Source organism: Drosophila mojavensis, unplaced genomic scaffold (assembly GCF_018153725.1).
Source record: "Drosophila mojavensis isolate 15081-1352.22 unplaced genomic scaffold, ASM1815372v1 contig_74, whole genome shotgun sequence".
NCBI lineage: Eukaryota > Metazoa > Arthropoda > Insecta > Diptera > Drosophilidae > Drosophila > Drosophila mojavensis.
In genome coordinates, this window is record NW_025318899.1 from 8,146,020 (window position 1) to 8,422,668 (window position 276,649).

At 42.9% G+C, this 276,649-nt stretch overlaps 27 protein-coding genes and 3 long non-coding RNA genes across 65 annotated transcripts; 16 read left to right on the top strand and 14 right to left on the bottom strand.

The window, feature by feature from the left end:
* The first annotated feature begins 2,053 nt into the window (after positions 1-2,053).
* Positions 2,054-56,122, top strand: LOC6581788 (collagen alpha-1(XVIII) chain). Of its 16 annotated transcripts, none has more exons than XM_044009496.1 (26): positions 2,082-2,178; positions 2,729-2,994; positions 15,211-15,318; positions 15,589-16,127; positions 36,889-36,978; positions 38,127-38,189; positions 38,269-38,343; positions 38,575-38,641; positions 38,738-38,883; positions 39,099-39,236; positions 41,010-41,147; positions 43,070-43,099; positions 43,562-43,681; positions 46,427-46,645; positions 47,499-47,576; positions 47,644-47,896; positions 48,137-48,217; positions 49,069-49,241; positions 49,450-49,539; positions 51,828-51,950; positions 52,289-52,315; positions 53,003-53,017; positions 53,428-53,558; positions 54,178-54,357; positions 54,418-54,645; positions 54,775-56,122. In XM_044009496.1, exons 3-26 carry the CDS (start codon positions 15,228-15,230, stop codon positions 54,887-54,889), a joined length of 3,210 nt encoding a protein of 1,069 aa, XP_043865431.1. In that variant the 5' UTR covers positions 2,082-2,178; positions 2,729-2,994; positions 15,211-15,227; the 3' UTR covers positions 54,890-56,122. The 16 variants fall into 16 exon arrangements, with proteins under 16 accessions (XP_043865437.1, XP_043865431.1, XP_043865429.1 ...); XM_044009494.1 differs by having other exon boundaries at positions 2,083-2,178; positions 49,447-49,539; XM_044009497.1 differs by having other exon boundaries at positions 2,083-2,178; positions 49,447-49,539; positions 54,781-56,122.
* On the top strand, positions 23,638-27,923 carry LOC122757450. The gene is made up of 2 exons (XR_006357485.1): positions 23,638-27,392; positions 27,591-27,923. It is a non-coding gene; the product is annotated as an uncharacterized LOC122757450 (long non-coding RNA).
* Positions 29,313-30,471, bottom strand: LOC6581789. Its single transcript, XM_002007475.4, has 2 exons — positions 30,082-30,471; positions 29,313-30,030 (listed from the first exon to the last, which is right to left on the bottom strand). The coding sequence occupies exons 1-2, from the start codon at positions 30,331-30,333 to the stop codon at positions 29,560-29,562; spliced, it is 723 nt and encodes a 240-aa protein (XP_002007511.1). The 5' UTR covers positions 30,334-30,471; the 3' UTR covers positions 29,313-29,559.
* Positions 56,123-62,375: 6,253 nt separating the features above from the next.
* LOC6581790 (GTP-binding protein Rhes) lies at positions 62,376-82,689 on the bottom strand. Of its 9 annotated transcripts, none has more exons than XM_032731129.2 (7): positions 82,610-82,661; positions 77,710-78,073; positions 70,767-70,841; positions 64,595-65,399; positions 64,321-64,514; positions 63,755-63,938; positions 62,376-63,674 (listed from the first exon to the last, which is right to left on the bottom strand). In XM_032731129.2, the coding sequence occupies exons 4-7, from the start codon at positions 65,116-65,118 to the stop codon at positions 63,260-63,262; spliced, it is 1,317 nt and encodes a 438-aa protein (XP_032587020.1). In that variant the 5' UTR covers positions 65,119-65,399; positions 70,767-70,841; positions 77,710-78,073; positions 82,610-82,661; the 3' UTR covers positions 62,376-63,259. The 9 variants fall into 9 exon arrangements, with proteins under 9 accessions (XP_032587020.1, XP_032587016.1, XP_015017531.1 ...); XM_032731125.2 differs by having other exon boundaries at positions 64,595-65,481; XM_015162045.3 differs by lacking the exon at positions 77,710-78,073 and having other exon boundaries at positions 64,595-65,481; positions 82,610-82,665.
* Positions 68,079-69,321, top strand: LOC6581791. Its single transcript, XM_002007477.4, has 3 exons — positions 68,079-68,493; positions 68,814-68,981; positions 69,062-69,321. Exons 1-3 carry the CDS (start codon positions 68,187-68,189, stop codon positions 69,277-69,279), a joined length of 693 nt encoding a protein of 230 aa, XP_002007513.1. The 5' UTR covers positions 68,079-68,186; the 3' UTR covers positions 69,280-69,321.
* LOC6581792 lies at positions 68,621-70,418 on the bottom strand. Its single transcript, XM_015162051.3, has 4 exons — positions 70,174-70,418; positions 69,840-70,110; positions 69,626-69,775; positions 68,621-69,495 (listed from the first exon to the last, which is right to left on the bottom strand). Exons 1-4 carry the CDS (start codon positions 70,326-70,328, stop codon positions 69,355-69,357), a joined length of 717 nt encoding a protein of 238 aa, XP_015017537.1. The 5' UTR covers positions 70,329-70,418; the 3' UTR covers positions 68,621-69,354.
* Positions 81,279-81,995, top strand: LOC26527133 (pupal cuticle protein). Its single transcript, XM_032731132.2, has 2 exons — positions 81,279-81,563; positions 81,636-81,995. The coding sequence occupies exons 1-2, from the start codon at positions 81,552-81,554 to the stop codon at positions 81,972-81,974; spliced, it is 351 nt and encodes a 116-aa protein (XP_032587023.1). The 5' UTR covers positions 81,279-81,551; the 3' UTR covers positions 81,975-81,995.
* A 2,374-nt stretch (positions 82,690-85,063) lies between the features above and the next one.
* On the bottom strand, positions 85,064-86,026 carry LOC122757484. Its single transcript, XR_006357530.1, has 3 exons — positions 85,784-86,026; positions 85,402-85,675; positions 85,064-85,352 (listed from the first exon to the last, which is right to left on the bottom strand). It is a non-coding gene; the product is annotated as an uncharacterized LOC122757484 (long non-coding RNA).
* Positions 86,027-86,879: 853 nt separating this feature from the next.
* On the bottom strand, positions 86,880-87,463 carry LOC26528561 (larval cuticle protein 4). Its single transcript, XM_015162053.3, has 2 exons — positions 87,435-87,463; positions 86,880-87,371 (listed from the first exon to the last, which is right to left on the bottom strand). Exons 1-2 carry the CDS (start codon positions 87,444-87,446, stop codon positions 86,994-86,996), a joined length of 390 nt encoding a protein of 129 aa, XP_015017539.3. The 5' UTR covers positions 87,447-87,463; the 3' UTR covers positions 86,880-86,993.
* Positions 87,464-88,450: 987 nt separating this feature from the next.
* Positions 88,451-89,801, bottom strand: LOC6581794 (pupal cuticle protein Edg-78E). Its single transcript, XM_002007480.4, has 2 exons — positions 89,404-89,801; positions 88,451-89,327 (listed from the first exon to the last, which is right to left on the bottom strand). Exons 1-2 carry the CDS (start codon positions 89,413-89,415, stop codon positions 88,860-88,862), a joined length of 480 nt encoding a protein of 159 aa, XP_002007516.1. The 5' UTR covers positions 89,416-89,801; the 3' UTR covers positions 88,451-88,859.
* An 881-nt stretch (positions 89,802-90,682) lies between these two features.
* LOC6581793 lies at positions 90,683-91,308 on the top strand. The gene is made up of 2 exons (XR_004364285.2): positions 90,683-90,875; positions 90,948-91,308. It is a non-coding gene; the product is annotated as an uncharacterized LOC6581793 (long non-coding RNA).
* A 2,365-nt stretch (positions 91,309-93,673) lies between these two features.
* Positions 93,674-94,212, top strand: LOC6581795 (pupal cuticle protein Edg-78E). The gene is made up of 2 exons (XM_032731131.2): positions 93,674-93,767; positions 93,834-94,212. Exons 1-2 carry the CDS (start codon positions 93,759-93,761, stop codon positions 94,203-94,205), a joined length of 381 nt encoding a protein of 126 aa, XP_032587022.1. The 5' UTR covers positions 93,674-93,758; the 3' UTR covers positions 94,206-94,212.
* A 1,880-nt stretch (positions 94,213-96,092) lies between these two features.
* LOC6581796 (pupal cuticle protein Edg-78E) lies at positions 96,093-96,751 on the top strand. Its single transcript, XM_002007482.4, has 2 exons — positions 96,093-96,201; positions 96,267-96,751. Exons 1-2 carry the CDS (start codon positions 96,190-96,192, stop codon positions 96,657-96,659), a joined length of 405 nt encoding a protein of 134 aa, XP_002007518.1. The 5' UTR covers positions 96,093-96,189; the 3' UTR covers positions 96,660-96,751.
* Positions 96,752-97,916: 1,165 nt separating this feature from the next.
* On the bottom strand, positions 97,917-106,443 carry LOC6581797 (pupal cuticle protein Edg-78E). Its single transcript, XM_015162054.3, has 4 exons — positions 105,988-106,443; positions 98,618-98,743; positions 98,418-98,538; positions 97,917-98,361 (listed from the first exon to the last, which is right to left on the bottom strand). The coding sequence occupies exons 3-4, from the start codon at positions 98,427-98,429 to the stop codon at positions 98,002-98,004; spliced, it is 372 nt and encodes a 123-aa protein (XP_015017540.1). The 5' UTR covers positions 98,430-98,538; positions 98,618-98,743; positions 105,988-106,443; the 3' UTR covers positions 97,917-98,001.
* Positions 99,532-110,131, top strand: LOC6581798 (broad-complex core protein isoforms 1/2/3/4/5). Of its 8 annotated transcripts, XM_032731901.2 has the most exons (7): positions 99,532-99,604; positions 100,602-101,261; positions 101,332-102,031; positions 102,116-102,402; positions 102,481-102,589; positions 107,220-108,349; positions 108,411-110,131. In XM_032731901.2, exons 2-7 carry the CDS (start codon positions 101,091-101,093, stop codon positions 108,741-108,743), a joined length of 2,730 nt encoding a protein of 909 aa, XP_032587792.1. In that variant the 5' UTR covers positions 99,532-99,604; positions 100,602-101,090; the 3' UTR covers positions 108,744-110,131. The 8 variants fall into 8 exon arrangements, with proteins under 8 accessions (XP_032587792.1, XP_032587793.1, XP_032587794.1 ...); XM_032731902.2 differs by lacking the exon at positions 99,532-99,604 and having other exon boundaries at positions 102,116-102,390; XM_032731903.2 differs by lacking the exon at positions 99,532-99,604 and having other exon boundaries at positions 101,332-102,016.
* Positions 110,128-111,221, bottom strand: LOC6581800 (NADH dehydrogenase [ubiquinone] iron-sulfur protein 3, mitochondrial). The gene is made up of 3 exons (XM_002007486.4): positions 111,065-111,221; positions 110,936-111,007; positions 110,128-110,871 (listed from the first exon to the last, which is right to left on the bottom strand). The coding sequence occupies exons 1-3, from the start codon at positions 111,126-111,128 to the stop codon at positions 110,204-110,206; spliced, it is 804 nt and encodes a 267-aa protein (XP_002007522.1). The 5' UTR covers positions 111,129-111,221; the 3' UTR covers positions 110,128-110,203.
* Positions 111,222-111,320: 99 nt separating this feature from the next.
* LOC6581801 (protein tramtrack, beta isoform) lies at positions 111,321-113,697 on the top strand. Its single transcript, XM_002007487.4, has 2 exons — positions 111,321-111,791; positions 111,873-113,697. Exons 1-2 carry the CDS (start codon positions 111,789-111,791, stop codon positions 113,463-113,465), a joined length of 1,596 nt encoding a protein of 531 aa, XP_002007523.1. The 5' UTR covers positions 111,321-111,788; the 3' UTR covers positions 113,466-113,697.
* A 2,778-nt stretch (positions 113,698-116,475) lies between these two features.
* LOC6581803 (protein-cysteine N-palmitoyltransferase Rasp) lies at positions 116,476-118,215 on the top strand. 2 transcript variants are annotated; one of them, XM_044009590.1, is made up of 3 exons: positions 116,476-117,888; positions 117,956-118,070; positions 118,127-118,215. In XM_044009590.1, the coding sequence occupies exons 1-3, from the start codon at positions 116,508-116,510 to the stop codon at positions 118,128-118,130; spliced, it is 1,500 nt and encodes a 499-aa protein (XP_043865525.1). In that variant the 5' UTR covers positions 116,476-116,507; the 3' UTR covers positions 118,131-118,215. The 2 variants fall into 2 exon arrangements, with proteins under 2 accessions (XP_043865525.1, XP_002007525.1); XM_002007489.4 differs by lacking the exon at positions 118,127-118,215 and having other exon boundaries at positions 116,476-118,070.
* LOC6581804 (protein indeterminate-domain 16) lies at positions 118,098-119,560 on the bottom strand. Its single transcript, XM_002007490.4, has one exon. It carries the CDS (start codon positions 119,375-119,377, stop codon positions 118,151-118,153), a length of 1,227 nt encoding a protein of 408 aa, XP_002007526.1. The 5' UTR covers positions 119,378-119,560; the 3' UTR covers positions 118,098-118,150.
* A 94-nt stretch (positions 119,561-119,654) lies between these two features.
* On the top strand, positions 119,655-122,993 carry LOC6581805 (cell death-inducing p53-target protein 1). Its single transcript, XM_002007491.4, has 3 exons — positions 119,655-119,755; positions 121,807-122,139; positions 122,209-122,993. Exons 2-3 carry the CDS (start codon positions 121,853-121,855, stop codon positions 122,312-122,314), a joined length of 393 nt encoding a protein of 130 aa, XP_002007527.1. The 5' UTR covers positions 119,655-119,755; positions 121,807-121,852; the 3' UTR covers positions 122,315-122,993.
* Positions 122,994-123,687: 694 nt separating this feature from the next.
* On the bottom strand, positions 123,688-176,542 carry LOC6581807 (palmitoyltransferase app). Of its 3 annotated transcripts, XM_044009593.1 has the most exons (12): positions 176,294-176,540; positions 174,770-175,080; positions 154,571-154,600; positions 137,739-139,123; positions 134,658-134,818; positions 133,835-134,019; positions 132,469-132,580; positions 132,228-132,382; positions 132,029-132,150; positions 131,700-131,901; positions 131,197-131,326; positions 123,688-125,028 (listed from the first exon to the last, which is right to left on the bottom strand). In XM_044009593.1, the coding sequence occupies exons 4-12, from the start codon at positions 137,927-137,929 to the stop codon at positions 124,118-124,120; spliced, it is 2,169 nt and encodes a 722-aa protein (XP_043865528.1). In that variant the 5' UTR covers positions 137,930-139,123; positions 154,571-154,600; positions 174,770-175,080; positions 176,294-176,540; the 3' UTR covers positions 123,688-124,117. The 3 variants fall into 3 exon arrangements, with proteins under 3 accessions (XP_043865528.1, XP_043865526.1, XP_043865527.1); XM_044009591.1 differs by lacking the exon at positions 123,688-125,028 and having other exon boundaries at positions 129,923-131,326; positions 176,294-176,542; XM_044009592.1 differs by lacking the exons at positions 123,688-125,028; positions 174,770-175,080 and having other exon boundaries at positions 129,923-131,326; positions 176,294-176,542.
* Positions 176,543-176,758: 216 nt separating this feature from the next.
* LOC6581808 lies at positions 176,759-179,111 on the top strand. The gene is made up of 2 exons (XM_002007494.4): positions 176,759-176,930; positions 177,007-179,111. The coding sequence occupies exons 1-2, from the start codon at positions 176,910-176,912 to the stop codon at positions 178,531-178,533; spliced, it is 1,548 nt and encodes a 515-aa protein (XP_002007530.1). The 5' UTR covers positions 176,759-176,909; the 3' UTR covers positions 178,534-179,111.
* LOC6581809 (delta-aminolevulinic acid dehydratase) lies at positions 178,847-180,668 on the bottom strand. The gene has a single exon (XM_002007495.4). The coding sequence runs from the start codon at positions 180,598-180,600 to the stop codon at positions 179,617-179,619; it is 984 nt and encodes a 327-aa protein (XP_002007531.1). The 5' UTR covers positions 180,601-180,668; the 3' UTR covers positions 178,847-179,616.
* A 144-nt stretch (positions 180,669-180,812) lies between these two features.
* On the bottom strand, positions 180,813-185,999 carry LOC6581810 (spermine synthase). 2 transcript variants are annotated; one of them, XM_002007496.4, is made up of 4 exons: positions 185,624-185,999; positions 184,013-184,124; positions 182,414-182,536; positions 180,813-182,203 (listed from the first exon to the last, which is right to left on the bottom strand). In XM_002007496.4, exons 1-4 carry the CDS (start codon positions 185,906-185,908, stop codon positions 181,620-181,622), a joined length of 1,104 nt encoding a protein of 367 aa, XP_002007532.2. In that variant the 5' UTR covers positions 185,909-185,999; the 3' UTR covers positions 180,813-181,619. The 2 variants fall into 2 exon arrangements, with proteins under 2 accessions (XP_002007532.2, XP_015017548.1); XM_015162062.3 differs by lacking the exon at positions 184,013-184,124 and adding an exon at positions 182,960-183,068 and having other exon boundaries at positions 185,624-185,992.
* A 375-nt stretch (positions 186,000-186,374) lies between these two features.
* LOC26528630 (inositol polyphosphate 5-phosphatase E) lies at positions 186,375-190,435 on the top strand. Of its 2 annotated transcripts, none has more exons than XM_015162063.3 (6): positions 186,375-186,491; positions 187,098-187,157; positions 187,223-188,800; positions 188,858-189,518; positions 189,578-189,831; positions 189,892-190,435. In XM_015162063.3, the coding sequence occupies exons 3-6, from the start codon at positions 187,530-187,532 to the stop codon at positions 189,998-190,000; spliced, it is 2,295 nt and encodes a 764-aa protein (XP_015017549.1). In that variant the 5' UTR covers positions 186,375-186,491; positions 187,098-187,157; positions 187,223-187,529; the 3' UTR covers positions 190,001-190,435. The 2 variants fall into 2 exon arrangements, with proteins under 2 accessions (XP_015017549.1, XP_043865523.1); XM_044009588.1 differs by lacking the exon at positions 186,375-186,491 and adding an exon at positions 186,649-186,671.
* A 7,752-nt stretch (positions 190,436-198,187) lies between these two features.
* LOC6581811 (LIM homeobox transcription factor 1-beta) lies at positions 198,188-205,640 on the bottom strand. The gene is made up of 6 exons (XM_032731643.2): positions 205,294-205,640; positions 201,088-201,940; positions 200,810-201,024; positions 200,564-200,751; positions 200,222-200,498; positions 198,188-200,145 (listed from the first exon to the last, which is right to left on the bottom strand). The coding sequence occupies exons 1-6, from the start codon at positions 205,328-205,330 to the stop codon at positions 199,913-199,915; spliced, it is 1,803 nt and encodes a 600-aa protein (XP_032587534.1). The 5' UTR covers positions 205,331-205,640; the 3' UTR covers positions 198,188-199,912.
* A 3,520-nt stretch (positions 205,641-209,160) lies between these two features.
* Positions 209,161-211,146, top strand: LOC6581812 (probable cytochrome P450 12d1 proximal, mitochondrial). Its single transcript, XM_002007498.4, has 4 exons — positions 209,161-209,310; positions 209,379-209,719; positions 209,781-209,897; positions 209,959-211,146. The coding sequence occupies exons 1-4, from the start codon at positions 209,227-209,229 to the stop codon at positions 210,977-210,979; spliced, it is 1,563 nt and encodes a 520-aa protein (XP_002007534.1). The 5' UTR covers positions 209,161-209,226; the 3' UTR covers positions 210,980-211,146.
* A 26,662-nt stretch (positions 211,147-237,808) lies between these two features.
* Positions 237,809-244,423, top strand: LOC6581813 (LIM homeobox transcription factor 1-alpha). The gene is made up of 3 exons (XM_032731672.2): positions 237,809-238,788; positions 242,801-243,679; positions 243,744-244,423. The coding sequence occupies exons 1-3, from the start codon at positions 238,098-238,100 to the stop codon at positions 243,995-243,997; spliced, it is 1,824 nt and encodes a 607-aa protein (XP_032587563.1). The 5' UTR covers positions 237,809-238,097; the 3' UTR covers positions 243,998-244,423.
* A 456-nt stretch (positions 244,424-244,879) lies between these two features.
* LOC6581814 (U6 snRNA-associated Sm-like protein LSm2) lies at positions 244,880-245,604 on the top strand. Its single transcript, XM_002007500.4, has 3 exons — positions 244,880-244,988; positions 245,048-245,115; positions 245,179-245,604. Exons 1-3 carry the CDS (start codon positions 244,986-244,988, stop codon positions 245,393-245,395), a joined length of 288 nt encoding a protein of 95 aa, XP_002007536.1. The 5' UTR covers positions 244,880-244,985; the 3' UTR covers positions 245,396-245,604.
* Positions 245,605-247,115: 1,511 nt separating this feature from the next.
* LOC6581815 (gonadotropin-releasing hormone receptor) lies at positions 247,116-256,443 on the bottom strand. The gene is made up of 6 exons (XM_032731345.2): positions 255,375-256,443; positions 250,778-250,928; positions 250,652-250,684; positions 250,327-250,535; positions 249,196-249,347; positions 247,116-249,119 (listed from the first exon to the last, which is right to left on the bottom strand). Exons 1-6 carry the CDS (start codon positions 256,212-256,214, stop codon positions 248,678-248,680), a joined length of 1,827 nt encoding a protein of 608 aa, XP_032587236.1. The 5' UTR covers positions 256,215-256,443; the 3' UTR covers positions 247,116-248,677.
* Between the last annotated feature and the right edge of the window lie 20,206 nt (positions 256,444-276,649).

Consider the following 276,649-nt stretch of genomic DNA (forward strand, 5'->3'; position numbering starts at 1 on the left):
AAAATATTGACACGTTGCATTATGGAATTGTATATTTCTTTGAATTGAGCTATTAACGCAATCGCAATTGTGCTTGGCTTAGCCGCTAATTGAATAGGCAAAAGCGCAGGCAGCATTGCAATATTTCTATTTGTTATTGTTTGCTCAACTCGTCTTTATGCAAATCAGGCAGAAAATGTTTGAATTTAGCGCCAATCGATGGAACAAGTTTTAGCTTATATTGCAGACGGCTTTGTTTTTGTTTGTTTTTTTTGTTTTTTTTTGTTTGAGCACAGGCCACGACCTAAACAGAGTTGCTTAAAGTTTTCAGCTGGCATTTGTTTGATCTCATTTGATTTTCCTTGTCTTTTTGGTATCTTTATGCAATTGGAGTCGAGCAACAGGTGCGCTTTTTGCACTTTGCTGATAAAGGCCAATAATTGTTGCCTATTCAGAAGGAGACAAGCGCGCATGCATAATTAAGCAGCGCGTGTGAAAAATGCAGAATAACCAATGCGCGACCAATCCGAAAGACTATTAAACAGATTACATGGCTGGCACTGAAAGCCGTTTAAGCCCGACGACATCCGCGATAACAGCAACCAGTCGAAAGTGCAATGAGACAGCCGACAACACGGCGCAACCAACAAGAGCATGCAATAACACAGCTACCAGACAAACAGATGAATACCCATGCGGCATGCGGCAGCCCTAACAGACAACACAGAGTGTGAGAGTGAGATAAAGAGAGAGAGCGAGGGAGAGGAAATGTAGAACTCTGCAACTTGTTCAGTGTGTCCGCAGTCCAGGACACACATGCTTGTTTAAACGTTTGGCAGCCGGCAAACAAACCAGTGGCCGACACAGACACCGGCTCAAAGCTGACAACGGGCGCAGCAGCCACCGCAACAAGCAAGCGAACAACAGGCCGAGATATTCCATTCATCTGCTCGACTTGCAGATGCCGTGCAGTAGCACTCGTGCCGTAGATATACATATCTGCTAGCATCTGCGTTTACCTGTTGCTGCCTACTAGGATAGCTAACATTCTATGTGTCTTCGCATAGTAGTCAATATACCCCTTGCCATACACACAGGGTATAATAACGCGAGTCCGCGATAAAAGAGGCGCTCTTCAAAATAAAGTTTTTCTGCTGTACGTATACGTAATGTCGTGTTGATAACGCATGAAACATTCCCAAACATACACACCCACAAACACACACACACACACACAATGGCCGGCAATGTTACGCATACGGCACGTGTGATGCAGTCGCTGCTGGCGCCAATGCCGACGTCGACGCAAGCGTCAGTTGCGGGCTTACGCTAACTCAAACACACACTCTCTCTCTATCGCTGTCTCTCTCACTCTCTTTGATGCTTATAGTGCCGGCTGGCGTCAACAACTTGTATGAATGTGTTTTCTATTTTCCGGCATTTTTGCCTTTTAACGCCAGAGACTATGTAAGGGCCTACCCTGAGGTCCCTCCCCCCACTCGTTGCTGCTTTGTTTTTGCAATTTGTATCAACTGCTTTTCAAATTATTTATAGAATTTCAAATGAAGCACAGGTGCGCCGGTGATGTTCTACATGAACACACGCACACACACATATCTACCTATATATAATCAGATAGTAATATGTAGTTCCTGTGCCTCAAAAATTATGCTCAGCTTTATTGGTAGCCAGTTTTGTATAAATATTTAAGGCCACATGCGAGGCACCTGTGGGAGTGACCCAACTGTGCGCGAGTTGTGAGGTAGTTGAGGCGCCTCCCTTAAGGTAGAAATTGGATCTGCTTGCAAGCCAGCTACACTATCTCCAACGGAGTTGGTGCTTAGGTATCTCCTTGCCTCTTTTAACTCTGCAAAACTAATTCTCTAATCACACACACACACACATACTCCTACATACACATATATATTTATATTTTTATTAATGAAATGATTATAAGTATTTGCATATATTTATGTTGTAAGTTTATCAACGTACCCAATGCGCTTCAAAAACCTCTGCCAACGTCAATGTTGGCGTCGGCGTCGGCGTCGCGTCAGCGTCGCTTCGACGCTGCTACACGTTCGCCTGCTTTGCCTGCGCTGCCTCAGTCGTCAGTCTGTGTTGTGAACTTCAGCCGGTCGCTTCGTCGTAGGCGGGCACTCACTGAACGCGAGTATTTGGTGCCAACGGCTTTTACGCGTGCGTTCCTTAATATATTTTGGTGTCTCTGCTTTGGCTTGTGCGCGTTGTTAATACGAAAAATACAAAAATTCAAAATAATAAAAGAGAGAAAAGCAAACAAAACAAAAAATACAAAATTTAGCATAATATTACGTTTACGTTTTCGCTTGAATAGTTGCAGTGTGTGAGTGAGTGTGTATGTGTGTGTGTGTGTGTGTGATTTCTTGCCGGCTTTTGCTGATTGTTGTTGTCCGTTAGTTTGCGATATTTTATGTTGTCTTTTTTCATGTCGCGCTGCTCTTTGTATCAATATATTGTCGTCAATATTCTCTTCAATTGTTGCATTTCTTCTTTTGTTTTAGTTCTGCAACAAAACGCATAAATTATATATTTGATTTCAATGAATTAGCTGCAATGCCATTTCCGTGAACTGTCTCACCGATCACAATTTGTGCAAGAGTGTGCATGTGTGTGTGTCTGTGTGTGTGTCAAGTGTCGCATTCGCTTGTGTGAAATATTTGAAGGCCGGCGACTGATTTTATCATTTAATAATCTTGTCAATTCGCAGCAGCGTCTGCCATGTGAAGTGAACTAAGGCGACTAACTAATGCAAAGTAAAACAAATATTCGTTAAATGCTAATACAAATGTCTATGAAATAATCAAGTTCGAGTCAACACACACAGACATTGTCAGCGCCACATCCGCATTCAGAGATCGGAAGAAATCGGAAGCTGCTGCTGCTGCCCAAAACTATGCAGCATTAGGCTCAATACCAGAGTCCACGAGCTATCCACACATTCATACATATATAGCTATATATCTTGACGCTGAGGTAAGTCAATAATAGATCAGTCGATTCTTTTATATAGATTACGTTTGCAAGGAATTTTTGGTCACGTAATTGAGCTCATAAATGTATTACGCAAGTATCAAAAAGCACTTGAAGTCGAATCACAAAATCGCTTTACGATCCATTTTTATATTCACATATTTGTATTCCTCTATTGTCTTCGACTTTGTCTGCGATAATTGATATTTACCTACTAAATGCTGTGCGCAGATTTTATTTTCTTTGCTCATGCTTATTTTACTTAAATATATATATATATTTAAGTATATGAATATGGAAGGCAGCTGCAGCTTCTTTAGCTGATTTCGCACACTATCAATCCATTCATTCATTCATTCATGCCAATTGCGTGTGTGTGTGTCTGGATAGATAGGGAAGGGCAGCATCAGCAAAGAGACAAAGACAAACAAAATATTGTGAACGACAACGAGTTGAAAACAAATTATGTATATATGCGCGGCTTATTTTAAAGTACATATTTACATATGAATGCGGCTAAACGATACAGCTCTAAAATACCCTCTATATATAAGTCAAATCAATAACCAACTGGCCCATCATTGTGTCTGCTCATTATTCATTGAGTCCGATTGCCTGACAAGTGTGCCAATCACTTTTGTAATAATTTGATCTCTTTAATTTCCTGCTGACTGTGTTGACTGCCTGCACGGCATATACCCCTTGTCAGGCCTGTCCACTTAGAGGGTATAGGGGAACTAGCGTATCGGATGCGAGTGCGACGGATGCTCGTAACTGTGATTTTACGAAATCTACAACGATTTACCCTATACACAACTACATACATACATACATATGTACTTCTTGTTTGCATATGAATATCTGCTTTCAGTTGCTTTTCTGCTTTTAATGTGCCAATTGCTTGCTGTTTTCGGTTTCTGCCCGATTTGCAGTTAGAGTCTCGAATCTTGCCATTAGACTTGGCTCCATCTATCTGTGTTTCGTCTAGGTGCTACTCGCAGCAGCAGCAGTAGCAGCAGGAGGTACTAAACGCACTCAATAAACAGAGTTCGACTTGTTATTTTTGCCTAACTCTAAGTTGAAGTGTCACTCATAGACTTATCGATTTGGCATAGCTGTTCACACACACACACATATGCACACCTACCTATACATTAGTTTATGTGTCGGTCTTGTTTTATGGTCAAAGCGATAATTAGTCTATGCACAGCGCACAAAATTATCTTGTTTAACTGTTTGTAATTAAAAACAAAAATCAACGCGCTGTCGAAGCTCAAATACCCTTGCAGGCATATTGAAAATTCACAAAAACCGTATGCATATTTATTTGCCGTCTATATGTGTATAGATATATGTGTATATACATATGTAAGTGTATATGATAAATTAGCAGCATACAAAAAGCTGACAGCAGCTGAGCTTCTGCCAAATATACTGAAAAAGAGCAAAGCGGCAGTTTCTTGAGTTAGAAGTTGAATCTGTTTACGTTGCATATATGCATAAAACTGTAAATATATATAGATGTAAACATCACATTGTTTGTTACATATTGAGCAAGAATATTATAATACTCCCTTAAAGTAAGTCCAACGCTCAGTTGTAAGATTTTTCAACTTTTGTGGCAGCTACACACCTTTTGCACTGCAATATTTTTGTGGCTTGAACCTTGTTCTAAAAAAGGTTAAAATATTAAAGTCTTACGTTTATATATATTTGTGTGAATTTTTGGTTTTTTGTTTATTTTGTTTTGAGTAATTTAAGCTACCTGTATGTATGTATGTACACACCTGCTAAGCAACTTGTCCTGCGGCTATATTTTCATATATTCACTACAGCCCGCATTCAGTTTGCTTATTTTAATTAAAAATGATTTTTTCGCTGACTCTTGTGCAGGAGCCGGGCTCAGAGGGAAACAGGCCAACTTTCACAACAATTGTGACTCCTGCACACATTTGTGTCTCTGTGACATGCATCACAATTTGGGCCATTGTTGAATTCTCTGCTGCTGCTGTTGCTGTTGCTGCTGCTGTGGCCGTTGTTGTCGCTGATGTTTTGCCTAATTCGCTGGCAGCCAGCAGCATTTGTAAAACAAACGTACTTTGATGTAAGACACACATAGAACATCTGTATGCTGAGATGCAGCAATGACAACAGCATCGCCCAAATTAGTTGGATGCGCCGGGAGGCGACTTCGCTATTGAAACGGAAACAAACTGTGCACCAATTCCGCCAAAGGGGGTTACGGCTCACAGCAAGAGCGCGACGGGCGCTGAACTGGGTCTACGTGCTCGCCTGCCAGTTGATCGTTGCTGAAGCCTAGAATTATTGAAAATATTAATCAAGCAGCAATGCGAGAAATACGGTGAAAAACAGAGAGGCATAGAGAGATTAGATTAATATGTAGAAATAGGCATGATTCTGAGTCAGCCAGAGATTCTGTGAAGTGAGCAATTCGAGTGCATTGAAAGTGAAAATATACAATTATAATTTACATTCAAATTGCTGCTGCGTTCTCCTCGCTTGCAATTTGCCTTCGATGACACTTGCCTTAATGCTGTCACGCCTCGCGGACGGGCCGTGGCGGGGCGCTGACTCAGCCGAAAGTGACGACAGCAACAGCAACAGCAACAGCAAAAAAAAGATGTTGTAATAGACACGGCGCGCGCCTAGAACTGAACAAGCTCTCAATTGGGTCACTCTTCTGAATGAACTGTGGCTGGGAGTCGCGCTTGCGAAATATTTAAATGAGGAACATGCGCGTGTCCGGGCAGTGGCTAAGCAAATTGGACAACTTGTTGCTGGGCTTCGACTAACGCCAGTCTACAGATCGACTCTACAGTCAGACTCCTCAAATGTGCGCTGCCCCTCCGCTAATGCAATCAATATGCACGATGTTAGCTCCATCCATAGGCCATCCGCATGCTGGTAGCACGAGGCGGTGCCAATAAACTGCCGGCTCAGCGTTAAAAGTGCCTCTGTAAAATATAGTAAAATGTGAGCCCAAGTGCATGGCAGAATAACAGGTTCGATAAATGAGCACTCAACCACTGAGCGGCTCAGCAGCAGCACCACCACGGAATGAAGTGCCCTGACATTGTTTACGTAAATATAAATATATTATGCGCATAATTGTGGAGCTTTGGTCTCGGTATTATGCAAAAAGATGAAGCGTGAGTTATTTGTTAGGGGGCGTAGAGGAACTCTGATTAGGCACCACGCCTATAGGTCAAGTATAATCTGCATATTGGGCCCAAAACAATTTCTCTTTCCCACGATTGCTTAAGAGCTCGAGTTGATGATCCGGTACAAAGAGAAAAGTGAAATTTTATATTTGCCATAGATAAGAGTTAGCTGATTAGATAAGAGTTTTAGCTGACCTAACAACAAAACTATACACTATATGCTAATTGAGTCATAAAGCTATTATAATATACTTTTTAAAGTATATATGGAAAAAGCCGCTAAAATATATTTTACTTGCCACAACAAAGTATTTTACTAATAACGGCACTTGGGTCAAGGCATGAGCAACACATGTAGTTATGGAAATAGTATATGAATAGTCTGTGTGTTCCTGAATATGAGGCAACTTATAGTGCGGGCTGAGATTCCGTCATGATTTAGCCTTCATGCAAGAAGCGAATGCGTATTCCATTCCATTCCATTCCATTCCATTCCATTTCATTCCATTCCTTGGCCTGTCTGGGGGCATTATACATAGGCGCTACTTAATGGAATACATATGTATGTATGTAGGTATGTACAGTTGCTAGTTGTGAGTGGAATCTTACTCATATTGTAAATAACTGAACATTTGCACATGAATCGACAACTTTTGGTTGTTTATGCTGCTGCACTTGGCATTGCCGCCTTGCACCCTTGCCCCTGCCGTCCTGCAACTGCCCACGCAGCTTTTGCACTCCTTTGTTGCGGCTCGAACAATGGGCATTGTCTCAGGAGGAGAATATGAAGGAAGGCCTACGTTCGCAGAGTGCTGTCAGCAATAAAGCAAAACAAGAACAACAATAATAAATAAGAAACAAAAATGAAAATGCCAACGATAAATAATTATTTTATATCGTTTACAATATTCCGTTTATTTCTCCGATAGCCAATCGGGCGTCTGTCTGTCAGCTGTCGTCCGAGTGTCTTTTAATTGCCCTTGCAAAAGTCTTAATAATAGATATTTATTATATTTATGCACAGCGCTTAGCGCCGTCACCTGAGCAGGCGCCTTGAGGTGGCCCGCCCACCTTTCGGTATGCGTCTGATAATTGCCGTTGTTAGCGGCAGTTGCTTTGAGCGCATGTCCAAGCCGTTCAACAGCCTCAAACAGAGCAAATTTTCGTCGTTTATCTGGCCCCTCGAATCGCAAGACAATTAGCCAAATGAGTTGGCATCGATTTGGACCGGCTCTGTCCACTGGCCACTGTCCACTGTCCACTGGCTGCTTGCTGCTGTCCGTGCCCGTGCCAAAGCCTAATTAATTGTCAGCCATTGTTTGCTTTCCGTCTGGCGCCTTTGATTTGGCGGCATTCCAACTTGGCACACAGATCGCCAATCGATGTAGCCCGATTCGATGGCGTTTGATAAGCCTGCACAAAGCCAGTAGCTGCATATGAATGCGTAGACTGAATAAACTGCATTTATATATATAAGTATATATATAAATATAGTTTTATATATACGCTCACATTTGTGTGGATTTAGTTATTTTGTGTAAATTGTCATAAATCTTTGCATGAGTTTTAATGTTGCAATGCGTCCATTGAAAATATGCGAACCGACTTGTGGCTCAGCTGCTGGCGATTGTGGTTGTCCTCCAGCTGTGGGGTTTGCTAACTCTGCAGCCAGTTGCAATTTATGCGAGTTATGCAAACTCATTTATTGGACATCAATTTGACGTAATGGGAATTAGTACATATACATATACATATGTATATATTGAATTTGTGGACCAAACTTGTTTATCTGCACAGGGACTACTGTATTTACATTGTCAGCGAGTCATTAAAGTCGAGTTATCAAAGTCGTAAAATGGCCAATGAATCACTCTGAGAGACTGAGAAAATGATGTTGTTTGGCTTAGTGGAAATTTGATAGAGCCAACACAGCCGGGAGACATTCGAAATTGATGCAATGCATTTAATATACATTATATGTGGTCTATAAAAAACCAAATATAAACTTGCTATAGATATTGAATTGTGGCAATAGGAAAACATCTTAATGTTTCTCAAAATATTTTGGTATTTGCTAGAGGAATTTCTTTTTATTGCTGCCATTAAAATTATATTAATATATATTTGTCTATATTCAATTATTTATTTTTCACGGTTTCTGTTTACCATTGCTGTTGATTTCTTTCCTGCTCTTTTTCTCTTTCTTAAGCTCTTTATCTCTTACATTCTACCGCACTTTATTGCGCTCTTCCATCTCATTGTGCCACATTTGATACCGCCTCGTCTCAGGCCCTGCCCGCCCTTCTATGCGATTCGCATGGCAACTAGCGAGAACTTTTTCATTCGCTCTACTACCCTAAATACTCTAAATTGTCATAAAATTTGTTTATATTTTAATGGAATCATATGTTTGGCAATATATATGTGTATACGAATGTTGTTAAATATTGCAGGAGCTCTCTCTCTCTCTCTCTCTCTCTCTCTCATATGATCTATAGATGACCAAAGATATTTGTACTTACGAAAATAGCTCTATGGCATATTTTGGAATGGGTAAACTGATTCGCTTTAATCATATGCTTGTCATAAATTCCCGTTTATTGCAAAGACTTACATAACATCTACTATGAGTATTTCCATGCTTGGCTGCAAACCAGACGCCCTCTGCAGACAATGTGCTCGGAGAGCTTTTAAGTGGCAGCCGTGGCGAGTTGTCTGCTTATCACATAAATTACTAAAATTGCGTACAAAAATATGTATATACAAATATATATATATATATATATATATACGAATAGGCAGACGTGCGTGCATCGATTTGAATATAGAATAAAAATAATCTCTGGACAGCGAACAATAATAAGTATTAAATCATTTCCATTAAAAGCTAGGTATTTTTCATTATTTAACTATTTACATGTAATGTAATATATACAAACAGAGTGCGAGTGACTTTGCTTGTGACAATGAACTAAATTCAATTATTCAGCCCAGACATGACTCGAGTAGACTCGAAGTTTTGTTAGATCACGTCATTATCTCCCCGGCGCCGATTGTTTTTTTTTTTTTTTCCTATTCGCAAGAACATTCGTGCTTCGATTTCAATTAAGCTCCGATGAGCGCAGAAAACCCTTGACTAACTTATTGGCTCATTGACATAATGCTGCCACTCGAATATTGGGTGTGTGTGACTTATCGGTGCCCATCGGGAAATAACTTCCGTTTCCTGCTTGGCTAAAGCTCTCTCGCTAGTCTCGATTCGCACATGAACGGGCGCCAACTAGGTGCTTGACCTTTGAAGCAGGACTCGCATCCCACTGCTTATTAATGAAAGTCCTTAGGCGCTGCTTGGGGGTCGATACATTGCTCTTGCCTGTGTTGCTGGTCGTACTCCTGCCCCTGCCCCTGCCCCTGCCCGTGCTCATGTTCGTGCTGGCAATCAGAATCATCAGCGAAATGAGTATTAACTTCCGTCGTCTCGGGCAGGAGCTAATACAATTTTTGTGCCTGTCCACCTCGATGACAGCCATTGATTGCCAATCAACTTCAGTCAAATGAGTTTCCCTTCAACTGGTCCGCTTTCATTTCGATTCGCACTGCTCATCACGAGGCGCCTTCACTTCATGCAGGCAGCTGCAGCCGCTCTAATAACAGTCCGAAAACCGCAGACCATCCATAATACGATTCCGGCTATACGTACGATGCCTACGGCAACAGAGAGTCTCTGAAATATAAATACGGCTGAATTTATTGAATGAGTTAGCAGTGACGTTCTTTAACTTCTCCTAGAATACTTTTATAGGGTATTTTGTGTTCGGTAAAAAGTCGACTTAAGCACTGACGTAGCTTTAAAGCATTCCAGCGTAATGTCTCAATCATTATTTTAGCTAAATAATTTATTGAATGGACTGTCAATGCTTCAGCTTAAACGGTGGCGGAATATTTGGGCATTTAAGAAATATAATATAAAATAAACCAGTTCAGAATCGGCGACGTTTATGAAATGGAAGCTATTTATAATGGGCGCCGTTCATTGGGTTTCCATAATTTTGCATGGAGTCTGAGGAGGCGCTGAATGTTTAGGAATATATTTGGACATGTCAGCGCCTTCCCGTGGGCAGAAATGTGAAATTGGTCGCGAGCATTTGATGAACTTTTGCCCCATTTCAAGTCACAAATCGCCGTGCTGGCTGACTGCCAGACATCATAGCCACTACTCAAGTGTATCTCAGCTCCAGGCACGCAGCACGCAGCACGAAGCACGCAGCAGCACGCGATGTTGTCCACTCATTAGCAGAAATGAGATAAAAAGGCCTGCGCCACAGGCTAACCTTGAATCGATTTACAAATTAAAGTCCTGCAAAGTCAACGCACTCCCTGACTAAAGAGAAAGAGTGGGAGAGAGAGAGAGAGGGAGAGGGAGAGAGTAGGAGTTCAGCTACCCGAAATTGCCTGGTTAGCAGCGGGCTAAAGAGTGAGAGCCAAAAATGTATAATCCAACAGGCAGCAGCGCATTGGCAAGCGAAACGGACAGCAAAACAAAGAGCGCTATAAATATCCCAAAGACAGATTTTAATGACAGCAATAAAGAATACAATGATGACTCGGCACACCCCATTCATCAACATCCGAGCAATGGGAGGAGGCTTGGAGCTGTGACTGCATCCCCTGATCATATTAATGCCATTCTGATCACTCATTGAACTTCTTTAGCTGTTGTTTGTAGCCCGTTGCGACAACGTGTTGCACATGGCTGCCGACGACCGGCGAGCGGCGAGTGGCGAGAGGAGAGCGGCGAGCGGTTATGGACGACGCCCACAGCTCTAAGTGCAATATGAGTAGCACTCGACGCTTGAAGATTATTTAAATCGCTGCTGGCAACAGGCTGGCAATGCGTTCGGTGGCAGCTGTTGCAACTGAAAAAGGGAAACTGGGAGTGAGGCAAACACATTTGGCGGCCAATGTGGTTGTTGCAGGGGGAGCTGTGAGCGGAGTGCGGGCGAGCTGAGCAACTGCTGATGTTAATTACCGAAACACAGCCGCAACACTCTCGACCAGTCTGACTATCTGGACTGCCAACCGGCTCGGCTGGGCTGGGCTGGGCGAATCGCTTTGTGCCATTTTTGGCTCATGTTTATTATAACTTGATTTTGTTGGGCTATTTGCGCGGCGGCAGTTTCTATGTCACTCCCTCTGCACACATCGTATGCGAGTTTTTTATTGTAGCTGGATAAACGGACGTCTTGTTTGGTTTTCGCAGCGATTAACCCACTTGCCAATATGGCCAATAACTAAATATGAAATATGCAACGGCAAATGCATTAATAAACTTCACAAGACTACACTAAATAATACATCGGTAAATTCATTTCTTGTACTTACATTATTGTGAGTAATTCTGAGTTTGCTTAAATTCCATTTTCCGGAAATATAATGAATTGGTTAGACCACAGAGTGGTTAGAGAGTGATTCTGGGAATCAATAACTAATAGCTGAATGTAAGTGCTTCAGCCATGAAATTCACCAAACATATTAAATGCTATTCATTAGCTTCGGTTAGCTGAAATTTTCTTCAAAAAATATGCAAAGTAATTGATACCACAAATCATTTTTGCGCATTATAAATCAATTTTCAATTTCCAGTTTTCAGTTTTATGCCTCTCGTTGAGCGAACATATGAAAACATGCCTGCTACACGCCCGAAGACCATGAGATCATCTCTCGAGACTTTTTCTTTCAGTCAGCTACCATAGTTTATCTTTATGTACGCGGGCGAGCGCCTTAACATGGCTTTAATTATTTATTTGTATTTTCTTTATCAAGCTGAAACTTAACTTAGGCTAACAGCTACAAATTTGTGACGATATCAAATAGCTGTTTTGTCTTGGTTTTTATCGCCATTTAGATTAGCATATATGTAGGTTCATATGTTTGGCATGCAACAGTTCGGATCTCAGCTTGGCTCTGTCTCTACATATGCGGGTTAATGATCCGATCGAGATGTCGCAACAACTTGAGTCGCTGTATTGTGCTATGCAGCCGGCTATTGGCCGGCTTAGGGCCGTTTTATTTATGCAAAGCTCTTTGGAAAATATTGCCACCTTGAATGGAGGCACTTAAATTGTTAACATGCGAAACAGCCCGCCGAGCATGTGCCAAGTGTCAAACATGTTGATGCGTGTGTGTGTGTGTGTGTGCGGGCCTTTAGGAACAAAAGCGAAAACAAATAAAGTCAAATTTGCCATGCAAATCCTTTAAATCAAATAGAACAAATTGCGGGCGCTTGGCCTTAATAAAAAGTAAAAACGGGGAACAATAAACGTTGACAAGGCGTCGAGCGGAATGACAGCGCGCTTTTGTTTTTTTTTTTCGGCACCCCTCACGTCGCGCTTAGCTTAGCCCCAGCCCCAAAAAGATGCTCACCCTCGCAAGCAGCTGTTGCTTTTGCTGGTGGGGAAAAGTACAATAAATTGGAAAATATAAAATCAACAGAGCTAATAGTTCACTTAGGGGCAACAACTCATCGCCGCAGACGTCGGCATAGGGTGGGGCTGCTTGGCTTGACATAGTGGCACACATTTGCCTGCCACCTCCCCCACCTACATATAGATACGCACTCACACACACACACACGTACACACTCACACCCGGCATGGCCAACGTGGTCCGGAGCCCTTTCATATGGCCCGTAGTCACATTGAGCCGATTTACTATTGAAAATAAAATTTTATTTGATTTTCTTTTTGCTCGCCTTTGCCATTGCCTCTTGCCACATTTGACAGTCTTCTTCTTCTTCTTCTGCGTGTGCCTCTGCCCCTGCTTCTGCTTCTGCTTCTTGCTCGTCAGTGCCTGACGACTTTTGGATTTGATGTGAAAGTGCGTAGCTTTTTACGACTTTCAGTTTCCGATTTGTTTCCATTTCAATCTATATATATATATATATATATATATATATGTGCTTAGGGCGCCTCGGAAACATATATTTTGATTTTGATTTCGATTTCGAGCAGTTTGTTTCTGATTTTCAATCAAATTTGTCTGCATATTAGTTTGACGCTTCGCATATGGCTCAGCGTAAATCAAATGCATTAAAAATGCACGCACAGGGAATCAGAAATTTACGAGTGTGAAATTTGATTACGGTTTCCGCTGTTGGCAATACAGCTAACGCGCATCTTTATTATACCATTGCTGGGATCGGCCACGCCTCCGCGGCTGAGGCGACCGAGTGCTGTGTACCGTATAGGTTAGGCCCTACTAATCGGCGTTACGTGCGTTCCATTTCAAGCACTCTTCGCACTGTCATTCGAATTATGTTTTGACAGCCAGCGTATAGGCAATTTCGGCGCCTCAGGCATGGGGGCGGCCAGACAGACACAGAGACAGACACACAGACAGAATGCATGTCAAGGCGGCCCCAGCCTCGCCTGTGTACTGCATAAATGTTGCCTCATTATAAGAATAATTCAGCTATAGAACTTTTTCAACTTTTCGGTGGTCTCCGCCAACTGTCAACATTTAACAGTTCAACACTCGATTAAAATTCATAAGATGCTTGTCTTGAGAGTGTCGAATTTCCACGTATTCATTTATATCTTTTTTAGAGAAATAAAGATATCAATGAGATATATACTTACACAACAGCCACATCAGTTCTGGCTATTTGGTTTAGTTGTATAAATTATTTTGACGTTCGGTTTTAAGGGTCAATTAAATGAATTTGTCACTTCGGTATATCTTTGACTGATTGGAGACATGTTGAACATTCCAGAATTGCCATCATCAAAATGTTATAAACACAAATGTGCTCTTAATTAATAGAAGAAAACACTTTTCTTTGCCGCTCACGCAATTGACAGTCATTTGCATAGGCAAATGTAGTTTTTCTGTCTCTTTCTCTCTCATGTAGGGCATGGGCGCTCGTGCGTCGTGAGTGACTGCTGTGTGCTTTTATAGGGTATTTAGTTTGCCTCGCTTGTCATGTCGTGTGCGGCGCTAAACTTGATAAATATTAATTGTTTGCCTCTGTCCAGAGAGACAATTTGAGGTCAGCGCGATGTGGAGCCCATTAATTGCATTAGATTATGCATCGCGAAGGGTTTGGGAACCAGACCGAATTAGATAGCCGCCAAGCGCATGCTTCAAGTGTGTTGACAATATGAATTTGAATATTAACTGCTGTTGTTGTTGTTGTTTGGGAATGTGTAATTAAACAAATGAGCCCAGCCCACTTCGATGATTTATGAAGTGGCCAATAACAATTTTATTTGGCTGCTCAGTTGACAAATTTTGTTTATGGGCAATTGGTTGCTCGATCTCTGACATTTCCACATGCTTACATTTACATGAACTCCCCAGCCAGCTGCCAGCTGCCAGCTGGGTGTGTCTATCAAAGCTCGTCGCCCAAATCTAAGCTTAGGCAATATAAATAACGATCTCACAATTCGGCGATCAGCACCACATCTAATTGTCGTTAATCTTGACTTGAATGAGCCATTGTCTGGCATATGGTCCGCATGTATGCATGTAAAACTTGTCTCGTGTGCAGCAGTGACGCATTAACTTGTTTGCCTAAGAGAGACCACAAAATTGTGTGGCTTCTAGCTGGATGCCTGCGGTTGCAGGCCGCCGGTGGTGCTGTGCGCACAGGTGTGGTTGACGGTGAGGCATCGTCCACCCACAATGCCTAATTGCAAGCAAGTCTGCAGACCCGCAACGGAGCACGTGACCGCTCCGGGGGGTCTCCACTGTGAGTTAACGGTCTCGCATTACCAATGATTGCGGCCGGTAGATGAAGTGTCTGTGGTTGCTGCTTAAATTCGTCGCACAGGTGTAGCCACGTCACTAAAAAGTTTGTATTTTTGTTGTTGTTACACTATAATCTGTGGACTATCTAAGAAGGGAAGTGATTTTAAGCATGTTTAATTATATGAGAACATTGCCTTTTAATTGATAGTTGACATATGTATAATTACATTATAAAATATAAATATACTATATTTAACAATCACATTTATCTATTATCTTTCCTTTGCAGCATTTAATCTGTATAAAATGCGTTCCCTTTCGTACGTCGTGGGGCTCGTGCTGCTGTGCCTGGTTCCGGCTCATGAATCCCTCGAACTGGTGGGCCAATCCATTAAAGGTGAGCGTGTTTACCAATGTCGTAATGCTTTGTTATATTTGCTTTGCGTATGGCTTCTCAATGGTGCAGTTAAGCCTAATTGTTTGTTTGTTGTCAACAACAATCTGTGTAAATAGTAGTCAACAAATGGAAATTGTGAAAATTCATTGCACGCTTTTCAGCTGTTGCAAAAAATAATTCACGTAGATTAATTTCGTTGCATACTTTTGGGCATTACTTAGATGTGGTGAGACTTATTCCATTCTTCTTTTATTTTCCCTATACCATCAGACGAAATGGGTGAACATATGCTTACGGATATCATGTACGACAATCAGTACACGGGCATAGACTTTGTCAGCGCAGACGACGGTTACCCGGCCTTCAAGCTACTGGCGACGGCAAATGTGAAGTCCCCATCGACGCTGATGCTGCCGGAGAAGCTCTACGAATTTGCCATACTGGTCAAATATCGCCTGAACTCGCTGAAGGGCGGCTATCTATTCAGCGTAGTCGACTCGCAGGAGACGGTGCTGCAGCTTGGCGTCCATCTGTCGCCGGTTGTCAAGAACAGCTACAATGTGACGCTCGTTTATGGGCAGCCCGACGTTCCGGCGGGTCGGAAACTGGCCACTTTTCCGGTTCCCAACGTGCCGGACAAATGGAATTCGATTGCATTCCAGGTGTACAGTAACAATGTGACTTTCTATTATGACTGCGTACTGCAGAACGCCACGGAGGTGGTGCGGGATCCGTTCGAGCTGTCGTTCAATAAGACCGCGGTGCTCTTCATCGGCCAGGCAGGTTCCGTGTTCCATGGCCACTTCGAGGTAAGTTCTGGCGGCGGCCAATTTGCTTTCATCTAATAATTATTGCAACAGCAGACGCCAAACGGCAGCACACATGTCTATTTAATGCAACAGGGCTACCAATTAGGTAATGGGTAATAATTTGGGTGAAGGTTTCTTAAAACTCAAAGAGCAACCCATCAACGCATCACCGTGCCATATGTCTTCCTCATACCCCAATTGATGCGTACTCGAAATCTTGTGCAATGAACTATGCGTACTCGTAATAAAACGCGTGAGTACTCATTCAATTGTCTGCAAGTGGCCGCTTGAGCCATTCAAACGTTCAACCACCAACGCGTTGTCTGTTGAAAACGAATATAGCTGGCGAGCTTTTCAACACACCTGACGGCAGACATTCTCACCACGGCACCCTTGTAGGGCGCCAATTTACCATGCAGCGGCCAATTTTGGCGAACAACTCAGACTCGGCACTCGACACTCAGTTGGCTTCACTCAGTTCGCGCAGATTCGCTCAGCCGAAAGGTGCTCAAACTCATATTACGTATACGCCGAGTTTAGCTCAAGGCTCACGGCACGCTCTCAGAGTTATTCAGCGCCGTGCGGACGAAGTGTTGGCCAGCACGAGTGAAACTGCGTTGTCTAAGGCACGAGCTGAGCGGCATCTAGTTGGCCCTGTGTGTGTGTGTCCTTGTGTGCGCCATGTTGCTGTGATTTGGCTTACGCTGGGCCTGGCCGAGACGAGTGCGTTTACCTTTCAGTCGCGTTCGGTGCCGCAAACAGTTAACATGTGCGTACGGCAAAGACGACATAGCATTTATATATCCATACTGCCACAGAGCGCTGAAGTCGCACTCTGACTCGGTCGTACACGTCGTACACGTTGTCGTTGCTGTTGTCGTCCTCATACTCAGCCACAGCGGCTCGGCGCTGTCGTCGTATCGTGAGGCGTAAGCGGCTATGTGTGAGCCAGGCGTAAATGAAGCCATTGTGCGAGTTTAGCCGCAAAAAACGAAAGTGATTTATGCCTAAATGAAATATGTTTGCATAATATTCAAGTGAACCGAAACGTGTATAGCGTAATGTGAGCCCCAACCAGGCAGCCCAGCCCCCACGGAGTCGAGTCAATTAAAATTCAATTATGCGTTCAAAGATGATGGAAAGATGGCGCAAACGTTTGAAATTGCGGCCACTCACCTAGCTGCCAATTCCATTGCTATTGGTAGTATCAGTGTCAGTAACAGTGACAGTAACAGTAACAGTAATAGTAACAGTAATCGTAACAGTAACAGTAGCAGTAACAATAACTGTCACAGCAACAATTACAATCACAATCGCAGTCACAGTGCTCGCCAAGAACATATCAAGCTAAACACATCACATATCACACCACAATCCTGGCCACATTCGTGCCGGTGATTGTTGCGCGTGTCGTTTGCATATCGCGTGCAGTGGACTAAACTTCTGGCCAGATTTGCTGCAAAATTAATAAACGTGATGGTCGAGTATTACCTATAGCGCTCAAATTATCCAACATATCCAAAGGCAGCCCCCAGCTAGCTCCCTCGTGATCGCCGCGTAAATAAAGAGTTCGGTAGTAGCAAAAAGAGAAGAGAAGCAACCAAACAGAGAAAACACAAATTTGTTTGCCCGCTGAGCAAATATTTACAATTAGTTTGGCTGGCAGGCTCGCGGCTTTTCTGCTCCTGTTGCAGTTGTTGTTGTTATCCTTGTTGTTGTTCTTGTTATTTTGTTTGCCCCTTGCTGCGGGGCGCCTCTTCGTGTCCGTCGCCGGGTCGAGCGTGTGAAATTTTCGAAAACTTTTCGTGTGGAGCTGAAACTCGAACCGGTTCGACTAAAAGATGAACATTTTCAAACTCGCAACTTTTCGCTATCGCCACTGCCACTGCCAGTGCCACTGCCTAGATCCCATCGCCATCGCCATCGCCCCCGCGGCCAACGTCAGAGAATTTGTTCAAATGAAAATCAATCAATTGCACAACGTAAAAATGCATGTGGTGTGAAAACGAGAAAAATTGATTGCGCGCAGCGGGAGCCAACGGCTGGTTGTCCAGTTAACAAACGCCAGTCGCCGCAACTGTTGAACACAGACACCGAAACGCATTCGGTAATTCGTATTTGTATTTTGTTTATATAAAAAACAGTAAACAAATAATAAAAAACCAAAAAATGCCCGCTGTCATTTGTAATTACAAATGATTTTCAACTTGAACGCAATAAAAGAAAGAAAAACAAATTCGCGAAGTGTGAAACAAAAATAATAATAATTTTAAAAAAGTAAACAGTTTTGGTATTGGTTTTTTTTTTTTTAATAACTACTTGTAATTAAATTATCTGTGATTTTGTCAACATATTCAATATTATCAACGCGTACATATTTACGAAACGAAAACATAAACATATTCATAAATACATTGCCGCGTTCATATCGTTTAGTTAAAGCTGACTTTTAACTCGCTCGGCCCAAAGGTAAATACATGCATAAATTAATATATAATATATGTATGCATATACATACGTATGTATGTATGTATGTATGTATGTGCATATATATAGGAAGCACTCCGCTGGCATTAGTGGTACAATGGGCCACACAAATGGTTTGAATGTCGCAGGCTGTCGCCTATCAAATTGAGCATTGGCTGCGCATAAATTATGACAGGCTAGAGGCAGGGGTATGGATGGTAGGGGCAGGACGACGTGGACGGGAGGAGTAGGAGGCGTAGGCGTAGGCGGAGGCAGCGGCTTACCATATTGGCTGAGCCTTATTCGCGTTGGCCCAAATCAAAGGCAAACTCATTAAGGCAACCTACTGCAACAACAACCATGAATAACCAGCGCGCACACTAACACACTCACACATATGCATATTAAAAGAGCGCTGGATGTGTGGCTGTGTGTGTGTGTGTGCGTATGCGTATAATATTCTGTATACGTAGATTTTTGCTCGCTCGCTCACTCGACTGCCAGCCTTTGCCTTTGTCTTTGGTGTTCCGGCGCTCCGGCCGCTAGGCAAAGGAATATACATTTTATTTATTAAATAAAAGGCCTTTTAAATGTCTACATTGTTACAAAAGATATTTTCTTTTACTTACTCTGGCCTTTGGCCTCTGCCACTCAGGCATAAGGTTAACAGCTGCACAAAAGATAAGCCAAGCTATTGATGACATCGCGCCACTCCCCCTGTCTATATATGTATGTAGGCCACATGTTAAATATTTCAAACATGGCTGAGTAATTTCTCGACCACATCGCCGAACTCCACTACTCTTGTGGCTACCAACGGCTCTGCCTTTAATTGTGGCCTCACGCATGCACGTCCTCGTTTTCACAAAAAAAAAAAAAAGTCAATTGAAATTCGAATTTTGAGAATTTTCTGCTTTTGGTGTGCAGCCAGTGCGTGCATTTAATTAAATGGTATAACGCATTTGACATATAAAATGCCAACAACAACAATATCAACAGCAACAACAGCTGGAATCGTAACAAAATTCAGGACTTTAAATACCATATAAATTGGGTTGCCCTGTGGGGCTTAGTTCGGGCCATGTTGAAGAGTGGCAACAAGCTTGAATACATAAATATGTATGTAGTCATAAATTATCATAGTTTCTCCATCTCTCTGTCTCCCTCTCTCACTCTTTCTCACACAGTCTCTCTCTCTCTCTCTCTCCCTCTCTCTCTGTGTGACGAACATTTAAATATCAGAATTTGATTGTGTGTTCAGCTGGCTTTATTTGTTGGCGTAGTTTGTTAACACCGTCTGCTTACATGTTTGCCCCTTGGAGCGGGCTTTATTTTCCGTAATATGTAATTTTGATTTGCAAATTTATCAATTTAGCATCATAATATAATATTTTGACCCGTTCTGTTGACACAATTTAAAATTCAATTTCAAATGTTTATTTACACATTCAGCCAAATTGCCGCCCACAATAAGTTGTTTTCTATTAACCGCGATTGTGTTTTCAAATTAGTTTTCACTAAGCCATTGTCTACAAATATAAATATGTGAACAGAAGCAAATCCACAAATTTAAATTTTATATACATATACATACATATATATGCTAATAATCTACAGAAAAGTGCATTTGAAATGTGAGCGCCGTTCTATGCGATTTTCAACGCTTTAAAGTGGGTTTGCTTCCGTTAACTAAAACGTTTCGCTTGAGTAATTCAACGGAATAACTTTCGGTTCTCACGCTTTAGCTCCTCCTTCTGCTTTCCTTCTCCTTTTTTGCTGAAGCCCTTTAGTTTAGTTTGTTTTCAGACTGGACTTTCATGATATTTTCAAATATTATTTTTGCTTTCATGTGGATTTTTTAAAGTTGATTCTCACTTTCATTGCGCTAGTCCGGACGTGTTGAAGAGATTAACTTGCCCCGAGTTTTTTTGTATGCAAGAATGTACGTTTTATTGCTGATAAGGATGCAGCTCGTTAAATTTAAATACAATGCTTATTTTATGGCCAGCTCTGTGATTTGTGGGTCGAATTACGCACCGTGAGGAAATGGTCAGCCAACTAAAAAGTGCTTCCATGAGAAATTTAAACCAATCAAAAAGTCAGGAAAATAAACTATTTTATGATTTTATGGCAGCTGCCCGATTGGGGCCTTTAAGCAAGGGAACTGGCAGCCGTTGCCGAAACCTGGCACCAATAAAGATAAATTATGCAAACGTTGGACTTTAATTATACGACTAGTGAAGCGTTTAACGCCCCATCCGCCCACTTGTTATAAAGGCAGGGAAATGCGCTCGACTAGTTGGCTCCTTATTAATTTAAGCAGCTCTTTATGCGCCCGATGGAGCATTCGAGCATTGGAGCGTCCACGCATACACACACAGAGAGAGAGAGAGAGAGAGAGAGAGAAACACATACGCATTTACACACACGCCCAGTGACACATTGAGTCACATGTGGAATGGGGTTTGGGGGGCAATTGTCAAACAGTAGGCAAAGGAGCTGCTATCGATCAAACTTGCCCAAGTCGAGTCAAGTCAAGTCAAGCCTGGCCTGTGCCAAGGGGCTGGGGCTGGGGCTGCTTAGACATTCCTTCTGGTGACATTTTATTGTGCTTGCTTCTTATTAAGGATGCATGTGTGACACATGTTTAACCCCTGCTCAGTTGGAACATCAGTTAGTCATTGTTACTTGTGCTTTGAATCAGACAAAGGCATGCCAAATGAAATTATCTAAAGCGGAAGTGTGTGTGTGTGTGTGTGTGTGTGTGAGTGTGTATGTGTGTACGTCAACTGTTTATTAAAAATAACATGTCAAAATGTAGAAAAGAAAATCGTACAGCGATGAATAGACATAAACACACACATATGTCACTTATATGTGCGTGTGTGTGTGTGTGTGTGTGTGTGGGTAAGGTTAGCCTTTTTAAACATGTCAGCCCATTATCTTCATTAGGCGTTAACGTTTTGGCTAACAAACCGTAACCGAAGCCCAAACACAAACCAAAACGTAAAAGTAAACGTAAAGGCTCTGCACCGCACATCCCTTTGTGCAGTATTATTATTTTTGGCTAAATAATGCATTCAACGGCTTACGATTCGGCTGCCATGACAACTTCAAAAGTCATTACTCATTTTAGCGTACTTAATTTGCAAGTAGATATGAAATTCTTTATCGGCCGCCAACCACAGCCCCGCAGGCAGCTCCCGTTTTTGTTTTTCTGGTTTTTCTTTCAGTGCTTTTTTTTTTCGTTTGTTTGTACGGCACAAGTTTTGCCCCTTTTCATTACGCGGCCAAAAACGCAGCCGAAAAAGTCCAAGTAGGTAATTTCATTAGGAAACTTGAGCCGTGTCAAACTTTAAGCTTAAACTGCTACGCCTGCTCCCGAGCTCGAGCGCTGAGGCAGCAACAGCAGCAGCAGCCGTAGAATTTTAATGCCGCGTGAAGAGCGCTACTGAGGCGAGCATAGGGCAGAGGGCTGGGGGAAGGGCGTAGGCTAAGGCAAAGGCAAACGCAAAAGGAAAAGCAAAGGCAGCTCCACTCTCGAGACTCGACTCTTGGGCGCATAAAAAAAGTTTCCTTTTGACTTTCTTTTTTGGGCACACACAAAAAAGTTTGTTTTACACCACTGACTCAACCGTTGACTCAATAACTGCCTGTCGTTTTAGAGTGGGTGTGTTCAGGTGTGCAGGTGTGCGGGCTTGGCTGGGCCGGCAGGTGAGCGCGTCTGTTTGTTTGGACCGCGCTGCTGCTGCTGCTGCTGCTGCTGCGGCGGCGGCTGCTGGTGTTGCCACTGGTAGACAGACACGATTATCGTAATTATGCGCTGACTGTAGCATACTTTTGTGCGCGCTGAGCCCAGCGCTTAACTGCTCGCTCAATGAGCGCGTGTGGGTGTGTTTGTGTGTGTGTGTGTTAAAGGATACTTTTGTGTGTGTTGTGCGCCAACTTTTACCGCAATTATGTAGGTTGCAAAGTTGGCGCTCGTTTTTTATTTCATTTTCGGGGCGCTCAAGGACACGCCTGCAGCCCCATCGCATTCGGCATTCGCCTTTCGCCTTTCGCCCACCACTGGCATTCGGCTTATGCCTTTATGCGCTCTAAATAAAAGCCGAGACATCTTTAGCATGCGGCCAAATCTAGGCAACGCATTTTGTAGCTCGACTCTTACGCATTTCGCTTGCCATGACGTGGCTATAATTCAATATTTTCGCAAATAAACTTGTTGGCAGCTTAACTTTTCATAAAGTTTCACTTTTTTTTGTATATATATTGTTGGCTTTTATTTTTTTTAGCCATCCCTTTGGTAGCGAGAATCGGTAAGAAAATGCTGACAAGCGGGCATAGCAAAATTAGAGTGAGAGAGAGGGAGACATATGTATATACAGAGCAAGAGAAAGAGAGACAGAGAAATTAAATAAAACGTGTTACATTTGTTGCGCTCAGAGGAAATGCCAGTTGCGAGAGCCTGAGAAAAGGCTGATATGGGCATTTGAGAGGCGCGCGTGTTTGCTGCAAAAAAAAAAAAATAAATAAATAAAAGCTTGGCAAGGCAAGGTTAATACGTGCCACAAAAGCCATTAGGTAGCCCTTAGAGGCTCCGCAGTCGACGGCAGCAAAGGCAGCAGCCACCCAAGGGTCAAATACATTCAAGCCGAGAACAACGCATTCAAACCATTTGTATGTGGCCCGACCAGCAGCAACAATAACAAGCCACATCCAATTAATATGCCAATTCATACATCTTTCTTTGTTCCAGGCAATCGAGTGTGTGTGCGTGTACGTGTGCGTGTGTGTGTGCTATAGCCGAGTTGATTTCTAGTGCTAAGTGTTAAAGTGTTACCGTTTTGAGCGTGTGAGTGTGTGTATATATCCAAATTGAAAACATGGCTATGGTCATTTCGACGCGCGCGAAACTCGTCATAACCGCGTTAATACTCTTCTTCCTGCTCGGCATTGTCCTCGTGACGGGCTCGACGAAGGGCTGGTTCAACCCCAATCGCTTCAACGGCGAGCGTGTGGCAGCCAGGATACAGGTAACTAAACATTAAACAACAACCAAATAGAATAATCAACAAGTTTTGGGTCTGTTCTTCATATCAAATGGCATATCATCAACTTTAAAAACTCGCCAATTAATTATAATTACGAGTCTCTCGACAACAACGAGGCTTGTGGCTGCAATTTATGAGTTTTAGTTTCAGCTTTCGGTTCTCATATGTAGTTTCAGTTTTAGTTTTAGCTTTAGTCGTTGTCATAGTAGCAGCTGCTAAACTGTGTAATTTGTAATACGTAATACGTGTAATGTGTAATTTGTAATGCTAAATGCTTCATTTCCTGCTCCTGCTACTTGAAATGCAAACAAATGTCTCCAGTGCGTGGGAGGCGGGGGGCGCGTGGGTCGCGGTTCATGCGACCCCAACACGCACACACCACACACCACACACATCGCCAACAGGAGGCCACAAAATGCTTAGACTTGCTTTTAAATACCCTAGCAGCAAATAAAATATATAAAAAAAAAAAAAAAAAAAACTCGAATACATTTCTACACTACACGAAAGCAAATAGAGTTTATTGTGACAAATGTTTCATGACAGCAAACCATTTTGTTGCTGTCCACATGTGTCATATGTTTGAGAATGCTGACTGTCTCTGTGTGTGTGTGTGCTGGGGCCAAACGCACACGACTTGACTTGACCAGGTGAGTGTATATCATGTCACTGCATGTCGTGTGTCCGAGTGTGTGTAAAGGGTATAAATTAAAAAGAAACTATTGTAATTATCAGAAAGCCTTAGAGACGCTTGCTCTGCGCTCTGCCGTTTGACAGAAGATAAAGTGGCAAAACTGTCAAGGGTGTTGTTAGCTGAAAACAAGACGGTTTCAAAATATATATGAGCCCTTAGCTAAGTATAGCATCAGTTTTTAGCAAGCTAAATTTACTAAACTGAAATTGTGGCTTTTATATATAAAATACCTGTTTCAGTCAATAAACATTCAGTTCTAAATATAATTTGAAATCCGAAAATACTTTACCTGCTGGGCACATCACACGTAAATGTGTTTGCTTTAAGTTTTACAGTGCGTATACGTAATACGAGCTCTCAACTGTTTTGCGGACTCTGATTAGTATCTCCGTTAGTGTGAGTGAGCGCGCGTGTGTGTGAAGATTAACAGGCGGATTGCTGTTACACACAAAAGCCACTCGAGTGCTACTTTAATGACCTCCCATCGCAGGCTAATGTGTGAGTGTGTGTGTGTTGCCACGCTAAAAATTTGATACTTTGCCCAAATTCAGCTGGATTATGATTTTAATGGAAATAAAATTATTTACATTTTTAGATAAAATCTAAAGTGCCTAGAATTGAAGCCTTTACCAGTTGAGTCGAATATAATACGCACAGCAGTTAAGCCAGATCGGTGGCGATATTGTTTTTACACCAGTTCTGTATTGGCTGGGGTGTAAGGGTGGGCATGCCCCCATTCGATGCGGACACCGCCCGTTGTTTACACCTCTTGGCAGGTAACAAAGAAACTGAATCAACGCCGTCGCGTCGTCTGCTAATACCTGCATAATTGTTGTGCTAATTTCGCCAGCACGCCCAGTTAATGTTTCTATTGACACCCGACTGCGGCCCCGGCCCCCTGCCCTGGCCACGGGTGCTGTTTGCCGAGACCGGTCATTTAGGTAGTTACAGTAAACTACTGCTACAGTGTGCACTGCTTTGACATTGTTTACGCTTACTTATGGGCTTGGCTGCCTTTGCCGTGGACGGGCGAGCGACAGACGGCGTGGTCTGCATGGTGATTAAACTAATTTAATGCAGCTACAAGCCGCAACAGCAAGCTAGGCAAGGCAAGGCGGGGCAGTTGGGGGCGAAAGAAAAAGCATTTAAAACATTCAAAGTGTCGCATGAGAAGGACGCTCAAGTCGCAGCCAAGCGACAGCCGTTAACGAGCTGACTTCGATAGACGTTAGCGTTGCCCTGCCCCTGCCCGTGTCCCTGACCCTAGCTCGTTTTCACTTGCTGCAGACGAATGTGTGGCACAGTAGCAACTGCCAAGTGGCGAAAAAAAATAAGAGAACAGCAACAACAACAAAAATAGAACGAAACAAAGTTTAGCAATAAAAATCTAAATAAAAGCCCGAGTACTGCCAGCGACACGGCGCGGCTGCTAATAAAGTCATTGCTGCATGCTGCCAGAATGGTGTCCCTCCCTCCAACCACCCTCACCCACACCCGCACCCTCATTCTCACTCTCACTCTGACCCTGCCAATGGGCACGCTAAGGGGCGTCGTCTGTGAGTTCATTAGCAGCAGCTAACCTTACAAAGCCTTAGCCCGTCTCAGCTGCCGTTCCTGTTGTTGTTGCTGCTGTTGTTGTTGTTGTTGTTCCCCTAGTTTTTCGCACAGTTGCCACAGCCGCTGTTAATTATAGCTGAAACTCGAGGTGAGCGCGCCGCGAGGCGTCTCCACGGCAAGCGGATGAGGTGGGTAGGGGCTAGCGTGCACCGTCCCTTACTGGAAATTTATAAAAGTTACACGTAGATTGACAGGCAATTTGTTATTGTATTATATTGAGGCGGTTATTTGGCTGCCGCAACTAGCTCTATTGACTGAGTGTAAATGCTAGCGAGTGGCTGCACGTGTGTGTGTGTGTGTGTGTGTGTGTGTGTGTGTGCGCGTGTGTGTGTGGGGGCTTTATACGTGTGTGGTCTGCGGTTTAGCTGTGTGGCTTTTGCAGCAGTGAGAGCAATAACAACCACTATTACTACAGCAAGCGGCAACAACAACAACTGCAGCAGCAACAACAACAACAACAACAGCAACTACAACAACAACAGGTCCTGTTCGTATTCATTAGTGGGCAATTAACCAAAAGCGAATTCTATCCAAAAAGGCAATTATTGTAAATGCGTCGAATTAGACTTGACTCTTCAACACTAGCCTGACAGTTGGGCACATATACACACACACATACATGCATGTATATATATGTATATGTATTGACCGCTATTAGCAGTAACCCAATGCAGGTGCTGCGCAACAACAACAACAACAACACACATTATGGAACTTGACCAATTGGTGGTTATTGAATCTAATTGCTATCGCACAAGTTCATAATTCACACGAGCCCTAGCACTAGATTGGCTTTTAGGGCTCGACTATGTAATACCCTGTGACATTTTATCACGATAACTCCAGAGAGACGCGTGTTTTCGCAAAGTGAGCAGAGTCACGCAACTTCGGGAGCCTTCGTATCGCAACGCGGCCGTAATCCACGCTGAACTGCAACCGGAAATAGCTGCAAGTCCGACAACACAATTTTCCATTAAAATCAAAACGTTGTTCTTAAAATCCGAAACGAGTTGCATTTGAATACTGTCTGATAAGATCAGCAAGGCATGCCCAGGAATGGCATGAGCTCGGAATGTTTTCATAATTTGTTAACGAATTCCAACTAATTATAGTTATAGAACTTAATTAATGCAAAATTAAGTCATCTATGTAGGGTAGCATTTGGCTGGGCAAGGCTGACCAGCGTCATCTTACATTTGTGTATTGTGTATTTCTTATTAGTTTAGGCAAAATAATTGATTGATTACGGGCGGAGAGTTAGGTCAACCGTTATGTCAGCACAAAAAGATTTCATGCCACAGCGATTCGTCGAGTATTTGTACTTCATTTTGTGTATTTCGTTTTCAGTTTCAGTTTCGTATTCGTTTTCGTTCTCAGTCCTGTTCTGGTTTTTCGTGTACAATTTGTAGTGAACAAAGGAACTGGGACAAATAAAATGTAATGTCATCGAGATAAGTAGCATGCTCCACACAAGGGGATTGTAAAGTATCCAAACTCGATATAGATGAGCATAACTATATTAGCCTGCTACGCAATCTCTTCACATACCTCGCTCTCTCTATCTCTCTCTCTCTCTCCTGCCAATCCACACTCTCGGTTGAGTAATAAAAAACTCACGCAAACATATTCCATTAGATTTGCTGGGGCATCGCGTCGCAAGTTATATATATTTATGAATGTAGTCGCAGTCGTTCGGCTATCCCGCAGCTGGCAATAAATAATGAAAGTCTCAAAATGTGTGCCCCACTGAAACAACAGGGCCAGCAGGGGCAGCAGGGGCAGCGCAGGTGCGGGCTGGGGGCCATGGGATACTCGAGCAAAAGTAAAGAAAAGAGTTGGCCCCCGAAGTAAACAGCACAGAACTTTGGCATGTTGCAAGTGGAGTGTGGAATGTGGCAAGTAGAAAGTAGCTGGCGCCAACATTCCGGCTCGTGCGCACATATTTGTGAATAAACATATGAAAAACTATCTTCTGTTACGTTTATGATAATATTTTATTTAAGCAGGAGTCTCAGGAGCAGCGGGGGTACGCCGGTCGCTCTGTTGCATAAAGGTTAACGTCAGAGATAGAAAACAAAGTGATAGGTTACGCACATACACACACACACACATGCAGACACACACAGCTACACCCACTTATTACCAGGCACGCCCCGCCAAACATTTGTCTATTATATATTTATTGTGCCACGCACTTCCCCTCCCCCTTGCCGCCTGCCTACCATTCAATGTGACATGGCCCGCGGTCACAGTCGCAGCTGTTGCTGCCCTCGCGGAGACACTTGATGGCATAGATAGCGCAACTTTGCAGAAGCTGCGCTGACTTTTGCGGCTTGGCTGTGATAGGCACAACAAAGTTTTCTGTCAGCTGTGGCCCGCCCTGCGCCTGGCCGCTCTTCGAGTTCGAACCAAACTTGTTGCATTGACAGGCAACTTGGAGTGCCAGTTGCGATGTCGATTTGCTGCCACCGTGCGCAGCATGTCAGAGATAAGAGCATGTTGCAAGTGAACTTTTGTGAGCACAGTGAGTGGGTGAGTGGTGGGGGGAACGAAGGGAATCACAGGATGTGACTCGAGTGGTTATTTTTGCAAATTGCATGTTACCCAAAGAGCAGTCGGTAAGCGTGCTGACAAGCTGCAACTTCAGCAAACATCTAGCAAGAGACAGCAGGCATGAGGCAGCAGGCAGCAGGCAGCAGGCGGGAGGCACCACGCACATTGCATCCCCTGCTCAACCTGGCCACAATATAAATAGCACTGATTTGTGCTCACACAAATGCGAGCGAGACTCGTACGGGTCTTCTGCTATCTGTAACCGACTGCGTCGACTTGCTGGCAGCCCAAAAGTTAAGCCCAACCAACCATTCAACCCATTTGTTTATTATGAAAATACAGGCGGTCGGTGTGGGGGCGGCTGGATGTGTGCTTTGCCGCCACTGCTGCTGCTGCTGCTGTCGGTACTGCTGCTGTTGCTGCCCACAAAAACCTTAAACTGATGACACACTTCACGTGGAGGTTTTTCGCCTCTGGCCCGCTCAGCGTTCAGTGCTGAGCGCTCAACGCTCCACGCTCAGCGCTCAACTGCTGCTGCTCGACTCTCTGCTGCTGTTGTTGCTGCATTTCCGCCTGAATGGCGTTTGTGCTTGAAGCAACTAACTGCCTGGGATGGAGTGAGGCAGAGATTGGTGGTGGGGATGGAACTGTGGCTGTTTGTAGCTATCACAAGTGTGTCACCGAGCGAGAGGCCCAGCCACGTATCAGTATGTCTGTGTGTGTGTGTGTGTGTGCGTCGTACTTAACGTTTTAAAACTCTACTCCGTACATGGCACACTATATTGACTTTGAAGCATAAAAAGCTTTTCTGGATACTCCAATTCACAAGGGGGTGGACTCTTTATTACAACCCTCTCAAATGAAGCCTTCATGTGCATATGCATGTGACATGTGTGTGTGTTTTTTTTCTGTCTGACTCTGAGTGTGTGTGTGTGTGTGTGTGTGTGTGTGTGTGTGTGCTTGTGCACTTGAGTGTGTACGTTTTGGTTGGCTCGGACGAACTAGAACAAAGAAACGGGCTAATAACATCCAGCGAACAAAACGAGACAGCTTATGTGGATATCTTCTTAGCTGGGGAAATGACAGAGATGTCCTGTTGATCTGACGAATTCCATTCAGACTCGAATAAATTACAAAAGTCCTGGACAAAGCTCTTCAAACTAATCATACGGCCGTGCAGCTCGGTAAAGCTGCGCTCATCGAAGACTTTCAGGCGTATGCGATCCTCTGTGTCCTTGGTCTCTGAAGCTCGATCGAAGTACGCTTTGCGCTGCTTCAGAAGCTTGGTGCACTGGCGACTGCAACAAGTCACAAAATTTACCATGTCCTTGATCAGGCTCTGAGCCAGGAGATAGCGGTTCAAGTTATCCTCCTTCCCCTCAGCTGGATTTGCACCGGCTACTTTCTTGGCAGATTGGTCCGGCTTGAAGTTGTCCAAAATGAAGGCTTGAAACTTGAGTCCAATGGTCTGCAGCTCATTTGTCATGCCGCGCAAGCCATTTAGAATGAGATGCATCAGACCCTGATGAATGTGTATATGAATATCTGAATACCATGTGAATCGATTACTTACATTCATTTCGGTCATGTAGTGCTTGTCTGAATAGATTCTGTAATCGGGCCACCAGTCGTCGTCCGCATCATCTTTTTCATTCGCCATCTCCTCCTCAGATACGAAACGTGTAGAGACTATTGTACACAGCGTCTCAAAACGCGGCAGCATCAGCTCTACGATAAGGCCTTTCAGCTCAGGTTTTACATACAATGGGGTGCGCTTCATGGCGCTCTTCTCGATCTGATTACTTTGGATTTTTGGGGCTGGCATTTTGAGCGAATAAATGGAAAATATATATAACTAGATGCTTTTAGAGTTGAGTGATTAACAGCTCCGACATGTATGTGAGCTTACTAAATAATACAATCGGCATAAATGAAATCAAAGTTTGATGTTACAGCTGCCTGAGTTTTTAGTACCTACTAAGGTCTTCAACTCTATACAAAATAATACAATTTTAGCATTCGTGAATAATCCATTCAATTACTATTTTTCTTTCATTTCATGTGACACAAGCTAATTCTTAATTAAATAACATATTTCAACAATGGCAAATCAAATCGAAAAACGTCCTTTGGCTGCTGTTTGATAATGTATACGCAACGTTCGCCAGCGTATCTGTATTTGCCATAGGGTTTATAAAACTGTCTGAGCGAGCACACGTGCAGGACACTAATACGCAGATAACGTGTTGGTTTATGCAAAATGCAATGTGCGTTTATGTGAATGTATGCGTACATCTGTGTGTGTGTGTGTGCATTGCTTGCTTTAAGCTAATTGTTGCTGGCGCTTTTACCAAATGCTCGACGCCATTGTTGCAGTTCCGCTTGCTGCTTCTGCTTTTTTTTTCGGCTCCCCTCCCAGCTGTTGGCATAATCCACGTAGTATATATATATGTATATATATATATATATATACATGTGAGTGTGTGTGTCTATGTGTGAGTATTCATTGTTTGTGTTTAAACCACAAACAAAAAAAAATAAAGAAGAAGAAAAAACCAACAGAGCTCGCAGTTAGTCCTCGAACTGGGATGAGCACAGATGCACAGCCAAACGGAGCGACAGAACTTGGTGACAGTTCTGCCGGGCTGTCGGGTTGCCGGGTTGCCGGGCCTGTCGAGCAGACAGTGGGGCAGTGGTGCAGCACCGGGGCCGTCTGCAAATATGTTGGTGTAACAACTTTCGAGATTTGTGTCAGCTCGTTTGAGAATTAGTCGTAGGTTTTAGTAAAATTAAAAAAATGCTGTCACTTTGTGTGGCTGGCATTTGCCGTCTCATTGTTCTGCCTTTGCGTCTGCATATAGGCACACACACCCATACACATACACACGCACACACACACATTCACAGCCAAACACATCTCCCCATATAGACATGCCCGAATAGACTTATAAATGTGTGAAGAGATTTGGTTTTATTTCGGGCTGGGCCTGGGAGCTATCTTCAATTATTTATGCGCCGCAAAATGTGCAAAGTAATTTATTCAGATTATATGCGAGAAACAGGCAGCGAACCAAACGAAATATATAATAAAAAAAACAAAAAGGGAGCCAGCCTCGAATGAAATGAAGATGAAGCCCTTTTCAAACGGCCGCCAAGTGTCCAAAGTCAAGTGCACGAAATTAAGCTCTGCACACCTGCCGGATGCTTGACGGCATCTACCTCAACTTGGCCGTAAAATTTTATGTTGCTATAATTTAGCTTTAAAATCGCACCACACTGTCCCCGTTACCCCCACGGCCCAGCCACCACCGGCATGCGGCGGAGGCGGAGGAGGAGGGGCGTGCGGACGGACAGCACCTTGGCGCACGCACTTAAACGGAAATAAAATAAAATTACAAAAAGTGGGCAACTTTTTTTTTTTTTTTTTTTGACGTAGCGATTGTTATCCTTGCCGCTGCTGCTGCTGCTGCTGTTGTTGTTGTTGTTGTTGCTGCTCCTGTAAACGGCTGACAGAAAGTGATTTAGAAACTATGCCAATGCTGCTGCTGTTGCTTCCACGACTGGCCCGCTACAGTTATTCAGACTTGGGGTTGTGCTGCGGCGTTGGGGCATTCAGTTTGTCGGGCCGTTGGCAGCCATAAAGGTGAATTTAAATTTGGTATTTTTTGCCGGGTCGCGTTTTCATTTGTGCCGCATAAAATATGCCATTGAAATTTGCAATTGAAATTGAAATGGAAATGGAAATTGAAGTGCCTTAACAACTCTCGACTTGTAAATAAACGTTTAACTGCCACGAGTGTAATGCAGAATAAATCAATACGGCAATTGATTGCACAGCCCTCACAGTGTGCCAATATGCCAAGAATGTCAGAGTGGCGTTTACATATTTAATGCGCTCTAACTGGCTTAATCAGCATTACAAAGTAATTAGAGTTAATTTCTTTGTACCTGTACGCTTCTCATATGCCCGCTCTCTCTCTCTCTTTCTCTCTCTCTCTCTTACTGACGCACACGCACACCTGCGGCGCTAGCACACGGCATTTTTGTCTTGCGAGAATGATGCTGCGAATATTTGTAAACTGTTGCGTGGCAATTTGCATGGTTAATTATCTATTAACCTGCGCATAACTTTTATACAAGCGGATGGATGGGGGCCGGTTACCTGCTACTTGTAGATATTAACACACACACTCACACACACAGACACAGACACATGCACACACCCACACCCACACCCACACTCGTATATATACAGAGACAAACAGAGCAGCGCGCACGCAAGACAAATATGTATGTATATCCGTTTCCGCTTGCTGCTCTGTCGCAGCCATTGTCGCTGTCTCTTTCCTGTTTTTGTTATATAAGAGGCAGACAACAAGCGCCGAGAGGAAGCGGGGAATGGGGGAGCGGTATAAAAACAAGTTATGCTAATCTTAATGCGATGCCATTTTCAGTTGCCATTCACAATTTAAAGCAGTCCTTTTGTTCTGATGCCGCTGCTGGCGCTGGCGCTGGCGTCGACGTCGTCGTCGTCGTCGTCGTCGTCATGCCGCTGCATGCCGTAATTTATGCTTATTAAATATTTGTGCTTAATTAAAATTTAATTTTAACTACACAACAGCTGCCTGCAACTGGCAGCTCCCAGCCAACAACTGACAAAATGAGTCCAGGTCGGGACTCGGAACCGTCACGGATGTTGCTTGAGAAAGGGTATGCAGCGAGGCGTTTCCCCAGTTGCTCAGATTGAAACAGAATTCAAGGCCATTTTTACCTATTTATTGTGTATTAATTATACATATATTTGCGGCCTTGTGATTGATGATGGTTTGGGCTGTGATGTGCATAACTTAACTAATTTAAAAGGGAATGGGCATCCTCTCTGCTCTTTTATAAGCTTCAGTGGTCAAGGATTTAAAAAAAGTTTTGGTATTTCAACTATTTTAATGTAGATTTTTTAAGCAATATCCGATGTAAGCTGAATTTTTCAAACAACATTTTCCGGATACTGTGCGAAAACAAATACAAGGGAATACAAGCCCCTTCTAATTGAACCATTTGGGCGTAGAAGGATACTTATAATCAATTTGAACCCTTTTCGCTTAATTTTTAAGGGGCCGCAATCATCCTCAATCGATCTACATTATTGACACATTTTTGACAAATTGCCAGGCTGCATGGATTCCGTTTGCGGGCAGTGTGCTTTCATTTTTATTCAGTTTCTTTGCTGTTGTTGTTGCTGTTGTTGTTGTTGTTTTTTTTTTATATCTGAAACGTGTTTGGCATCATAGAACGAAAGGAACTACTCGCAAAAGGTTGCATACCTTTCGACCCGACTGGGGAAGCAGGTCAACGGTGTGTTATATTTGTTTGTTTTACTCTCAATGCGAACCCTTGTCAAGTGCAACCCCCGCTGCTGGCATTGCTGTCGTGCTCCTGACGTTCATTTCTGACTGCTCTTCTGGCATGTCCTTGCTCCGCTTTGGCGCCTCTGCGCCCCTGCCCAGCTCTGCTGGCCTTAATTATGTGCGGCCCAAGACAAAATCAAATGCACACGCCACTCACATGCACAGAGTCCTCTGCTCGCCGCTCCTCTCCTCCGTTTCTCTGCTGTCAAGTCTCAGCCTAGTTAATTGCTCGTGGCGCCACTTGACCGAGCTGCTGCACTGCAGCACGCTGCCTACTACCCACCTACTGCCTGCTAGTTACGTTTACGTTTACGTTCAGGTTGACAGCTTAAACTAACCGCCCGCTGCCCCACCTACGACACGACTTTACTTTCGACCGCCTCTGGGTCCATTTTTGATTATTTAAAGAGACTCGGCGACCATTGTCTGGGCTTGACCTCCCGGCTGGCCTGGCTTCCTGCCTCGGTTGCTTCTCTTGTTTATTTATTTGCCGACGCCTTTTCGTCGGTGCCTGGGCCATGTCTTTGTCCGGCTCGCTGCGTTGCCATGCACAATCTTGCAGAGAGCTTGCTTTGATGTGCTCCTATCAGAGCAGTTCATCGTGCTCGACTTGTGCGCTACAGGCCCTCAGAAAAAAGGGTTCAAATTACGAGTACTGATTTGAACTAGCTCAAAGGGTCAGCCATTGTTATCATTGCTCTTTGCTCAATTGTCACGTGGCACTTTAAAGCACGTTCCGAGGCGACTTTTGAGACATTTTCCTTTGTGCTGAATATCTCAGTTAATGGCAAATTTATTTCTTTAACGAAAGTCTGGGCAAACATTCTCATCATGTCTCATGACATTTGCTTAAGACAAGATATTTAATTGCATAGCCAGTTTTTTTTTTTTTTTCAATTTCATTTCGCAGTCCAGCTGGGAACTTAAGCTGGACCGGAAGTCTGTATGTGTATATGTGTGTGTGTGTATATATATATGGTATATGGCTGTCGATTCATTGAAATGCCTGTGGCCAGCAGGTAATTGTGAATGTCACCCCTTGGCAGGAGACGGGGATAAATGAACGGAACAAGAAATAACGACCCCACCCAAAAAATGCCACATCCAGCTACTTAATTTCCGTTTCTAGTGAATTTCTTTGCGGCTAATTTTGTTGCACAAACACAGACACATACACAGACAGAGAGAGAGAGAGAGAGAGAGAGAGAGAGGGAGAGAGAGAGCGAGAGTGGCACCGGCTTGAAAGCAGAACTGGGCCACTCACACAGAGACAGATTTGTACAAATGAGTGTGACTCTATATACACTCACACACACACACACACATACATATATAAGTACAAATGGATTTTTAGTGCTTGCCATTTTCGCTGGCCTGCCGTAATGCCCGGCGCATAGTTTTATTCAACCGCATCACAGCCCGAGCGAACTAAGAAATTATAATCAGGTGGGGCGTAGGTGACTAGGGATTGCCCTGTTTTATGAATGCGAGCAATTAGTTGACCGAGCGAGTTCTATATATAGATAACGACAGCATTAATAATGCAAATCGATATATGCCATAACGGCGGAACTATTATAGCACATATTATATAACAATGTGAAATCTCTTTGTCATAGAGTCCCTTTCAGTCTCATTTATCCAACTGCATTATACCCTGCTTTATGTGCATATTCCATGGGAGCTATAAAAATGCGAAACCCTTAATGTTGCCTCACTCAACAGTCTGCCGCCAATGGCAAAAGAGCAACAAGCTGCAGCTGCAGGAGTCGAGGCCATGCGGAATGGAGCTGAGCGGCGCTCACTTCCAATGTTTATTGGCAGCCATTTAATGCAGCGTAGTACGTGTGTGATACCGAGTACGGATGCTGCGCTGTTGTCCTGTTGTCCTCTTCTCGTGATGTCCTGTTGCCCTGCGGCCAAGCACCGTTCCGCATTTGGCCATTCAATCCTTTCGCTGTGACAGCACTCCTATGCTGTTGAGCGTTGAGCGTTGAGCATATTAAGCCATCCTGAAAGCCGATTGCACGCTTTTAACCCGAAACTCAACGACTTGCCGTCTCAGACAGAACTTTTAGCTGGGATGCATAAAAGCCGCATGGCCATTACTATCAGTTACAGTCTCTGCCAAACAACAACAACAGCAAGGATAACAACAATGACGGGATGACTGCTGCCATTGTGCTTGGCCCGCACTCGTATTGCCAGTGAGTGTTTGCTGCCATTTTTATTTGAAAGAGCCAAGAACAGGGTTCATGGCAGATGTGCATTCACTTACTTTACCTCCCAGTCTCACTCTCTCTCTCTCTCGATTTGTGCCTCTGTCTGAGGCAGTGTCTATGTCTGTGCAATAGCATCGCATTGTCCGTGGTTCATTGTCTTGTAGCTAGGTTCTCTAACGTCTGCGGTTAGCATTTCTATAGACTGCTGATAGTCCAGGCTGCGCCCCTCCATTTTCCACTCATTTTCCAGGTAAGTCTGTCCCATTGTGAACTTATGTTGTGTGTTATGGTGGCACCCCCTTTCCGCTTCGTTGTGCCGCATACTTTCGTCTGCCTCTTTAACGGAGAAATTGAGGGGGGGCGGGGGATGTGATGGGGGCAGCGCACATTAGTTGCGTGGATGGCTTGTGGCATGTGGCATGTGGCAAGTGGCAAGTGGCAAGTGCAATTTGAAATTAACATCAATAATTAATTTCGATTTGCTGCAATTACAATTGGCCCAGAACAGAGGCAGTCCGGTGCTGCATTACCAATAGGTTTCTGTGTGCATTCATTGAAATGATTCGCAAATTGATTGATTTATTATAGATATGTATATTTAACGTTGCATTAGTTGATGTGGGATTTCAATTGGGGGCAGGTATCATGTGTGCTGTGGCTGCTGCTGTTTCAATAATTATTAGAAACGCATTTTATTAATATATAAATCTGGATAATTATCCAAGCCCATCTACAAACATATCTCATGCGCAGGGCTATTTAGTACAAATCTATGTGTATGAGAATCCGGAAGGCTTTAAATTTCAATGCAAGGCCCCAGAGTTAACGACGGCCGTGCCAGTGGTAAGTCCATCATTTGCAGCTCATCATCAGGTCGCAACAGTTTAACGGCTTTATTTATTATGTATCATACACCAAAAGCAATTAAGTAACAAGTAAGAAAGCTCTAGTCGAGACTGCTCGACTACGAGATCCCCTGAACCCTTGGAGCAATAGATATTTCAATAATTTTTCGCGACTTTCAGTTTACACAAGAAACACGCACACACACACACACACACGCACGTACGCACACACAGGCATACACACGCATACAGACACACATACACACACACACGCATAAATACACAAACCCATACACACACACACATACACACACACATACACACACACATACACAAACACATACACACACAAGCAACCACGCATAAACACGCATGGGCTGCAGTGTGCGCTTACTATGAGAACTTAATTGTTTAATAACTTTTTTTATGGACGAACGATCTTCATGAAACTTTCAGATTATAATTATAACATGAATATGCATGTAATTGCCAAAGCACAAGTCTCTAGTATTTGAAATACGCTTATGACAAAAGTGAGGGTGAGGGGGTGAATTTAGAGGTGGGGGGTAAATTTTAACAAAAATCGAAATTGTATAAATTGCATATAAGCATACATTAAAAATTTGGAGACTCTAGCAATAAAGGTGTAGAAGATATAATTTTATAACTGGGTTTCGATAAGGTTTTTTATCGATAAAAAAAGATCGAGATGAGTTATCGATTTTTAATGATAAACTTGATATGCGCGCTGTAATTACGGACATTTTAAAAAAATTTGAAGTCTCTAGCTCTTATATCTTCTGAAATCGCCGCGTTCATACATACGGACAGACGGACAGACGGACAGACGGACAGACAGACGGACAGGGCCAAATCAACTCAGCTCGTCACCCTGATCAAGAATATATATACTTTGTGGGGTCTGCCACGCCTCCTTCTCCCTGTTACATACATTTCAACAAAACCATTATACCCTGATTTCCCATTGAAAATGGGTTCAGGGTATAATTAAGTACAGTAAGTCTTTGGTACGAATATTCCCAGAGTGTTCCATTTTATTCATTATTATATCAAGTTTCCCTTTCATTTGTTCATTTCATAATGTTGTAAATTGTATTTAAAATTTTTAATTTTTTTTAAATTAAGGAGGAAAATGAAATATCCACAGAGTCTGTTGCTGAAGCACCAGTTGATCCTGATCAAGAAATGGTTTGTTTTATTATTTCATTTTTGTTTCTTATGTTTTATTTTATATATTTTTTTATTGCCTTGATTTGCTTACAACTAGAACTCCCCACCTGATGAGCCCATTGTCGATGAGAATGACATTACCAGAGAGGATTTTTGGTCTATAGATAATGTGGTTAGTTGCCTGGCATATTTACATATTCCAGGCGAATTCATAATACGGTTACTTACCCAACTAAGCTAAGCAATAATCTATTTTAATCCCCCTTTAGCACTTCTATTGCGGCTGATTGCAGCTGCAGCTCGATCAGGAATTATAAACATGACAGCAAGTGCTGTGTATATATTTGCTCTAGATGCAATAGTCACTTACTACATGTCCTTGTCGCTCTCTTCTTCTTCGCAGGCAACTGACATTTTCGACGACAGTGGTATTCAGCCCAACGGACAGACGCAGCTGACGCACGAGAGACGTAAGTTCAACTGCAGCTGGACCTTGTCCGGATTTTAATTAGGCAAACGGCTAATGGAAACCATTTTGCTTTTGCTTCTATTCTATCCTCCTGCAGCATATCGTGGCATTAAGGGCGAAAAGGGTGATCGAGGACCCAAGGGCGATAGTATACGCGGTCCACCTGGGCCGCCCGGTCCGCCGGGCCCCAAAGGTGATACAGCCTCGTATCCGCCCTTTGTGGAAACACCAAGTCCGGGGGCTGTAAGTATTCAAATCAACCTAGACCGCACCGAGCTGGGGGCCCAAATATTTGCGACAGCGGAGCTGCAGTTGGATTTGAACTGAGAGACAAATGCAATGCCAACTCTGGGTGTCATCTTGCCAAATGCAAATATAAGCCCTGTCTTGGCTTAAAAGCGCTTTGGCTTAAAAGCGCTTTGGCTTAAATGACAAAACTATTCGTGTCTCGATTGCAGAAATACACTGGCGATTGTACATGTAATGCGTCTGATATCCTGGAAGCCTTCAAGGACAATGAAGCGATACGGGAAACGTTGCGCGGCCCGCCCGGTCCGCAGGGCAGAGATGGAAAGACCGGAGCCCCTGGACTTACCGTAAGTACATGCGACTACTTTAGACTTAGTTTATACAAAGGCTGCGGATTGGCCGGCCAAAATGGCAAAGGGCAATATTTGTCATGGATCTAACGCATTTTCAATTTCATTACACACATCTTCTAATCTCGATGTGAGTGAGGGAGCGGTAATAGGAGTGCGATGCTTATCGCTAGCCAGTAGCACACACACACACACACACACACACACGCACACGACTGCCAAGTCAAACATCATAATTTGTGCGTGTGTGTGCGTGTAGCCGGAAACGAGGAAAAGCGTTAACGTGAAAAAAGGAAACGAAAATTTCTTTATAAGTTTTGCGAGCAAACGGCAGGCAACTCAGGCTTAAGCACTTATCCACTTTGGCTGCCACTGGCACTCGTTATATTATCTCATCAGTTGGCTACGTCTTTCGCTATACAAGTTGTATCTATGTGAGAATACAAAGAGTCCACTCTCTCTCTCTCTCTCTCTCTCTCTCAGCCTGCTTATGTCTGTCTATCGTTGTAACTGTGTGCCAGTTAGCGCGTAGTTTATTCAGCGTACATATGTGCTCTTGTGTGCGTGTGTGCGTGTGTGTGCGGGTCAAAGGCTAAGTCCACAGTGCTACAACGAGATGTTAGCCTCAACATCCACTCAAGCCGAAAGTGCCTGTCACGGCAAAGAGCCAAAGATACTCGTAACTTTTATGGGGTTAGCCAAAAATATAAAAACCTCTCAGATACGTTCCGTCCATGTGCACATAGAGTCTCGCAGCTTTAGTCTACTCCCAGTTAACAAACAACATGCAAATGCATTTTATTTTGGCCAAGTCAGAGACAACACTCTGCCTAGTCTCTCAACAAAGACTCAACTCTCATTGACAATGTGCTTAGCAACCTGTGGAACGCAGCCTCTTCAATGCGCTGCAATATATCAAAAGAAATGCGGTATGCAAAACATTTCTGTGGCTAACAACAAGCAGCTAGGCGAATATGTCTTGCCCGAAATGTAGAGAGGCTCCAATCTGACCCTTGGGTCCCAGCCAGTCCTGTTGTCCTTGCTGCTAGTCCACCTAAAATGCTTGAGTAAAATATGGCGAACTGCTGCGCATACCGGAAATTCCTGCGACAATTTTGTTGCTCTACTGCTAATCCCTTAACTAATAGCAATTAATTTAAAAGACGACGATAAGCAACCGAGCATTATAGCGACAACAACAACAACAACAACAACAACAGCAGCCACTGAAATAACAATGTACAAAGGACGACGGCAACACGGACAATCCGAAGGCAAACACAACACGCAAATGGCGCACAGCGTGTCCATTTTGCATAAGATTAAGGACATAGAGAGACACATTTTTTGTGCAACACCACAGCCAACGTACCCACAGCTCGACCCCAAACCAAAACCAAAACCCAGAGCTACCCATACCCTTGGCCTGGCAGCTGGGCCGCGTAGATTAATGAGCTAGGGCTAAAACGCGACGATTATGTAAATCGACCGCAGCCAGTTAAGGCAGCCAGCTGGCAACAGGCCTCCAAATAGTTTGTAGTCTATATACGTACATATATATATATACATATATATATATATATCTGTATATAAATACTCTATATATATATGCTCAGTTTATGTAGCTGTAAATGCAGACATAGCCGTAGACATAGTCGTAGTCGTACAATCTATATGCACGCCCACTAATGTGATTTATTTCTTGGTCGCCGGCGGCGTCGTTTTTCCTTGTCTCTTCCTTTCTCTTCCCTTTCTCTTTTGTATTTACAGGGTGCCACTGGCGTAACTGGCGCTCGCGGCCCGGAAGGTCCGCAGGGGGAGAAGGGCGAGCCAGGCGTCGACGGCATGCCCGGAGTGATGGGTCCACCCGGACCCCCGGGCCCGCCTGGCTTGCCAGAGAGCTATGATGTGAGTACAAGTTGAATTCGTTTTAAAAATTAATTATACGAATAACACGAGTAGAAATTGTCGTGCTTACGCACTTATCTTTTCATCACACGAACACACAACATTTATTTTCTTTTAATTTCATATTACTTTAAATATTTAAACATTAAAATATTAAACATTTTTTATTTTATTCAAATATCATTCAAGTAACATTCATCTTTTACATACTTGTGCTTTGGCATTCTCAAGTGTGATGAAAATCATGTTTATTATTTATTTTATTAATTTTAAAGAGAATGCCAAAGCAATACCCTGTACAAATTTGCATACAGGGTCTCCATTTGCATACTAACCTTTAATTAAATACTCTTGCAGCGAGCGCGAGAGTATCAAGTCTTCGGCCAGCTGAAGATATACTAAATTTTCAGTTAACTTTACGCTGTTTCGTTTGCATTTGGCATTAAATTGCAACTGTTACGCTAGACCCAAAACGGTAAGGCGCTCGTCCGTTTATCTATATCCGACGGATGCTTCCAATCACGCACGTTCCTTTTATGAATTGTGCGCCTCGGCGGCGCATTTGGCGGCAGGCATCGGTCATGTTCTGCTCGCCACACAATTTGCCTAAACCAATTTCCTTCCTGGGGGCAGGGACGCACGCCTGGCGAGCGAGCAGCAATCGACTGCACCTGTACACTGTGAAAAATTGCTGCCCAGATTTGGGCCTGGCAGGCCGGCGGCAGGCAGTCGACTGCTTCGACGGCTCAGGTTTGTTGTCGCAAATGGGTTATCTGTGCTAATAATCTTAAAACCACAAAGCTACAACAGCAATAGCAACAACAACAACAACAACAAAGCCAGCGCCTTGAACAACATGAACACCTCGCCGAAATGCCGAAACGTAAGTGTCCTGAACACGCAAACCGAAAACAAGCCAAGCCCAGTGCCAGTCCCACTCTTCAATGGAGCTCCCCCTTTTGGCGACGTGCAACTGACTCTGGCCGTGGCTCTTGCTCTGGCTCCTGCGCTGGCTCCGGCACAGGCACTGGCTCTGGCTCTGGCTCTGCCTGTGGGTTTCTGATTCAGGTCTTACGGAGTGCTGGCATGCCAGCTTGTGGCAATTACTGTTATCAGCGCGTGGCGCGCAGTTCACGCGGTTAAACGCGCTAACACGCATACTGATACTCGCTCACACACACACGCACACACACACAGGCACATTTGTATTGCTGGCTTTTAACCCTTTACGGAGAGCAAAACTTTTATTTTTTCGCCAGCTTTATCATCGCATTTCAACGCCGTATGTTGCCTGCTTGGGCGTATCTCAGCGGGCTCTGTCTGTCTGTGTGTGTGTGCGGTTGTGGTCGTAATCATTATCGCGCTGTTACGGTTATGAGAGTGTCAAGCTACTTATGGCTAACGCGCCAGTTAAGTCAGACGCTCGCTCAGTCAGCCTCCCATTGTTTTATGCGCTCGTCGGGGGTTTATTATCATTGTCGCATCGCTGGGTTAGGGCAAGGGGCGATAGGTGGGCGTGTTTTGGAGGCGTTTCCAATTGTTGTTGCTCTTATTGTTGTTCTCAAGCGTTTTGACCTTGTTACAGCCATGTGCCCAGGGAGGGCAAAAAAGCTTTTAAGTTTATTAGAACGACTTTTGATTGTTGACACAGAGACAACTTTTTCAAATAATTTTCGACGGGCCCAAACGAATGAGACTAGGGAGACGATGAGGAGGAGGGTGATGGAGTAAGTATGCTGTCCCCCCCCCATAAATTTGTAAAAGTTGCAATTTTACTGCCACAGCTTGAACTTTGAACATCAACGAATTGAAATCATATAATAATACGCTTTAATTCCACACCCATTGTTTTATGCTATATATTATAAACAAATCGTACCACAAAATATGTATTCTTGTAACAATCAACACATAAATAACAGATAAATTGGAATCCTACCAGGACTTTCAAGGTATAAATATTTAACAATTTCATTTTATGTTCCCACTAAACCAAAAAAAAAAAAAAAAAGAAAACAATAATAGAAATATAACAAGAACAAGAAAACAAAAGCACAAGTTTGCTCTGGGTAAGCATTGGCCGCAAAAACCTAATGGACTAGAACCCCTCGGTGTCATTAGTCCCAAGCATTAGGGGCGTCACACACACACACACACATGCACACACAAAAGGAGGCTCATCAGGTCATTAATCAAATTTCCCGAGTGTGTGCATGTGTGTGAGTGTGTGTGAGAACTACGTGTATTCTTGTTGGGTCAAAGAGGCCATCAAAGGTCGCCCGCTGCTTAAAAAATGGCCCCAAAATACATGTATCGAAATATAAATTGTACAACAAGCAAATATTTAACAAATTACTATGCTTACCTTCCCTCACACACACACACACACACACTTACATACCTATACACAACAGGAATCCTTAATGGGCAACTCGATGACCGGCCTACGCGGCTCCACCGTTACCCAAGCAGGACCTAAAGGAGCACCAGGCGAGAAAGGTGAGCCCGGACGACCAGGAGAGCGCGGTGAGAAGGTGAGTCAAAGTTCAATTCCAGCATTTTTCCAGCACATAAATACTCGCATGTATGCAAGTGTGTGAGTGAGTGCGTATGTGTGCGCATTGCAAATTATCCGAACCACATTGTTGTGTCAAATAATAACTTCTGCTCTATTGATTACTCAATTGATTTCGAGGCTAGAAACATCAAATGCCAATGACTGCCAAAGAGATGGGGATTTATATCCCAAAATCCAGTTCCCAGTAGCCAGTATACAGTCCTCCCTGTCCATATGCCATATGCGAATCACACTCAACATGATAGATGCCCCAGTTTTAGTTGTCGCATTTGTACTTCAGCTCGCAGCAAGTGGCCATCGTTTAGCTGAAACTCTCAGATTTATTGCATTGCATTCATTTGCGTGCCTGGACTGTCCATAATATGACGCATAAATTTCTATCAGACTAGAACCACGCGAGGGGATGTCGTATTATTTGTTGCCCTGCCGCTGGACCCGGGGCAATTTGTAAGCGTTTATAGCTCATTTGGCTGCCAGTTGATATGATCGAGGTGCTCTCTAGTTTATTAGAAATCGTTTACTAAAGTCCATTCCCTTGAATGACCCCTGCCATTCATCCAGTCATCCAGGCATCTCGGCATTCAGTCGCTCAGTCATTCAGTCATTCAGTCTGTCCAGTCAGTGTCTGGCAGTTACTACTTGGACTACTCGCATTCTGTATTATTTTTATAATAAGTTTTGGCCATTTCTGCAGCTCATCCTGCTTAGACGGCGCTTACTTCCCTCCCATTACGTTTCATGCTATTTAGCAGCTTAGGGACCCGGACTCCCAGCGAAGCACTGCTCCGGCTCCTGCTCTCGGACTCCTCGTTAGCAGGGGTCGCCCAGCTGGAAAAAGTGGCGCGCATATTTCTTTTATGTGGAACCTCAAAACTTTAAGCTGCCAACACATACTCCCAAGAATATAATATGCTTGTAGTATGTTTGCCATTTCTGTGGGGCGAAGTTTGTCGCACGTGGATGGGAGCTGAGGCATGAAGCGGGCCGTGGGATTGTACAATAGCTGGTGGGCGTTTCTCGGATTGTCAGCCGACTTCCGCTGCTGTTACACCTCCAATTTCGTCTGTGTGTGTGTGTGAAGATTTATTTGACCTTTGATATATTACGTAAGTACATATATTTATGCTTATTTGGCTAGTGGCAAAGTTTTTGTAGGCCTCACTTCGGGTCTATCCAAATAGTTGAGTGCCGTCTTGCGGCACGCCCTCTCGGTGAGGCCCTGGCAAACCATACTTAATCGGGCGTGAAATAAAAAGAAATTATGCAAAAACCTCAGCATCCCAGAGCTGTATAAAAAATCGATTACGATTTACTGATGAATTTACGCTCAATTTACGGTCACGCACGCACACACATGCCAAAAAATACCATATTACATTTGAATTTTCGAAACTAATATTGAAATTAGCATTTTAAACGTATAAATGCACGCACAATTAGGTACATTTCATTTAACTCAAAAGACACTCCCTCCCTCACCCTCCCCCCACACACAAATGAGGCCTTCTTTCAAGACAGCCCAGAGGCAATCGCGCGTACTCTCTAATGTTACACACACACGCACAGACTGTCATATGTGTGCGTAATTTTGGGTGCGTGTGGGTGGCTTATTAATTATTCATTAGTTGGCATCAAGCTGGCGATATGGTGCGAAGCCTGCAGCAACCCATGCAGTCGCAGGGTCAGGTCAATTTAAAGCAGTCCCGCACGGGAAGAGCGTTCATCCCATGCTCCAGACTCCACACTCCACACTCCACACTCCACACTCCTCAGCCAAGCCCCACACAAGCTGCGAGTAGGCGCGCGCAAATTTATGGCAAACCATTTAAGGCGCTGATGATGTGGAAGATGTGGCTGGGGTTGCTGGCAACGGCAGGGACTGGGACAAGGGCAGAGCAAGAGGCAGGAACAGGGACTGGGACTGGGTGGGAGCAAAACTGCAGAACGCCAGTCGCTTTGCAAACTGCCACAAAGCAAAGTCCCAAAAAGGCAGAAGTACACATGAGCAACAGAATACAGTTAGATTGCGATTCCTTATACTCGACTCGAAAATACCCGGGCTGTAAATCTTTATGCCCTTGAGTGTGGATAATTAAAATAAAAGTATTTGTCTGTTAATATTAATTAAAATGTATACAAAAATATTAATTTTCAATTTCAATTAAATTTATTTTAAATTTAAATATGTTACATTTGTTAGATGTTCATAGAACCATCAATTTGTTGTTCTTTGAAAATATTACAATCTAAATGTTAGGCAACTTTATGTATTCAACTGAGAATAGTTGATTAGAAAATATACCCAATACAGGCATAATATATCGCCTGACAAGTTTTTCGGGTTCGGGTACAAAAAGAAACTCGGGGGTTTCTTCTTTTGGCAATGGTTTTGTGTTTTCGGGCTTGTCACTAGCATTGCATACATTCTGCCGCATAAATTTATATATTTTGCGCGCGTGTGTGTGTGTGTGTGCGTGTTGCGTGTGAGTTGGTTTGATTGTGGGGATTGTGGATTTTAGAATTGATTTGATTTCAAAATGAGTTTGAATTGAATTTTTGCCGACGACAAAACGTTTGAAATTGAGTTTTACGGCCAAATTAGGCGTGAGTGCGCCCCCTGGGCATGTACCGTATATTTAATACGGTAAATCATTTTACACACACGCACCCACATTCTTCTTTCTGTTCACTCCAATAACAGGGTCACAAAGGCGCTCACGGACCCGCTGGACCCAAGGGTGAGCCCGGAGCACCAGGCCTGCCCGGATTGGCCGGCCAGCCAGGCGACGGCAACGGCACCAAGGGCGAACGGGGCGAGAAGGGCGAGAAGGGCATGCGCGGCCGACGCGGCGGCACCGGACCGGCCGGACCAATTGGACCACCCGGCAAACCGGGACCCATGGGCGATATCGGGCACTCGGTAAGACACTCATAACTTTTGCATCCATATTCATGAGGCGGGCCAACTTTCACATGCCTGCGCCCATTGTTTGTGTCGCTCGCAAAGTTCACTTATAGCCTGTCAGTCAGTCGGACAGACTGACAGACAGTGGCTGGGATCGTCGCAAACGTGAGCTAGACAACAGGCGAAAGCGAATCCGCGAAAAGCGAGCCAAACTTGGCGAAATAAACTCAAACGAAAAGTATTTTAAGTGCATTTTCATCACGGTTATTCAGGACGCTGACGCAGCACACGATTCCAATTGCAGTTGCCCCAGAATTTCAGTTGCAGCCATTATTCCGCAATAACAGCAGCTGCAACTAAAGCATCTACGGCAACAACAACAGCAACAACAATGGATAGTCTCATATAAAGGCAAAAGTTTGCTTTGGCTGCCTGCTCGCTTGCCAACTGGCATCGTTTACCGCCTCTCGAAATCAAAGTCAAGCTACGTATTTACATGAATGGCGCGCCGAAATGAAGCCAAACGAAAGTTTGACTCAATTCCTGGAAGTGGCACAGGCACCGCACCACACGCGCAGCACCACCAACAAAACATCAAAGCGTTGCAGCTACCAAATTGTTGCACTCTAAACTGCAAAACTTTGGCCGTTTTTGGCGATTGTTCAACTTGGTTTTTATACGCGAGTTACTCCACTTGTTAGTAGCGATTCCTGCCAGCCACTCGGACCCTGCCACATGTTTCCACTCTGAGCGCTGCGTTGCAGCTGCAAGGGTTGACCGGGCAGAAAGTGCGTCCGGGGCGATTAAAACAAATCTTTTCTGAGCGTAATAAATGTTTGGCTATCATTTATGAAACTCTCGTTTCTAGGGACGCCCTGGAATGATCGGGCCGAAGGGTGACACTGGACCCAAAGGTGCCAAAGGAGACGCCGGTGGCCGTGATGGAGTGAGTCTCAGCAGTTAATTTGCAACAAATTGCTATTCAAGCCTGTCTATCCATCCATCCATTCTAGATGAAAGGCGACAAAGGTGATCGGGGCAACGATGGCCGTGACGGATTGCCCGGACCACCTGGCCTGCCGGCAACAACAGGTGGCGACGGTGACAGCAGCGGTGTACAGTACATACCCATGCCTGGTCCGCCGGGGCCGCCCGGTCCACCCGGACCACCCGGCTTGCCGGGCTTATCGATAACCGGACCCAAGGGAGAGGCGGGCATGGACTCGCGCAGCTTCTTCAGAGATGCCTCCTATTACGGACGACCAGGTGAGCCGACGGCCGCTCCAAAGTGCCAACAGCAAATTGTATATACCAGCATAATTGTACATGTATAGTTAGGTGCCCGTACTTGTGCCATGCTTCATAACTGTACATATGTGCCCTACCCACACACACACACATATATGCAGACATATAAACACAGACAGACAGTTACCCAAGTGCATTCTCCCATACCCATAATATGATATCGATTCCAAATCATTCTGTATTGTACTCGTAATCAAGGTGCGCGCTCATCTTTAGACGAACTTAAAGCACTGCGAGAGCTGCAAGATCTGCGCGATAGACCCACAGATGGCACAGCCGGTAAACCATCAAAGTCAAATCATATCAATTCACCAAAGTTGGCGTAGTGAAATTTCTTTTTCGATGTTGCATGCCAAAGCATTCTTTTCCATATATGTCATCTAATACTATATGCATATTTATGTACATATGTAGTAGTGAGTATATTCACACACACATGCATACACAACACGCCCATCATGTCCTTGGCATGCCTCAAATCTAGGAAGGGGAATTGGGCTCATTATTTGCACATCATCATCATCTCATTTGCGTTAATGAAGTACATGTAAACATTTTGTTCAACATTTTTACAGAGTCATGCTTTCACTTACCAAAACCAGAAACAAAAACCAAAACGAAAACCAAAACAAAAACAAAAAGAAAACACACAGAACATGACAGAGAATGCTTGAAAATAAGCTCTATAGATCTCACCTGGTAACCCATAAACGCGAGTGCCTGAGCATGCGTTGCCTCTGTCTGACTGCAGAGGATGTCGTTTTATGCTGAATAGATAAGATCTGGTCAAATATTATTATCTGCTTTGGTTTCAGATTGGCTTGCAGTCCTAGGCAAACCCAGTGTCGCATGCTTTGGCTTTACAAAATACCTCTATGAGGTCTTTCATTTTCCATATATATTTTTATTAAACTCTTGGTAAATTCTCACACATCAAATTATGTATTATTGTTATATAATAGGTAAATTAAATGGCATTTGTGTTTTATTGCATATGAAGTAGTTGCAGTATTGAATTAACTATCAGCGCGCACACATTTTAATGCAGTTCATTATGTATTTATACGTATCTAAGCTGAGTTATCTTAAATCGATGTTTAACACGCATGTCTCGGAATCATCATTTGCAGAGCCACCGCGCCAGACGTCGCACTCGCACAAGCACGAGGAGGCGCCCCATGGCTTTGCCATGGGCATGGGAGATGGCGAGGAGCTGCCGTACTTTTCCGCATCATCATCGAACATGAACATGAGAATCGTGCCAGGTGCAGTCACCTTCCAGAACATAGACGAAATGACAAAGGTGCGTTGCCACAGTACACACACACACACACACACACACACGCGCACACACGCACATACACTAATACATGCAAACACGCACATCTACGTGCATATGTCCACGGAGCATATCCGAGCATATAAATTTAGCAGCGTATTTCTATTCGTATTTATTTATTTTTTGTTTTTTAACTCATTTAAATTTGGTGTCTTTGACGTTCCCATAGAAGTCGGCGCTCAGCCCCCCCGGCACCCTGGCGTACATTACCGAGGAGGAGGCGCTGCTCGTGCGCGTCAACAAGGGCTGGCAGTATATAGCGGTAAGTGGAGCTCTGGGAAGAACTGGGTTAAATGTTCGGATTGAGATGGGATTGGAATCGGGAGTGGAAATGGGAGTGGGAGTGGGTTAGAGCAAACAAGTGCGGCTCGTGCGTGCGCTCTCAAATGGCAAATATGGCAAACAAAAAGTCGCTGGCGGACGCCATTATTTTATGGAGCAGTCTTTGCGAGTCGCCCAGCCCATTGCCTGCTTTCTATATATTATGAAAATATGGCTTGGCAAAACAGAAGAAAACAGAACAAAGCAAAACAAAATAAAATGCAATAAAAATAGAAGGCTGAAGGAGGAAGGCGGAAGAGTGTGTGGCAGGAGGCTAGGCAGAGAGACGTCTGACGTACATATGTTTGTTTTGTTTATTTTGCCTCTTGTTTTTGGCCATAAAATAGGGTTTTTGTTTGGCAATGTCCTTGTCTTGGCGGCGGCTCCTTTGGGCTTTTTTATTTGCACATTAAATGTTGCAGACGTTCTGACTGATTGCCAACGGATCGGCAACATGGCCCGAACCGTGTGTGTCCCGTTATTCAATTATATTGACTCGCGCCTGGCTTTTCACTCAAGCGAGTTAACGATACAACAAGAATTCCGCAACTCCTAAGCCAGCAGCCAGTCGGCACAAGGAGAGCAACGAAGTGCCGCCTCGAACACGTAATATTGACGCAAAGCTGATGGACAGACCCAGGCAGATGTCAGCCAATTTCAGTCCAACCAGGCACCAACCCACTTGCTGCTACAACAAACACACACACACACACACAGTCACTCAGTCAGTCAGCAGCTGCGACGCGTCGCTCCCAAGACGGAGCAACAACAAAACAAACGGAACTTTTATTGGCAACGAATAAAACATGCATATGCTTGCAGAGACGCCCTTTGGGTCATAAACCTTAACTGGAGATTAAGAATAATATTAAATGGAATTGCAAATCGAATATTTCTACACAAATGGCAATCGGAATATTTTCAACTTTAGCACTTTGGCGCACCCACTCGCCCACAGCTTCAGTTTGTGCAGTGCATTACTCAACACTGCCAATTAATCTTTGCTGTCACCAGCGCTGCCAGTCGAAGCCGAAGGTAGAACTAAGCCAATTTGGCTCGGTCAGCACTTGTGAGGCGTACAAAAAATGACCTGAAGCGTCCACAAATTACACGCAAAATTGAACCGATTGGCAATAGCTTGTTACCCATTAAAGTGGCCACAATTTGTGAGCAGCTTTCGGCCGAGTTAGTTCCAGATTTGTGGCAATGCGTTATTAAAAAGTATTGCACGATTTTGGGGGCGCCTGATTGTGCACACAGTGTACAATACATATGCTCAAAATTGTTCAAGATTCGATTTCCGCTTCCGTTGTTGCATGCACAAAGCCAATGCCAGCACAGCACAGCACAGCAGAGCAGAGCACATCTCAGCACAGTGGGCGTGGCCAGCCCACACAGAGAGCAACCAACTCGTTCTCCTCGCTCTGCCATGTGCATGCCCACAAGAAGGGAAATGGAAATGAACTCGAAAGTCAGCGTCAGGATGCAGGAATGGGATGGGACGGGATGGGATGGATCGGGATGGGATGGGATGGGATGGTATAGGGTTGCTCAAATCTGATGCCTTTGACGGCAACATTTAAATACTTTTGGCAACAAAACGTGCATGGAGCTTTCCTTGAAAAAAAAAAGTGGGTAAATCAAGCAAAAGCTCATTGACGCTGCCAGGCAGGGCTTTTATGTCCTTTGCCTGGGCTGGCATCTGGCTGCCTAAGCCACTTGCAGCATCAGTGGTGACACTCGCGTCCTAATTAGATTTCAGTACACGAGTCGACTACTTAAAGTTCAAAATAGTAATTAAAACTTTCGCCAGACGGCAGCAGCGCACAGTGTCTTTCTATTCTATGCGCAGCACAGATAAAAAAAAAAAATAAAAAAAACAACAACAGCAACAACAACAAAACATGAAATCTTGAATTATTAAAAATTACATTTAGCAAAAACTTTACTCTTGATGTTTATTAAATTGAAGCCTGATTAGCTAAAAGCAGCAACGCTGTCAAATACATGGCAAACACGCTTTCCCATCGCTTTATTATAAAGTTAGCCGATGTTAGTGGGAAATGGAATTTTTAAAACGGGAAAGAGTGTCTGCTTCGGGGACAGTGGGATTTGCTCTAACGTTGGGCTTATGAAATGTTGATGCCTGAGTTGGCCAACTGCAATTGCTTTTAATTACCACTGATAACTGTACTAAATACGTCTTATTATCTACTTATCTATTGACAGCTTGGCACCCTGGTGCCCATTGCCACGCCAGCTCCGCCCACCACAGTTGCGCCCTCTCTGCGATTCGACTTACAATCGAAAAACCTGCTGAACAGTCCACCTCCATTGCTCAACACACCGACGGTGAGTGCCTAACGTGATATCACATATCAACTTACACACCAACATAGACAATTGTTCTTTAACTCTGCCGAGGCACTTGTGCAGCTGCAAATGTGCATTAAAAGCCAGACAAATACATATTTCAAATAGTTTCATTCATTGATCCATCATTTGCATAATATTGCTGCTGTACAAGTACCTCAAGTGCATAATATACCGTTACTCTCGAATTGAATTACATGAATAACTCGTCACTCGATGGCTCTAAAACTTGTATAATTAATACCAAGCGCAAAATTAAGCAATTCAGTTAATAAACACTACTAAAACTATTTATTATTAATTGTTATTAAATGCAGTTTACAACCGCGCCCGAATATGAAACGGTAATTAAATAAAATATCATATACTGATTCACACACATAGACAGACAGACGGACACACTTACAAACACACACTACATAGAGAGAGAGAACAAAAAAGAATCATACTAAATCGAATTAATGTATCTCTTGCACACACACATAGTCACACACACACACACACACAGGATAGACAGTTAGACACACAATTAAATAATCCGATTTTGGTTTGGTTTGGTTTGGTCAATGAAAACGTTTCTAATTAGTGCAAATTGTGTTTTGAGTTCTGCTCCGTAATGAGCCGATCAATTTGCGTAGTTCTGGACTTCTATTTTGAGTTTCTATTATGATTATGAATTATTTATGTGAAACTTATTGTATGCTAATGCTTATATCAATGTCAGCCATGGGCCACATCCATATCTGTGTCAGATGTGCTTTTTAATTCGATTTCACTTTGTGTAGCTTATAATTTATGCAGTGCATCTTCGCTCAACTGAACACAGACTATAGCAAGAGTTGAGCGTTTTTTTTTTTTGTGTTTTGTGTATTCTTGAATTGCTCTATAAATACAAATACATGTCTACATCAATATCTCTTACAATGTACGATTTTTTGCGCCCCTCCCACACTTGCTGCATCAAATAATTGGAATCTTTATCAATGATGCCCAATTGAATACCATATGAAATGCTCGAATTACATTCTCAGTGGTATCCGCGGATGGTGAGTGACCTTTCAGTACAATTACGAATACCAAATATACATATCTACCAGGCGACCCAGTGAATGCCCTTTCAAGCCAGCTGCACACATATGTATGCATGCACAGACATGCGTACATGTATGTGTGTGCGAGTTCCTTTGAACCTGTACCCTCTGTAGGTTTGTTTGCATTCCCCAGTATTGCTCAAATTGAAATATCTTTTGAGTTTTTCGCTATCGTATCGCACACACTCGTATCGTAAGAGCCTCAGAACAAGTTGAAATTTGTTGCCCCATCCTCGAGTTGGCTAAACAAACAACTCGCAGCCATTAAATTCTATATTAATTAGATTTCAAAATGCTTGACATAAACTCCAAATTAATTTTCTGCCATATTTTCTGTGCTCCCCACTTCCCAATCCATACAATAGCTTCGCGTGGCAGCCCTCAATGAGCCCTATGCCGGCGACTTGCAGGGCATTCGGGGCGCGGACTTTGCCTGCTATCGCCAAGGCCGGCGAGCGGGACTTCTGGGCACATTCAAGGCGTTCCTCACATCCAGGTAAGCATGAGGCACTATGCGTGCGCCTGCGGGCGGACGGACAGTCGCAGTCAGTGGAGGACCGGGTGTGTCTTATCTGTGCTTAGATTCTTTTTACGCGTATTAGGCATGTTTTTTATGTTTAGTTTGGCACTGTGCGCACTTTAAGCTCGGCACTCGAGGATTTCCAGATGGCATTGCTCATACGCAGCGCTGGCCACCAGCCGGTGGCGCCTTTGGAACTCATTAACTGGAACATAATCTTGATATTTGAATCAAAGCAAGAAAAGCGCACAGAAAATATGAAAACAAAAGCCGCTAAAAACAATCTCGTGCAATTTATTTACACAGCGCCGAGCACACAAAGCGCTGAATGGATGCCAAAATAAATGTTAAGGCTGCCAGAGTAAAGCATAAATAAATAAATAAAGAAATATATACTTATGGCATGGCTGCTATATGCATTCGCTTGCGTAGCCACGCTTAAGAGCCGCCAGCTGCCTCTTGGACTCTTCGTAGGTAGTTTGCTCACCTGCTTTAGCTGCTTTAGCTGCAGCAGACCCCTGGTCCAGGGTGCCGCGGCTCGTTCTCTTAATCCGCGTGCTTAACTTATTTTTCTTCTTTTTGTTGTCGCTCACAGGGTGCAGAATCTGGACTCTATAGTGCGTCCAGCCGACTGGGAGCTGCCAGTCGTAAACACCCGCGGCGATGTGCTCTTCAATTCGTGGAAAGGTGTCTTTAACGGCCAGGGTGGCTTCTTCTCCCAGGCACCGAGAATCTATAGCTTCAGCGGCAAGAATGTGCTGACAGACCCGTTGTGGTAAGTTCCGTCATCTTGTGCTCGAATGTACATATGTACATGGACTCATATTCGCTGCAGGCCACTCAAACTGGTCTGGCACGGCTCACTGCCGAACGGAGAGCGCTCCATGGACACCTATTGCGATGCCTGGCACTCCAGCTCGCACGAGAAGTTCGGCTATGCCAGCAACCTGCTGGGCAACAAGCTACTCGATCAGGAGCGCCAGCCCTGCGACGGCAAGCTGATTGTGCTCTGCGTGGAGGCCTTGTCGCAGGATCGGCGGAAAAAACGCGACGTCAGTAGCAGGTGAGCAGGGGGAGGAGGAGGAGGGAGCAACAATGAAATAAACTGAAATGAAATGCTTACACGTGTTGTATTGATTTGGCATTAACTTTTTATGGTGCTCGCCACGCACCCGAACTTTGCTCATTACAGTCGCAGTCACAGTCACAGCCACAGTCACAGTCGCAGTCACAGTCACGACGAGCTAAAACTGGAGTTCACAACGGCCGAGGAGTACGCCGAGCATTTAGATAATTTACAAGTGTAAGAGCCGCAGAAGTCGGGCAGTGGGTGGTAAACGGTAACGGTAACTGTAACTGCAATACAATACAACACACACACACAGAATACACACATTAAATGTAAACGTATATCATGGCCATGCATAAGTACATATAATCAGCGAATTCCAAACTAAACCAAAAAATACTCAAGTAAGCGATGGATTAACAATTGCATAGTAAAATATGAACATAAACCTAAATAATTAAATACTTAATTACAAGTAACTAGGCATATATACTATATATATATACAATAATTTGTCATATCTTATAATTTGGACAGACGAGAAGGATTTTTGTACAAGCGAGTTATATAATATTCGTAATTGTAGCCTAATACATAGTGAAAATTAATAACTAAGCTAAAAGATAATTTGTAATTAAGTCACAGCGAGGGCGAATCATATTTGCTGTTGCTGCTACTGCTGCCATTAAGGTTAGTCCTAGTTCCAGATCCAGGATCTACCATTCGAGAGCTGGTCCCCCCACAGCATTAGCAACTGAAACTCTACCGATATAAAGACCAACAGTAAACAGCAGCACATACGAACTGGCCAAATTAGTCTCCCTCATTCTGCAGCCGGAGGCGGATCCATGCGCAAATACATTTCCACATGGCTGTATACGTGTATAAATGTATTTTGTCAAAGACTTCTAAATGTGTAAATGTTAAGCAAACAAAAGAATCACTGAAATCGAGAAAACAATTGATAAGCAAATTCCGAGCAAACCTTTTTAAGCCCCGAAACCAACGTTTTTAACCAAATCAGCTCCAATGTGCATTATGTTCTATGCCAATCCAGTTTTCTATTCTACTTACTAATAATGTAGTCAGATTTTCTACATTGAAATACTCGTTATTATATAAACTACAAATAGAGAAGAAGAAGACGAAGAAGAAGAGGAAATGACACAAGCGTAAGCCCATTTTTATATGAATGCAATAGAATAACTGAATTATAGCAGCGAATGCAATAATTTAAATGTAATAAATAAATGCGCATACATATGTATATATATGTATATGTATATGTATATGTGTATGTATATGTATATGTATGCATGTAATGTAACTTATTGTAATTCTAGTACGAACACTAACGAGTAATGCACCAAATTACTTGTCCCAGTATAGTTAGTTATATAATTTAATTTGCATTTAATTATGCATTTCCAGCTACAGATTTGTAATGTAATAAATTAATAATGTAATTGTATAACTGAAAAGCTTATCATTTTTAACAATTACCAATTAAAGAGGAACAGCAGGAGTTATGCTAATTGGGTTAAAGTCAATCCCAAGCAATTATATACATACTACATGCTAAGTATCACATACATACATGTCTACACACATGCACGCATGCAGCTGCATAAGTGTGTGCGCATGTGGCGAATAACTACTTTTAGTGAAATCAAAATGAATACTTAAATCCCTCTAGTCGTAAGCCTGATACTTCTATGCAATTTGAGAGTGCATATAAAATGAATAAAAATACATTTACGTATGATAAATAATCTAAAAACAGATGCGGGTATTTTATTCTCGGGTGGAGTCTATGCTAATGGAATGCTCCAAATGGACATCGATTCGCAGCTCAACAGCTCAACAGCATTGTGAACCCAGATGATACTTTCTCTCTTACTATGCCATGAAAATTATAACTGAATAATAAAAAATATGTAATAAACTTTAAACTAACCAATAAGTAGCATCTATCTGCAAAGCATTCTGCATTAAAGTTACGTTAGACTTTTAGTCCAGTGGGTTTTATTCTTCGCACACATCTGGAGTACAAGTGATGCATGAGATTGACAAGATATTTCTTTGATCAATAATATATCTTCACTTAAGTTGAAATCAATTTTCATTTCCATTTTAAATTCCAAGCTAGACATGCAGTAAGAAAGAAAAGAAATAGACCCAGTAAATTTTGTTCCTTTCCATCTGTAAATGTTCATCGCACGTTTGATTACCAATTTAAATAATTTTTCACTTGAATTAAAGCAAATGATTTCAAACAGTGTGCGCCATAAAATAGCAGAGCCGCAGCTCGATTGCTGCTCCCCTTAGCAGTCATTCGGGGGCATTGATGCTTTATGAATTTCAATGGCAGGCAACATAGTTTCAACGGTGATGCGGTCGCCACGGACATAGATACAGATACAGATACAGATACTGATACAGAGCAGATACAGATACCGATACAGATACAGATTCAGATTGAGATACACGCACGCAGCGATGGATAGAGATACAAAACGTTTGTAAGGTAACCAAAGCGGGCTGACAATCGACCGAGCCAGAGGACAGAGAGACAGAGCCGACAAACAAATAAACAAGCCGACAGGCCAGAGAAAAGCCAACAATTGCGATTACGATTGCGATTGGGGCCGGAATTGGGGCTGGGACTCGAATTGGGATTCAAATTGTGGTTGCGCTTGTGAGCGCCAGCCACTTAGGCACAGAGCAATCAAATCAGATGAGCAGAATGAAATTTTAATTTAATGAATGAATACGAAAATTTTTGGTTAGTTGATTAGCTGTGAAGTCGAAAGGTCATGTGCGCCCCCAACAAGAGAGAAACCAAACTGATAAGCCAAACAAAGCCGTTGCTGAGGTGAGTGCTGATTAAATGGAATCGCTGCCAAGGTAAGTAACCGTGGCAGGCCACGAACGAGCAGCAACTTGTAATAACATTTTGTATCTTTTGTAGTCGATTGCATTTTCAATTTTCAATTATAAAACTTGCCGCCTGCCGGCTGCCGGCTGCCGGCTGGAGGTGCTCAGAAAGTTTTAAATTCCGACTGCGCCTGACAATGTCATTCATCATAACACGTTTAGCCGTGAGCTTATTAGATTCCACTTTTGTACCCAAGCGCGTTTACAAGTTTCTCTTCTTGTTTCCCATTTTATTCAGCTCTGTTGTTTTCATTTTTGTTTCTTTTTTTTTTAGTCGAAGCCAAAGCACACGACTTGCTGCCTGGCAAACCACAGAACTTACGCATTTGGCATCCTAAAGAAGTTGCTCCTTGTCAGTGTGAATGTGTGTGTCTGTGGGTGTGTGGTTGAACAGGGCACGTTTCGTATGTGTGGGCAGACAACATGCACACACATATGCATACACATGTCACGAATAAAAACAATTTATCATTTAGCTTATCAAGCGTGGCCTAACGTCCATTATTTTTCGGACGCTATGCGCAGAATTGTTTTTTGATGATAGCCATAGCCCCTAGCTAGCAGTACAGCAGACAGCCAATGTAAATAGTTAAGCAAATGCCCGAGAAATGATTATTGTGCTATTTAGCTGGGGCTAGAGTGAACAACTGACTCTGGTTTTGATTAAAATGCACTGCATATTCTCAGGTATTATATACAGGGATACATGTATGTATGTATATATGGAATGTCTGCAAGTGCCGGCAACTGCATGCACTCACAGTCAAATATTGAAATGCCTCTGCGGCACCAGCGCGCCGCACCGTCTGTGCTGCTCTAATAACCGACTTGCGCCCGTACGGCCTGGCCGGGCCTGGCCCGATGTGTAACTGAAAACCAACAATTATGCATGCCAAACCGCAGAAACCGATGCACCGGCGGCTACAGGAGCGGCCGCAACAACGCCAACTGCAGCGGGAGCGGTACAGTCGACGGCGACAGCCACATCAGAATTTGCATAACTTTGTATGATTTTTCAACAGCCAACGCCACAAAATCATTCAAACAGGCACTGGCAAACCAAACAAAAAGTTTAGCATAAATATTGACTAACGTATACCCAGCAATGCTATAGAATATCCGACATAGTTGAGCTGTTATTTGAATAGACAGATTAGTTTAATCTTTTTCCCTGTTGGTATTTTGGTTTTGTTTCCAGCCACAGAGTACAGATTGTAATTGCAGTGTAGGGAGTACCTATAAGAGTTAATAGGATTTACTAGCTAGAAAGCCTTACAAAGTCTTTTGCTGAAATTTCAATTCTAAATATGCAATATGCATATTGAATTTCCGCACATAACTCGACTTCTTGGCAAATGCTGCGGTCGTTTATCAAATAACCCGTTTCAAGTATATTTTAAAGGGTAAAAACGCAGCTATCCTCTCGTACTCACACACACACACACACACACACGCCTTTACCCGGTGTCAGTGAGCCGTCAACATTTCAACTTGTCATGCGAGCAGACACACACTCGCACACACACACACACTCTTACACACACACACACACACACACGGAGAGAGAAAGTGTGCGCACAGCCCGCTTGCAAAGGCGAAGACGCTGTGCTGCTACTGGCCTACCTCCAATTTGTCGGGCTTCAGCGGGCATTCGATATCATGGCTTTTGTTGCATACTTTTGTGACTGCAACAACGGCAACACCAACAACAACCACATTCAGGGCAAGAGCAGCGACAGCAGCAACGTATTATTTCAGCTACGTTTTGCGGAAATGCAACTGAAAACTTGCAATTTGTTTGACGTTTTGGTATTTTTGTATGAATTTGTAATGCCCTGGACTTCAACACCTGCCAACGGCATTACAATATTGTTTGTTTGCTGGTTACGTTTTTATGTTCTTGTCGTCGCTCTGCCTGATGAAGGGCCGTGTCCATTTCAATGCGATACCCGCTGATCCAATCGAGGTTGAATCGGGCTGGGCTGAGCTACTACATATTTACCATTTAGTTTATTGGTATTTAAACGGAAAAGCCAATGCTGCAGGCTCTTACACACACGCGCACACACGCGCACACACACGCATACACACACGTGCGGAAACACATATAAACAGCGACTCACATGCGTATTTATGTTATGCTGCCGCAGTAATACAAAAAGGTAGCAACTTTTAATTGAAAAACTTGAGCACTTACAAGTTGCCAACAGCAATGGGGAAAAGTCAAGGGGAGTGCAGTGAAGGTTCACATTCAGCGAAATATATTGTATTTCCGCGCCACTCACTACACCTACGCACACACTCTCTCACTCTCTCACTCTCTCGCTCGCCTTCTATTAGCAATTGTAGAAGAGTCGCAGTAATAGAGCAGCTGCGGCACTGCGCGGGATCCTCTGTGCAACGATGAAGGCGCGTTGTCGCCGGCATTACTCAAGTTGTTAGCAATGTTTACAAACACAATAAGCAAATACACTGACGATAGCGACAACAACAACAACAACAACAACTCGAAGTGGAGTATCAGAAACAGCAGCGACAACTGTAAGCGAGTCACCTGCACAGGTGTTGCAGACTTAAAGGCGCCGCCGCCGTTGCCGTTGCCATTGCCTGCCGTCGCAGTTTCTGTTTCTGTTTACACAGAAAGTTTTTCTGCGTGGGCCGGCGATGACTTAGCCGAGCAGGCGGATAGTTATAGTTGCCACTGTTAGCTGGAGCATGCAGCTAGCTGGCTAAGTAAAGTCTGCCAGCAGAAACGTGCGAATAAGTTTCAGCATTTGGTAGCTACATACTAACACAAATATTTACCCGCCGGTTAACTAAGCAGCAAAGCGATTTCATTTAAAGCGAACTGAGGAAATCGATAAAGCTGCAGAGTATGCTGCGAGGATTAAGATGAAGACGAAGAGGCCCATTAGAGATTTCTCATATAAAAATCAATTTTCATTCAATAATAATGCCTCTTAACCACTGTGCACACACACACACACACAAGCACACGTGTATCGCGTCAAAGTGAAAAGCTTTTAACTGTCAGTCATTAACTGAAATTGGTTGAGGCCGAACAACCGAATATTCAGCAACAGCTGCATAATTAAAATTATGATTTGGCTTTTGCTACCAAATCTATTTGGAGGGAGCCCTAATTGGTTTATGCCTAATGTACAACTATATGTGCCGACTGATGTTCATGCGGCAGCAACTGTTGCAACTGCGACGGAGCAACCTGCCGCAGTGATAACGTTGCACATGCAAATTGCAAGTCGCGCCGCGGCAACCGCATTGATTATCGAGTGTCGACAATAGCAGAAGGGGGTCCACACGGATTGAAAGCCAACAGCACCACCAACACCACCAGCAATGCCCAAAGCCACGCGGCCTCAGCTTAGTATTTCATATAAACCGTAAGCCTATTAATAGCCCCCGTCTGCGATCAGACAAACAATTAAAATTGACGGCACTTTTAAGCGTTCGCCCAGCGCTTGGCAGCCCCCTCTCCGATCAAAGGGGTCCGCAGGGCTGCCCCAACAATGGCAGCCATTGTTCAATTGGGCGTAAATGTGTTGTTGTTGTTGTTCTCGCACAGCACGTGCTAACCCTTTGGCTATTGCCGCTGTTGCTCCTGCTGCTGCTCCTGCTGCTCCTGCTCCTGCTGCTGTTGCTGTTGCCCACGGCTCAGACAAGACGGCGATTTACCAGCTGCCTGGACACGTCAATTAGTTGCTGGCCAGTTTGTCGCTGCTGGCCAACACACAAAGTGCTTTGTTATTTGCGGCAGATTATGGCAGCTTAGGCAGCGATTAAAATGTGTGCATGGTATATCCAATCAATTTATATGTAACCCGCTCAAATAAATTAGCTCTAAACAACAGTTGCTCTTCGACACTTAATAGCAAGTTAGGCCAAAGGACTTCCGAATTGTTCCTTAAGCTTAAAAGCCTTTATGCAGCTTTACACATATGTAGCTTACAAAGTTGTGAAGCTCGATAAAGCTTCCTCCAAAAAGCTTTTCCTTATTAGCCGAAACAGCCTACCAAAAGCTTTAGCAAAGTTGTTATACTCGACGAGCACAAAGCTGTGCATTTCCTTTTCCAGCGAAGCTCTAAAGCTCTAGAAAAGCTGTCTCCATTTTCAAAGCTTACTTTATGCATTTATTAACTCAAACGGGTGCCAATAAAAATTCAGTTTTTTGTAATTTTATGAATTTTATTTAATCATAATAAACAATGCAAATCCAAAGCATTAAAATGTAAACTTGATACTTAACATACGCTTCAAATAACGAGCTATTGACCATAATTTCTATGTTTGCCATTGGCACATACATATGTGTATGTATATATATATGCATTGTAATATATGCATATTCCATTGTAAATATATGCACTTCATAGAATAATGCAATATTCGCTTCGAAACTTTAAATAACTTTTATGTGTGTACGAGTTAACGCATTTTGATCAGTTTAGATATCAATTGGTATATAGTTAGTTATTAAGTATATATGTATATAAGTATTGGTATATAAGTATTCTTGTGTATATAATATAATGTTAATTAATTTGGTCATTGTTTCATATATGGAAATTGTTAATTCCTTTACTCATAATACTTTTTAGTTGAATTTTAAATTGTTGCTGTTGCTTAGGTTAGATTGAAACTCGAATTTAATACGCATAAATTCGGTTTAACGCTATACGTGTATATGCATATGTATATGTATATGTATATGTATTTGTATATGTATATGTATGTATGTGGCTTAGTATAATATATACTCATATGTACTCATTGTATATGATTATGTATTGGCATAGAGTATTGTAGCATTAAATAGTATTCTTTTGTTTTAGGTCTGGTCTAGTCTGGTCTGGTTGCTCGGTGTACACGTTTTACAATAGTGTTTAATTGGACCCTTTAGGTCTTGTATTGGGCATAGATGTGTGGCATTGGTGCATTGGAGTTCCATAAAGTGAGAAAAAAAAAACGTTGGCTTAATATCAACAACAATCAACAATAACAATTAAATAAGCTAACTCTCAGTTCATCCCAATTCATTCAAATTCAACTTTGGTTACTAAATCTTAAACCGAATCGCATAACAATTACCAATTCCATGTATGTCCTAACATTATTGTCGCCTGCATTTGTGTGTGAGTGTGTGTGAGTGCATCAATTCAAAATAAGTGCCGATACGAATACAAAGAAATACAAAAATGTAAATATTTGTTGTAATAGAAATAGAATATTTGGTCTGTTTGCTTTGTTGAAATGCGAGGTGCGGAGGAAGGGTTGGAAATCGTGTTTAAATATGCGTAATACATATATATATATATTCTATATTTGACTTGTTTGCCTTGCTAATATTATAATAACAATGCGAAAAATGCAAAGCTCGTATATATAATTCATTTATATACCATTTGCTTGCCCTGGCCACACACCCACATGCGAGTGTGCTCCCAGCTTGTGTGTATAAGTATGTGCTCAAGTATTTACATTACATAACGAAATCACCCAAACGCTGCGTTTAAAATTAAGATCTCTCTATCTATCTGTCAGTTAGGCTCACTGTCTGTGGCCTCCCCTGACCACCACATGCTGACCCTTTTCTCACTACTATCACATGGACGTCAAGAATCTATGCCTGCCCCTGGCCAGCGCGAGAGCGCATTCACATGAGGACGCAGCGGTTCCAGCGGGATGTGCTGCGCACACCGCCCTCGCCGCCTTCGTTGAGAGCCATCGTCTTGGAGCGCATCAGATTGAGGTCGGTGCGTATGCTGGGCCGACGTGCATTGGGCGTGACTACGCCGCAGGCATCACTGAAACGTCGCTTGATGGATAGAGCATTCTTCTTGCTGCCGCCCACGGCCGAGCCATGCGGAGGCAGTGGCGAGGGCGCGCCAAACACGGACACGAGGCGTCTGTGCTGGTTGGGCGTCATCTCCAGGGGCAGATTGGAAACCGTAAATAGGGCATGGAACAGATCATCGATGCGATAGTTCTGGCGTGCCGAGCACTCCACGAAAGTGCAGCAGTTGTCCTGGCCAGCTATATAGCCCATCACCTCGTCCAGCTGAACGGTTCTATATAGGAATAGTGAAATCAAATCATGAATTCAAGTGAATCAAGTGAAACTAAATCCAATTTATTATCATCAGCCTACTTGAATTCACGATCACATTTGTTGCCAGCCAGAATCATGGGTATTTTGGGGAGGCTCTTCTTCTTGAAACCCGAGCCTGGATTCAGAGCCGCCCACTTGGTCTCGAGTATGTTCTCTCGCAGGCGCACCACCTCCTCGAAGGACTCGCGCGAATCCATGCTAAATACCAATATAAATAGATCGCCTGCAATACAAATCGATGCAATCGAATGAAATATTTAACATTATTTGATTTAGTTGATGCAAATTTATTGCTTTTATATTGGATACCATACCGTGCACACACACAAACACGCGCACACACATGGGGAGTATAGTAATCTATGTGTGCATGTGAAGGAACAAATAACTGACTTCGCCAGCTGAGCTCCAGCTGTGCCTGATTCTTATGATAATTTATAGCACATTAAATAGCGCCGGGAACTCAGCAGCTTAAGTGATGAAACGTGCGTTTGATATGATTGCGGCTAACACTCTCACACACACACACACATAGACACTCATAGTGATATACACACTCTCGTATATTGAGAGACTCATACATTAAGAACAGACATTTGACTCACCCGTTAGAAATGACAAACGACGCATTGCGGGAAACGGATGATAGCCTGAAGTATCCAAAATATCCAACTGAAAGACCTCATTTCGTATGCGATACAATTTACGATGAAACTCCTCAATAGTCGGCGTATAGGCCTCCTCAAAGCGATTGCCCAGAAAACGTGCCACAATCGACGACTTGCCAGCGCGTGACGACCTGCAAAGTGGACAGACAGGCCTTTCAATACAGACACCGATTCGACCGAGTCAACTCGCTTTGATTATCCGAATACCCACCCAAGCATCACAAGTCTATAGCAGTTCTTGGCAGAGGGCAGGCTGTCGTCGCACAGCGAGAGTCCTGCGCCCGGGCCGTAGATGAAATCGTCGGCCTGCTCAATGGCATCCAGATTGGAGTGGTGCTCCAGCATGTGAGCCTGATGGAGCTCAGCGGTGGTCACAATGCGGCTGCTGGTTACGCCGCCGTTGCTGCTGCCCGGTGCATCCTCCAGGAACGTGACCACGTGGGCTGCTCCGGCTGCTCCGGCAGACTGCGGTGGATCATCGGTGGGCGTGGATCTGTGGTTCGCACCGGCTGCGTTTGGCTGTTGATTGCTATTGGATTTATTGCGTGCCCTATTGATGCTATTACTGTTGCTGCAGCTTTTGGCTGCCTGTGCCTGCGCCTGTGCCAGTGCCTGTGCCTGTGGCTGTGGTGGTAATGTCGTTGGCGTTGAGCTTTGTCCCGGCTCGTTTAGTGCGACGTCGACGTAGTTGTTGTTGTTGCTGCGCGCACAGAACCAATTTTTGCAGCGATACATTTCGTCTGTGTCATTTCCGCCGCTTTAATGGACAACGGCGTGGCCTCGCTGCTGACCCGCTACGCCCGTTCGACAAGCATACGCCGTCCGCTTATTACGCATACGCCGAGTGCAACGGGCAATAGGGCTACCTGCGCTCACTTTATTACCTGTTTTTGCGCTGCCACAAATTTCGTTTGCTGTCGCCTGCAATCACTTTCTGTATGCGATTTGCATTTTCAATCAGCCAACTTTGTTGTGATGAACATTTACATATAAAGCTGCGCTTCCGATTTCTCAATCTGTCAGAAAAAAGCAGAAATTTTACAGCTTGCTTGCAGCTCTTTTTGCAGCTTTGGACTCGCTTGCTTTATCCTTGTTTAGCTGCAAAGAGTAATGCATACATTTAACACGCAAACACTTAAAAATGAAATTCGCTACGCGAATTGCATAACGAATGGCAGAGGATGGCTCCCGCCCTGCGCTTGAGCTGCCCTGCGGGTAGCAGTGGCCAAAGCTGCCACCCAATTGGGTAATTGCACAGACACGGCGGTCTATTCCAGTCGAGTAAACCACATAAAAATGGCGCATACAAATTTCAAATTGACTGCACTGGCACTGTCCATTAAAAGGGCTTGGCGTGGCCCTCAGCCAAGCACCATTTGGCTTCAATAATGACCATCTTGCAACAAATCTAATTAACTTTGTTTTGGCTCGCTACGTGTTCAGGATACTCCAACAGCCGCAGCCGCAGCGATGCCCCGTCGCCTTCATTCCGCTGACGTTGATTCGAATGCAGGCGGAACAACAAAGCAATGGACGGTATCAAACCGGAAAGTACCGACCGTAATCGAGTGCAGCAAGTGCCTTGGCTCAAATTTCGCCCATTAGAGCGAGTGCCCAGCTTCTGTTCACATTTTTATTTTGCTCCTCCTCGCTGTTTCTGTTTTCTTTTTTTAATACCAGCGCCACTTTTCAAAGGAATTCGGTTGGAAAATATGCAAGAACAAGAACTCGCCACATAATGAGTACATAAGTATGTGTGTGTGTGGGTGCGAGTGGGCGTGTGTTTGTGTATGTGTATGTGTATGTAATGCTCAGTAACTCGTTCATACAGCAACGCCCAACGACCTTGCCCGAACCCACTCTATTGTTGCTTGCTTCCATGAAGCTGGCATTTCGCTGTGGCTCTTGGGTGCAGAAATGCCATTTAAAGAACTACTTGAAACGATATCATAATTGAATTCGGCTTCCCTCGGCCCCTGCTCGCAGGCATTCTCATGTGAATTTGGTAAGAAAATACGCAAATTACTAAGGGCCGAGAGGAACACAAGTAAACGCCTGAAGACAATGGAGACATTTGAAAGCATCGCACACACACACACACACACACACACACAAAGCCAACGAATTCAGCAATATGCGAGAAAAGACAAACAACTTAAACATTTTTACAACTGTCAAATACCACGCACTTGGGATGGGTGGCGGGCTTAGGAAGATAAATTCAGAGGAAATGCCGGCAGGCCATTGAAATTAATATAATGTAATGTTTCAAGAGATTTTTGTCTACAAAGACAACTAAATTATTTATAATTCATTTCACAACCTTTACGAGTCGGCTAATATACATAATTAATTAGGTCTGCTCAAGTGCTGCTCTATAATCACATTTGCTATTCCTTTACTGTCAATCCATACACTATTAATCTACGCTTACATGCAATCTTATTAGTTTCCTCTTTACGTGCACCATGAAACATCAAATCCATCAGCTTTACCTGTAGGGTATAAAAAAAACAATCAAGTAAATGACAGCGCACTTCAAGCTTTGCACCTGGCTAAAAGCTGCTAAGAGCAGGGCATACTACTCTGCTGTAATTCATTTCAAGGCATTGACAGCGTAAATTAGAGCTGAGTTCCATATATAAAGAGTGGCTTCAACTAAAACTTTAGCTCAACTATCTTTAATTCAGTTCCAATGCTACCGAAACTATTTTGAATTCAAGTTCACCTAAGCTAAATATTTAGGCAGTTAGCTAGTTACGCGCCTTTACTATGATTATTTATTTAAAGGATAAGTCAGTATCTAAGCAAGCCGTTAAACTGTGTGAAGTTTTGTTGTTGCATACTTTTTTGCTGTTGTTTACAGTTTATAAATTAAACTGCATGTTTTTCTATTAGTCAATTAATAGAGAGCTACGAGCTCTACAGCTTTTGCACTATATCCCTGATGAGTTTCAAATAATATATGAGACTAGAGCCAAATGCGGACAATTACTTAGCCGGCATTAGACAAGTTAGGTCTCCAAATAACGATTGATGTGTTCCGAGTGCACACAAATTATTCAAAGTTCCCACTAGCACTTATAGTGTGTATATGTATGTGTGTGAGTGCGACTATTTGTGTGTGTTTGTGTGCCACCCAAACATTGCTGGTGACGCCTCTGGTTGTGCCACATGGCTGCCAGCTTGCAATGTGCTCAGCAATTTTTCATATATGCTTACAGTACGTGCATATAAATGCGCAAGGTGTCACGCCCAACCTGAACCGAAACTGTGATCCAGATCCAGAGCCAGAGCCAGAGCCAGAGCCAGAACAGCCGCAAGTTGTCATGTGCCAAGTCGAACTAGCAAATGCAATCGACACCTAATCTGGCGCGTACATCTGCGTTTTATGTGCGGAGCGTGGCGAATAACAACGCCAGTTGAATAGCTGCCTGGGAGAGGCAGGAGGCGGGGCGGCTAGCTCGTGAGCATCCCAATGCTAGTCAAAAATAATATGAGCATGTTGTGCGGTTTCAAGCTACACAGATAAGCCCCGGGAAAGAGCGAATGCTCGCTCACACTCGCTGGCTCGCTTGCTCACTAGCTCAGAAACCGCAAACAAACAGCTAGCATCAATTACAGACCAAACAGTGAGCGAGATAATCGATGAGAGCGACTATTCGAGTATATTTGCTGGGGTTATCAACGCCCAGTATCGGGCGAGTACCTGTACAACCCGCAGCACCGAAAGGGCCTTAGTTGCGCATTGACAAGTCGAGAATTAGAACGCCAATTTATTAAGTTCCCTTGCGAAGTCTATAATGTCAACGACTCGAACGAATGTCGCCGCTACCCATGGCGACAGAAGCCAACAACAACAGCAACAACAACAGCAGCAGCAGCAACAACAAGAACAAGTCATTCGAGAAAAGTACGGAACATGCCGTATTGGAAAGCTGGTGAGCACAGCTGGCATTGTCGTAGCCCTGCTGCTGGTCGTGGGAGCCATATATATGCATGTAATCCAAAAACATCGTCTTGGCCGCCTAAATATTGAGCTGGCGGCAGCTGGGCGCAGAGACGGCGAGGTGGAGCTGCCCTTTGAAGTGGTCACTGTGCCAGCCGTGGGTAAGTTGAGCTACACTGCTAATTGGGAATCATTGGCGGAATAGCTGCAATCGTTACAATATGCTTAGGTTCAAGGTTCCCTTGGCTCCAGCCACATCTAACAATAACGAGTGAAACTAATTTATGATGATGTTGACACTATATATATTAATGAACTTGAATGGTAAAAACACATATAAACTTAACTTGGTCGGCACTTTGCATAGAAAACTATGCAGGTGCTTCCGAAGCTAGTTCACTAAAATTTGACGCCGAAAGATTGAACCACTATGGATAATTGTATAGCATCTCATTCATATTTATTTGCTTGCGGATTTTAGCTGCGTTAGGCACGACGCTGCTTAGCGTCGACTGTCTGGAGTGCATCGCGGCGACGGCCACAGCAAAGAGGCCGGCGATGTGCCACTCGACTCCATGCAGCATCTACCGGATCTCAAGACCGTATTGGCAGGATGCGACTCGGGAGGCGACGCACAGTGGTCCAGAGGGTAAAGCGAATTCATTGAAGGAACAGCTGCAATGCTTGCTTTGCTTGACTTTCGACTAACCCAACTGAACACCATTCCAGATTATGAGACTTGTGTATCAAATCCGGACTGTGCCACGGAAACGGTGCGAAGCTTCATAAGTTCTTATGCCAGGGATTGCGACGGCGATGGCGTGATCCGATGTCGAGATCATATATTGCTGCACCAACTAGGACCTACTGGCTGTATGATGGGCACGCTGCCGCCATTGTCCAACAACCGCATGACCGATTGTCTGAGAGTGAAAGAGCTTGAATAGAGATGCGTCTTTGTTTGCTCAGAGAACGAGAGCATATGTAAATCATGGTTTTTATTGATTCTAGCAGCGGGCGGGCTACCAGCGGTACCAGAAAAAGGTTGGCAAAAACAGAGCTAGAAAATCGTGGAACAATAGCAGCGCACAGAACTTGTCATCATGGAGGCTGGACCTCACCTCGCCTTTGCCCAGTATTGTTTGCTCATGATACGCCATAATCTGTAAGTGGCAAGTGCATGGTGAGTGGGTGTGGCAAGGTTGTGTGTTGGGGAAAATGGGAAAGTGGGTCGATTGTTGTTGTGGTCATCAAAAGGCAAATGCAACAATATAGCAAGCAACAGTGACTTACGGGTACCACCAAGCAGACTTGGCCAAAGATGAACAAGAAAAACGGCCAGCGGACCCAGAGGACAACGGTAAACATGATGCAATATACGCAGAATACAAACACACAGAGACTATACATAAACAATAGGGTTCCATAATTCGTGAGGTCAAACTGCGGGAATGAGCGACATTAGAGTCAAATGCAGTCAACATACTGTTGGCACTATTTGACTTACCGGCAGAAATATTACCACTATCAGGACCACAATCATGATTACGAGAACGAAGACGAAGCCAATTAGCATTAAGAGGTAGTCGCTTCGTACAGCTAACAGACCGATAGCTAGGACCTGCGCCTCAACTACAACGATAGTGACCATCCAGTTAGCGCAGACCCGGTGCCGCAGCTGTGGGCTGACTGCGAAGACCAAGAAGAAGAGCAGGCCCATGAAGAATAGTACTATCAAGGCCGACTCGTTGCTTAAAATCACTCCTTCGCATATATGCCTGTAGACGGAATAGGGATTGCTGCAGTTGTAATCAATTGTGAGGGTAGAGCGGAAATACTACCTTGTTATTGCAAGTAAGCAGAGCCATTGGACGAAGGCGAGTACAGAGTAGAGGATGAATTGAATAAAAACCTGATAAACAAAATATCGGCGGTCCTCGGGATCCTCGATCCTATCCTTTCGAATGGAGCCGAATTTGGGGCGAAAGTCGGTCATGATTACAAAGAATTTTGTATTGTTTGCTTTGATAGTATTTAAAACTAATGTAACTAGTATCAGTCAGACATGACAAGTAGACAAAAACACGGAGCCTGCTTGGGTAACACAAATAAGCAGCAAACACAGCAAATTAGCGCAATAACATTTAGAAGTCCTACATAATTGAACTTTGCAAACTTTTCAATCTAGCTACATCGCGAACAAATTGAACGTCGCAAGTGTGTAATAATTAAAAGTTTACGCAGCACTTACAACATGAGGCGCCAACCGGCCACCCAGCCACCCAGCCACCCGTCCCGGCCACCCAGCCACCCGTCCCGGCCAACCGAACCCCTTGCCAAAGTTTGTGGCAACTTTTTAAACAAACAGCACACGACCTCAAACTTGGACATCATTGGATTTGCAATGCTTTGCAATAGCTTAATTTTAGCTTACCAAGCTTGACTCCTTGAATGGAGATCTTCGGTTGAATAAGCAGCAAATGCTGGAATTTACTCAGCAAGGAATTTGCTGAAAAAAAAAGAAAATAAATTAAAAATATATAATAAATCGTTTGTTTCTCTTTGCTGCTTCTACCAAGATGAAAATCGCACGCTCTTCTCTTAGTTTTCACTCAAAAGCAAACAAGAGATAATGAAAAATACTTTAGATTTTTTTTGAACGAGAACTTTTCAATTTTCACTGCTAAAGACTCTGTTAAAGGATAAAAAAATGAATGAAAACACAATTCAGAAGAAATGGTATTGATTCATCTACAAAATTATTGCCAACCTATATGTAGAAGTGCTTTAATGTTTAAAGCGAAATTTATTATTTTACTGTAAATTATGTTCGCTTCTTGCTCTGATAAACGACTGTTTGGCTGTTGCGTGCTCCTGGGAGAGAGTGTAATTTATATTACCACCGGGCGTATGCGTAATGTTAGCAGCCAGCACAGATGAACTTTGCATTCGAGAACTCGTTCAGGAGTCGGCCGTTGCTTTAATTTAATATTGGCATGTGGCCTGCGAGCAGTTGATACTATGAAATGCGCCATTCGCGTTCCGTCGCTTTGATTGCCGTAGACGTAATCATTCCATCGCATGACAAGTGAATATTACTTCATTTCATTCAATCAAGTGCCCAAGTGGCCCACAAAGCTAACAGAATTCTATATTAAACTGTTGTTAGCCCTTGGGGTGAGTCAATGCGCTGCATATTTAATTCAATGGAGCAATTGTAACAAATTAACTAATTGCAGATGCCTATCGAGTGCTTCAAACAAATTCAAGTGTTGCCTGATTGTTCGACTGACTGACTGACTGAATGCAATTACAAAACATGGTGAAGAATTCTCACCTCGTCGCGTGGACATTCCAGGTTTCTCACGTATGCAATTCGAGTGGCCCTCGTCAAAGGTGTTGGCCAGCATCAAATCCCGCAGATTGACGCCAGAGAAAACACGCACGATGCTCAAATTGATTGCTTTATGGCAGTCAGTGTAGTGTAAAATAACTGGAATGCAGCGCAACTTGTGAAAAGAATTTGCTCGTTTCTTTTTGCCAGCTGCTCAATTTCGTGCGCACTTTTTGCTGCCTCTACTCCTGCCTCTACTCCTGCCTCTACTCCTGCTGCTGCTGCTGCTGCGAACTTTCAGTGAATTTACAGTGAAAACTTTGCATGCAGTGCATGCAGTGCCTGTTGCCTCCCCCTACGCACCTCGCCTACCCACTCATGCATTTTTTGTACTTTACTTTCCCGTTTTCCTCTTAATTTTTTTTTTTTTTTTTTTTTTTTTTTTTGCCAATTTCGTTTGCACTGCCACGAACGCGTCGACGAAGAGGCCAATGAAAATGTTAAAAATTTATCATACTTTTGCTTGGCTTACTAACAGGATTTACTATATGAAATTCACATGGCATTTGGCGCGCACAAAGGGTCAAAGGGTATGCAGCAGAGCCCAAAACGGCAAGCATTAAAATTATATATTTAGTAAGCTGACAGCTTACTAATACCCTGTACCATTTTTCCAATTGAGACACGAGCGCAGCCAGGCAGACTGAACACTCATTTATTAATTACATTCTGTCACTCGAGAGGTGTGCGTCCGCTGGGTACAGGGTATGGAAAGGGCTGCCAGCCAGGCTGGCTGCCATAGATCGCCGGCAATCAGCAAGCGTGCCACATAATTAAGTGCACATCAGAGATTAGCCACAAAACGGGCGCAAAGCCCCAGCAAAGGGACCTCCATCGGCCGCAGGACATAAATCCGGAGCAGTGTCCGTTGCTTTTATGTGCATATTTAAATACGCATCAAGCAATGGGAAGCTGACACGAGACTAGAAAGACGAAAGGCTACAGCAACAATGTCAACCGACGGCAAAGACAAAGACGACTTTAATGTCTCTGTTATGGCAATGGCCGCCAGCTGAATGCTCAAAGCTGAGACGCTTCATTAATTTTATAGTCGTCAAGGAAGCTGCGATGCGCCAAGAGCTGGTGGAGGAATCTGAGGGCGGGAGGTGTGCGTTTTGCGGTGTGGTTTTTCGCTGTTCCTGAGTTGGCTTTGAACCTGTGAGGCTGCTTGAACAAAAGTTTTGATTGTCTAGCCACGCACTAATACACACATCCGACCAAAGCACACAGCTCGCACGCTATTCACATGAAAGTGGCCATGTGTGCGTGCGTGTGTGTGGGCTGCCAACTCAAGCGGTTAAACGTGAAACTTTTTTAATTAGAGTTGTGGCGGGCAACGCATGCCACGCTGGCGCATTGTGTAAACAATTTTCGTAATCTTGGGCGCATAGTTTGGACGCGTCCTGGAGTGCTTCCTGGCTGCCTGACAGCACTGACTGGACTGGCAGCCGGCCTGTCATGGCATTTGGCTTCATGCTGCAGCCGAGGCCAATACAAATATCGACGCAGAAATGCTCATCAAATTGGCAACAGTAGCCCGTAGCTCCTCCATTCGTGCCAAATAAAATTCATGAGTCTTTGCAATAAAAACGCCACAGCGTAGCTGGCGCGCGCTACAAAGGACCACAAAGGACCTCCACGCAGCACCAGCAACCAGGACAACAGCAAGAGCAACCAATGAGCCGCTGAGCGAAGCAGCTGTCACCACTTGGCAATGACAATGGCACCCTCGAGAGCAGCGCACATAAATTCGAGGCATCCTTTGTGCAGCGCTAAATTCACAACGGTTTGCATTCATTTAATTTGGCTATTATCAAAAATAAAAAGGCTTTGCGCTTGATTGAAGTTTCTAAGGCTGCCTTAGCCCAGGGCTTACCGTGGCACAAAATTATGCGAAATAACGAAAAGCCTTATAATAGAATATACTAGACCTTAGGATGTGGAATTCATAAACTAACCTAAGACCACGAGCTGCACATAAATGTATCCAAGCAAACCGAACCAGAGTTACAATTATTATTACTATTGAAGTTTGTGCGTGCAAACTTTTCAATTCAACTCGACAGCAAAGCAGAAGAAATTGAAAGTAGGTTAGGTATGTGGGAAAGTGCTTCGCATTAATCCATAACAAAAATCAAACTTAGCAGCAACATTAGATTAAGCTGGGACTATTTGACAAGCCAAGTCCGACAAAGTTATGTGCGTTTAAAGTTTGATGCGTCCATTCGGGCTAAGAGCACGAGCTTTTCGGCTTAGGCTCCGTGCTAATCCAATTTGTTGATGCTGTAAAAGCATAATGCAGCTCGTAAATTGTCTTGTGCTGTTGTTGTTCCAACTTAATTATCGAATGGCAGACTCTCATTGCCGCGATATGTGCGGAAAATGTTGCGTCTTTGCATCGGAGCGAAAATGCTTTTCGCAACAACATAAAACGTCCGCAGCAGCTGCAAATATCCGCAGGATGCGTTGGCTGTCAATGTGATTATGTCAACGCAATCAGGCAATGATGTCCTCATCTGCCAAGTACACTTCCGTGTTGTTTCTAGCAATTCCAACTGCTGCTGGCGTTCGGCTCTGGGAAATGCTGATACTGTGTATGCAATACGGGGTATACATAAAAGAAAAGCCATATCGTTACAAATCGCTCGCTTGTTTGCGTATCAATGAAGAAATACCCTTTATTGCATACTTTCCCGCGTGAGTATTACGCACGCACACACACAAAAACTGACACGCACACCCACACACACACACAGAGACGAAACGCGATGACAAACAATTTCCGTGCTTTTCGCCTTGTGGCTTCCGTTTGTATATATATAGATATATATTTTTATTTAATTTTTTTTTTTGTCGTGCTGTAAGCTTCAGCCACTGTTTGTTCTTTTTTGTATTTCGGTCAGGTCACATTTATGTTGATATTGCACGAGTATACATTAATTATGGCTATTTGCTCGGCGACTGGCCCCCCGCCAATTATGTGCACGAAATGGCTTATTATTGGTCCATATACATGCTTACATATCAACAGGGGGCGCGTGGCTAAATCAGCTACCAAATGGCTCTCAAAGGCCACTTCGACTTGCCCTCGAACGCACCGTCAACACCCGGAGAGAAATTTGTGGTAAACAAAAATAGGCTCTGTTTACTCGGCGAAGAGCCTTAACATTTGTTGCTGTCAACCCTATATAGCCCCGGATGATGGATGTTATTATAATTTCTATCTGGCCAAGCAGTCGCTTAACTCAAATTCGTCTATCTACCGTTCAGAAAGAGACAGAGAGATTTAGGGTAATTGCATGCCAAATGCAAAAAGAGAGAGCTGGATGGAGAGGCAGCCGCTCGTGCCGCCCAATTGCATTCAGACAGCGGTCAACCGAAAAAAGTTGGTCAGTTCATAAGCTGCTTAAAAATTAAAAACAATTTAATGAAAATTTGTTCCAATTATACAGAAAAAAAAAACAAAACTTTCATCAAGCACCGCAGAGCTCTGCTTCTCTCTATGGTTTTTGTCTTGGCAAAAAGTAGTTTTATTTTGTAATTACACTAATTGGTCCCGCACCACAGCCAGGGTGAATATTATCATGCGATAATTTACTTCGCGGTATATTTTGTGCAGCTGTTGCCAACCTTCACGAAAGACGGCGCTGAGAGAAGCATATTATTTTCTAAGAATTATGTTATTAGTTTAACGTTTCTAGCTAATAGGACTGGCTTTTACTTTAACCAAAAACCTTTTGCATAAGCTGTAAATTTGAGAATTAACTACATTAATTAATGAGTTAGTTAACAGTTTAAGCTTATTTCCTTTAACTAAAGACGAAAATAGGACCGGCTCTCAGTCCCCTTCAAATTGCTAAGTATTTTCGCTCTTTATTCCCTCATTCTTGACTTGCTCGTATTTTTTTATTAACAAGTATACAGTTATTTTGGGTCAGGCCAGGGGAAACATAAACAGTCCTGACTGCGTCTTAAAGCGCGACAGGACATGCTGTCCTTGTATTAGAAAAGCCACTATGCGGCTACCCAGCCGAGCCACAGGGGTCCCACTGAGCCGGCTGGCACTTTAAAGCCTTACCTTTGGGCTTAGCTTACAAATATGTGCACAATACTATGTAATCATTGGAATTACAGCGAAAATTCATAACAATGTAGCGGCAGACAGACAAACCGACGGACTGACACAACTCACACACACTTCGCACATGACAAACTTGCAGTTGTTGCTCGCTGAGTGGGTGTGCGAAAAATCAAATGGTTAACGGCGGCAACACATGTCAAGAAATCACAACAGGCAACAAAACAATGAGAAGAATGAGAGGACGGCGCTTTCGTAATGATCGACTAGATGCCACCCTCTACCGGCGGAAGGCTAAAGGCTGAAGGCTGCTATGATTTTGGGTTGGAAAAGCTTCTATTCAAATTAAAATAAATCTCAAATGATAAAATATTTACAATCCCCCATTATAAAATTCTTTCAATTTGCTTTGCCACAACAGCAGCTCATGGCAAAAGATGATTTATTATGAGCAATTGCTCATATCAATGCTGGAGCGACGCATTTAAATTTTCAGTGCAGGGCATAAAACAGCAACAGCTGCAAAGAAGTCTCCACAATGGAGCCTCGGAACCATTTTACCAAACATTTTGTAAAATGTTGAAAAAGATTTTTATTTCTTTTTCATTCATTTTATTTTATTTATTTTTTATTTTTTTTTAAGACAGCACACGCCCAGGCAGTAGGCGGATTTCTATGAAAGCACAGGCCCAACTCCTGACCAAATCGCTAAAAGATGTGTGAAAGGCGGTGAAAAGGCAGTGAAAGGGCGGTGAAAAGGCGAAGGCGGAAACAAAGGATTGCGATGGCGTTAAAGGTTAAGCTACGTATAAAATTACATCGGGCTATGGCACAGCTGCTACCGTTGATATTTGGCAGTCTCTATGATTCGGATTTACGCGGGTGGGTGACATTTGATTTGTGGTGCTGAAATATCAGAGGCGGAACATCAAAAGCTCAGCCCTCGCTCATATTCAATTAGCAGACAGAAATTCAAAATGCTTGCTAATTTATTAATGGCTAATGTCACATTTTTGATGCTTTCAAATGACATTGAAAAATTATCTATGATATATGTATGCGTGTGTGTGTGTGTGTGTGTGGAGCCTGTTTCTGCTTCTGCACGTGTATGAGTGGATGTTGCTTAATGGCCTGGCCCCCAACAAGTGGGGAACTGTGACATAAAACAATTTAGATAAGCAAAGTGTGTGCAGGGCACAGAACGCGTCTAATACTTGAACACATATTTACATACTCGTTCAAAAACGTACGAGTTTCCCTTTCAGCTCTGCTGTGCAGTCGTGTGTTTGTTTTTTTCCACTGATTTTGCAGAGCAAGCTTTATTTTCTCTTACTTTTTACTTATTTTTTTTAGCAACTTAATCAGTTAAATATTACGGGCTCTTAACGTTGACAAACTTGCTTTTTGGCTCCAACTTCAGTTTTTACTTGGGGGAAAGTTACACGAATGGAGGGTCGAAGTGGTCGCTGCTGGAATTCCAAGTGCCTCGATTAAAGTTCAACTATAAAAGTGAGCGAAATGTAAGAGACAAAAGCCACAGTGTTCTGCACTCAAGAGTTGGGCCATAAAATATTGAGTGTTTAAGTGGGTAACCCAATGCTTGGGGTTTTTATAGGCCAAGTGGACGAGGGCTGGTCACGACACACAGAAGGATACAAAAAAAAACAGAACAAGAACAATATAAAATAAAATAAAAATAAGCTAAATGCTGGTAGCAAGGGAGCTGATGGAGCTGATGGGGCTGACCGGTGTCGGCAGCCAAAGGCAGCCAACAAATCAAATAATAAATAAAATAAAATAGTCCCAAATTGCATTAGGCGTTGTCACATCAGGGCGATGGGAATAATGCTGCCTATCTGTCGATAACAATGTATTCCATTATGTGAAGCACAAATTGCGGCTCACCTGTGCTGGACATCATCCAAATTGCTTGTCCTGTGCAATTATAATGTATATTTCTTCTACTGCTGACACTTAATACATTATGCGTATCGCACAAATGCACAAACACAATACAACACGCACACTAGACACACTAACGCACACTAATACATAACGCTAGCCCAGTCATATTTGGGAGTCATCGGCACTTGGGCGAAACACATCAATGGCGAAACGCACGCCGAGTCACTGTACTGCTGGCCGGCTCAAAGTTTGTTTTGCTTTCGCGTAATACGCACCGAGCACGCCTTTAAGTACGCCGTCAATTCAGATTTAAATTGCCGTGAACGGCATGAAGTGTCCTAACCAGAAGCCGACGAACCCTTATCTGAAACGTATTGCAGCCATCGCACGGAAATTGCTATGAAATTCAATTGACGAAGATTTCGCGCGTGCGCATTGCCTAACAGCGAGAGCGACTGCTAACGTCTGTTAACTAACAGCAGAGTTAACAGTGCGAGTTTGAGTTTGAGTTCGAGTTCAAGTTCGAGTTCGAGCTGTTGTCCTCAGTGCGTAGGTAAGTGCTTAACTTGACATGAAGTTAAGCAAACAAAACAAAAGTCAAGTCGTATTCTCCCTCTCTCTCTCTCTCTCTCTCTCTCTCTTTCTCTCTAGCTCTGGCTCTGCTTTCAGCTTGCAGTCATAAAAATATCCAGCAACACACCGACCCGTATGTACACAAAATTAGGAAATGGTATGAGATTGGGCCCAAGTCACGCATTCGCATGTCTTTGGCATCTCTGGCAAATAAGCTGTTGATTTTAAAATCATTTCGTATGATTATCAAATCATTTGCTGTCACCAAAACTGCCCTGGCTCATGCCATCCTAGCGACGTGCCCGATGACAAGGCTAAGACCCCGAGAGGCCTCTTTAACGAAATGCTAAGATGTTGACAATTATGAAAATAAAGCATCTACATAATAACCAAAAGCCAATGACTGTATAGGGCTCCTCGGGTGGGCTTAAACGTTGTGGCGCCCTTTGACTGCCGCCCACGGTCTGTGGTCGCCGCTGCGGCTTCACTCAAATGCCGCAAATCCCAGACTGCGCTCTTGACATTAATGGCTTGCAGGTTGCCAGATAACTGACAAGCCCCAACGACCGGATGTGTGTAAGCCAAGCTCAAATCGCTACCCCAATAAGCAGATGCTCGTGTCAACAAAATGAGCTTTGCGCACAGAATGACTTGATGTATTGAGCATTATATAAGACTTTAGAGACTTCTTATGTGACTTTTAATTCATAGTAATTATGCACAACTGTTAGATGCTATAATCTCTGAGATCAAACCAGAGACGTTGTGACGATTGATTACAAATAGGCATTAGAAGGATTTGATTTTGATTTCGATAGAAATCCTTATGGTACATATGCCACGCCCTTCATTTGTGAGTTTGTTTAAGAGCGGATCAGGACAGTGGAGTTTCTGCTTTCAGCTGCCACAGTTGGCTGCACATGCAAATAACTTGCATAAAAGCGGAGAAAGCAAAAGATAATCAGATTTCATATCAATAACCAATAACCGTCAATACGAGTGAGTGAGTGAGTGATGAGGGGCGACAGTGTATGCGTGTGTGTGTGTGTGTATTTGTATGTTTGTGTATGTCTTTGGACAGTGTCAATATTTGTGTAGTGGAATTCGCTAGGAAACATACACACACACACAAACATGATGGGCATTGTTCGAGGATACAAAAATGTGGTTGAGATACAAAGTCAGTCAATGAACTGAACACGGTAACTGATGAATGCAACTGTTTGCTGTGCAAGCGTGTTGAATAGCCTTTGCTATGGTATACAGACACACAGAGACACACACATAGACACAGACACAGGCAGCAGCACATACCTGTAGAGCAGACAATTGCCGTGCATACAAGCCAATATCAGGCAAACGCTAACGGGATAAAAGACAGGCAGCAAGCTCGACTTGATAGCATCACTTGACAATTGAAATGAGAAAGCAACCCGAACACAAAGCGGCAGGCGCAACTGAGCTTAACATGAGCCACCCCCAGGCATGACTGACTGACTGACTGGGTGATTGGTTGACTGACTGACGTTCGTTCTATTGGAGCTGAGCAGGCCACTACACGTGTGACACTGCAATATCTCAGCAGCAGCATCAGCAGGCTAACTAAGCGTTGGCTGCAAAGATCTCATTAGCACGCAGAGCCCGTTAAACGTTTTGCAATCAAATTAATTGCCTCGCCAGAGATGCCGACGAGTATTCATAATCTGAAACAATTTCGCATTAATTAAAAGCCAATAAAAGTGAAAATTATCAAGAGGAGACGGAGACAACACGGCAGCAGGTAAACAGGCGCCTACTTCATTAATAACGCACCGCCCGCCGCTGCGTGGGTAGCTTGGCGCGTAATGGAAACTAATGAAATGACAATTTATTGCAAAAGCAGCCGAAGCTCAACCTCAAGCTGCCAACATGCAGCCAATTAGTCAGCCAGTCAGTCGCTGAGTCGGACAGTGGGACGCTCGGTCAGTGCGGTAGCTGGAGCAATGGCCAAAACTCAATTAGTTTTAATTAATTGTCGCCGCAACGGTACTTGACCAGCAGATTTCCGCGCTTGTGCTGATTCAAATGGATTGGAGGCGCTTAGATTTAATGGGGGCAGCCGTGCTGGCCGGAACTGAGCCGACACGCCCGTCATCATCGTAATGGCCCGGACTGTCCCAGTGTACGCTGTGCAGTGAAAAGGCCCAAAGTCCCAGATTGTGACTGACTGACTGACTGAGCCTCAGATCAAGCGTGTCGGGCATGGCAGCCAAGTCACGGCTAGCTAGCCCGAAGGCCCATCAAATATTTACACATAACTACGTCTGTCCCAGCGTCGACTAACTGCTGGCGTCTCCCCATATACATATCGATTAAATTGGCTTGGGGCCACACAAGTTAGGTGTCCAGCTGTATAATTTAAGGACATTATTAGTTGGGGGCATTTAAATAGAGTCACATGTATGCACACACATACGCACATACCCACTCATATGCCCACACTTGTGTGTAAATTTCTCGACAGGAAAGTTGCAGCACAAACTTGGCAGCCAAGCTAAGCGTTTCAGTCCGAACGGAGTCGGGACATGCAAACACCGCCCACGGGCATGGTAGACCCTCAAGTTAATGTGCGCGTTCGAGTATGTGTGTGTGTGAACCACAACATGTGTCGTCGGGCGTGAACAAAAGTGCTCCAAAAATCACATTACCAATATGGCATCGCAGCCCAGCTTGGGCTGTGGCTTCAGCATTGCCATCAACATTGGCATCAGCATCAGCATTGGGATGGGGCCCGGGGATAATGCCTTAATGCGTCTAAACTTGCTGTAAATCACCGTGCTTTCAACTAATTTGCCGTCTCCTCGGGCCAAGCCAGGTGTTAAGGCTCCCAAAGCCGAGCAATCGACCTAAACCGGCCCCACAAAGGCTAACCAAAACTGTCAAGCATTTTAATGGAAATTCTGCTTTAATAGAGTTCTTTGACTTGTTATCAAATAGTTTTCTCAAATTTGCAATGTTTTAATTTCGTACGACTAGTTTCTTTTACTACCGAAAATTAGAAAAGTAAATATAGATTTTTATTATGAAAGTCAATAAAGTCTCTCTCGGGAGAGCAGGTTTTTCAATTATCGTTGCTTACATTAGTTTTGATCAACATTCTCAAAATGCTCAGAAGCAGTCAGTATATTAGCATATTGAACCAGGCATTGCATTTTTAGTATAAATTAGCTTCCAATACTCTAGTAGAGTACATTCAGTCTTCCACCTTCAGGCAGACACCACCTAAAGAGATGTTTCGATTGGTAAGTGCCTAAGAACAAATCCCTGGATCTATTGCCATAACCAGTATTAACATATAAGTGTATAATCATCAGCTGCTTATTGTGTCGGCTTTGATTGCCTGTGCGTATGCCAGACCATTGGATGAAGCCCGCGCAACCGGTGATGTTACCAGCAACATCGACCCTGATGGTAGCTACAGTTACTCTTATCGTACCTCCAATGGAATCTCTGGTCAAGAGGAAGGAGTTGGTGGACAGCGTGTCACTGGTAGTTACTCTTACAATTCCCCAGAGGGCAAACTGATCAAGAATTCATACATTGCCGATGAGAACGGATACCAACCAAGTGTGCCTACCAGACAACCTACAAGGCCACCCACCACCTGGATCCCATCCATATCTTGTAGAGGCCTGAAGTGTGGTGCAGGTTAAATATTAATTGCTCACAAATAACATCAGAGTGTTTTATTATAATATTGTGTACTTGGCTGGTTTTAGATAAACGATAACTGGAAAGTGAAGATATAAAGGTTTTGTAAGCAATTTATTTTGATTTATAGTAAAGATCTAGATCCTTAGCGGTTCAGGGTATCTCATATTTGAACATCCCATGCAAGCAGCCAGTCATATATGTATATGTAGCATATATAACGACGTACACATATCCCTGAGCCCACCAAGCGAATTGTACAATAGCGGAAAATGTCTTCAACTCATTTAATGTAAGTAAAAAATGTGTGCACACCCATAGGCATCTATAACGCTCATATATGTACAGACGTTATGTTCTTTGTGGCCTAGCTCCAAACCATTTCGAGTTGCCACCACCAGCAGCAGCAGCAACAACAACAACAACAAAAGCAACACGTACACAAAGCGCGCCAATATATCGCAGCTTGGATATAATGCAATTTGTGTGTGAACTTTTTAATGTAGTTTCACACACACTCACACACAATCACACTCCGGCACACACACACGCGCGCAAAAGCACCAAAAATATACAAAATGTTACAGATAGCCAAACAGGACGCACATGAGCTTATCAAACATAAATATTTACGTACACAAAGGACGTGACTCCGGACGTGGTCGAACAAAATACCGACGATGCGACTAATCGCCTGCCACGAGCAGCCAACGAACACGAACTGAGCGCCACGAGCGCCACGATGAACCGTTAAAAGGCGCGTATCCTGCATGCTGTTAGGCCTAACAGCGACTGTTAAGTAGCTGTTAAATGCTAGCTACGAAGCCAATGAATATGCTCAAGAAGTTTTCTTTCATACGTATGTGTCTGTGTGTGTGTGTTTGAGTGTGGGTGTGTAGTCCATTGTGCATTAAATATGAAAATGCGCCGGTGACAACAAAGAACAAGTAAGAAAGCTCTAGTCGAGACTGCTCGACTACGAGATCCCCTGAACCCTTGGAGCAATAGATATTTCAATAATTTTTCGCAACTTTCAGCTTACACAAGTAATACGCACACACACACACACACGCACGTACGCACACACAGGCATATATACACACACACGCATACAGACACACTTACACACACACACACGCATACATACACAAACGCATACACACACACACATACACAAACACATACACACACAAGCAACCACGCATAAACACGCATGGGCTGCAGTGTGCGCTTACTATGAGAAGTTAATTGTTTATGGATGTACGATCTTCATGAAACTTTTAGAATATGATTATGACATGAATATGCATGTAATTGCCAAAGCACAAGTCTCTAGTATTTGAAATACGCTTTTTACAAAAGTGAGGGTGAGGGGGTGAATTTAGAGGTGGGGGGTAAATTTTAACAAAAACCGAAATTGTATAAATTGCATATAAGCATACATTAAAAATTTGGAGACTCTAGCAATAAAGGTGTAGAAGATATAATTTTATAACTGGGTTTCGATAAGGTTTTTTATCGATAAAAAAAGATCGAGATGAGTTATCGATTTTTAATGATAAACTTGATATGCGCGCTGTAATTACGGACATTTTAAAAAAAATTTAAAGTCTCTAGCTCTTATATCTTCTGAAATCGACGCGTTCATACATACGGACAGACGGACAGACGGACAGACGGACGGACGGACAGACGGACAGACGGACAGACAGACGGACAGGGCCAAATCAACTCAGCTCGTCGCCCTGATCAAGAATATATATACTTTGTGGGGTCTGCCACGCCTCCTTCTCCCTGTTACATACATTTCAACAAAACCATTATACCCTGATTTCCCATTGAAAATGGGTTCAGGGTATAAAAATAATGTTCAATTTTGGAGCAACTAACATAGCAGCTGTTGTATTCACCTAAAGGTATATAGCATGTTGCCAGCAGAATGCACTTGCTCTCATATATCATTTAACATCAGCGAAGGCGAGCAATCAAATCGTAGATGCCATTCAGTAAGCGCTCGCTGCTGACTAAATGAAACAAATAACAATAACTACTAGCGCACACGCACACTCACGCAGCATAGGAGAAATCCGATAGCCAGAGCAGCAAACACTATGTCAGTTATTGGATTTCATGGCATGTCAAATGCATTTGGTAGCATCAAGCTACTACATTGTTGAGTTGTTAAATGTAATGGCGCGCCCGGTGACTGCGGACAACAAAGCAACGCAATGGCTCTTCATCGCACCACTGGAATGGGCAGGTGTCGACTAAGCGGCATCTTCACTTCGCATCCGTCCCACTCACATGTGGCTGTCGGCTTACACTTTTTTTGGTGGTGTCGGACCACTACAACTCAACTTTTTAATGGTTAGACGTTCGGAGATTGAACCTTCGACTGTGGGTTCTTGGCTATTGATTTTTACTTTTAAAATAAATTGGTTTCGTTTGTCTGCGCTGCTACTTTTACTGTCGACAGGGACAGCTAACGTAGTGCCCGCCTCGGTTTGACTTGGCTGGGCTAGCCAAAACTTTTCTATAGCAATTATTGCTGGAGATTATTTTTCATTTGATCGCCCTTGCACTGCATTGGCTGTCAGCGCCTCCAGCTGCTGTGGCATCAGCTATTGTTATTAATACTCGACTCAGCGACGAGAAAAATTGCATCCCAAATGAAATGTGATGGGACTGAACGTCACAAACAGTTTTCCCATTCAAGCCTTATGTCCAGCTACTTAAAGCGTTTCCAAAATTTCATTTCAAACGAAATGCTAAAGATTACGGCTCGAGTGCCCGAGTAATAAAGAAGAAGAGAAAAAAAATGGAAAACACCCTTCTGCTCTACAACCCTTTAGCTTGTCATTGACGTCTCCGTATTCGTCCTCGTCCTCGCCCACCTCGCCTCTCAGGTCCACTTTTAGCTTAATTGAAATGCTTGTGCTTTGCCTACCATTTTTTCTATCCACTTCCGAGTAGTGTTTGTGTGCCGCATTATTTTCGGGCACTCACTCGCATATTTTTCAGGCTACGTGACACGTGCTATTAGCCATATGGCACCATACCCTAACCCGTAACCAGACCGACCACACCGGAATCGAGCGAACAGTGACAAAACAAAGCCATTTTTTTAACATGAACATTTGGGCTTCCATACACCATGTTTGGCAAACAGAAATGGTGGCCACTTCAGAGAGCGCAAGAGATCTGTTTGCATTACAATAGCCCCCCAAAGGCTTAACTCAGCCACACAGCTCCCCAGCTCACCAGCTCGCCGGCTCAATGACTACTGTCTCATTGTTTAACTGCGGCTCTGTTGCTGGTGCTAAATGTTGGAATTTTATGCGCTTGATGCCGTCCATGGATTCCTCCATAAAAAGCTGCAACTGTTAAAGTTGATAGTATAATACACATATTGTTGAGCATTCAATATACCTGTCTCTCATCCAGCGAAGCCACCTCAATTAATTTATTTTATTGCCTAAACCTGATTGCCATTGGTGACTTTTGTGGGGACTTTCAATTTCGTTGCATTCACAGTTTTCTGGTTTGATTATGGCTTTGTTTGCCAACTGATGTTCTTAAGTCATTGATTCACGCTTAATATAAATACAACTCTATGCAGAAACCGGCTGGCTTAAATTTAGTTTGTTAAAGTTCAGATGAACCGTATCAAAAAGGAAAAAATAAAACATGCTAATTTTGACAGCTGTTGATAAATAAATAGCAAATATAAATGGAACTATATTAGAATAATGCATAAATAAATAAATAAAAAAAAATAAAAAATGCCATAAAAAATGAAAATTATGAATACATGCGCATGTTAAAATAACAACGGACGTCAACCGAGCGCAGCATGTCTATTTTGAAATGTATTCATATCCTGTCCTAGCGATATGGATCACAAATTCTCTCGCACAGCCCAGCATTGGAAATTAGGAATGCCTTTGTCGTGCAGATAGGGCCCACATTTCCACAAAACATTTATCATCAAGTTGAAAATAAAATAATAAAATGTGAAATAGAAGTTTTTGATTACACAGCAGACTTTGTTTTGTCAGGGAGTCAAACGACAAGCGACAAACGACAAACGGCAGCATCAGCACTCAAGCGCGAGCACCTGTGTAGGGCTGGAGCTGGGGGCGGCAGGAGGCGTTCGAATCATTTAAAGAGCGATTGTGTTTACCTTTCGTTTCCGGCGCTCTGGACAGACATTTACATAAAAGTGGGCAAGCGATAAAAACATTTATGAAAAAAATAAAAGAAAATCAAGCCAATGTTTGAATTAATTACAACTCGCATGTAAATATGTAAATATAGCTTATATATAGCTATATACATATATATTTACTTAATGTATTCAGGAGTGCTTATACAAATTGTAAAGAACATCCACACCTATACTATATACTTATATGTATGTGTATAATATGACATGCTCGCACATACTTAATTTCCTCATGCGCCTTAATCTTTTTAATTAACTACTCATATCCGCCACAGAGCACGCCTAATTGATATGGGGAGCCTGCTAACGTATTCCCATTGCCACAACTCGTTGCGTGCATTGTCTGTGTGTGTGTGTGTGTGTGTGTATCCTCGCGCGTGCACAGTCTCCTCTCGAGTTCTTAATGAATTTCAATTTTCTCAAACAGCTAAAAAAGTTGGCAGCCAAACTGAACCTCAAGTTTAGCTCATATTCTCGCCAATTTGATGCAAGTGCTCGCACATTAAGTACAGTAGTCTCTGACTCTGATAGCTAAAGTTGATCACAATAGCCAGGTTTCACTGTGCTGGAATGTTCTTTGTTAGCTACGCACAAGGCTAGGCTTTATCTATGAGCTGTTCTGTCTGATTTGTCGTCTGTTATTAGCACAGTAATTAAGCTTTGTCCAACTGGCAATGAATTAGCAAGAAAACACTTTAATTAGTCTCACTAAACTTCACGATTATATGCAATAGTTTATTTGTACATCTTAGACTTATGTAGTAGGGGCAAAGTCGAGCTCTAATTGACGACTTGCTTATAATTGGCGTGCGCGCACTTCCCGATCGGCCAACTCTTCGGGCGTGGGATGCTGCTGGATGTATTGAATCGACCTCAGAATGTAGTCGGGGATGGGAGGTGGAGTGGGCAGCAGATCTGACTGGGGCTGGTAGCCATTTTCATCGGCCACATAGCTCACCTGAACTGGAACACCTTCGGGTGACACCCAAGCAAAATATCCCTTTGCATACTGTGAGCCGACGCCTTGCTCCGTGAATACCGTGCCATCGCTCGTCTCAGCGGTATGGCTGAAGGAACCATCCGTGTCGGCCTGTATGTCGAATCGGGTAATCTGAGCCTCATCTCCTGGACGGGGAGCGGCGGCGGCGCAGGCCAATAGTGCGGCGAGGAGGAGCTATTAGCAAGCAAAATCTGGATTCAAACGGATACTCCAATCCACATTGAGCTGGCTACTTACCAGCTTGTACATTGCGTTGCTGGTGCAGTCTTTGGACGTCAGTTGTGATGTGAGCTCTGCGTCCATGCCCTCAACTATATATAGTATGTGAAGATATTCAGATTTCAATACCAATAATAAACGCTTAATATGCAAATTGATTATTTCGAGTAACCCACTTTGAAGATATACCTAGTAGCATGCGTAGACTCAAGCAGACACATCGACTAGATAATACGCTATCTTAAGCTCTGTTAACATGCATCTTTATTTTAATTAGATTTGGCAAATACTGTGAGGTTGTAGTCACATAACTATAATTATAAATCTTGTTTTCTTGTATTCATTTCATGTACTTTTGCCATCTCCGCGTTGCTTCAGAAATTCAAAGTACCGCTATACTCTTCTTTTGTTGTTGTTGTCGACCCAAATCTCGAACGTAGCGCATCAAATGTTGGTCCAAACACTGCAAAATCCACAAGAGACAACAACAGCCACATAAATAAGTATGTTAATTAAAACGTCGAGGCGAACGAGCCGCAGTTGCAAGGTAAATGTTGCAACATTAATCGAAATGCTTCAATCCACTCAAATGTAGCTCCAATGGCTAATTAGCATAAGCACAGCTACACCAACAGCAGCAGCAACAACAACAATAATAATAACAATACCAATAGCTAACGAATTTATTAATGTTTAATTTCATTTGACCAAAACTGATGCAAATGCAGATGGGTCGCTGGAAACACACCTAAAGTTAAAGCCCCTTGTAAACGGAGGATTTATGATACCGACAGCTGCTGCCGCTGCCGGTGCTGCTGCTGCTGGGTCTGTAGTGTTGGCAGCCATATGGCCACGGTATGCCGAGGTAGTTGGCTAAGAGCTACGCCATTTGTACATAGTATAAACAACAATATTAAATTGTATATTTTTTCTTTTTATTACATTATTATTATCTCTGGCAATAAATGTCAACGTCAGCGAGCCGACAAAGGACACAGCGCCCAGGAGCGGGCAGCTGAATGTGTGTGGGAGTGTGGGTGTCTATATAGATATATATGAATGTATATAAGTATGTACAGTGCGTATATGTATGAGCAGTATGCGTTGGCGTTGGTATTGGCATCCCCTGGCTCCAGCCTCAGCTTCAGCTTCAGTTCGAGCATCAGCATCTGCCGCAGGTTCAGCACCGGAGTCAACTATGCTGAGCCAATGCTGTTGTCGCTGATTGTTTGCTCATGTTTGTTGGCTCGGCCATGCAATAAGCATATGCAAAAACACGAACATGAATGAGCACACAAGCTGAGGCGAGCGGCTGAAGGCGGAGTTGGCTGGACTTAAACTACAAGATGAACGAACAAGCTAACGCGGGGGCAAAGGTCCCCCAATGCTGCCACTGCGGCTGCTTCTGCTGCTTCTGCTGCAGTGGCTGTGCAGTGAAGTAATTTAAATCTTCTTCTCGTATGGCAGACCAGATGCCGGCGCCTGCAGGAATTGATTGGCCTGCTCGCCATAGCCATTGCCGCCATGGCCATGATTGTATTGTCCCTCGTTGTCCTCCTCTGGATGGTCGCGATTCCATTCCAGTGACTTGATAATGGCCTCCGGAATGGGATGGGGTGTGGGCAGATGCTCACCCTGCGGCTGGAATCCATTCTCATCAGCCGTATACGTCAATTGGATCAGTTGGCCCTCCGGTGTATAGTACTGAGATGAGCCGCTGGCATAATATCCTCCTACACCCTGCTCCTGCTGCGCGATGCCGTTGCTCGTCTCGAACTGATACTTGTAGCTGTTGTCATCCTGCTTCAGCTCATTCACATAGCTGCGAATCTCAGCGTGCGCATCGGCCGAATCCGATGGCGCAGACTGCACGGCGCTCACAAAGACGGCAGCAACAAGTACGACGAGTTGCTGCAAAGGGCAAAGGAAACGCAGATGTTATTGACACTGTTATCCACTCGGCAATCCTTTAGCTCGTGAAACTTACGATTTTGAACATTTTTGCCGGGCTTGGAGTTCTATGGGGGTTTTTAGTTTATTGCTGTTTAAAGCCTAAGAGCTAAACTATGTTTGATGTCTGACTATGGCATGAACTGAGTTTTATATACCCTCAACTTTTACCGCAGCACAACGAAAGTGGGGAAAGGTATATCTATGTGTATGTGTGCGTGTGCAACCATTAACCGTTGATAATGATTATGGAATTATGAGGCTAAGGGCCATCAACAGCTCATCCATATCCCAGCCAAGAGCAACTAGCAACAAGCTTCTGCATTTCCAATTATCACAGCGCTCCATGGCGCTATGGGCTTAAACTAATCAACAATCGTTTTCATTCACTTTTGCTCTCGCTTGGCCGAACGAAAATGAAACCAAAATCGAAATTAATATTGAAACTCTTGAATTATACGCAACACTCAGCTGCCGGGCACACACACGCACGCACACACACACACACACACACACGCACGCACACACTTCATGACTTAAACTACGATTAGGCAAAACGACGCCCGGGGTTCAAGAAACTCGGCAGGTACACGCTCTGCGCTTCGCTGCGGCTATTAAAATAATTAAGTGTTGGTGTTAATTCATTAATTACAGTTGCTTTAGCTCTGCTCAGCTCACGCTCATATGTAAATCTCGACACTCTAGGCGAAAGCACAGCGAATACAGATGTTGCCCAATTTGCAGCTGTGACTCAACCTTAAATTTTGAGATGAGCTTTGCTCTATTAAATTATCTCTTCAATTTGTTGTGATACTAATGCTCAGACCGAAACCTGATCTAAGCCGATAGTTCCGTACCGCTTGCATCGCGAATGTAACTACATTTGATGTTATTTTATTAGCTTTTGATTAGCTCAGAAATTGTATTGCTTTGCCCATGAAATGAATTAATTAACTCATTTTCAATGGGAAATCAGGGTATAATGGTTTTGTTGAAATGTATGTAACAGCCAGAAGGAGGCGTGGCAGACCCTACAAAGTATATATATTCTTGATCAGAGCGACGAGCTGAGTTGATTTAGCCCTGTCCGTCTGTCTATCTGTCCGTACGTCCGTCTGTCCGTCTGTCAGTATGTTTGAACGCGTCGATTTCAGAAGATACAAGAGCTGCGTGTGTGTGTGTGTGTGTGCGTGCGTGTGTGTGTGACTGAAATAGCTATTATTCGAAGGGTTCAGGGGATCTCGTAGTCGAGCAGTCCTGACTAGAGCTTTCTTACTTGTTATTTCATATATACATATATTCTAGCACAAGGTAGAAATAATCATAAAACATTTTATTTTGTAAGTCAATAGAATCGCTTTCGAGAACAGGCATTCTGAAGCATTCAGGTTTATTAGAATATCGAAACAGGAATCGCAATTTTAGTATAAATTAGCTTCCAATACTCCATGATGGTACATTCAGTCGTTCACCTTTAGACAGACACCACCTAGAAAGATCTTTCGACTGGTAAGTGCCAAAGAACGAATCGCTGGATCTATTGTCATAATCAGTATTAACATATAAGTGTATAATCATCAGCTGCTTATTGTGTCGGCTTTGATTGCCTGTGCGTATGCCAGACCATTAGATGATGCCCACGCAACCGGACAGGGTTACAGCTATCCCAAACCTATTGGTAGCTACTTTTATCCATCTACTACCGCAAATGGAATCTCTGCGCAGGAACAGGGAGTTGTTGGCAAGCGTGTCACTGGTAGTTACTATTACTACACCCCAGAGGGCGAACTGATCAAGATTACATATATTGCCGATGTGATTGGATACCAGCCACAAATCACCACTCAGAGTTTAAGTCCTTGTACTGCCAAATCCCTCTGTCGATAATAAGATCATTCATTTTAGTGCTTTAAAATAAAAATAAAAAAGTTGATCAGTGTAATTAAAGGAAAGTTTCATTCCTTTGATATTTATTTCTATACCCTGGACTAGAGGTGGGCATGGGCTGTTACCGTTACTCAAAACGTAGATCCCCATTGATTCAAATAGACATGTACTGAACAAAAAACCAGCTTTTGAAAAGAAAAGACGAAATCGAAAGGTGCGACTTGTTGGATTTGTAAATAGCATAAAACATTAAAAAAAAGTAATAATTAGTGCCAAAAGCTTTAATAAATAAAGAGACCAAGGTTAGGGTTAGATTGACTTTTCTCTTGGTTTTTTTTTTTTGAAAGCAGTTGACATTGTGATTGGGCTACTGAGCCATATACCCCAGTGAAAGCTATCGCCGACAATATTATATCAGCCATAGCTGAGATAAGTCGTTTGACAGCTGAATGCCGACAATGGGACTGAGCTAATGAATATACATAATTGAGAATTTAATTAATCCAACAGCTGATAAAATATGGAGCACTCAAATAAAACGTGAAAACACAAAACTCGAATAAATATTCAAATGTCAAGCCATGATACGTATTTAGACTTTTATGATGCTCATCATCATCAACTCGATGTGGCATCCAATAGAGACAAGTATCGAAGATTGGGTATTTTATGAAAAGCAATGCGAAAGCTTGATATGCTCTAGCCCCGACCTTGAGACAGGTTTGTCGCAGCCACAATATTTAGGTCAATTATTTTTAGACGACTTGGCCTGTTGAATGTACATCAAGTGGCGCTCTTCTTATGAGTTTAATGCGCCCAACGACGGATTGCTGATGGGTCCAGATGACCCGATCCGGTCCGGGTCCAGCGGAAGCCACTTAGGCGGCATCGAACGGCGCAAGGAAGTGCCTGAGAATCGTAACAAGTTTCACTTTCATTTAAACTCAGCCAAGCGACAGACGGCACCCGTCCAATTCGGCCGTCCAGCAGCCGGTTCCGACAGCAGGCAAAAAAACAAAACGGCAAAAAAAAAATGTAAACGTATAAAGAAAGAAGATTATGTTGCCCTTAAGTCGAACGCAGCTCACGCTCTGCGTCTACCTCTCGCCCATGCACGAATACGAGTATTTATAAAAAGCATTCACAAATCTTATAAATGGAACAGCATGTAGCTGGTGCCTACTTCTCTGCTTTGCTTTTGCTTGGCCCATTCGCGATAGTGGTGCACCACTGAGTCACGCCAATATTGGCAAGTGGTATCAGATTTAACCCACTGGGGTCTGCAAAGCTTATTTTGATATTATTACCTGACTAATTAACTATTAAGTAATTTCAATTATATGTGCGCCTCTTTAGATCAACTCTTCTCTTAAGAAACCTTCTTTTATGTTAAAACGCCTATATGTGATTCATATATACTCAGTTCCAATCAAACTATTCGTATCAGCTATCTCAATTGTGTAAATGTATCAACACATGCATTAAAGTGTATTTTCCTAAGAACACGTTTTCATTATTAGATAAATATTAAGGAGTCGTCATTTGAGATATGTACATACATTTTAATCGGAAAGCACTTTAGCAAATTTGAATTAAAATATGGAATCTTAAATGATAAGAAATTTAACTAAATAAATAAGCATTTAAATCAATGCTCAATTAATATTTTAATATATAAATTTACATATCTTGCTAACATAGACTAATTAAAATAACGTTCGTGAGTCACGAAATGCAATTACAGCCAGAGCAATATCATCAGAAGATACCTTCGACGTTCCCATCCCTGTTGTATTCGCAAAATAAAGCAGAAAAGAAATCAAAGACGCAAAAAGTCAGCACACGCTGTGGCAAGGTCGTTCCTGGCTGTGTTATGAGCCTTTGGCTTTTGAGGAACGCTTTTTATGATTTTATAATAAATGAATGCGCTGATATTTAATCGACTTTTTAAGTAGTTCATATCATTTATAATAAACTTTTGTAGTTTCTTTCCGTTATGATTTCTTGTGCTTGAATTTGCCTGATGCCTTAAAATAGGTCCTTTTAAATTATGTTGGTAAAAAAAAAAAAAAAAAAAAAAAAAAAGAAGAAAAGTTTGTCACAAAAAGTGTGAAAATTAAATAACAAATATTAGATTTGTCGGACCATCAAAGCAGAAGAACATGGCTAACCAGCAGATATTGAAACAAAGGCCACATGAGCAGACGATTTATAAAAATTTATGAGCGAGCTTCCTAAAATTGAGCAACATGCATGAGCTTGTCTGTCTCTGAATGTGAATGTGTGAGTTCGCAGCAGGGCCGACAATGAGTATGGCAATATATGTATGTACATATGTATGTATGTAGTTCCAGCAGTTCAGGTTCAATGCTAAAATCCATAAAACTTGTCGCCGCTTGGGCTTGCCAGGTAATTGGCAAAGCGACTATAAATGGACTGGTACTTCAGTGCAGCAGCATTCATTCTCACATCGTCTGTACAGTGACAACCAGCACAGAGACCAACATGAAATTCGTGAGTTTATTATTTCCCTCCCCAATTGAAGTAGCTCTTATAATAGCCAATCTTCTCTTGGTTTAGTACATCTTGACCGTAGCCCTCTTGGCCGTTGCCCAGGCCCGTCCGGATTCCTTCGATGCCACCGCCGAAATACGTGAGCTCAAGAGCGACCAAAGGGAGGATGGCAGCTATGAGTATCGCTACCAGACCTCCAATGGCATAGCCCAACAGGAGCAGGGCGTGGGTGGCCAGTATGCGAGCGGCTCATCGGCGTACTACGATCCCAACGGCGAGTTGATCCAATTGACCTATACTGCTGATGAGAATGGTTTCCATCCGCAAGGAGCTCATCTGCCCACACCCCCGCCCATTCCAGCTGCCATTCTGAGATCCCTGGAATACATTCGCACCCATCCGCCAAAGGAGCAGCGACAGGGTCATGTGCGCTTCTAAGTGATGAAACCGCAACACCATTTTATAGTATTTTCTTAATTGTTTATTCTAATGATGTTCGCATAAAAAGTGATCGTTGTTCGAGCTTATCTTTGCGTTGCTGAAAAAATACATACATTACATAACATAACCCGAACAAAATCTTTTCTATATTAAACTCATGCAAATGTCCATACACATGTGCATGTGCTTCTCTATTGTACTATACATATATTTCCTTCCGAATACTTTTATTAGTTGCCGAAAAAAACCGGCTAGTAAAATTCATTGAATTTGCATGTGAATTTCAACATATTGCCAATAAAAATAGTTCTTAGTTTGAGACAGTTTTCCTATTATTTTTAAATGTATGACATAATTCGTATAACCAGAAAGTTGTTTTATACGTCAATCAGTTAAATGTAAATTAATTCTCATATCACAATTTTATTATAAATTCGCTTGAAATCTACCAGTATGCTATTATTCAGTCTTCTCCTCAAAGACAGACACCACCTGCAAAGATGTTCCGCTTTGTAGGTGCCTAACATCGCATCGCAGGATACGTGAATAGATAACAACTCCATAAAACTTTAATTAACTTGAAGCTTGAGATTGGAAATATATATTGTTGAATTGTTCATTCAAAAATCCAATACGCATTTTGAAAAAAGTCGATATAAGTGACAAGATCAAGAACCCTTAGAATTGAAAATATCTACTTTCAAATTTGTATGCCCTTATATTGCGCATTATCATAAAATGTCAAGTCCAATTTTAAAACAAAATAAACGCTTCAATCCACAATTAGCAAAGCTGATCTATTTGATCAAAATATTTGTTATACCTTTAACTCATTAAAAATGGGAAATGAGGGTATACTGGTTTTGTTAAAAATATGTAATAGGCTGAAGTAGGCGTGCCAAGGCCCCATTTGTATATTATGCATAATTGATTCACTTAAATATTTAAAAAACATACTTACATATATAATATAAAACTTGAAGCTTTATTTTAACCTCTCAATGGGCAAAATAAAATAAAATTTGCGTAAAACTTAAACTGAAAATTGAGCTTAGAACTCTAGAAGGCAATATATTCTTAAACATATATGTTTAACTATTTACATGTGTATAAATAAATGTATAATAAATGAATAAATGGACTTCTTTCTTTCCATTTGTGAACATATACGAATCTCTACAATCGATTGATATTACTCTCATTTTTACCAAATTCGAAAATATAGCAGTAAGTCTACATATGAAATTTGACATCTGAGCATATCCATGATGTTGCCGCCGCAAGTTTAGTTATTAGTGTTTCTAGACCCAACTGAGACTTGGACAGAAGTAAATCCTGTTTTAACATCAGATCTTGATCATTAAATTATCTGAATTTTTTATAATCCAATTTGTTAAGCGCGCATATTTAGCGCCTCTGCTCACAAAATGTGTTAACCATTTCTGACCGAAAAACCGGACGGATGAAAATTGAAATGAGTAAAAAAAAGTTAGACCAAGCTAGACAAACTGTAGCAGTGGAACCATAAATTATGCGAAATTTTTATAGCGATACACGCATACATGAATTTCTTGAAATACATTTTTGGGTGTGCCGGGTGGGCTCCCCGCTTTGCTCCCCTTCGGCTGTGAGCCAGGGACTGGCTTGGCATTGACACTACGCTGCATGGCTCTGCTCAACAAGCCGGCGAGCGTAAGCCCACTCACATCGGACGACTGCGTCAGAGGCAGCGGCAGCAGCAGCTGCTAATGCTGATGCGCACAGACATTCTCCGGTTTTGGCCAACTGGGGCTATTGATTGCTTTTATTTTTATTGTCATTTAGATTAATTTCCTGAACATCGGCGGACAAGCTAATTTTAAGCAATCAAGTTTATGAGAATATCGAGTCCAACATCGGATTTTTGAGTATAAATTGGCTGGCACTCTACAACTAACGCATCATTTAGTCCACCACCTAAAGACAGACACCACCTGCAAAGATGTTCCGCTTCGTAAGTGCCTAACATCGAGTCACAGGATACGTGAATATATAACTACTTCCCTATTTGCATTTCAGCTCCTTGTTGCCTCGGCTTTGATTGCCTGCGCCTATGCAGTGAGTGACGAGTCCTACGCAGTCGGAAATAGCAGAAGCGAAATAAACCCTGATGGCAGCTACAGCTACTCATATGAGACCTCCAATGGAATCTCTGGTCAGGAGCAAGGAGTGGGTGGTCAGGGTGCCAGCGGCTCAAACTCTTACATTTCGCCGGAGGGTCTCCAAGTGCAGCTCTCATACATTGCTGACGAGAATGGTTACCAACCACAGGGCTCGCATTTGCCTACCCCACCACCAATTCCAGAGGCTATTCTGAGGGCATTGGAATACATCCGTACCCACCCACAATATCAGGAGCCGATAGGTAAAGGGGCTATAAGTCCAAAACGATCGGGTGTATTATTTGGTTAAGTTCACCGAAATAATTCAGAATAACATCAAGCTGAAATATTTTATTTGGTGTTCGTGTGTGTTTTTAAATAAAAGAATGTGAATACAAACTATATATTATTATTACTCTGAAATATTGTAATATCGAAAATTTGAACTTTTGAAAGTAATCTATACTTGCAGCATATAAATATACAAGTTTACATAAATGATTTGTTAATCATAGTTCAAAGTGATTAAGGCAAGGGGAAAAGCTGCATAAATGTTTTATTAACTTGAGGCTTGAGATTGGATTTTATATGTATGTTGTTGAGTTGTTCATTAAAAAATACACATTTTGCAAAAGTCGCTATACAATGAGTATTTTATTTTTCAACTTCAAATGCTCATAAAACATATAATATTAATTAAAATTAAAAAAGTGTAAATGCTATCGGAAAGATTATATATCAATATAGGATATTTAACATAACTAACAAAGATTATACATCAACCGGAACAAAATAAAAACCGAACATTAATGTTACTCACTGTAAGTGGCACAGTCTGGAGGACTTAGAATTGAAAATTGTATGCCATTATGCTGCGCATTTTCATAAAAGGAAAGGAAAACCTGCAATAGTATATACTATGTATATATAACTGGATAATCCGATTAACAGCATTATTCAACTCAAGTCTAATTTTAAAACAAAAGACACGCTTTTCCAGCTTTCAAAGCTTCTCCCTAGACTTCTACGACATTGAAGCATCAATCGAAATCTAAATTCATCAAAATTTAATGTCTATTTAAGGAAATGCCATGAGCTATAAACTAATATATGCATATTGGGCTCTACCTTAACTTTGCTACACTTCAATCTAAAATGATTCAAAAGTCATTTAAAGACTGTGTTGAACTCGATTTGAGTGATAAACAGCAAAGCTTACTAGACACGCTAATGTAGGGGCGAAGCTCACACTAAATAAGTATAACACGCTGGCGATTGAATCTCATTAACATCAAAAACTGGTAAGCGGCTGAAAGGTAAACTGCCCAATACTACGGCCGATGCTGATGCTGTTGATGCTGGCAAATAACTAAATATATATTTGTTGTCGATGCACAAATTGAAGTTGTTTCACATTTGATTAAGTTCAAAACAAACCGCTGGCTTAAGTGGAAGAAGCAGCTCAACTTACATCAAGCTCTTTCGAAACGAAAAAATTCCAAGGCAGCATGGAAACACCTTCAATAAAGTTAGCTATGTATATGCATCTAAACTATCTATTTTCAGATTTAACGATAAAATTTTAGCATTATATTTCTGATTTACTAACTTAAACTAGGTGGTATGGTGTGCTACATAATCTTCTTAGATTCTTATTTTTTCAACTGAACTCTGGTGAAAGGATGGGACTCAATGTATTCCAATGCCCTCAAGATGTAATCTGGGATTGGTGGGGGCGTTGGCAAATGATCGCCTCTGGGCTGATATCCATTCTCATCAGCCGTATACTGCAGTTGTATGGGCTGCCCATCGGGCGCAGTATATTGCACAGATCCAGCAGCATAAGAGCCTCCCACGCCTGTCTCCTGGCCCTGGATATTGTTTGAGGTGCCATATTCGTAACTGTAGCTACCATCCAGATTAATCTGTGATCCATATTTGGTAATCACAGCATCCGATTCGTCGACAGCACTGCAGCTGGCAACAAGGCACAGCGCAACAAGGATAATGCTCTAAAGAATGATTGATTTTCAATTTAAAATTAATCTTTAATAGGATAAATACTTACGGTCCTGCTCATTTTTGTTCGGTTAAAAATTTTGTTACCACTCGGATCTCTATTGAAGTTGGAACTGATGTCGCAACGAACTGGACGGGTCTTTTATATTACCTAGCGCTGGATAGATGACCTACAACACAAGAGCCGCGGCGTCAAAATTCATATTAACAATTTTTTACGATGCGGAATTATTAATTTTTGAAACTTACATATGAATCTGACCGCGTTCCATTGCAGCTATACTTCATGCTTTTGTCATATGTATCGAATAAAATGCATATTTATTCCGTTTAACAAAGGTCGTAACTCTACTCCCATCATGAATAGCAACAGCCCTATTAATAATTACTATTCATCACTATTTTGTTAAGCTAAGACAGCATAATCTTTTTAGCATAGCTCTGATTTTAATATTATTACATACATATGCATATATATGTATACATATATATTCATATATAATATGAATATATTTCTAAGTCTATTGACTCGAATTCAGAAAGTACTAATGTTACTCTAAATTATCATTTGATTTTTATTATGATGAATGAATATATTAAATACGACTTTCCATTAAATCTGATCAAACAAATTGCTTATTAAATTATACAATTATACAAATAAGCTCTGAGATTAATGATGGTCTACATATTTACACAGCTCGCAAAATTTTTAAATAAATATTATTTGGTTTAGGCTGCAATTCATTGAATATTTACACGGAACATAAATATTGATATATAAGCTAATTAATTGTCGCTCAAAATTTTAATAAAACATTACAAATTTAAATAACTGGTAATTTATTTACATTGTTATCGGAATTTATACAACGTTACCAACACTAAAAGTCACGATAATAACTGGCAATTTACCGATATTATGCCTCAACCTAGAGGTATTCCCTCGCTAAACGTTTTAACATGAAAATTATTTTCAAATTTACAAGTAACCACTTAAAGGCCATTTAAACTTCAAACTTAAATATAATACCTATAATAAATTCGATATATTTATTGAATGGTTTTGCCCTTTGTAGCAGCTTACAATCATATCATTATCTCGATTATGAAAACATCGATAAGTACAATTTATTGAAAAGTATCGATAAATAAGTTGAATGCTTTTTTCCAGTTGTGCTAAGCAACCCTGATTGTCAGGTCTGATATCGCAATAAAAGAATAAAGAAGTAAAACGTAAGAACTGCATTTCTGTCATAATTAATTTATACACAAGCTAAAAAAAAAAACAAATTTGTTCACAATGTAGAAAGACAACAGTGAAAATGAGTAATACATACGTTCTTAATAAAATATACGTGTAAAACATGCTTTTCAAAGCTTTTGCAAACTAAAAATTTTTCTTACAAGCGCGCCATTTTGTTTTTGGACTTTCTACTTCTCGCCGTGTTTTCTTTTGTGCAAAATAATAAAATCCTCTACCATATCACGGGAAATATACAATTTTGTCGATTGCTAATTAAATAAGCATGCAAACATGTAGATGAAAAAAACGAATATAACAAAAATATAAAATAAAACGCGCGACATATGCACATATGTATGCACGTATGTACATACCTAAATAAAGGCTGCTGAAAATGTCAATACGATGAATAAACGAAGCAGCGATTAGTCGACGTCGGTCGTGGTCGTGCCTGTGGCAGAGGCAGAGGGTCAGACGCGCTAATTACGTCATAACAATCAAAGAAAATTCAAGGTCTCCCTATAGCGCACATCAGACATGAAGTCTATGTATTAGATTTCGTTACGTTTTCATTAAAAATAAAACTTAAGGCAAAAAACAGTACACAGACTTTCTGTTAAATTTCCTAGCATCTGTCAATGATGTATATGCAAGAATGTTTTTGTGTAAGTGTGTGCGTGTGCTGTCCGCGACTGTATAATTACATACACACATAAATGTGTATATATATACTGATTTTGTTGTTGCCAACGCTGTTTTTGTTGTAAGAGGCCAGAGCGAGCACGGCGCAGCCTGTGATACATAATGAAAGAGCGAAAGAGTGCGCGCGTAAGCAAGAAGAGATAACTTGACAGTGAACTAAGCAGAAGAAGAAATAGTTAATCCAAACAAATCTAAATATTGCTCTTATCAAATAAATAAAATAATATATATTCAAATGTGTGCGTATACTTATAATTTTATATTTCGCATTAATTACCATTTCAGCGATACATAAGATGCGTGCATCTGTGTATATGTATAACGGTGCGGCATAGAAACCGCCGCCAAACGTAAAAGTTTATATATATATATATGTATATATATATATATATACGCATGTGCATATGTATATCCGAAAGCAAACAGTGACGAGGACAACAACAGCGGAACTTAAAGGCGCCCAGAAAATAATATTGTACATAAACTTTAATTAAAGCAAGAAAAAAAGGGCAACAACAATAACGTCGGAACAGAAAATAGGAACAACAATAATCAATAGGCGATAAAAAGTTTTGTTATCAGCGTGTTTTCGTCATTTGGCTTTTTGGAATTGATATTGTTGGTTGGCTTGTCTTGGTATTCATTACTGGTATCTTGTTGGCATTTCGACAACTTGTTGTTGCTGCCGCGAGACAAAGTACGCGGCAGCGGCAACATCACCGCTAACGGGTGTTGTTGCTTGCGTAGACGCCAATTCCAACGCTGACGCTGACAATGTCTGTGCAGCAGTTCTGCTTGCGCTGGAACAATCACCAGCCAAACTTCATATCCGTCTGTTCCTCCCTGCTGCATAATGGGACGCTGGTGGACGTCACGCTTGCCGCGGAGGGTCGACAGCTACAAGCCCACAAAATAGTGCTGTCCGCGTGCAGTTCGTACTTTCAGGTGAGTGTTTAAATTTTTGTAGAAAGCTAAATATAGGATGCATCCATCAAATTCACATTACTTTTAACAGGCGCTATTTACGACGAATCCGTGTCAGCACCCGATTGTCATACTGAAGGACGTGCAGTACGATGATCTCAAGACGATGGTGGACTTTATGTACTACGGAGAGGTGAATGTGTCGCAAGAGCAACTGCCACACATACTTAAAACAGCCGAGATGCTCAAAATAAAGGGCCTGGCCGAAATGCCAACAGACCCGGCAAACCTCACCAAGTCAGACAGTAAGTCGTCCAGCGAGGCAACGGAACTGCTAGGACAAGCTGGCGCGAATGTTGTCGGCGCGAATGCTGGTGTAGCGGCATCTAGCTTAGGAGCGGCTAGTGGCAGCAGTAGTGCTGGTGATTCTCTTTGGAGCAGCAGTGAAGCGCAGCAGTTCCAGCAGCATCATCAGCAGCAACTACAGCAACAACTGCAACAACAGCAGGCGCAGCAACAGCAGCAGCAGCAACAACAACAACACCAGCAGCAACAACAACAACAACAGCAGCAACAGCAACAACAACAGCAGCAGCAACAACAACAGCAGCAGCATCATCATCATCATCATCATCACCAACCTCAACAGCAGCAGGCAAGCCAGGCGCAGGGTTCGCAGACGCATCATCATCAGCTACGACGAACTCCATCACCGCTAAGTGCTGGCACCTCACCGGCTACGCGGCGCAAGCGCTTGCGAAAGTCTTCGAATAACGGTGAGTGTGAGTTGGGTAAAGAATCGTCGGCCAGAATGTGAATATTTCAAAAGCTGAAGAATGGTAATTTACGTTTGATTGTTTATTGGAATTTTGCAGGCTCTGGTGACCGAAATAACTCGGAGGAGCAGCATAGCAGCTCCTTAGATGCAGCTAGCGCCGCTGGCAGCGCTGCTGGCCTTAGCCTCGCGCAAATGAGCCAAATGTCGTTTGGAGCTGGAGCGGGCAATAACTCTACAGCGGCACTAGGCGGTCTTTCGGGTCACTCGATGCATACTGCCAAGTTGTTGAAAGAGTCGGCGAGCGCTGAACTAGAGCAACAGCCACAGGACTCCGATCTGGATGACGCTCACGGACATATACATATGCAAATTGTAATGAAATTGGTCACGTTAACTATATATCCATTTGGAAGCATTTTACTGAAGTTCTTACTCTTTCATATTTGATTGCTGAACATGCAGAAGCCCGAAGTGGACATTGGCAATGTGAATCAATCGATGCCTCTGGACATTTCAGGCACTACGACACCATCGGAACACGACGCCCCCAATTCACAATCATCGCACTCGGGTAAGTTTATATCCTAAACCAAAAAGGCTCTGTCCGACACGCCATATATACAGTGTACCTTCAAAAATAAATCGTGAAGTTAATTTGAAAAGTAAAGACGCCCAAACATTAAAAATTTATAAACCAAACTTGCGACTTATTTTGTAAGTGTATTTATTGTACTTAAATATAATAATAGTACACAGCTCAGCTGCACTAAGATAAAAAAAAACACTGCAACATATAAAATCATACGCTAGATCATGCTTCATTAAGGGGTTGTACTTTTTATTGACAACAGGCTGTTCCTATAAGCCGAGTCGAGGAGCTCAACTTGGTCCCTTCCGTTTTGAGTTTTGTTGATTGATTTTGCTATCATTATCATTATTTCATTCTTCCGAATTTGGTCAACTTGAGATTCTACTGATGTTACTCTGCTACCGCTCATTCATATGTCATGCATTCATACCAGCACATACACATTCACAGCGACACCAACACGCTCACACAAGTACACACACAAAAATACGTTCGTTCAAAGAATTTGAGTGCAATATAAAGCGCTTGGAGAAATGAATGCTAAAGCTAAATATGAAACATAAGCATAAAGACTACCGTTTATCGATTAAGTGCGAATAAAAATAATTGTGTTACATGAAAATTAATGCATTTGTATGTACATGTGTATATAATTAACTATTGTGTATACTATTCAAAAATGAAATTTTACCTGAACTTGGGAATGGGAGAGAGCTAGCACAGAGTCCAAAACTAAATAACTGTATTTTACTGATTTGATTTTTTTAATTTTGTCGATTTGATTACTAAACTTTTTTGTTTGCCAAGTGATTTTTGAATTTTCTTCGTAATATTTTGTTATGGGAAAGCATTTTGAAGAGCGGTTTTCGAATGATAATGATTTAGCATTAGCAATCTTTCTACTACTCGATACCGATACCAATACCATTCTACTATACAAACTATAATATACCTGTTGTCCAATGGTTTGCCCCTATTTCCAATCTCTGATCTTGGCCAAATGATGAGCCCCGACCCCAAGTTGAGAGTAAATTTATAGCGAGTAAATTTCAATTTCAAGCCCCAACTAAAGACGAAACCAATCTTACGCTGTCTCTCTCTCTCTCTCCCCTTCCCAGGTCTGCAGTGGACAGTTGTTGATTCGAACTATTCGCGCTTCTCGATGCCCGCTTGTCAGTCGAACTTGATTGGCAACGGCAACGGTGGTAATCAAAACAGCGGCGCGAATAGCAATGCAGGCGTCGGTGCTGCCGGCACCAACGACCAGCGTCAACAGCAGCAGCAGCACGAAGCCCAACAGCAGGCAACGCAGCAGCAGCAACAGCAGCACTTGCAGCAGCTGCACTATCAGCAACAGCAGCAGCAACAACAAGGGGCCACGGCCGGTCAGGCGTATTCGTCGCAAATCATAACCGTGAATAATCTGGTCAGCGGTTATACAACTGCAGCGCAAAACCTTTCACCCACGTCTCCCAACGAGTCCAATATGGTTCAGTCTGTGTATAGTCAGGGGCCAACACCCACGCAGTCACCTGTTCATTCTGGTGTGGGCGGCGGCGGTGGTAGCAGTGCGGGTGGAAGTGCAAGTAGCGCTGGTGGCGGCGGAAATAGCAGCAGTGGAGGTGGCGGCGGCAACAGTCAAGTGGTAAAACGGAAGCGATCTGTGAACCCACAAGGTGATGAGAACTTTATTCGGGCCCTGGAAGCAGTGCGGACCGGTGGCATTGGTTTCTGCAAGGCTGCTCGACTGTACGGAGTGAACAATCGGACTCTCTGGCTGGAGTACAAGAAACGTGGCTACCCTGTGTCAAGGCCCAGCATTAAAGCGCGGGTGGTCAAACAGGAGCCCAATCTTTCACCTTCGCCAACACCATCCACCAATCCTGGCGACGATACGCCCAACGAATCATATGATCATCTAACAGCAGCTGCCGTAGCCGCAGCTCAAACTGCAGCGCTCAATATGCAGATGCCGCCTCAGGCGGATACGCCCACACCTTCGCTGATGTGCACGCCTCATCATGCCAGCGCGGCAGCGGCCTCTACGGCCGGTGGCACTAACACGCATCCTGCCATCGGCGTCATGAGCCTTTTCGACGCACGCTACATGGAGTCACCCACAACCGTGCACACTATGTCCAGGCAGCGGTATATCGATGCAACGGGTGCTGGTGCATCAGCTTCGGCCTCCGGAGCGGGCACGATCAACGTTAATCCGGCCGCCGCCATGAATCTACAGAGTATTAACTTCAACTCAATATAGAATACGATTTCAAGTCACATGGGCGTTGTGGCCGCCGCCTCAGGTGTAATGCCTCTGCAGGTGGATCAACTCAGCGGTGGCGAGGTGCATGGGCCAGGAACAGCCACAATGCTGCAGGCGGCCGCCGTTATGTCAACAAACGAGCCAGAACCAATGAGCATATCAGCCGTGCCCGTATCGGTCTCAGCAATGGGCACTGCGCATAGCGCAGCGGCTACTGCGTTTCTTTTCAATAATTTTGTAACGGTAGCGGCACCACCACCGCCACCACTGGTTGCCAGTACGCTAGCGCCACTGGTTAATACCGGCATGCAATACTTAGACAAATCCTAAGCTCCCGGGCACAGCCGTACAAGGTATACAGGTATTAGAACAACGGCATCTACTAGTGAACTACAAAGATACGGCATCGGTATCGGAATCGGAATCGGAATCGTAATCGGAAGAAGATGGGTACCATAGCAGGAATGTTTGTAAGCAGAGCCCACTAAGATTTAGTATCCCTCAAGTTAAGCAGATGTGCAGATGTGACATACAACAGATATATAATAATTTATAGAACTTAATTCCTTAAGCTACTGTTTCGAGCCGAACATTATTTTTACCATTGTTAACTAAGGAATCGGAAGTAAAGTACTCTTGTATATGTAACCACAATTTATATTTGTACATAAATTTATACAATTTTATTAGTGTTAATCATCAAAAAGCAAATGATTATGTATCGACTAGCTAGCATGTACATACAACTTTTTAAATATAAACTATTTAAAAATGGCCTCATTATTTTGATCATTCATGTAATCCCTCATTAATCCTGGCACTCGTGTTACAAAAGCAACCTTTATTACGCATACATTCTAATTCGTATAATTCATTGTATTATACATACATATATATATATATATATATATATATATATATATATATATGTTTTGTGTACAGTTAATGGCCAATCAGTTTTTAGTTCAAATGGGTGTTTGTGTCTAGTTGATGGGGAGTGGGTCTGCCGTTAGACGGACAGTGTTTAAATCCGTATAAAATAAACCGCAAAGCAAGTTAACCATCAAATATTTAATAAAACCAACTCAATAATGTATAATGTATATGTACGTACCAATATTTACATGTGTTAATGTACGAATTCATTTTGTATTTTCGATTATGGTATGGATCTTACGTTTGTAGACCAATCAAGCAACCAAATGATCCACATGGAAGCAATAATTTTTATCAGGGACTGTTTTAACATATTCATCACAAAAATCACATCCAAATAATTTCAATGTTGGCAATTTACACACCATTCCAATAATAGTTTCTGTTGAATATATATATTAAATTAGATCACTTTGTTTTTTGTTTGGAGTGCAATTTCACATATATTAGACATATCTGACGAGGGATGCTTGGTTTAATAATTTTGAAATCCTTAATTGTACATAATTTCGATGTACGAATACGATTAAAATAGGACTAAATGGGCAAGCCATATACGCAATATACAAAACTAAGATAACTCGTAACCACCCAAAATCCTAAATGGAGACTGCAGAAAGTAAAGGAAAACGAATAAGAGTAGTGTGTTTTTAATACAGTATATATATACATAATAAAAACAAATAAGTAATTTAATAAAATGAAATATATATATACATATAAATGATAATGTATGTAATTAATAAATAACTTTTTATATTGTCGCGAGGCAAAGTAAAAATTAAGCGTGATTTGTTAGAAGTCATTTATAACGTCAAACTTTGGTAATGCATTTTATTTCCTACAACTAGATGCATAGTGCTACACAAGCCAACAAACAACAAATAATAGAAAAAAAAATAAAAACAAACCAAACGAAATACGAATTCATCAAACATAATAAATATACAAAATAAACAACGCAAAATAGCATAAACAATAATTATGACTAACTCTGTTTCCTACAATTGCAAAAGTACCAATAACTATGGTAGTTGTGTATGTGTTTAACATATAGTTATATGTATACATACAAATAAATATATGCATATATATTACTTATATATGTATATATATATTACTTATATATGCATATATATACATAAATAAATATATTTAATTATTTACATTTAATGTACTTTTAGTCAGCGGTAGTAAATGAAACGACTGTAAAATAAGTTACGAAATTATGTACGATATAATGTAACTAACAAACGAACCTTTTAGACTTTAGGCTTCGATGTGCAAGAAACGAATAAAATTAAAACAAAAAAGTCAGACATTCATAATTCATTTAAAAACTCATTAGCTAGTTAATTATTTAAAAAAAAATCCATGAGGCTGCCATTAAATCGTGTGTTTTGCTTGCAGAGCCCAGTCCGGCGCATGCCCCGCAGCATCATCCCACGCTGGCGATCAGCCACAGCCAGGGCACCAATACGAGCAGCAGCAGTGGCAGTTTTGAGCGGACGCCAAGTGAAACGGATGCTGCAACAGATCTGCAGACATCGCAGTCGACAGCTGCGATGGGGTCCAAGCGGAATAGAGTGCTCACCAGGCAGCCTCGGGTTAAGCGGGACAGCGATAGCCTAACGTCGACAAATCAGATTTCACCGGATACAGCCGCTACGACACTTGACTTTGATCCGTTTAATGCGGCGGGCACAACCACCGCCATAGCCAGGGACTACTCGACACACCATCACCACCAGCCGCAGCACCATCATCATCACCTGTTGACCGTACCACCTCGAATTGAGCGGCACGCTTCTGAGCCGGCGCCGAGCCTGGCATCGCCGACGCCGCACCTGCTAAGCGTACCGGCCAGCACACCATATCTGATTAAGCAGCATTCGGATCCGCTGTTGCCGCGTCAGCATTCGCTGCATGCCACCGGCACGGGCAGCATTACTGGCAGTAATCCGTTTGCGCCATTGCATCGTCAATACTCGCATCCGCTGTCTGGAAGTAATGCAAGCTATGTGCCACCTGCTCCACTCCACCATCCACATCATATCTCGCTGCCTGAATCAATTTACGCTTCCGGCTCGCCGCCGCCAGCCGGTTCATCGCAGTACCTGGTACCAGCACGCGTCGTCACTTGTAACGCTTCGTCCAGTGAGACCGCAGCCACGCCCACTAATTCAAGTGGCACGCCCGTTTCGGTGGTAACGTCGCCACCGGCAGGCCTCAACAGCAACAGCAATCGCCAGCCATTTTCACCAACGTACGGCAGCAGCACGGAACAGTCGCCCATTCCGGAACGCCGCTCGCCCCACTCACCCATCACAAATATTGTGGAGCGCAGTAGCGCACGGGTCGAGACAGCAAATGGCAGTGGGAATAAGTTACGCACATCCAAGTCAACTGGCAGCAGCAGCAGTAGCAGCAGCATTCACCTGCATCCCAACCAGACCGCGACGACGAGTAGTTCGTTTGAGCATTTGCCCACGCTACGCGTGAAGAACGAGGAACTGCAGCGCTCGGTGTCTTCTCCACAGGTAAGAAGATTAACGTATTCCTAACTTGAAATCATTTTGATATGTAAACTTTATCACTCAGACCCAACGCGAAATAACTACATTGGAGAACCCACGTTCTAGTCATTGTCCCGTCATTCGTCCTGGCCCGGCGCTGGGCTGCAATTTCTGTTGGAATACCATCGATGGACATGGTCGCATTTTGCGCCGCAAAACGAAATACCACTGTCCCGAGTGTCAAACGAATTTATGCATCGTGCCGTGCTTCCAGGAGTACCACGAGCGGCTCAAGAATGAAGCAGCCGCCGCCGAAAGTCAGGCCAACACCAGCAGTAGCAGCAACAGCAAAGGAACAGCCTATGCATCATCAGGCGGCTCAGCTGCTCGGCTCTACACGAAAACCGAATCGATATAAGCCGCGCCATGGAATCGCATGCAATGGCTTACATATTTGTATTTGAGACCCGACGGGCCATTCCACGAATGGTCGTCGATGTCGAATTTGTTGTTTGTCGCCAGGAAGTGCAGCTGTAGCGCCAATTAAATGGCAAGTCAGCGGCACACTCTTCATCCTGCATCGAAATTTTTTATTTGTCACAGTTCCACTGTCCACGACGAATCAAGTACCTGGACACGGACTGTTCACGCGCATTGAAGCGCAGCAAGATTTGTTTTTGTATCTGCGTCTCCATTTCGGAGGCGCAGTGATGTAGAGTACATACATGTACATGCATACATACATGGATACATACCTACATGCAGGCATGCGAACAAGTCACCTGTCACATGTCTGTCAATGCACAAGAAACATTTTTAAAACTAATTGTAAAGCGAGCTATGTAAATGTAAAATTATTGTTATGTACATACATACGACGTGTTTGTATGTAAACTCTTGTACAAATTGGAGAAACGAAAATACATATAAATCGAGAAATAAAAAAAAGCATCAGCGGTGTACAACTAATCAAGCTCGAATCGACACATTACAGCCCATTAATATATATAAATCAAAATTAACTTCTATAGTGAAGTGCAACAAACTTAAAAACTTCCCGCCAAATAAAAAGAAACGAAAACACTAGGATTGAAGGCGTGATGACGCCCCTAACACCTGACGCCTTTAAGGCCAGGCACCGCTGCGCAGGCGCACGATTTTTCACCTGGTAAATTGAACTTTGTGTAAAAAAAAATTAAAAAAAAAAAAGAAGAAAAAGAATGTCTTTTCAAGAAAATCCATATGCATTCGATATGCGTATATATAATCTAGCACATTTGAATGTAAAAAGTATTTTGTGAAAATGCAAATGCGAAAACGAATCGCTAATCAAATTATATTGTCAACATTTCGCTGCTGTTCAGTTCGACTTATATATTTAGACAATATATAAACAAGAGTACAAAATTAAGTTCGACAGCAATAGCAGGCAACCTATGTCAGCTAAACCAAGTTAAAAATCAATTTTAAACCAATTCAATATAAGAAAACAAAAAGTTCATTCATTTTCGAAAGCGTTATTTCTTGGTGTTGTAATTCGATGAAAATATTTTGTAACCAGCTCATGAGAATTTAAGAAAATCTATTTTTGCACTCCTGATATGTGTGCGTGTAAACTTGTAGATCAATCAAAAATTGTAATTGGCTACTATTTCCAAATGGTAGATGCATAAAAGCGTATTTTATAGAACTTGACCTTATCTATTTTCTTACTACATATTAGAATCGGACTCCCAGAGCCTGAACGCAACGTTAAATCTATGTGACGTACCGTTGATTATCAATAAATCATTGTTTTTAAATTTACAATTTCTACATATCATTTTTATTGATAGTTTTCTATATAATTACCATTTAACAAGGCTCACATCGAATCGCTTACTTCTTAGCACCAGCGGCAGCCTTAGCTGGCTGCACCACCTCGGCTGGTGGGTTTGCGTTACGGAAGTTAGGAAACTGCTCCCATGGTGCCGATAGATCGAACTTTCTGAATTCCTGTGCCAACTCCAAGGGTTCGCAAACAACGCGTTTCTTCTCATCATCATAGCGCAACTCAACATAGCCGGACAATGGGAAGTCGCGACGCTGTGGATGGCCCTCGAATCCGTAATCGGTAAGGATACGACGTAAATCTGGATGATTGGCAAAGAAGACACCATACATGTCCCAAATCTCGCGCTCATACCAATTGGCTGCCTTGTGAACTTCACAAGCCGAGTCGAGGGGAGTTAGCTCATCGGTGTAGGTCTTAACCCGAATACGAGCATTATAACGAAGCGACAAAATGTTGTAGACAACTTCGAAGCGATACTTGCGACACGGCACATCCACACCTGCGATGTCCACCAGGTTAGTAAACTGTGCTTGATGATGATCCTTCAGAAACTGTAGTACCGGTACAACACCCTCGGGAGCAATCAGCACCTCCAGTTCATCACCAGAAGTCAATTGCACCTTCTGAACGTACTTGGGCATGCATTCGGCAACGTATCGGCCAAATTCAGACAGGCTGGAGCGAGCAGCTGCATCCGGTTTGCGTACAGTGGCTACCAAATAGAAGTCAATTTTCCATGAGTAAGGTCTTCTTGTTAACCAACCCAAAATACTTACGTTTTTCTGCTGCTTTGGCATCAACTGGCGCAGTACTTTGCATACGGAAGGCAGCTGTTCCAGCGGGTACCACTATGTATCAATATATGAATTAGCGCTAATTGAGTATGATAAGTATTAAACATTTACCATGCTTGGCCGTCAAAGCGGCAGAAGCAATTCTGGCACCCAAATTTCTAATTAATGCGGCCATACGCTCGATTAAATCAAATATTTCAGTGCAAATCCAATAATTCACTGAATATTTGACACTTTATGTAATAACAAAACGTCAAAAAGCCAGTGTTGAGTAAATAATTTTTTGCTTAGTGAACTAGATCATCGACAATGCTCAATTTTGTTCCTATATTCTCGTATTTCTGAGATTTCTATGGAACAGAACAATTGTCTGCTTTCACATGCCTAAAATAATATTCAATGTCTACACTAATACTAATGACAACCAGCAAAAATTGTGAATATAAAATTGTACGTAGAAATTACTTGGAGACGGAATAAGCATAAAAGAACAAAATGAGCATTTTGTGTTCAGAGCTGAGCTCAATTTAATGAACCACCCAGCGCAAATTCAGTGCGAACAGTATTGCCAACAAGCGAAAATATTTTGTGAAATAAAATAATTCTTTTATTTGAGGCTTTACAATGATTTATTTGGTTTATAAATAAATGTGTAGATAAGACTCCATATTGTTTTTAGAATTTTTTAATCTAACTAAATTTTGAAGTATTTGAAATTGTAGTAGCGTTAATCATGTCTGGCAACTCTATTGCTCTCCATTTTCGTAGCGTTTCGCTTGCAGCTCTGGAATAGAATAGAATCCGATTTTTGGAAAATAAAACACAACAAACGAAAATGGTAATGGTTTTTGGAACAAATGCAAATGCCGACAACTTTGTGCGTTTTGTTTACATTTGAAATTCGATTATCTTTCCACAGAATCACCTGAAATGGATGGGCCACTCGTCCACAATAATGGATATACAGCGCGTTCTGCTACATCAACAAAGCAACAATCAGCAATGCGAAGTATTGCTTGTGGCCAAAGATGGCATCAGCGTACGCGCCCATCTCTTCGTTTTAAGCACTTGCAGCGATTTAATGCGCAATCTGCTTGTCGATTTACCCGCCGGTCAGGAAGCGACTGTCATTTTGCCGGACATCCGTGGAGAGCTGCTCGAGAATGTTCTATCGTTTATTTATATGGGGGAAACTAGTTTGACCTCTGCCCTGCTACCCGAGTTTCTGGGGGCCATAAATTTACTGGGCATCAAATCTGCCATAAGCTTTGATACCAATCCAACATCCATGACGACCTCAAGTGTTATAAGTGGCGCTATGGCTGTCGAAGAAGCCAAATCAATAAGCGGCTTACATATTGCTAATACTGCGCTTATGGAGGAGGAGGAAGAAGAGGATGCCGGAGCTGTTGTCGGTAAATTGGAAGTGGATAATGCCGTACTCACAAATCCTCAACAACAACACGAGCAGGAAGGCCGAACCCTGGAATTCCTAGATGTTTACAGCGAACAGCCCAAAATCACATATTCAATCGAACACATGGGCGGCACAACCAGTGGAAATCAGTATATATATACAGAGAACACGGGAACGTATACCATAACACAGTCATCCGTAGGAAAGTTGGGAGTGCAAGGCAGCTCAGCTGTGGTCGACTCAGTGGAGACAGCTGAGCTAGGTGACGAGGATGTCGAGGCTGAGGTCACAGACGAGCACGAAGAATCCGAGTCACAATTAATCGAGGAAGAATATGTTGGATCGGCAGATCCTTTAATAGAGATGAGCGCAGTGGCGGATGTTGATATGCACGAGGATGGAATGCATGACGGAGACGAGGAGGAGGATGATGAGCTATTGGATGTAAAACCTCGTAAATCTCAGCTCGATATGAAAATTTTAAAATTCAAGGCCCGCCAGCGTCCAGCATCATCGAAAGCAATAAAGAAAGCAATGACCAAACAGCATCAGCAGCACGCAGCGCTTAAAAAAGAATGTAAGGAAGATCTCAATGATGCCCTCGACCTCGCAGCGGCTGCGGTTCTTCACGAAGGCCTCAGCTTGCAGAAAGCTGCTGATCGCTACGACATATCGAAAACCGTACTATGGCGACGTGTGCGCTCGAATCCAGCCTACATGAGAATAAAACGAGAGAAACCTTCGCTTTCGGAAGCATATGAACGCCTAAGGAACGGCGACTCATTGAAAAGCATAAGCCAGGATCTGCATATACCCATGTCGACGCTGCATCGGCACAAAGTGCGTCTGGCCGCACAGGGCCGCCTGCCCCACTTTGTTGCTTGCCGGCGGCGTGACAGTACCCCAAAGGATGAGCTGCGTGAGAAGCTAGCAAAGGCAGTGCATGCCTGCATCAACGATGGCATGACCCAAAATCATGCAGCCAATCTCTTTGAAATACCTAAGAGCACGCTCTGGCGGCACTTGCAACGGCGAACAACCGAGGCGGGGCGTAAAGTCAAGGAGGAGCATGAAGAAGAGGATGATATGAATTAGAGTTCATATGCCTATACATACATACATATGTATATGCGTAAGCATACATACAAACATTCGTACACATGCATACATACACACATGTACATTACACTTAAACACCTTGCGATTGTAGAAATAATGTAGTCCTAAGTTACATCTGTCACTAAATTGTTTATATAATCTATCATATACATTGATGCCTATAGGTTACCTATAGCATACATAATATATTTACATCATAGCTCTCAAATTAACCGTTTTTTTCTTGCAGTCTGTATGTGAGAATAACTGAAACAAGCATGTACACTCGCTCTCTGAACATCAGACTTCCTTTCTTTTTGTTTTCGGTTTCTGTCGAGTACCGATTCAGTTGAGCAGTTCGTGAGACGCTCTTTTATTGAGCATCGCACAAAGAGAGATACGAGTGAAGTCCGCACAAAGACACTTATTAAAAGACCGATTGACAGAAAAAGTCAACGCAAACGATCTTTTTATTTACTTGTCATCTTTTCGATGCACAGTGGTGGGACAAACCGGTCTGGGTGCTACGTCACCAACATGACAATACCTTCGAATTTTGAAATATCCTTTTAGGGGGATATTCTTAAATACCAAAACTATCGAAATGTGGAAAAACAAATTTCCCATTTTTTCAAAATTCCAAACTAGAATACGCCCTTAACTTGGAATAAATAAATAATAATGCGATGATGGTTTTACAAAATAAAGTTTTGTAAATAATTCATTTATTCTGAATTGAGCTTAACAAATAATAACGAGTTTAAGTTGTGCGAACTTATTGAGCTCTGTCGTTCGCTTAAAATATAATGCAAAGCTGAAAATGCTCTTTCAACGGACACTTGAGTAGCCGGTGTAGCCAATACGACATGTGCCAGATCACTCAGCTGTGGTGACTTTAGTTTTACATCGCTAAAGAATTGTAATATATCGGCATTTAATGGTAAACGACTATACATCTTGTCGAAATTATCCACTTCAAAATATATTTTTACCAGTTTGTCAGAAATTGGCTCTTCTATTGATTCTGGAACAGTCTCCACGTCGTCCAAATAAGCTGAGGAAGGCGACTTTATACTCCGTCTTTCATGTTTCAGCTCAAACAGGCGAAAAGCAATTTTCTTCAAATTTTGCGTTGCCAAATATTTTTGGTAGTCTGTTAAACTCCGATTCACTCGTGGATCCATATAAATAGCAGATAATAATGCTGTGTTTTCAAGCAACTTACTTTCTCGAAGTTCAATCTGTGCCAATAATTTTTGTTTAAGAAAATTTTTGCTGTTCTGGCACTGCAGTTTCAGTTCCGTCCATATAATGAAAAATTCGCTGTACACTAAATGTTTCTCCTGAAGCTTTATAGTCGCATCATATGCGTCCTTGAACGCTTCGACATATGTCTCCACCCAGTCCCATTCTATGTCGGTATTAATACAACACTTTGTGGCCAGGAACTCTTTTAGCTCAATTAGTTGTTTCAACATTAAGTACGTTGAATTCCAACTGGTGACTACATCGAGTGATGGTATATTTTTGTTGTGCTCAATTAATATACGGCTGCCAAGTTACATATTTCTTTTAAGCATGTATAAAAAAATATATTTTTATTTGTACTTTACTTACCTCATAGTTTCTGTACGCAATGTTTTGCATAATTTGCGACAGATATCAATTTGTTGGCTAATTTTGTTTAGCTTATTAACGTCATAGACGCACAGCTGAAGAGTGTGCGCTGCACACCGTACCAGATGAATGTTTGCCAAACTCACTTCATCAAGCTTTCCCATCCAATTTTCCGCTTCGGTGTCATCTTCAAAAAAAGGCTCCTCCATGTCGTCATTTAATATTTTTACGGTTTTCACCATGTTTCTCCCATTATCAGAGGTAACACTGTGAACATATATTTAATTTTCATTAATAACAAACATATTAAAATTAAATTGAAATTAAATGTTCACCTGAATATTTGATCAACTGTTATGCCATATTCTTCAATAATTTCCAAAATCTTTTCTTTAATATAATCTCCAGTGTGGGTATAGGTAAGCTGGATCATGCCTAACGTCTTCACAATGATTTCTGTCTTACTTATATTACTCATTATCATTTGCAGATTCACTCCAAGAATCGCTTTATCCATTCTAGTCGCCACGTCAATTTTGAGCGATAACAGCTTTCCCTGGACTAAAGCTCTTATGTCGTTTTTGATGGACTCTTCTCTTTCCACTACGAGACTCATAATGTTCCTAGATGTTATAGGGTTCATACCAAGGGCATTATAAATTGGATCAACAATTTCTTTAAATCCCTCGCTGTCCAAGAACATAAATGGCTTTCCGTCAGTTGTTACAATTTTAATAATTGAATTTAAAATACTTTCTTCACTCGTTTCATATGTAATTTTTTTCTTCTTTATTACTTTACTTTTATTCTCCTCTTCGGTGTCAAACTCTCTAATTATTTCACCATGTTTAACATGCAAATGGCGCTTCAAATTTGTTGAGTGATTGCCTGATAATTGCATTCCGCACACCTTACATACTGATTTACGTGTTACTGAATTAAAGTTAAAAAATTGATGCACTTTTTTATTGAGTACACGTCCCATTTTTCTCAATTGCGGCACAACTCACAGAATTTCACATATGTATGCATGTACATACATGCGCAAATGACTTTGCATCGTTGTTCAGCACCAAACGGTCTGTGAACGAGACGAGCAATAGAGAACGAAAAAAACGGTCTTCGACTGAGAGCGAGCAAAATTCTTATACGAACAACTCAATCGGTTGCTATGAACTTTTTGTTCAAAGCCTGAGTGAACAATTCTTATATTGCGACCGCATGAAACGGTTAACAGTTATTTGCAAGCTCTGAATTACATTCTAGTTTAACCACTGACCAGAGAACACAGTTTGTTCTACATGTCTAGTCTATGTGTTCTCTGGTTAGTGGTTTAACCTAACATATTACAATAAAGATAAAAAGCACGACACTCTCCCATCGCTATCGATACTAATACCAGTAGTAGTTATCGATATCGAAATGACTGCCGGCTTATTAAACCGATTCGAAAAACTTGCCTACTTTTGTGTTTATATTGCTTATATTGTTATTGGACTATATAAAATCTATGCATTAAGAGATCGTATATTAAGCACGACTGACTTCCAATTCGCAGATGGCTGGAGTCTGCTCAAACGCTCTGACGTGGCCCTCAAGCGCGATGACAGCAATGACGAATTGGAGAACTTTGCTGATTTCATTGCTAAATTTTGGCCCTACTACTTGTTGCATGCGCTTGTGAGTGGCGTCACGCGCTGGAAGTGGAGTTACCTGCGCCGACCCGGTCATGTTGCCATCTGCGCTTTGGCATTGGGTATCAATTTGCATTGGACATCAATAGCTATGTTCGGGTCTCTGCTGGTCAGCTATTATCTGATAGCACTGCACGCACGGTCTAAGCTTTACACTTGGCTGCTCACCGCTGCCTGGATCGGAGCCCTTAACATTGCAAAAAACAGCCAATGGTGGCTGTCTCAAGTTGGATATGCAGAGTATGTCATGCTAATAGTAACGCTCTCCTGGAGTTTGTTGCGTGGCTGCAGCTATTCCTTTACTGCGACTGGCTCGAAAAACCTATCTGAGTACCTGGCATACACCATGTACTTTCCCTGCCTCACCTACGGACCGTTCATTAGCTATGAGCGCTTCAAGCAACAACCCATGGGCGAGGCTGTGTCACCGAACTGGAGTTTCCTTGTTGCTCTGCTGCGCGTTGTCTTTTGGTGGCTGGTCTTGCAGTGGTCGCTCCACTATTTCTACATCAACTACATGACGCGAGACGTGCGAGCGGTGGTTATGATGGAGTCGGTGTTCTGGCAGCATGCTGCCGGCTACTTTATGGGCCAGTTCTTCTTCATATTCTACGTGATTACCTATGGTCTGGGCATCGCATTTGCCGAGTACGATGACATTGCGGCTCCAAGGCGACCACGCTGTATCGGACGCATTCATTTCTATTCGGACATGTGGAAGTACTTCGATGAGGGACTGTATGAGTTTCTCTTTAAGCACATATACGCTGAGCTGTGCAGCCGGAAGTCGTCTCCAGCAGCCAAGCTTTGCGCCACTGCACTGACATTTTCATTTGTGTTCATCTGGCACGGCTGCTACACCTATGTACTTATTTGGAGCATACTTAATTTTGTTTGCCTAGCTGCGGAAAAGCTCTACAAGACATTCGTGTCGAGGCCGGCGTATCAGAATTGGTCACTCAAACACTTCGGCACTGCTGGCGCCCAAAGATTACATGCCATCCTTGCCACCCAGCTTTTTATACCCGCTGCCTTCTCCAATGTCTACTTCATTGCTGGCCAGGAAGTGGGCGGATTTCTAATGCGTGGCGCCTACCTGAGTGGCATAGGTAACTATTTAGCACTGAGTTTTTGCAGCTACTGCTTCTTCCAATGCTCAGAGTTTCTGCTGACCAGGTCCCCCAAGGACAAGAAAATTAAAGAAACTTAGACTTCTGATAGATCACATACAGAAACTCTATGAGACTGCGCTAAATGTCAACTATTCTATTGTAAATGCCTTAAATATCAAGTAAGCCAATAAAAGTCTGTGAACGTATATATTATAACCAAATATTTTATTAACAGTTAACAGCGTCTTCAGTGCCAGTCCTACCATCTGGTTTGCGTATAGGTCGATTGAAAATTCTCTAACAGCTCGTCCAGCATTTCGTCGCAAGTTTGCGTGTGTTGCGTATTGTAGAGACCATCTGGCCAATGCGTTTGGGTTTGTATGTGCGATAGGCCAAGCTCTTCAAACAGCTCATCGCAAGTCTGGGTGTGCATGTGAGCTGAGTTCTGCGGCCCGAACATCGTCTCCTGCTCCTCCTGGTAAGCTGCATAATTATTATTAGGTTGTGTCTCCGTGTCCTGGTCTAGTTCTGTCATTGTCCCTTGGTGTTGTCTGTTGTCGAGCGTTTGGGTTTGAATATCACGAAGCAGTGGACCCAGCACCTCATTGTTCATATCGAGCTCATCAAGATCCACATCTTCCGTTTGTGTTTCCATATCGCGCAAAAGGCGATTGACTTCATCATATGTCAAACTTGGCATTGGCAATCCGTTCTCTGCATTTTCTCTTTCCTTAAGAGCTACATCTATAGCCGTTTGAATCGCCACGTCCATGTCAACGCTATCTTCGGTCTGCGTGGATGTTTGCAGAGCATAGGGAACCTCGACGTCTGGCAGGCAATAGAATGATGGTTGCATAGGTGAATCTACAGTGGGTATGTGCTCCATGTTTGACACATTATTTGGCGGATCATCTAAAGGCGCTTCCTCAGTGTTTGTCGATTGATCTACCATTTTAATTGTGCTCTTTGGCAAATTTTTGCAAGGCTTCAGTTTAGGAATTGCTACCTTAGACAATGCGGCTATATTCTTAGTTATATCACTCTCACAGGTCACGCTCAGATGATTCTTACGTCGCATATGGGTCTGGAGGCTCGCCTTGCTGGTATAGGTGAGTCCACATATAGGACAAGGATAAGTGGAACAACATAGATGTTTTTCCAAATGCCGCTCCAGTAGAAATGCTTCATTGCAATTATTGCATTTGAAAGTCTTGGTCATATGAGTTTTTTGGTAATGTTGCCGTAGAAATCGGAGATTTGTAAAACCTCTTCCGCCTTTCCGTTCTTCATGATAAATACAATTCGCCACTGGACAATGATATGCCCGATTCGTCGCATCGTTCTTTATGAGTGCCAATTTGTGTCTTCGTCGAAGATGCAGGCTATAATGACTTTGATTACCAAATACTTGATCTGTGCAGTGCTCGCAGCGGTACTCGCGCACCGGTAGCAGCTCTGATATATCCGGTGTGTGCTTAGATGACATAGACCCCACGTAAACAGTGACTCTAATCGTATTAAATTTTTGTCAATAACATAAACAAATGGCCAGGGCTGTCGCAATCACATAAATTTAAGAATAGGGATGGTAAATTTAGCTTCAACTAATGTTACCGAGCACAATCACAAAATAAACGAAATTTAAAATAGATTTTTAAATTTATTTATATACAAAAAACCTATTATTTATAGTGCATTTAAACAAAAACTAGGATATTAAAAACATACTCATATCGATGCTATTGCAATTGTTTAACGATAGTTCGATATATCGATCAGTTAGCATTTGGTTTGCATCACTAGTTAGCGTGTTGCCGTTTCGTGTTATTGTGCGAAAGTTTGCTCGGTTCGACGAATTTCTGAGGTAAAACTAAATAGAATTTGCGTTTACTGATTTGTTTATATATATTTATTATAAATGAGGGCGAGTAGGTTCGGTACGAAGGTCGCGTGTGCTCAATAGCTTCCCAACATTTGGTGTATTAGTGTTTATTTGAAGTGCGTATTATATATATCTATTTTTTTCCTTCAGTGAATTCCGTGGAAATTAGTTAAATCCGAAAATTGTGTGTTTGTTGTCTATTTCGGGACAATTTTAATTAGGCAAATATGAGCAAAAGTTGCAGCTTTACCAATACATGTAATATATGTAAATGCTGTAGATATGTAAATGATTATTTGTTCAGGAAGCAAAAAAAAATAAGCGAAATGTAATATAATTTACATTAATTTCAATTGAACCTGTAAAGTGTATAGACACAGATCACTATATTACATTATATATAAAAAAAAAAAACATATTTCTAATGTAGTATACACCTGCTTATGTATGTATGAATGTATATATATACATATTGCTAAAAATATGTTGCTGCACAACAACAACAGTAGCATAAACACTTTTTCTACTACCACACATGCACATGCAAATATACATATACATGTATTTGTGTACTTTAGCTATATATTCTCCGATTATAGCACGACGACGTCACCTCGCAGGCAGAGCAACAACATCTGTTCAAATCAACTCCCAGAGTTTCAATTGTTTAAAAGATATACAGATATATATGTATATATTTTAAATAGATCTGTGTATGCTATTATTTATACAACTGTATGGACTAAAATCTGAATAAAAAATGTTAGGATCGTTTTATATGATAATTAGAATTCTAAATTAATTCAAAACTGAAACGAATAGTTAGTAATATTTAATAATATGGAACAACTGCACGCAAACGGTATTCAAATGCCAAGGGGATTAGCAAGGTACGCTGTGCATGACGCAGTCAACTTTAAAGAGTTGCAATAGTTGTTCGCCCAATGACGTCATATGATAAGAAAACAAGTGTTTGTTCAAACTTTTGTTGTGTCTGGCCTCAGTTGTAATTATGACTTAATTTCGAGGCAATAACAAAAGAATAAATAAACAGGAATCTAGCATAGCTTGACTGAAATTACATACCTACGTCTTTCGCTAATGGAATTAGCAAATTGAAGGCGTTGTCGCAGTTGCTGTGCTACGATATACCCTTTAGACAGCCAATGGTTAAAGAGATACCGATAGACAGTTGATTGAATTTCCAATCTGTTTGCTCTTATAAGCTCGAAGTCGAATACTTCCGGTTGCGGTTGCGACTCGGCTTCTGCGCCCACTTGCTGGCAGTCACTGCTGTCTCTGTTTGGGTGGGGAAAGCCGCATTCCAACAGTCGAGTTAAGCTCTGTAATGTTGTTGTTGTTGCAACTCTTGTTAACTTCCCATTCGACCAAACACATGACATCGTTGCTTCATATACGTAATTATCAGAATGATGTACTCAAATATATATACATATATGTATGTATGTGTATCCTCGTGTCTGTCGTTGCTTATCAGCGCAACAAGTTGGCAATTATTGACGAAGCGTCTAATTGATGTAGCCGCATGTCAGTGCAGCAAACAAATTAATGTTGGTATACCCATATATATATATATGATTGCCCATTGTATGTCGTCAATGGAGATTTAAATTGCAATTGTCACATGAATTGCTGAAGGCTCCATGAGAAGCTCTCAATTAAAACATATCTTTTTATATAGAGACTTTTTACTCTGTGAGCATCTAAATGATTATATAAAGAATCTCTATATTGTCCAGGGTATATATGTAGTTCCTCTATAGTCTCTGAGAAAACCATAACCATGCCAATTAATCGCCTGGCCTTGCTCTCTGTTGATGTTTCGTTCACTTATTTCGAAATGCGGGCACATAAATTACGTGGACCATGCTCTCTCGATCTCTGGGGCTCTGTATGTGACTCATCAGCATCGGTGTATGCTATTTTTAGCTTTTTTGTCAGTTTAGGGCTATCCTATCTTGCTAATTTTCTATTGTGCATTGTTAATTGTTTATTTGGTATATTTCTTGCAGCTTTTTCAATCACGTGCATTTATAGGAATATTTGGATAACAACAAGATGAGCAAGTCTACGGGCAATGCGCCGCCGTTCACATACGTTCCACCGCCATCGGCGCCCCCATCCTATCTGGAGGCCGTTGGCGGAGTGAAGCCAGTAGGTCCATACACGCCAGTTGTAGCGCCTGCTACCGCCGGGGGTACAAATATACTGACGACAGTTGTGCCCATTGGACGGACTTCCACACACATGATATGCCCCTCATGCCATGCGGAGATTGAGTCGACAACACGCACAGAGCCGGGCATGATTGCCTATTTGTCCGGTTTTGTAATTGCATTGCTTGGGTAAGTGCGCCAGAGCAATTCTCTCATATTCCCCAAATTTATCTGATGGTAAACCTTTTTTAATTGCAGTTGCTGGCTGGGCTGCTGCTTGATACCTTGTTGCATTGATGACTGCATGGACGTCCACCACACGTGCCCCAACTGCAAGGCATATTTGGGACGTTATCGGCGATAAATTTCTGCAACTTCTACTGCTGCTTTACACACAAACACACTCCCACAAACTCACAGACAGCTATACATATGGAACGAGGAGAGAGATGGAGAGTTAAATTTAAGCGATGTTCTGCCTTTTTCATTAAATTGTAATAATAACACCTGGATTCCATGGCCAAAGGGAATACAAGCGCTTATCTCTAATCTAATGCTAATCCTTGCTAAATTGCTCATGCTCTATGCACTTAATTGGTAGCTCGAAATTACATTTAGTTTGCCAAAAATATTTGTATAAAAATATTTTAGTTATTTAAATTTTAAATATTCGGAAAACATGTAACTCTCTTTGGAAGCTTTTGAATAGTGTATTCTAATATTTATGTAAATATTACACCCAATTGTCCAAACACTTGGTTATGCGATACCATTTGTCCAGTAATAACATCCTAATGTCATGTTCTATATGTTTTCAAAAGTGACGTAATGATTAAATGAATTTTAAATGGATTGATTTTCTAATGCTGCAAACACACAAAATAATTTAAATCACAAAAAGACAGCATCTACAAATATTTTTGTAATTTACCTGCGAAATTGTCTTCAAATGCGATATACTTAAGGCATATTTGTTTATAAACTGATCAATAACATCCATGTCAAACTTCTTTATAATAAAATCTAAAAATTAAACAAATAAATACAGTTCTTGTTTTTGGTTTGGCTATAACTCCCCTTGGATTCGGTATGTGAATTTTGATAGACTTAAGCTGCCCAATAAAAACATCAGATATTTTCATGTATTCTATTTATAAATTGTATTCTTTGTATAATTGTAGTTCATTAGTTTCGCATAACATACTCTTTTGCTTTTGTTTTTTAATTGTTTTTTTCTTTTAACATGTCAAACTCTGTACCTCGATTTATAAGTTTAGATAACATTGTACACCACGCACATACTCTTAACTTGATTTACATAGTAAGTATAATATATGATGTAAATAAACACTTATTCGTCACACTTTTCTTTGTCTCGCATGCATTTAACAAATCTTGTGGTGTACTCTCTTTTTAGTTTATTATTAATTTTATACATATATATATCTCTATGTATATGTTTTTTAACATGATTTACATACAAATATACTGCATGGAATATTCCGTTTTAAATTTGTTTTGTTGCTATTACAGAAAAATCGTAATAAACTCTGAAGAACGGAAAACACGCTCGTCGTTTGCCCTTTGTAAAAACTTAAATATACAAAAATTATATACTCTACTAACTAACCATATATACAACATATATCCATTTATATCTATATATGCCTTATATATGTATATACTTTTGCCTTACATGAATGCCTGTGTATGTGTGTATGTGTATAAACAGTTTCATTTCATAATATAGTATGGATTTATTCATTCATTTGTAATGCATTTGAATTGTTAACATTGTTCACCACGTTTTGTTTTTGTTTTTGTTTTTCCTTTTGTTTTAATTTGTATATGTATCTGTATCTGTATTGTTTGCTTTAATTGCTATCTTCTTTAGCTTGTATATATATTTTATTTATATTTATGAATGCGTAACGCCTTAAGGTAATATTTTAGTTGCTTCTTGATAGGTTGATATCTTAAGTGTCCGCTCATTGATTGAACTAAAACTAAATGTTTAAAAAAAGCAAACGTAACCAGATCAAGTATTAGGCTTTATAATACTCTCTCTCCTGCTGCTGTATCGCTTAATTAAAATAAACTGAAGCACATTGGATAAAACTTGGCTATTTACAGGGTATACGCGAGTAATGACAGTAAATACTGTAATTTAGACTATGGGCGCCCCATTGGAATTTGAAGTTGATTTGGCCGTCTTCACCAAGCACGACTGCGAGTTGTTGCCCATGCTGGACCCGTCCAGGCTGTCCAGATCGAGTGCCGTATCAATCATGGTCGTGTCGTGCAGCATGCGCAGCCGATCAGCCGACTTGACCTGCTCGGCGCCATCGCCTCCAGCCTTGCGGTGGCCATGCCCATGCGCATGGCTGTGCACGCCCCCGCCGCTGCCGCCGCCCACAAACGAGGCGCTTACTGGATCGTCCAGGTCGAGATCGTCGCTGAGCAGCGTCGATGACAGCACCGTGGACGCCTGTATCCGCTCGTTGTGCTGGCGCTGTTGCTGAGCCTGCTCGTCAATGATGTTCGAATAGACGTGCAGGGCGGCATCTGTGGACGGTGACACGGCCACTTGGGGCACATTACTGTACATGTTCTCCGTCTGTGAGACGGACTTGGCCAGGGCATGCTGTTCGCCGTTGATGGCAGCTGCCAGGAGAGCAGCGCCCGCAGAGGGCTTATGGTTTTCGCCCAGCCCCGGTGAGCTGACCAGCCCTGCATCAAAGTCCACGTCAAACAGATTACTGTAGCTGCCGCTGCGGTTGCGGTTGCGCATCTCACGCGCCTTACTGGAAGCCGCAATGGCGGCCACCGCGGCGACTACCTCTGTGCCGCCTACAACAACAACATCCGCATTGTCCAGCTCATCCTCACTGCCGGCTGCGGCCAATTGATTCTCATAGGCCAAATCTTCGACTGCCGAGGCGCCGTTGGACAGCTGTCGCTGCTTGTGGTGCCGGAATTGACGCGTCTGTGTGGCCGTCGGCTGTGTGTACGCCGGCATGTCCATCTGGGCCAAAGGGATCTCGTTGTCAACGAGCTGGGCTAGACTATTGGAATTACCTGCGAACGAGATGTTCAACGATTAGTCCCAAATTATACCTGGATTGCGTTTTATGTATCTATATATATATATACATATATAAATACATATATATATATACACATATGAAAATGCATACATAATTAATGTGAAACATTTAAAATGTTAAAACTCTCATTACAACAAATTTGACAACTAATTAAAAGTTCGTATTTTAATTTTCAAAATAGTTTTTTTCGCTAGTGTTCACTGCTCGTGTGGTTGGTGGTTTTACTCTTATTTTTTGTTGGTTGTTGGTGGTTTCGCTGCTGGTTTAACAAACTATTCAAATATGCAAACAATTGAAAAATGCTGAAAAAGGCGGCAAATTAAAAATGAAATAGATAGTAAAATGTAGCCAATGCACAAAACAACTCAAACAAATAAAGTTATATATGGGATTTGAGCCGATGACACTGTCGATGCGGCATCCTTTGCTGGCCAGTTTGGTGGGCGTAAACATAATTAAAAATATATAATTCAATTTGATAATCGCTTAAATCAATAAATGGCCAATGGCAATGAATAATAAATAGATTCATGAGCTATGATTTGTGTCATTTTATATAAGTAGAGAGAGAACGCCTAATGAATGTGTTCAATGCGGTGCCAATTGAAATAGATGAAACAATTCAAAGCATGCTCCAACAATTTTACGTATTTTTAATGAAATATTCAAATATGCCAATGCGTAAATTATAACACAAATTTAATTGCTAAAGAATGTACAACGATAAAACGTCGGGTATCGAGGTCTGTTTAGATATGTGATATGGAAATATATATGTTATGGGGTTTGTATATTTCTGTATTTATATAAGCAAATCATAAGCAATTCGTGTGAATTGTGTTCACATTCTTTTTTTTTTTTTTTTTATAGAAAATAACATATACAAGGCTAAGCAACAAAAGACAGCTTTAAAATGATATTGTACAGGGTATTCAAACGCTTGTATCTTTAGCTAATCGCGCTATACAAAATGAAAAAAGCAAAGTACACAGATATCGGATTGGATTGGTATACAAATATATTATAGCACAATCCTTGCTTTTGAAAAAAGCATTTAAAGCGTTGTTAAATTTACTCGAATTTAATACTTTTTTTTTTTGCTATATTACTTTTACCATTACATAAGTTGAACAACAGAAAAGGGAATTATTACTTTCGTGTTGTGGAGGCAACTCACCCAATTGAGGCATTTAGCATGAGGCATTTATGTTTTACTCTAGTTTTAAGCGGCCCTCGAAAGCTTTCCCTCAATTGCATATAGTTTTTAGTTGCAATTTTGATTGGTTAGCAATTTGTTTGTTTTGTTATTATTTTATTTTCGAGTTGATCAATAACAAGACATAAAAAGTTTTATGTTCGATTTTTTTTTTTTTTTGTTAGTTTCCATAGTCACAAGTTGTATTGAAAGACATAAAAAAGAGTTTGGCATTAGTGTACAGGGGTTGTGTATATATGTGCATAAATAACCAAGAGAAAAATCATCATGATAGTATTAACTTGTAGTTGCTGTTGTTGTTGCCTGTTAATATTATTGCTATTATTATATTTGTTTGCTTTGAATACTCGGATAGAGGAGTGAGTGGTTGGTTGGTGCGTCTGCTTGTGTGGCGCGCCTGCAATTTGAATTCATGCGAAATGATATCACGCTTAATGGAAACTCAAATATGGTGGCGATTGGCAGCGAAGTGGGGGGCTAAGAAGAAGCGCGCAAACCTTAACAAAATGGCGTCCACTCTGATTGGTCGCTGCACATTGCAGTACAGCTGCCAGTGTGTGTGTGTGTTGTGTGTATACATGTGTATATGTGTACGTGTGTGTGTGTGCATACCTGATCCTCACTTCAGCAATATGCTTCTCGTATAAAAGTCTTACTTCTCTTCCATGGGAAGCAATTCGCCGCGGCAATAGGAAAGCATTTCGCCAGTCGAAAACGTTTTGCGGCGAAACGCAGGCGTTTTCTTATTGGTCAATTGCTAAACGCTCGCAAATTTAATGATATTCAATTTCTGATTTCACTTGAGCACATTTAATGCTTCATTTTTGGTCTGTAGCATTTCGCACTGAAGTGAGTTTTGCCAGAACGCACACAAAGTTTATCTTGCCGTTAAGTGTATACTTAAATAGTAGCTGTGTGTGTGTGTGTGTATGTGTGAGTTTGTTTGTTTGTTCTGTAATTCCTTAACATTTCAATAGTTTTCATAAATACGCTAGAGTACATTTTATTGCCCAACATTTAAGTATAATTTTATAAATATGTTTGTATGGGTGTGTGTGTGTGTGTGTGTATGTGTATCAGCTGCTTATTATAACATACATAAGCATCATGCATTTATATATATATATATTCAACACGCGTGTTTTGAACATCTTCAACATACGTATGTATACAATTTTATTAACTCTTCCATTGCTAAAAGGAACTCATTTATGTATATATAATATATATATAATATTGTTAATGCGTAACATTAATAGCCTTTAAGACTGGGCACGAGCTGCTAGTGCGCCGTCCGTTTTACAGTAAGCTGACTTATTGTTCTATTGAATTTGTCACTTAAATAACTATGCTCTCCGCTGGCCATACGCATGCTATGTTATGTCTCACTATGGCCAGGATACGCTCTCTCCCCTTCGTCCACTCATTGTCGTTCTCTGTTAACATTTACAACTATGTGTTTATGTATAAATATTTGTCTCTCAGTTGTTTAAACATGTTTTTTTTTTGTTTTTTATACCCTGAACCCATTTTCAATGGGAAATCAGGGTATAATGGTTTTGTTGAAATGTATGTAACAGGCAGAAGGAGGCGTGGCAGACCCCACAAAGTATATATATTCTTGATCAGGGTGACGAGCTGAGTTGATTTGGCCCTGTCCGTCTGTCTGTCCGTCTGTCCGTCCGTCCGTCTGTCCGTCTGTCCGTCTGTCCGTATGTATGAACGCGTCGATTTCAGAAGATATAAGAGCTAGAGACTTCAAATTTTTTTTTAAAATGTCCGTAATTACAGCGCGCATATCAAGTTTATCATTAAAAATCGATAACTCATCTCGATATTTTTTTATCGATAAAAAACCTTATCGAAACCCAGTTATAAAATTATATCTTCTACACCTTTATTGCTAGAGTCTCCAAATTTTTAATGTATATGCTTATATGCAATTTATACAATTTCGGTTTTTGTTAGAATTTACGCCCCACCTCTAAATTCACCCCCTCACCCTCACTTTTGTAAAAAGCGTATTTCAAATACTAGAGACTTGTGCTTTGGCAATTACATGCATATTCATGTTATAATCATAATCTGCAAGTTTCATGAAGATCGTACGTCCATAAAAAAAGTTATTAAACAATTAAGTTCTCATAGTAAGCGCACACTGCAGCTCATGCGTGTTAATGCGTGGTTGCTTGTGTGTGTATGTGTTTGTGTATGTGTGTGTGTATGTGTGTGTGTATGCGTTTGTGTATGTATGCGTGTGAGTGTGTATGTGTGTCTGTATGCGTGTGTGTGTATGTATGCCTGTGTGTGCGTACGTGTGTGTGTGTGTGTGTGCGTGTTTCTTGTGTAAGCTGAAAGTCGCGAAAAAGTATTGAAATATCTATTGCTCCAAGGGTTCAGGGGATCTCGTAGTCGAGCAGTCTCGACTAGAGCTTTCTTACTTGTTTTTTTGTTTTTTTGTTTTAATGACATATTTGCAGTCACTTGGCAATCTGTTTACACTAATATTTATCCAATAATCCGCATGCATTTTGCACTAATAATGCATCAGTAAGTTAGTTTCGACTAGAGTTGTTTTAAAAATTACAGATCTATTAAAATTTGTTATACAACACTACACGTATCAAATTCTCGTTGAATTTTTAAAGATTTGTTTAGTTAATATTCGTTGTAAAAACAAAATGTGGTTTCTTCTCTTTTGTTCTCAATAAATGGCAGTTGTTTGGCTATTTTTATAAATTGTTTGCTAACGGTTTTTGTTTCATTTTGTTGTTTGCGTTTCGTATTTGAGTTCATTCAATTGAAACCTCACAAATTAAATTTCAACTAAATTGCACAAGTGACTGCCCACAATTCAAGGGCTTTTCATTTAAGTACATTTCTATATAATGTATGTATATCGTTTTTAAGAAATTAAAATCTCAATCGACTACTACGAATCGAGTCTCCACATGCAAGTGTCATCAAAATGCATTGCTCTTATAAAGTTTTTCGTTTCGGTTTTCGTTTTATTTATTTATTTTTTTTGGTTGAATTTATTTACTATTGGAGGTGGCGGCGTCGGGATATGGACTTTCAACATTTAAGTGTGTGTTAGGTGTGTTAATTGCTGCGACAACTGAAAATATATGGCCACACTGACCGCTCCGCGGCTGGATCAGATGCGGTGCGGCAGCGTGGCTCGCCTATGATATATAGGTGCTACATAAACGCAAAAGTTTGTATGAACCAAGTTTTCATTTTCTCTATTTTGTTGTTGTTGTTGTCCAGGCTTAGATCTGGGTCGGGTTCTACGAGTTATTACAACGGAGGGTTGGGTTCTGGGATTTAGTGTTGGTTGCTGGGTGTCCAAAATTTCCATAAAACAGAAATAAAATCATAAACGCGACAACCGAGCTGCAACTAGGCGTGCAAAATCCATAAAAAAAAAAAAAGAAATTAAAGGCAATGCCAACTAGAGCTACGGAAAATCAATTCAATCATCTACCCTAAAATTGTGAAATTACCAAAGCCAGTGTTGGGTAATAACCAAGGAGTTATGCACATATGTATATGCATACACAGTACGTATATGTATGTCATCAGACTATATATTTTTAGCAATTTTTCAATTTCAAAAAGTTATGTTTTTATATTATTAAATTTGTCGTTTTTTTTTTTTTTTTTTTTTTTTTTTTTTAATGATTTCTTTTGCAAAAAATTCCGTTCCGTTACGGCCTAACTATTTGCTCGCACAGCATACCTAGCCCGAGCCTGGCAGCAGTAGGAATCGGAGGCAGACTGCCAAGAGCCCAGCACGGGGCAATCCCTTAGAGCGTACAGCGTTTAACAACCAATCAATGTAGTCAGTGGCAACTGCGACCAGGTGGCGGTCACAGTCGACGGCAGTGTTTGCTTGGGAGCTGCGAGCTGCGTACTAGGACGAGTCGCTGCCCGCGGCATCCTCGATAATCGAATTGAGATCGATGTTGAACGAATACTCGTACAGGTTCGAGTAACGATCGCGCTCCTTCCATGGCGATCGGTGATTCATATAAAGATTTCGTTTACTAACACGAAAGATCTGGCTATCCTTGATCGACTGATCGTCGTCGCAGGGTTCGCCGCCACCGCCAAAGTCGCACTCTCGAATGGTCAGCCGATTGGTCGGTGACTTCAGCTCGAACATCACCTCCTGATGCTTGTAGCGCGGACGCATCGGCAGCGGATGATAGCCGGCAATGTTGACCTTTTGCGAGTCCACCGACTGCGTCGATTGCCGGCGCATGCTGCGCGCCGCCTTTGGAAACGGATAGTTGCTGACGCGCTGCGGGGAATAGTACTTGAAGTCGCTGGGCGCCGGCGGCTGTGGCGCCGCTGTGTGTATTGTGGTCACCGTGCTGTTGCTGGCCGAGATCGCAGCGCTGCCCTGCAGCTTCAGCGTCGAGGGTCGTCGTGGCGCCAGCGCCGGCGCCGTTGCCATCGATGCCGAGGTGGGCGCTGTCGTCGCCGACGATGAGGAGCCGCCGCCACCGCTCGCTGCCGCCGCCGACACGCTGCCAATGGCGGTTGTCTGCTGGGCGTGCACGTGATGGTGGAGCAGCGGCAGCGGCGAGTTGCGTGCATCGTATGATGGGGTCAGCGGCAGGTGCAGCGAGCGCTTTAAGTTCAGCCGATAGGAGGAAGTCGCAGGCGAGCGTTGCAGCGAGGGCGGCGTGGCCAGCCCACTGGCGAGAGCCTCCTGCTGCAGATGCAGCTGCAGCTCTGCAGCCAACAGCTGTTGCTTCTGATGCGGTTGTGTTTGTGTTTGTTGTTGTTGTTGTTGGTGTGACTGGTGTTTGAGTTGTTTGTGTTTGTTGGCTTTGAACTGATGCTGTGCGCTAGCTGGCAGCAGTGTTTGCAGCGAGCAGCGTTGACTCTGCTGCCGACGCGACTTGGACTTACCGTTTTGCAGCATGTCGTAGCTGGGCGGACGATCGAAGCCATTCCCAAGACCATGTCCATGGCCGTTGACAGCGCCACCAGATGCGGCGGCCACCCCGTTGCTCTCCAACGTCGAGGAAGAGGGATTTGACTGATTGTTGGCGGTGTGATTATGTGATGAGTGGTTGATTGTTGATTGTAGTAGTAGTTGTTGTTGTTGTTGTACATATATTTATATGGTTGTTCGTGTTTATATATATGCAAATATATATTTAACGAGTTGTTACCAAAATCAATATTGACCAAAAACCAAAAAATGAAAGAGGTAGAAAAAAAACAGAGCGTCAAATATGAGGTGCATAGAAGTTCATTATATGAGAGAGAGAGAGAGAGATAGATAGATATAGAGGAGGAGATTGAGACTGAGATTTGATAAGCAAGCACAGGTGCCGAGACATTTAGATTTCAATTAGGATGGAGTTGGATGGACGTGCTCAAATTGGAATGCTGCATTTACTGCTTACCTCGTCATAGAAGCGCGGCTTCAGCTCAGCGCCGGCACCACCAATGCTTACACCGCCACCAGCACCACCAATGCCACTCATGCTGCCCAGCATGGGCTGCGCTGTGGTTACCATTTGGGAGGCGCTGATCACATCGCTCAGGGCATGCCGCGGACTGGAATGATGCATCTGCTGTATGTACTCATCCGTAGCTATGCCGCGCCTGTTAAAGTGTGAGTGTGAGTCAGTGAGTCAGTGTGAGTGTGTGTGTGTGTGTGTGTGTTGCGGAGACAAATTGTTCAGTTTAACAAATGATGCAATTCATGGCAGGCAGCATAACATTAATTTACCTGTCAATCAGCGAGGGTGTCATGGGACCGCACAGGATGTGGCAGCAGTTCAGGCAAATATTGCCGCGTGAATAGGGATTCTGAGTGCGCGGCCCGCCCTTCGACGAGAACGAGCCTTTGAGCTGTGCGCAAGTAAAGATGTATGAGATTGTATTTAAGAGATTTAAGAGACGGCAGCACAGCTATTCGGGGCACTTACATCCTCGTTCGTTGTTTGATCGCTGGTGGTCAGATATGTGTGAAAGCCAGCCAGTCCAATCACCGACCAAATGGAGAAGAAACAAATGAACACAACAATCACAGTGAAGGGCGCCTTCTTTATTACTTTGAAGACCTCCTGTTCCGTTTTCATCACTGTCCAAATCGTATATATATCAACATTGAATTGATTAATTTATGCTGGCCTTATCTGAGCGAACAGCTTGATTTGATTTACTCACATAAAACTAAATGCGTCACAGAGCACGAGAATATAAATACGGCTAAAAATGCCAGTGAGACTAGAAACAAATAAAAGAACCGATAATTTCGCTTGCCCACGCAGTTGCCCACCTGGAAAGAGAGACAAATTCTTTATTGGAAAATTTCTCATCGCACAAAGCCTGCATTATGCCCCAAACCCCGTCACACAATAAGGTTAATTGCCCTTTCATCGGCCCCACGCCCCCCGTTCGCAATATAATTGGCGCCAAAATGAAATTACGCGTTCCGTACAACGCCGAGAAATGCCTCAATTTTAATTCTCCCTTCGCTCTTTTTTTTTTTTTTTTAGTTAGACCACCCGCTGCTTTAAGGCCCGAAATGGCACGAGGCGGCGCGCGGCGACCTTCAGCGCTGACAGCAGTGCCAACAGCTCATAATCAAGCCGGCTGGCTGTGCGGCCTGGAGTGGTGCGCCGCGGTGGCTTAGCAGGGCTGGGTGGTGGTGCTTCGGGTCGTCCGAACGAACGCAACGCTCAGCAAATGAAAAATTCAGAGCCCAATCTACGGCGGCATGTGGGTGGCGCCAGCTTAAGGTATGTACAACGCTTTGGCTCGGTCAAAGCATACCCTGTAATTGGTGAATCACTAGTGAGAGCAGAGCTTTATAACAGAGAAACTGAATTTTGTATGCAGCGTTAGCAATCGTCGCTATCCTCTTAGTCTGGCACTCTTAACATCCCAGTCGTGGCTAACTAGTGAAGAGACTAACTAAGCAGCTGCTTAAATAGATATCGAGATAAGCCTCAACTACTATTTATTCGAGAGGGTATAAGAATAACGATGCCAACGTTGCCTGAAAAAGCGCGTTGCACTTAATGCAACATGCCCCTAACACACACACACACAGACACACAGCGAGAGACTCACAAGCTAGAAAATCAGAGTGCGGCTACTTAAGTATGCGTATAAAAGTCTATGTATGTCTCTATCTCTCTCTCTCTATCTCGCTCTGTGTGCTTTGTGTGCAGCGGTTTGTTTGTTCGCTCCACCACCCGCCACATCTTGTTGCATCTTTGAGGCGCTCGCGGGGAATTCGCATTTTGTGCTGCCTGCGCGACAGCAGAAAAAAACTCAAATTGGGTAGTACTCGACGGGGTGACTGTGTGTATCTGTATTAGTGTGTGTGTGTCTGTTTATTTTTTGCTGGCAAAGCTCTGCGGTCGACCAGCAGCAGGCAGCAGCATTGCAGTCAGAACATGAGCTGCACAAATTATTTTCTCAACTAGCTCAGCAGTTGGGCGCAGGAATTGGGTTAAAGTCAGTGAAAGTTGTTTTCGATGGCCCACATTTGCAATGTCAGAGGGCCACAGGGACTCGCACTTACCCAGGGACAGTGGTGATCGAAGCGATCCACGCAGTTGTCGCACAGGCTGCAGTGCGAGGCGCGCGGCGGCCTGAAGATCTTGCAGGTGAAGCAGTATTTCAGTTTGACCGTCTGGCCTTTGACGAGCACCTCCTTGGTGCGGGGCGGCGGCCGGTATGTGGGGCTGTTCAGCGAGTTTGGCACTTCTGCGCAGGCGGCATGGCGGCAACGGAACGGAACCGGATGTGCGCGTCGGCGTCGGCGTCGTCGTCGTCGTTAGCGTTGGCGTTGGCGTCGGAAATGCAGCATCAGCAGCGACAGCGACAGCGACAAAGTCGTTGTTGACATGCAAGTAAAAGGGAGAGAAAGAGCAAAAGTTTTCTCATTTTAAATATTTTCCAACAGCAACAACAGCAGCAGCAGCAACAACAACAACAGCAACAACTCATTAGGGTAAAGGCAGCACAGCTTTTGCCTTTGATGATTTTCATACATATTTTCTTCTGCTTTTTTTTCGCAGCTCTCTATGCCAGGACACGCTCATTACTTTTTATGTGGGGCTACACACACACACACACACACACACACACACACACACCAGCATACACATACACTCGCCAACTTAATGAAGTGAAAACAAATATATACAAATGCATAAATGCACATGTGTGTGCGTGTGTGTGTGTGTGTTTGTCTGTGGGCGTGGCAGTCATGAGCCATTCAACAGGCAAAACGACCTTGTCCACATTCGCCTCTTTGACTCTTTGACTGACATAAACTGGAAAGAGGGAATAAATGGGGGTGGTAGGAACGGGGGAGGGGAAGGGGAAGGGGATATACTCACCAATTTGCTTTTCAATATAGGCGGCCTCATCATTGGAGGCACGCGGTATAACGCCTGGATCTGTGAAGGTTGTGCGCAGCAGCGAGCTCATCGTGAAGAAATATAAGACGGCGCCCACAATGGGTATAACTGGATTGATGGTTGTCGCCAGGAAGGGGCAGCTACAAGAGAAAGAAGAAGAAGATATATATGAATGTGAGAATTAAGTATATATTTGCGTGTTGCATCAAAAGGAAAGAGAAAATTGCCAACCAAAAGTCTGATTACAGCTCAGATCCGCTCAACAAAGGTTTATATCATAAGGCATCAAAGCATTGAGGCTCTCGCTCCTTGAGTATCTGAGACTGGGCGAGTTAATATAAGCTTTGATGAACTCAGCTTACATTTATGCAACTCTCTGCTATCCTACAGAGACTCTGCTTTAAGTATCTGCGGAGAGTGAGGTCAGCTCAGCCCAGCCCAGACCAACTCAAAGATGCATGCAAATAGCTCCAGAGGGTTTTTGGCAATGCCCCAAATGCCGCTCGCCCGCACAAATATGCAACAAGGGAATTTTATTGAGCGCCGTCCAGGCGCCAGAAATAAGGCAACTGTGGCACGAAGCATGTGTAACCCAGCGGGAATTGTTGTGGAACGCTTAGCGACAATGATGCTGCTGCCCAGCATTGTTACATTATGCCGTCCGTGCGTGCTACCGATTTGTGAATAGCGGTACACCCACCCACCCACACACACACACTTGCACCCGCCTGCTGACAGCGCCCCAAGAGATGCGAGCATAATGAAAATAATGTGTGACAAGCCCCAGAGCTCAGCTTTGAATTGCAGCTGCATTTTGGGGCCAGTCGAATGTGGGACCGTCAGCAAAACTAACCGAAAATAGTTAAATACATTTGTCATGACAATGGCTAACAGAGCCGTCCCGCCACACACCTTCCGTAAGTAAACGCACACACACACACACACACACCCATATGCACATAGCGGGAAAGCATTCAGAAAATGTTTTTCCTCGCATTCAGCTGGCAAATCGCTGACAATGGCACATAAAAAAGGAAGCCACCATCGCATTCTCTGTGTGTGTGTGTGTGTGTGTGTGTGCCACCTTTTAGCGATTTGCATTGCGAGCGCGTTGAACGGAATACAATTTGGCCATAGCCCACGGGCAGATGCAGGCGCACCTGGGAGGCAGGAGGCAAGCAGGAGGCAGGCATGCAGGCTGGCAGGTAACTGTAATAGGAACAGACACTGCCACAGCAATGGCAACTCCAACTGCAACAACCAACAGCACTTAAAAGCATAGAAGATATTGTAATGCCCATAGGTTGCCACCGCCGTTGCCAGCTCGACTGTGCGCTAATATAAGGCATGCAATGAAAATCTCGAAAAAAAAAAAACACACACACACACACAAATAAAGGAGATTCAGCTACAGCATGTCGAAGATGAAATGCTCTCACACCGATGCTGCTAGATGTTGAATATATTGATTTCCAAATAAAACCAGTCTCCGATTCCATAGAGATAAAGCTAAGGCCACGTCAACTTGTCTCTTGATCCCATTCCTGACTTTACTCTTACAAGTTTCCTGAATATTTGTACTCTACTGCAAGCAAAGGGTATTCAAACGTGCAGTGCATGCCACGTCGCGACGTTGCAGCTTCCGTTCTTGGCTTTTCGGCAGCGCATAAATTTGGATTGTAAGTCTAAGGCGGCAACAGCAACAATAAAAAAAAAACCCCGAGTACTCCAATTCTATTTCTTTATGTTCGCTATTTGAGCGTGTGTGTGTGTGTGTGTGTATGTGAGTATTTACACCTACACATATGCAATTTCCTTGGCGCTATTGAAACGAATTCGTGCAGAAAATGTTGAGCATAATTTTTTCTAATCGTGCACTGTTGGAAATCGCATCATTATGTACCTTTCCCACATGTGAACAAAAACCAACAGCACGCTGCATTACCTACACCCCTCTCCCCTCTCTCCTCTCTCCATTCTCTCGACTCTCTACTCCCTGCTCACGCCCTGCCAATACGGGATTTTATGTGTATTTGTGCTACGTGACGTATACATTATTTGCTAGGCTACCACAGTGTAGGCATTGCGTATACGCCACGTCTGCAACTAAATGCATACCTCCATATACCTCTATGCATGCATGTGTGGAGCGAAGCTGAACGCATGCAAGCACCTATAGCAATCTATTTATTTAACAACGCATGTTTATTTAACAACTCGAACTAACACTGCAATTGCTATTGTTATTAAACCAAAGCAGAGCTGATTAAAAGCTTTGATTTCCTCTCCTCAGAGAGTTGAAGGCGTTTTAAGATGCACTCAACTCAAATTTAATTAAGTGTTGCATCGATAATCCAATTATATTTTGGCGCTTATGGCACGCTTTTTGCTTTCCAATTACCATGTAGCTCAAAACGAATCGAATAACTTCGCTCTTAATCGGATTAGATCTGCGAGCAGTTGATTCATTTGACCCTTAACCTAGAGATTTCCAATTTAATTTTTCGTTCTCTTTTTCAATGTCCCTGGAATGACGAATCAAAACAAAGCTACATTTATTTCAAAATCTGTGGACGAGCAATAGATGGACGCAGAGGAATCAAAACCGAAAAGCATGCAAACTTTAATCCCTTTGCTCAAGCAACGACAAATATCCTTTGCCCGACCAAGCATAACGCATACGCTACGTTGCACAGCAATAATTACATGCCATTGGATACGTCCAAGGCGCACTACAGACAGCAGTCAGTGACCATTAATGTGGGCGTAATTGGAAACCAAGCAGACCAGAGAGCATCAGCACACACACACCCATACACACACACACACACAGCCAGGGTCAGGGCTGGCTCTATGGCATGGCTGGGCATCCTGGCGATGCTTAATTAGCAACGTATTCATTTTGCAAACAATGCAACCACAGTCGGTTGCAAATGAGAAGCGGACAGACGGACGGACGGCCACCGGCAACTGGCAAGGGGCAATGGGCAATGGGCAACTGTTAACTGAAACACGCAATTCGTTGTGGACTGTCTGAATATACATGCATCGGATACTCACTCGAAGGCAAAGAAGAGGGCACTGGTGCCAGTAATCAGGATGCACGTCAAGTAAAAGACACCCGTGTGCGGTGCGGACATTAGCAATCCATCGCAGTAGAATTTATTGCGTCCGGCAAACAGTTCCCATTTGCGTGTGACGCGCTGGTTTGGTGCCATGTTACTGCAACAACAACAGCAGAGCAGATTCATTGGATCGCTGCTGGTTACGAGTTTGGATTAGGAGTGGGGAATGATTTCGGCTGCTTGTGGGTGGCTCCAATGGGTTATCTTTCGAGTTGCAGTAACAAGAGGAGATTGCTATTGCCGTTGTCGCTGCTGATGCTGCTGCTGCTGCTTCTTCTTATGCAGCTGTTGGTGCTGCTAATGTGGGCCAACGTTGTCCGGGGATCGTGCGGTTTGGTGGTGGTGATGAAGCCAATTCGTTGCGAGCCTGCCCAGTTGCGTTAATGGACAAACGCTGACACTTTAGAAACTGCTGTGGCTGCTGCTCTCGTTGCTATAGTTGACGAATCGAAATTGTGACCGATGCCTCCTCGCCTGCTTTTGCTCGTCGTGTCACAGCGGCGTGCTCATGTGTAGCTGTTGATGGGCGGCAATGGCGGCAATGGCGGCAACTTCTTCCAGGGCCAGAGTCATGCAAATTTCCCAGTTGGCTCTGTTGCCACGCCCAATAGTTGCAAGTGCGCCCCGTTGGCGATTAATTCATGCGTTAAATTCAACAGCACAGTTTTAGCCGAAAACTTTCGCTTCTATTTGGTAGTTGGTCCTTGGCTTCCACTTGGCTGGCTTTGCTTTGCTTTTATCGTGTTTTCTTGTTTTCTTGTTTTCGACTAATTTCTCAGTTGCGTGTGTCAGTTCGTGTAGCACAGTGTAAAAGGTAAAATGTAATCAAAATGAATGTCTGCTCGCGCTGTCTATATGCCCGCGTCCGGTAAACGCTCATTCAATTCCAAAAGCAATTTCGTCCACTTTGTTCTGTTGTGCACAGTTCGCGGCGGCATCAGCCACATTGCGTTTCCCTTCTCTCTTTCTCGCTCGCTCGCTCGCTCGTCTGCCCACTCTCTCGCTTTCGCTCTTGCTGCTCTGGCCGCTCCACGCGCCTCATCCGCGCGCAGCTTTAATTAAAGCAGCGCGGCTGTCATTTCTTAGCCTCCCGCCTTTTAGCCGCCCGCTGCGCTTACTCCTCGTCTTCGTCTTCGCCTTCGTCTGCGTCTTGGTCGTCGTCCTGGCGCTCTCTGCAACAATTATTCGCTTGGCTTTGTTAACATTGCCTGCAATTCGCTCCGAGATTCGTCTGTCCGCCCGTCCGTTTATGATTCAATTATCCGCTGCACGTTGCCCGGCGCCCCAAAGCCAGCTCAAATCGACGCAGCTGCTGCGGTGCTGTAAAGAGAAGACCGAACCGTGCATTGAATTAGAAACTGAGAGCGGGTGAAAGCAAATATAATCATTAAGTTATTTTGATTAAGAAGAACTTTGGCAAAAGCGCCAAAAGGAATCCAAACAAAAGAAAAAAGAACAAGTAGACGCTAGCAAATGTTTTTTTAATACTACATTTCTGGACGAAGTTCTCTTCGTTCGTATTTTCGTTTGCTCTATTCCATTCTACTACTCCATTTGTCTGTCTGTCTAAATGAATGAATGCACACAGTCAAGTGAGTTATTCAAATTACTCATTGGCTCATCATAACGGTCGTTTGTTGAATGGGACAACTTGTTTGTGTTCTGAATAAGCAACTAGATTGGCTGGCAGATAAAATACTGGCGTCATCAATTTCATTTTGTAATATATATCTATTATTTTGGATAAGTAGATGCACAGTGCATAAACAGTCCATAAATTAAGCGAATTAGGTTGACAACACAAATACACACACATACACACACACACGCACATTCATTGCTGTTGCAACTGTAATGCGCTTACTCGCTGTACATCCTCGCGTTTTCGGCTGCCACATAAATTTCGCTAATAAAGTTAACCATACGCACCGTTGTACAATTGCGATTTTCGCTAGCTCTTTCCCTCTCTCTCTCTCTCTCTCTGTCTCTGTGTTGGCAATTGTTATCTTAAGGCAAACAGACATAGAGAACGCCATAAACTAGCACACATGCAAACAACAACAGCAAATGGAATGAGCAGAGCCAGCGAGAGGGGCGTGCCTGGGTCGGCAGGCGTGGCAGAGACATTGCCATTGCTGTTCTACGTTAATTAGGCGCACGTCGTCCATTAAAAGTGCCAGAGGAACTGTGGCAGCGGCAAATAGCGAGTTTCGTATAGCGCCAAGTTTATGCAAATTGAGCTGCAATTAAAGCTATGGCAACGGGAATAGCTAGAGCGAGAGAGAGAGAGAAAGAGAGAGAGAGAAAAGAACTTTACATACATATGCATACGTACGTGTGTGTGTGTCTGTCTATAATCTGTGGCACAACTAACGAGTGGCGACAATTAGTGGCAGCCACAACAAACGCAGTTTGATTGTCAGATTTCGCCTCATGCACAAAACAGTCAATAAACTCATAAATTGCACAAAATGACGCAAAGTGCCAGTGACAACAATAATAATAACAACAGCAACAACAACAATCGAGTATGGCAAAACAATAACAATAAAACAGCAGCAGCAGCAGCAACAGCAACAACAACAACAACAACGACGACGCTGCAAGGTTGAGTAGCACTTGGCAAACGCGACGCCGAGCTCAACGCAAATATGTAAATAAATGGCCACTTACGGCAATTCAATAGGGGCCAGCGGGCAGAGCGGAAACAGCCATTGACTATGTCTACACATGCCTGCAGGAGTGTGCATGAGTATCTGACTAAGTGTGCGTGTGTGTTATGTGTGTGGGCCACACGAATGCAAACAATATGCCAATTTTATGTTTATTAATGTAATAAAACAAAAGACAACAGCGGGTCGCGCACATGTTTGTATTATTAAATAATAACAAGCAAGCGAAGAGAGAGAGGGAGAAAGAGAGAGAGAGAGGGCATACGTAGACAGATATTAGTTACTCTCTCTCTTTCTTACTTGGGTACTGTTAAGCACTTGGCATTGTAATTGCAGCTGTGACTCCGTATGCGTATGCGTGTCGTATATTTTGTAATACATCAAACACTTGAACGCCACACAGCGTGCACTTGATGCTACAAACAGCGCGCACACACACACACACATACACTCACTCACACTTTCACTAACCGTTAGCGTTACTCATACGCATGCATGGCGAGCACACTCAACATTATGTTCTGCTGGCATTCACTCGCATGCGGCAAGTGCACTCGCCCGCCTGCCACGTGTCCAACTCTGACTCGGTCGCCGGGCGAGACTCAGCCTCTCTCTGCGCTCGACTGCGCTTATTCATTTACGCAACACGCCTCAAAACCATTTGCACCGCCCTCCACTTATTACGCAAACAAACAAAGCACACACACACACACACTCACACACATAGACATATTAATGCCTCGGCTAGCCTGCAAATGAATAGTGAGTAGAGTCAAGTAGAGGAGAGTGGATTGAGAGAGAGCTATGAGTGTGGCTGTATGTATGTGTATGTGTGTGTAAGTACGCGGCAGTTTAAGTTGCTTTAGCTGCGGCAAGTGTTGCAAGCAACTTTCATGAGTACCAGGCAGATGCCTAGAAGTTGGCAATCAAGACAGCAGCTGTAATCCACGATCTGATACGAACTTACACTACTCACACTCACACTCACACTACTCACACTCACACTCACATTATTCGCACTGTTTGTGAAGCAATCGCTTGGAATACGCAATCAGCCGGCATTTCATGCCCATTAACTTGCATAATAATCATGCTGGTCAGGTCTCTCTTACCCAATTAGTCGATCATTAGGCTTATTTGATATCTCTACAATAATTACATAGATTGGCAATTGATTGAAAGAATTTTATGGAAATATTTATGGAGTGTGAAATAAATAAAATACATACATATATATAGACTTTGATATCATTACAGTTAAGTAAGAAGAAAATTTAGATTATGAAAAATATCTTCAAGTAAAGCGAAAGAGAGGAATATTTAACAGTGATCCAAGTATAAAACGAAGAGTCAGCATTAAGTTATGCTCCGCAATATATTCCACATCTAATCCAACATATGGTAATTATTTTCATAACTGGGTCCAGTGCTATATCATAATGGAATCTAAATCACATCACATAATTTAGTTTCTATTCAATTTTATATCCTTTAGAATACTGCTGATTGTGACAAACTGGCTAAACGTGGACGTAAGCATGATGCAGCATGGCAGTACACCCACCCACCCACACACACACAGACGCAGGCGAGACCAAAATCTGAGAACATATTTATAACAATTCCGTTGAAACAGCACAAACATTTCCTCGCTTCCGACATGGCGTTCAATTCCGTTAATGCAGCAAACCGTTGAGCGCAGAGCAGACACACAAACACGCACACACACACACACACACACACACCCACACACTAATACATTTACTTAGATTGCTTTTGTTGTTTGGCGTGAGTTTCTCCGGCGTTGTAATCGTTGCCGACGCCGCCGTGGTCATCGCTGCCGTTGCCATCAGCGTTTGGTCCGCGTTTTGCAGCACATTTTATTTCACTGCCTTTCACATGGACACAAACAGACAAACAAAGACAAAAACAGGCAAGCTAAGTTAGCTAAGCCGCTGTGATGGACTAGCAGATGTCCTGCAAGTCATTGAATAGCAAATAAGGATTATCTATATAAATATTTATGTACATAAATAAACTAAATCTGACTAGTTCAGACAAGTACCAGGCATTACTTTTTCTCATTTCACTTTACAGGGTATGAGACAAAGGGAAACTTTCGCTGCGATGCTAGTAAACCAGCAAATTTTATCCGTTGTCGCGTATGTGTGTGTGTGTGTGTGATAGTTAGTCTGTGTGCTAGTATCTGTTGTTAATCTTTGGGCATTGTTTTGCTTTAATTTCGAAATTCCTGTCCATTTGGCAGATGGCGAAACTTTTTTTTGTCCATTTGCCATTGGTTTCAGTTTCGGTTTCAGTTTGTGTAGTCCGAAACTATTCAACTATTTCTCGCTGATGAACTGTGGGGCATTCGTTTCGCTCTATTTCTATTTGCGGATGTGATACCCCAGCCCCAGCCCAGCCCCAGCCTCCGATTCCTTCTTTATCTCTGCAATGCCCATTGAGGCGCATTAAATTAATTGCCGTTTGGTTTTGCCTTCTCACAAACTTTCCGCAATTGTTGTCCGATTTCTTATCTCTGTTGCCGTTAATTTACAATCACCACCGGGCGAAATCCTTGACAATTGTTATACTAAACAAAATTGAAATTTTGTACACAATATTAAAAATATTAAATGTGTTAAAAATATTAAATAGTAAAAATCACACACAAAGTTTCTCATGGCACAAAATATTTTCAGGAAATATAATAAACGGGAAATATAGTTGTTGCTTTTTTTCGTGGCCGTGGCAAACATTTTCAATATAATTCAATTTATGGACACGTTCAGTAGGGTATTTATTTTGTTGTTGTCGTTGTTCCATTATGAACGCTTAGAGCGAGCGCACACGCAGAAAGCTGAGCTTAACCCAATTGAAAAGGAAAACCCTCCAAAAAAAAAAAAAAAAAAACAAAAAAAAAAACCATAAATGAAAACTCTTTAGAGCTGCTTTGAAATACAGCATCAGCATTTTGTGCAAAAACTTTATTTGCTCGCTCTCTCTTATTAAGAGAGCATATTGCTGTTCAAAATGTTTTTCATAATTTTTAATTAAACACGAATATAAATAGCCGTCGTGTTCATAAATTAAGCACGAAATTGCAGCGACAACAGAGAACACGAAATGTGCTTTAAGATAAGATAATACCTATAATGGATACATAAACGGCTATTAACCTGCGCTGGCAATGCAAAGTGTATTCCGATAAGCGAAAGGAGGACAACGAGCCTTGAGTGTTATTTGAACTGTGCATTAGATGCCATCGAATAGAGGAGTGTTGTTGCCTGTTACCTGGCTGCGTGTTGGGCAACATTTGCTTCAATCTGCTGCTGGCGCTCTTCAGAAACACTTTCGCTTTACTTATATAATACAATCAAGCACATTACCCACACACAAATCTATAGATGTATTTATATATATGTATGTAGCTATAGCTCAATATCTATTATGTGCAAATGTGTATTCAGCTGCTGGCTGTTTGCTTATCTCGCACGCGCTGCCGCTGCCACTGCCACGCCCACGTGCTCAACACAGAGCACAAGATTCGAGTCGACGGCGTTCTTGAGAGATTTTTACAAACGACTTGTTTGGCTGCTATGCTTTGGATTATTGCTTATAACAAGCTTTTATTTATCATCGATTTGGCATCGTTCTGATGCGAATCGTATTGCCTGAATGGCCATTGGCTATTCCATTTACGCCTGAATGCCTCACTTGCAATTTCACACTGGCAGCGGCTCCTTCGGCTCCTTACATTTGATGATACACTCAAGGCTCCAGGCGCCTTTGAGATATTGAATTATGATTCAATTAAATTTCAATCAAAAATCAATGAATTGCCTATGTAAGACACTCACACGCACACTCGCACACACACACACACACCTAAGCACAGATGCACATGTGAAATGTGTGGCATGTGGCACAGTTTGTGCCGTAATCAAAAACTTTGTTTTACATGCTGCAGCGGCCCTAAAAAGTATGCAATGGCAAAATTGCAAAAATCAAAATTGCAAAGCCATATACGTAATATCAAATCGGGCTGTGTGTGTGTGTGTGGCTGTGAGTGTCTTTATGCATATATGTGACACAAATTGAGCACGACACGAAAAACTGCCAAACATTTCAATAAAGTTGCGCAGCAGCGACGCCAGCTGCGACTGCGGCGCAAGCAGCGCCTCGAAGATTGCCAAACGCAGATTGTTTAGAAATTTAGTTTTATGAGCGAACGGCGGCTGCGGCGCGTCTGCAACTGATGCACACACACACATACATACATATAGAGAGACTGACACAAACATGTGTTAGCCACCGCCTAGATGATAATGACGATGATGATGAGGATGAGGATGGGGCTAGTTCTGCGCCACCAGCTGCGACGGCATTATGACCAAAACGCCATTTGTCAACTGCGTCCATACAGATTTTATGTGGCGCTTGTTTGTCCTGTTAGCTTGTTTGCTTGCCAGCTTGCCAGCTTGCCATATTGCCAGCTAGCTAGTTGCCAGTGGTGTGGTGGCTCTTCTGTTTCAGCCAGCAGTTGCAGCTGAAGCTGCAGCACAATGGCCTGATGCCTTTTGTTCTGCAACATGTTGTTGACAGGCTTTGTTTGAGTTTTGTGCAACTGCAAGTTTTCTGCATGGGCCAGCAATTTGAGTTGCTAACAGGACAACAAACGTCCAAGTAGCCTAAATTTACATCTATATATATATATAAATTTCTATAATAGATGTCTGCTCGTTAGTGGCACATAATTCGGCTGATTAAACAAAACTTCAAAGCGCAAACGGCAAACGGCAAACGTCGGCATGATTGATGATGCACGCTGCAAGAATTTGCCTTAACGGGCGCCGGGCAGCCAGTTGGAAGTGAAAGCCACTCACGTTTAGCCAATTTTGGCACGCGCCACGCACCACAAACAAAAACAACGCATCACAAAAATTGCTCAAATGTGCGCATCAAACGAGGCAGCCACACAGCAATCCCCAACACCCTCCACCCAACACTCACTCACTCACTCACTCATTCACACACACACACACACGCACACGCAGACATAGCGAAAAGGGCAACTCTTTGAAGCAGCTACTAGGTTTTTATGGCTGTTGTAGCTGTTGTTGTTGCTGCTGTTGCTGTTGTTGGGCCCGCTTTTTGTTGACGCTGTTGCTCAAAATTTCGCGCAATAAAATTGTAAAACAAAGTGGCAACACTCAAAAATCTATTGTTTCCGCCAGGCATACGCGCCGAAACGGACGGCAAGACAGGGAGACAGAAGGGACACACAACTTTTTCAACATTGTCGTGTAAGCCTCAAAGGACATCAAAATCAGCGACATGAATAAGCAACGCCGTCCTGCCCTTTGTGTGAATGGGCACATTAGGCCGGGCGTCTTAAAGGGAGTTTAAAGGACTTTAAAAAGTGAAATTGTTGAGTAGCATTTTATATGCGATAAGCGTGCTTTAGTAGCTCATTCAATAAACAAGCTAACAGATTTAACTGTTAACGCTCTTCGGAGTGTAGATATACAAAAATAATCTAGTCAGACTTTGATTCATTTCTTAATAAATGCTAGCTCATTCATTCATTTCTCATTCCTATTAAATTTCCATAGCTAAGTAATTAAGACTATCCTCTGCTTAGGGTATTTAATAGTCACTTTCACTAGGCATTGAGTGGCTCAGTTTCCGGCTTGCCTCAAGATGGATGCAGTTGTTGTTGGGGTCTCCATAGGTGAAGACTATGAGTCAGAAAAGCCACTTCGTTAAGCTCATGAAAATCATTTAACGGAGCAGCATGCACTTGGAAAGTGACTGACGAGACGAAGAGGTGGCACAGGTGAGCCGCTGAGCAGGTGAACAGGCGACGGCTATAAAGGTGTGCGCCCCACGATGCCAGCCGAGCTTGAAGCTGAAAGAGCAAATTGATTTAGCGCGTGCAAGCGTAAAGTGTGGGTGGCCCGCCCAGATTTACGACTTCAATTTGCAGCTCCTTAAAGGGTTAGCCATGGAGCCAAAAGTTGTTTGAGCGCACAGGCAATGAAATGAGATTAATGCAAAACAGCGCGCACAGATGCCGTAAAAAGAGCAAAGCACAAAGCACGTGGCAAATACAAACTCGGATGCGGAGTTGAGAATCGCATTTCCACAGGCAAACCAAAACGGAGCCGAGTCGGAGTAGAGGCGGCGGCGGGGGGCTGGCAATGGAGACTCACTGGCATGGAAAATGCAATTTATTATGCAAAATGAAAAACACTCGAAGTGCGGGCACAAGCAAAGGCAGCCACAGCCGCAGACAGACACGGATCCACAGATCCACAGCGACATAGAGTCATCCGGACGGACAATGCAAATACACGCAGAGCAGGGTGACAGAGAAAGAGAGCGCAAACAATGCGCGTTATTATGGTGCCAACAATAACATCAACTGGCGGATATAAACATAATTCAATTTTTATTTAATTCCGCACAACAAAAACAATAAATTCAGCTCGACTTGCTGCATGCTGCATGCTGGATGCTAGATGCTGAATGCTGGATGGCTTGCGTATCCGTATGGCCAGACGAGCACATTGGAGTTTAGCCAAGCGTCAAGTCGCGTCTGCAACGCGTCGCGCTGGAAGCCAATCGGGCAGCCGACCAGGACACCATCACACCCAAGCCTCGAGACAAAAAAAAAAAAAAAAAACAAAAAAATGAAAGCCAAAGAAAAACAAAACCCGGGGCAAACGTCGGTGGCCACAAACTGTTGACTCATTTGAGTGCTAGCGCGGCCAAAAGAGAAAAACTGATGCGGGCGAAAAGCTTTTTAGCCGCTCTTTGGCTCTGTGTGAAGCTGGACCAACTCGAACTGGAGCAGCTGAGCAGGTCAGAGGTGTTTCAGCCATTTGCCATGAGTTACACGTGACATTTTGGCTCTGGCAGGGCACAGTGGGTTAGATGCCACGTTGTCAGTGATGTTGGCTAACCAAAAACTGCTAGAGGTGCTATAATTGGATTGACCTCTAGCGGTTAGCTAACGACTAAATGCCGGGCCAAAGGGCGACTACAGAGGGTAAATAGGAAATGATTGTGTGAAGAACTCAACGGCTTGATGACTTCCATGAATACTCATAAAACGCTTAGAGACCGAAGGGCCACGAACCGGCGGCAGGAATTTGTATTCGTGGTCAACAGCTTAACTAAAAGTCAGCCTAAGCCTTGAGTAAACCAACAAAATACTCGAGTTCTTTGGCCTAAGCTCCGTCATCATCATTGAATACATATTAATAAACCCTTCAGCTTGAGGCTCACGCCCAGCAGAGCCCAGAAACCAGAAAAAAGAGGACAAAAAGTCGAAGCTTTGCTAATTGCCAACCCAAATCAGAGGGTCCGTCCCCTAGGAATAAATTACATAAAATATTTACACGCCAAGTGTCAGATGGCTTTGCCAAAATATACAAAATACACGCAAATGCCAGGAAACAATAGCAAAGGCAACAATGGGTCTAAAATGCGACGCAAATTGTTTATTTTTAGCACGTTTATAACGCCATCAAAAAAGGTTAAGTCAGCGTGAACCCAGGGTAGGGCATTTAGGTCCTTTAGCATGACAGGTCCTTCTTGCTGTTGTTGGATTAGGTCGCACTTTGCATAATTAATTTAAGATGCCTCTTGATACAGAGAACAACTCCAAAGACTTACTCCACTCACAAATCAGAAATCTGAATTATAAGATAACCAATCTTGACTTGAGTTCATTTAGATTGTAATTTAGCAAAAATACATATTTGAATAATGAGAGAGCTAAATGATTTTTATTTAGCCCTGGCCCACAAATTTGCAAATACCAATTTTGGGTTCAAAGGCAAATGCCGAGAGTTATTTATGCGTGAACATGCGCCTTTGACATGGCATTTTGGGTGCCGAGTCGAATGTCAACAAACGCGATTGCGAACGAAATTAAATATTTGGGTTTGAGGCCTTGGCTGCAATCCTTGCTAGCCGCAAAACACACAAACACACACACGCAGACACGTGTATATATACATACACATACATACATAGGAATACTAAATAAATTGGTGTCATTTAAAAAATTTCCCAAAGGTAGCTTGTTCAACTTGGCATTGGACAACGGACAGGGACTCGAACCGGGCATTGGGTCGGCGCAGAGCGCTGCCGCTGCTGGCTTAAGCAGAAAATCAAACCATTTGTTAAAGCCAGGCAGCAGACATGACAACGCTGCATGTATTACACAAACACACATACACTCTTATATATACATATATATATAGGCATGACAACAATAGCCAGCGTGTGTGTGTGTGTGTGTGACGCATGGCTGCAATTTAGCTGCTGGCAGAGCTCCTTGGGCTGCGCACTTTAACCGCAATGTACGAGTATAATATTTCAAGCATGATTTCTTATATGGCTTTCAGCTGCTGCCATCGCTGCTGCTTCTGCTGCTGCAGCTGTTGTTGTTGCATCTCCGCCGACCGACACATTGACCCCCAAACGCAGCACTGCACAGCCGGCTGGCCGCCCTTCGCTTGCCACGGCTCTGGGTCAAAGCGAAAGTGGCACATTTTGGGTGAAATTTGTGCATCTATCTAGGTTACTGTGACAGTCCTCCCTCGAGTTGGTGTTCATGTGTGTGTGTGTGTGTTGCTATTGTTGTTTTTGCTTTGGCTCTGCATGTGCTGTGCTGTGCATGGCCTACACACACACACACACGCACACACAACTCAGCAAAGGACCCAAATAAACATTTTCTGGCCCTCGGACTCACGTGCCACGTGCCACGTGGTTGAACTTGTGCGCCATTTTTATTGCCGTTGCCTGCGCCATTGTTTTTAACCCGTCTGTTCTCTGCTTCTCTATCTCTCTCTCACTCTAACTCACTATCTATCTCTTTCATTCACTCATTCTGCTGCTGGTTGTTGATGTTTTTGCTTTCGCAAGATTTCGTTGCCGTTTATCTGTTTACTTGCCGTCGGTTCTTGCAGCTGCCTGGCCCAGCTCCTGCTTTTTGCGAGGATGCGAGTTTTTGTTGAACCAAGTGCTTAAGCTCCTTGCTTGTTTTGCGGGGAGGCAGCAGAAGAAACTTTAAAATAAACTTGGCAAAACTTCCTAAACCAATTAATTGCAATTTCATGCGTAATTAATTTGAGTTGCATAACGTGTTGGCGAATTTGAGCTTTGTGTGGGCAGCAAATAGAAACGAATAAGTTTTGGATAAACAGCGCCAGCTTCACACTTGCTATCAAATGCAGTTCGCCCCAATAAATATGCTTAAATAATTAAATAATTAATTAAAATTTGACTTGTCAACTTTTCCACAGAAGGCCAATATTCTAGCTGTCCTTTATCGGAGAGCTCATTAAAAAGTGAAAGCCGAATGTCAGCTATGCTAGGAATTAAGTCATGTTCATGTCGTCCTCTGCTGACCGGAATGCGGCCCTATAAATTGGGTCATTTGCCAATAGCAAGAATGCCACTTGCACTTTCGATAGCTGCTCGTTCAGAGCTGCGGCACGTCGTTGTAGTTGTAGCCTCCATTATAATATTAACCTTATAAATTGGGCGGGACGGTGTGGGGCGGAACGGGGCGTGCCTGATGCCATACTTTGGCAAACTTGCGTGCGACCAAAAAGACAGCCAAATGACACTAGCAGCAGCAGCAGCAGCAGCAGCAGACGAGCGGGTGGGACGTGAATGGGTACGGACGCCCGCACATCCGCAGTCAGGGTAGCCAGCCGGATGGCTGAAGTACACCCCCTGCTCGCTATTCTCCGTGTGTTTCCAACAAGTTGGAAAACTGACAAAGTAGCAGCCGGGCCATTTCCTTTTGTTTAAGCTTGCCTCAAACTGGCCAACGGTGGGGCAAGTGCCGGAATAATGGCGTTGCCACATCCTACGACACATACTTGTGCACTAACATCTCTATATACATTACACATAGCTGACCGTGTGTGTGTGTGTGTGTGTGTGTGAGCATGTGTGTAGGCTCGGTCATCGTCTCCATATTGAATATGCACCGGCCGAGACCCCATAACCGATTGCAGCCGTGCCCACCCTCCCTCACCCGCAGCACATTCCGTTATAAATTGACCGCATTATTTTGCTCAATTTAACTCAAGTTTGCGGCAAAGTTTTCAACTTAATATCTCATAAGTGGCGAGTGTGCATATTGAACAGGAGCCACCCTTGCTGCACCACCCGCTGCAGCCCTATCACATTTCCGCTAACCGCTGTCAGTTGTAAAATTAACAGTGTCCGTGCTGCTCGCTGCACGCTGTCGGCTCACCCTCTGCTCGATGTCCTTTTGCCGTTTACCATTTACCGTTTACCATTCGGCTTTTTCGCTTTCGTTTGGCATAATTTTTTTATTAGGTCACGCCATGGCGGCCATTGCAGTGGCAGCGATGGCAGCGACAGTGACAGCGACGCCGGCAGCGCTGCAGCTGCAGCCACTCTCACTCTCATTCGCTGCATACTTTCGGGCGGGCAGTTAAAATTTTTATGCATTGCGCCGCAAACATTTCTCATTCGTTTCGAAGTGCTCACAGTTTGAAATTATTTAATTACATTCAGCGCATACTAATGATATTTAATTTGCATTTTATTTTTATAATCAAAGTTCAGATAAATGCGGGCGAGCTATAATTAGATTAGCGAGTTCATGCATTAACTTATTCACGCAGAAAGCGCTATGCAAATTCTTTGGGCTTCGGTTCAATAATGCAATGCAATGCAGCCATATTATGCCAAGTGTATATTCCCCTATGCATATAATTAATATTGCATTAAATAGTAATAAAATGATTGTAAATAGGCTAACTGAAAGCAGATATTTCAATAATTTATGTACATATCATTTTATGCACATCTCTGCTTTTAAAATTCGAATTGAAAGCCGATCATTAAATAATCTCTAATGTAATAATAATAATATAGTATGGACATCTTTGTTTTGAAAAGAATATGGTATGATATTTAAGCCAAAAAAGGTTTAAATAATTATATCTTGCCATGACTTCAACTTATACTCATAATTTTAATTACGCTTTTCATATTTCTTGAAAAAGTATCAGACGTCCACTTCTTATAATTTTAATTAAACCTTTTTTATGAACTCAACATTCCCTTTAGATTTTGCCCATCTATGGAATTAATTGAAGCCCTGAAATGGTTGATGCTTTCGTTGGATCCCCTTAACATCTAAAGCTGAATAATGGCTATCGAGTCTGAAGATTGATGTAAACTTTAAAGTCCGCGCATAAACAAAGTCTCATAATTATATTTGGAGCGCACTTGAAGCCGAACGAACGAGGGAGAACGGTAGGACCGAAACTCATTAAAAGAAATGTGCGCCGTTCCGCATAGACAGCGAAAAAATTATAATTTAGTACACTTCAGTTTGCCCATTAATAAGGTGCAAAGGCTGGAGGAGGCAGCTGCGGGCAGCCTGTCAACCGCTGCAGCGACAAAACCCGACCCGATGCGACCTAACTAAACATTAAACGAATTTAGGAGGTCAGTCAAGTGCGGACAGGGCGAGGCAGCTGGAGGAGGGGATGCTCAAGTATCTCAGCGAGCAGCACTGGCAGGAGTGGCAGGAGATGAGGGGACGCAAATCAATGGCTGGGCCATGCTAACGGCAGGTGGCTGTGCCCGGTGCCCAGTGCCCAGTGCCACAGGCAGCAGTCAAGTCCTCTGCTGCTGTCACTCCCTTTGTTTATTTACCCACTCTGCAGTGAGATGGGAGCTGAATCTGGTGATGCTGCTGTTGATGCTTCTGCTGCTTGGCCACATTCAATGAACGCCCAAGTGTCACGTTGCAGTTTATTTTTTAGCCTGCTTCAAGCGTGCCGCAAGCCTTGGCCAAGTTACGCGCGCCACGCCAAATGAAGTTCAGAGGGAACTAATGCCAGAGCGAGCCTGGGCCACAGCAAGCTAAAAGGCAGCAGAGGACAGCTGCTTCGAAGCGGCAGCATGCATGTGGCAAGTTGTTGTAAATGTTGTTGCAGTTGCCGTAACTACATTTAACTGGTGCTCGCACGCAGCTATTTTTCAAATTTTGCTTTGTTGGCCAGATAATGAAAATGCAAGCCCGAAAACGAGCTCAAAGCCCAAAAGTTTTGAATATTTAATTTGGAATTAACTAAAGTGGCAGCGGCATGCCGGAGTTATTAGTTGAGGGCACTTTGTTGCACAAGCTCACGCTTTCTGCATCGGCTTATGTTGCCTTACATTCTGATGCGTATACGCAGCGTGGGACTAGTTAAAAGTTTGGCCTACATACTGCTTACACACATACCATATACAGTTTGTCACAGCGAATTAAGAGTGCTGAAAGCCAGCCTCGAAAGTTTGCTCTGCGCTGAGCCTGGGCCTGGGTCTGAGTGTCTTGCTTTAAGAGGCTTGCTTGCAAATGGAATTTCCTAAAACCATTTTCAATGAAATGCAAATCAAACTGTACACCAAATCCAACAGACTCCTCTACATGTGTATCGATAGAGTTCTATTATACTGTGGGATGGTGCTCGGTCCGTCTGGTTGCCCTGGTGGCTGGTGGCATTTGCTTGCTTTAACTGCTGTTGCCAGCCCTCTTTGCCTCGGTGCTTGGCCTGTCTGTCGCACCGTTGTCAGAGCAAACTTTCGACTTATCTCTTAAGCCGCATAACTTTGCATAAATATGAAGCTATTCAACAAAACTACCACAAAGCTTTGGAGTCAGAGCCCGACAGCAGCATGAAAACATTACAAAAACTGCCCTCAGACCAACCAACGGATTTCATGTCAACAGCATCAGTAACAACGAACAGCCAGGAAACTATTGTCTGTCCCTGTTTGTGGCGCAGAAATACGAATCCTGGCATCTTATTATATTTATTACATTAAAAACAACAACGCAAACAAAACTAGTCAAAAGACTGTGCGAACAACTTTTCCGATGACGGCACTACTTTAAGAGATTTGCATAAATTTGCCGAGCAAAAAAAAAAAAAAAGAAAAAAAACAAAGAAAATATGTGGAGCCCAAGTCAGAGGCCAGGACTATTATACAACCCCTACTTTTCCCACACCTCCCTCTCCCCACCCCTTCCGAGAAAGTCATTTATTTAACTGTCAATGCCGTTGTTCTGCGGCTACGCAAAATATGGCGAAAATTCAGAGCGATCGTATACTACAATATATAAATACATATATTTATATACATATATATAAGTTTATACATTTTAATATATGATTATTACTGATGGCCGGCGCTGCGGGCGGTTTGGGAGCTCATGAATTTATGCGCCATTGTTTTTGCGAGCAAGCGCGCGCGCGTCAACCGCGACGAATTATCGATAAATTTCGAACACAGACACTAACAATGATGTTGTTGTTATTGTTGCTATTTGTTATTACAGCTGCTGCTGCTGTAGCAGCTGCTGCCGTTTGAAAAGAATTTTGTTTTTCCGCATGTCTTGAACATACGCACACACACATGCACACTCGCCAAATACTTCATTTTATCTGACAGACGCGAGGCGACATCGCGCCACTCGCTGCAGAGCAAGTGGGCGGCATTGGATAGATGAGTTGAGAGTTGAGTAGAGTGGAGTGGAGCCGAGTTGAGTGCTTGTCAGAGTACAGGGACAGTCAATCTTTCATAGCCCCATTCATGGCATGCCCTCAGTGATATGTGCTGTCCCATTCTGTCCGATACGTCGGCCTGCGGTTGACATGGGGGGGTGGCTGGCGTCTAGCGCTGTTTATCCCCCAATGGCGGGTCGGCGGCTATTGGGGGTTATTGGCCGGCAAAAGCGTGGCGTCGCTTCACGTTCCACTCACATGTCGTAGGTCAAACAAAATGTTTGTTGATGTTGTTGACGCTCGGTTATGGATTTATGACACTCTGCTCATTGCGGTTGTCAGTTTTCGTTAAAAGTTTCACGTTGTCACTGGCTTATGCTGGCGGACTTTTGTCTCCCGCTCTAGAGCAACTTTATGGCTGGGCTAATCAGCCATGCCCGGGCATAGATTTTGGTTCCGATATGTTGTGCTTGTCAAATTTAACACGCTCTGGCTATAAATATACGTAGTATGGGCGAAAATTTATTTACCTTTTGTAGTTTTGGCGTTTGCTCGCTGAACTGCAAATAGAGACAAGAAAAAATCACATTATTAATCGCTCGAACGTGACATTTACGCACACAGACTACTAATACACACATACAGACACACACACACACACACACACACACACACATACGCACATGGTACATCGTTTATCAAAGTAAAAATTGTCAGCAGAACTTTGCGCGTATTTCCGTTGAATTGTTGGCTATTAATTCACTGGCCATAACCGGAAACGCCACATTTCGTGGCCATTAATAATGCAACAGCTGTGCCCACTGTGCCCACTGTGCTTGTCAATATTAACTAAAACCAATTACGCAGCAATTGAAAAACTATTAAATTACGTATACGACGGGTGGGCCGGCAGACGATCCGGCGTCCACTCTGCCAGCCCGTATAGCAAATGCAATTAAATCAAAAACAAGTTTATACATTTATGCTCATCCTTTTAACACACACACACACGCACACTCACTCACACACCCAATAAATAAACGTAATTGTGTTTTTGCCTGTTGGCACAGCTACATAAAATTTATGCTACAATCTTTTTTTAATGCAATTTTTATATGCATAAAAGCTACCAAAAAGCAAAGAAATCAGCGCAAATTCAATGAACTCGAAATGGAATCGAAATAACCGACAGACCGAATGACTGACTGGCTGCCTGACTTGGCTAACTGACTGCAGTGCACAGGATGCGCAGCATGGACGCCGCATCAGCGAATTTTCTCTATGTACGTATGTATATGAGTGTGTGTGTGTGTGAGCCCCGTTATGAGAGCTCAGCTGCTGGCTGCTGGCTGTTGGATGGCGTCAACAGGACATGTGCCCCGGCTGCCGCGTGTTTACAGCAAAAATATTTACACTGCAGGCATAAAAACTGCATAAATGTGATTATATTTTCATTGGCTTTTATGCCAACCAGCAGGGCCAAGGGGCGTGATCGGGGACCGGTGGGCCAGCCATGTAGTCATGTAATTCGATTGAGATTTCAATTAGCGTAAAATGCACAGAAAATTCGAACGAAAGCTACGGCAGACCGACTTGCGGTACAATGCAAATGACTAATTTGGTCGGACTACGGCGATATTAATAGGAATTACGTGTAATGAAAGCCGGAAAATGTGATTGCAACGACATGCTCCAATAAGAGCCAAACGTACAAGCTGTTTGAAAAGAAAATAAACTCTGAGCAGCTGTCCCAAAATTATATCCACAATATAGATTTCTTTAAGTGTTCCTCCATTTTCGATTGCATGTTAATTGTTTTATAATATTTATCAATAAACGCCAAAAGTTACTACATTATGCTTTTCCTAACTGCTGTAAGCGCTTAAGTATGCAGCGTAAAGATAACTAATTGCCATTTGATTAACTGCTCGAAACAATTAAAAATACATTTGCTTCTACAGCGAACTATCGAGAGCCATACACAAAAGGACAATACAAGAAGCACTTATAGGATCATTACAAATTGATGCTTCCTGTCTAGCAGCCAGACGCCTGAAGACGACAGTTGATGGCAATTGTGTCGCATCCACAGACGAAGGGAACGGCAGGAGGGAGCGAACATCGCTTACGGCACTTGCAGCTCCGTCGCCATCGTTAGAATACCATCTCCTGCGCTTCACTGCAAATCCGCAATAGTAAATGTTATCTCTGCAAACATTTGACAATCAGAAATGCTCAAGCTATTGTTTAAAGTAAAAATCGAGCAGCAGCAGTAGAAGCAGCAGACAAACGGACCTCGACCCAAACAACGAGCCGGCAGACAGTGGACAAAGTTTTGTCCCATTCTGCAAAAAATATTTTATCGATGCAGAAATTCAGTTGTAAACGAAACTTTATTCCATTTCTACTTAATTTGTTGTTGGCTTCTCAGTTGATAAAGGCAAGTTTCTTTTAGCTTCAGATAAATAATTGTTTGGATTTTACAAAGACAACAATATTTATGGTAAAAATTCAGAGTTTTCGCGAGTTGAATTGAATAGGATTTAGCCTTCATTCATCTATAACTTTATCTATTTTAATACTGTTCAAGGAACAGCAGAATATAAATAGCGAAATAAGCCTTATTCTTATCGCACGATCATTTGGCTCCCACTGTGCGACCCAGTCGCTAAATGGCTGCTGCTTCGAGTGCCGCTGCTGCTGATGCTGCTGCTGCTGCTCTCCTTAGCTCTGCTGATGACAAAACGAAGCCAGCAGCTCGGTAGCTAGGCAATGGCATCAGCAGCTATGAGCAGCAGCTTCAAATGCACAAATACAGACAACAATTGGCGCAACGTCGTTGACGTCTCAGCCGGGGTTAAGTTGACAAGAGAATGAGATTGGATTCTGGCGGCGCTGCCTGAGTTCAATTCATTTCCACTTGAGCAAGTGCACGTCTTCAAGACAGTAACTGCATTCAGCCGTCCACCCACACCACCCACCCACCCACACAGTCGTCAGCCGCCCTGCAAGACATAAAAGTAGCTACAAAACGCTGCCACGGGGCACGCCCACTGGGAGTTGCTGGCGTTGTGTCGCCTTGAAAACGCGCGAGCGCTGCAGCTGTTTGTTTGTTTGTTTTGCGAATTTGGCAGTAACATCAAATTGAAACTACACATCCTGCAGCGGCAGCCTTGTGTTGCCATCATTTGCAACTGGCTGCTGCCACTGCTGGCTTTTTGCTGTAATGAAAATGATTATTGTCAAGGGCCGACAGCAATAGCAAAAGCAGCGCCAACAAAAATCCAATTCGCAACTAAGGGTTGACGTTGGACTGCGATAAGAGCAGAGTAAGCAGCAGAGAGCGGCAGAGTATACGACTTGAACCACGATTAAAAATTAAGAATCCTTTCACACTAATGACGCACACAGTGCAGTCCAGGTGGGCGCTAACCGGTGCTCAGGTAATGCCTCCGGCAATGCCGCTAGCCAAAGCTGTCAGCTCTCATTTGAACGATACTTTGTCTTGCGACATTTCTGCTTCAACTGGCACACGGCGCTGACAACGTGGCTGCCTCCTGTCGCTGTCGCAGTCGCAGTCGCTGCCGCTGTCGGTGCCAAAAACGTAGATGCTAAAATTTAGGTTAATTGATAATTGATAAAAGCGTTGCAAGTGACTTCTCTGCCTCTTACAGCCACTCACTCGCTCTCGCTCTCTTTCTTTCTCACTCTGTGCCACATGCCCAAGTTAAGCCCAATGAATATTTAAGCATCGACACCACAGCTGTGTGGGCGTGGCAGTCACTCGTCTAATGCAATGAAATCAAACCACTGCAAATAGTCTGAAGTGTGCGAACACACTCCTTCCGCCCTCGCTCTATCGCCCTCCCACACACACACACACGCACTCGAAATCAATATGCAGCAAAGCCTGTCTAAGTAGAGAGAGGAGTGCCACCAATGAGGTCGTAACATTTGACCCATAAATGCACAGCTTCGGGGCATGTGCGACAGCTAATGAAGAGCTGCTCACGCACACAAATCATTTATAATGCACATGACAACTGACAATGACTTGTGCATTAATTGATGTAACAATTTAAGAGACACAGCCAGAAACACCAGACTTAAGTTGTCGGAGCCGGAGGATGAGAACTCAAAGTGTGCATAGGGAATTGAGCTCGAGCGGATTCCGTTTCACAGAAAATGCCATTATCCATCACAGCATAGAAGGCCGCAAGACAAAATACTTTCCGGAAATGCCTGTGGCAGACATACACAAGCGGAAATGCCTCAACGCAGACAACAGATAGAGGAAAACAGCTAAAATTCGATACATTCCATAGATTTATCAATTCACGATTATTATTTAATTTAACAAATATTAAAGCCGATTTTGTTTCATTAAAATTTAATTTGTATAGGTTTTGTTTTTCTCTGGACTTGGCCCACTGTGCGAACGTCTAATGCGCCTAATGGGAATACCAAATTGTTTACTTGTTGTTTGTGTGCGATAGAAAAAGTTCAGGTCAATCGCAGGATGTTTTAGGCGTAACACAAAAACTGCATTAAACGACATCAATGGAGCGGAAAGTATCGGCAGACGAGCAGCGTATGGGCCATCGCATAGAAAACTTTAAATATTTTATGACCAGACCAGAGAAGTTGTACGATTGTGAGCATATGTGTGAGTGGGTGGGTGTAGGTGTCTGTGTGTGTTTAGGTGTGTGTGTGTCAACAAAAGCAAAGTTGGCTTTTAAAACAATCGAGTGACGACATGGAAAATTAGTTTACGCAGCCATTGCCAAGTGCCGTCGTTGTCGCTTGCCAGACCTGGAGGATGCATCCTTCAAGTGAGACCAGGAAAGAGAAGCTGTGCTAAGTCAACTCGATGCAAGTCAATCAGCCGGAAGTCGAAGAGCAACGAGAAACGAATGGCGGCAACAAGGGTCCAAAACTTTGCCAGCTCACGTACGTAACGGGCAACGCAATGGAGCAGGAGAGGGCACAGCAGGCAAGGAGGAGACGGCGAAGGATGGGCTTGGCGGGTTTCTATTGGCAAGAAAGTGGCAACTTCTGACGTGGCAGCTGCTGCTGCAATTGTTGGCACTAACTTGCCGTTGAAGTGGATTTGCTTGCTTCACTTTTTCCAAGCAGCAACAAAATTGTTTTTCCTAGCTGCTGTTGCTGTTGCAACACGCACAGCACAGCACAGCTCCCCCTCCCCTTCCACCCCTCCTCCGCCTCCTGCTACACACTTAATTGAGTGCAAAGCTGGCGCTGCAGCGCGCGGATTTAAGTTTGGACAACTTGAATTGATTCAAAAGTTTCATTGTTGGCACAAAGCACGCCAGAAGCATCGACAGACGAGCGGAGAGCGCCGTGCGACAGGCGGGCAGAAGTTGTGCCATTGGCAAAAGCTCGCTTGAGGTAGTTGATTGATGTTGCAGACTGTGCAAATTATGAATGAAGCTGAGCGAGTAGCTGTCGGGTGTTAATTGCGCAAATGCCAGATCATTTAGCTGCTTGTGTCAAACTGCATTAGCATAAAGTACTGCATTACGTATACGTAACGTAAGCCGGCAGGCAGCAGGCCTAGTCATGCCCTAAGCATGCCAGCAACTAACTTTGGGTATATATCAGGCTGACAATCGCAGGGTAAAGCATAGAATTTATTACATCCACAGCAATTACAACGTTCAGTTGAGCATATACACATGCTCATCTGTGTCTACAGCAATATATATCTATATGTGTGCATTTGTATGGGTGTGTGTGTGTGTGTGTGTCTTTAGCTGCGTGTCCTGACAACTGAGAAAATATATCGATGCACAAATTAAACTGCAACTGGAACAGCAAAGGAATAGCGACTACAGCTCCAGGATGCTGAGTACCGAAGAACAGAGAAAATAAACTGAAATAAAAATTGTGTTAAAATTGTAGCATTGGAGCAGAGCAGAGCCGAGTCGAGTCGAGCTGAACCGAAGGGCAGAGGGCAACAAGCGGCTGTGAGGGCGAGCGCGCAGCCAGTTCGTGTGGTATTTAATTTTCTACTATAAATTTCTGTTGCTGGCTAAAAACAAATATGAAGAGTGCTCAGGGGGCGGCCTCTGGAGTGCAAATGAACAACTATCAAACCATTTGTGGTTAGGCGAGTGGCTCTGTTGACGCCCTCTTTCTCCCTCGCCCTCCCTCTGTTCCGCTCGGCAAATTGGCTGGGATTTGGATTATTTGTTGGGGTGCGATATTAGCTATTGAAATTGGTTACCCAGTGCTCGAAACCAATTTATAGCCACTAGATTTGGGGACTTGCATTTCAATGAGGCCATGCCCGATTAGTTGGCGACTGCCGACTGCTGTGCGGGAGCTCTATAATTTTCTCATTAGTAGCTACAGCACGCACAGAAACCTACGCAGCTGTAAGCGAGCAAGCCAACGTCAGGTCACCTCCAGTGGTCCCGTGTCTCATAAATAAGATGCCAATAACTGTGCATGGGCCAAGCAGGGGCTCGACAACCAGCCGAGCAGAGCCTTACACAATAACCGAACAATAAATAATGAAATACTTTTTTCAAACAGACCAAATTTTGCCTGGCCCTACTTAGTTCACCAGGACAGGCCTCTAGACTCGTCCAGACGAACCGAAATTCTTAAAACATAAAAGCGCATTATACACCCATGTAATTGTGGCCTTCAATGGGAAAACAACTACAGCTACAACACGGCCAACTGGCAACAATTTCAGCAACAGCATCTGCTTAACAAGGCGCTCAGTTGAGTAGCTAGGAAATGCTAGACAAGGAGATATCCTTATGAGAAAGGAATTACATGTATAACTGTTGCTTGTACATAATTAACAATCAAATATTATTAATAAATATGAATTTTATTGAAAAGGCAAATCAGCCACTGATTTAAGTTATATAAAATTCTAAACATTTATACTCATTTTAAGTAACTTCAGTTTAAATGAAATAGTTTATCAATTTATTGTAATGTGAACAGTTTGACAGAGCGGCAAAAGTTGTAGTTTTTAGTTTTGCCCCTCTATTCATTCGAGAGTTTTAAAGTTTTCTAGAGACTCGCGAAACTTGGGTAAATGTGACAAAGTCGACACTTTGACGCCTCAGTTATCAGCAGAGTGTCGTCTACTTTTAGCACTCGTAAAAGGCACAAATAATACAAAACAACCCGCTTGCCAGAGGTCGGCGAGGTATTTATATATATATGTTTATGTGTGTGTGTGTGTGTGTGCGAGCAATGTCCTTGCTGCGGCCAGCGGTCGACGACGACGGCAACTTTTGGCGCACGTTGCTGGGCGCCCACTTCCTGGCATGGAATCCGTTGCAGGCATAGCTGTAAATCACAGTGGACATTGCAGCAGAGCTATGACCACCATTACCACCACCACCACCGCCAACAACAGCAACAACAACACCCGAAAAGGTGGGCAGAAGCAAGTGGCCAAACGTCGCTGCAGTAATATTAAATTTATAAATTATTATCGCTAAAGAGAGATCGAGAGAGAGAGCCAGGACGCAGCTGCCAAGCCAAGCCGCCGCCCTGTGGGCCAAAGGCAAATAACTTTATTATTAGCCAAAATCTGGTTCGCAAAGTGCGTTAATAAAAATCGCAGGCACGTCAGAGACCCGCCTCCCCCTCCCCCGCCGGATTTTGTTTGAACATTGTCTCGCTTTATCTGAGCTTACAGCACGCCGGGGGCTATCAGTGTGCTCTGCGCTTTGGCCCGGCTCAAGTTTGCGAACGCAACTTAAAGTTGCATGTTAACTCGATGTGCCTTGGTTTGCCACAGCTCCCTCGCTGCTATACCTAGCGGCACGGCTGCTTGGCGAAACTTTTTGGGGAAATTGAGCAATAAAGCTTGCAACACATTGACGCACACACGCACACGCAGACAAAGAACCGAGGGCAGGTGTGTGAGCTTGCCGACAGATGTGAAGTATGCAAATATTGCGGTTTAATTAACTCAACTTGCAGTGCGAACTCGTTTGACTTACTTTTAATTGCCTGCGGCACGCACACACACACACACACACACACGGCGTATGAGCGATGTCCTCGATTAGGCGTACTTAGCATTACCCATACGCCATACGCCACACGTGACGCCCAGTGAGAAGTGCTGACAATAAATTATTCAAAAATAAAACACTCAGAACAGCAGCGACTCAGTGCTGAAGTAAACAACAACAAAACACTCATCAGGCAGCAAAGAGGCAAAGTGGCTGCTGAATGATGATGGCACTCAGGAAATTTGCAACACAATTTTCACGAGGCAGCGGCCAAGTAAAGAAAGTGTCGACTCGCCCAGCCGTAATGGGCGACAGGCGGCCGGGGGTGGGCGGCGTTAATTTCAGCCATTAAAGAGAAGCGCGAAAAGCAAAGCAAAAAGGAACTCAACTGTTGATGGAAATTGCAGCGTTGTGTAGGAGCAGCGCAACCGCAAATGGCAAATGCCAGCCGCCGCCAAGAAGGCGAGCGCTTTCGGTTGGGAAATTAAATAGAGAGCGAAGACAAAACGCGCTACAAGTTGGCTGGCAGGGGCCCGAGCAGGAGTCGAGCACAGGAATTAAAAAAATGAAACAGTCGAGCAGTCGACACGCGGCGCAAGGCACCAAACAGGAAATTAAGTTTATGGCAACGCGTCGCGCGTCGCCTCCCAGCGGCAGCTGCGGAAATGCAATACAAGCGAGAAATATGCTGAATAAATGCGACAGCAACATAAGCAGCAACAGCAGCAGCAGCAACAACAGCAGCAGCAGCAGCAGCAGCAGCAACAGTAGCAAAAGTTGAAGCCGCGCTGGCCAAGTTAATGCTAAATGGAGTTGTGCACTTTATGTGCCACAGCCACGCCTCCTGCTGCGTTGGCCCAGAGAACGCGTGTGTTTACGGCAACACGTGAAGTGAAATGAAACGAGACGAGACGAAACGAAACGAGACGAAACAAGTGCATTATTTGCATTAAATTATGCATGCGACGTTTGGCAGGCGGCGAAGCGTCAAAAAGCAAGTGCAAAAAAGCACTCGAGATGTTGTGGAGTAGGTCGACCGCATGACACCCTGTACTTCAATTACAATAGAACTAATGGCTATTGTGTTTAAATTGGAGCTAAACTTACAGCGTTTCTGCTCAGACTCGGCAATTTAACTGTTTTTAATTACATTTCATTTGGGAAACTTCATTTCTTGTTTGTTTTTCCAAAAGACAAATATGCCCCACTGCCAAGCTGCGCTCACAAGGTATATGTTTACAAAGTGTCAGCAGCCGCGCGGATTCACACGCCGCGAGCGAACAGCACGTCCGCTGGGGCGGGCACTCGGGCCACACAAACAAAGCGCAAACACAGAGGGGATCATCGCGTGAAAAAGGTACCCGGGAGCCGTGGAGTCAAGGCAAAGGGCCCACCTCGCGGGCATTTCAACCGCTGCCACATGCAGCTTGCCGGCTTGCCACAGCTGCTTTTGTGGCCGTTGCGCAGCATTTGTACAATTTAAATTGAAGTGCTGCAAAAGAAAGCGAGGGAACTCCAGACTCCAACAATGATTGCAACAAATAACTCTGCAGAAGACTCTCGCTGTATCATATCAAGGTTGCATTGCTGTGATTACTTTTGCATCTCAAGCTCATTGTGCCTTCCCACTACATTATTTATTATTATTTTCAGATAAAGAAGAGTCTCTCTTAGAGCTTATCAAGATAAAGTGCTTCAAAATTAACCTACTGACAGCCGGAAAGTATGTTCGCTACGGCAGCTTCATCAATGGTTTGTCAATCGCTTAATATAATGACTCCATTTTAGATAACGACTAGCAATTTGTAAGCATAGCCAGTCTCTCTGCTTTCGTGCATTCGCCTTGATGAATAAATTCCAGTCCCTCTTCACAAACTCGACCCGTTTATGGTCTCGGAATGCGCAGCATCTGTTTCAGCAGCAGCATATTGCCAAAGGTCTGCTCAGTGCTACTCGGGGCTGACCAGAGCGGCGACCACTGGACGACCACTGGCGACGTGTTTCCCCTGGGAGCCACTAAAGTTCAAGTTGGAGCCACAGCGAAAGGAAGCGTTTAGGCGAAGGGGCCACAATAATGGCTGACAAGCACAAGCCATAAAATGCAATGCCAACAGCAACAAATGTCCCAGCACAGACTCACTCACACCCACCCAACTCTCCTGCAGCGCGCCCACTCAACGCTCGGCCATTCCAGAGGAGCTGGCTGCACAGACTGGCTGCTTTGCATAGTCAACTGATTTTGATGGCATTTTCGCACAGCTTAAAACAATTTGCCATAACGCTTTTACGGCATTGCAATGTCATGATGTCAGAGATGCGAGGATAAAGTTGAGCAGTTCAGCAGTTCAGCAGTTCAACAGTTGAGCGGGGGCCGAGACCAGCAGAGGCGACAGCCCCTGCAGCAGCTGTAGGGCTGATGCTGCCCTTAACTGTGTACAAATTGAAACAGCGAGCGAGGAAATGGAACGGCCAGTCGCGAGGCGGATAACAAATGCTCATAAAACTCAACTGAAATTGCTTTCTCTTGCTTTCTTGGCGGCCACTGAAAATGCATTTCCGCCATATGTGTGTGTGTATGTGTGTATCTGTGTGTCTAGCAAAGGGGGCGTGACTGTTGCAGACATGCAACCGTTAAAAGCTACCGACGTGCAGCACGCAATGAACGTCCATTGAAATCCGAATCGCAGACTACTTTTGTTTAAAAGTTAAAAAAGTTGAAAGGTGAGCTGAAAAGCGTGCTGCAATATATATAATATATATAGGAGAGTGAGAGAGAAAAAGGGACTGCAGGACGCAGCACGCATTAAATAAGCCAAAAAATAATAATAATAATAAAGATAATAATAGTAATAACGAGCTCCGGCAGTTTGCTACTTTCCAAAGTTTGCTTGTTTGGCCGCTTGGTCCGACTTCCACAACTTTTGCTACATCAACGAGTGGGCGTGGCAGTGCCAATGGGAGCCCATGGCCAGGCACGATGCCAAACTAGCACCAGCACCAGCGACGCTTGCACTGCACGTTGCAAAGTTATAAGCAGCTCAGACCAGCAGCAGGTGAGGATTACGAAATGTTTTGCCACAAAAACTTTTAAAGCACAGGAGCTTATTACCACCGGTACAGCCATGGCCATAGCCGTAGACATAGCCATAGCCAGTTAAAGGCACTCAACTTCGGCATCGACCTTTCAGCAGTGCATTAAAATAATATTTGATTTTCGTGGCAGCCTTCGATACAGAAGGTGCCGTTAACAGGCTCAGGTTAAACAGAAACTTCATTATGATGCAGTCGTGTGGGCTCGATCTGGCCCACATTGTAGCTGCGGTCCGAATCCCAGTCAGAGCCAATCCCATTTGCTAGCCACCATGGGCGAGTGTCTGTGCACGAATCACTAAAATGTTCACAAAAGTTAAACTTCCGTTTCCTGCTGCCACTGCCGCTGCCGCTGCCACTACCAACGGAAGTAAGAAAAGCTTTTCAACATTAAAAAGATGTAAAGCATCGCGGCAGCGCAAAAAATCCAAAAGAGAAAAAAAAAATACAAAATAAAAAAAATATATACGAAGATAAATTCGTAGGGCAACCAAACTTGAATACCCTTATTGCAAATCTAATATTACTTTGTGCAATTTCCAAGTTCCAATGCCATAAATAACACTTAATGCCCAGAGTTGTGGAACTAGGGAAGTTACTAAACAACAATTACACAGAAAATAAACAGAAACCAAATTGCAATCATGCTTGCTTGTTAAGAGTTAATAGAATATGCATAAGAGTCTTTCCTATAATAGCATCATTAAAAATTCAGCAAATTTCTTGTTTACGTCGTATATTTTATGAGCCAAAGTCGACTTTAAGTTAAGCTAAGAATAACCTATATGCATATAGAATATATATAAGTATATATACATATTTATGCCTTAACTTCTTTACAAGATTTGTTTGTTCCATTTGCTGCGAACAATGTTACCAAGTTGTAATACCCCTTGGTAAATGGTTAAAAATTGCAAAATAGCAGCGAAAAAATGTGCAAAAACACTAACACACACACACACATATACATACACACACACATACATACGAGCTAGCTGTCGCATATGCAGCACATTCTAGAGCTGACGGAAGGCTCGACCTGACATGTAGATAAGCTGCGTCAACTTACTCAAAATGCCACAGGACTCGACGCGCAAAAAAAAAAAAAAAAAACAAGAGAATGCGAATGCCTCAAGCCTAAAATGTTGTATACCCTATACAGAGCGTTGGTCAGAATATAGGCGATCGTGCTACCATGTTTTACTGTACTCAAAATATGAACACATTAAACATTATGGATAGACGCGTTCTGCATAAGCTGGCTGGCTTCTCCCTATATTTATGGAGCATGCAAGGCCACCTTTACGACTTTCAATAACAGGGTATAAAACACCGGCGTGTGTGCTGGAACAGACAGCGAAATATTGCAGGAATATTCAAAACATGCGCTTAAAAGTATTTCGCAGCACACGACAACAGCAGCGGTAGCGGCAGCGGTAACCGAAAAGAAGGAAAAAACTGCTGTTGGGGCCAAAAGTTGCCGCTAAAATATGCAGCACACTTAGTGGGGCAAGAGGCGTGCGAGTCACGTGCCGCCACCTGGCAACACGCTTTGTTATAAAATGACCCGCATGGCCCGCCGCAAGCATTTTCGTTCCCCATTTTGGCTTCGCTGCGGCTTTCGGCAGGTATTTGCTTATGATTAGTGGAAGAGCACAGAGAGGAAACGTTGCTGGCCAGCACGCTAAGGCCAGGCTGATAATCAATCAAATGCATCGAAACGACGCCTCGTGACGGCCAACTAGCCGTGGATTGGGCGCCACAAGAGCAAAATGCTGCAGGACAAAAAGAAAAAAGAGCATAAAAGAGAGAAAATGGAAAAGAATGAAAATGGTGAGGCGAAGGGGAAAGTAAGTAAAAGTGGAAGATGACAGCAAAAATGCTAACAAAAAGCTGCAAACGTGACAAAATTAGTGAACAATGGCCGCAGGAAGAACCTTATGAACTCGCTCGATGCGAATAGAATGTGATCCCCTCAGGCCTCCAGTTAGACAATGACAACAACAACAACAAGAACACGAACGAGAATAACAGCAATGTACAACTAAATGTGGTCAGCCACTGCGGCGAACAAAAGAGTCGGACAATGACAACGAGGTAGTCGAGGTGGAAGACCATATTAAAAAGGCATAAAGCCCCTCGCTAGCCCGCAATGATGCAGCAACAGACAAAAGCGGGCCACCGGGCTTTATGGTTGCTCTGGAAATGGCCACATAATGGCAACCACATACACACACACATACACATCCACATATATATATATGCCTAGGCTCGGGCAGCTGTCGCCCAACTCTTGGGCAATTGGCGTCGTGGCAAATTGAAAGCGAAAACACCAGCCAAGCCAGGGGAAGGAAACTAACGAAACGAAAGGAAAGGAAACTAAAAATCAAACGTTTGACCTTTGATGAGTCAATCCGAAAAGCAGACGTCAGAAGAACAGGCAAGTACAAGTGCTCGATGGGAGCCCACAGCTTAAAGGTGGAGAATCTCTCAATCCTTCACTTGCCAGCTGAATTCCGCCTTGGCAGCTGTAACCAAAATGTTAGGCAAGCCAAGTTTGTCGGCAAGAGACAAAAATAAAAATAGTTGGCATAGTGCAAAAATGTTGCGCAGGCTTGGCGAAAATGCACAGCACTAGATAAATAGTTGGACAAAAGTTTTCAACAACACGCAAGAGAGAAAAGTTCAGGTGCAATGGGCGAAGCAAAATGTCAACAGAGCAAACATTATTCCACGGCCGTCGAGTCGCACGGAATGAATGGAAAAACATTCTCAGGCACGCGCGCAAAATATGCATTAGAAAATGTTATAAAATAAATTGAATAAAACCAAAGGCAACGCCTGCCAATCTTTGGCATGCAGCATGCGGATTTCACAAAGCTAGCAAATATATTACGTATACGCAGCGTAGCTGGGACTGGAACTGAAATTGTTAGCTGTTAGCTGTTAGCTCTGCTCCTGTGTCCGGCCCAGCCTATGGTACGGCCCAACTCGGCCCGGTTGCTGACTTGGCAACATTTCTCATTTGGGCGTATGTTTTATGACATGTGCATGTCGCTATTAGGCATACAGCTTTATAGATTTCGCACAGCACATTTGTCTTGCTTATCGGGCACATCTCATATACATATGAACCAACACACACAGAGAGACATTTACTCTGGGCTGCATGTGGCGACGTAATCAGTCATCTTATTTGGCATATGAATGATTAGATAAGTATGACATGTATTCCCATACAGTGCTCCCCGAATGGGAGCTCGTCATCTCGTTCAACTTCGTTTGCAAATTTCTGCATGCAAGATGAGCCCTTTTAATGACATCTAATAGATAATGGCCAGGTGCTCAGGTGTGTGTGTGTGTGTGCGTGTGTGGGTGAGGTAATATTACCGCTTAACGAGCTCACCAAACGGGCTTCTGTGCCAGTGAAATTCTCAGCCAACTATCAGACGCAGTCGTTTGCTTAATTAGCTAGAGTCGTAAATGTCTTGAAAGAATTCTAATAGTAGGCTCTAGGGCATTCAGCATGATATATATGAATGGGGCATGGGTAGCTCATTTGAACTGTTTATTTTATTCTCACTGGCTGTTAAGGAAATTTTCCATTGGAGCAATGCTTTCGCTGTGCCCAAGTTGAGGGTCGAGTTAATTCTATATGCGTCATATTCCGCTATTTTAGATTATCAATTTAACGTTTAGTCATAATTCAAGGCATAGAGGGTAATCATATACATATTTACATACAGTATATATTTGTTTAAAATTCAAATAGTGTCTACATATAAGGCAGATGTTGATATACGAGTGCAATGTCATGGCATTGTGTTGCCTGAGTTTGACTAGAACCGAGATTAGCTAATGACGACAACGACAACATACGAGCATACATATTACAGATATAGTATATGTATACATATATGGAAACTTCTGGCTGCTCCTTGCTTGGCCGCAAGGTGTGCACAGGTAAGCAGGCACTTTACAACGCACGAAGTATACAGAACAAATAATTGAGGAGCATACAGAGAACCTAAACAGGTTTTGCGATACAAGCTCTAAGCTCGACATGCAACAGTGCCTGCAAAAAGTCAGAGAACGAACGGCAAGAATGCATTTAATTAAAAACAATATGCACTTAATTAAAAAAACACAAACAAATCTCAATTTAAAGATATTTCAATGAACCTGCCTTCCGCACCCGACCACAAATTGCGAACAATCTGAACAAATTGAGGCTAAAGCAACTGTTTTTGCCATCGATATTCTGTTCGAAATGTGGGCGAAAGGGAAGCGCACACAAGAAAACAGAGAGAGAGAGAGAGAGAGAGAGAGAGGGAAAGCGAATGAGTGAATGGGAGAAAAATCTAATCAGTAAATTGTTTAAATAGCTGCAAAAACAAAACTCACGATTACGCTCGTACCTGGATGTACATGGATGGAGACGAACCTGCTGCTCCAGGGGTAATTATCTACGCAATGTTTGATAACCACCGCTCGGTCTGACGTTTGTGTGGAAGTGTGTTTGCTTGTCGCTGATAAGCCGCGTACATGCCACTAGATACAACCCAGCTAAAATAACAACAGGCCACTCATCAGCGGGGCCGCGAGAAAGCGCCAAAAGGCACGCACAGCACCGCAAGAGGGCAAAGGATTCATTTGCTAATCTTCGCCTGGCTGGCCTCTTTAATCAATTGCCAAATAATGAATGCGCATCTCAGACGCCAGTTTGTCAGCGGGCTGCCAAAACAATAGAATTGCATACAACTGCGCTTGGATAGCGTCGCGATAGATATGCAAAAATATGCAAACCAAATGGCAACAAGCAGACAGACAGACGAACAGACAGAAATCACTGACAAGCTAGAAATCAATCCTTACAATCACACAGAACGATAGAGTAGCAATCGACATGTGCAACTTTTTTATGTGCGTGCGAAGTCTGTCTCTGTGTGTGTATGTGTGTGTGTGCAAATTGAAACACGGCTCGGATACGTGCGAGCAAATAAAATGGTAGTGAGCGGGGTTTGGCAATGCAAACAAATCTGTTACTGGCAAACACGCAGCGCGCGTCCAGCACGCCATAAAGTATGCAGCAAAGCGAAAGCCAAGCCAAAGCATCAGCCTGATCAACTGACCCCCAACTGACGTGCCACATGCCTCATGCCACGCGAAAATGCAAGCGCTGCGCTTTTGTAAGAGTCGGCTGTATGTGTGCATGTGTGCATGTGTGTGTATGCATTGTTACTGACCCGCACCTCAGCCCCTCCCGCGTCCACTAAAGCTCCCGTTTAGCTTGTGATTCATTCATTGCACTGCCCGTCGGTCACTCAGGCCGTCCGTCCGTCCATCCGTCCCGTCTGACAGTCAGTCTGTCCATCCGTCTGTCAGGGCTGTCGCAGCGCTCAAACCGCATTGGCATGGCCATGCATCACGAGTGGCAGCCAACCAATTTGAGTCAAGTGGTGCGCACGTAAAAAAAAAGCTGAGCCCAAAAAGCACGCTACAAATTTTATTTTCGTTCCGTTTCCTATTTTTTTCCCCATTTCTGCATTTTCTTTTTTTTTTTTTTGTGCTTGGTGGGGTTAAGGGTAGAAATAACAAGCAATTTATTTGGCTATACTGCAAATTGTTACTCAACTCGCATTCGATCAACATCGCCGTCGTCGTCGTCGTCATCATCATCATCATCAGCATCAGCATCGATAACGTCATCATCAAGCTGATGGAGCTGCTAGTGGGCAATCGTCCTTGGTCGAACGTCATCATCAAAAATCGTTGATTGCAACAAAACAAATTGCATTTTAAGAAGATTACTCGCTGTGCCCCTCGTTCGTTAGGTTCACTTCGTATTGACCCCCATTGAGATCTGAGTCAGGATTGCCAGTGTGTATGAGTGTGTGTGTGTGTGTGTGTGCGTGTGCCGTCTGTGCTATTAATAAATCATGGGGCATTTGTATGGCACGAGCGGCTTGGCGTACTGTGTTGCCAGTTCCATTAGCACCTTGTCATAACTGCGTTATTATAAATGGTCTTTGGGCTTAAGCCCAATTGCTCAAAAGTCAATACGCTGAGATTCGTCAATGAAGGTAAGATAAATGGCAAAACGTATATATTGAGGGGCTTAGCAAGCATTTTGTTTAAATAGGCTTCAATAATCAAACGTTTCGTCGTAGTTTTAAGCTGAGCAAACAACTTAAAGCATTTGGGATTTAAAGTAAAGTAATTTAATGAGCATTGTATTGCTGCCTGTCCAAAGTGTTCAGTATCAGTGTGGCAGCAAATTGTCCCAACAGTCCAATAAAAACATTTGCAATGATATTGCCCTAAACTGTTTACAAACGCTCGCAGGCGACGGAACATAAATTTAAAAAAAATATATATATACATATATATAAAAATGAGGAAAAAAAATAAATGCAAACAGGAGCTAGGAAAACACGCACTAAGCGACCCAAACATAACCAGCCGAATAAACGACCAATAAAAACGCAAGAAATTATAAAAAATTCATAATGCACAAGCACTAAAACAGAGCACGGGGATTGCCAGCTGAGCTGGGCTGGGACAAGGCGGTAGGGAGGAGGGCGTGGCAGGCAGAACCCACTGCCATGACTCACGGCTGGAGCTGAGTGGCAGGTCGGAAGCACGCGAATAAAATAAAGCCAACAAAAACAAAGAGAGAAAAAAAAACAGGAGAAAAAGAACAACTGAATAAAAATTGTGCAAAGCATTAAACATAAGCAGAGAGCGAACACTAAGAATACTGTGAATGAGGAGGGTTCGGTCCAGGTCGGGTAGTTTGAGTTGGAGCCACTCATTAGCCACGAAGCTCGACCATTTATGGGACAAGCATAAAGTGGGTAAATAAATGCAAGCAAATTGCACAACGAATGCGTTTGCGTTGGCTCAGCTCCCACACAGAATCTCGGCGCGCGCAACGTGGCGTATTAGCAATGTAATTTGATTTGATGTTTACGCGCGGGGGAGTCGGTGGGCAGTGGGTGGCACGCTGCGATGGTTGATGGTTGTTGGTGGTTCAGAACGGCCGTGATATAGCCGCATAATTGCGTTAAGCGCAAACATACGAAATTATCGCAGTTGCACTGCTAATTGGAGCAAGTGATTAAATTTAATTGCAACAGATAACAAGCAAAAATACTGCAGGCTAACGGCGCCACCTCCCCTCCCCCAGTTATCCTCCAGCTTTGTGTTCTGATGGAACCGCAATTCATGTGTTTTTATTTGTGCGAGTCATTTGGTTATTGTTTTGAGTACAAGTAAAGAAATTAACAGAAGATGACGGTGACTTAATGATCGCATGAGAAAAGCAAAGCAAAAGCAATAAGGTGTAATAATATATTCAGGAAAAAAAAAAAAAACACCCAATATAATGAGTTGTAAAAACTGTGTAGCAAATTGGAAATTCGTGTGAAACATGCAATTTGTATATTTACATATATATGTATGTACATTACAAAGAATGAATATGCGATTACTTAAAGTATAAATAAAATAAGTTCGAAATAAAGTTGTTTAATCACTTTCAAAAATCACAGATTGTAAATAAATTTTAGCTATTTGCTGACAATGAACCGTTTGCATATTACCAATAAAAACTTCGATTGAAATGCATATTTGAGTTTCGCATTGGCTTAAATAACGATACGATTTTCATATCTAAATATTTACGCACGCTATGCATACTATTTTCCTTATTTATGCATTGAGCAAATACATCAATGGAACACAAAATATATACAATTTACTTTTTGTATTTATTTTGCCAATTTATTTTATTATTTTTTTTTTTTTTTTTTGCAGTATCTGCCTGGGCAACTATCTAGGATGAATATAAACTGAAATATGCTAACAGCACTTGGGCTAAGCGGCTTTGTCATGCAAATTTATTGAAGAGGGTCAGGGGAGGCGGGACAGGTGAGGCCAGTTGAGCCAGAGGGCGGGCTCACACGTCACTAGTTCAAAAGTCAGCAATTGGCAAAACATTTGAAAGCCACTTTACAAAGCATGTTAAACGGAAGAGTGCACAAAAGTTATTGCTAGAAATACAATATAAAATGCATTTATAAATATGAATGCATATCGAAAAAAAAAATTTATATATATCTATAGGAATATGTACGCACATATATCCCTTTTTTTTTTTTATTGTGTGCTCAATTTCGTTTATTTGCATTTACAGTTTAGAATTTGTGCAGGCGTTTTTCCGATTTGTTTTTTTCTGCGCTTAAAGCAATTTCCACATTCACACGAATCACAGCACTGCAAACTGAATATCAATTAAAATTTATCCCATATAAATTGATATACCTTAATACATACATATAAAAATATGCATTCACATCAATGGAAAATTTCTGAATTGCGCATTGCACTCATAACGCAAATTAGTATTAATTAAAATTAAACAATTATTATATTTGGATAATCTCGCATGGACAAAAGTTACAATTAAATAAATAGAGAATACATAATCATATATTTAGTCATATCGATTGCCTGGCTCTGTGATTAATTGCATTGCAATTAAAGTAAATTAATTAATTGACACTCAAATCCGGGCAAACTTTTCAACTACAAAAAAACGCAATTGCTATTGAGCACTTTATTAGGTGTTAATTAATGTCAAAAGCGACTTTATTAAATTTGTAATTGCCAAGCTTGTGTTTGCTCAATTTTCGGATATTTAACTTTGTAAATATATAATTATTTTGACAGTTTATCCACTGGCAAGAGTAAAATCAATTTCCATTTCAGTTAAGTATGCCCTCAAATATTTATTTATACGTTCTTTACCATTATGTAGGCCTAAATTGAAAACTAGAGCTGCGAAATGTAATATAGGAGCTCTAATTATATATAGGCCGATTAAACACTTTCGATAGCTATAACGAATTAACGGAAAATAGCTTGAGCATAGAATTCGTAGCAACGTTAAATAACAAAGATTGAATGAACTGTATATTATATGAACAAAGTAGAGCATAACTATAAGTTATAAAGCTCTATCAGCCAATCGGTATATAAAAAAGACAAATTTATCAATGAAAATTAATCTCAATTGAAATTTGATATAAGTTGAAATTTGATTCAATATTGATTAACAATTAAATAATCAATTTATTGTTTTTTAATTTTAAAAGAATACTAATACTATAAAAAATATTTAGAATCAAAGTATGTATACTAAATTAATCGAAAACTACCATTACATTTCATATGATATTTAAAAAATATTTTTTAATTACGAAAACTGAATTATAAAACATTTAACCGAGATTTTAAACAAAAAAGTTTTCAAAATGCTCAATCAAATTTAATTGCCTTATAGTTTTAAAATATACAACCTTTAGAATCGAAGTAATGAAATACAAAATGAACAACTGTGGAAACTTTCTACTTTCAAGGTATAAAACTAAATGCAAGGCAAGCATTGACAGCTCCACCTGCTGCCACGTAATTCGTTTCTACTTATTATTTAGACTAAATGAGTATTTAATTTATGATCCGCTAAGTTTGAGCTGCTCGCGGCTATCTACGACGTCTCACGCTCTTGGCTGCTGAGACGTGTGAATTAACAATTAAATAACAATAAGAAAACTCTTAACTTACGTGTACTTCTTTCTCCCTCTCACTCTCTATCTGTATCTGTCTCTTGCTAACAGCAGCCACAATGAATAAACAGCATTGACCCCGAAACACTTTTCTTATTTATTTTTTATTTTCGGGGGATTTTGTATTTTTAATGGAAACACGCAAATTCTCAATTGGGAATTTAAATATGTAACAGGTTTATTTGTACTTGTGTCTGTTTTGTGTGTGAGGGGTGCGTGCTATAAATGAATACGTTAATTAAATTTGATGCGCGACACTTTTTGTTGATGTTTGTAAAAAATTGCACTTTTAAATCGAAAAACGTTTGGCTGGAATCATACATAAATATAGAATATTAGTTGTAATTTGATAAAGAGGCAGGCAGGCAGGCAGATTAATTTATGAAAATCCACAAAGTGTGAAATGAGGTAATTTTTATTTAAAACGTACAACTACAAAGTTTACGTCGAGCTAAACAGGTTTTTTCTTTTTGTATGTAATACGGCATAGATAAACAAGCGCTGCAATGCGGGCAAATGGAAACCGAAACTGAAACCGAAACCGGAAAGCCGGAGCCACAAGAAAGCTCAGATTGAATACATATTTATTTTATATTAATTTCTCTTCTTTTTCTAACGATTTGTATGCATTCATATTTAAATACTAAACTAAAAATCTAGTCACGAAGCAAAAACAAATACAATTAATATCACTGCCTCGCTCGTACACTCATGCAAAGGCAAAGCCAAACGCAAAAGAAATGAAAAGACAACAGACAACAATAAAAACGCAGACACAGCGAAGCACAAAAAAAAAAGAGTTGACGTTGACGTTACGCCGAACGTAGGCATAACGACGTAGCGATGTCAAATGTCGCACAAATCCAATTAAAAATAGTTAAAGTGACTTTATTTAAATAAAGAAATAGCTTCATTTGTTTAATAGCCTGTCTGGAATATATATATTTCTCAAGTTTTTGGCGTCATTGCTGCTGTTGCCGCATTGACACAGTTCGCGCTCTCTCGCTCGCGCTCTCTCATTCTTTTTGTTTTTGATTTTTGCCTTTGGTTTTTATGCCTTTGCACTCCACGTTGCTGGCGCTGTTACGCTGTTGTTGCTGCTGCTGCTGCTGCTGCTACTGCGGTTGTTGTTTATTTTTGTTGCATTTGTACAATTGTTACAATTGACGTGAACAATCAATTTTTAAGTGAGTTGTTTTTATGTGTTGTGTTTCAGAGACTACGTGTATGCGAACAAAGTTAAAAGAAAAACAAAAACATGTTGGCAAACACAAACAAGACACAACACACGCACACACAAACCCTCAGAAGCAGAGGTACGCACGCACGCACACACACACTGACACTATTTTAGATTAGTTGTGCGAGGCAAGCAACAGCAACAACAAAACACGGCAGTCAGCGCTCGATGGCTATGATTCACTTCGGCGAGTGTTGCTTTTATATAAACAAATGTGCATTGCAGAATTTTAACAAATCTTAAAATACACACTAATTATGAGAACAGAAGAATTATAATTACAATAATGTGATGCGACGCTAGCGGCGTCGGCTGCTGCACCGCGTAAGCTTCTGTGTCAATGGGGAACTTATTAATATTTATTTTTTTATAGTGTTCTTTTTATTGTCGATGTCGCACGTATTGTCAAAAACACGTAAATATATTCTTGAAATCTTGTTTTCGAATCTAGCGCAAATTGAGCAATCAACAAAAATTTATCCGCGCCTAGAAATCACGACGGCCAAAAGTAGCAGACTGACTGTTATTAACAGTAAGCAATTCCTGGAAAAGGCGATTTGACAGTAGAGATGCGAGCGCATAAGCGGCTGTCAAAAACGATGACAAACCCTGTTTTATCGATATATTACTTATTCCATTTTATATACATCTGTTTTTAGTTCTTGGCGCCAATATTTACTCTGCTAATGATTAGGGCGAAGTCCGTCTGTTATTTATCGATAAATTATTGTTGGTATTTTTCGCCGAGTAACATATGTTCGTTATTCGCCGTAGCTGTTCGCTCCATTTATTCGATCAAACAGAAACAGAATTTGCATATTTTTCATTTACCCTTAAAGAAAGTTGATAAAAATGTGTTTCATTTAGCATATAATCGACCGAATATCATATTGCCATCATGGATCAGCTTCTGGAAGAGGTAAAGTATCAAGCAAATGTTTTGGGTGTGTTACAGAAATTTAGCAGATTTTGTAATGCGTATATTTTTTGTTTAGGTAAAAGCAAATGTGCAGCAGAAATTCAGTGAAATACGTGCTGCATTACATATGCGTGAAAAATTACTGCTGCGCCAACTGGAGGTAATTGCAAATACGCAACGAGAACAATCAGCGCCCGTTTACATAGAATACGACAATGAAAATGAAAATGAAAAATGCGAAGTGCGATTCGTCACGGGCGACAATGAAGAAGAGGAGAAGCTGCTAACGGCTATTCGGAGTTTTGGGCAGTTTCAACTGGACAGCAATATGCAGTTGGCGCTCCATCGGTTGCAGGACAACAGAACAGCTGGTCTTCGCAACGAGGACTACATTGAGCCGGTCGATGACCATGAGACCATGTACAAATGCCTGGAGGATCGGGTGGACAGCAGCAACTACTTCAATCTGAATGATGAGGTGCAACCAGAGGCCATTGTGGTGGACTTTTCGCGCAACAAGGCGTTGCTCGAGGACAACGCCAAGCGATCCATTATCAATATCACCTTGCAGGAAGCCAAAGATCTGATACGTCGAGCTAAAATCAAGCGCGAAACATTTGTGCCACCGCTCAATCTAGAAGAGCTGGACGACGAACTGGAATCGTCCATAGCCGACGCAGTGTCGAGCCTCGGACGCAGCTGCCCCGATCCACCGTCTGGCAAGCAAAAGCCAAAGACGCGCAAGCCCCGCTTCAAACCAAAGATAACCATCAACAATTGCAACGGCACCATCAACCTGCGCAACATCTCCAGTCTCACCATCAACTGTGCCAGTGAAGATGCTGTCAGCGCTGATTTACCCCTAACCGATGGCGCTGCAGCTGCTGCTGCTGCAGCGCACGCAAACTTACATCAAACGCTCTCAGCGGACTCGAGCAGCACCGCCACCGAACTATCCAGTTGCACACCTACCAGCTCCAACTACTCCAGCAATGCGAGCTCTCGCTCCCAATCCAAGAAGCACAAAGGCGCTAAGAGAACAGAGGTCAAAGAGGAACCTCTCAAAGCTAAGAAAGAGCCGCATTCTGAGAGTGTGGAGAGCACGCCCACACAGCCCACCTCAACGGATACAAACGAAGTTACCTGTGACTTTTATAATCGCCTCCTAAACGAAATCAAAAAGAGTCTAAAGCAGAAGCCAACGCGCACATATGAAGCCGCACAGCAAGAGGCAGCAGCAGCCGCAGCTGCAGCAGCAACAGTCACAAGCAGCGATGCAGTGCAGCCAACTACTGTTGCAGCCGACTCCAGTTGCGAGGATCAGAGCCGAGGAGACGGGCCGGTCCATGTCTCCAGCACGCAGGGCAGTGAGGCCAGCAAGACAACATTATCATCGCAGCTGCAGCCGGGCAAGCGTTTGGTATTGAAGAACTTTGAGAATTTGAAGATTATTTTGGAGGCCAACAGCGGCGACGAGGAATCATTTCATCCGGTACAAATTGAGCAGTGGCTGGCAGAGATTATATCCGAAACGGATCTGGAACCCATGCAAAACACGGACATACTCGAGCACAGCAAAATCCATAGCACCGAAAGCAACTGAGCGCAGAGTTTCAAAAAGCATCACAGTATTTCATAGATATACATAAAGCATATATATATAATATAGTATCTGTAGATTCCTTAACTGGCATTACTCTCACATATTCACGGCTTTTGTGGTCCAAGTCTATGCATTTAAGATTTCGATATTTACCCCCCGAAAAAACTAAAACTGAAATGTTTCATGTACTTAAACTTAGCCTGAGTACTGCTAAATGCACTTTATTTTGTGATTTGTACATCACATTCCAAGACTTAAGAATCGCACTATATATTACAATTTCGTTGTCACCATATTGCAAACCAAAAAAACAAAAACAAAAACATATTTGTATATTTCATTAGAGTGAAAGCGAAACTATTTAAGTACGCAATTCACATGCTTTCAATCCAAAAGACAAATCAAATTTCATTCACATTAACCGGTTGACGACCAGCACAGTGGTCACTCGCTAAATATAAAGCTGTTCCGTATACATTGACAATTTGTCACAATTTCCAAAACATAAATAGTATTACACATTTTTGAATATCAATTTAATTCACATGCTAAATAAATATAAAATTATTATTTATAAACTTCAAAGTGTTTAAAAACAAATATGAATAAAAACGTTTATCAAAAGTAAAGCTTAATGCGTAGTTTGTGAATCGCAATGTCGAACTTGTGAGCACTCACTGTAGTAAGAATATATTTCATCATTTAGTTAGGGAACGTGTCAGGCTGATTGTGCGCTAAGGTGAATTGAAATGCCAAAGTTGGAACACTCGACGCCGCGTAATGGGGTTGGTTTGCATTTGCCTTCCAAATATGCCTGACTGATAAGCATATTGAATGTTGAATGGCAAACGAATAGTATACAATATCGCTTATTGTCTATGTACATATGTATAGCAATGAATAAGGTACTGAATTTGTCATCATGATTAGCTAAAACTGAAGTTTAAACAGAAATTGAGTCTTAAAATTGTGATTATTACTAATATTTGCACGCTTTCGTCTTAAGAACTAGATAATTTCCTGATCCCATTTAAGTACACTTGATATAGAGGGAGATTTATTCTGGGGCAGCCTCATCTCAACTTAAGCGGAGTTGCTGATTATGTCCAGCATGTAGGGAGTGAAATAGGTTATAATACAATCGGCGCCTGCACGCCTGAAGCCCTTCATTGCCTCCAGCACAGCATCACGGAGCGGGAAGGCGCCCGCCTTCGCTGCGTGGCAGAGCATGGCATACTCCCCAGATACCTGATAGACGTACAGGGTATGGTATGGATAGGTGTCTTTGGTCTGACGTAATATGTCCAAGTACGGCATGCCAGGCTTAACCATCAGCATGTCGGCGCCTTCACTAACATCGCGCTGTACCGCCCGCATGGCCAGGTTCCGAGACCCGCTGGGCAGCTGATAGCAACGACGATCTCCGAAGGCGGGCGCCGACTTTGCTGCTTCCCTGAAGGGACCGTAGAAGTTTGAGGCAAACTTGGCCGAGTAGGCCAGCAGTGAAACGCTGGTGAGTCCAGCGTCCACTAAAGCCTGCTTAATGGCCCGCACCCGGTTGTCCATCATGTCAGATGGGGCGACGACATGTGCACCAGCCTTACCATATGCCACGGATATTTCCGCTATGCGCTTTATACTCGGCTCGTTCTCCAAGCCATTGTCGCCCAGCAGACCGCAATGGCCATGTGACGAATACGGACAGATGCACACGTCACATGCAAGCAGCAGAGTGGGAAACCATTCTCGTAGCTTGGGTAATGCCAACACCACGGGATTCACACTCGAGTCAGCGTTTGTCGCTTGATCGTCCTTGTGCTCAGTTCCCACCACGCCAAAGAGCAACACAGAGGTCAAACCTTTTTTGACTAGCGGCTCCAAGTGCTCGCGTAATCGGTTTAGCCCGTATCGCGAAATGCCTGGCATGCTTGCAATGGGTTGCACTTCATCGTCGTTGCTGATTATGAAGACAGGATACATCAAGTTATGTGGCAGTATTTCACAGCCAGACTCCTGCAGCAGTCGTAGAGTTGGATGATGTATAGCACTATGCAGTTTGCGATCCATTTTTACTTTAATTCGTTCCGCAGCAGCGGTGCACGTCTTATGAATGAAATTGTGCTTTTCACTGAAAAGTGGACCAATCGATTGTTGCAGTTAGTTCTTATCGATACTGTAATCGGAATTGTTTGCGTATCAGTGCGCGCCAAATTGAAAATGTACTTTTGTTTTCTATAGAGATTGAGAGTAAATATTCATAAAAAAAAAGACAAAAATTGTTTATTTTGCGTACGACATTTTATTGCTGTTTTTATTCAAATATATCAAGTGACATCAGCCATCAGCTACACTCCTAACACTCCATTTCTCATAAACACGCTTTAAATTGCGTCTAATTGAAAAATTACATGAATTCTAATTATATATAGAATATTATGTATGTTTATGAAAATACTAGACATTAATTATAATGTTAAATAATTAAATAAGCACAAATAAATACATAACACTTTTCGGCTTCTTTTCTTCTTGCCTTTGAGCCTGACTTAGTTTTAGTTTTAAAATCAATGAACGTAAAACACAACTAAATCCTAACTTAAATTATATCAATTGGACTTTAAATATTTGTTTTTGGTTTGGTTATCAGATGCTAGTTACAGCCCTTGGAAGTCTATTTTGTTGTTTTATTGTTTTGGGTGCTATTAGTGATGCTAAGTAGTTTCTTTGTCTTTTTGGTTACATTTGATGAATAGCCTCCACTAGGAAACCAGGGCATGATGGTAATGCACACGCTTCTTACGTCGCTTCTTGAGGGGCAAAATATTGTTGTGTAGACTCTGTGGCAGCTGCTGCGTCTTGGCAGCATGCAATATCACGGTGTAGCTGTGCAGTAACAGCGGCTCCTTGGTGCTGAGCTCAACTGGATAGATTTGTAATGTGGGTGTGAGAACGATTTGCGTGTTGGATGTAGCATTCTGGATACACGATGTGGGTGTTGTTGTTGCTGCTGTTGTTAAGTTCGTGCTAGTTGTAAGCTGTAATTGTGGTGCTTGTCGTCGTCGCATAACTGCTTCAATTTGAGCTGGTCAAGCGAAAGTTACTTGATAGAAGAGCCATTCTTCCATGAATGACGGCACAAAAGCTTTGGTTGTAGTAAACTTAACCTTCGGCTTAAGCAATCGTAGCTGTTCCTCGAACAACTGCAACGATTCCAAGCAGCTTGTGCCATTGCCATGAGTCAGATATTTGCCATCCGGCTTGAGCAGCTGGAATGAATGCTCAAAGATGGTACGTATAAAATCCCAGCATTCGCCAATAGGTGCATCCGAAATGGGTATATCAGTTAGATCGCCAAAGACATAGTCAAACTTGCGCCCCTCCGCAATGAACTTCTTCATATAGTCCACGCAATCGCCCACTATGATCTCATATTGATCGGTTTTGCGCTTCTCCAACACATCGCCACAAATGCTGCTCAGATACTTGTTGCAGGCCTGCATAACAAGCTCATCAATTTCCAGCATGACCACATGCTTGGGCTTTTCCTTGAGCAGCTCGTAGAGTAGAGCGCCATCTCCGCCGCCCAGTATACATATCTCCTTGCCCTCGTAGTTCTCAATGCCGCGGCCCATTAGGGTTTCCGTATAGATCAAATCAGATTCCGCAATATCTGCAATGGCAAAACATTAGCAACCATTAGCAGTTGATTTAATTTCAGCTCGATTGCAACAGCGACACGTGATGTGTACCAAGTAGGCCTTGACCTCAATTTGATCTGTGTGGCATGGTCCTCGGCCCATGCAGGGGTTGTTAATTAACGTGCCACCATGCCACTTTGCCAACGTACCACCGCGACACCGAGTGCCTATGTGTAACTTACTCTGCAGCTCGTCTAAAATTAGCATGTTGCCCAGCGTCTTGGAGTGCAGGATTTGAATCTTCTGGAACGGCGAACGAGCCTCATAGACAAGGGTATCGATGTCGTATTCAATAATGCGCTCATCTGCGAATCAATATTCAAAAGTTCACAAGGATTAAATATAATATAGACTCTGGCTGCAAGCTATTCACAACAACTGCAAACAGATACCCTAGAGATCCTATATATACAGAATAACATACATGCATCAAAATTAACTGAAATAAAAACAGATAAATAATTAAACAAACTAAATTACAAACAAATAATACAGATAGAATACTGAACAGATAATTAAAGGCCAAAAAATAATAATAATTGCTCAAAAGTAAATTATTCGAATCTCAAATGTAAGTATGCAACATGCCTTGTGCTTTTATCATGTATTTGTACGCAGTGCGAAAGTTGCTTTCAACTACTTATGACTTATGATTTAGCTTTTATAGTTTTTGTTTTCTTATTTTGATTATTTTGTATTATGATAATAGAGTATACGGTATACGTTACCTGAGGATGGATAATACCTAGCGACATCGCCGCGCTTCAATGTTGGTATCTTTTGACCCGAAAGGGCTTGCAAACTTTTTGCTAGGGCATTTTCCAAGCGTTTGCCCTTCTGCTCAGTTGTTGAGTGGTTAATGTACATAGTGGTAGATGGAGTTGTTGTTGTTGTTGTTGTAGTTGTTTCAGTTGGTACCATGAGAGCGAGCGAACGAGCGAGCGAGCAGGGCAGGTGACACAGGTGCATTGGGCGTACGTACAATTTAATTTGGTTTACACATTTTGTTTGATTATAATTGAAGAAATTTCGATCATGGTTGTAAAAGATTGTCATAGATGATGATCATAGGCGATGATGGTGTTCATATATTGATGTGATGATGATGATGAAGAGAAGACCAAAGACATCGCATAGGTTTCATTTTTGTGTATTCATGGATATGAAAATAAAAAAGAGTTTATAGAAAAAAATCAAAATAATTAAGAATTCTTAAAATAATACAAATAATACGTTGTTCGTTTTGATTTTATTTTAGTTACTTTTTCTTTTTTTTTTCGGTTTCAATTCGATTTCTAGCACGACGGAACAAGCATGCAAGAACTGCCGAAATTAGAAGGCAATTGCTATAGATAAGCTAGGCAGCAAACCAATTTATATAGTATTTTGTATATTACATGGATGTTGTGGGCTACAATGAACGAAAACGAAAACAAGAAACACTTTTGGTTGTAGTGTGAGTGACTGACAAGCCGTTTGCGAATTTATAGAGCCACACTACAATGGCTAGGGGCCGTGCAACCAAATAGTTGATGAATATGGATTTATATATTTGTCGAATCGATATATAAAGTGAATAGAAATTTGGATTGATTATAGTTGTTTTTTGCTCTGCTTGGGTTGCAAGTTTTTGGCAATTGATTTTGAAGAGAGAATTCGGTAGAGGAAGAGTAAATACAAGGATTGCGAAATTCTTTGATATACTTTTGCATATATAACTAGCAAAAAAACTAAACTTATATGTTTTTTTTTTTTAAATATAGTATAGATATTCGACCAACCTGAGCTAGTCATGTATATGTCAATATATCCACCACGTTTTATAGGCGGTAAATACTTGGATCGATCGGAATCTAATTTCTGACGTAGAATAAGCTCCATTGTTCGCATGGTCTGCAATTGTAATGTTTCTTATTTAAGCTTAAAGAACATGACCTAAATATTATTTACCTACTGGGGATATATCAAGGCATATAAATTGCAAATGTAAATGCTGTGATGAAGTTAATTAATTAAGCAAATCAAAAGGAAACAATAAAATACACAATTCCATTCAGCTAGGAAGAGGAAATTTCCCGCAGCCACAAACTTTTGAATCGGCCCTTGTTAGTGTGGAATATATATACATATATGTATCTAAATAAGTTTATAGCCAGCACCGCAAACAACTATTTATAGTTCAGATTGTAGATTCATACGAAAATGGTAAGTATTCCTTAGTCAAGTGCAGTATTATAAGCTTTATACTACATATATACATTTCTTTAGTCGAAAGTATATGTAATACGGTAAGCGTGAATTGCAGGCTAGACTAGTGTTTTGATATTATACGTCTGTATGTACACATGTATTCGTTCTGTTCCGGTCTTATTTAGCTTACTATAAACATAAACAAAAGCAAACTTTACTGAGAAGCGCAGCTGGTCAGTGCAGAGCGCATACAAATCATTTCAAGAATTCCCACATATTTACTCAAACCTGCAAACACGTGCTTCGAAGAGAGCGAGTGAGAGAGAGAGAGAGAGAAAGCTAGCGAGATAGAAATCATGCTAGCTGCCGGACCGATGTTCGCATACCCTAATCAAGATAACAAAAAGCTCTCTCGCTCTTTTACGTTCAAGATTATGTGAAGACTTACAGTTTAAATGTACTAGATAAATAAATAAACATTCTATTATTACCGTATACCAAGACAAGCTATGATATAAGAGTTACAAGTCAAGTCTATACCCATACATAGTTAAATTTTAAGGTCTTGGCCATGTGAAGCTCGAATGCCGTGAAATACGATGCGCCCATCGCCTTCCACTCCCACTTTTGAAGGGTGCAAAAACAATGTTAACGGAAAACAAGTAAGAGTGCTCTAATTCAGAATGTTCGACTAGCAGATACTATACACAGCAAATATGAAATGTCTAGCTCTAAAAAACTACGTCGAGATATCTATTGTTATTGATAATATCGAGCCATAATGTATATACGCAGAATATAAATTGCAAATATCAAGTCACGATCTTTTGTAGTTTATCTCGAATGTTAATAAAAATAATATACCCTGAAAACCCATTTTCAGGGTTTCTGGGTATAAAAACGGTCAAGTGCATGAGACACACCTCCGCCAAGGGGCCTCGCGCACACACACATCCACACATACAGTTACGAAAAATCAATTTCACTTCCCGTTGCCGCTTTGGGCCCTTTTCGGTTCCTCTCACATACACACACACACACACAAACATTTCACAGCTAGTCGTAGTCTCACTGTACGCCTGTGTCCGTGATTTACTTTCACACGTGTATGTGCCAAAAAAAAAATACATATATAAATATATGTGTAGGTGCAAATTTTTGTTTCATAAAATAACTATGGTGCGTATTTTATACATACATACATCTAAGGATAAGACTGGTTCCTTTCCGGCAGCCAAGTAATACTCCACATTGATGGTTAACAAACCCTGTTGGAAGATGCGGCACGTTATAATTGTCTCCTTATTCTCGTGCAGCACCGAAAAGTATCCATTATCCATGGATTCCATAGAATAGGCAAGTTCCAATTGGGTGAACACATGTTCTAGCTCGTTGCGAACAATACGGGCCACTTCTTGGCGTTGTATTGAAGTCGCTGTTTTTCCAGCATCCAGGGTAAAATCAAAAAGTATTGTCTGGGCAGCCATGGCGAAATTGTCTGAGGTTCAGCCCGCCGAATGTGCAAAATACGAATGCAGGTTTTCCTGGTGCTGGATGCGCTTTTATTCTAGCGATACGTGATTAGATCGAATATTACGCCATATCGATATATTCTTGTGTGAGTAAAAAGTGTGGCCGTATGCTTTCTGAGAAATAAATGTGTTCAACTCGTAATCAGCTGTTCGATTTGTTTACCTTTTTGTTTCTTTTTTAGTTTGAAATTATAAATGAAACTGGGTCACAATCTACCTGTACCAATTAAATCTCATATAAAATATGTGAGCTACATTGACATATCAAGGCGAACAAATTTTTATTTAAAGTCTTTCGCATTCTGAATTTAATATTTGAAACAGACTTTGAACAGTATAAAAGTAATTAACATATCTATGTTAAGGCAATGTTAAGTATGATCCCACGATAGTCGATACAAAATTATGAATCTAAAGCCATTGCAATCGAGGAATCGAGTAACCGACTGTCAGAGTATCGAGTAACTTAAGCAAATAAACAACATTTATTTTGCTTTAGTGATTGCGGGCACCGAACAGGCATACAATGTGCTAAAAGGTACAAGGTCGTGAAATAAAGTGTCAATGCTGTAGAGTGCCTGAACCTGAACTTGAAACAAGTTGTGACAAAAAGTGTGTGCTTGTGGTGCTGCTGTTATTGTTGTTGTTTTCTATTGCTGTTGGCCGAGACTTCGCCAGACACCTCGCCTCATAGGCGTTCAAGGCAAAGACACTGCGGGTTCGTTTGGCGGCAACAATAGGCTGCTAATTATAAATCCCAGCATAAGAGCGCACCGGCGCACAAGTCAAGTGATGTCGCTAGCAGTCTTTTTTTTTATTATTTATTTTTTTATTTGCGCTTTCATCGTGCGTGGGCGGACGTCACAGCCGCAACATCGCAGCATGCTTTGCAGATGCCAATTTCGTTACGTCGTCGTTATATAGTTCTTTTTGTTTCACCACCCCCTTTTGTATGCTATTTGCGCGGCCTCTTTCAGCAGCCCTTGCCCGCGACTGTTGGCGCCGCCAGCATTGCTCTGGGCAACGCCAAAGCAAGCGGGCAGGGTGGATTTAAGTGTTTCGCTCCGCGACAGCTTTTTTATTACATGTGCTTACACTTTATATACACATATTGATTTTTTGCTTTTCATTTTCGCCCACACAGCTGTTTCTGCAAATTGTGGTTTTTTATGACCAGGAGAAGTCGCAGAAGTCTAAATCACAGGTGAGTTGCGTGCATGGGTAGCTATAAAAAGAAAAGTAATTATAAAATTCTCAACATATTTGTAGGCAAAGGCACAGCACAATTCGTTGCTCACCATGGGCTGAGCATAGCAGCAGGGAAACATCACATATGGAGTGCAGCCTATACAAATTGTAGTCCGATTTTCGACACATTTTATACGCACAAGAGGCTAATTTGAAAACGCTAAATGTAAACACTATCGAAGCACAATTGAAAACATGTGATAATAGGTGATGAAGCACAGTATTACACCTGCAGAGACTTGCATGAGCAGCTAACACCTAGGATCCCCAACAAACACAACTCGAATATAAACTTATTTACCTCGCTGCATCCACACAATTGTACATCATGCAGCAGAGTGGAACTGGCAGTGAGGAGCGCATTACCGGCAGTCCACGCAGCGCACAAAAGACTAGCACCTTGTTTGGGCTGTTGAGCAAGCGGCCCAGCAAGGTGGAGCCACATCCTGTGACACCTGATTCCCCAAAATCTCAGCGACGACCAACGTCTGCTTGTGGACAATATGATGTCAGCTTTGCCAAATGCTCGGCGGAGTCGAGCAACAATCACAAGAGCCAAACGTTGCCAGCCAACGCTGCCAATTGCAATGCCACGCAGATGCTGGATAAATCGCACAGTGGACTAATAAGCTTCCATAGACGCGGCAATCCAACGTCAAAGAGCAAATCTCACACACATCGGTATAGCGATACGGGCTCCCAAAGCGATGGCGGCGCTGACGTCGTAATGCGTCGCAAGTCGCCTAAGAAGCGTTCGCCCAATCACAATCGGTTCAGCCATCAGTTCAGCCTGTGCTGCAAGGCTGAGAAGAAGCCCATGACGCCACCGGTCTCTGTGCGCTATAATTCGATACCCGATGCCGTGGTTAATGCAACGGCAAGCAACGTGCTGCGGCGCGACAATCTGTCGCTCAGCTGGAGCATGATGGATAATTCGGGTTCGATGAATTCGCATTCAAGCGAAGGAGCTGCTTCGTATCAGCGCCCGCGACCGTCGAGCGAGTGCGCCAGTGCACCCGAATCTCCAGTGGCCAGTAAAACCTTCTTTGAGCAAAGCGGTGCAAGCGCTACCGGCTCTACGCACCAGCATTTGCACTATTCTCCATCCAGTTCGTCCAATAAGAGTGACACCGTGAATCGGGCGCCCATTCGACCCATCGCTGTGTCTGCTTGTCGTTCACGACTGCGCCTCAAGTTGTTTCCACCTGGCCAGGAGCTGCCGCCGCTGCATCCAGAGGAGAGTGCAGAAACTTTGAAGCGTGCCACAACGCCGCAGCACATGTCCTCGCCGAACATTGCCACACAGCCGGATACGCTCGATGTGGGCATCCAGGAGATGCCTGGTATGCGTTTCATGTCGCACGAGAACATGACGCTGCGGCGCCAAGGATCTGGCTCCAATTTGGCTCGCCAGGCATTGATGGCTGCGCAGGCATTGAATCTCATACCGGCGGACAAGGCACGGGAGCGTAGCTATCTGGACGGACGACTGGGCTCATCCTCGCTGTTGGGACCAAGCGAACTGAGTCGCGTGCTCCCCCAAAAAGAGGTGACCATATTCGTTGGCACCTGGAACATGAATGGCCACAGTCCACCCAAGTGAGTGGGAATTCGAATAAACAATATTTCCATATTTATAATTATTTATTTTTTTAGACAAATGAACGATTTTGTGTTACCTTCGAATGTGGAACATGTGCCCGACCTGGTTGTTATGGGCACTCAGGAGTCCACGCCGGATCGTTTTGAATGGGAAGTCACGCTGCAGGAGACACTGGGTCCGTCGCACGTGCTTTTCCATTCGACCACACTCGGCACCCTTCATCTGGCTGTCTACATGCGGCGTGATCTCATTTGGTACTGTTCGGCGCCCGAGGATGCTTCGATGTCGGTGCGCACGGGCTCGGCATTTCGGACCAAGGGCGCTGTGGCCATCTCGTTTTGCCTGTTCGGCACATCCATGCTATTCGTTACTTCCCATTTAACCGCACATCAGCAGAAGGTGAAGGAGCGTGTGTCCGATGTCAAGCGCATTATAAATGCATTGGATCTGCCCAAAAATCTGCCAAACATGCGTCACAAGAACAAGGATGTTACGCAGAACTTCGACAATGTGTTCTGGTGTGGCGACCTAAACTTTCGGCTGGGCGAGCCACGTGAGAAGCTACTCGAGTGGATACAGAATACGAAATTTCCGTTACCCTCGCATTTGCCACATGGTTACATGCACACGGATCAGCTCTCGTCGGTGCTGGCCGATGGCGCTGCCTTCCGTGGCTTCATGGAGGCAAATATTACATTTCCGCCCACATATAAGGTGAGCTTTGGAAGCGCGATGTCAACATTCAGTGTATAATTGTGTGTGCTCATTTTCAGTATGATCCTGGAAGTCAGAATTTTGATACGTCTTCTAAGCAGCGTGCGCCTGCTTATACGGATCGCATTCTCTACAAATACCGTCAGGTGCAGGGATTAGTCATACGCCGACAGAGCACTGTGCCGGGTGTATCTACGCCCACGCAGCCGTATGTCCAATGCTTGCTGTACGATTCTGTGCCGTCTATAACTACATCTGATCACAAGCCAGTGTGGGCTTTGTTTCGCACACTCATCCGTGCTGGCACCGATGCGTGAGTGGCTGCCAAATAGTTGGAAGCAACAACAACTCAAATATCTTTTCTTTCTTTCAGTATACCCCTTGCTGCTGGCCTGTTTAGTCGCGACATTTACTTGGAGGGCATGCGTCGTCGTCTGAATAATCAATATACGGGCGCCTCTGCTGTCTGTGCCATTCAGTAAAAGCAACAAAGTACTAATATATATATATACATACATATATAATATCCAAATCTATTCAGTGAAAAATGCTAGTCATGTTAACTATACCAAATCAGCTTATAAGCTGTCCCAATGCTTTACCACGGTTGTGTGTGGCCTTTATAGCATAGTCGTTAGTTAGTCGTTAAATTCTGTAGTCGAATACCGAATACTCTACTTGATAACATGTTCGAATATATATTTAGTAGATAGGCGCTGCCGTTGCCTTGAGGCCTTAATGTAAAACGTTCCTTGCGAAATAGGGGCGCAGTCATAATGGAATCTAATTATAGCCCAAGCATTAGTGTATAGGCTAGTTGAATCTATTAGCTAATAACTTAGTGCAAATATATAAATGAAGTGAAAAGTTGAATGTGAATAATATTAAATAGCAGTAAATATACATACATATACATATAAATATTTAATAGTATTGTGCGAACAACAGTTGTTAATTGTTATATTTATAATTAAGTATATATTTATTATTTGAAGCTTGTTGAATTTTTGTTGTTTTAAGTTTGCTCTGGTAAAACGTTGAATTTATTATTTATTATAATATATATATATATTTATTTTGTATCTATATATTTAGTTTATCTTTAATATGTGCATTAACATTTTGCCATTGCAATAACAGCTATTGGCAGTGGGGTGACGGCCCTTGACAAAGCGAAACTCATAAGCGGAGCCCATGAGAGCAAACCAACAAGGCTGGCAGGCAGGCAGGCAGGATGTGCCCGCGGCTGGCACTCGACTGTGCAGCCGCTCGTTTATTTACCCAAAAAATGCGCCAAAAAGGCCAACATCAGCAGCCGGAGTCGCATGTGCCCCTTGAGCTCCCTGCTCCCTGGCTGCGTCCAGCATGCAGCAATTCAAACCGTAAAGCCCTCTCCGCACACACGCAAATATGTTAAACTTTTGACCAATTTCAACTCGAGCTGGATGCCGCTGGTAAGCGGACGTTGGACGCGCTGCAATTTATTGCCATGGCGATTGGCATCGGCCGATGCTGGCAGCATCGACATCGGCATCGACATCGGTAACGACATCCATGTCCCATAAGTAGCCCCGCGGTGCTGCAGCCGGAACAGTTCGGTTGTGGTTATGACCATGTGGATGCCCCTATGTGCGAGTGTGTGTGTGCTTGCACTCTTGTCAGTGCGTCTCGGTGTCATCCAATTGACCAAAATCATTGAAGGACCCCAGCGCGGGCCAGGATGAGTCAAGTGGCTGTGTATTGGCCAGTCTGTGTGCTGCGGCTCCAACCCTCAACAAATCCAAAAAAAAAAGAAGGGGAAAAACGAGTAAAACGAGGAAGAATAAGAGCAGCAACAATAACCGTTTTGCTTATTGCAATTTCTGCGCTGCGGTTGCCATTTGGCAGTTGCTGCTAGCGAAATTCATAAAGTTTGTGCCTACTTTTCAAAGTGGGTTTGAGGCGATGCCCGAAATTAGTTTTTTGCAGCTCAGCTGGGAATGCATTTCACATATTTGTATCACATATATTTATTATATAAATGCTGCAATGCTGGCTAGTTATTGTTGAGCCAACAATTTTGCAACTCATTTCCGTTGCTCGCATCGCACGTACGAAAAATTAACCGCAATATTTGAAATTATATTAACATTGAAGTCAGCCAACTTGGCGCATAAAAACTGTGTGCCTGTGTACTTCTCTCTCTCTGTGTGTGTGTGTGTGTGCTGCACATTAATATCCTGTGCGCACTCGTACGTGTTAATATGACTTTATGACTTCATATGTGTCCATATTTTTTGTCGTCTCTTTTGGCGCATCACACTAAAAAGTTTTATTGTTAGTTACGCCGCTCTGCCACTGCTGCTGCCAGCATCAAAGCAACAATTTTTATTCAAAGTGTTGGAAGATGCACAAATTATTAAAATTTCGCATATGCCACCCCTTTGGCAGCCTGAGTACCTTCTGCCATGGCTGCATGCACTGCATATATATCAGGCACTCGCATCGTCAGACAGTTGAATTCTTGATATGTAACTGCAGAATGGCAAGAGGGATAACGATGTGGATTATGATGGACTGACTGACACGCTCACTGTGAAAGCAAGTGAGCGATTCTATGGAATATGTCAAACGAATATGGCTCTGTTTCATATGACATCCCAACCATAGAAAATGTCATTCTCTTTCAGATTCCTCAGCCCTAAAAAGTATGCTATATATTTTGTAAATGCTCATCTCAATCCATTATTTATTTATTTGATTACTTATTGCACACATATTCATTAGCTATCACTGTGTTTCAATGGGTATCCTATCTCAGGTCATTTCGGTGCTTTCAGATCGTTAACAATGAAAAGATGCTGCAGTTAAGCAGCGCTCATTGCTGCCGGCGTTCCCATTTTGCATATGGGTTTTTGGGTAGGGCCGCCATCTGCCACTTGGCAGTCGCCGAAGCCACTTGAAAGCTTATTGTACATTTCAAACAACTCTATTACGAATATTTTTCATATTTTCTGCGCAGCAGAGGAAAAAAAAAAATAAAAGAAGAAAAGTTAACATTAAACGTGGCGAAAGGCCGAAAAGCCAGAGCACGAAACAGCATCGCTGGATGGTGGGGGCTTGGGACTGGGGACTGGAGGCAGAGCCAGTGGCAGTGCCACAGATTGGGGCTAGAGAAGCAAGTAATTCGCATGCGGCACGTTACATTCTCGCAATAAAAAATGAAAACCGTTTTGCATGCATGTGCCGGCGTCTCCAATGTGTGTGAGTGCAAAAAGTAATAAATGTACGTGCCTTACTAAAACACAACAACAACAACAACAACAACAACAGCAACGGCAATGCCAACAAGAGCAATAGCAATGGCAGCAACAATGGAAACTACACACACACTCACACTAACGCATACGTGTAAATTTAGAGCCAAAAAGATGGCGCGCTTCCGTTTCCGCTTTTACTCACTCGCACATGTCACGCTGCATGCAAATGCACGCATGTCCGCGGCTGTACATGTATGTATGACTTTTAGCTAGTCGAGCGTACAATAAATGCGATAAAAATAAACTACAATTTTCTTTGACTACTCTTGCAGTAGTTATGCAGCGTATAGCTTTAGATGCGCCCCTCTGCCACACCCCCTCACAGCAACGTCGCATGCCCCACAGCCAGATACACATTACTTTCTATTATGCGCATTCTTTTCCTTTGCGTTTTTTTTTTTTTTGCTTCGCTTTGGAGTGGGCGCTCTGTGGGGGGGCAGCTGGGTGGGAGGGGCTACTGGGCTGGGCGATGGGGGTCGTGCGCTTTCGCGTTTGAAGTAGCTTTGGATTGTATAAAAGTAACCATAGCTACCATAATTTAATGAAAACATAATCTGCATGCATAAAAAACGCACAAACTCATGCTGATATCGCGAGAGTGGCAGAGACAGTGGGATAGGGAGAGAGTGGGAGAGCGAGAGAGACAAAGGCAAGCGCACGGCAAATATTTGATTAAATGCGTACCTGTTTTTTTATAATATTTTTTTTTTTAGAGATTCCACGACTGTTTGCTAACCAAATATTGTTTTCTTTACGCTTGATTGCAATTCCGAATTGCATATCTTCAAGACGGCTGAAATCGACCAAGGAGGCATAGGAGTAAGCGAGGATGGTAAAGGTTTTGACGCAGGCTTCCAGCCGACTATAAAGGAGTAGACTGCATATGATCAGACTGTAAGCGGGCAGACTATAAAGGCTCAGACTGTAAAGTAACAGACAGTAAAGGAGCAGACTGTATAGTAACAGACTGTCAAGTAGCAGACTGTAAAATAAAGGTGCCGAAAAGCAACAGACTGTAAGGGATGGCCTATGAGCTGCCAAACTGATCGAGATTGCATCTGTAGAGGAGTTAAGGTCTACTTGGATGTTCGCATATAGGAAATTATTATATATATATATTATAGGAAATTTAATAAATAATAGAAAAGGAATGAATCAAGCTTAAAGTGGCAAACTCAGTCAGAGAAATTTAAAACAGTCAGCCACTTACTCTCTCATTTGCCTTTATACATAGAGTCCGATGTCTTCGGATTCTTTGTTTATTGTTTTACATGCATATAGTATGCTCAATAAACAATAAACTGTGCTTTGTACCTTCATTCATTCCTTCGACATCTTACGCATACAAAATTGGCATTTTATTAGCTGTGAGCTCAGACGCTTTGCCAGCTACTCAAAGAGAAGCCGAGGCAGGCATTTCCAAGTATCTGGTTTCGTTTAATTCCAATTTTTTTCCGCTCGCTTCTCAATTTCCTATTTTTAATTTTTCCGCGTAGATTTTGATGGGGTTTTTCTTTTCGCCCGCCGCGCTGTTGGGCACAACAATAACTTGAGCAGCTCGACTTGAATAGCTCGCAGAAAAGTTTCCAAGACAACTCCTTTAGTGGCAGCGCAGTATCTGCAGAAGGCAAAGGAGACACAGAAACGAAGGAGAAAAAAACAAGCAAGAAGGACTTGCTAAATATCCTTTAGCCTTTGCGAAATCAGTAAAGCGCAAAGGACCACTTGTGAATACTCTTTGATGCGCGCGGCTTTGAGTGCGAGTGTGACTGCCGGCGCCGTCTTGGCAAGGCTCAGAAGCAAGTGCAGGACGATGGCGACCGTGCCGAGTGGCGGTGGGGGAGGGGGAGGGCTGCGGGGGCTTGAGCTGCGCATGGAATTATACCTCACTCTTTCGACCCGCTGCGAGTGCTTGATATTTATTTTGAGTTGGCTTTCAGCGCTGCCTTTGTTGCTGCGGCTGTGTTGGCATCAAGTATTTCGTGAGTAGCGCAAAATACGCGAGCGCGAAATGTAATAAAAACATTTTTTGCAGCACACCAACAACAGCAACGGCGACGGCAACGGCAGCGGGAAAGGCGACAGCAGTTGGACAGCCAACATCTTATTTTTTTTTTTTTTATTCCATCGTCCTACTAAAGCCAATTTCTATTACTGCTTGGAGCTACTAAAGCTCGTCGTAGTCAGCGGGGCAGCTGCTGCTGCTGCTGCTGTTGGTTCTGGCTCAAAAGTATCTACAAGATATTTTTAATACATGCACGCGAGTTAGCTCGCTTGCATACATATACTTCCACGTATATACATATGTATGTATGTGCGTGCCAAATTTGTTGCTGTTATTGGCAGCATAATGAAAAACATTCCTCTTACATACACACACAAATATGTAATGCATTTAGTATTTTTGTATTTAGGTTTCCTTTTCGTTCTTTTTCGAGATACGAAATTTCGAAATGTGCTGCAACATTTTACTTTAAATATTTATAGACAGCATTTGCATATTTGCAGGCGTTACGCCCCCTTTAGAAACATGATGTTGCCTCATTTGCATTTGGCTTCTGACCCGACCAGGCCAGGCCAGGGCAGGGCAGGGCAGGGCAGGGCAGGGCAGGCGCAAAAGTCAATCTGCAGTGAACTGTGGCCACAGATACTTTCATTTTCGTGAACTACGCCTCTTTGATGTCTGTCATGTTAACTGGTTTCAGCCTGATGCCAGATTCGACACCCCCTCAGACAAATCGTGAGTGTAAGTTGTTGCCACAAATTTCAAAAGATTTTGCAATTCAAATTATCTGCTGGCAACTGGGGGAGCGGGGATAGCTAAGGGTTGGGGCTCGTTCAGGGTTGGCCTGGGTATTGTTAGCCAGCTGCTGGCGTGGGTGTTGTGGGATATGGCAGTGCTTAAGAAACGCTTTTTCTCATTAGTGCACTTATTGGCCACTTTAACGCCTATTGGAAACTCATTAGTTGTTTCGATTAGGCCCAGTTTAAACTAATAATGTTGGCCCGGCCAGTGCTTGGCTATCAATTGAAAAATTTTCATTTATGACAAAGTGAGGGAGAGAGAGTGAGAGACAGAGAGAGAACATGTTGGTAGACAAGTGGCTCGGCACTTGCAACCAATTACACCGTCCAGGCGCAAAACCAATCTCAATCTAAGGCATCAAGTAGACAAATATAGACTATGCCTGCTACGCACTGACTAGTTTCAGTGGGCGTGTGTGTGTGTTCGTTCGATTGTAGTCTCCATTTGGTATTCAAAAACAGTGCGTCTGTGTGATTTGACGCATATTTGCCAAGCCCACACAGTTGGCAGACAAGTGAGCTACAAATGTAGCTGCGAGATACATTTGAGGCCAGCCAGGCAGCCAGCCAGCCAGCCAGCCAGCCAGCCAGCGTCAGCCTGCGCTCGAAAACTGACACACACACACACAATTGCTTCATTTTGCAAAAGGCTTTTATTAAACCAGAAACGAACTCAAGCCCAGCTAAAAGCTAAAACCATGGCAAACCTTTTGTCGATAAAGATGACTAGCTCGCAAGGCAGGCGGAGTAGGCGGGGCAGGCGAGGCTATTGGGTGGCTGGCATTCTGGCAACGGCTGCGTCTATGGCTGCCATTGCGGCTGTTGCCAGCCTCGAAGGCAGGCAGGCAGGCGGGGGGCAGGCAGGCAATCGAAGTGTTGGCTGTGCATGTGCCTGTGCCTGTGCCTGTGTCTGTGCCTGTGCGTGCCTAGTTATGGTAAATATTCATATTTGTAACGTATGCACAATGTGTTGAAATTAGCATTTATGAATTTTGTGCCAAATGTCGAAATGGAACTGAAACAGACGTCGCAGTCGAAATGCTCCTTTGTACTTACTTATGTGCCACCACAAACACTAAAGCGAGTACACTTACACACACACACGCACACATCAAATGAGTTGGGCCACTCATTTACCGCCCCGTTTGCCGGCTGCATTATGCGCCAGATTCTTGGTTATGGTTTTTGTGGCTCCTTTTGGGCACAGAAACGGTCCTTTGAGCCAACCATTTGCATTTAGATTGCGTCGGCAAACTGTGCAGCCAGAACCTGTCGTCCGGCCATCGACATTGACGGGTGACATCTGCGCCTTATGATTGCTGCCTGCCAAGCCGTAGGCCCGGCGACAACTCAGCAACCGGACGCAGTTCATGTTACGGACTTCGATTAACATAATTATGAGCGCAAACTTTAAACTTTGTCACGCAGCCGGGCTCATGCAAACAGTTTACGCAATATGTTTCTCTATCAAGTACATAATTGTTGTAGAAGTTTCGCTCTAACAAACTCTACGAACTGACTAACTGACAGTCTGTCATACATGATCAAATATAATTAGTTTATGTATAAAGAAAATAAAGTCCTAGATTTAGATCTGGTATTTAAGTTGATATACGCGATAGGTAGGGCTCTTTAGAATAGAACATTCATTAATTTTAATTAATTTTTTTTTAATATATAAATATATATTTCTACTAGCTCAAGCCTGAGTTTCATAAAGATTTTAAGCTAGCTAAGCAAAAAGTTTTATCAAACAAAATTAATTTCTTAGCCATTTTACTTTGATACTAGAGCTATTTTAAATCAAAATATGATATATTTATTTATGCATCTACACCAATTCCATACCAGAGTAACTACCACTTCTCTCAGCTCCCAACTTTATTTATTTAAGATATGAGCACTTTGGTCAGTCTCAATGGCTGGTCATTTTCCAGCTAGTCATATTTTTCCCAGGCTGCAATATGTTTTCATAATTTTTCATATATTTTTGCACAATTTTCGTAGCCGATTCTCGAGCTAAAAATAATAATAAAACAAGAGACATTTGACAGCCTGTGATTTGTTTGTACAACAAATGCGTACACGTTTTCCATGCTCTTTTATGTGCATTACTCGACCCCTCGCTCTCCCTCGCTCTGCATCGCATCCCGCTCTCCCTCTCACTTTGTTGTTTTTATTGGCAATACACAATTGGCTTTTGATTTTATTAAAGCCATAACAGCATGAGCAGACGCTCAACAAAAAGCGTATTATGACCATGAAAGTGTATGAAAAGGGAGTTTTTGTCAACCATTTTCAATTGCTGATTGGCTTTTGAAAGCCTTTACTTTGTTGACTTGTCCATAAAAATCAAAGAGCCATCGTTTTTTATACGTTTTGAGTGTGCTTTGTGGCAGTTCGATTTGCATAATGTGCAGTTAAGCGACTTGCCTCTAGGTTTACAAATGCATATTAAATTTGTATTTACCTGCATTTTATGTTTGTAAAAATAAAACTAAATATTTATTTTATTTTATTTTAATTTTTTATATTTTTCATTTCAGCATATATTTCAGTGTTGATTTGCGTTTCGTGTCTCGTAGTTGTTTACACAATTTACCTTTTTGTGATATTTACATATGCAATGCCCTTTTCACTTTGCTCTGTGGCCAGACAGTGGCTGAAGGACCATTAAAATGCGTCCGTTGCTCCTCGATATGGCGGTAATTAATTACGTAATTTGTCCATTTGAAAGCGCGACAAGATGCTCGAAACGACGCGGTCAACTCTTTCGCAGCATGTGCAAATGCCACTCGATTATTTATAGTGGAATACAAGTGAGTTCAGTGACAGGACATGGGCAGAAGGACTTAATGCCCAAGACACATTTGCCAGTCATTTGCATTGGCGTCCCTTTGCCATTCTTTTTTCACTCTGCTCTCTGCGACTGCACAGTGGTTCATGCACTTGTTTTGCTGCTCGCTGCTCCTTTCAGCATTTGATTAACGATGTGGGCTCGCCTGAGGAGAAGTTTCACTTCTCGCTGATGTGCGTTTTAAAAGCGTGTAAAAGAAATTACCTATGTGTGTATGTGTGTGTGTGTGTGCGTGTAGAGGGCTGCATTGCTGCTCTGAAGATTCAACGGTGGTTAATGCTCTGGCCATGAGCTGGAGTTGTTGGTGGTGCGGCCTTTCCCTTTGTTTAACTACTCTTGCAGCATCAGCCTGCCTCTCCCTGCTCCGAGCCGCGGTGTCGCAATTGGGGTATAATCTGGTTAGCGGCACAAATGACGACGCGACGACCGAGTAAGGGCATAGAACGACGACAGCATTTAAGCACAATTGCTGTGGCTAATGTGACACATATTGTGACAAATTGCATGCGGATGCTGGGCGAGTGGAGTGGAGTGGGGCACAGGATGGGGCACACATTTGACTGTGTAAACACGTGTACCGCTGCTTAAGAGTTCTCGATCAGGTCTGCGTAGATAAACCTTTTTCCATAATCCCTTTACATTAGCATAATTATTCTGTATAGAACTGTGAATACTAACTAAAGGCTTGAATAGGTTAATCTTATATAACATACTATTCTATGAGTACTAAACCCAATTCAACTTTGTATTAATTCAAGAACTATCTATGCTCTAGCTATAATCTACAATTTTCATTCATTTACAAAAATAAAAGCTTTTCATTTTTCATTCAATATCATTGATCCTAAGTGCACTGTTCGATGGTCTCTGCGCCGCTCTGGCTCCGCCCCCTTGGACACTTCGCATGCCAATAGATAGCTGTGGCCTCTGCGTGCCACGGATAGCATAGCCGCCCCCGATGTCAGCCATCGGGTGAACTGCCTGCCGATGGGGGTCGGTTTAAGTTAGCGACAGCGACACTGACAGCTCGGCGCTGACAACAGGGTCGGGCGCGCATCGAGGGCTCGGGCGAACAATGCATGACGAATCGGTATTTTACGCCCATTTCGGGCAATATGCCCAGCTCGGGGTGGCTGTGGCTGTGGCTGCTGTTGTGTTAAGCGCTTTGTTCTTGTCAACTGAGTGGAACGAATGTCGAGGCTGCACCTGCAGGACAACCCGAAATCTGGCAACCTTGCGCTGGGTGGTTGCATCGAGTTGGACCGGTGATGCTGGCTGCTGGATGCTGGATGCAGGGTGCTGCACGTGCTGCTGCATTTCGGGAACGGCTTCGCCACGCTATCTAAATCGAGTTTCTGGCACATTAACATTTTGTTTATTTTACAAGTACTAATTTTGATTTTGGCTTAAAACGTTTTCATTTGCAGGCGAGATTAGTGATCCATGGGCTCCTTGGCGCCGCCCCCTCCGCCGCCGCCACCTCCACCGCATTCTCCGTAGGCACCCAGCTCGTCGGGCCGGAAATAGGAGCTCTGCATGCTGTAGAGCCGATCAATCGGATTGATCATTGGCGTCTGTGTGAAAGGACCCATCAGCTGCTGAAAGGTGGCGTAGCTCAGGCCAAGTATGGTGTTCAGTATCGGTTCGCTGTTCTTGTTGCAGTTCTCTATTGATTGTCACAGAATATGTTTAGCTGACCTTTGTTGTAACTCTTTATTTTTTGTTTCCTCTTTGGCACTTACCCTTGTTGGTCTCCATGCAGCTTAGAGTGCCCTGCTCCTGTTCGTCCTTGATGTTGCAGCGCAGCCTTGTCAGTCCGTCCGAGGTTGTGGAGAATGGCGACTCTTGTTGCGACTCGCTATCACTTTGCGCTTCGTCCTTGATTTTGGCTGTCAGACTGCTGTCATGCGACTCCTGCGAGTCCTGCGAGTGCGAGTCGCTGACACCCTTCGCGGGCGGCTCCTGCTTGGCCTTTTTCTGTATTTTCTTAACTTTGGCGCGTTGATTTTGAAACCAGACCTGAGCGAACAATGCAAATTAGAATGGCATGAATTAAATCAGATATTGATAAGCATTCGCGTTACCTGTACAATTCGCAGACTTAAGCCCGTATCCTTGGCCAGGTTCTCTCTAACTTTGCGGCACGGCTTGGGCGACACTTCAAAGGATGCCTTGAAGGCGCGCCGCTGCTGTGTATTGAGTATGGTACGCGGTCGCTTCGGACCTCGACGACCGTCCATCTTAGGTGGAAACAGGTCATCGCCATAATAATCTAGGACAGTATGATATTAGACAGCTGTGGCAACTGGGTGATGCATTTAATGACTCACCATAGCCCTGCAGCATCTCCACCTCCTTCTCGTAGTCAAAGCGGCAGAATAGCTGTCCCTGTTTCACCACATACTGCTCGCCCTTCTTCAGCACTGCACCGCATACGACGCAGGCGAAGCACTTCAGATGGAAGATATTCTCCTGCGAGCGCATCACAAGCTCATCGGCGGCAATTTTATGGCCGCAGCCAAGGCAACGATTACGTAAGTAGAGTCTGTGGAAATAGGAGTATCATTGAGTTGCTGGACAACCATATTGAGCCGCCGTCCACGCCCACCTTTCGTAGTCAATGCGGCAATACAGCTTGCCGTCCCTCGCATAGCACGAGTGCACCAGATGCAGCGAACAGGCGGAGCACTTGAGGCAGCCCTCGTGAAACGAGTTGTCCACCACGCGCATGATGTAACGATCACAAATTGGCTGGCAGCAGTAGGTGCATTGGTTGAGTCCTGGACCCATGCTAATGGCCATGCCCATGCCCATGCCCCCATCTCCGGACATGGCCATGCCCATCACCGTGTGCTGCTGCAGTATTTGAGGCGCTTGTGGTGTGTGTGGTGCGATTGATGATGTCGGCGGCGCCGGTGGTGCTGCTGAAAAGCCATCCAAGTCATTGAGACTGCACTCGCCCAAGGTGATGCGGTTGCTCAGCTGCATGGGTGGACCCGGCCCGGGACCCTGTCTACTCATTGTCAACGGCAGAGCCTGATGTTGCTGTTGCTGTTGCTGTTGCTGTTGCTGTTGTTGGTGTGCGGTGGACATGCTGCTACTGTGGTTGATACAACTTCCGTTGACATTTCGGCTAGCTGACGCCATTTTGTCATTGTGGGAGCTGGTGGCTCCTCCTGCTGCTGTCTTGCTGCCTGCCGGCTGACAGGTCGCAGTTGTTGCTGTTGTTGCAGCCGATGCTGCTGCTGCTGCTGTTGCTATTGTTGTTGTTGCTGTTGCTGGTGTTGTTAACATGCGCTCATTTCCGTGCAACAGCAGTTGACTGTGCCCCATTGCAATGCCTGCTGCGGCCGGGTGCTGCGTGTGTCCAGCTCCCGATAAATGTTGCTGCTGTTGGTGATGGTTGTGTTGCTGCTGCTGCTGCTGTTGCTGTTGCTGTTGACATTTGATGTCCATTGGAACTATTTTGGTTTTTGCGGTTGTGTCGTGGATCCAGGGCCCAAACATGCAAATGAGAAACATTTCAGTTATTTTTATTTTCACATCGGCATGCAAATTGCGGCTGGTCGTGTGCCCTCCTCACAATTTACAACTGCGGCCAGTGGTTCAGTGGTTCGTGGCAAAAACTATGTCCCAAACGGGATTTGCATTTGTGGTTCCCTGCACTTTTGCCCACTCTATACGGTGTGAGTGTAACTGTAACTGTAACTGTAGCTGTAGCTGTAACTGTGACCATTTGCCAACCATTTCGAGTTGTAGTAAATTTGTGGTTTTGCAATTATTGAAATGACTTTTGTAGCGAAATATGTGCGTGACCGTACGCACTCGTCTCTCCCTCCCTCCCTCCCTCCCTCTCTCTTCGCCTGTGTTTGGCCGTACTGCAAATTCCACGCACATATATATTTATATATGTATGTACGCTGGCAATACGCTGCGTATACGTATTGTGCTGTTGGGCTCTGTTGTATTTGTGCGAGTGCGGTTATTCGAGTTGGTGGCAAAAAATTACTGTACATTTGTGGCATTTGTGCTACTGCTGTTGGCTGGCTGGCTGGCTTTTTGTTGCTTGTTGTCTCAATTTATGGCAAATTGTTGAAATTGTACGGTAATTTGTTTGCCTCTTAGTGTGCGTGTGTGTGAGTGTGTGCGTGAGTGCCGTTTATCTTGTTTCGTTACGCGCTTTTTCAGTTGTTATTGTTTTGCCCTTATCCATAGGTTTTCTCATTTTTCCTTTTTTTTGTATTAACTTAATATGTACGAGTATGTGTGCAAGTACACACACACACACACATACTCTTACGAGCTCTGCCTGACTTTACATACATTTTGCATTTAAATGATTTGGCCTGTGCGTAATTTCATTAAATTTTCACAACAATTTCTGTGGCATGCAAAATTTATGCTAGAAATATGTGCAGCATTTTAAAGTAATTTACGTTATCAATTTGCATTGCGGTCTCACGTGTAAGAAATACAATTCGTGTCATGTGCAGACTAAAATGCAGCCACAAATGACACTTCAAATCAAACCACTCGACTGCCCACTTCTTGGACAGATGACAAGTGGGTTGGCTATTGCATTTTATGTATATTTAATAATAGGGCTTGTAATTTATTAAATATTTGAAAGTCAAAGACAAAGGGACAGCAAGAGCTGAAATCTCAAGGTACTGCCCAAAATAGATGTATATATGAATTCTAAAATATAATCTTTTACTAAGCCTCTTTTACTATACTCGTTTATCAATCCATCAATCTCATTTATAGATTCGGCTGTCTCCGCTCGTCTTGCCTACAGCTTGGACATCACGCAGTGAATGACCCTAGCTCATCTCTCTCTCTGAGCTTGCCTAAAGATTCGTGCACAAGGATAACTAAGTGAATAGGCTTATTTCTATAAACATAAACATATGGTTCGCATTTCACATCAATTGTCACGAGCAACTGCTGCCGCATGCTTTCATAGGTCGCTTCGTTTCCCCTGCTTGATACATTTAACCTCGGACACCTCATTCAGTGTGAGCTACTTTGAATTGCAGCAGTGCTAAGCCGCTCAGCTGGCGCACCTGTTAGACTTTTGTCTTTTGTGCTGTGTCCTTTGGCTGCCGCAAGGCTTATCAGGATGTCAGCATGTTGGCTGGACATGTCAGCGCTTGGCAGCAGCGGATTTGCGCGGACAAGTGCAAAGGCGGAGGCGACATTGATAGCGCTGGCTTTGCCCTTTCGCCACACTAATTAGATTCTAATGTGCAGCAGAAATCAGGGGGGCGGCAGCGGGCACCCACCCTGCAGGGCGAGTTTCGCGCTGCTTATAACTAAATTATAATAGAATTTACGAGTAGTGCGTGCGCTTTCTAAACGAGTCATTGCAATGAATCAGTAGCTAGAGATTCAACCCCTAGCCGGCCCAGCCTCGCCACAGCTCACCCCATGTCTGTCAAGGGGTGAGACGGGCCGAGGCAGTGGCTGAGGCAGAGGCAGGGGCTTGGATATATTATGTCGGTTACGGCTGCTGGCGGCATATGTTGGCAGTCTTCGGCAGCAGCGGGCGAGCGGAAACCCTTGCCAGGATACTGTGTGCAGCCGCTGCCGCCGTTTGTCAGTCGCTGCCGAGTTGTTGCCGGCGACTGGCGTTTAATTTAATCGGATTTGGGCGGACAAAGAAATTATGGCGCCGTTTTGCATTGTTGTTGCTGCTGCGTGTTGTTGTTGCTGCTGCTGTTGTGCCAACGATACACAACATAAATGCTTTGTTTTTGCCTAATCTCTGACAGAAGTCAGCATTTGTTTTGCCCACTATAAAATGTGTCCAGATTTTTGGCATTTGGCTCGCTGCCAGCTTGACTTAAGCACACTTAGCTCAAGTGCCAAGTTGTGCAAGTGGTTCTTAGTTTTCGCACAGCTCGTACTCGAACACTCGAACTATTGGACAAAACCAAAACAAATATATATATATATGTATATGAATTCCATCAGGTATATTTATATCTTAACTATATACTATACTATGTATCTATGCATATGTTTTCAATGGTATAACAACTCGCCTAAGGAACTGAATGAAAAATTTATAAACTTTATTTTAAGCAAATATTTAATACATATTGTGATTTTTCTTTTATTCAAGTTGTCTTCATGGTTTTTGTAAATTATAGATTGAGTAAGTAAAACTAAAAGGTTAGTAGTTTACCAACAGTAGAAGTAAAAGTTTGAGGAATAATAATGAAAAATTTTAGGTTACATTTAATTTGTGAGAGCACTTTCCTATACAATCTTCTCGATGATATTCAATGCTGATGACTTTTCAGCTTCAAACACTTATTCAACTAAGTAATCAACATTTTAACATATTCTTAAACTTCAGTTAAAATATTGCTCACTGAATATATTTTCAAATTCAATATTTTACATAGTTTACTAATTAACTGATTTATTTTTGCTATACAAATTGTGGTTATATCAATGCAATGGTTGAAGCAACAGCAATTTAATGTGATTGATGCTTACTCAAAAATTTATCTAAATAGTTATTTATTCTTTACTAAAACCCTTTCTCCATATCTATGAAAATAAAGTACTTCTGGCGTATCTGAATTATAAACTACTTTGGAAGGTGACAAATGATTTCATCTAATAATTCTCAAATAAATATCTGGGGATGCAAATTGCTATTAAGATTTTTCAGCATTGCTTACTTCAACAACAAACAATTATACTCATAATAGTATTTAAAAACCCGTCGGAACAGTAAAATATTTGTAAAGCACCGACGGCATTCGCTCGAGAATATTTTTGGTTAATGCAAAATACTCACACAGGCCAATCTGCATTGGATGCTGTTCGTCGATCATTTTGTTGATTTACGGCCAACAAAAGCTCATTTACACAAAATAAATCACAGGTCCGTGTCTGAGCCGACCAATGATTGCTTAGAAATACGATAGTTATGGTTTTTCTAGGAATTTATAGGACTCTTTGTATTGGCACTTTTCACGTGGCTTTTATTAAAGCTAAATGGGTAGTCGCGTCAGGTGCAGTGCAGGTAAATATGCATCGAGTGTCCTGCGAAGCGAATGGATGAGAGTGGCCAGCGGGAAAGGTATTGTTGGGCCAGTTACGAAACGCGATGCTTGAATGATTACGGACCTCTGATGTTAATGAAATTTGTTAAAAATCATTTGCTCACTTCGGCCAGACATGGCCATCGACTGCTGCTCGAAGCAGGAAATTTTCTCAAAATGGAGGAGAAATATCGCTGTGTATGTGTGTGTCTCTGTGAGTGTGTGTGTGTGTGTGTATGGGTGGTGCGCCCCCAAAGCAAGGCAGCGCCATTTTATCCGGCGTTTGTAACAACATGTCCATGCATGCGTCCTTCCACCCACCCGATGCCAGGCCAACTCCACATGTACACAGACAAACCGAGCCAAGTGGGCTTCCCCGCTTCGTGAGATTCGCCAATTTGGCGCATGCGCTGATCCTGGACACGTTCTCGTTCTCCTGACTGTCGCTTGGAACTCGGCTTGCATTTTGGGGGCGCAACGGTTCGTTTTGCTTTTGTTTTTGCACTTTTGACTTTTGTCTTTGTTGCCATTCGGATTGTTGTTGCCATTGTTGTTGATGTTGATGTTGTTGTTGGCGTGCTTTTATTTGATTTGTTGTACGTATTTTGTATTGACAAAGGATGTTTGGCTCGGCGATTTTGTGCTACGTCTCAGCAACAACAACAACAACAACAACAACAGCCGCTACATGAACATCCCTGAAGAGAATTTTCTCTAGCATCGAATCTATGGCAGGGCCTTGCGTTCTTGCTGATTTCTTTTTCTATTGTCATACAATGTTTTAAATTTATTGATTTTTAATGCTGCTGCCAAGACCCGTTAGGAAATTCAAGACACAGCTTTAATTGTTTGGCCAGACCCCGCTAGAGCCCCTCGGAGCCGCCCATCCCCGCCCATCGCTGTTGTTTTTGTTTTGTGTAGTTGGCCGTGTTAATGACTGATAAATGTCGGCGTGCGCGCGCGTTGCCGACACTTTAAACTTTTGGCCAAATGAATTTGGTCTATTTAACGAGCTGGCTGGCCAAACTTTAATGTCTAAGCTGGAATGGCTGTGTGTCTCGTCTGGCAAGGTCTAGCCGGTTGACTGGATGCCTGACTGCCTGCTTGGCTGCTTGGCTGCTGCTGCTGCTGCTGCTGTTGGTGTTGCCTGCATGCCAGTCTCTTGTCCTCCGAGGGAAATTCCCTTAAAGTTGTAAACGTGAACGTGTTACTTACAATTAGTGCAGGCGGGCGGGCCACTTAGTCGCCATTTACTCGGCGTGGCTGTTTCTTAGCCAGCTGTGCCCCACTTTCCCACTTTGGCGTTGGATAATCACCATAATTATGTGTTAGCTACTTTTTATGATTCATTATTAGGTCTTGTGATATTTCCTTTTCACAACTGTGGACTTTAAGCATTGTTTCGTGCTTTCTTTCTTTTGCCGGTGTTTATTTAAATGAGTGAAGAGTTAACAGTATGAATATGAAAGCATCTTATTGAAATGCTGCTTTCTAGTATGGAAAATGTAATCAAATCTTTAATTTTTCACGCCTCGCGTCGGCTGTCGACAAACGAGGCTCGCTCCCTCTTCATACGGCAGCTACAAAACTTTTGCCACTTTGTCGACGCGCCGCCTGGTCATAGACAAGTCAAGGTTTTTGGATGCGAAGCTGTCAGCCGGGCTCTGGATTGCTGCTGACACACACTTGCTGCCGCCAATGAATAAGATTAATTTGGGTCACTGTGCTCCCCAGCTGCAGCCCCCCCCAACACACAAGCCGTCAGCTCAACCCTCAGCGCTGCCGTTGAAACGTGCATCGGAATTATGAGTGCTGCCTAGCTCGTGCCTTCAAATTTAAATTTAATACACTAACCCATGTGTTTATGCCATAAACATTTCTATGTATATGTGTGGAAGATACTATAACAAAATCTGTATATACATATATGTTATAGGTATTCGATACTTGAAGTAGATGTAGATTATATATTCTACATTTGATAATGCCTAAAGTATGCCTTGATTCTCTCAATCAAATTTTATTTTAATATTTTTTTTTTTTTTTTTTTTTTTTTTTTTAAATTCATTTATTGCAGCTTATTGTCTGAGACTATTTAGCGCATTATTGACTTAAACCTTAACTTAGATTATGGGCTAGAAGCCAGTATTTACATATTTACAATTTTTAACAACATTTAAGGTCTGTGGTCTATATTTTAATATTAGATATTTAAAAAATTATATTTTCGTATATTTGATAACACTTTACATACTTAGTTTCCTTTGAATTTCATCGCATAAACAGTGTAAAGGACTCTATTATATTATGTCCTGGACTCATGTGCGCGTGTGTGTGAGTGTGTGTGTGTTTGTGCGAGTGTGTGCATTGGTGTCAGGCAGCCAAACAGCTGAAATTGTTTGGGGTTAATTAAGCGCGACATGTGTGGCATTGTATGCATTTGTGCAGCGACTGTGGCTGCGACTGTGACCCCAACTCCGGTTCGACGGCGCACGCCCACAAGTGTGAATAGGCTCCGGCAGCTGGAGCCTCGGCCGCTAAACAATGCTACATAATAGACAAATTACCCGACGCGTCGGTTCATTATGCTGCGATTGGCACCGCTGATGCATTTATGAAGCGACTGCAACACCCAATTTCTTGACTGTGCGAGGTTAAATTGATTTATGAAGCGAACACTTCATGCTCCCTCAACAGCCCCCCCTCCTCCCGAAGACCTGTTGAGCTAATCGAGCGATACCTCGAGGCATTTATAAATACTGGCAAATAATAAATGAAAAAGAGTATGGGAAATATTGAGATTTCTTGTTCGTGATATCTGTCTAACAATTCCATATCTCCGGCATTTGCATGTGGCGACCGAAAGTAACGCAGCTTGCTGACCAGCACAATGGCCATGGTCCAAAGCAATGGCCTAAAAATAAACAAGAGCATTCACCTTAAGGCATAATCAAAGTTGATGGTTGACAATACACATAAGGGGAAGATTCGTGTGGTCTGGCAAAGCAATGCCAGAAGCTCGACTGCGGCATTAATACCGCAGTGGAAATCTCTCAATGGATATATTTGAATACAGCCATAGTCAATATTTACATATTTGCATATAGGCATATGTAGCCGGGTAATAGTTACAATTATTAGTTGGTTAACAAAACTTACTTATAGATTTATAGTATATTCTATTCGATTTTAGCGATCGTTCAGCGTGCAATCACAAACAAGTGCCATCACGTCTGTATGTATTTTGATCTACTATATATGTATGTGTGTTAGAAAGCGGTTTAAATATGCTGATTCATGTAAACATGGCATTTTTATATCATTCTGACCAGGCAGATTTTGTTTTTGCTTTGCCAAAGACTTAAAAAAAAAAACCCAGTCGTTCTATTTACCTAGCATAAGGCATACCTGATGAGAGTGAGCTAAAGCTTTATATACATACTCGCTGATAAGCAAGAGAATGGGAGTAACACACACAGAGAGATAGACCGAGAGAGAGAGAGAGAGCGAAAGAGAGTAAGTAACGACGCCTTACAGTTATTTGTTGATCTTGTTTCTTTATGATTTTACTCATTTTACTACGATCGCCTATAAAGCTGATGAAAGCGCTAAACAAATTTTAGTCTGAGCTGCGCGCTGGTTAGAAACAGTCGCAGTTGATAACAGTTGATAGTTGATATATTCAAATGGCCCTTATGAAAGCACCGCTTGTAGCGCGACAAGTTGCACTGGTCGGCGCCAGATCAGTGCAAACGGCAACAGCGATAAACGTGAGCTGCAATTGATAATGATGTATGCACAATTGCTTGGAATTTAACGAATGGAATTTGACTTACAGCCCTCCGATGATGCCGCTGCTGCACAGGCGCGTCCCTTCAGTGAGTTGCCAAGGCCAGGCAAATTGAGGTTTATGCGCAGCTTTATGCCAGGTGGAGAGTTTTACGATACTTCGTTTATGGAGGTCACCAATGTTCTGCGTAAGCGTTATGGCAATATCTTCATAATACCCGGCACATTGGGACGCGTGGATTGGGTGGCCACCTTCAATACGAAAGATATTGAGACGGTGTTTCGCAACGAAGGCATTTGGCCCTATCGCGCGGGCTTCGAATCATTGGTTTATTTTCGCGAGCACATACGACCCGACGTGTTTGCGGAGAGGAAGGGCCTTATATCCGCGTAAGTAGTAGATTCTTGTTCATATCGAATACCCAAATATTCAAGCAATCTCTTCACGCAGACAACACGAGGACTGGGGAAAATTCCGATCAGCTGTGAATCCGGTGTTCATGCAGCCCAAGGGTCTTCGAATGTACTACCAGCCGCTGTCCAACATCAACAACGAGTTCATTGAGCGGTAAGTAAACAATGTTTAAATACATAATCAAGCGTAAGTTACGTATATGTGTTTGGTATAGTATCAAAGAGATACGGGATCCACAGACTTTGGAAGTGCCAGCCAACTTTGAGGAGGAAATGAGTCGATTGGTCTTCGAATCGATTGCATTGATTGCCTTCAATCGCGAGCTGGGCATCATACGCAAGCATCGTGATAATAAAGACATCTTGACATTGTTTAAGATATCACGGCAGATATTCCAGTTCTCTTTCAAGCTCGATATACAGCCCTCCATATGGAAATACGTATCGACGCCAACCTATCGCAAGCTAATGCGTGCTCAAAATGAGAGCGTTGATATCGCACAACGTTTGATAGAAGAGGCTCGCGTGGAGAGTGAGCGACGTCGTCAGGCGGGAGAGGAGAGCGGCCAACTCAGCATGTTGGATAAAATGATGAGCATTGATCCGAAAATCGCGGTTGTCATGAGTCTGGACATGCTTATGGCGGGTGTCGACGGCAGTTCCACGTTCTTGTCGGCTCTCTTGCTGTGCTTGAGCAAACATCCAGAGAAGCAGCAGAAGCTGCGCGAGGAGCTGTTGCGTGTTATGCCTAGCAAGGATACTGTATTGGATGAGGATAATATGAAGGATATGCCGTATCTGCGGGCTGTCATCAAAGAGGCCTTGCGCTACTATCCCAATGGCTTGGGCTCCTTCCGTCAGTGCATCGCGGACGTCACCCTCTCGGGCTATCATATACCCAAAGGTACACAGATTCTGGTCGGAGCCAATGCTCTGCTCAAGGATGAGGCGTACTTCGAGCGGCCCAACGAGTATCTGCCAGAGCGTTGGCTGCGTGATCCTAAAACCAACAAGAAGATCCAGGTCACTCCGTTTACGTACTTGCCATTCGGCTTTGGGCCACGCCAGTGCATTGGCAAGCGGATTGTCGATCTACAAATGGAGACGACACTGGCCAAACTCATTCGCAACTTCTATGTGGAGTTCAACTACGATGCATCCAAGCCGTACAAATCACTGTTCCTAATGGAGCCAGCCATCGATTTTCGCTTCAAGTTTACCGATGTGGAAAAGTAAAGCAAATGAAGATATTCTTTAATCTGTAAATATGTACATAAATATCATTAATAGAGGCTTTACCACTACTACGTAATGTATATATGTATTTGATAAATCTTACATACCTTTTTGTTGTCTTATCAATTCTGCGTTTTTAAACTGATAATAAATACTAGAATATCACATATAGATGTTGCTTCATTAACACGTCTTAAATTGATTAGTTTTATATATTTGGTAATTATATATTTTAGTTCACATATTTTGCTTTACAAAGAGAGTTATATGTATGTATATTACATCAGCCAAGATCTTGGATTTACTCTATGCTCCACTTCGCTTTAAGCACTATTTATTTGATTAATAATTGTGACTCTATTCTAAAGGAATCGCATATGCCATATGTCATGTATGTAAATAAATATCTTAGCAGAAAAGGCCTATGTATTAGCCTAAACTCTTAAATTATTGTAAAATACTATTCACAAAAATCTGTATATATATCAAAGCGTGAAATAAATTGAAATTGAATTGAAAATTCTAAAGGAATTTTTATATACATGAAACAAATATAAGCTTCAGCAAAAAGCCTGATATATTTATACATATATACATATACATGTATAAATATACTATTAATGAGTGCCTTTGTGTCAGCCAGCGATTTCATGCATTTTATATATGTATTTATTAATGCTGGCAAAAAAAAAAAATAATAAATAAAAATAAAAATAAATAAAAATAAAAATACAGTCCCTGAAATCGCAGAATAAATAAAATACTTGGCATTACAAATTGTTGCGATTTTTCGCCAGTGACATCCCCAACCGAATCACTAAAGGATGCCAAGCGCCGTGGGGCGTAACGCGTGGCGACCGAAAGTAACGCAGAATTATGCGTACGTTGCTGACCAGCACAAGGACGTAGCGGCATGGCCATGGTGGAGTATCCTTGTTGTTGCTCGATAGCAGGCAACAGGCCTAAAAAATAAACAAAATCATTCACCTTAAGGCATAATAAAAGTTTATGGTTGACAATATACATAAAGAGGACGCCACTGTTGGGGAGTTTCGTGTGGTCTGGCAAAACAATGCCCCGAGCTCGGCTGCGGCAGTTTAAGCGGAAATCCCTGTATGGGAACGTTTAACGCCATTAAAGGATTTGCACTCGGGTACAGGCAGCGTCAATATTTGCCGCCAGTTGGCTGGCTGACTGCGTTTCCAATAACCATTACGGAATTGCGAAAATTTGCGCACAGCTTCGCACAGCGGGCAAAAACAAATAGTTTTGCACACTACAAATACAACACTTCCTTGGGACTGTCCCATTCCCATTCCCATTCTTTGCGGGGGAGTCGGCCATCGAATAGTCACATCAGCACCAACGTCAGTTGAGTTGCGCCTGTCGCCTGTCGCCTGTCCCATGTCTGTGCCCGCTCAGCATGTGACTGCCACGGATCTGGGTTTGTATTCAATTTATAAGATTTTAAGGCCTGTGCGACTTTCGCTGGATGCCGATTTGTTGTTCAGCTCAGTAAATTTTTCTCGTGTTCGTTTTGACGATTATGGCAAATCCCATCTTAAAGGCTTTTTCCATCATCGTCAGAGCAATCTTTTGTATTTCGCGCCGTAAACTCTTTTTATGTAGGATACTCTTCCCTGAGAGGAATGTCGTTTGGCATACACAGCTCAAAAAAAGGCATCTAGAAATTATGAATACTTCTATTTTCGTTTAATCTGTTTGTTAATATCTTAATACGTATTTTAAATATTTCCAATACAGCCTTTCTATATCGTGTTTTAAAGCTTCAGTAGCTCGAAAGTCTGTTGCTGTTGTTTGCCAATGGATCAAGGATATTTACCGAAGGCACGGGCTAGATATTCCTGAGATATGTAAACAGTACTGAATGCAAACAGTTCAAATCAAATAACATACACAAAAACGCTGTAAAAAAGCAATCCACACTCACACCCACAGACATACGTACATATATATCTATATATAGACTAGCATACATACACTTGGGCAAGATACAGCAAACAAGCGTTAGGAACACAAAATGAGCAAGCGACTAACCTAAGGACAACAAAATAAACATTTTGAACTCGACTGAAATGTGAAAGCGCAGCCCCAAGGACACTTGGGGCATTCGCGCTGCCTATCGTCTGCCATCTGCCTTGATGCCTTGCTGCCTTGCTGCCTTCCGTTTGCTGCTTGCTAGCTGATGCCGGGCAGAGGCCCGCTTATCCTGTAAAGGCTAAGCGCAAATATTACAAGCATTATATGAATGTCTATGCTTATGTTAGTGTATGTGTGTGTCCATGTATTTAGAAGCCAGCAACATGCTGAGCCAACAACAACATGGGCAAGAACAGCACTCTGGGTGATGCCAACAAAAGTGTAGAAAATCCGACCAAGCACAAAAACCGACTCAGCACATTTCGGAACAACCAAACACGCAGTAAACCCCAACAGCCCACACAGCTCCGACCTCAACAGTAACAACAACAACAGCAACAACAGCAACAACAGCAACAACAAAAGCAACAGCAACAGCAATGGCATCGCCAGCTCAGGCTCAGCAAGTCATCAGCACATAAAGCTCGAAAGATTATGTAGCCCACGGCGTGGTGGCAGCCGCACCCACCAACAGCGGCTGCGGAAGTGATGCATGACTCTGATGGGGTACGTCGGTTGTGCGGGGCACTGAAGCCGGCTCTGGGTCTGTGTCTGGGATGGGGGCTAAGGCTGGGGACGGGACCGGGGCCGGAGCTGTGGTATTAGACGACAATAGAGCTTTGGGGTTGGGAATTCTGGCTTGCCTTTTTGTGCTCCCAAGCCTTGTGACGTTTGACGCCATGTTTGATGGATGAAAAAACCATTCATGTTACCAGCTGGGGCGCAGAGGTTGCTCGGTTGGCTGTCGCTCAATGTGTGCCACTGTATGTGTGTCTTTCTCTCTGCATGTGTGTGTGTGTGTGTGTGTGTGTGTGTGTGTGTATGCAAAGATGGCGCAATAGACGTGAAGTAACCACCTCCTGTGGCGCAACTAAATCCTTTTGGATTTTACCCGGCCAGCGCTGTATGTTTTAATGCGCATTTTATGAGTGTGTAGGTAAACGCTAAGCTGCCGTGGATCGCTTGCCAGCCAGCCAGCTAGGCAGCGAGAGAGAGAGAGAGAGCAGGAGGCGCCATTCTGCTTTGGCTTTAAAGTGCAAAAGCGTTTGTTTTAAGTTCTAAGGCACTTATTTGTTTTTATATATTTTGCTTGTGGAGCCAAACTGTTTGCGCCCAGCTTTTGTGACTTTTGGCACTGCCAACTGTCGAGCTGTCAGCTGCATGTGAACCAGAGTCAACAGCCACCGAACCTTCGACCTGCCCTCCCCGAAGCCCTGGCTGACATTTGGCAAATTTCGTTGCATAAAACGCAGGTGGCTCTGCAACTGGCACCACGCCCACCTGGGCGCTGTGGCAGCGGCATTAGCATAATTTTGCATAGCGCCAGCTACTTTGGCCCGGTCGCATATTTCACGCAAGTGCTGCATATTTTTGTGTGGGCGACACTTAAAACTCAAAATGAAGTCGCTCGGCTTCCGGACTAGTCCAGGCCACATGCAAATCCGGTGTGAAAAATGCGCGTATTAATAAATGTGTGTGTAGATGAGCCACGCCCCACACCCTCGCCCAACTGTGGGCGAGCCAAGCACTTGTGCTCTCTGCCTTTTTATTTCCGACTGCTTAGCACGGCAATTTACATTTCAAATTAGCGACTTCATTGCTAGAAATTGTGAAATTACATTTCATTTTCATTTTCATTTTCATTATGGGCCCGGCTTTGGAAAAGTTTTGATCCTGCGGCTGCGGCTGCCACTCGCTGTCCCCGAAATTGGAGCTCTAGCCGGATTGGAGTGTGGGAACGAGACCGGGATCAGGACTGGGGTCCGGACGGGACTTGGGCTTAGCCATACTGTCCAGTGGCGTTGAATGTTGCGCTTTTGCTATGCTAATAAATTAATATAAATTCAAATTTGTTTGCCAACTGCTGCCGTCTCGGCCTGCCAAAGTGTTATGTTAGTCAAAGAGGCCAAAATCTACGGCAAAATGTTCTCAAGTTTCATAAAAATCGTCAATGAAACAGGCTCCATGCACCCTCTAAAACCAATGCGACAACTACATCGCGCCCCAAACCCCACCCCACCCAAGAGCCGCAAGTGTTGGCTGCTTGAATATTCAATGGCTACTTCCGCACTTGGACTGAAGCCCCACTTTGGGCCGCCAAAACGCTTGAGCGGCGGTAGGTGAAGTGTTTTAATAAGCACGAGCAGCCTCAAGACGCTCCAAATGAAGGGCAACCAGTGGAATTTCAGTAATCTCAGAAGGTCTGAGCCAGAAATACTGGCCATAATCATAGATATGCTATTCATAAAAACGATTCTAATTCTTTTGGATGCTCAAATTCAAATAGTTGGCTTATCGAATACCCTGTCTGTGCAGGGAATATAGTATGCTCGACTTACTTACTTACTTAACAAGAGATAAAACAACCTTTAGGAAAACACGATGTAGTTAACTGCAACAGTTATCTGAAGCATTTGATTGATATTTAATTTTCATTATGCCTTTAATGAGAGGCTGAGTAGAGCAACTCTACCCCAAAAAACGTTTATGTACAGCGTATTTAAATCGAGAAAAGGGCTCAGCATGCAAGGGCTCATCGACGTCTCCGACTTCGTCGGCTGCTGGGCGCGCATTGCTCGAATATGCGTGGAATTCGATGGGGCTGCATACATGAGAGTTCTGCCAAGCCAGACGTATATATGTATGTGTATATATACCCTTAACATTATTCGCATCCCGCTGCCCTCACCCTGTTTCGGCCGGCAGCCCGTTCGAGCGAGCAACCCTTGCGAGCCGTGCGGAACGGGGCATTAGCCACGCGCATTTAGCCAGCAATCATTTAACAATTTACAAATCGATGTTTAAACTGCGCTCGAGCTGTCCGCCGGGCCAACTTACCGCATCTGCATTAAAACTTTGGCTTTAACGTTAATGCCCTGACGAAAAGCTCACAGGACTCTGCAAGAGCAGCCGTTAATGCTCGTCCGACTGTCATAACAATAACGGCATTTTTAGCACCTCATTAAAAAAGAGTTCATATCCAAACAGTTTGACTGAGTTGCCGCTTTTGACTGCTCTCTCTCTCTCCCTGCGCCCCATAAAATCTGATGCCGAACCGTAAACTTTGCGCTAATGTCCTTTGTTTCCCTGCAGTCATCGGCGCTTGATGGGCTTATCAATTTTTACAACAATATTTATTTGTGTATTTGAGTTGAGCCATTGCAGCAATGTGGGCATTAAATTTAACCCAGTAATGGCGCCCGCTGCCATTGACTTGGCCCATAGCTGTAAATTGTGGCCAAGCTTAATCGATTTATTACCGAGCGATGGGGCTATAAGACGGCAGAAATATAGCAGGAAAATGTACTAATTGAATAATGGATATTTCTTGCTCTAGCATGCGTCGTATCAGTGATCGATAAATATCGATTAAAATGAAGATTAAATATGATAACACGGCATTTATAGAATACAATTAAAGAATGAACATTTCTTCCTATGATATCTATTATTCATACACTTATCGTTAATTATAGAATTTGCAATTAGAGATAGCTTAATGAGTCCCAAAGGCTAAGCAATTTCTAAATTGGGCCTGTTTAAGCATCCCTTCAACTTTGAAATCATTGTGTAAATTGTTTGTCTGCTGCTGTTGTGATGATTCCATTGTGAATTTCAGAAACAAATCTCTCGCTTAAAATCTGCATAGTCAACTTTATGCGGGCAAGCCTGACTGAACATTCAGTCTTCTGCAATGCCTCGCTTAATCGTTTCCCTGCTGTGGCCTGCACTTGGAAAGCCGTTTGGGCCAGACAAAACGTTCTGGACCGCATAAACAAAGGAGAGTGCTGTGTGGCGCTCTTGCTGTCTTTAACTTTGACTTTATTGTGACAGTTAAAAGCGAAAATAATAGCAGTTAAAATCCCATAAAATGCGTCTTAATCATAAAAATGCGATTATAAAAATGGACGAGCGTCGGCACAGAGGCGCAGATGCAGGCAGAGCCAGAGACTGAGAGAGAGGCGGAGGCAAAGGCGGAGACTGAGGCGAAGGCGTAGGGTATGGCATTGTGGATGGCGTTGGTGAACTCTTTCTGCCCGTCTTCCGCCGCCTTATTCATGTTGCCCCCTTGGCCATCGCCAGTGCTGTTTGTTGCCTTTGGCTTTTATGAGCTGCACGCTTATGGGCAGCTGCGACTTTATTGCAGTTTAGCTCAGATGATGGGAGCAGAGGCTGCATGACCGGACTGGGGGGACTTGCGACATTTATAATTGTTTATTATGCCGCGGTCGGTATGGGCTGGATTTAAAGAGAGGTTCGACGCCCGGCGACTCTCTATCAAGCCCGAAAGAATTTTTATTAATTGTGCGCGTTTTTGTTTCACACCAAAACCTTTGCAACTGTTGTTCCCAAGCCAAAAGCGCAAATCCTATAAATTTTTTACTACTTATTTACGCTGCTAAGGCACATTTAGCCATGTCAAGCAATCGCATGGCCGTGCTCGTAAAAGCGGAGCACCGCCCCGGCCCCACTCGCCCACAATTCGACATCGACAGCAAATGCTGGCCGTTGTCGTTGTCACTGGCCTCTGTGTGGGGGCTGGATGAGAGGATGAGAGGATGGGAGGATGGGAGGAAGGGAGGAAGGGAGGAAGGGGGTGGGAGAGTACTTTTATTTTTGTGAAATTTCATCACGTTTTTATGTTGTGACCACGTGACGCCAGGGCCATGACTCCGACTCCGATATGGCCACCCAATGGCAGGCAGGTCCCGGCCCAATCTCAACTAAGGAGCACAAACAGTCTTTTTTCGCTCGGTCTTGGACTGGCCAAAAGTAGCGCAAGAACGGACGCACGAACACAACTAAGCAGGCCAGAGCACCTGCACCTGCTGGCATCCCAGCAGTTGGCCGGGCACGTAGAAAATAGCAATGGCCATGGATCGAGCAATGGGGATGCCATGGCAATGGAAAGGCAAAGGAAATGGCTATGGAAATAGAAATAGAAGTAGAAATGGAGCAAATGGGCGCCAGTCAAAGTGTCAGTGTGTAAGCTGGAAGCATTTACCTAGATTGCGCCTGTAAACGGATTTGCAGCGACTACATATTTGGCCACATATTCAGGCAGCTCGCACTTGACGGTCTAAAGGATGCCATTCAAGCAGCAAAGGCTTTAACAATTCGCTACGATTGGCTGCTGTGCGTTAGCCATAGCAAATCTTTAATACTCTTTTATCAATTGTGGTTAAGCAATAAATCTAGATTTTCGTTCATTTGCTTTCATTGATTTGATTTGTTCTGTGAAGCTATAGATTTATTTGTATATATATATTTGAATTATTAATGAACCAATTGAGTGAGAGAGGAGGGATGATTTAGTGGAGTAACAGTAACTAAGATAAATTGTGTCTTTAAAAAAAAAAGGCTTTGAGCAGGTATTAATCCTTATTATTGACTGGCATTAGAGAATTATAAATTACTAATGATAATAAAAGTTATTAAGGAATCAATGCGCTCACTTAGGAATCAGTGCATTCTAATTCATTTAAATATATATAAATATATGTATGAAAATGCCTCAATTATCAGCTGCATTGGCAGTTTCGACACTAACAAATTTCGATTTTAAGCTCAAGCTGGAAAAATTTGAATATTTAATTTCTCAAACTCAAACAAAAATGGCAAATTCGATGCTTAACGATTTACTGTTTGACAGATACTCATTGGCGAACATATTGCACGTGGCAGCGATTCTACCAAATGAAAACCCAAACCCCATGCTTAAAACAATTGAAAGCTGGAGGAAGAAAAAAGAACTAAGCAAGCGAGCAATTCTCGTTACAATATACCCGGGGTGCTAGCGATACCCCCAGCATTGGCCGGAACTCTGGATGCGTCCCTTCAATATGTTTGCATCGAACCCTGCAACAGCTGCTGCGCAAACCAGCCGAAAAAAATGAGAAGCAGAAGAAGAGGAAAATGCCTTGGAACAGTTGTTATAAGCTTAAATTGCTGGAGTTTATGTACAGAATGTCAAAGCTGGTATCGAGGTCCGCCAGTGAAAATGTTCAATAGCAGGCATACCAGGGGGCGCTGTTTTTAAGGAATTGGAGACCTTGAGCATGCCCAGCAGGAGCAGCACAAATAGCGAGGGGGATGCCGGACTAAAGGTGAGACGGCAGTGGACTGAGACCATGTTGAAAGCCATGGAGACGTGGCTCCAACCCCAAATGCCAGAATTTTAACGTGTTGCCCCGGCTACCAGCGAACGTCGCGTTGAGGTTGGGTCAGCCATGGATGGCCACATCGATGTCCGTCGCCAGCAGTGCCAATGGCACTTAGAACAACATTCTTCTATTTGACCACACAACGTGCAATTGGCAGCGGCTACAGCCCCATTGATGTATTTTATGCACTTCCATTTCATGGTCAGTTGGCGTTATGGTTTTTGGGGTCGAGCGAGCGACATGTGTGCTCAACGACAGCAGCACCGAGGACAGCACAGAGGATTGGTCGAAAAGTTATGCTTGCTTTTATTTGATGCTGGACACAGCAGACTGGCATTAGGCGTAGATATTTATCTGATCATCGTTCGAAAGTGGTTAGAAATTTGGCTATATTTGAGTTTTTAGTAGCGAACTTAATGCTCCGATCGTTGGTTGGTTCGCTTAAATTGCCGTTCACGTAAACAATTTATGCTCGGTCTTTGCAAATATTTGCTGTTTGTTATTTGCTATTTGCCAGCATCGTACTCGCATGCACGTCAACAAAAAAGGCACGCGACTTTGTATAAGCTCTGAAAGTATGCAGACTATTTGCAAACATTCAACACAGTTACTCAAACAAACACACACACACACACACACACACACACACACACACACACACACACACTCACACACATACCCAGGGAGATACACATGGTAGATAAATCTATACAACACACAAAAACTAATTTTCCATCAGCAAAATAAAATGCCAGAGTAAAGCGAAGCGGCTCCTGCTGCCGCTGCTCCTGCTTCTGCTCCTGCTGCTGCCAAAAGCCAACGATAATTTTAGCGCGTTTTTTGCCGCTGCATTCAATGGCTTTTGTAAATGCGCAAATTTTGTTACAAACAATATAAATATATATTGAAACATTGATGCGTTCAGGCAGCAAAATAAATACATACATATATACACACATATAGACAGACAGGCAGGATGAGAATCAGCCAGCCGCCTTTTATAAAACACATATTTGAGTCTATTAAAAATGCGTTTAAAATGCTTTCTGTGGTTTTATGGTTAAATTGTAAAATTCAAATAAAATTGATTTTTGGCCGCGCAACCAGCTAACGGCATTTGCGCTGCTTTTGTTGCATGCCAAAGGCATATACGTACCTTTGATAGGGAATAGTGAACCGAAGTGAGTGTGAGCGATATCCGGGCATTAGTTTAAGTGTGAGTGCTTTAATGTAGCTCTCATTAAGGTTTCTCTTAGTTTAGATAATGCTGCAAATGAATACTTAAAGCTAAAATTTGGAGTCTTTTGGATCATTCATGAGACAGCTCTAAGCTCTAAGCCAACAGACTTTTGCTATGCAAATATGGTGCCACTTTATCTTAGCACCACTGTACTTAAATTTTTGCATATCGCACCGCTGACACCGCAGCCAGTGTCAGAGCAGAAGTCGAAGACGATTGTTCAGTTGGGTGGCTCAATGAAACATGCAACGTAATTTCCATGTGGGTAACCAGCAATTTCTGGCATGTTACATTTTTCAACATCAACAACTCCGACAATATGGCGGCGTTACTTCAACCACACACACACACACACACACCCATACACTGAAAGAACGACACACGTACAAGCTGGCACTGTGTTGTAGAGTCTGCAGCAGCAGCGTCGGGCTGAAGGAGCAATGGATGGCGCAGCCAAGCGCGAGCACTACAAGAAAAATTGCAAGTGAAGCGTATAAAATATTATTTTCTAATGCTCGCCGACACACAAAGCTGTGGAGTTGGCAGCCAGGCGATGGCGAAATGGCTGAAAGTTGCCAGCCCAAAATGCTGTTGAAATCAAGAAAAATCGTTTGAAACTGCAGTTGGCTGCTCACTGCAATTCGCGGGCTACTTGGGCTTAATCTTAATCCATCTTAGTCTAGTCGGCCAGAACTGCTAGCTGTTGGCTCTTGGCTGTTGGCTCTTGACTGTTAACTCTTGGCAGGACTTTGGAAATGTTGCCGCGCTGGCACAACGAGAAGCTGAAATGTAAACACAGAACCAAATTATTGTGCAGCATTTGTTCGTCTTTTTGTTTAAGATGCTTCCCATTTCAGTTTCTTTTGCTTTATTTCGATTTTATTTTTTATTTTTATTTTTTGTGTGCTCATGGTAAAGCGCCTTAAGTTATGCTGCCATTTTTTCATTTCATCTATTCCATACAATATTCTTTGTAATAATGTTGCCTTGCAGCGAGCGCGCTGCAAAATGAAATGAATTGTGAAAAATGTGCTCGTGCCTGGCCCGTTGGGTTTGACTTGACTTGGACTGGGCTGGCGCTGGGCGGGGCTGCCTTGAGACGTGGCTTCTCCGTTGGCCTCTGAACTGGCCGCTTTCGAACTCAATTACATAAGCGCAACGCACTCACACACACACGCACGCAGACAGAGTTTGGCAGTTTGTAATTTTCAACAAATGGCAAGTCACATGGCTCGCGGTGGGTGGGAGCTGCGCCCCCGCCTTTGCCTTTGCCTTCGCCATTGCTTTTGCCGCTGGTCCAAAAATCACGTAAAATGTCAAATTGGTGAACGTCAAGAAAATGGCGCGTTTGTTTTGTCATTCCTGCTTTCTTACCATTCGCCTTATCTACTATTTTAACGCGCAAATATTTTTTTATACCCCGCACACTAGAAATGCCACCGAGTGGCCATGATCAACTAGAGGCAATGCGTGCCAGTATCATCACTAAATTGATATTTTTGGTAAGTAATGACTGATATTCTGATTTTCTTTCATTTTATATACTTATTTTTCTTCTTTGGCTTAATTTTATTTTCATTTACAGAGTATCTGTTTAGCGTTCATGCTTTTTGGACGACTTCATACTTGTTTTCTGCTCGGTGAGCCTTGCTTGTGTGAGCTCTGGTGGATTTTGGCCCACTCCCCACTGCTTCCGTTACGCTTTCAGCATTCAAAGCACACAGCAAAAATGCCAACAATCCAAAGTTGAGTTTTCTTTGGAATTTGTTGGCGTTTTCTTTTTTCCGTTTCGCTTTTTTTTCGTTCTATTTTCTTTTTCTTGTTTTTTTCTTTTTATTTTTTTTTATTTTGACATCACTGCTGGGGAGGCAACATGCGCGCGCCACATTGACAATTGCTTATTTGTGTCTATGTGTGGGTATCTGTCTCTCTGAGTGTGTGTGTGTGTGTGTGCTTGTACGTGGGGGTGGACTGCCACAGTTAACATGTAACTTCAACGTCAAGTCAAACTGATGTTGTCGTCGTCGTCGTCGCCATTTTGTTTTCAGCTGCCTTCGCTTCATTTTTTTCTTCCTTTTTTTTTTTGCTCTTCTTCCTCCTCGATGGCTGCCTTTGAGCGCTCGCTCGTCTTGTCTCCGGCTGTGGCCGTTTTGTATGTTTGTTAAGTTGCGCAGCGCTACGCATTCCGTTGGTATTTCACCATTAATACTTGTCTACTTAACGGTAAATTACAGACATTAAATGCACACACACACATACACACAGCAAGACAAATGCGTGAGTGTGCGTGTGTATGCACATATCTCTCACTGTATTGTGCGCTACTCAAGCAGCCTTCAGCCGCTGAGTATGTGTGTGTGTGTGTGTGTGTGTGTGTGTGTGCTTATTTGTTGTCAGTACGCGTCAAACATTTGAAAACATTTATTTTTGCCCCTCGACAAATGCTACATTTCTCGTATAACACCACTGACAGTTCTTTGCTTTTGCCATTGCCCGTTTTACGAGCATTTCCTTTTCTTTTCTTTCCTTTCCTTTCTTTTTTTTTTTTTTTTGTCCCTGCCTTAGTTTGGCTTCTATTGCTGGCCAACAGCATCTTGCATTGTTGCTGACGGACAGACTCTCAAGATAAATGAAAGCAGTGTCCAAATAAGCGAACTTCTACATATTTGCATTTGCCAAGTTTGACGCAGTTCAATGCGAATGGCTTGAATTTCGATTAAGAATGAAACATTTTGATTTTGGCTATTAAATTTTAGTGAAGAGTTCACTGATTTCCTTGACCAGGATTTGTAGTTGATCAAAGTTTTTAATTTATCCCACATTTAAATCAAAATAAAACTAAATCTTTCCATCTCACTGTTAAGGAAAATTGTAAAATTCTTGGAAAAGCTTAAATGTGTTCGAGGGCGCAGCTAAATACACAGACCGAAAAAAAAATTGGGGCCATTTCCTTTGTATTTAATTTCTATTTCAACAAAAGTAAAACAATACCAAAAATCAAACACACAAAGCAAGTGAAAGGTGATGCAGCTTTCGGGCTTTGGCCAGAGCAGGGCAGGGCTATAGGGAGTGCGGGGATTGTGGGGCAGGAGGTGTATTGTTGACGGGAGCGGTGCTGAATGGGGCGCACAACTTGCGAAATACTTTTGTGTAACTTTGGCTGAAAACTTTATTTTGTGTATTATATATCCTGTTAACAATATACTTCAGTTTTTCTGCCGTTGCCTGCTACCGCTTCAAAGGCAGGCGGAGCCAGAATAACAAAAGCCAAGAGTCACTTAGCAGCTCGTATATGTGTGTCTGTGTGCGCGTGTGTGAGTGTGGGCACGTATTGGTATGCGTGGGTGTGTGTGTGTGCCAGTGTGTGTGAGTGTGAGTGCGGTTTCCGTTAGCCAACAGTCTTAGTAGGTTTGTCTCGTGCTGAGCACTTGAGCTCAACTGCTCGAGCTTTTCTTTTGTTTAAATTTTGGTTTGTGTCAGCAACCACATGAACGTACGCACACACACACGAACACGCACACTCACACACACACACACAGGCCGTTATACAAAGCTAAATTGTTTTAGAAGAAAGTCAAAAGTCTTGCACGCCAGCCAGGCAAACAAACAGTGGGCTGTGGCTCTGAAATAGGCAACCGGGCTCAGTGGTTGGCACAAAAGTTGTTCAAACTAAACAAGTCATGCACATTGCAATACCCTACATTCCAATTAAGCAAGGGGTGTATGCAGTCGAATTATTATTGAAATTCTAATCATTGAAATATCTCATCCTGTCTTAGTTTGACATGCCCCTATATATCAATTATATATTTAAAGGGTATCGTTCCATCAAATTCTTACCATATGGCAGTTTAGTGTATATGCTCCCCAAATAAATGTATGTATAGATGAGTTTGTGTGTATGTGTATGTAATTACCATATACATACGTGAGAGTCGTGTCAAAAGCTGTTCGGTCGTGTCACGCTCTCGTCATTTACATGCTTCCTGAGGAAATTTGCATTTGAGCCTCGCGAGCACTCATTCAGATTTACGCAATTCACTTGACGCGCGCTCCAAATGGGGCCGGGCGCCATGAATAAATTTTGAAGACGCAAAGGTGTAAATAGGTAAGCAGGCGAGTGCAAGAGCCTCGCAGCAATGGCACAAATCACTCTCTGACTGACTGGCTGCTTGCCAGGCTGGTCATAAATACCAAATTGACACTATTACACGTATAACACAGCAGCCGGCAGTGGACCCGCCCACCATCGGCACGGGCAACTATCTTTTATGGGCGACGAGCGCGTGTACGCCTTAATGGACACTTTCAGATTAATTGCCGACGGTGCTGCGACGCTGTTGCGCCGCTGCGACGTTGGCGACCACATGAACCGCAAAAAGAACAAAGCACTAAGCCAGAGTCCTGGCGATGCTGGCTACGGTGTGGCCGTGTGTGTGTTTAACCAGCCGGAGTCACGTGTCAAATAAAATGTCAACAAAACAATTGAGTTATTTATTTGGCAATGGTGCAGAAGCAAGCTCAAGCTGCTCCGTCGCGACGAGGCGTTTAATTTGAGCAGCTCACTCGCTCGGGTGGGGGGGACGCGTGTGCCGAGTATTTAAAAATCCATTGGCGGTCACTCGGCTAATGCTGGGGAGTTACTTTGTCAGGGCGTCGGCTCAAGTGCTGAGTTCATTGCAATGCAGGGCGCACGGCAATTCGCAGTACAGCAATATCAACCCCGGCCACACATCCGCCCCGGGGCCCAAACAACAACTGACACGTGCGCCAAGTAGTCGCCTTTGCTAGCTGCTCAGTGTCCTTGCCTTGCCTTGCCTTGCCTTGGACTGCCTTGGACTGCCTGGCAACTAGAAAATCATTTAGCGGCAGCACCGGGATTAGCTGATGACACGCGTGTCGTAGGTTAGCGCCCAATCCCAGTCGTAGGGCCGTAATGCTTAAAGCCGAGTCGCTCAATTGAAATGAAAATGATATTTGCACAGGCCCAGCCGCTGGCGGACGGACGGGGCTGGGCTATGGCTATGCTCATCCTTTTTGGCTTTCGCTGCTAGGCAAACACAAATAAAGACCTTTGATGTGAATTTATTGGCAGTGGACGAAACTACAAGCAGCACTGCTTAGGTGGGTGGGTGTGGCAAGGGTATCAGAGGCGTGAGAAACGACTCGACTCTCGCTCTCTGTCCCTTTGGAAATTTGCACAACAAATGTGTATGAATTTCGTTGTGCATAAATGCATAAATAAAATGAGTGTGTGTGTGTGTGTGAATGGCCACTGAATATGAGATAATTTATACATTTGTATGCGCATAGTAAGTACATGATAAATATACAGATATAGCCTTATATCTATATAAATATATATTTAAATGCTTCACAGTTCCACTCTGACTCTCTGGCCTCGTCAGACATTTGACATTGTAAAATACATTTATACTTTCGGTAGTTGCCATTAAAAGCCCAAAATGTCACTCGCCTGCTTGGCACGTGGAAATTATGAACAGCAGCCGGAGCAGCGGTCGGCAGGATGTCACAGGATGTCATAAAATGAAATGTGGAAAACACAAATGAAATCGGCTGCAAGTCCAAAGATGGCTGCAGACTGTAGATCGGACGCCACGGGCATAAATTATGTAAATGCACACACACGGCCAGTGCACGGCCACGCCCCACACCCACACCCACACCCACACGCACACCCACAGCCACAATCACCTCAAGCTCCACAATAGCTACAACTTGGCTTGGCCTCGACTGTGTACACAGTGTTCCGGCTAGGCTTTGGCCCATTAGGCCCACCACACGCGGCAAGCTGCTGTTGAAATTTCAACAGCATGTTGCGGGTCAGCTACAAAACCGTTCGCCTGTCCTCCCCCGCCCACGCTCCACAAAAAGGTCAACATTTTACGGTTGATTAAAGTACGCTGCGCTCTTTCTGTGGCTCTGGGCAATGCCTTGGCTGCGGCGCTCTACGGCCTCTGACTCCAGCTTCGACTCTTGCTGGCGCCCAAATTGTTTAAATATTTAATGAAGTGCATAAAAATAATTTACAAAAATATTTCATGCATTTTTGGTCGAAACAAAAAATGGCTGAAACACGCATTTTGTTTCGCCAGCTTTTTATATTACTCGGATGCAAAAATATACACATACAAATATATATATATGGTCTGATATATATACAGTATATGTATGTATTTGTGCGTGTGGGTATGTAAGTATTTTTGTCAAAATATTTTTTGTACAATTTATTTGTAAAACCGCCAAAAGGCAATTTGTGCATATTTGTTAATGGAAATTGTTAAAATGGCTTAAAGCATTTGGCCCAAATGGACTGCCCAATGTCCGCCTAATTGAGTGAGTGGGGCTAAAAAGCGAACACAGCCGAAAAGGACATACGCAAAATCCATACAAGTTTCTCCTGTTGTGCTCGTTGTTGTTGTTGTTGTTGTTGCTTTTGGTTTATTTACAGCAACAAAGTCGCCTGCGCCTTTATTCAGTCTGGTCCTTTTAATAAAACAAAAAATATTTCAATTATTTTTGGCTAAGCCTTCTCGGATCTAGGTGTTAATTTGGCTAATTTCATTGCTTGCACAAATATTTGAGATTATTTCATATAAAACAATTTGCGGCCCAAACAACCTTCACTAAAATACATAAAAAAAAAAAAGAAAACAACAAAAATCAACCACCTTCTAAGGCTCAGAGCCCGGAGCGCAACATAATCTTACATACGAGCGTGTGACAGATTGACCGGGGAGGGTGCAGCAGCTTCGTAAAAAGCGTAACAAAAGCGAACAGCACATAAATGACAAGGCAGTTTGTCCTTGGACACAGCGCCGACTGAGTCCACAGCGTCGCCCTGAAAGGGGGCGTTCCTGCTACGCATTGCTGCAACAAGGTGGCATAACAAGTGGCTCGCTTCCCTTGGCCTCATCTTTTTTCTCTGCTGTTGTTTGACTGGCTTTATGGTGCAGAAAATTGAATGATTGATCGCAAAAATAGGCGCAACTAATTAAATCGTGCGTGTGACAATTGGGCGTTGAAGTGGGCGTGGCTGCCGGCCACCTGCAACGAGCGGACGCACGTGCAACTGCTGCTGCTGCTGCTGCGGCTGCTGCGGCTGGTAGCGCCTTGTAGTTCCTAGGCTTTATTTTATACCACTCTATTTTGGTGGCCCGTTTCATTTGCATAATTTGCAACTTAATTTAAATGAATTCAATGTTTCAGCCGTGCGCTGTGCGCTCACACACGTGTGCCACATTTTTTTAAGCTTTGCGGCCGAAACGCGCCTAGCGCCTTGTGGCTGAGTAACCGCAATGCCACATTCCACATATTGCGGCTCACTTCATTTTTGTCATTAACGCTAAAAACTTGCCGTGCCACATAGTGTTTTGTGGGCGTGGCGACGCCCATTTTTTTGCCAAGCAACGCCCATCGCGCACAGGCGTTGCATAAACCATCGGCTTGAGCCTGGGTTTTGCCATTAACTTTTGCTCTGGGCGCGTGTAGTTCTCATCCGCAGAGTCGTCTTTGTCGTCTTTGAAAGTCAACTAATTTATTCATGACATCATCATTAGGATGTCATGGTGTGCGCGCAAACCTTTTGATCCTGGCTTCTGCTGCCGCTGCTGCTCCTTCTGATGTTCATCCGCACCTCTTCCAGGAGCTGCTCATTCAGCGCACAGTTGCCAGTTTCCAGTTGCCAGCTAGCTGTTATTTATGTTTATTTTGCGTCGAGCCAAGACATTTACTTTGTTTATGTTGGCGCCTTTGTGGCGTCTCGAGCTCTCACTCCCTCTCTCTCTCTCGCTGCTCGAAAGTCGAAAGCCGTAGCAGCCCAAGGGCTGTGCTTTAATTGGCTTATTCGAACATTAGTTTGCCGAATGGGTTTCCTTTTTGCACGTCTGGGGCGTTCTGCTATGAATTTTAATGAGTTTAATAACATTTCATACTGCATTGGGGATGTCTTAAAGGACTTGGCGAGTTGGCTTCCACTAAATCTCATTGATTCCTGACGTACAAACGAACCTGAGTTTATTTTTCGAAATATTGAACTATTTTTGGCAACTTATGCTAATATTTGTATTACTTAGTTGAAGCACTAAAAGCAACATACATTGCATGCAATATGTCCTCGACTTGAGACAGGTTTTAGAAATTTCGATTACATAAACCACTCAACCAAAAGCCATTGCTGCAGAACTTGATCATTGGATGAGTTGCAACCGTAATATCGTTTGCTGCCTAAGAGTTGTTAATTGACATTGCAAGCTGCAAGCTGCAAGCTGCCCCGGGAGCTGCAGAGTTGCAGCTGCATTTTGTATTGAAAAGTCGTCAGCCTTTTGAGGATATCTCGCCGACGTTCAAAAGTCAACAGAGGCCAGCACAAAAGAACACATGACATGCATGCAACATGCACTTCAAGTTCATTACAAAAGTCACGGCACACAGACACTGAATTGACAGAGGACGAAAAGCATGCAACGAGGCGCAAATTTACATTTACATTGACTGAATGATTTCCGGAAGCAGACCAGGACTTGTGATTGATTTCGAGTGCATTTGTGTGAGCTTGACTCTCTCTCTCTCTCTCTCTGTGTATGTGTGTGTGTGGGTGTACACATGGTCATTGTCCATGCGGGTGCTGGTGCAAACGAGTCTTGCGTAAAAACCACCAAACATATTTGGTTTGTCATTGGATGCAGTGAAGCGCACGCTCAATGGACTGAGCCTCTAGGGTGGGCTGTGGCTGCTGGGCGGCTAGGCGGTTGGGCGATGGGGCGGTGGAGCGGCTAGCTGCTGATGCGGTGGCTGGGGTCTGCCGATGGAGCGCCAAAAAGTGGCCAGGCTCATTGACATTGAACGCACGCAAGCGAAGTGCTTCAGTTGCCTGTTTCTTTGCATGTTCGTGCGTGCATGGCAAGTGAAGATGAGGCTTCAATTGGTCGTTCGGCACAACACACACATCACGCACACACACATACACTCCAGCTGTCTGTGTGCTGTACGTGAGTATAAGTGTCCGTTTAACTGTTTTCCACTGCTGTCATGTTGATTTTTTCTCTGCAACACTTCGTTTGTGATGGCTCTCTCTCTCTCTCTCTTTCTGTCTCTCTCGCTCTCTTTCTCTACGGATATATATCCCTTCTTCCTTTCATTTGTTGTTATTGTCATTCGGCTGGTGTGTGTTGTGCGGTTACATGAGAGTGTACGTGTGCGTGTGTGTGTGAGTGTTTCTATGTGCTTCTGTGGCATTGTGTGTGCCTTCATATCCTTGTGTGCATGCATGTGGTGAGTGCTGCAATGTCCTTGTGCAAACTTCCCGCACTTTGTCGTTTGCTATCGCTGTCGTTTGGTGCTTTCATCGTTTCCTTGTCCACCTCCTCAGCCAAAGGGTCCTCTCTCGACTGGATGCTGGTCCTCGTTCTGGCAGTCACTTTGTTAGTTGTTGCTGCAGCTGCTGTTGTTGGTGCTGCTGCTGCATGTTGTAACCGTACTAGTTTGCTTGCTGCTTTTCAGCCACTTTTTCCATTTTTAATAAGTGGCTCGTACATTCGGCATACGCCATGTTGTTGCGCCAGCCATCAGCGCCATGTTATTTTTCTTGCTTTCGTTGCTCACATTTCCTGCGGTTGCCCGAAACATGGTGCAAAAAAAAAAAAGAGAACACTGTTCTACAACCTGCACATATTTAGGCTGACTGTAAGCTGAGCATGTGATATAAGACTAAGTTGACTAAGTACATTTCTCCATCCATAGAAAATTCTATCAATAAGAAGAAAGTGATATAAAACCATTTAAGAAACTTCTAGCTCTGAGCTTAATATAAGAAATTTCATTGCATTTCTAGAATACACTTAAAATGTTAATGAGCTCTTCAATAGGCTTACGATTATAGGTCTATAATCTTTTGCTCTTATTCATTTATTCATTTCTTTTTATGTGCATTGTGAACTACTTATAATAGAATAATATATTTGGAATGCCTTCCATTTACATTTATACGCGCTCAACAGCACTTGTAGTCAAGTTCAGCAAGGATAACTTGAACTGTAAATTAGCTGCTCGCATGTCTCATCGATATGATCTACATGGACATCAAGTGGTCTGTGCTGCCCGCCTTTGTGCACTCAATTGCCTCGAGTGGCGCGTATCTGAAAGCGATATCTGTCAATAAAAAACGTTTGAGGGTAGAGCAAGGACACACACACACACATGCACACTTGAAGCGTGGCAGCGCGTGTCGCTACTTAATTGTTAAACATTTTGTAACATTTCGCGTAGATTAGCATCGCAAAAAGCGGCCTCTGGTAACATGGGTACTTTACGGGTGTGGCGCAAATCAAACAGGTCGTTGGACTGGCAAACAGGCCAGGCAGCAGGAACAGAAACAGAAACAGAAACAGGAACAGGACACAGTGCACGGACAATGCGCCTCGAGCCACATGCTTGGCGGGTAGTTTGTTTGTTGTTGGTGTTGTTTTGATTGTGATGCGCGGATAATCCTCGGCGCGGCACGTGAGCGCTGTTTATTTGTTTGTTTGCCTATTGGCTCGTTCTCGTCTCTAGGAAGGTGTAATGCGTTAAAGGCACCGTTGCCAGCGATGGCAACCAGCGCGTGCTCACGTACACGCGTCGTAGATTTTTCACATGGATAAGCTTTTGGTTGGTGACTTCGTGCTGGGCGCTTACCCATTTCTATTTCCCAGCTCGCGAATCAAAAACTTTGCGAGGCTTTGAAGTTGCCAACATCGCGTTGGCTACTTCACGAACACAAACACACAGTGGAGTATGTGTGTATGTGTGTGTGTGTTTGTGTATACCGTTTGGTCACAGTTGTTGGTCGCCATTTCGTTAAACGTTCTAGCATGTCCCTGCGGCCATACTCGATATATGTACATATATGTATATGTGTTTGTGTGTGTGTGTGTATATGTATGTGCTGGTACCATTTTTGTCTGAAACATTTTTTCTAATATTTTTGGCGACTGCTGACGCTTTTTGCGCAACCATTTTGTTGGCCCTCTGGTGCGACTGGCCACCATTGAATGGGCCAGTGGCAGTCGCATTTTTCGCTGGCTTTGCCTCTCTCATGTCTCGCCTTTTGCCACTATTCCGACTATACTGGCTGCTTCTGCTGCTGCTGCCGCTGCTGCCAAAAACCATATCCTGTTCGCTATTTGCTTTGCCCGATTTCTATTTGCCCCGCTCGCTCCAAGGGTATCTGTGTATCTGTGTGTGCGTGTGTGTGTGTGTGTGACTGTGTGTATTTCTAAGTATGCCGAGCATGTAGCTTTTGGTATTTATGACTATTGTCGGAAAGCAAATATTTGTCTGCAGCGCATAAAAACAACAGTTAAGCGAACGGGCTACGTAAACGGAATATGTATGAGATAGTCTCGGTGTAAGTGTGTGCGTGTGTGTATGGATGTGTGTGTGTGTGTACATATTGGGCATTTGCTGTTGGGTTTGCTGCTTTGTCGCCAGCTATAGTAGGCAATAAAAACAACTACGAGTCCGACAAACATAAAAGATGCCCAGCAAAAACTACTGTCAAAAAATAAGTATTTGGTTTGGTATTTTTTTTATACACTCTTCGGTCAGTATTTGAATTCTGACCCCAAAGATGGTTTAGCTTTTATGGCACCCTATTGACCATTGAGTGTTCTCTATGAACATGTGGGAGCACACTATTTGCTTGGTTTTGGTCAACAGAAAAGTCACATGGAAATTATTTCTATGTGCAGTTTAACTGAATTTCAAAATGGTATATTAAAGTGAAATTTGTATAATATTTTATATTTCTTTCCCAATAATTGGCCACTAAAAATAGATATATATCTGATGCGCAGTTATATTGTTATCATATTGATGAACCCCAGGACACAGAATCGCAGAGTGCTTACTGGGAACATACCTCAAAATTGTTCCCAAGGGCTTGAGCACACATCAACTGCTTCGTAATGACAATTTTTAGGGTCGCGCAGATTGGCCATGAAGTACGGTCGGAATTGCGATTTGTTCGGTCCACGAGCAATTTGTGTAAATATTGAAACTTTTGGCAGGGCAGGGCAGGGCAATCGCAACAGCATCAGAGAATCAAAGATTGTGTGGCTGATTGGAGCTGGGAACTGAAGAGTGGAAGCTGGGCATCAAGGGTTGTTTGCCTACGTATCTGACGGATCTTTGAGCTGCCCGCCCTCAATATTTGATGTTTGCCGTTGTGGACTATCCAACTATTCTATACAGTCAGATAATGTATCAGAGAGTCGGAAACTCGTAATGGATTTTCCCATTGATAGCTGTCATTGCTTGCTAAGGGGCAAAATTTTCGCACCAATTGTTGTTCAAGCAGCAGGAGCTGGATGGTAGGGAGCAGCAGTTTCAGATGGAGCTGGAGATGGAGATGAAGCTGGCGCAGTGAACCACGAAATGAGCAAAAATTCAAATATTTTTCAAATTAAACTTAAAAACACTTGACTTTGCTAAGCGGCATACAGCTTTTTGTTAGCCAAAACGGTTTTTACACTTGACTTCAAATCGCTCAAAGGCAACGACCAATGCCAACTCCAACGCGTTCGGACCAGCACAAAAAGAAAAAAGAAAGTGTATATATATAGGTCGGTAGTTGAGGGGGCGTTCCACGAGAATTGGCGGGTTACGCATCAAAAGCCCTATGAAAAATGACCAAAGCTGGCAGCGCCAAATTGAAAGCAAGAAAAAATATGGCTGAAATGTTGCTTTTTCAAACGGCCAAATAGCCAAATAGCCAAACTCCTGCTCTCTCTGTCCCGCTGTCGATGGCCATGTTGTTGGTGTTGGTTTTGGTGTTGGTGTTGGCGATGACGATGACGATGACGATGATGATGACTGCGCTTGGATAGCCCCATCCCTGTCCCCGCCACCGTCCCCTTGGTGCCGTCCATGATGAATGCGCCCAGTAAGACCCTCAAAGCGATAGCAAAGCGGGGGACGCGCTAACATTCCGCGTCCGCAGCCCAAATGAAATTGGAAAATGTGCCGGCAAGCGAAAAGAAAATATGAGCAGTCGGTGCAGACGGATGGCCATAATGGCCACCGAAATGAAAAATAGTCAAGCTGAACCCGGAACGCCGAACGCTGAACGCTGAACTGCGAAACGGCGAACGCAAACAATTTGAGCAGCCATCGATACGCAGCGGCGACCGTTTGAAAAATAATTTTTATGCGTTTATGGTTTATGCGGCTCAAAGTGCGCACATATGAATTACGAGCCCCAAAGCCCAATGCCCCACACCAGACCGGCCCGTATCCACTGGGATGAATTGTCAGTGGGCCAGCAATTTATTGCCGCTTCGACGCACGCCAAATGAATATTGGCCACGCCAAAAGTGGGCCGACTGCCAGCGCAGCCAACTATTGCCAATATTTGTATTTCGTGTTTGGGTTCGCCGCAAATTAAAAAATCACAAAAACAAAGTACCCAAAAAAATACAATCATTCTCAATTTGACAATCTGACAGAGTGGAGTATTAGCTTGAGAGTTCACACAATTTAAGCTGTATATAATTAGGCTGCATTCAGCATAAACATTGGATGAGGCTGGCGCAGAGCAGACAAATCGCACCAAAAGCCTAATTATAAACAAAAGCAAAAATCATATTTCGCAAGTTAAACAAACCAAATGCGAGTGCGAAAATAATAAACAGACAACGACAATGCAGCTCAGCGGGCAAACTCCCACAGAACCAAGCTCAAAATCGCGCTGTTTGGCCACGACGAAGTTAATATGTTCGGATCGGCCTCTATATGGGAGTGCAGCGCAAAGTTGACATGAAGCAAACAGAGCGTTTTATTCATAGCATTCAATGAGAGAAATGCTGCCCAAAACTGAATTGTGCACACGCTGCGCCACTTCACATACAAAAACACACACACACACATACATACAACACACAGGGACTGCTGTCTGTCGAGTAGACAGCGTGTCTGTCAGTGCTGCTGCTACAACTGGAACTGGGAAGCGAGAACGGGTATCGGGAACGGGAGTCGGGAGTCGGGGATCGGCATTTGAGATCGGGGCTGTTGACACAAGTCCGCACACCGGGCAGGAACTAATTTGGCAGAAGCCAGCGAGCGAGCGAGCGAGCGAGTTTCTGAAATCTGAAATCTAAACATCTGCAAAATTACGCGCATAAATCCTTTAACACTTTTGTTTTTGGACGCTGGGACCGAGTCGCCCTGGACTTGGGGGTTGCGCTCGCCACGCAGGGGCTCGTCAAATTAGCCCACTTCAGGCCGTGGCATGCAGCGTGCTCATAGCGGGTGCAACTACTGCAACGCAGCCTTTGTTTACACACTTTATAAGGACTGGCAGTGTCCTCTTCTCCTATTTATTCTACTTATATTTCTTTCTCCTTTGCCTGGCCAGCAATCAGCGCGCGTGTTACTCATGGATCTGCTCTACTCCTGCGCGTCGTCAGATGCTGCAGCTGCAGTTGTTATTGTTGCCAAGACGTTGGCTGCCCATCAAAGTAAAAATACCTTGGCCTACGCCTGGAGTGGGTCGTGCGTCTTGGCAAAACAAACAAACAAAAGCAATGACACCACCCACCCCAACCGAGAGCGGCCTTCTACTTGACTGCTCCTCAATGGGCATGTGGAGGTGAATGAATAGTTGCCTAGGTCGTAGAGCCAGCCCCTAATGACCCCTATCTCTCGTTGGCTCAATGCCTCAATGCCCCGATGCCTAATCATATATCGATGAGTCCTTGCTTGGCTCTGCTCCGTTTGCTGTTTGATTTCACACACAAATGCCACGAGGTGGTCCTGGGTCTTCTTCACTCTGCTCTCCACTCCATGCTGTGTGCATCCTTGGGCACATTTTCAAGCCGTCTTTGTGGCTGCCAGTGGCTTCTTTTTTTTTTTTTTTTACCACTTTCCATTCTCGGTCTGGCAGTTTACTTGTTCTTGATGCCTCTTTAGCGCTTATCATGCTCAAATGGTAATTGAAGTGCCACACAAAAACTATTTATCCTCGGGCTGTCGAGCGTGCTCTGCTGTTGCTGCTGTTGTTGTTGTTGCTGTTCTTGTGGTTATTCAATATTACTCTGCACACAATGCTACCACTCGCACACACACACACACACGCACACTCACACAGTGATATACATAATGCGTGCAGTGAGGCTCGCGCTACCCTTTGCCGTTTTTTATGTTTCTTGTTTTTAGATATTTTATTAAATTTGTTTCTAGTACCCAAACATTTGGCTTGGCCACAATCGATCCTGTTCCGCTCGATGCCTGTGACATTTTCCACTCCTTGCCCATTGTCAACTTGATTTCATTACCTCTTCCGCTTCTGCCGTCATCATCATTACGGCTACCTATTCGGAAAGGTTGGTTTTTGTGTGTATTTGGCGAGGGTATTATTCGATTGTTGCTAGGGCTAATTGAATTGTCGCGCTGATTCGTATCTCTGGCTGATATGGAATGAGTCAAAACGTATATTTATGTCTATATGAGTCAGTTAATCTTTATGGCACACCGTAAATAATAATTCGCAGCTTTTGGCCACGATAAATGCATGGTTTAGGGAGGATCTTAGTCGGAGTTATACACACCCCCCCAAAAAAAAAAAAAAAAAAAAGTAGTAATAATAGGCAATAAAATTGCACATGTGAGTATGGACTTTGATACAGATTACCAACGTGAATAACTTTGAAGTGAATAGCGTAACAGGACTAGGCAAATATTTTGAATGAGCAGCAAAGGAACTTAGTCACAGCATTAAAAAGCTTTGAATATCTCTGGGAAAATTACAAAACCCTACTATGGCCTGATTCAATGGCATTAACAGTTTCTCTGGCATACCCGACATTGGCAGCAGTTACAACAGGCAGCAGTAGGCGGGCAGCAGTGTGGATAGAACAAGAAAAAGACGTTAAGTTTTGTGCAAAATCGCCATAGCCAAAGCCCAGTCTTAAGCCAAAAGCCAACTAGAAGTTACCAAAAGCAGAAAACAAAAGAAGAAAGCCAAAGCCAAAGCCAAGGCAACGGTAGAGGCAGCAACAGCAGCTAAAGTAGAGCCAAACTTTTGTGCACAGCGCCATGTTTGGTTTGTCTTGGCAGTTTCCGCCATCTCCTTTTTCTCGTTTTTGTTGTTGCTTCGGCTTTCTTTTTGTGTTCAGCCTGCAAGTCTCTCTCTGTGTGAGTGTGTGTGTAAGTGGGTGAGCCAGTGCGACAGCAAGGAGCCAAAGCTGGTCGACTGCTCGACTGACAGTTTGCTGCGTTTTTGTATGCATTCAACTATACAGAGTGCCGCTAGCTTTGTCTCAGAGCAATGCCTCGACTCTGCCCATTTGCAACACCCTGTTGCAACACTGGCATTGCTGTTGCCCAACTTGTGCAGCCAAACAAAAAGTAGAAAGCAAACGGCAAAAAAGACAAGGCCGCCGTTAGCAGCATGTATTTGGTCCACTCAAAGCAGCAGCAGCAGCAGCAGCGGCAACAGCGCAAAAAAGAAAAAAGCCATAAGAAATGGCCAATGCAGCGTGCAACGAACACACCAAAGTTGCCGCGACTCTAAGTATGTCTTTGTGCGCAATCAGCAAACACCAAACGGCAAACACCAAACACCCAAGCACCACAGCCACCACCATCGCCGCCAGCGTCCGACCAACCGCCCAGCTGAGAACTTTGCTAGAAATTTATGCCAAGACGATAAAAAAAAATACAAAAAAAAAAAAAAAGTTCAAGTCGGTGGCTGATGACGGCTGCGACAACGACAACGGTAAAGGCAACAGCAACAACAATAGCAACGACGACGACAACAACGGCAACGATTCATGCAATTCCCCTGTGTAAGGGCTTCGACGGCATGCGCACCAGGGAAAATGGTTGCCGGGGAAGCGGCCAGCCAATCAGAGAGTCGCTGAGGTGTGGCCTCTGCGAGCGAAGGGAAATTACGCATGAGTAAATTTCCCTCGCTGCTAATAATCACTTGAGACATGCGCAGTGCGCGGCAGGGGCACAGGGTTTGGGGGTTGGACATTGGCTGGCCGTGTTGCATGCAACCCTTCACGTGCACTGGGAATTTCCCAGACTCATTCTCATTCTCAGTCGCTGCCGTTGCCGTTGCCGTTGCTTTTGTAAACATGCGCAGGCGCAATGCCCGCAGCTCGCCGAATGCGTGTGAGTGAGTGTGAGTGAGTGTGCTCTGCTGTGTGCGGGGGTACATTTTAGGCTGGGACTTTTGGCCGCCGCAGTCAGCAGTCGGCATCGAGCACTGGAGGCAAAGTGAAATGCTTTGATTTCGCTGATTGTTCGATCACACGCAAACTGACAGCGGACTCAGCTGGTTGTCAGCGCGCTAGCCACAGCAACAGCAACAACAGGCAGATAGAAGTATTCAACTCGTGCAAGTGTTCGTGTTTAGAGTGCAGCATCCTATATACAGATTACATGTGATTTGAGGCAGCCACTCATTCAATTTGAAAGCAATTGCAAATCGAACTGAACTGAACCGAAAACAAAAGGAACAACAGTGCGCGCGTCTAATTGTGTCAATAAAATGTTGGAGTTTTATCCAATGCCCACGAACCTCAATCAAGTCGGTGGCAGTTTATATTCGCTGCAGCAGAACCATGGAGGCGCACGTTTCCTGGACAGTCCCAGTGCAACGGCCAATGTAAACAGCAACATGACGACCGCCTGTTTGCCCAACAGCAACAGCAGCAACAACAACAGCAGCAACAGCAATAGCAGCAACAACAATAACAATGCCCATAATAACACAAACAACAGCAACAGCAATTTGGCAGCAAACATTTCCGGCAACAACAACAGCAACAATCCGGCAGCAACAGCTTCATTAACGGCATCTGTAATTTCCTCACAACAACAACAGCAACATCAACAGCAACAACACCAACAACAGCAGCAGCAGCAGCACGCGGTCTCGCCAACGCCAATTAACAGCTGCCCAACGCCCACAGGTCACAGTCCCATCAACAACAACAACAACAATAACACCAACAATAATAACAACAGCAAGAGCCAAAACTCCGCCTGCAACACATTAACAGCTGCTGCTGCTGCTGCTGCTGCCGCAACAACAGCAACAGCAGCCGTCTCTGCCCCATCGTCAGCAGCAACTGGAAGTGGAGCCACGGCAGCCTCGGCAGCAGCGGCAGCGGCGACGGCGTCGGCTCTGGCGCTGGCGTCAGCATCGAAATTGTCTGCCGATTGCAGTGGACGCACAGGTATGTTCCAAAAGTATTTTGCACCGGCAGTTGAGGCATTTACCGGCTCGTTCCGTTTCCGTTGGGGGCTGCCACGTTTTTCGTTTTTGGCATAGTTGTGTGTGCTGCCTGGCGTGTGGGGCATGGCCAGATTCTGGCAGCCGGCTGGCTTGATGCTGGTGCTTTGGGGCATGCAGGCGTTGCTCGAAGACCCGAGCCCAATGTGCTTGGCTCTACGTCTAACGTGTTCAACTTACGGCTAGTTTGCATTGCTGGCCCACACGGCCCCACACCCCGGCCGCTCTCAAACTTGGCCCAAATTATTTTCGCAATTTGCGTGTGATATTCTAGGTTTTGGGGCTGCGTCTCGCATTTGCCGCTGATGTGGCTGACGCTTCGAAACCTTTAATTCACTTTCAGTTTGAGTTCATCAAAGGATGATTTTGTAAATCAATCTGCCAAAAGTTGGAAATATGAGAAAATCGTAATAAAATTCATTGAGAAGTAAAATTTAATTTCGTAGACAATTTTATAACTGCAAAATAAAGGCAATAAATATATTTATATTTTAAGTGCATAAAATTGCTCCTTTTTTACCCTAAGAAAAAAGAAACAGACTTTAAAATGCTGAATAAGTGATTACCAAAAGAAGAATAGCAATCAAACAATTTAGAGCATATCTAATATATATATATCATTGTGAATTGGCTATGAGAAATTCGAATTGCATTCGGAAACGTTATCAAATAAAAACACATAAACCGAAATTGTGGCCAGGGCATAACCAAATAAAATTTAATTGATTTGCAACAGACATACAAATGAAGCTTTGAGGCTACAGCAAATGAATGATAATAACAATTGTTTGTTCCGACGGCAAAAGCATAACCAAAACTATGAACGCAAGTTGACCACAAAATAATTTTGACAATGAACCAGGCTGACATGCACACACACACACACACACTGTGCTTGTGCATGTGTGCATGCAACCAATGAAAGGCGATTAAGGCATGCAACAGACTCGCATACACACACACACACACATACACAGAGCCACCCACTCATTGCAGGCGCCTCGAAGTAGGCAACACTTTTTAGCAGCTGCAACGAAAGTGTTGCTGGCAAACTTTACGAAATTCTGGCCAAAATGCAAAGTGTGCAAACAATGTGTGCATGCATATGCGAACCCGGACCCCAAGCTGGGCGAGCTCTGTCAAGCACGCAAATATTTCGCCACACACACACACACACACACACAGACACGGTTGTGATGTTGGACGAGCTAGCTTTATGCTCGTATTTGCATATGAAATGTCTATTAATGCCTGGCTAAAATGGCAGCAAATAGTTTCCGTCTGCCAATCACTTTACTGTCAGACTTGAGCATTGCTCATCTATGAATTTGAATTTGAATTTGAATTTGATTTTGACGCCAAAAACCAAACCAAAAACCAAAGTCAAACTGCAGCTGAAGTGACGGAGGCAGCTGCAAATGGTTGAGGAATTTCCAGGCGCTTGGCAGCCCCAACTTCGGAAATGAAACTCTCGAGAGCTGGCAGAGTGAGGAGTTTGCAGTCAGCTAGCTACACCACCTGGCCCACCTTTCAGCCTCGAGCTGACACTAATGTCAGTCATGTCAGCTAGTGTGTGACATATGCATAGCTGGCAGTTTCGCTTGGCTGGAGTTGGGCTGGGCGAGCTTTAAATTGCGGGCGTAGTAATTAAAGCCCTCGTATCATGAGCTGTCACAGGTTGTCTGCCAAAATCTGCGTGCCACGTGGACTATTTGGCCGCGACTTGAGCCCAAAATTTATGCCACAACTTTTGCTGCTGCTGCCGCTGCCGCTCTGTCAATTTATCATCATAGACCCGCGCTCGCCTGTCAATGTGTCAATAAATGTGCCATAAAGCCGAGCTACGGGCGGAGCTGGATGGCAGTGATGGCAGCGATGGCCAGGAGTGCCTCTGTCCTAATCAGAGACGCCGTTCGCTGTCGCCGATAAGCCAAATGATAACGCGATCACAGCTGATAACAGCGCTGGGTGCTGTTCCCTATTAACTGTTAGTCAATGTTTATGGGTGTGCGCGTTTATCAACGAGTTGATTTTGGAATTATCTGCTGTTTAATCGCACCATTTGACATGAGTGTCTCGCACTTGTTTTAGCTGTGTTTGTGTTTGTATTTGTTGTTCCTTTGCCATGCCGACAAGTTTCGCCCCGACCGGGCCAAGTGCTAATCAATCAGCAGCCCCCTCGCCAGCTTCTGTTGCGCTTCCAATTGTACATTCATACGAATGCGAACAATGCAAATACATTTATGTGTTGTTTTTCCTTTTCAATTTGAATATCATATGAACAGCGCGTTTTATCACATTTCACAGAAATTGTCTTTTGGCTGCAGCGGAACAGGAAAAAAACAAAAACGCAGCGCCATAAAACTGCAGCAAAGGTCATAAATTCCGATTAGATTACACAAAGCGGAGTGTCAATGCGTTTTGCTCCGCAAAAAGACAAAACACACCACAATATCGCATTCACAATAGTCCCAGGACACAGTCGAAGTGCAAAAAAGGAATTGCCAAAATGGGACTTATCAAGTGATCCTAAAACCCCAGCCCAAAAAGTTGCTGCAGCAACATTTGCGCGTTATCACCAATGCGATTTGACACACACACCCATTCACACACACATATATATGTATATGTGTAATGCAGCGCATCGCATTGCAGCTGCTTTTTTATAGCATACTTTAGAGGGCGCGCGTTATAGCAAACGATATGCCAGCAGCTATTCGCATCCATCGCCATCATCGGAGCTGCCGCCTGCTCCATTTCCATATAGCTGCCTGCTATCGTTGCTCCTCCTGTTGTCAGTTTAACGCTGCGCTGGCTTAGCAGTCCAGGCAGTTGCACAGCCCCGGCTTTGAGCTGCTTTCGCTGCTCGCTTAGCGCCCTCCCACACACACCCACACACACACACATACACACTCTCGTAGATCAGGCTGGGGGCTGCCATTGTGCCAACCATAAATCATGCACATTTTTCTGCCAGTGAGCCGCAGTCATATAATATGGGAGCAGCTCCGTTGCGTCCTCTCCCCTGACTCCGAGTCGTATATTTTTCAGTTGCTTCCAACCAACTCTCGTGGCGCTCGTCATTTCTCTTTTTATGTTTACTGCAGCTTTTGTTGTGTTTTTTCTTTCAATTTTTTTCACTGCTTTTTATGACTGGCTTACAGTTTGAAGTGTGCGTGCATGTGCAGAGATTAGTCGAGTTACTCCCGCACGCATATTAATCTTCTGCACATTTCTGTTAAGCTAGAAACTAAGCTATGTATATTTGGCTAGCTGGTTAGATGAGCCAAAATATGACCGCTATTAGTGATGCCAACGACGAGCTGATAAAGATTGTCATCCATTTGCATTTGGAATCAGAGACTTATATTGGATAGACTTTCAATAGACTAGCAGTAACCTTCTGCAACATATGACTAAATCCTGGCTAGCCTTCAAGTCAATGCTGCTCTACCGACCCAGGCAATCTTCACATGTTCTCATAATACCTCGAACAGCTCCTTTCAATGACTCTTTGGGGCTCATCAATTTCAGACTGGCAAAATTTTAGCAAACTTTACGTTTCAATTACGCATCAAGGAGCTATCAATACCAGCTGTTACCGCGCAGGAGATGGTGACAGCGACAGCGACAGATAATTTTTTTCTCTCCTTTGTTTCACTTGTGACTGCCGAGCGCCAGAAGTGCGAAACAATGAGCATAAGCACAACAACAGAAAAAAAGCAAAAGCAGAAAAAAAGAGAAAACATTTTCACACGATTTGACAACGTATTCGCCTCCATGCTTCATGCTTCATTCGCGTCCTGCTGATGCTTGTGCAGCGGCACATGCTGCCAGCACGTAGGGGATCAGCTCTTCCTCTTTTACTTTCGGCTATGCAGTGGCAGTGGGGTAGTAAATCGATTTTATGGCTCACTAACAAGCATTACTTTTGTTTTTGTGATTTGCTCTTGCAGAGGTTGGCCACATCAAATGCGAGAAGAACTACGAGCTGTGCGAGGGCTGTGGGCAGAAGATCCATGATCGCTACTTGATGAACGTGGGTGATGCCAACTGGCATGAGCAGTGCCTCGCCTGCTGCTACTGCGGCATGCAGCTGCATCACACCTGCTACGTGCGCAACTCGAAGCTGTACTGTAAGCTGGACTACGATCGTCTCTTTGGGGTCAAGTGCGCCGGCTGCTGCCATGCCATACTGCCGCAGGAGCTGGTGATGCGGCCCATACCCAACTATGTATTCCATCTGCCCTGCTTCGTGTGCTACGCCTGCCGCCTGCCGCTCCAGAAGGGCGAGCAGTTCATGCTGCGGGATGGCCAGCTCTTCTGCTATCGCCACGACTTGGACAAGGAGATGTTCCTGGCGGCAGCCGCTGCCCAGCACTGCGGCTTCGTCGGCCTCGACGAGGAGGATCTGCTGCGGCCACGCGACGGCCGACGCGGACCAAAGCGACCACGCACCATTTTGACCTCCCAGCAGCGCAAACAATTCAAGGCCTCGTTCGATCAGTCGCCCAAGCCGTGTCGCAAGGTGCGCGAGGCGCTGGCCAAGGACACGGGTCTGTCGGTGCGTGTGGTGCAGGTGTGGTTCCAGAACCAGCGAGCTAAGATGAAGAAAATCCAGCGCAAGGCCAAGCAGAATGGCGGCGCCACTGGCGGCTCAGGCTCAGGCCGTGGCAATAGCAGTGCCGGCGCCTCCGACGACAAGGATGCCAGCGAGAAGGATGAGAAGTGCGTGAAGCAGGAGCATGGCGTCGACAATGTCGGCTTTCTGGGCGGCATGGACAGCGCCTTCGCCAGTCAGCCGCTCAATCCGAACTTGCCCTTCTCACCGGATGGTAAGTTCAACTAATCCCCATTTCACTGTGCTCCAGTTATGCTAATTATTGTTGCTCTCTGCAGATTATCCGGCCAATTCGAATGACAGCTTCTGCAGCTCCGACCTCTCGCTGGACGGCAGCAACTTCGACCAGCTGGACGATGACGCCGACTCGTTGTCTTTGAACAATCTGGAGCTGCAGTCGACCAGTTCGTCGGGCAATCACAACCAACACTCGAATCCGCACGACATGCTGGCCAATCTGAATACGAGCCTTATCAACCCCATCGACAAGCTGTATCTCATGCAGAACTCGTACTTCAGCTCGGACCATTAGACAGAGACAGCTACCGAGCGAGAGCCAGGGACAGACAGAGACAGAGAGTCGTAGTCATACGAATTTATTAGCGTTAGAGTTGCGAGCATGTGTTGGTAGGCACTGTAACTCCTTGGTTAACTGGCAACTGAGTCATTTCGCCAGTCGGCTTTTTTTTGTGGTGGGATAGTTGAGATTTTAAGTAAAAATGATCAAATGTGATTTTTAAGCTAAACAAAGTTTTAAGAAAATTGCATTACAACGATGTAAACGAGACGTAATGCGAGAATTATTGTTAGTTCGACTTAAGTAAATAAGTAGAGAAACCGAAAGATAAAATCAATGTGAGCCTATGTTTGTAAATAGTTTTAGAACCAAAAAATTGTTATAAAAATGTAATTTAAATTAAAACGTCAATAAATTATGTATTAGCAAGTGCAATTCAAACAGTTTGTTGTCAATATTCCTTGAATGCCATAAGACATTTTATAGTGGTTGATATATTTACAAATTTTGATTCTAGTTACCGAAATTTCTAATGAGTTGTCATTCAATACTATTTTTGTAATAGACTGTTAGAGATGCTTAATTTTTTACACTCAGTGTAATATTTTTTCTTTATGCGGCTGGCGCTCTCTAGCGGTAGTGTATGTTATGCTCAAAAATAATTTTGAGTTTTGCACTGCTAGCGCTCTCTATTGGTGATAATTGTTAAAAAATTTTATTAATGGTGGCGCTCTCCAGACGCAGTGAGTAATATGTAATGCTTTTCACAGCATTACATTCAGCCAACAGTAAAGCAGTGCACATTTGGCCATGGCACATGGCCAATAGATGGCGATGTGCGCTGTTAACACAATTGTGGCGTCTGTTACTGCACGCTGTACAACTAGCAGCTGTTAAGTTTCTAGGGTGCCCTCAAATTCGGCTGCGCCAGTGCTGATAAGCAACTGCTGTAGACGTAAGAAGAAGCAGATTTAATAAACAATAGAAAATCTTGTAATTTGCAATGGTAAGCCATAAATATATGTGAATAATACTATTAAACTAGCAATTCCATTCTGTTTACAGCTATTCTATTCATTCTTCAAGTCGCTGGTGGGCAAAGAAGTTGTGGTCGAGCTGAAAAATGACCTAAGGTAAGAGTCGCTTTTGGCGCGTGTCAATCCATAGAAATGAAATGAAAGCCGGCAAATTTTTAGCATATGTGGTACACTGCACTCCGTGGACCAATATCTCAATATAAAGCTGACAGACATCAGCGTCACAGATCCCGAAAAATACCCGCACATGTTGAGCGTCAAGAACTGCTTCATCCGCGGCTCCGTGGTCCGCTACGTCCAGCTGCCCGGCGACGAGGTGGACACGCAGCTCCTGCAGGACGCAGCGCGCAAGGAGGCGGTGGTTAGCACGAGATAAAACATGCCCGAAAGTCTACGGTACGAATTATATATACATATATTAAGCTGAACTTCCAAGCGCAAGAAAATCCGCCATTACGCGGTGTACATTGAGTTGTCTCTGTTTCTGACCTATCTCTAAGTGAAAAACTGTTAAGCAAAAAAAGAAAAAACAAAAATAATGCAACAAATTTAATTGAAAATAGATTATTTACTAAAAAGCAAAAACGAACTATTATATATTTGTAAAGTCCTTAGGCCAACGATATTCTATTTATGGAATATTTTAGAGGTATTTGGTATAATGAAGGCATTCTTGTACATATGTAATACTCATACATTTGGTTTATGTACGGGTCATAAATTTTTGATGAGTCACTTGGGGCTTTCCATGCAACCTTTATATGTGAATTTTTTATGTTTTTGTTTTGATGAGCTACGAAATCATTATTGGTCTACGCATGAATGGCATTAATCGCTGAGAATTGTATTATAAAAGGCTGTTTGTACCATGGAGCAGTAGGAGAAGCAAAATGTTTTTAGGTCAAAGTAAAGCAAGGACGCATGTATTGGAATTAAGCTTTACATACATGTCTACCTGCTCTCCATCAAAGCGAATGATTTATGAGGTTGACTTAATTCTTGAGAAGAATTTTAAATTTCATTACTTTGATTGCTCTGGTTTGACTTAAAGTACCACCTCTTTGGGCTTTTGTCCCTGCTCATGCCATTTAATTGACGTTTAACCTGTGTGGGCAATCGAAATACTTGAAATATCAAATCCTATTTATCACTGTGGATGCAAATGCTGTGTGACGCGTCCTAGCTGGAAGTTGTCAAGTAGAATTTGGAATTCGTTTTGCGAGAAGTGAACGTGTGGGCTAAAACAGAAAAGAGTCTCGCCTTCGGGGCGGTACACACTTTATGGCATTCGAATTTGAATTTACGAGCTCACAATTGTCAACGCGATGCCTAAATATCAAGCAGCTGCCTATTTAGGGAATTATTTTGTGAGATATCGTGCCATCAAATCGTGGACGTGTCACTCTGCTTTGTCCCTTGCCCGCGGACGTTTAGGACGTAGATGTGAACGTGGCCACCACAGTGTGTCCAGCACACCTCCTGTGGAGTTTACAGCGCGCATACACAATAAACAAACTTCGGTCAGCCATTAAACACCCTGCGTCGGCGTTAGCCCCAAGCTTTAGCTTCCGCCTGTGCCCCATCCCCAGCTATCCACGTTTTCCATTATTTTGCTAAATTGGTTTCGACTTTCTTCTTTTTTTTTTTTATCAAACAGCAGCCAAACAAAAATTTCGTAGTAAATATTTGGACGCAGTGAAGTTTATATTTTTGGTCGCTTCGCAGCATTTTGTTTTGCATTTGAACACGAACTTTGCAGTTATAAAAAATATGTAGCCCGCCAACTGTTCGCCGGGGATTGAGTGAGTTGGAGCAGTTTGTCGTTTTCAGCGACTGCGCCACTTTGGGTGTGGGTAGAAATAACGAGGGATTGGGTTTCTGACTAGGCAGCCAGCCACCAAACCACCCAGCCACCCAACTGCCGAACTGTGCTGTGCATAAAAGTGTAATATGCCTGTCGATGGGTTGGAATTTAGCTAGATTTACGAGCCCAGGCAGGCACTGGCATTGTCATAAGCATAGACATTTTAGGACTCCAGGCGCTAGTTCATCAACGTGTTGAATTGCGCGTGCTGCGTAAAAGTTGGCTCATAAAATGTTTTTGCAATGGTCTCATTCGGTTTTTATTAAAAAATAAACTATACAAATTTTACACAGATTACCTAAATTGTACAAAGAAAAACACACATATTGACAGAGATGGAGCAAATGTACATACAAACAAACAGTTATATTATTGCCATTCGTATCACGCCGACGAGTTTAAACGGTCATTCACTAGTGCGATATGGATGATATTACTCTATTAAGAAATGCCTGCTTCCCTTCATATAATGGACTAAACTCGCTGATCGATAAGGTACCAACTTATAATGGGTAAATTTAATTAACTTTAATTTACACATAAATATTGTTCCCAAATGCATATGAGCGTCAATTGAAATCACTTATAGATTGTTATATACAATATACAAATGGGATTTTTGGCTTTATTTAAGAGTCTTGTCGACTAGTCCCGACTAGCACACGATTTTTTGTTAATTATGGATTTTTTTCTGTGTGAAAAAATTAAAATTTAATTGAGGCCTCCAGAAATCCTCAAGGCATTTATCAAGCTTCAACATGCACAGCCTGTGCATTAATTTTGCAACACATACATACATAACTGTACATATATAAATGTTTGTCTGTATGCACAAATGGCGTAAGCCTATATAAGTTAAGTACATACATACATCTTAAAAGTATTATAGGGACTTAGTCGATGTAATTAACCTGTTTGGATTACAGCTGCCGCACTAATCCGGGTAGCTAAAATTCGCAATAACATTACAACTAATTTCGGTAGCTAGTGTGGTGTTCTGCTCAGTGTTGCTGTCCGGCTTCAGCATTAGATACTGCTTATATTGTATATATGTATATATATTTGTATAGCGATGTCACTAAGTAATTAAAATTGCATATACATAAATTGGCATCGCATAAAACGTGTTTTTTCCCCGCATTCGAAATGAATACTCGCACAGCTGAGCTTTGAGGCGATTAAAATATCATCAGAATTACATTTAGACTCCCCTTTTTACAAACAGAGACGCACACACACTTACTCACTCACTCACTTACTCACTCACTCACTCTCTCTCACTCACACACAAATACATATATAATTGAATATGCATATATATAGTTATGGACCGGCACGAATCTCTGGTCTCGCCATTAGTTAGTTGTCAGCCACACTCTTACGTCCTACACTCGCTATTCAAGTAAGCCTACGGTTACGACTACGCACACGAACAGTGTTCAAAGACTTAACTCTCAGTTAGTTTAACTAATCAAATGTTGCACGGATCGATGATCTGATCATCGACAACGTCATGCTCCGTTCCGCTCCACCCCGCTGGCAACGCAATCTTGAACAACCTCTCGAGTACTGGAAGAGTCGCGTATCACGCCAGGTGGTCGCATTGTTTTAACTGTACATTTCACAGCATCTTAGACTGGTTTATTGTGCGGGCGAGCCGGTTGACTCTAGGAGTTCCTGTTGGCGCCGCACTAGTTCCTGGCTCAGGCAACGGCAGCAGGAGCAAGCATCCTCCACCGCGCGCATTGTCGCACCCACCTCTGCCTCGACCGTCACCATCGCCGCTAGCTCTGCTCACACACTCGACACCCGTTCGTTGTTGTCCGCCAGGTGGCTGACACCCGTCAGCAGCTTGTGTCCATTGGCCACGCCCACGCCTACGCCGCCCCGCTGACTATCGTAGTTGAGCACCAGCGTAGACGGCGTCGACTGCAGCAGCAGCTGTTCCTGCTCGCGCAGACAGCCCGAGTGGCGGCCAGCGATCGCCGAGCTGTGATTGGGATGTGGGCTGCGCACGGTTGAGCTCTTCCTCATCATCTGAGGCGTGGCAGCGCACCCTGAGGAGCTGCCGACCTGCAGCAAGCCCACCTGCTCCTTGAATGGTCCACCGGTAGTGCCGTTGCTTGAACTGCGGTAGTAGCTCTGCTGGCGGAAGGTGCGCAGATGCCTTCCGCTGCCACCTGCATCCACCTGGGTAACAGCCGTTAGCATTGAGGGAGTGCGCTGTGAGTCACCTCTGAAAGTGTCAAAAAAAAGGGAATTACTCCTCGGTTGGCTGGAAAGCGAAGCATCCGACCCGACCGGCTGTTTACCTGTTTAAGCTGTATGCATTGTTGTTTCCGCCGCCCGTTCCGGATTTGTTGCCCTTGCCGGGGCAAAGATGAAAGGCGCCGTAGATGAGTGGGTTAACAAGGCTGTTGGACATGCCGAAGAAGAAGATGGCATCCTGCAATTCATCGCCCAGCTGCAAGCAAGCGAGTCAACACACAAATTAATTACAAGTACTTGGACAGGATTTCAATATGTCAGTTACGTCTTTTTTTTAGGTTTCTTATTGCCTGTTGTTTTGCCAGCCTGAGCATGCCAGCAGCTTGAGGCGTTGTTGGTTTTACCTTTTTCTGGTTTTACGTCCCCGCAAGACCTTATGCTACAGACTTTTATGGTTAACCGTAACCAAGTCAACATTCCGCAAGCCTCGGTCATATGCCCAGACCATTAATTAAAAATTGAGCATTAAAAATAATTCCGTAGTGCCTATGCCCCATCTGGCAACGGCACAGAAAGCGCGGCAAGAAATTACGTAAAAGTGTAGCTATAAAAATAAAAAAGGATGTTGAAACAGCTGCCCACTGAATCAATTGTTTTGCAGCCGTACAGTCCCTTGCTGTGCATATCCCAGCAAAATGCTCATTTTTTCACTAGCTCACGCCATAACGTAAGACACGTAAACCAAGCATAAAAAACAGCGCCTCGCTCAAACCCACAGCGGGGATCGACAGTTGATTGATGTGCCTTCAAAGTGCTGTGAAATGCCTTCACAGAACTTCTGGCGCACACTGGGCAAGGGTTACAGGCTATTCCTTTTAGCGTATGAAAGGAGCATCGCTGACATTTTTACCAGGCTCGGGTGCTTACGGCGTAAAGAATTCTTAGAACAGCAACGTGATGGATACATGAAATATTTAAATTCCAATTAGCCTAGTGAACATAGCCAACACCTCCGCTAAGTTTAGAATTTTATTTCTGCTATTTTGTTTAGGTTTTCGTACTAGAAATATTTTGCGTTTGTCCGTTTGTATTTCGCCTCCCAGGCGGTAACTAAGCAGGCTACTTTAAAGGACAATTCTACCGAAAAATAACCCTTTTTAAATAGGCAGCGTCTTGGCACAGAAGTGACCCAAGCTAGTAACTGCTATCGTATTCGCATCCCCTTTTACCTTTACCTTTTTATCTGGATTCCAGAACAAGAAGATAATCATCATTACGTAGTAGGGTGTCCAGCAAATGAGGAAGGCGATAATGATCACCACTGAGATTCGTAACGATTTCATTTTCGCCTTGTGTATTAGACGTTGCCGGTTCGTCTGCGTGGGCAGCTGTTTCGTTGTCGAATAGTTGGCCAATTTGGAGCCCTGGAACATTTTTTCGCTGCCTGATAAGGTGGATAAGGAAGGGAAAGCAAAGGCAAAAATAAATGCCAACCGTCATTAACATAGTTTCTACGAGAAGACACGACATTCTGGCATGTTCATTTGGAAATCCACTTACTTGAGATGGTTCGAAAGGTTGACATGTAGGTGCCTGAAATATTTAAATTTGTTGCATTTCATTAGCATCCAGATGGACTGTTATTTGTCTACCTCAGCATATACATATGTATGTATGCGTACTTACCAAAGAGTATGCACAAGGGCAGCAGGAAAGTGAAGACGAGTGTGAAGGTAGCATACATCTGCTCCTGCCAGTCGGCCGTGTAGAAGCCGTGAGTCACACACTGATAGAACTCCTCGACGAAAGGACCTCGTGCCACATGGAAAATGAAGAACTGCGGGTGCCAAATGCCAAATGCCGAGTATCCGAGTTGCCGACGAAAAATGCCGACGCCGAGTGCCGGGTGCCAGATTGTGGTTGACAGCAGAAGTGGTTGGAGAGCATTAAAAATGATGACACAAGCAGTTTGATTAAAATTCGCTCACACAAAAGTACAAATATTCAAGAGTTTTTTTTTTATTTATTTGTTTTATTTTTTTTTTTATTGAATAATATTTGCTCTTCTGCTTCCATCAATCAAAATACACACGCAGAGGGAAAAGCACCGACTGCATGATGCTGTATTTATCGTGAAATATTAGGAATATTTATTTTCCTGATTACTTTTACAAAATCCCCAATCATTGTTTAAATCGTACCATCTTAGTTATCCATATATATACATATATGTATTGCTGACATTCAATTTGACAGCATTTGATTGTCGATTTGGCTATGCAAATTTAAAATTTCTATCTCCTAAAGGCAACTCAATTGTTTATCGCATGCATAATTCACATTTTGCAGCACGTTAAGTTTGGCCCACTCAAAAATTATTCATTAGCTCCATTAGCTTAATGAATAATCTGCGCTACAATCATAGTAATTTGGTTTAAAATTCATAGTGCACAATCGACCAACTGTTAAATTTAATTACATCACTTGCGTGAACACTTTATACCCTTAAAAAAAAGGCAATGTGCGCTGTTAAAGCATCAATTTCATTAGTCTCAGCACGCATCTCGTTTATGCAATTTTCTTGTTGAACATCAATAAATCTAGCCAAAGTGCGTTCGTGGGATTGTGACAAATGCATTAAAGTCTGTTTATTTGAACAGTTTATGGCTTCCTGGAGCTCAGCTAGAAGCTCTGACCATTCGATGTGTCAACAGCTGTCGCAACTGCAAGGACGACTAAACGTCAAAGTAGTAAAACTACAGCGCTAAAAGCATGTGGGCGGACATTAGCATCAGCATCAGCATCAGCATCGACATCGACATCGGCATCAGCATCAGCATTAGAATGAGCTTTGGCATCGGTATTAGGACTGATTTTTATTAATTTCGTACATTTATAACTTCCACGCAATTTAACGACACGATGTGCCAAAATGAAAAAGAATAATGATGACAGGGCCAGTACGAACACAAATAAACAGATCCTTCGCCATAGAATTAAGTATTATGTTTAAGCTGCTGGAACAGACACAAATGCATACTATGTGAGGTCAACTGCTTCTCCTGTCTGCTGAGCATGGGTTCCCTATCAGTTAAAGTCCCCAATCGCACCTTGTCATGCCTGTCTGATAAGTGATGCATGGCATCTTTGTGTGTGTTGATGCTTTTCGTTTGATGATGCAAAAAGTAAAAATAAGCCAATAAAACAGAATTCATATGAATTACATTTTGGGAACGCTAAAATGAAAAGCCTGCAGCTCTATAAAGTCAAAATACTGTGGCATAGTGTCATAAAAGATGGAAGACGTAAGCATAAACGAAAAACAAGATGAAGAAGAAGAAAAAGCAAGAAAAGCAAGGACGCACACGCATGTGCACAGCTGCTGGGGCTGGGGATCAACATTTGTTGTTTATTGCCAGTGAAAGTAAATTTTCATTTTGTTTTATTATTTGAGACGCGCGAATCGAAGAACACACCAAGAGAGAGAGAGAGAGAGAGACACAATGGGAGAGGGAGAAACTGAGCATCGACACAGCGGGAGTCAGATATTGAATTTGAAACGTTGCTTATTGATTACCAAACTGAATGCGTGAGTTCCCCTAATAAGAGAACAAACGTGGAAAGCTGCGAAAAGTTGTTCGGCGCGAACTTTTCAAATTATGCAATAGTAGTAGTAGCAAATGGCGCCGAGCTCAAGAAAAGATGCGGTGTCAAATATCACGTTTTAATATCACATTACCTTTTATGTAACATTTTCGAAGGGGGGGACTTTAATTGTGTGTGTGCAAGTGTGAGTGAGTCTGTGTTGTGTGTGTGTCTGCCTGTCTGCGTGAGGTAGCTGAATTAAGCAAGTTTGAATTACGAGCACTTTACGTAATCTGCTATTTGTCACGTTCTAGAAGCAGCCGCATCGAGTGTGTTTATTTATTCAACTTATGCGTAATCTCTGAGCGGATTCTGTGCCCATGCCCGGAAGCCTTAAAGATATAAAAAAGGCAATTATTTCTAATGCGTGGCATGGTATTTAAATATGGGAATGTGCGCCTGAGCAGACTCCCACTCGCCCACGCCAAGTGTCGACTAATGACATGCAAACATAATCACGATTTCACCAATTAGGTACCACTTGCATGCTAATGTGGGTAGAGATAACGCTGGCAGATATGCACTACTGCTTACCTAAGTAAGTCAAGAAGTATTTAGTGAAATAGATAGCATACTTATCAGCGTTTCAGCTGAATGTAGTCTTCACTCCTATTTATTTCACAAATTAGAAAGAGTTCTTTTTAAACCGATTTAAAAATGCAAGTAAATCTCTTGAGAATTCCTAGGAATAGACTACCACCGTAGCTTCCCAAACCTCAGCATCCATATGTGTAAGCAGATAGCCTAACGGCACTTTCCCTAAAAAATGAAAGGTCACATTCTCTGTAATCTCTTGTCAAGGGTCCTGTTACTGCATTGTTTTTACACAAACATGAATGTCAGACACCTCTTCAAGGCGTCCTGGAGACCAAAAGAGCTAACCTGAAAAGCAATTTGTGAAAAAGATATAAAACAGTTTCCATACAACTCACAATTTGGAGCCTATTAGAGCCAAGAGTTGTCTGCTGATTTGGCATTTAAATTAGGTATTATTGGAATCTCATGCATTGTATTATCTGTACGCTTATTCAAGTGCGTGGTTACCATTAGATAAGGGTTCACTCTGCCCTCCCAATGAAGCCAAATATCCATCGCAAAAACTGAGTTCCCCTTCATTTCTGGCACTGCAGAAAGGCAATGTCTGTATTTGCTATTCATGGCGTCTCCTTTAGTCTTATTCGTCTGCATATTAAATAGTGGAAGAAATGTTAATGATAGCAGCTGATTCATCTACAAAGGAATACTCGATGAAGCAGGAATTCATGGCATCCTTTGCTTGCAACATGAATTCGCATCCAATTAGCAAACATTATTTCGATGGAGAGTCAAAATTAATTGTAAAAAGAAATATTAAAAGGAAAACACTAATTGATTTGAGCTTAAATTTACCACAAGTAAAAGCGACTCTAATTACTCAACCTTCCAGCTCTTTGAAGAGGGAAGGCTAGCTTATCGGCACATAGGCCCGAAAATTGCTAGTCTGCTGTTCCCTTGACAACAGCCGTGACTCACACAAGACAACTACATACATAAACATACATATTGGCTTTCAGATGGATTATTTATTATAAATATTTTGTTGAGTGGCCTAGTAATCCTTTATGGTATGGCAAACAAGTGGATCGCATGACCGAAATGAATGCTTCACTAATCTGCAGATTGCGGTCTATCGCTCGCAGATCCAAAGGCTATTAAAATGCCAGCGGGCCATAAATCTGCCGGCCAACTCAATTAGATATGCAATCGAGCGACAAACAAAAGGCGAGGCACACCAAATAAATAATGCAATAAAAGTGTGAAAATAAAGAATTATAACAACAACAGCAACAACAACTATGACAGCAACACAAAGGAACAGCAGCAGCTAAAACAACAAACAAAAAGAAAATGGTCAAATGTGCTCTTTCTTATTTTTTTATCCGCTTTCGGTTCTGTTGACTTTTTTTGCTTCGCCCCGTTATGATTAAAGATGAGCAAAAGGAAATGGATTCAAGCAGATAAGCAGCCCCAGCATGGGGCTGCAATGGGAAGCAATCTACCGGAATGCTGGAAAGTATGCCAAGCAAATAAATATTTCATTTCTGTTGTCAGCGCGTGAAAGTTACAGTTACTCAGTTAGGGGCTGCGCTTGCTGGCTAACCCTTTGCCCAAGCAGTTGAATATACTCTATCGGAAAGGTCGCATGGCTGGTGAGAGATATGTGGTGCCGGAGCACGTGTGGTGGGCGTGCCGATACCCAAAGCAACGTTTAGCTAACTGACATCCAAGAGGCAATCAGTTTTAATGCCTACCCACGCATCGACGCCCTCCTCAGACTATTTACGCGCTGCCACGGGGCGAATGCGTGCCATAAAGTAAACATATAACTCCAAGTTCAGCGGAGAGGGGCAGAAGGAGGGACGGAGCCGCGGCCTGCGGCCCAACTGCTGCCTTGTGCTTGACTTAATGGCAGGCGACAAATTGCTGCATAAGTTGGCAATTGTTCAGTGGGTGGAATATTATGAAAGCGTCGGATAAAGAGCATACAGCATTAGGAATTCGCCTGAAATCAATTTGAATTGATTTCTATTTGGTCTTTGGATTTGAAGTTGTATTTTGATATTTATAGCTGAGCGAGATAAGCCAAATGGGAATTTACCTGGGGCAGGCTGAGCACCAGCGAGAGTATGTATGTGCCGCCGAGCAGTCGATGACAGCGCTTGGCCATGTTGAGCGACTTCATCGGATACTTGACAGCTATCCAGCGATCGACGCCGATGAGGACCAGCACGTAGGTCGACAGGTACAGGCTGAACATTTGAAACAGCTTCACCAGCTTGCAAGTGAGCTCATTTGCCAGCCACTGAACGGTGTAGCTCCAGGCTGCCTCGCCGATCAGGCAGAAGCCGGTGACCAGGACATCCGCAATGGACAAGTGAAACATTAGCGAATAGATGGCGCTCCATGTGTGGCGGGAGTTGCGTCGCGTGATTCGAGTCTTGTATATGTTCCATATGGTCAGAAGGTTGCCCAGCATTGAGAAAAGTGCCATAACAGCCAACACATAAACCTTGAGCATGCCAGAGCGTGACAGCTGTGGCGCATGGTCCATTACATGCTCCGGCACCTGCTCCGCCAACGGCGATAACTCGTGCAGACTGTTGGTGTGACCGAGCGTTGAGCTATTCAGCCGTGAATGCGTCATAATGGCATAAGACGTCTCAGAGTTTCCATTAGTGTCAGCAGCCGCAGCTGCTGTGGTGGCAGTGGCTTCTGTGGCCAGTGCAAGGCCAGCATCTAGTATATTGAGCGTGTAGTTGGCTATGCTGGGAGCCACCTCTGTAGCTGCGGCAACAAAAAGCCGTGTGAAGTTCGCTGCTGTGGCCCAATTGCTATCCGTTTCATTAAATGCTGCACTATCCAGTAGATCGGGAGCTCCAGCAACGGCAGATGAGTTGCTGACAGGTAGTCGAAGACGTGGAGTATCCTCAAAATCCATTATTTTGTATATGTATATGTAATACTTTGTTGCAGCACGAGCTTAGTGGTTCTTTCGGTGGTTTAGTAGTGCTCTCGTGGGTTTGAGGTCTTAAGCTCTTTGCCTGGTTGCATATTAAAAATGATTTTAATTCTTTGATGCTAAGCTCTAACGTCCACTCGAGGTGACATATGAGTGTGGTTAACCATTTAGTTACAGTAATAAAGGTGGGATGCAGCTCACTTTCCTCTGTAAAGAAAATGGTGAAAATTCACTTTGTTATTAATTAATGATATATGCTTGTTAAGCAAGAAACTTTCAAGCTCCGGAAGCTGTTATACAGTTAGGTACATAACAGATTAAATTTAGTTTGTTATTGAATTAAATATGCTAATTAGGCCACAAGCTTTCAAACTTAAAGCCAAATCTGGAAGGTAAATTATTTTCAAGTTGTTTTACCTGCACTGTAAACAAATTCAATTCTACACTTTCTATTTCTGGTTTGAGCTATTAACACAAATGCAAATGACTTCCCGTTTAGTTTCTAAACATCAATTCACACAGCATTTATTGACCTAAGTTTCCGAGCAATTTGATGCAGGCAATTTAAATATTCAGCGTTGCAGCATCGGACCCGTCATTGACCTTTGCCACCCAATTACCCGACCGTAATTACAAAGCCATTCATTAAAAGTGGTTAGTGCCGCTTAGCTCGATTGCTGGATGCGGCCTACTTGTTACTGGTATCTGGTAGCGGTTTGCTGGTTGCTGTTTGCTGGCCCATATAGCGATTGAGCGCGACCACCGGGAATTTCAGTCCAAAGCTCGCGTATTAGGTTTAATAGATACAGCGCGGCGACAAGAAAAGGCCGCTCGGAAATGTGACCTAGCGTCGTGTTGCAGTGCAAGTTCCGAGTAAAATTCCATAAAATTAAATTTTCTTATATAATTTATGAACATAAATTAAATAGAGACAGTACCTTGTTATTTTACCTGCAACATGACAATGAAAAGCAAACAAGCAATGCCAAGCAAAACATACAAAATAAGAAAATAACTAAGAAAACTCTAATCGAGAATGCGCGACTAGGAGATCCCCTAGAGCTCGTCCGATCTACACTTTTAAACATGCTCAATCTGGCATAATATGAGAAGAGTTATAGAATATTTTATAAAATAAAATAAAAATGGCAACAGACCTTTCTAAAGTTCAATAAAGTATAAAACTATGTATGTGCATCGATATCATATCAGGCATTGTCGCTGTCACTCGGAGTCATAATCCGTTTCTCTAATACTCTAGTTGGATTATAATAGATGAATACAAGCAAGAAGAATTGCTAATTGGCAATTGAGTTACAAATAATTATTACAAAATTGATTGCAAAGTAGAAGCGAGAAAACTACTTTGGTTGAAAAAAAAAAAAAAAAAAAAACAATAAATGCTTGACAAACGAGCTTGAAACGTGAGTTTTACTCTTAGTTCGTTATAATTGCCTTTAATTACCAACTAATGCTCGTAAGCATTTGATGGAAGTAATATATAGCTACATTACTAAATTGCCTTCTAATCGCTTATAGTAAATACAAATACATACGTAAGTATATAAAAGAAAAGTTTCCCCTATTGTCAATCAGTTTACGTTGGCCGCATGCTTGGATGGAAAACGTTTAAAAGTCTTGTAGCGCTTAATCAACACGATTAATATACAAATGCGCATTTGATTGATCGAGCCAGCCGCCCAGTCAAAATGAAATACACATGAGCCCCGGGGTCATCGTTTCAGAGCTTGAGCAGCACATGCACCAGAGTAATGCGATTTGCATATAATGTGTCAAAAATTGAAGGCCTAAGAGCACCAAATGAGGCGAAAACTTCTTTCAGTCGTGCGTCTAGACGACCCTCGGACTAGTCGGTGTTTGCATTTTAAGTCAGCTGTCAAGGCACAGGACATGGCAAGGACTTAAGGCATTAAAAGGCACACCGAAACAACAACTGACTTAACAACTAAGAATGCGCCAATTAGGGCTAATTGTATGAAATGAAAAATGATATATACCCCCGTCAGTCGGATGAATGGTGCGAAAGTTTGAATTGTTTTCCATTGACGTGATAAAAATTTAAAATACGAGCAAAGAGCATACGTCAGCCGTCAGTCGTCAGTTATTGATGTTAAATAATTAAAAATTATTTTCAATTATTAACAATCTACCAAGTAGAAGTCATTTAGCTGTCCAATAACGCTAAGGTTCTCCTTTGTTGAAGCTGACACACGCTGCGTATACGCAACATGCTGTCTTCCCAGCAAATAATTAAAGAGCGCCCGCAATTGTTGTGCCTCAAGAAAGATAACCAGCTCGTTTCTTAAACAACTATGCAAAAGTTTTCATATTATGCTGTGCCTGCCACAAATTGGCGTTGGCATTGTAAATAGATTACTCGCTGGACAGTTTAAGTGGTGATTATATGCGGTCTTCTTTAAACAGAAAGTTGTTAGCCATGCTAAACACTCTTGGCATTGTCTGCCTTGCCAGCACTCATTCTGAGGCCGCAAAGTTTTGTAAATCTGCATCCAGTTGATTGCATTAGGATCAGCAAAACCTCAAAAGCACAATGTTGTGCGAAAGGTCAGCCGGCACACAGACAACACGGACAGCCCCCTGTCACACTCTACACGTGCCACCTCTTGAAACTGATACTTCAGCTATTCTTCGTTTGAGCCACGGTTACGGCGCTGCGGGTGTCATGACCTTTGCGTAATACAGGTCCACTTCCATACCCTATGGTCAAGCTCTATAATATTCAACTTAAGGCATGATTTTCAATGGTTTTGGATAATTAACTAATTAATTAGTCTGACGTGAAAATTGGATGAAATTATTAAAATTCAGCCCTGGTGCTGTCTGGCACCCCAGTACTAACGGAGGACTTTTAAAATAATTAATATTTCGGTACAGGTAAAGGGCAGGTGCCTACTTACAATAAATGCGATTCTGTTCCTCTAAGTATATATACAAGACTAAATATACAAGCAATTTGTATAGAGCAACTTTGAATAGAATTGTCTTAGTCTGGAAAAACTTTGGACATTAGCTGAGATTGAATTAATTCGAAATTATTTCAGTTTTTGTTTTATTTTATTTATTCCATTTTTCTTTTTTGTGTTATTAGGTTTCTGTTTTCCTATTGGAATACAAACTGAGAAAAGTTCAAGCTGATGCAGCCCGTCAATTGTTTGTGCTACCGCGGCTTCGACATCGTATTAACACACTTCGCAGCCAAGCACACTGAGAAAAAAAAACATGATGCCTTTAGAATATACTTTTGGTCTTTGGCAAACAGACGAGCTGACAAAAGCACATTAACTTCTTTAATTTTAACACACAAGCTGTGCGTTTATTTGCTCTTTTTCTGGATGATATGTATTCTGACTTTTTGGCTTTGTCTAACTAAGTCGAGACTGAGGCTTGTTTGCACAGTTGTCCGCTTCGTCCACACATAGACACTCAACACACACAGTCGAGCCGCACAAAGAACTAGACACACATACACACATCAAATTTTATATATAATACATGTGGATGTGTATTTGAATGTGTTTTCGACATTAGATCACATATAAGACAAAAACAGCGTGTTTTTTAAGTTCAAATATTAACATATCGTCCGTTATATACATACAAACATACATACACAATTATGTGTGCGTGTGTGTGCATTCTTGCTTTGACTCCTTAAGCGCAAAGCAAATCTCTATTTGCTAATCATTTTTGGCATTTGAATTTCGAAATTTTGTATTTTACGTTTTCAATATTTGCACAATTTGTGCGGTTCGTTTCGTCTGCGCAGTAAATGCGAATTCCCTGCAAAGCCACAGCCATAACCACACAACCACACACCCACACTAATTCTCAGTTGTTAAGCATTTAATGTATTTGGAAAACACATTAATTATTCAATTTAATACTTGAGCCACTTGCCTTTGAATATATAGGGGCTAATTTAATTTCAATTTTAATTTAAATATTATTGCATATATATTAATTTTAGTTTCAATTAAGCTAAGTCGAATTAATTTTTTCTCGGTATTTTATAAGTAATTCACAATCATAACTCTCACAACTTGGTATTCCGCGTATTGAGTATCGAGTAAGCTCTTAACATTAAGTAGCTTTTTGCATTTATATTGTAGGAATTTGTATACTTGATCAACAAAATAGAACTCCTTAAACTTGACTTAACACACAATCATTTCAATCACTTCTTATTTATTGGCACTCGTTGAACTCTTATCTTATCACCGTCTTCGCTGATGTTACCAACTTCAATAAGCTATGAGGCTGGCGCGTTCACTGCTGCATATCACTGACAACCGACCGACACGACTACCGTTGCGCCACATCGAGTACTGGCAGCTGGCGACTGACGTTCCGTTTCGTTCCGTTCAGTTCAGTTGTTCGGTGCGAACTGTTCTTCGGGCTACGCACGAGACTCGGTCGGTCAGCATTTCGCCAGTCGAACTTGTTTGCCGTGCTTAGGTCGCAAGCTCTTTCATTCATAAAATCTCAGCCTCAGGCAGCCAGCAGCGGCAGGAATCGTCGTCCAACATGCAACATGTTGGCGTTGTTTTGGCGCGCTCACAAGACTTCTACGAAGGGCAATGCTCGACACACATTACTCATACGCACTGTGCGCCCAACGTCTCCGTTGGCAGTGTCGCCGTATTGCCAAGTCTCAATGTCAAGCTTCCTGCTACACAAAAATAACTGTTGGCTCACTCATACGTGGCTCTACATGTCTGATTTTTATATTTATATATCTATATGAATTTCAGGCTGGTAGGTGAAAATAAGTTAGCTTTTCTCCCTTTATGATTGTTGCGCAAAGTTGAGCAGCAAACAAACTATTTAATTGTCCAGGACTACAACGGCTGATGGTTTCATTCGTACTTACGTAATATACATGTATTCTTCATCTAATGAAAGCGAAGCACAAACAATTTACTGCATGGCGCACACGCGCATTCAAATTAATTAACCAAACTGAATTATCCTGCCAACATGTTAAATAGTAAGAGCGTTTCGTTGTTGGTTTTGTGGCTTGCCCTGCATAAGTGAGTGGCACACATTTTGTACACTTAACCAGAATAAAGCAGAGCCAAGCGTGCCTAATTACATGTTTTACCCTCAAAAATGTGTGGGCTGATGCCAGTAACATATAGTTAACAGGGAAATAACATTATTTGGAGTGAACTTTTGATCATCATTAAAATAAATACTATCTAAGTGTTTTTACAAATATATTTCTCTCCATAGCTCATATAAGCGTCTGTTTTAATATGCCAGTATTTGATATTTGCTCTTAATAGGATTACGCTTGATACACCTGCCAAGGGGCGGCTGTTCATCAAAATACATGTTCTAGCAGGCGACAGGCAATGTTGACAAATGATGCTTCTGGGAAGCTGCGCGAGCAAGCCAGATAATGTCCGGACCTTTGTGTAAGCAACCGCTATCATTATCGCTAAAAGCTGTTCCCGGTTGGTTAGAGTTAGAGTTGTGTCAACCGCAACAGCGGCTGTTTGATAGTGAGCTGACAGCCGTCGTATAAGTTGCCCCACTAATCCTTTATATGTATTCCTTTACTGTCATCTTAGGTTTCTTTTCTTTCTTTTGCTACATATTTTGTATGTATATTCACCCATTGGCAGTCCCGTTCCCTGGGTTACGTATACCAAAACTATTTTGTGGTCAAGGCTAAATTTAAATTGCATGAATATTTAAAATTATAAGCGCGATAAAGGTCCCCAGGAGCAAACTTATCCGCATCCTTATTCGCATCCGCAGCCACCTCCACCTCCGTATTCCTTTTTTTGAATATCCAAGCTTAAAGCAAAAAAGGGCCTGTCATGTGTGTGCGTCTGGGTCGCGGACAAATGCATAATTTGGCATACGGAATTATGGGCGGGAATGGAGACTCTTCTAGGCAGCATCCAATTTCCTGGGTGATTTATTTCTTTTTGGCCAAAGTTGACACAGCTCTTGACTTGGACTTGGCCCCGGATTATTGCTTTGTGTCTAAGCATGAAAAGAGCCTCGGGAGATGGGCGAATGCTGAATGAATGAGTAGGAAAAAAGTTGACAGTCTTGCGTAATCTATAGTGTGTTCATGCAAAGCAGGTTTTCGTTTATGTATTTATGTATATATTTATGTGATGACAAATATGACCAGCCCACACCGGGTCGGCCGATTGTGTGTGTGTGTGCTGCTGAGTCTACATTGGACTTAAAGTATTTATGCCAAAGTTTTGCTGATTGCACTCGAACAGTGGATGGCGCACCAAAAGCCCTACCCCAAGAGCCTCTTCTCATAATGCTACTGCCACGTGCTGCACTTGACTAACGCGCTGTCAAGAAGAGATTCGTATAAATAATACAGATCATGACCAGTCGAAAAAATTCAAATTGGCCCACGCTGTAAACACGCACCCAAATGCCGAGCCTCAAACCCCGAAACCCAATTCCAAAACCCCAAGCATCATTTACGCCCTACAAATTGATTTTACCACGCCGAACGCTCAGCGCTCGGCCGTAAGTTAGTTAGCCTGTAAATGTCGGTATCGCAGGCACTTATTAGGGACTTGGGTCTGGCAGCCACAGCTTCATGCATTGAGTAAGCAATGGCTTTCACTTGCGTTTTCGCCTTTATCATGATTTTTTCCTGTTTTCCGCCTTCGCTTTCCGTTTGGAATGACTCCTCCGCTCTGCTTCTGTCCGTTTCCATTTACTCACATTCCGGCACAAGCGCTGCTCATTTTCTTAAGTATTTGAACATATTTTTATTCTACCCAGGCGAGGCTCTACTTTGTTTTCATTTGTCGGTTCCGTTGGGTTGCTTCTTATTCTTTTATTTCTCAAGATTCCAACTACTTTATTTGGATAACAGTTAGTTTGAAGTGCCGCCCAGCTTTAAGACCCATGCTAAACATAAGCAGAAAATATAGTCTAAGTAAACAAGCTTACCCTTGCCCAATTCGCAAACGGTGGCTTAAGATTTATTTACGTGCTTTATTTTCTTCTTCTTCTTTTTACACAGAGTGCTTGGTAAAAAGTCAAATTAAGCTCACGCATGGCGTACAAATTATTAAAAACTTCAATTACCCGCAGAGACCTTATATATAGCCGTTGGTGTGGATACCTACATCGTGCCGTACATTATTCCACACGTGTAAACACGTTCCGTGCTTCAATATAACGTAATATTAATCGAAAGCAATGAAGTCTGTAGCCTATACATGTACTAAATCTGTTAAATTTGTTAGATGCAGTTCTAAGTCAGTTCAGTTTCAAGAAAAGAGAAACATGCATGTAAATAAAAGGTCTGCTCACCTTCTCTTTCTCTCTCCGTCTCTCTGTCTCTCTTTCGCTCATTCACTCACTCACTCTTTTATTATTTTTATACCCTGAACCCATTTTCAATGGGAAATCAGGGTATAATGGTTTTGTTGAAATGTATGTAACAGGCAGAAGGAGGCGTGGCAGACCCCACAAAGTATATATATTCTTGATCAGGGCGACGAGCTGAGTTGATTTGGCCCTGTCCGTCTGTCTGTCCGTCTGTCCGTCTGTCCGTCTGTCCGTCTGTCCGTCTGTCCGTCCGTCCGTCTGTCCGTCTGTCCGTATGTATGAACGCGTCGATTTCAGAAGATATAAGAGCTAGAGACTTCAAATTTTTTTTAAAATGTCCGTAATTACAGCGCGCATATCAAGTTTATCATTAAAAATCGATAACTCATACCGATCTTTTTTTATCGATAAAAAACCTTATCGAAAACCAGTTATATAATTATATCTTCTACACCTTTATTGCTAGAGTCTCCAAATTTTTAATGTATGCTTATATGCAATTTATACAATTTCGGTTTTTGTTAAAATGTACCCCCACCTCTAAATTCACCCCCTCACCCTCACTTTTGTAAAAAGCGTATTTCAAATACTAGAGACTTGTGCTTTGGCAATTACATGCATATTCATGTTATAATCATAATCTAAAAGTTTCATGAAGATCGTACGTCCATAAAAAAAGTTATTAAACAATTAAGTTCTCATAGTAAGCGCACACTGCAGCCCATGCGTGTGTATGTGTGTGTATGTGTTTGTGTATGTGAGTGTGTGTATGCGTTTGTGTCTGTATGCGTGTGTGTGTATGTATGCCTGTGTGTGCGTACGTGCGTGTGTGTGTGTGTGCGTGTTTCTTGTGTAAGCTGAAAGACGCGAAAAATTATTGAAATATCTATTGCTCCAAGGGTTCAGGGGATCTCGTAGTCGAGCAGTCTCGACTAGAGCTTTCTTACTTGTTTATGCTTTAAGTTAAAGAAGCCAAGAGAAGAATGAAATGCAGCCGCAACAATTGACGACTCAGTCGATCTGAGGAAATTGCTATATGAAGCAGAGAGCTCGTAAAGTATATCAGGATATACTGTATGTCATTTTTATTATGCGTGCTCTGAAGTGCTATGGTAAATTTAATTACATTTTCTCAAAACCTTATGTGCTAACTGCATAAAGCTAAAAAAAAGTGTCACAAACAAAACGAATCTCCTGATGTCATCTCAGCCCGTCTTTTTAACACAATTAAACATTTAATAGCTTAATGACACTCACGTAATTAAAACGGGGAGCTCCAACTTCCACGCATGCTTCTTAGTCTTATACAGATCAAAAGTCTGATGAAACTTTCCACAAGGCTGTGCGATAAGTATGTATATGTCTATTGAAAACAAAATCTAAAAATATTTTATTCTTTTTAGCATATTCTTTTTCAGGAATATTCTACGTCAGACATTCCAGATTCTGGCCATTTTGGTATTATAATTTGTTACTTTACGGCTTCACAGTTTATTAAATGACGCGTGTGCTAATAAATACATTTGGGTAACCGACTGTCAAGTGCTAATTAAGCATTTCTGAGGCCCGTCAAATGAAGTCGTCATAAATGCCGGCTAATAACATTTCTGAGTCATTCACAGAGCACATGGAGTGCGTGCTTGGATTGCAAGTGCCTTGCTTATGTCGCAACCGAAAGTGAACTTTAAATGATGCCTCAATACAGACGTAAACAACGTGTACGGCATTTCCTTTTATGGGGCCTGGACTGTGGCAGTCGGCCAATCAACCCTCTGAATATGTCAAACTTACCCAAATCAGTGAATAAACGGCAAATGCGACGGCACGTCGACTAAATTGACAATTCGCATTCATAATTTTTGTCTGTGCACCGGCTGTGACCCGTTGACCTTTTTCGAAAACAAAAGGGTTCTTTAGCCTCATCTAGGCAGGCGAAAGCAAATTTATCATGTAAACCCATTTCAAGGACATTCTGTTTGAGCGGAATTGACGGAATTGATTTTGATACCTTAGTGGGTTTGCGGATTAAGCTGTCCTTGGTGTAGCGTAATCAAATCCAGCTGGCAAATCAATTTTAACTAAAGCACATAGTTGCAAATTAACACGTTCCCATAACAACGACAACGACAACAACAACAGCAGCAACAACAACAGCTGCGATGACAGCACACTGGATTGTCGTTATTCACTTTGCTCATTAATCATACGCCCCGTGTTTAAACTGTGATCAAGCATATTGAATTTATATTGAATGGAGTACAAACAACCAAGAACCAAAGCCCCAAATGCGCAGCTTTCGATGCAGAGCACATGCCACCCATTTGCCTGTCGTGCCGTTTGAGTTAAGAGCTTTCTCACCTGCCACGCACAGAGCCTGGCATACGAGCGCTGTTAAATGAACTTCAGCTCTGAATCAGCCCTGTGTTTTGCTTTCTTTTGCGTCGCATGGTCGTTTCCATTCATTGTCCTCGCTGTCAAAGTCGCAATCGAATACAAAAGAAAATAACAAATACTTCAGCACACGCCGAAAAGGTGGCCAAGCTCTTAACATACAGACGACAAAATGCCAGTCTGCTGCCTTAGGCCAGAAGTCTACAGATGAACAATATTTTCGTATCGCTCGTATGTTTCCTTTTCGCTCAAACCATTCTGGGAATTGCGGAAACTTGTTGAGGCATTAAAAGATAACAGATCTAAAGTGAATGTTGACGCAGGCCATATTCAAGCTCCTGGAACTGAAAATGACCCAGATTCTCAGATTACCTGTGCGTAATTAGGGGCCACTTGTCCGTCAAGCGGCGACTCAATGCGGCACACTTAGCGTCGCCCCGAACTCAAGCAGTTTATGGCTCAATAATAAATAACAATTATTTAGCGCGCCTTAATGATGGTCTTGTCTTCTGCCCCCGGCCTCAGAGACACAGTTCGTCAATTAGGGAACATTAATAGTCAGCCGCCGAACTATATGTATTAATTAAGGAAAAACGTGAATGGCAGTCGCAGTCGCTGTCGCATTGTAGATTGCTGGTGTCCACGAAATTTGGTGGCATGTGGTCATGTGGCACTCGACATTATTTTTGTATGGGTGCGGCCTAAGCTATGGTCATTGTGTTGCACACGTGGGGCGTGGCAGGGCAGCCGAGGGGAGGGGAGGGGAGGGCATACATAATTTAATGCGTGCAATAGTTACACAAAGCCAAGTATGAGAGACAAACATGGTTACCTAAAATAATGCCACTTTTACTTTCACTTTCACTTCCAGTTTCAGCTCCTGCCTTACTCTCAGAGGGAGCATTCAATGAAAGGCCAAATGAATAAAGAATTGGCTGCGACAGCAGTAAACCATTTGCCAAACTACAATCCCAGCCTGGGCAGGCTTTGTTGCTCCACTTCCCGGTCGGGCATTTATATGCTCAATTATTGAACAGCTATCTGGGCCTGCTTTATCGCCAACGCCACGTTGGGTGCGTATTGATTTTCTGCCCAAATGGATTCTTTCTCCCCGTTGTTTTCTTTTCTATTTCCATTTCTTTGAGGTTTTTGGCCAACTAACGCAACAATTTCGAGCATCTTAAGCGGCGCTAGATGGAGTCGTGTGTATGCCATGGCCTCTATTGTGGCAAGCTATCGAGGCTAGAATATGATGCGGCACGCATCACGTGCTGCCCAATGTGGCGCAAATCGTGCGACAATGGGCGAGCCAGGGCTAAAATGGGCATCGCAACCAAATACAACTAACAAAAGCAACAGCTGACGAGTGAAAAGTTTTAGTAAAAACAACGGGAAGGCAGCACAGGCAAGTGCAAATTAAATTTTATCGGCTCACAGACAAAACTAATATCAAGCACGAATCTCTAGCTGCAGGATGCTAGGGACTATAAGCTGTCGCTTATCCTGGCTCAAAGAAGCTCAGGAAGTACGCAGAGATTTAAATTTTTAACATGTTTGAAGTTAGGTAATAATAAGGCATGCAATAATATAAATAAACATATATAGACGTCACACATGCCAGGGATTATGTACATATTTAGGTTTCGGGATGGAATAGCTACCCTCCGTGATTGCGAGTCCCACGCATTTAATATTCTTATTCTCTGCAAATACGATTTTCCCCTAAGAAGCAGCGGACAATGCAACAAACGCTCCTAATGCGCTTAAAGTCAGTTCAGTTCTGTAGAGCTGAATGAAAAGATTAAATTAGCAACAACAAAAGGATTGCGGAGTCATCAGATTCGAAGGAAAGTAGCCAAGATCTCAGAAACCGAAAGTGGGTTCTAGTCGAACGATGCTCGGCAGGTGAGCTCAAGTATCAGGTCAAGAGTGAAACACGAGCATGTGATAACTGGATGATGCCACACGACATGAATGTGCAAGTATAAGCTGCTTTCGAAAGACAACAAGTTGAAGGACAACTGGTTTTCAATAAGCCATTGCTTTTGAGCTTAGGTCCGGCCAAACTTTCCCACTTAACCAATCGCGTCAACATAAATGTTTACAGTTCGGATTCCCCCAAGTGGATAAGACTGAGCTGATAAACTTTTACATCGACCTAAACCCAAATACTTTAGCTGGCTGAACTGCCGGTACGTTAAGATTTAAAGCCATGATTTAGAAGGGCCACTGCCCGCAGCATCTGACAGAAGAGCAAATAAATCAATTGAAAACCACTTAAATTACGCTTTGCCGAATCAAATCAAACTGATATCAAAGAAATGGCTGAGAAAAGAAAATAAATTAATGACGTTTTTTTCAAATAAATCCTGCAGCAAAATAAGCTCCAGTGCTCCTTTGTATCAATCTAACAGCCACCACTAGGGGATGGTAGCGACTGCACCAACGCTTAGAAAATTAAACACGCAACGAAACTGGCCAAAATAAATAGAATACATCAGTGAATTGAATGCTCGTCTACTATGTAAGGCTTGCCCAAAACCGTGGGCTCTGGTCAACCACACGCCACTCACCATATGCCATTCAAATCAGGGTAATCGAGATCTCAACACATTTTTTTTTGCCCTTTGATCGTTGGTTTCGTTAATGAGCTTGTTTACGTGCAAACTACAGCATGGAAATTGGGAATAACGATAACTGAACAAAGGCAAAGCCGAGGAGCGGCGACCCATACATACCCATACACATAGTACTTTAGCACCTGCAAAGGTGTTAAATCAAAACACGCTGCCAGCCAAGAAAATAAACACACTAATAAAACACTTTTCGGTCAGCTAAGCTAAAACGACGCAGCTCGGCCCAGGGCAGCCATTAAATCCAACGAATAGCAGCGCATACTTAATGTGCTCGTATGGGTGGTGGCCCTATGTCTATATTTGTATGAGTGTTTACGTGCGTCGGTAAATAGTGAGCATTGATTGCAATGAAGGTTCCATTATTTGTGTACCATCCGACAGCGGAAAAGCACCCTAGACAAAGGACTCGCATCCTGGGAGCAGCCTTACAATCAAATTGACTCGAGTAGCTGGTGAGAAACACAGCTATTGAAATATATGTAGGATTATCATGTGTATATCGTATGTAGAAATCAATTTTGTCTGCATACTCTGCAAATGGCTAAATTCCTAGCTGTGACAAGGTGTGTGAGTGAGATTTCTTTAAGAGCTGGGCGGCGCCTTGAACTGCAGGCCGGTTCAAGGAACCTGAGTTCAAATTCAAGAACACAAAAAGAAAACAGCTAGTCAGACTCAGTCGACCAGCAGATATTGCCAATGTGGTATCAAGGAGTTAAAGTCATTTTAGACTGGATGGCCATTTTTTACGACTGAGAAGGAAAACTTTTTTGCATCAGATTTAACGATTATGGAGATAGATAGGATAGTCCGTAGTCAGCAGTCCGTTAACATTTAAAAAGTTACTTAGATTTAAAAAAAAAAAAAACGCCAATCCTTTCAGCCGTTACAAACACAGTACTTGCCACATCATTATACCCTATTCTTTCTCTTAGCCCAATGGGTTTGGGATATTAAGAAAACTATAAGATATTTATTTATGTATTCAATTGTGCGAATGTAATTCGAGATATTATTATATATTATGGGCTATTATGCAATTAGCCGTAGGCATTAGATATTATACTCAAGTGGCAGCAACAAGCGGATTTAGGATTTGCCTGCTTTAATCTTCTGGTTGAAGTACTTACGCTTTATTCAAACTATTATTTGAATAACACATAGTTAAACAAACCCATTAGGACAGATTTCAGACACGCCATCGCGCGCTCCAAAGTATGCTATACAAGCAAATATTTGTCAGCCATTTGGGATGGTTGGCATTAATAACAGAAGTTGTCAGGACCATGAAAAGACATTCGTCAGCTGACAAAACAACGAGCCGCAGGGAGTTCCACCCGTGACTGGTTAGGATTTAAGGTAAACAGGTGCGCGGAACAAAGCCAAGTAAAACATGTTGTTTATGCTGTTGCTCTGCTGTTATTTATGTTGTTCATCGGCGGGCTCTTGATGTTGCTGTTGAACTTGTGGACTTGCTTAAACAATTTGTTGTGTTTGAATTTGTGTTTCTTGTGAGGAGGCCAGAGGAGGAGCAAAAGAAAAAGACAAACACCGTGGTGGTTGGCGGTTTGTCAAAAGGGTCGAATACCCCGTTCGCACATGCGAATCTGATTATTCAACGAAAACTGTGGGTAGGACATGGTGAGTTCTTTGGAATGTTCATTTAAGTCCAGACAGCTGTTGGCACTTCTTTGCCAACAAATATATATAAACATACATTTATATGTATGTGCCCTTATAGCTGATGATATATGGGTTTATACCAAGGGCCGAACGGTCGCCGCAAGCCATTTTGATTAGCACCTCAAAGCCAATTAGGCAAACACATAAATAAGCCAACAAATGCGCACGAATGTAAAATGCCAGAAATACGGGAGCAACAAAACGAGCAAGATAATATAATATTTAGTGCTGTGATTTAATTAATGGAATGCGGACTCTGGCGCTGTTGGTGCTGTCCCTTCGGTTAAGCCCCCTATTTATGCCCATTGCTTAATTATTAAGAAGTTATGCAGAATTTAAACATTTATTGCAAATAAAAAGGCGACAACGTGACGCATACTAAGTAGCAATAGCAACAGTAGCAGCAGCAAAAGAAGCAGCAGCAGCCTGACCACGCTTGACCACGCCATCTTTTCAGTTTACCCATTGGACATTGGGATTGGGCTTTTACGAGCTCGGCGAGTGTTTCGGTATTTGGTCAAGTGTGGCGCCTCCGACATCCGCATTTTATTAGCTTGGCCGGTCATAAATATTTTATGCGTTATAAAAATGTAGGCAATACGTAGGCAAGTCACTTGGTTAAAGCCACTTCTGGTAATTAGTGGCATTCAGTTAAAAAGCTAATAAATACATTCTGGCCGCCTGCAAGCGCTGTGGGCGTGATTAATGCTCCGGCCACTCATTTAATGTCAAAGACAATGCTAATTGCTAATTAAATAAACCAAACCACAACAATTAATAACATTTATTAATTGTGCCAGCTGAAATGGAAAAATACTGCGCCTGCAGTGCCTTCAAGTGTGGCCAGGACAACTGAATTAAAGGCCCCAACAACGTCTACGACGCAACTTTTTATTTATATGCATATTTATATTAGACGGGAAGCTCGAATGTGAAATTAAAAGAAATGAAATGCCTTGAAGAAACTTTTCAGGGCCACGTGACTCGCATGGAAATAATTTTCCGCTTCTGCATGCGACTTTTAAGTTTGCCTTCGCCCCCATGCCCTGTCGCATATTTGCTTGTAATGAAAATTTTTTTAAATAATTTTGTTACTTGTCTTAAAGTGCAGCAATTTAATATTGACTATTTTTTTTTTTTTTTTTTTTTTTTTTTGGGGAAATTTAAGATTGTTTTATTAAGGCATGTTAGCAGAAAAATTATTATTATTATTATGTCCTGTTGGATAGCAAAAGCATGTTGAACTAGCCCGTACAAGCAGATTGTGGACATTTTCGACTAACGAATATTATTTTACATTATTTTTGTAGCAAATTACTCAAGGGAACCTTATCCAAAAGCACACTGACATGGAACAGTTGCATACACATCGTATACGTAATATTCGTATTGCCATACCCCGACGATGGCCTGCGCCTTAAGTGCCTCTTGGAAGCATCTTCATTTATGGCACACAATTAAATTAAATTAAACGAAACAACCACATTGCCTTTGTTCCGGCTGGTTTTTGCTGTGCTCTTCTATGCGGAATTTAATGTGGATGGGCTCAAGTGTAGCCACAAATATTTGGCAAAGCTCGAGGTTCGCGTGACATCGGGTGATTAGTTAGGTTGCAAAACTACAGCCAGCCGTCAGCAACTAATCCCAATTCATTGTTGGCCTAATCTTGAGCAGAGGTGTGAGCCATACCCAAAAATTTGTTTCATATTTTCTCTGGCAAAAAAAAATCTTGGACTACACCTCCAGCTAGCCCGTTGAAATCGCTGCCTGAGCACATTCAGTTACCCTTGGCACATTAAAAGATTATTAGCCAGCACAATTGGCCTGTTATTAAGGTCTGTAAGTGTTGCAAATTCTGCAAAAGTCACAATTTCATAGTTAAGCAGCTTGGCATTCCCTGAAGGAATAGAAAATGTAAATGTCAGTATAGCAAACTTATATAGGACACGAGAAAGTCCTGCTTGCCCTTTTGCCAAATATCTAGAAATTGTTCCGAAATTTAATATGTATGCAGAAAAGTAAGCAGAAAGACTTTAAGCATTAACACATTTTTTTTTTTTTTGTCAACAGCTGCTTTCTTTCATTAACTATACATTCCGAGCTCGGTGTAAATGGGAAGTAATTGAGTTTTACGGTAGTAAATTAAATGAGAGTGTTCATTTGTCCTCACTCTAGGCTCCACGGCGCAGTGACTGCTTCAGCTTTAAATTGTTAAAGCCGAGCCTAATGAATGAGAGATAGGTGACTGGAGTAGGCTTAGCAGTTGACGCGTAGCCATAACTCGTCGCCGTACAGGCAGGAAGATGCTTCAACCACATACATACACACGCCAAATAAGAGAACTGTGTCTTCTCTTCGTCTTGCTAATTTGCCATAACTTTTAGCTAATGTCAGTTCCGCTTCAGCCATTCCGCCTGCCAACAGCACTTGGCTTCAACTTTTTCATTTCCACGTCCCATGCGAGCTGTGCAAATTGCTGCTTTGAAAAGTAAACTCTACAATTTCCATGCGTACATTTGCCACGCCCCGCCGCCTGAGTGCTGAGGCGACGACGTTTTATTGTGTACACGTGACACACAATTTTGCAATTGTCGCTGTCTTTGAAATTTGTTCGATGCGATAGTCCCCGACGGCGCGAAGTCTTGTTGTCCACAGCGGCGGCCGAACGTTAACTTTCGATTTTCGAGCTTCATTAAAAATGTTTAGTGCTTTATTTTCGTCAGCAGCCGCGCACCCTTAACCACGACCACGCCCATGGGCCGGCCAGAGCGCCCAGTGCTGCCTATTTCCGCAGCAGCAAGATGTAACTGCTTAGTTAATAATTTAGGCTGCCTTGTTGCGGCGATGCTTAAAGCTTAGCAAACAAACTACGTTGCTTTATGAGGCAGCAAATGACGATGCGTCGCGAGTGCTCGCTATCGACCCATTCGGCAGCAGGACATAGGTTCTGTCCTCTCCTATCCTGTCCTGTCTTGTTCTGTTCTGTTCTGTTCTGCTGTATCCGAGATACAAAAGGTTAGAGAGCGGCGCTGCCTCGACGCTTCGATGATGGTGGCAGTAAATAAAGGCACGTTTATGGACAGCCACTTAAGCGGACAGGGTAAGCTGGCCAAAAATACGCATGTAGTACACACAAGTGCACATCTATATACTCTCTCTCCCTCTCTCTATACATAATGTATTATATATGTGTTCATGTACTGTCGCATGTATAGCGGGCTAGATACACGCGCGGTATTTATGCGATAAACGCGTGTCAAATATAATTTTAGAAACATAATGCTACGCCTAGGAGTATGAAATACTGCACGCGGCATCGTGGAGGTTTCGGCCAGCATCAGAATAGCTGCTAAGGAAACTTTTCCGCCCTGTCAGTCGTTGAGAGAGATTGGCAGCTGTTTTAGGGCATTCCAGAGATTTCGAGCATAAGAATACCCCTATAGCGTTTGGGGTAGGCAAATTGTGAGCTCGCAGAGGAATGTTTATTTATTTTGTTTAAAGCGCTTCCTTGTTACGGTCCACTTTAACACGATGGGCAAAATATGCCAAATCACTTGGATGGCAATACGCCAAGTCAGCGCCACCCAATTAATTGCGGCTCAAAGTATTTAGAAGTTCATGTTGAGGCTTTAATTTTTCATAAGTCATTGGCCAATTTCGCCTTTAACACTTGACCGATACGCATACGCCGTGCTGTCCGGCATGCAGTAGACGAACAGTGTCCCGCGCCGGCACTATTCCTTCCAAAGTGTTGCGTGATAACTCGCCGCGATTGCGGTCACATTAAAGTTTCCGCACTGCGTTTGATTTAGGAGTACAATGCGTGGTCTGGAATTTGTAATTATGGCTGTGAACGCGTCGTGCTGACAGCTCAATGCGGCGGTAGCCTTTACGAGCTGCACAAGGTTTTTGGCGGAACCAGTTTGATTTATGTACCGAGGGCTCGGCCTGAAAGTGCGTGGTACATGCGTGCCATCAATTTTTAATTACCATGCCGGCCACAAAACTGAGTTATTGATGTAGGTCAGAGGACATGCAAGAACTGGACAGTCCAACCAATCGAGCAACTTTAGTGCGGAAAACGTTTTTCTAAGTCGAGCACTCGTGCGGAACTCAAAAGAGAGACCGAAACTTAATTCGAACTATTGTAGCATGGGAAAATATAATTTGCAACATTCCTTGGATTTGGTGATGGTTAAAGTCCTTACGCTACATATTTCTAGATAAAGCCAAAAATTCAGAGGGCACAATGAGTATTCAACTGCAGCTCCTCCTTACCCTAATAGCAATAATAGCTGCCTAATAGGATTAGCTTTGTATCGATTTGGTCCCTCATATCGCCCGTCCCCAGTTGGAAGTTAGCGCCCTGATCCAGCGCTAAGACTAAACAAGTGATAGAAAGGCTTATGGCATTCGTTTTGTTCAACGACAACAATCAAATTTTCGAGTGCTCATGAGTATGGAGCGTTCGAATTTCTGATGCGTAGAAAATTTGTCGTTTTATCGTTAACAAGTCCTCGAAAGCGGCTTAGAAAACAATTTCGTGACAATAAAAAGATTAAAATGCTGTTAAAAAAAACACCAAGGACAAACAATTGGTATGCATTTATAGGAGTGTGAGCTAAGCGGCTTTGCATGCTAAATACTTATACTTCGATGAGAGGCAAATCATGAAAAGAAAACAAATATAGCTGGCAGATGAGAAAGAGCAATTAGTCAGCCTATAGTGATTATTTGTCTTAAAATATTTTCCCAATGGCTGCGAGAAAAGTTTTTGCATATAATTTAAGCGTTAAACCTCAATTGTTACGGACGCATATGTTTCGTTCGTAAAAGCCATAAAGCCAAAGCACTCGCTGCCACACAACAAGGCATACAGAGTCATGTAGTCATTCAGCTATAGACATGTGTATTACACGTTTAAATTAAGCAGCAGCAGCAATTCGAAGCGATTTATGAAGGAGGCTCCAGACACACATGCGGAAAATGCGATAGGGCAACAGTTGTCTGAGCAGAGGAACAACAAAGTATATATATATATGCCATTGTGTCTCATAGTAGTGCTGAAAGCTGTCACGAGTGTCTGCCTGAGGACTCAGCTGAGCTGCGCACAATAATGAGAGTAAAGTTATTTGCGAATGAAAGGATTGTGATTGTGATTGTGATTGTGATGTTAGCATTAACAAAACTCTTCACTTAACCGCTTGTTAGTTTCCAAAACTTCCTGTCATTGTTAATCAAGTTTCAATAGAGAGTTTCTAAATGAGGACTTATCTGGATCAAGCAGCAGTGTTAGAAATTAAATAAGAATGTTGTGTTAGCTTTAACATTTTGCGACAAATACATAACGTCTAGTACCTAAGCGGCTGTCCAAATTGATGAACGACTGGCTCCAGACGCACTCAACAAACACTTTGGCACGCACGAATTCACCGTGGACCTTGGAAAAAGTTAATTGATTTAAACGACGGTAGCTCGCATGTGAAACTTAGCTCATTAAACGGCAAACCACACAGACGCACATGCTCATACATGCTGTAATAAAGTTGCTGAGTGTTTGACGCTGGGCGTGGCCAAATTTATTATATGCTGCATACTTTGAAGCACTTATTTACCGCCGAATACAAGTATCATGCTTGTATGGGTACATACTCAAGATTGTAGGTATGCCCACATAGCGGCAGTTAATTACCTCTTGAGGTGCCAAGCTATGGTGGTAATTACTCAGCGTCACTTGCACCAGAAGCTATATGTTAAGTATACGTGGCGTGGGCTGGCCAAAAATGAGATAAAATACTTGTATTCTAGTTTGATGCTAACACAAATTAAGCCTGTGTGGGTTCGCATCAAATCAACAATGTATAGAAAACGAGTGGCTAAGCAAAGCGTGCTAGACAAATAAATACTACCCACACCATGAGGGATTGTGTTTCAGCAATGGACAAAACCCTCAGTGATTGCAGTGTCTGAAATAAGCGAGTGAGTGCAAATTTAAATATTTGTCAGATTCAAAGTAAAAACGAAATATTTGAAATATATAAATCAAATTTATATAAATTTAATGTGAGTGCAGGCTCTATACAGGAAAAGTTTATTAAGTTATTGAAATTATCGGTCAATCACAATGTAAAAAAAAAAAAAAACCTTCATGTGCATCTCCATGCGTGGATGTAAATACCACAAATTGAACCAATGACGATACTATATGATTATAATTAAATTAATATACTGTGTATATGTGTATAGAGGCGACATCGATTGCCGCTACACTTAAAGAGCCAGCCATGAAATTGATTATAATTAAATTAATATACTGTGTATAGAGACGACATCGATTGCCGC

Excerpts from the sequence above, each read along its gene's own strand:
- LOC6581791 (XM_002007477.4), top strand. The coding sequence starts at position 68,187 with ATGTCAACGACTCGAACGAATGTCGCCGCTACCCATGGCGACAGAAGC. Across the intron at positions 68,494-68,813 it reads GGTCACTGTGCCAGCCGTGG|CTGCGTTAGGCACGACGCTG; the intron begins GTAAGTTGAGCT and ends TGCGGATTTTAG. Across the intron at positions 68,982-69,061 it reads GACGCACAGTGGTCCAGAGG|ATTATGAGACTTGTGTATCA; the intron begins GTAAAGCGAATT and ends ACACCATTCCAG.
- LOC6581792 (XM_015162051.3), bottom strand. The coding sequence starts at position 70,328 with ATGACCGACTTTCGCCCCAAATTCGGCTCCATTCGAAAGGATAGGATC. Across the intron at positions 70,111-70,173 it reads TGCTTACTTGCAATAACAAG|GCATATATGCGAAGGAGTGA; the intron begins GTAGTATTTCCG and ends TTCCGTCTACAG. Across the intron at positions 69,776-69,839 it reads TAGTGGTAATATTTCTGCCG|TTTGACCTCACGAATTATGG; the intron begins GTAAGTCAAATA and ends TCATTCCCGCAG.
- LOC6581805 (XM_002007491.4), top strand. The coding sequence starts at position 121,853 with ATGAGCAAGTCTACGGGCAATGCGCCGCCGTTCACATACGTTCCACCG. Across the intron at positions 122,140-122,208 it reads TTTGTAATTGCATTGCTTGG|TTGCTGGCTGGGCTGCTGCT; the intron begins GTAAGTGCGCCA and ends TTTTAATTGCAG.
- LOC6581815 (XM_032731345.2), bottom strand. The coding sequence starts at position 256,214 with ATGGATTTTGAGGATACTCCACGTCTTCGACTACCTGTCAGCAACTCA. Across the intron at positions 250,685-250,777 it reads GCCCTTGTGCATACTCTTTG|GCACCTACATGTCAACCTTT; the intron begins GTAAGTACGCAT and ends TAAATATTTCAG. Across the intron at positions 249,120-249,195 it reads AATGCATACAGCTTAAACAG|AGGTGACTCACAGCGCACTC; the intron begins GTAAACAGCCGG and ends TGACACTTTCAG.
- LOC6581804 (XM_002007490.4), bottom strand. The coding sequence starts at position 119,377 with ATGTCATCTAAGCACACACCGGATATATCAGAGCTGCTACCGGTGCGC.
- LOC6581800 (XM_002007486.4), bottom strand. The coding sequence starts at position 111,128 with ATGGCCGCATTAATTAGAAATTTGGGTGCCAGAATTGCTTCTGCCGCT. Across the intron at positions 111,008-111,064 it reads CGCTTTGACGGCCAAGCATG|TGGTACCCGCTGGAACAGCT; the intron begins GTAAATGTTTAA and ends ATTGATACATAG. Across the intron at positions 110,872-110,935 it reads TGCCAAAGCAGCAGAAAAAC|CCACTGTACGCAAACCGGAT; the intron begins GTAAGTATTTTG and ends TCTATTTGGTAG.
- LOC6581808 (XM_002007494.4), top strand. The coding sequence starts at position 176,910 with ATGGATCAGCTTCTGGAAGAG. Across the intron at positions 176,931-177,006 it reads TGGATCAGCTTCTGGAAGAG|GTAAAAGCAAATGTGCAGCA; the intron begins GTAAAGTATCAA and ends TTTTTTGTTTAG.
- LOC6581812 (XM_002007498.4), top strand. The coding sequence starts at position 209,227 with ATGGCCCTTATGAAAGCACCGCTTGTAGCGCGACAAGTTGCACTGGTC. Across the intron at positions 209,311-209,378 it reads AAACGGCAACAGCGATAAAC|CCCTCCGATGATGCCGCTGC; the intron begins GTGAGCTGCAAT and ends TTTGACTTACAG. Across the intron at positions 209,720-209,780 it reads AGGAAGGGCCTTATATCCGC|ACAACACGAGGACTGGGGAA; the intron begins GTAAGTAGTAGA and ends CTCTTCACGCAG.
- LOC6581789 (XM_002007475.4), bottom strand. The coding sequence starts at position 30,333 with ATGCCAGCCCCAAAAATCCAAAGTAATCAGATCGAGAAGAGCGCCATG. Across the intron at positions 30,031-30,081 it reads ACTACATGACCGAAATGAAT|GGTCTGATGCATCTCATTCT; the intron begins GTAAGTAATCGA and ends CACATTCATCAG.
- LOC6581803 (XM_044009590.1), top strand. The coding sequence starts at position 116,508 with ATGACTGCCGGCTTATTAAACCGATTCGAAAAACTTGCCTACTTTTGT. Across the intron at positions 117,889-117,955 it reads CGCCTACCTGAGTGGCATAG|GTCCCCCAAGGACAAGAAAA; the intron begins GTAACTATTTAG and ends TCTGCTGACCAG.
- LOC26528630 (XM_015162063.3), top strand. The coding sequence starts at position 187,530 with ATGCAGCAGAGTGGAACTGGCAGTGAGGAGCGCATTACCGGCAGTCCA. Across the intron at positions 189,519-189,577 it reads CATTTCCGCCCACATATAAG|TATGATCCTGGAAGTCAGAA; the intron begins GTGAGCTTTGGA and ends GCTCATTTTCAG. Across the intron at positions 189,832-189,891 it reads ATCCGTGCTGGCACCGATGC|TATACCCCTTGCTGCTGGCC; the intron begins GTGAGTGGCTGC and ends TCTTTCTTTCAG.
- LOC6581788 (XM_044009502.1), top strand. The coding sequence starts at position 15,228 with ATGCGTTCCCTTTCGTACGTCGTGGGGCTCGTGCTGCTGTGCCTGGTT. Across the intron at positions 41,148-43,069 it reads GCTTGCCAGAGAGCTATGAT|ATAAATTGGAATCCTACCAG; the intron begins GTGAGTACAAGT and ends CATAAATAACAG. Across the intron at positions 54,646-54,774 it reads AAACGCGACGTCAGTAGCAG|TCGCAGTCACAGTCACAGCC; the intron begins GTGAGCAGGGGG and ends TGCTCATTACAG.
- LOC6581814 (XM_002007500.4), top strand. Across the intron at positions 245,116-245,178 it reads GAGCTGAAAAATGACCTAAG|CATATGTGGTACACTGCACT; the intron begins GTAAGAGTCGCT and ends GCAAATTTTTAG.
- LOC6581811 (XM_032731643.2), bottom strand. The coding sequence starts at position 205,330 with ATGATCGACGAACAGCATCCAATGCAGATTGGCCTGT. Across the intron at positions 201,025-201,087 it reads TGCCGCATTGACTACGAAAG|ACTCTACTTACGTAATCGTT; the intron begins GTGGGCGTGGAC and ends CTATTTCCACAG. Across the intron at positions 200,146-200,221 it reads CTGCATGGAGACCAACAAGG|AGAACTGCAACAAGAACAGC; the intron begins GTAAGTGCCAAA and ends GACAATCAATAG.
- LOC6581810 (XM_002007496.4), bottom strand. The coding sequence starts at position 185,908 with ATGGCTGCCCAGACAATACTTTTTGATTTTACCCTGGATGCTGGAAAA. Across the intron at positions 182,537-184,012 it reads CATATACATGACTAGCTCAG|ATGAGCGCATTATTGAATAC; the intron begins GTTGGTCGAATA and ends ATTGATTCGCAG. Across the intron at positions 182,204-182,413 it reads AATTTTAGACGAGCTGCAGA|ATATTGCGGAATCTGATTTG; the intron begins GTAAGTTACACA and ends TTGCCATTGCAG.
- LOC6581809 (XM_002007495.4), bottom strand. The coding sequence starts at position 180,600 with ATGGATCGCAAACTGCATAGTGCTATACATCATCCAACTCTACGACTG.
- LOC6581807 (XM_044009592.1), bottom strand. The coding sequence starts at position 137,929 with ATGAATCTGCTCTGCTGTTGTTGTTGCAGTAACATGGCACCAAACCAG. Across the intron at positions 132,581-133,834 it reads TCGATCACCACTGTCCCTGG|GTGGGCAACTGCGTGGGCAA; the intron begins GTAAGTGCGAGT and ends CTCTCTTTCCAG. Across the intron at positions 131,327-131,699 it reads AGCCGCGCTTCTATGACGAG|TCAAATCCCTCTTCCTCGAC; the intron begins GTAAGCAGTAAA and ends GCCAACAATCAG.
- LOC6581798 (XM_032731901.2), top strand. The coding sequence starts at position 101,091 with ATGTCTGTGCAGCAGTTCTGCTTGCGCTGGAACAATCACCAGCCAAAC. Across the intron at positions 102,590-107,219 it reads TTCACAATCATCGCACTCGG|AGCCCAGTCCGGCGCATGCC; the intron begins GTAAGTTTATAT and ends TTTTGCTTGCAG. Across the intron at positions 108,350-108,410 it reads GCTCGGTGTCTTCTCCACAG|ACCCAACGCGAAATAACTAC; the intron begins GTAAGAAGATTA and ends TTTATCACTCAG.
- LOC6581813 (XM_032731672.2), top strand. The coding sequence starts at position 238,098 with ATGTTGGAGTTTTATCCAATGCCCACGAACCTCAATCAAGTCGGTGGC. Across the intron at positions 238,789-242,800 it reads CGATTGCAGTGGACGCACAG|AGGTTGGCCACATCAAATGC; the intron begins GTATGTTCCAAA and ends TTGCTCTTGCAG. Across the intron at positions 243,680-243,743 it reads CTTGCCCTTCTCACCGGATG|ATTATCCGGCCAATTCGAAT; the intron begins GTAAGTTCAACT and ends TGCTCTCTGCAG.
- LOC6581790 (XM_032731128.2), bottom strand. The coding sequence starts at position 65,118 with ATGTATCGCTGCAAAAATTGGTTCTGTGCGCGCAGCAACAACAACAAC. Across the intron at positions 64,515-64,594 it reads TATAGACTTGTGATGCTTGG|GTCGTCACGCGCTGGCAAGT; the intron begins GTGGGTATTCGG and ends TCCACTTTGCAG. Across the intron at positions 63,939-64,320 it reads TCGTTTGTCATTTCTAACGG|GCGATCTATTTATATTGGTA; the intron begins GTGAGTCAAATG and ends TTTGTATTGCAG.